The sequence below is a fragment of the Scomber scombrus genome, chromosome 16 (genome assembly GCF_963691925.1).
Source record: "Scomber scombrus chromosome 16, fScoSco1.1, whole genome shotgun sequence".
NCBI lineage: Eukaryota > Metazoa > Chordata > Actinopteri > Scombriformes > Scombridae > Scomber > Scomber scombrus.
The window spans coordinates 1,191,370-1,473,992 of record NC_084985.1 but is presented as its reverse complement, the minus strand read 5'-3'; the positions used below and the strand labels follow the sequence as shown (position 1 = coordinate 1,473,992).

At 39.5% G+C, this 282,623-nt stretch overlaps 7 protein-coding genes, 2 pseudogenes and 67 gene segments (V, D, J or C); 29 read left to right on the top strand and 47 right to left on the bottom strand.

Moving 5' to 3' along the window:
• Positions 1-285: 285 nt before the first annotated feature.
• LOC133996291 (Ig kappa-b4 chain C region-like) lies at positions 286-1,986 on the top strand (the record flags this gene model as incomplete). The annotated part of the segment is given in 2 exon segments: positions 286-325; positions 1,507-1,986. Coding segments are annotated over 2 exon segments (375 nt in total), but the record flags the coding sequence as incomplete, so codon positions are not given.
• Positions 1,987-4,099: 2,113 nt separating this feature from the next.
• On the bottom strand, positions 4,100-4,639 carry LOC133996791 (immunoglobulin kappa variable 4-1-like). The segment is given in 2 exon segments: positions 4,100-4,443; positions 4,551-4,639. Coding segments are annotated over 2 exon segments (396 nt in total).
• A 500-nt stretch (positions 4,640-5,139) lies between these two features.
• On the top strand, positions 5,140-6,851 carry LOC133996296 (Ig kappa-b4 chain C region-like; the record flags this gene model as incomplete). The annotated part of the segment is given in 2 exon segments: positions 5,140-5,179; positions 6,359-6,851. Coding segments are annotated over 2 exon segments (372 nt in total), but the record flags the coding sequence as incomplete, so codon positions are not given.
• Positions 6,852-10,346: 3,495 nt separating this feature from the next.
• Positions 10,347-10,937, bottom strand: LOC133996265 (immunoglobulin kappa variable 2-28-like). The segment is given in 2 exon segments: positions 10,347-10,669; positions 10,886-10,937. Coding segments are annotated over 2 exon segments (375 nt in total).
• Positions 10,938-13,580: 2,643 nt separating this feature from the next.
• Positions 13,581-14,114, bottom strand: LOC133996258 (immunoglobulin kappa variable 4-1-like). The segment is given in 2 exon segments: positions 13,581-13,918; positions 14,026-14,114. Coding segments are annotated over 2 exon segments (390 nt in total).
• Positions 14,115-14,628: 514 nt separating this feature from the next.
• LOC133996304 (Ig kappa-b4 chain C region-like) lies at positions 14,629-15,984 on the top strand (the record flags this gene model as incomplete). The annotated part of the segment is given in 2 exon segments: positions 14,629-14,662; positions 15,544-15,984. Coding segments are annotated over 2 exon segments (363 nt in total), but the record flags the coding sequence as incomplete, so codon positions are not given.
• Positions 15,985-17,916: 1,932 nt separating this feature from the next.
• Positions 17,917-18,507, bottom strand: LOC133996790 (immunoglobulin kappa variable 2D-29-like). The segment is given in 2 exon segments: positions 17,917-18,239; positions 18,456-18,507. Coding segments are annotated over 2 exon segments (375 nt in total).
• A 2,651-nt stretch (positions 18,508-21,158) lies between these two features.
• LOC133996260 (immunoglobulin kappa variable 3-15-like) lies at positions 21,159-21,683 on the bottom strand. The segment is given in 2 exon segments: positions 21,159-21,487; positions 21,595-21,683. Coding segments are annotated over 2 exon segments (381 nt in total).
• A 509-nt stretch (positions 21,684-22,192) lies between these two features.
• On the top strand, positions 22,193-23,634 carry LOC133996298 (Ig kappa-b4 chain C region-like; the record flags this gene model as incomplete). The annotated part of the segment is given in 2 exon segments: positions 22,193-22,226; positions 23,112-23,634. Coding segments are annotated over 2 exon segments (369 nt in total), but the record flags the coding sequence as incomplete, so codon positions are not given.
• A 1,757-nt stretch (positions 23,635-25,391) lies between these two features.
• Positions 25,392-25,964, bottom strand: LOC133996789 (immunoglobulin kappa variable 2-28-like). The segment is given in 2 exon segments: positions 25,392-25,699; positions 25,916-25,964. Coding segments are annotated over 2 exon segments (357 nt in total).
• Positions 25,965-31,603: 5,639 nt separating this feature from the next.
• LOC133996788 (Ig kappa chain V region 3381-like) lies at positions 31,604-32,128 on the bottom strand. The segment is given in 2 exon segments: positions 31,604-31,932; positions 32,040-32,128. Coding segments are annotated over 2 exon segments (381 nt in total).
• Positions 32,129-32,628: 500 nt separating this feature from the next.
• On the top strand, positions 32,629-34,191 carry LOC133996286 (Ig kappa-b4 chain C region-like; the record flags this gene model as incomplete). The annotated part of the segment is given in 2 exon segments: positions 32,629-32,668; positions 33,851-34,191. Coding segments are annotated over 2 exon segments (381 nt in total), but the record flags the coding sequence as incomplete, so codon positions are not given.
• Positions 34,192-36,222: 2,031 nt separating this feature from the next.
• Positions 36,223-36,804, bottom strand: LOC133996267 (immunoglobulin kappa variable 2-29-like). The segment is given in 2 exon segments: positions 36,223-36,536; positions 36,753-36,804. Coding segments are annotated over 2 exon segments (366 nt in total).
• A 738-nt stretch (positions 36,805-37,542) lies between these two features.
• LOC133996787 (Ig kappa-b4 chain C region-like) lies at positions 37,543-43,775 on the top strand. The segment is given in 3 exon segments: positions 37,543-37,667; positions 42,528-42,559; positions 43,441-43,775. Coding segments are annotated over 3 exon segments (492 nt in total).
• Positions 43,776-50,638: 6,863 nt separating this feature from the next.
• LOC133996257 (Ig kappa chain V region 3381-like) lies at positions 50,639-51,172 on the bottom strand. The segment is given in 2 exon segments: positions 50,639-50,976; positions 51,084-51,172. Coding segments are annotated over 2 exon segments (390 nt in total).
• Positions 51,173-51,670: 498 nt separating this feature from the next.
• LOC133996285 (Ig kappa-b4 chain C region-like) lies at positions 51,671-53,384 on the top strand (the record flags this gene model as incomplete). The annotated part of the segment is given in 2 exon segments: positions 51,671-51,710; positions 52,887-53,384. Coding segments are annotated over 2 exon segments (381 nt in total), but the record flags the coding sequence as incomplete, so codon positions are not given.
• Positions 53,385-56,910: 3,526 nt separating this feature from the next.
• On the bottom strand, positions 56,911-57,498 carry LOC133996785 (immunoglobulin kappa variable 2-28-like). The segment is given in 2 exon segments: positions 56,911-57,230; positions 57,447-57,498. Coding segments are annotated over 2 exon segments (372 nt in total).
• A 562-nt stretch (positions 57,499-58,060) lies between these two features.
• On the top strand, positions 58,061-68,608 carry LOC133996783 (Ig kappa-b4 chain C region-like). The segment is given in 4 exon segments: positions 58,061-58,151; positions 59,884-59,962; positions 67,287-67,318; positions 68,200-68,608. Coding segments are annotated over 4 exon segments (540 nt in total).
• Positions 68,609-73,425: 4,817 nt separating this feature from the next.
• On the bottom strand, positions 73,426-73,940 carry LOC133996782 (immunoglobulin kappa variable 4-1-like). The segment is given in 2 exon segments: positions 73,426-73,769; positions 73,856-73,940. Coding segments are annotated over 2 exon segments (393 nt in total).
• Positions 73,941-74,441: 501 nt separating this feature from the next.
• LOC133996302 (Ig kappa-b4 chain C region-like) lies at positions 74,442-75,702 on the top strand (the record flags this gene model as incomplete). The annotated part of the segment is given in 2 exon segments: positions 74,442-74,481; positions 75,292-75,702. Coding segments are annotated over 2 exon segments (363 nt in total), but the record flags the coding sequence as incomplete, so codon positions are not given.
• A 2,957-nt stretch (positions 75,703-78,659) lies between these two features.
• LOC133996287 (Ig kappa-b4 chain C region-like) lies at positions 78,660-79,987 on the top strand (the record flags this gene model as incomplete). The annotated part of the segment is given in 2 exon segments: positions 78,660-78,699; positions 79,507-79,987. Coding segments are annotated over 2 exon segments (378 nt in total), but the record flags the coding sequence as incomplete, so codon positions are not given.
• Positions 79,988-82,253: 2,266 nt separating this feature from the next.
• LOC133996781 (immunoglobulin kappa variable 2-28-like) lies at positions 82,254-82,835 on the bottom strand. The segment is given in 2 exon segments: positions 82,254-82,567; positions 82,784-82,835. Coding segments are annotated over 2 exon segments (366 nt in total).
• Positions 82,836-84,787: 1,952 nt separating this feature from the next.
• Positions 84,788-85,321, bottom strand: LOC133996779 (Ig kappa chain V region 3381-like). The segment is given in 2 exon segments: positions 84,788-85,125; positions 85,233-85,321. Coding segments are annotated over 2 exon segments (390 nt in total).
• Positions 85,322-85,821: 500 nt separating this feature from the next.
• LOC133996283 (Ig kappa-b4 chain C region-like) lies at positions 85,822-87,386 on the top strand (the record flags this gene model as incomplete). The annotated part of the segment is given in 2 exon segments: positions 85,822-85,861; positions 87,040-87,386. Coding segments are annotated over 2 exon segments (381 nt in total), but the record flags the coding sequence as incomplete, so codon positions are not given.
• A 3,739-nt stretch (positions 87,387-91,125) lies between these two features.
• Positions 91,126-91,640, bottom strand: LOC133996778 (immunoglobulin kappa variable 4-1-like). The segment is given in 2 exon segments: positions 91,126-91,469; positions 91,556-91,640. Coding segments are annotated over 2 exon segments (393 nt in total).
• A 502-nt stretch (positions 91,641-92,142) lies between these two features.
• Positions 92,143-93,717, top strand: LOC133996297 (Ig kappa-b4 chain C region-like; the record flags this gene model as incomplete). The annotated part of the segment is given in 2 exon segments: positions 92,143-92,182; positions 93,365-93,717. Coding segments are annotated over 2 exon segments (372 nt in total), but the record flags the coding sequence as incomplete, so codon positions are not given.
• Positions 93,718-95,626: 1,909 nt separating this feature from the next.
• Positions 95,627-96,202, bottom strand: LOC133996271 (immunoglobulin kappa variable 6D-21-like). The segment is given in 2 exon segments: positions 95,627-95,934; positions 96,151-96,202. Coding segments are annotated over 2 exon segments (360 nt in total).
• A 2,917-nt stretch (positions 96,203-99,119) lies between these two features.
• Positions 99,120-101,772, top strand: LOC133996777 (piggyBac transposable element-derived protein 4-like). Its single transcript, XM_062436377.1, has 2 exons — positions 99,120-99,280; positions 99,936-101,772. Exons 1-2 carry the CDS (start codon positions 99,120-99,122, stop codon positions 101,770-101,772), a joined length of 1,998 nt encoding a protein of 665 aa, XP_062292361.1.
• Positions 101,773-103,213: 1,441 nt separating this feature from the next.
• Positions 103,214-103,729, bottom strand: LOC133996776 (immunoglobulin kappa variable 4-1-like). The segment is given in 2 exon segments: positions 103,214-103,533; positions 103,641-103,729. Coding segments are annotated over 2 exon segments (372 nt in total).
• A 343-nt stretch (positions 103,730-104,072) lies between these two features.
• Positions 104,073-105,977, top strand: LOC133996775 (Ig kappa-b4 chain C region-like). The segment is given in 3 exon segments: positions 104,073-104,084; positions 104,218-104,269; positions 105,454-105,977. Coding segments are annotated over 3 exon segments (396 nt in total).
• A 1,754-nt stretch (positions 105,978-107,731) lies between these two features.
• On the bottom strand, positions 107,732-108,307 carry LOC133996272 (immunoglobulin kappa variable 2-28-like). The segment is given in 2 exon segments: positions 107,732-108,039; positions 108,256-108,307. Coding segments are annotated over 2 exon segments (360 nt in total).
• Positions 108,308-110,882: 2,575 nt separating this feature from the next.
• LOC133996773 (immunoglobulin kappa variable 4-1-like) lies at positions 110,883-111,401 on the bottom strand. The segment is given in 2 exon segments: positions 110,883-111,205; positions 111,313-111,401. Coding segments are annotated over 2 exon segments (375 nt in total).
• Positions 111,402-111,901: 500 nt separating this feature from the next.
• LOC133996299 (Ig kappa-b4 chain C region-like) lies at positions 111,902-113,494 on the top strand (the record flags this gene model as incomplete). The annotated part of the segment is given in 2 exon segments: positions 111,902-111,941; positions 113,119-113,494. Coding segments are annotated over 2 exon segments (366 nt in total), but the record flags the coding sequence as incomplete, so codon positions are not given.
• A 2,954-nt stretch (positions 113,495-116,448) lies between these two features.
• LOC133996772 (uncharacterized) lies at positions 116,449-120,452 on the bottom strand (annotated as a pseudogene).
• Positions 120,453-122,036: 1,584 nt separating this feature from the next.
• Positions 122,037-122,555, bottom strand: LOC133996771 (immunoglobulin kappa variable 3-15-like). The segment is given in 2 exon segments: positions 122,037-122,359; positions 122,467-122,555. Coding segments are annotated over 2 exon segments (375 nt in total).
• Positions 122,556-123,064: 509 nt separating this feature from the next.
• LOC133996301 (Ig kappa-b4 chain C region-like) lies at positions 123,065-124,391 on the top strand (the record flags this gene model as incomplete). The annotated part of the segment is given in 2 exon segments: positions 123,065-123,095; positions 123,894-124,391. Coding segments are annotated over 2 exon segments (366 nt in total), but the record flags the coding sequence as incomplete, so codon positions are not given.
• A 1,844-nt stretch (positions 124,392-126,235) lies between these two features.
• On the bottom strand, positions 126,236-126,808 carry LOC133996770 (immunoglobulin kappa variable 1-39-like). The segment is given in 2 exon segments: positions 126,236-126,540; positions 126,757-126,808. Coding segments are annotated over 2 exon segments (357 nt in total).
• Positions 126,809-129,314: 2,506 nt separating this feature from the next.
• On the bottom strand, positions 129,315-129,831 carry LOC133996768 (immunoglobulin kappa variable 4-1-like). The segment is given in 2 exon segments: positions 129,315-129,637; positions 129,743-129,831. Coding segments are annotated over 2 exon segments (375 nt in total).
• A 1,461-nt stretch (positions 129,832-131,292) lies between these two features.
• LOC133996264 (Ig kappa chain V region 3381-like) lies at positions 131,293-131,873 on the bottom strand. The segment is given in 2 exon segments: positions 131,293-131,677; positions 131,785-131,873. Coding segments are annotated over 2 exon segments (375 nt in total).
• Positions 131,874-132,388: 515 nt separating this feature from the next.
• Positions 132,389-133,634, top strand: LOC133996303 (Ig kappa-b4 chain C region-like; the record flags this gene model as incomplete). The annotated part of the segment is given in 2 exon segments: positions 132,389-132,422; positions 133,306-133,634. Coding segments are annotated over 2 exon segments (363 nt in total), but the record flags the coding sequence as incomplete, so codon positions are not given.
• An 8,474-nt stretch (positions 133,635-142,108) lies between these two features.
• On the bottom strand, positions 142,109-142,699 carry LOC133996767 (immunoglobulin kappa variable 2-29-like; annotated as a pseudogene).
• A 587-nt stretch (positions 142,700-143,286) lies between these two features.
• On the bottom strand, positions 143,287-143,814 carry LOC133996766 (Ig kappa chain V region 3381-like). The segment is given in 2 exon segments: positions 143,287-143,618; positions 143,726-143,814. Coding segments are annotated over 2 exon segments (384 nt in total).
• Positions 143,815-144,328: 514 nt separating this feature from the next.
• Positions 144,329-145,578, top strand: LOC133996280 (Ig kappa-b4 chain C region-like; the record flags this gene model as incomplete). The annotated part of the segment is given in 2 exon segments: positions 144,329-144,362; positions 145,244-145,578. Coding segments are annotated over 2 exon segments (369 nt in total), but the record flags the coding sequence as incomplete, so codon positions are not given.
• Positions 145,579-151,024: 5,446 nt separating this feature from the next.
• LOC133996765 (immunoglobulin kappa variable 4-1-like) lies at positions 151,025-151,520 on the bottom strand. The segment is given in 2 exon segments: positions 151,025-151,368; positions 151,455-151,520. Coding segments are annotated over 2 exon segments (393 nt in total).
• Positions 151,521-153,069: 1,549 nt separating this feature from the next.
• On the bottom strand, positions 153,070-153,551 carry LOC133996764 (immunoglobulin kappa variable 4-1-like). The segment is given in 2 exon segments: positions 153,070-153,392; positions 153,500-153,551. Coding segments are annotated over 2 exon segments (375 nt in total).
• Positions 153,552-154,088: 537 nt separating this feature from the next.
• On the top strand, positions 154,089-155,265 carry LOC133996292 (Ig kappa-b4 chain C region-like; the record flags this gene model as incomplete). The annotated part of the segment is given in 2 exon segments: positions 154,089-154,128; positions 154,931-155,265. Coding segments are annotated over 2 exon segments (375 nt in total), but the record flags the coding sequence as incomplete, so codon positions are not given.
• Positions 155,266-158,343: 3,078 nt separating this feature from the next.
• Positions 158,344-158,877, bottom strand: LOC133996763 (immunoglobulin kappa variable 4-1-like). The segment is given in 2 exon segments: positions 158,344-158,681; positions 158,789-158,877. Coding segments are annotated over 2 exon segments (390 nt in total).
• A 515-nt stretch (positions 158,878-159,392) lies between these two features.
• Positions 159,393-160,650, top strand: LOC133996282 (Ig kappa-b4 chain C region-like; the record flags this gene model as incomplete). The annotated part of the segment is given in 2 exon segments: positions 159,393-159,426; positions 160,308-160,650. Coding segments are annotated over 2 exon segments (363 nt in total), but the record flags the coding sequence as incomplete, so codon positions are not given.
• A 2,913-nt stretch (positions 160,651-163,563) lies between these two features.
• Positions 163,564-164,139, bottom strand: LOC133996268 (immunoglobulin kappa variable 1-39-like). The segment is given in 2 exon segments: positions 163,564-163,871; positions 164,088-164,139. Coding segments are annotated over 2 exon segments (360 nt in total).
• A 5,111-nt stretch (positions 164,140-169,250) lies between these two features.
• LOC133996762 (immunoglobulin kappa variable 4-1-like) lies at positions 169,251-169,771 on the bottom strand. The segment is given in 2 exon segments: positions 169,251-169,594; positions 169,681-169,771. Coding segments are annotated over 2 exon segments (432 nt in total).
• Positions 169,772-170,647: 876 nt separating this feature from the next.
• Positions 170,648-171,990, top strand: LOC133996279 (Ig kappa-b4 chain C region-like; the record flags this gene model as incomplete). The annotated part of the segment is given in 2 exon segments: positions 170,648-170,681; positions 171,564-171,990. Coding segments are annotated over 2 exon segments (372 nt in total), but the record flags the coding sequence as incomplete, so codon positions are not given.
• Positions 171,991-174,015: 2,025 nt separating this feature from the next.
• On the bottom strand, positions 174,016-174,543 carry LOC133996761 (immunoglobulin kappa variable 4-1-like). The segment is given in 2 exon segments: positions 174,016-174,347; positions 174,455-174,543. Coding segments are annotated over 2 exon segments (384 nt in total).
• A 500-nt stretch (positions 174,544-175,043) lies between these two features.
• On the top strand, positions 175,044-176,603 carry LOC133996288 (Ig kappa-b4 chain C region-like; the record flags this gene model as incomplete). The annotated part of the segment is given in 2 exon segments: positions 175,044-175,083; positions 176,266-176,603. Coding segments are annotated over 2 exon segments (378 nt in total), but the record flags the coding sequence as incomplete, so codon positions are not given.
• Positions 176,604-178,996: 2,393 nt separating this feature from the next.
• Positions 178,997-179,569, bottom strand: LOC133996273 (immunoglobulin kappa variable 2D-29-like). The segment is given in 2 exon segments: positions 178,997-179,301; positions 179,518-179,569. Coding segments are annotated over 2 exon segments (357 nt in total).
• Positions 179,570-184,449: 4,880 nt separating this feature from the next.
• Positions 184,450-186,292, top strand: LOC133996759 (Ig kappa-b4 chain C region-like). The segment is given in 3 exon segments: positions 184,450-184,476; positions 184,595-184,646; positions 185,832-186,292. Coding segments are annotated over 3 exon segments (405 nt in total).
• A 2,247-nt stretch (positions 186,293-188,539) lies between these two features.
• Positions 188,540-189,121, bottom strand: LOC133996757 (Ig kappa chain V region 3381-like). The segment is given in 2 exon segments: positions 188,540-188,853; positions 189,070-189,121. Coding segments are annotated over 2 exon segments (366 nt in total).
• Positions 189,122-192,162: 3,041 nt separating this feature from the next.
• On the bottom strand, positions 192,163-192,681 carry LOC133996756 (immunoglobulin kappa variable 4-1-like). The segment is given in 2 exon segments: positions 192,163-192,485; positions 192,593-192,681. Coding segments are annotated over 2 exon segments (375 nt in total).
• A 2,986-nt stretch (positions 192,682-195,667) lies between these two features.
• Positions 195,668-196,177, bottom strand: LOC133996755 (immunoglobulin kappa variable 4-1-like). The segment is given in 2 exon segments: positions 195,668-195,981; positions 196,089-196,177. Coding segments are annotated over 2 exon segments (366 nt in total).
• A 500-nt stretch (positions 196,178-196,677) lies between these two features.
• LOC133996294 (Ig kappa-b4 chain C region-like) lies at positions 196,678-197,893 on the top strand (the record flags this gene model as incomplete). The annotated part of the segment is given in 2 exon segments: positions 196,678-196,717; positions 197,512-197,893. Coding segments are annotated over 2 exon segments (372 nt in total), but the record flags the coding sequence as incomplete, so codon positions are not given.
• Positions 197,894-199,781: 1,888 nt separating this feature from the next.
• LOC133996754 (immunoglobulin kappa variable 3-15-like) lies at positions 199,782-200,359 on the bottom strand. The segment is given in 2 exon segments: positions 199,782-200,095; positions 200,308-200,359. Coding segments are annotated over 2 exon segments (366 nt in total).
• A 3,238-nt stretch (positions 200,360-203,597) lies between these two features.
• LOC133996300 (Ig kappa-b4 chain C region-like) lies at positions 203,598-205,144 on the top strand (the record flags this gene model as incomplete). The annotated part of the segment is given in 2 exon segments: positions 203,598-203,637; positions 204,819-205,144. Coding segments are annotated over 2 exon segments (366 nt in total), but the record flags the coding sequence as incomplete, so codon positions are not given.
• Positions 205,145-207,147: 2,003 nt separating this feature from the next.
• Positions 207,148-207,723, bottom strand: LOC133996269 (immunoglobulin kappa variable 1D-12-like). The segment is given in 2 exon segments: positions 207,148-207,455; positions 207,672-207,723. Coding segments are annotated over 2 exon segments (360 nt in total).
• A 4,912-nt stretch (positions 207,724-212,635) lies between these two features.
• On the bottom strand, positions 212,636-213,138 carry LOC133996753 (immunoglobulin kappa variable 4-1-like). The segment is given in 2 exon segments: positions 212,636-212,970; positions 213,057-213,138. Coding segments are annotated over 2 exon segments (384 nt in total).
• A 519-nt stretch (positions 213,139-213,657) lies between these two features.
• Positions 213,658-215,045, top strand: LOC133996290 (Ig kappa-b4 chain C region-like; the record flags this gene model as incomplete). The annotated part of the segment is given in 2 exon segments: positions 213,658-213,691; positions 214,573-215,045. Coding segments are annotated over 2 exon segments (375 nt in total), but the record flags the coding sequence as incomplete, so codon positions are not given.
• Positions 215,046-217,657: 2,612 nt separating this feature from the next.
• LOC133996751 (Ig kappa chain V region 3547-like) lies at positions 217,658-218,176 on the bottom strand. The segment is given in 2 exon segments: positions 217,658-217,980; positions 218,088-218,176. Coding segments are annotated over 2 exon segments (375 nt in total).
• Positions 218,177-218,371: 195 nt separating this feature from the next.
• LOC133996750 (Ig kappa-b4 chain C region-like) lies at positions 218,372-220,123 on the top strand. The segment is given in 3 exon segments: positions 218,372-218,379; positions 218,719-218,750; positions 219,632-220,123. Coding segments are annotated over 3 exon segments (369 nt in total).
• Positions 220,124-221,673: 1,550 nt separating this feature from the next.
• LOC133996270 (immunoglobulin kappa variable 1-39-like) lies at positions 221,674-222,249 on the bottom strand. The segment is given in 2 exon segments: positions 221,674-221,981; positions 222,198-222,249. Coding segments are annotated over 2 exon segments (360 nt in total).
• A 4,032-nt stretch (positions 222,250-226,281) lies between these two features.
• Positions 226,282-226,791, bottom strand: LOC133996749 (immunoglobulin kappa variable 4-1-like). The segment is given in 2 exon segments: positions 226,282-226,595; positions 226,703-226,791. Coding segments are annotated over 2 exon segments (366 nt in total).
• Positions 226,792-227,304: 513 nt separating this feature from the next.
• On the top strand, positions 227,305-228,692 carry LOC133996289 (Ig kappa-b4 chain C region-like; the record flags this gene model as incomplete). The annotated part of the segment is given in 2 exon segments: positions 227,305-227,338; positions 228,221-228,692. Coding segments are annotated over 2 exon segments (357 nt in total), but the record flags the coding sequence as incomplete, so codon positions are not given.
• Positions 228,693-233,065: 4,373 nt separating this feature from the next.
• On the bottom strand, positions 233,066-233,605 carry LOC133996256 (immunoglobulin kappa variable 4-1-like). The segment is given in 2 exon segments: positions 233,066-233,409; positions 233,517-233,605. Coding segments are annotated over 2 exon segments (396 nt in total).
• A 3,650-nt stretch (positions 233,606-237,255) lies between these two features.
• Positions 237,256-238,733, bottom strand: LOC133996239 (gastrula zinc finger protein XlCGF8.2DB-like). The gene has a single exon (XM_062435825.1). The coding sequence runs from the start codon at positions 238,490-238,492 to the stop codon at positions 237,440-237,442; it is 1,053 nt and encodes a 350-aa protein (XP_062291809.1). The 5' UTR covers positions 238,493-238,733; the 3' UTR covers positions 237,256-237,439.
• Positions 238,734-243,065: 4,332 nt separating this feature from the next.
• On the bottom strand, positions 243,066-249,228 carry LOC133996218 (oocyte zinc finger protein XlCOF7.1-like). The gene is made up of 2 exons (XM_062435798.1): positions 248,934-249,228; positions 243,066-245,236 (listed from the first exon to the last, which is right to left on the bottom strand). The coding sequence occupies exons 1-2, from the start codon at positions 249,124-249,126 to the stop codon at positions 243,705-243,707; spliced, it is 1,725 nt and encodes a 574-aa protein (XP_062291782.1). The 5' UTR covers positions 249,127-249,228; the 3' UTR covers positions 243,066-243,704.
• A 7,449-nt stretch (positions 249,229-256,677) lies between these two features.
• On the top strand, positions 256,678-260,439 carry jtb (jumping translocation breakpoint). The gene is made up of 6 exons (XM_062435844.1): positions 256,678-256,811; positions 257,955-258,290; positions 258,864-258,904; positions 258,992-259,068; positions 259,180-259,259; positions 259,462-260,439. The coding sequence occupies exons 2-6, from the start codon at positions 258,202-258,204 to the stop codon at positions 259,616-259,618; spliced, it is 444 nt and encodes a 147-aa protein (XP_062291828.1). The 5' UTR covers positions 256,678-256,811; positions 257,955-258,201; the 3' UTR covers positions 259,619-260,439.
• A 121-nt stretch (positions 260,440-260,560) lies between these two features.
• On the bottom strand, positions 260,561-265,434 carry glmp (glycosylated lysosomal membrane protein). The gene is made up of 7 exons (XM_062435814.1): positions 265,314-265,434; positions 262,965-263,126; positions 262,481-262,579; positions 261,998-262,156; positions 261,699-261,917; positions 261,333-261,595; positions 260,561-261,172 (listed from the first exon to the last, which is right to left on the bottom strand). Exons 1-7 carry the CDS (start codon positions 265,425-265,427, stop codon positions 260,998-261,000), a joined length of 1,191 nt encoding a protein of 396 aa, XP_062291798.1. The 5' UTR covers positions 265,428-265,434; the 3' UTR covers positions 260,561-260,997.
• Positions 265,435-266,535: 1,101 nt separating this feature from the next.
• cct3 (chaperonin containing TCP1, subunit 3 (gamma)) lies at positions 266,536-278,883 on the bottom strand. The gene is made up of 14 exons (XM_062435802.1): positions 278,804-278,883; positions 277,175-277,236; positions 276,638-276,688; positions 276,436-276,498; positions 276,254-276,350; positions 275,946-276,063; positions 274,803-274,989; positions 274,554-274,703; positions 273,046-273,178; positions 272,679-272,760; positions 272,413-272,593; positions 272,059-272,304; positions 271,826-271,957; positions 266,536-266,826 (listed from the first exon to the last, which is right to left on the bottom strand). Exons 1-14 carry the CDS (start codon positions 278,829-278,831, stop codon positions 266,734-266,736), a joined length of 1,623 nt encoding a protein of 540 aa, XP_062291786.1. The 5' UTR covers positions 278,832-278,883; the 3' UTR covers positions 266,536-266,733.
• A 3,331-nt stretch (positions 278,884-282,214) lies between these two features.
• pdia8 (protein disulfide isomerase family A, member 8) overlaps positions 282,215-282,623 on the bottom strand; it is a 6,190-nt gene continuing 5,781 nt past the window's right edge. The window contains exon 12 of the mRNA XM_062435805.1: positions 282,215-282,489. Coding sequence (XP_062291789.1) covers positions 282,400-282,489 — 90 coding nt within the window. The 3' untranslated portion in view covers positions 282,215-282,399. The remainder of the gene's footprint in view (positions 282,490-282,623) is intronic.

Genomic DNA, 282,623 nt, shown 5'->3' with positions numbered 1-282,623 from the left:
AAGGTGGTTTGGGATTCATGTGTATTGACAGCAGAATGTAATTTGTTCTATTTAAATGTATTACCACAAACACTTAATATGAATTCAATAAAATTAACATATGTTAAATAAAATTACATATATATGAAATGCGTATAACTGTGTTGTTGTCAGTTGTCAAATTACGTTAAAAATGTGACAAACAAGAGTCTAATTTTAGTGAGTTTGTTTGTGTCAAAGTCAGAGAGCCGTGTCTCTCTACAGTGAGAGGTTTTTGTACGACGGCTCAATGAGTTTGTATCACTGTGGTACACGTTCGGTGGAGGAACCAGACTGGATGTTGGAAGTAAGTCAAATGTTTAAAATATTTATCATTTCAACAGATCATTTAATTGTTTTTCTTTATATTAGACAGTTTTTTTGCGTCCACTTTCATGTCAAACTGTTTTTTATACATAATTTGCACTTAGAGACAAAGACCACTTTTGCATTTAAAACTCAGAAACTTGCTGTAAAGAAAATAAAACATTAATTTAGACGATAAATCATTAATTTAACAACTTTGACAGTAAAGTTACATTTTTAGAGCTTGTAGTTTTAGTTCAGGGTTCAAAGTCAGAGAGCCGTGTCTCTCTACAGTGAGAGGTTTTTGTACGACGGCTCAATGAGTTTGTATCACTGTGGTTCACGTTCGGTGGAGGAACCAGACTGGATGTTGGAAGTAAGTTTCTGCTCAAATGATAAATACAATATTGTAAAATAGTGTTTTCAATTAAGCTTTTGAATGCTTACAGTAGATAAATATATCATTTTTATTCTGCACTTTTAGTATTCATGTTGTATTTCTCCTTCTTTACCATGGAGGATAACTCAGAGCAGCTTCACTAAACGGTTCTTTACACATTCCTGTCATACTGAAATTTAATAACTTGACATGTAGAAAAGATGAAGATTTAGATGCATTTTAAAGTGATTTTCTAAGAATCATTTTTAATTGTAAGATTCAGTTTTTTACCATTGATTGGAATATAATGTGTTCAAATGAAATGAAGCAGAGTGATGATAACAATGGGTGTTTGAAAATGTGCCGAATTTCTGATCTCTGTATTGTTTCAAATGTAGTTTGAAGTCATTTGAACAGTTTGCTAAGTGATGTTTGAAATCAGCTGGTGGTCAGTTCATCTTCTGTGTTTGGTGATGTTTCCAGTGAGTGTTGTAATGTAATGCTTTGTTAACATTTTTCATGATTTTGACGAGAAAGTTGTGAAATCTTCTTGTTTTATTTGCAGTGTAGTTTGATATATTTCAGGTCAAACTGTACGATGATTCTTTCTGTGCTGATCTGCATGAGAGGTTTCTTAAAAGGAAGTGAAACAATGTGTGAGTGAGTGACTGGTGGAGCAGAAAAAGCATCTGACACAAACTCCTTAAAGGGGAAAATCCACTCTCACACAGTAAAGGTGTCCAAGTGTCTGGTGTTTGACAGCTGTGTGGTCCCTGTCCTCTAATGTGATTGGTGTCTCCTAGGTGATGTCCGTCCCACCCTGACGGTGCTGCCCCCCTCCAGCCAGGAGCTGCAGCAGGGGAAGGCCACGCTCACGTGTCTGGCCAACAAGGGCTTCCCCTCAGACTGGAGTCTGGCCTGGAAGGTGGACGGCAGCAGCAGCAGCAGCAGCAGCAGCTGGGAGCAGAGCAGGAGCCCCGGGGTGCTGCAGCAGGACGGCCACTACAGCTGGAGCAGCACCCTGAGGCTCACTGCAGACCAGTGGAGGAAGGTGGGCTCTGTGACCTGTGAGGCCACCCAGGGCTCCCAGTCTCCACTCTCAGAGACACTGAGGAGAGACCAGTGTTCCCAGTCCTGACCTGACTCACTGGGACTCTGCTACTGGTTTTACTCTGCTACTGCTCTCACTCTGATGTCTTTAACTCTCTCTGTCTCTTTCTGTCTATTTCTCTCTTCACAATCATCACATTTCTCAAGTGTGTTATTTTTTTGCTTGCAGTAATTCTGATATTCTCTGTATGTTAAAACAATAAAGACATATTAATCAAATCATTTGTCTCGATGCATCTTATTACAATAATAACTTACATCATAAGTCCCTTTTTTATTATTTACAGAAGATCAATTAAATGGACTTTGTTTGTCTCGGGGTCACAGAATTAATCAGAATTAATAGTTTTATTAAATAATTAATAGTATGTAAAGTGCTCCACTAGACGCAGTAAAACACTAGACCTGTGCTACTGCTCAGTAAAAAATGCATTCAAATCCATCGCCCTCCCACCTCTTGGCTCTTCAGATCACAACTGTGTGCACCTCATCCCCTCATAGTCCACTGCCCTTAAGAGGGGTAAGGTACTGACTGTTAGGGAATTCTCCATAACTAATATGCACTGGGTCAAACTAGGCCACGCCAAATATTGGGTTTAGACACTGTCTCCCCTTGAGATAGTGGTAAGCAGTAAGTCTGCTCCTTTTGGGGAAAACAGGAAGCATTCTGATACTGTTGCTATAGCAACCGAGGTCAGATATGTGTTTGACTGTTTTCCCTGAATGGGGTAAAGGTAACTGGAGTTAGAGGTTTGATATCGTGTTGGATTTAGAGCAAAGGTCCTGAGTGAGGTCTAAGCAATGTTTTTGTCTATAGACCAGTAGACTAAATTCTGTATATTGTAGATTTGTTGGATCTGCCCATATTTGGGCATGGCTCAACCTTGGGCATTATCTGTGTGGTTTAAAGTCTATCCCCGGAGGAGAGAAACTTCAGAATTGAAGGGAGCATCAGAACATAACATGTACAAGAAGAAATGAGCGAATGATCAGTACAAGTAAATAAACCTTTTCAATGCAAGACATCCTGGACTCCTGTCTACTCTCTCCATTGATGTATGGGCTGCATAATTAAAATCATTATCACAGACTGTATGCTAAAGACTGGTCAGAGGAGGCTTGCTTGTATCTTCAGGGCTTCCTGGATTCCACAGACTGGAACATGTTTAAGGACTCTTGCTCTGATATTGATGAACTGACTGATGTTATTAGTAGCTGGGTCTCATACTGTGAGGACACTGTTGTTCCAACTAAGGTTTTTAAGGTATATCCAAATAGTAAACCATGGGTCTCTAAGTCCCTTAAGAGTCTTCTGTATGAAAAGAAAATAGCTTTTAAGGCAGGTAACTTGCAGGTGTTGCACAACCTTCAGAAGGACATTAAAAGATAAATTAGGGCAGGTAAAATTAAATATAAAGACAAATTAGAATCACAGCTCAGGATGAACAACCTGGGCTCTGCTTGGGACAGTATGAAGACCATTGCTGGGGGCAAGGTTCATGAAAGGAGTAGGCTATCCTGATGGAATACACATGATTTCAGCGACAAACATTCTGAACTCAAGAAGAGTCTTCTGGCATCTCCTCCATTTATCCCTTGCTTTAATGAGCAGAGTGTCATTAGGTGTTTTAGTAACTGCCGACCCTAGAAAAGCCCTGGCCCAGACAATATTAGTGGCCGCACAATGAAAGTGTGTGCAGAACAATTAGGCCCAATTTTTTACTGTATATTCTGTCTGTCACTGTTCCTGCAGAGAGTGCCGTTGTTATGGAAGCAGTCTGTAGTAGTGCCTGTTAATAAGGTCAGTCAAAACCAAAACCCTTAATGACCTGAGACCTGTTGCCCTGACCTCCCTTGTTGCTAAATCTTTTGAGAAACGTATTAAAGTAGAGCTTTTGGCTAAGTGGAACCCCTTTTAGATCATTTTCAGTTTGCCTATAGGGCCAATAGGGGAGTGCAAGATGCCACAGTAACCCTACTAATTATTCTCTATTCCTACAGATTTAATAGTTTAAAGGTGTAATCTGAAAGTTCAGTGTGTGTGTGTGTGTGTGTGTGTGTGTGTGTGTGTGTGTGTGTGTGTGTGTGTGTGTGTGTGTGTGTGTGTGTGTGTGTGTGTAGAGTTAGTGTGTGTGTGTGTGTGTGTGTGTGTGTGTGTGTGTGTGTGTGTGTGTGTGTGTGTGTGTGTTCAGTGAACTGTATCAGTCTCTGCAGTAGCTTCCAGCTGCAGAAGTCAGTTCAGTTTCTGTTCAGTCTGACTGAGGGAGGTTTTTGTACGACGCTTTTTCACTGTGTGAACACCCACTGACTGTTAGGATAGTGGAGACTCTGACAGTAATAAACTGCTGCATCTTCAGCCTGAACTCCACTGATGGTCAGAGTGAAGTCAGAGTTTGATCCACGCCCTGAAAAACGACCTGGAATCCCTGATGCTCGAGTGGCAGCAAGATAAATGAGACGTTTAGGAGCTTCTCCAGCTCTGTGTTGGTACCAGGCTAAATAGTGGTGGTGTCTAGAAGACCAATAGCCAGTATAAACATTCTGACTGGTCTTACAGCTGATGGTTGCAGATCGTCCCAGTTCAGATGTCACTGATGCAGACTGAGTCACTGTGACCTGGCCTCTGGACTCTGAGGATACAGAGACAAAAACATAAAGCAGCATCATGGTTTTGTGGGCTTCATTTCAGAGGGACGGATGCTCATAGAGGAGAGGAGTTTGATTCTCTGGACTTTACCTGTGAAGCAGCAGCAGAGGAGAGTCCAGATGAGGACGGAGATCAAAGTCATGTTTTTGATGAGGAGGATTTCTGTGGCTTCTGTTGTCATGAAGGACAGCTGTCAGTCATCCAGTGTTCAACTCTCAGGACTATAAACTCTCCCAGAGCACTGGAGCATGGTGCTGCTGATGCAAAGTGGCTCTCTATGGAAATGCTCTGACTGACTCCAACAGGGACTTGGATTACTGTGATGATGCTGTTTAATCAATGGATCAATCAACTTATCAGAGTATTGATTCATAATGTGTCAGTGATCATTTTAAGGTGATTTGGGATTCATGTGTATTGACAGCAGAATGTAATTTGTTCTATTTAAATGTATTACCACAAACACTTAATATGAATTCAATAAAAATTAACTCATGTTAAATAACATTACATATATATGAAATGCGTATCACTGTGTTGTTGTCAGTTGTGAAATTACGTTAAAAATGTGACAAACAAGAGTCTAATTTTAGTGAGTTTGTTTGTGTCAAAGTCAGAGAGCCGTGTCTCTCTACAGTGAGAGGTTTTTGTACGACGGCTCAATGAGTTTGTATCACTGTGGTACACGTTCGGTGGAGGAACCAGACTGGATGTTGGAAGTAAGTCAAATGTTTAAAATATTTAACATTTCAACAGATTATTTAATTGTTTTCTTTTATATTAGACAGTTTTTTTGCGTCCACTTTCATAAACTGTTTTTTATACATAATTTGCACTTAGAGACAAAGACCACTTTTGCATTTAAAACTCAGAAACTTGCTGTAAAGAAAATAAAACATTAATTTAGACGATAAATCATTAATTTAACAACTTTGACAGTAAAGCTACATTTTTAGAGCTTGTAGTTTTAGTTCAGGGTTCAAAGTCAGAGAGCCGTGTCTCTCTACAGTGAGAGGTTTTTGTACGACGGCTCAATGAGTTTGTATCACTGTGGTACACGTTCGGTGGAGGAACCAGACTGGATGTTGGAAGTAAGTTTCTGCTCAAATGATAAATACAATATTGTAAAATAGTGTTTTGAATTAAGCTTTTGAATGTTTACAGTAGATAAATATATCATTTTTATTTCGGCGCTTTTAGTATTCATGTTGTATTTCTCCTTCTTTACCATGGAGGATAACTCAGAGCAGCTTCACTAAACTGTTCTTTACACATTCCTGTCAGACTGAAATTTAATAACTTGACATGTAGAAAAGATGAAGATTTAGATGCATTTTAAAGTGATTTTCTAACAATCATTTTTAATTTTTAGATTCAGTTTTTTACCATTGATTGGAATATAATGTGTTCAAATGAAATGAAGCAGAGTGATGATAACAATGGGTGTTTGAAAATGTGCCAAATTTCTGATCTCTGTATTGTTTCAAATGTAGTTTGAAGTCATTTGAACAGTTTGCTAAGTGATGTTTGAAATCAGCTGGTGGTCAGTTCATCTTCTGTGTTTGGTGATGTTTCCAGTGAGTGTTGTAATGTAATGCTTTGTTAACATTTTTCATGATTTTGATGAGAAAGTGATGAAATCTTGTTGTTTTATTTGCAGTGTAGTTTGATACATTTCAGGTCAAACTGTACGATGATTCTTTCTGTGCTGATCTGCATGAGAGGTTTCTTAAAGGGAAGTGAAACAATGTGTGAGTGAGTGACTGGTGGAGCAGAAAAAGCATCTGACACAAACTCCTTAAAGGGGAAAATCCACTCTCACAAAGTAAAGGTGTCCAAGTGTCTGGTGTTTGACAGCTGTGTGGTCCCTGTCCTCTAATGTGATTGGTGTCTCCTAGGTGATGTCCGTCCCACCCTGACGGTGCTGCCCCCCTCCAGCCAGGAGCTGCAGCAGGGGAAGGCCACGCTCACGTGTCTGGCCAACAAGGGTTTCCCCTCAGACTGGAGTCTGGCCTGGAAGGTGGACGGCAGCAGCAGCAGCAGCAGCAGCTGGGAGCAGAGCAGGAGCCCCGGGGTGCTGCAGCAGGACGGCCACTACAGCTGGAGCAGCACCCTGAGGCTCACTGCAGACCAGTGGAGGAAGGTGGGCTCTGTGACCTGTGAGGCCACCCAGGGCTCCCAGTCTCCACTCTCAGAGACACTGAGGAGAGACCAGTGTTCCCAGTCCTGACCTGACTCACTGGGACTCTGCTACTGGTTTAACTCTGCTACTGCTCTCACTCTGATCTCTGCAACTCTGTTTTTTCTCCCTCTGTCTCTTTAAATGTTGCAGTAATGATGTTTCTTGCTTTTTGATTTTAATGTTTCAAGAAAATAAAGACATGTTCATCAAATCAATGATATTTGCAGCTTTATTATTATTATAATGATCATATTAATCACTCTTAATGATAGCAGTGTTTCCATTAAATGTACAAAAACTGATCTCTCCTCAATATAAATGGACATACCAGGCAGTCGGGTAACACATGGTGTCCTTCACATCTGTCTGCTGTTTGTCTATATACCAGTATTCTGAAATTCAAACAATAAAAGACGTATTTCAGACTTGAGCGTGTTTCAGTTCATATTACAGATTTCTAAAGTGACATGAGGGTGATCTGCTTCTTCTAAATATTCCAATTCTAAATCAGTTTTAACATGTTTTTATTTAATTTGTTGTTTTGACATTCTGAGAAAAGTAAAACCTTCTGAATATATCTGAACGTGTTAAACTGTTGTAGCTTTAGAAATAAAAAGCATAATATCATCAGCATACAATCACATGAAATGAATGTGATCTTTGGTTGTGACCTGTGAAATATTGACACATCAGCATACTGTTTTTAGAGGGGGCTCAAATGTTTAACACACATTAAATTTCACCTTTTTTCGAAGTCACCTAGCTCTCTCATACCTGCACGTAGAAATGTGATTCAACCTTTAAAACGGAGGAAAACTTCTGCTCTCTCCACACCACCAAACTGTTTTTACATAACATGTAAACTTTTCAAACTATAAGCAGTCAAACGAGGAGTGGAAATCACTTTTTCTTCAAAGTTAGAGCGGAAGCGTCAGTTAGCTTGAGTGTGAGAAGCAGTAAAAAATAACTTTAATTTTTATATTTAACTCGAGCTCACGGCCAAACCGTCAAAAAGAGACAAATAATTTTTTCTCAAAATATGGACATAGGTGTTGGGATTCATAAAATGTGATGTTGACAGGCGGGGTCTGCACAAAATTTAAACGGGGGGGGCCGAGACCGGCAGCAATACCTGTCTCGCTCCCCATTGACCCTTATGTAATAGTCTTTTTTTTCTTCAAAATAATCTCACTCTGTCTTTGCACTGAGCTTACTCGCTCATTTTAAAGAATATCTGAATAAAATAAACAGTATCAGAATCTGCCGGCTTCTGTTTCTCTCACAGTGTTTTCGGTTTTTGAACAGGAGTTACAGTTTTCTCACAGTTTGCAATTGTTCGGGACCTTGTCAGAAGCCAAATTCTGTGGCATTTTGAGAATTTTTTCCAAGCAGATTCTCACACATCGCCGTAGCAACCCTAGATCCCTAGCCACCCTTAGCAACCTGTCGCTGGGCAGAAACTGAGCTACTTTGTTGCGATTGGCTAATTCCTGTCTGTCTGTTTTGCCAGTTAACTGAGCTAATTCATTTGAATGGAGAGATTAATTCATGTTTACTGTGGACAAAATAAATAGTTTTATTGTATTGTAGTTGTATGATGTGTGGTGTATAAAAAGATTCAACATTCATCAATAGAAAATGAACAAAATGTACATAATCATAATGAGTAATATAATTTCATACAACTAAGTCATTTAAAATTTTAAAAAAGTATAATAAAATCTACTCTCTTAATGATATGATTTACTTATTCTCATTATACATGCTCCCTCTTGGACAGATCATTGAGAAGCATGGTGTTTCTTTTCATTGTTATGCTGATGATACACAGTTGTACCTACCTGTGAAACCCACTGAGCCTGGATCTCTGAGTTCTCTTATTGACTGCCTTAATGACCTGAAACATTTGGATGGCAAACAATTTCCTACAACTGAACTCAGATAAGACAGAGATCATTGTCATCGGGTCCCACATGTGAGAGAACAAATCCTGCCATCTGCTGGTGACCTTTCAAAAAACATCAAGACTGTTGCAGAAAATCTTGGTGTGTGGTTTGATACCAAAACTTTGAGCAGCACACCACAAAGCTTATACAATCGTGTTTTTACCATCTTAGAAACATTGCTAAAATTAGACTAATTTTAACTTTTAATGACACTCAGACTATTTTACAAGCTTTTATCTCATCACGTCTAGATTATTGCAACTGAGCCAATCGACTCCAGACTGTACAGAATTCAGCTGCCAGGCTTTTAACCACAACTAAGAGGCAGGATCATATTTAGCCTGTATTAACATCTTTACACTGGTTCCCAGTATGTTTTAGGATAGATTATACAATTTCATTAATTACTTGTAAAGCTCTTCATGGTCTTGCCCCCTGCTACATCTCTGACCTTTTAATACCCTATGCACCAGTCCGTACCTTGAGATCTTCAGGCAGAGGTCTACTGTCTGTTCCAGAGGCCCGGCTGAACACTAAAGGGGAGAGGGCGTTTGCAGTCAGGGCCCCGATGAGATCAGGTCAGCTGAGTCTGTAATGTCTTTTAAACCTCTTCTTAAAACATACTTTTATTGGAGAGACTTTCCTGATTTTATTCGAGTATTATCTTCTTTTTTAATCTCCTGTTTTTATGTTTTTATGCTTGTTTTATGGCACAGTTTTAACCTGTACATGCACGATTTCTGCTGCCTTTTAAAGCCCTTTTTAACACTGTTTTGAAAAGTGCTCTATAAATAAAGATCATTATTATTGTTATTACTATTAAAGCTATATCCAGGTAAAATATCTGCTTTTAAAGTCATATGAATGTATTTGGAAGATAAAGCTGTAAAAGGGGATTTCAGAACATACAGGGTGGTTCAGGCAACATTCACAGTGGAATAAAATGATTGAACTCTTCTCCATCTCCTCACAAATGGTTGATATGGGGGCGTCCCCAGGAAATGACAGAACCAGTTTACCCAGTTTAGCTTTGAGAGGGTGGAGGAGGAGCAGCTGAATAGACTTAAACACTGACAACAATATACTTCTTCATTAATGCTGAATGAATGATATTCACAGCAAATCTTTGAAACTGTGACTGTAGAGAGCAGTGACCACAGTCAATATGCTGGAACAAAGAAATATTTAAATATCAATGAAATACATCCTGAATTGATCTGACTTCTCTGAAACTCATATTGAGTTTTGGTTTTGTTCAGTATGTTGGACTTAAATATTCTCCATGTGACTAAATAATGAAGATGATATCAATATTATTCTAATGGAAAGTGTTAATTTATCTTGAAGAAAGGGTATAATATGCTTAAAAGTTAAATAGTGAGTTTCAGGCAGGAAATAAGCAAAATATAGGAATTTAAAATAAACATAATGAAACAAATGTGAAAATGTTGTCTTATAATTTATGATTGAACTTTTATTACACTACCATTTTATGAAGATTAAACATTAAATTCTTCAGCTGTGTTTGATTCTGACTCTGAGTGAGACTCACTCTAACACAGTGATCCTGTTCTGACACTGTATCAACTAAATAATCTACAGAATTATACTTACTTTAAATAACTAAAAGTATAATTATAGAGTTATTGCTGTAATAAGTGATGTATTTTATGTCAAACCTCTTGTTTTGGTCTGAGTGCAGCTGTTGAGTCAGATCAGTTCCTCTCCAGCTGAGGGAGGTTTTTGTACGACGTTGTATCACTGTGTGAACGGTGTGCCGTAACTATGCTGACAGTAGTAAACTCCTGAATCTTCAGCCTGAACTCCACTGATGGTCAGAATGAAGTCAGTGCCTGATCCACTTCCACTAAAACGATTTGAAACTCCAGACTGACGGGCTGTAGCTGTATAAATCAGGAGTTTAGGAACTTTTCCTGATTTCTGAAGGTACCAGTGGAGCCAGTTAGTACCCGAACTAGCTCTAACAGTTGAACTGGTTTTACATGTGATGGAGGCAGTCTGTCCTGGAGCAGCAGAGTGAGATCCAGGAGACTGAGTCAGGATGATTTGTCCTGATGAACCTGGAAAACATGAAAAAGAGGAGAAGGCTTATTGAGACAAATCCAGCTTGGAGAAAGATGATCAACATGAAAACAGAAGAGTATCATTTCTTTAACATGGAGAATAGATGGAAGAAGGTAAATGCTGCTTGTTTCAGTGTTTCTCCATCACAGCAGAACATCATTGTGGTGAACCTGGTTGCATCCTGAAGCCAAGTTTTCAGCAGAGAGTCTCACCCTGAACAAGGAGCCCCAGGGTGCCCAGCAGTAGAGTCAGTGACATCATCATTGTGCTGGCGGCGTGTCAGTGGCTCTGAAAGGTCTGGACAGCCACTGATCAACACTGGCCTCTTAACGGCTGGGAGCAGAGAGGCAGGACAGATATGCAAACACACAGAGTCAGTCAACTGTAGCTGTCCTCAACATATCATGCTGTTTCCTCCTCACTGCTGGGATAACTCACTGTCATTTGTAGCTGATACCTCAGATTATTACATGACTATAAATAATGTAGACATGCTGATGTTATTGATGGTCTGTTTTGGGACTCACACCTTTGTTGAATAAGGTGGAGTTTATATACGGAGCTTCTTGGTCAAATACTGAGAATTACCTGATGAAGACGTCATGTCAAAACATCGTAGGTGCTCTCAATAAAACATTTTTGAGAGAATAATTCAGGGAGATTTTTCTTGATAGTTATAATAATATTTTATTCATACAGCGCCTTTCAAGGACTCAACGTCACTTTACATACAGAAACTAAAAAAACAAAATACTAAGCAGAGGAAGAGAAATGTTCATGGAGAAGAAAAGATTTGAAGTCAGATTTTAATGTCCCTTTCAGCCTTCGACATGTATGAAATTATTTACACAACACACGCATAACTGTCTCACTCTCTGGCGCTGTAGCAAGCAGCAGCCTGTCTTAACTAACATCCCCCCCCCCCCCCGACCCCCCATCAATCCCTGTAGCCCATCCTACTCTGATCCTCCCCTGCCCCCTCTGTCCCTCTCATCCCTGACTCCCACGCTGACACCCCCCACTGGACTACACATCACAGCCAACCAGGTGAGGAGAGAACTTTTAAATCTCAACCAGGGGAAGGCTGTCGGACCAGATGGCATCAGCCCACTGGTCCTGAAGGCATGTGCCAGTCAGCTGTGTGATGTATTTCAACACCTTTTTAATATGAGCCTTCACCTGTAGAGAGTCCCTGAACTCTGGAAAACATCATGCCTGGTCCCAGTGTCCAAGAAGGTGCATCCTGTTGCTCTGAAGGACTATAGACCCATTGCATTGACCTCCCAGATTATGAAGGTGATGGAGAGACTGATAGTAGCGTACCTTAGACCCCAGGTGCACATATCAGATGACCCCCTTCAATTTGCGTATCAGCCCCATGTAGGTGTGGAGGACGCAAACCCTGGACAGACCGAACACTACAGTGAGAATCATGTTTTTCGATTTCACCTTTAATACAATCCAGCCCAGTCTGTTAAAGGCCAAATTGAAGAACATGCAGGTGGAGGCTCCTTTGGTCACATGGATTAGAGACTACTTGACGGGCAGACCGCAGTTTTTTAGGCTGCAGAACTGCGTGTCTGAACGGCAGATCTGCAGCATCGGGGCACCCCAGGGAATAGTGCTCTCCCATTTCATGTCATTTCACGTCCGGAAATTCTCAGATGACACAGCTATTGTTGCGTGTGTGGAGGGTGGTCAGGAGGAGGAATACAGGGGTCTGATCGACAGGTTTGTGCAGTGGAGTAAGGAAAACTTTCCACAGGTGAATGTGGAAAAAATCAAGGATATTATGGTGGACTACGGGAGGAACAAGTCCCCACCTTCTCCTGTCTGCATCAGTGGGAGCGCTGTAGAAATTGTGGAACAGTACCTGGGCGTTCTACTGAACAAAAATCTGGAGTGGTCATCAAACACAGAGGCTGTGTACAAGAAGGGCCTAAGCCGGCTCTATTTCCTGAGGAGGCTTAGGTCCTTCAATGTTTGCAGCAAGATGCTCAACATGTTTTATCAGACTGTTGTGGCAAGCACTCTCTTCTTTGCTGTGGTGTGCTGGGGGTCGGGTATTAAGAAAAAAGATGCCAATAAGCTGAACAAACTGATAAAAAAAGGCCCAGTCTGTGGTTGGTCTGAACCTAAGCACTCTTGAGGAGGTGACTGAGGACAGAATTAAAACAAAATTCCTCAAGATCCAGGACAATACGACCCATCCCCTCCATAAAACACTAGAAAACCTCAGGAACGCATTCAGCAACAGATTCAGACTCCACCGCTGCTCAAGAGAACGTTACAAAAGATCCTTCCTACCAGCTGCAATGCAACTGTACAATGCCTCACTTACATAAATGCACCCTGAACCTATTTTACATGCACTTTTACCTATGTATTTATTGGGCCTTTATGTGCACTTTTATCCATATACTCATTGTGCTTTTATACTGGGTTCTAACAATGCTGAGGGTGTGTTTTTATATTCTTAGATATTTTGTGTGATTTCTTGTTTGTTGTCTTTGTGACATGTATGTGCCATGTATTGCGGTATTGCTGCTTGGACATTTTAAATTTCTCATCGGGGATTATTAAGGTAAATCTAATCTAATCTAATTTAAACTATAGCAGAAACTTTTTAATCTGCCTTTTTTCTCCCTGTGACTGACCATGGTGACGTCTAATTCACGCCTCTTTTTGCTTCAGTATGTAGATATTACTGTCCATAGATGACTCTGTGTGTGTGTGTGTGTGTGTGTGTGTGTGTGTGTGTGTGTGTGTGTGTGTGTGTGTGTGTGTGTGTGTGTGTGTGTGTGTGTGTTCAGTGAACTGTATCAGTCTCTGCAGTAGCTTCCAGCTGCAGCAGTCAGTTCAGTTTCTGTTCAGTCTGACTGAGGGAGGTTTTTGTACGACGCTTTTTCACTGTGTGAACACATTCTCACTGTTGATATAATGAAGACTCTGACAGTAATAAACTGCTGCATCTTCAGCCTGAACTCCACTGATGGTCAGAGTGAAGTCAGTTTGTGAGCCACTGCTTGAAAAACGATCTGAAATCCCCGATACACGACCACTATAGTAGCTAATGAGGAGTTTAGGAGCTTCTCCGTCTTTCTGATGGTACCAGGATAACATTTCTTTACCACTTTTACTTCCTACACTCACTTTTGGACTGACACTACAGCTGATGGTTGCAGATCCTCCCAGTTCAGATCTCACTGCTGCAGACTGAGTCACTGTGATCTGGCCTCTGGACTCTGAGGATACAGAGACAAAAACATAAAGCAGCATCATGGTTTTGTGGGCTTCATTTCAGAGGGACGGATGTTCATAGAGGAGAGGAGTTTGATTCTCTGGACTTTACCTGTGAAGCAGCAGCAGAGGAGAGTCCAGATGAGGACGGAGATCAAAGTCATGTTTTTGATGAGGAGGATTTCTGTGGCTTCTGTTGTCATGAAGGACAGCTGTCAGTCATCCAGTGTTCAACTCTCAGGACTATAAACTCTCCCAGAGCACTGGAGCATGGTGCTGCTGATGCAAAGTGGCTCTCTATGGAAATGCTCTGACTGACTCCAACAGGGACTTGGATTACTCTGATGATGCTGTTTAATCAATGGATCAATCAACTTATCAGAGTATTGATTCATAATGTGTCAGTGATTATTTTATGTAGATTTGCTTTGACGACTGCAGACAAATTTTCTTTCAGTACATCTTCTGTCTGATTTAATTTAATATTTAAAGGATCAATTTTACTTTCAGAGAAATTTAACAATATATATGTAAACATGTGATTAACTGCTTAAATTGTGGCACTTTTTAATTGGATATCATATAAAATAAACATTTTTTTTAAAAGCAGGAACTGTTTTTGTAGAGTTTGTTTGTGTCAAAGTCAGAGAGCCGTGTCTCTCTACAGTGAGAGGTTTTTGTACGACGGCTCAATGAGTTTGTATCACTGTGGTACACGTTCGGTGGAGGAACCAGACTGGAAGTTAACTGTAAGTACATTTAACTTCTAAATAATCTCAGATTCATCATTTATTATGTTTTCAGTCAATAAATTCAGGCTTTACTTCAATATTTGGGATTGTAGTTTTATAAATGTAATATTCCTGCAGTGATCACTACAGGCTTCACTGTGATACAGATAAAAATACATCAGATGAAAAAACTCTTTAGTTACACAGAAATTATAATTTAGACAGTTTCTACATTCTTATTATTTATATTGTTCTTTAAAAGTACAGCTGCTTATTGAAGACCATAACTTGACTCATCGTTGTGTCCTTATTATCTGGAAACATTTCATGTGTTTTACTCAGTCTTCCTCTCAGATTCATGAATTTAATGATAATTATTATTCTCACTATAGACAATGAATACCATAATATCTCTTGAGGTCATTTAAACACATGCTTATTTAGAAGGATTCATTTTCCAGCACTTAAAATATGTGTCAGTAGTGCAGTCTGTCTGTGTTGATGGTTCAGTATTGATAAATGTGTAAATGAGGAGAAAAAACTCATTTAAAACTCACACATGCTCAAGTAAAAGTGTTTAATTCTTTCTGTAATACATAACATTAAATGGTTTAACACTGATGTTTAAGTGTGTTACTGAAACTAAAGTAGGAGTTTTCAGTTTGAAACTTTTTATCTTTAGTACTGAAACTTATCTGTTGCCATGGTTCATCAGTGATGCCTGTCTGTTGCCATGGTTACTGAGCTCAGAGAGGGAAGTGAAACACCGAAGACCAGTTTGATCCAATCTGAGAAAGAGCAAGAGAACCAGCATCCTCCTCTGCTGCAACCAACAGGGTGGAGTTTATTTTCTCTTTGTATGAACTTTCTTCATGTTGTGTCTCTGTCTCCTCCTCCAGTGGGTCGAGTCGCCCCCACCCTGACGGTGCTGCCCCCTTCCAGCCAGGAGCTTCAGCAGGGGAAGGCCACGCTCACGTGTCTGGCCAACAAGGGCTTCCCCTCAGACTGGAGTCTGGCCTGGAAGGTGGACGGCAGCAGCAGCAGCAGCTGGGAGCAGAGCAGGAGCCCCGGGGTGCTGCAGCAGGACGGCCACTACAGCTGGAGCAGCACCCTGAGGCTCACTGCAGACCAGTGGAGGAAGGTGGGCTCTGTGACCTGTGAGGCCACCCAGGGCTCCCAGGCTCCACTCTCAGAGACACTGAGGAAAGACCAGTGTTCCCAGTCCTGACCTGACTCACTGGGACTCTGCTACTGGTTTTACTCTGTTACTGCTCTCACTCTGATCTCTGCAACTCTGTTTTTTTCTCCCTCTGTATCTTTAAATGTTGCAGTAATGATGTTTCTTGCTTTTTGATTTTAATTTTTCAAACAAAATAAAGACGTGTTTATCAAATCAATGATATTTGCAGCTTTTTTATTATTATTATAATGATCATATTAATCTCTCTTAATGATAGCAGTGTTTCCATTAAATGTACAAAAACTGATCTCTCCTCAATATAAATGGACATACCAGGCAGTCAGGTAACACATGGTGTCCTTCACATCTGTCTGCTGGTTGTCTATATACCAGTATGCTGAAAATTATTATGTACACAACACACGCATAAGTATCAATAAAACATTGGACGTCCTCATTTGCATTACCTTTCACAAACGGGTCTTGTTACTAAGAACTGTACAAGTGTTCTCTGTCTTTTTCAAATTGACAGTACGGTACACTTTTATAACATCTGCCTCACAATTAAGGATGCTCAAGATTAACAACAATGAGTTATAGTGCAATATGAAAAACTACTGCCAGGCAGCAGATGTGCTCTTTCAGCAGCAGGTATAGGTTACACAAAATGCAGTTTCTATATAATGTACAATAAAAACTAAATTAAACTTCTTCAAATGGGTCTTTCATAACTGCTTCCATGCTGCTGTAAACAGACACGAGTCTCACTGTTATTATTACTGACCAGCGTCTGTTATCGTCTTTGAACGAGTGGAACTGTTAGTTTCAAGACTTTGCTCACCACTCTTGGAGCTATTCACTCGAGATGAATCTGAATACGAGGCTGCAGGTGGAGCACTGGCAGACGCCTCCTCGTTCACACCATGTCTCTGTCTCAGGTATGTAATAAAGTTAGTAGGGCTGCCTGTTCACTTTACAGCAGCACAGCACATTTAGCATAATTGCATATGATTAGTTAAATTGTCCGTCTCTCTTGTAAAACCAGTAGTGTTTCCAAACTTTAGATTTATAGTTGGCTGGTGTGTGTGTGTTTGTTCTGCCTCCACCATCCTCAACGCATGCAGGAGTATGTTGTGACGCAGCCCTCACCTGTACTGCTCAGCATCTGTTCTGTAACGTAATGTAACGTAGGAGGAATAGTCCAAAATATTAAATGATTGCGTGGGTCGTATTTCTAAATAAAGGCATAGAACATCTAATAATTAAATGGATCGGATTTTTCCACTGCTGTTTTTCTCCTCGTCCTCTTTCTACATGTTCACTGGTATCAGACTATCTGCTCTTCATATGCTTTTTCTTTTGTTGTCAATAATGCTTTAAAATGTCTCTTTTCCTCATCTAATAAGGTCTACTGCCTGTACAAACTCTCACTTCAGCACTATTGTTACAGATATACGTCACTGAGTGGATGTAGAAGAAATCTGACAATCATATAATGTGATACTGTATTAGATTAAACAATATATTTAATGGGCTTTTCATTTCCTGAAGAGTTGTAAAATGTAATGTTTTGTTACTGTGAAATGAATAAATGAAATGATCAGTTATTAAGAGCTGAAAGTCTTTGGTATTGTTCGCCTCTGATGTTGAGCACGTTCAATCTTTCTATGCTTAACAAACTGTGTTCATGTTAATTTCCTACAATTGCTCGTTTAATAATAATGTGTTATATAGTCAAATATTTTAAGAACTAAAAAGCAAAGAAACAAATGTTAAAATGCTGTCTTATAAATCATGATTTAACTTTTATTACACTACCTTTTTCATGAAGATTAAACATTAAATTCTTCATCTGTGTTTGATTCTGACTCTGAGTGAGACTCACTCTAACACAGTGATCCTGTTCTGACACTGTATCAACTAAATAATCTTCAAAATTATACTTACTTTAAATAACTAAAAGTATAATTATAGAGTTATTGCTGTAATAAGTGATTTCTTTTATGTCAAACCTCTGTTGTTTTGGTCTGAGTGCAGCTGTTGATCAGATCAGTTCCTCTCCAGCTGAGGGAGGTTTTTGTACGACGTTGTATCACTGTGTGATCTGTGTGCTGAGACTCTGCTGACAGTAGTAAACTCCTGAATCTTCAGCCTGAACTCTACTGATGGTCAGAGTGAAGTCAGTGTTTGATCCACTTCCACTAAAACGATTTGAATCTCCAGACTGACGGGTTGTAGCTGTATAAATCAGGAGTTTAGGAACTTTTCCTGATTTCTGAAGGTACCAGTGGAGCCAGGTAGTACCCAAACTAGCTCTAACAGTTGAACTGGTTTTACATCTGATGGAGATAGTCTGTCCTGGAGCAACAGAGTGAGATCCAGGAGACTGAGTCAGGATGATTTGTCCTGATGAACCTGGAAAACATGAAAAAGAGGAGAAGGCTTATTGAGACAAATCCAGCTTGGAGAAAGATGATCAACATGAAAACAGAAGAGTATCATTTCTTTAACATGGAGAATAGATGGAAGAAGGTAAATGCTGCTTGTTTCAGTGTTTCTCCATCACAGCAGAACATCATTGTGGTGAACCTGGTTGCATCCTGAAGCCAAGTTTTCAGCAGAGAGTCTCACCCTGAACAAGGAGCCCCAGGGTGCCCAGCAGTAGAGTCAGTGACATCATCATTGTGCTGGCGGCGTGTCAGTGGCTCTGAAAGGTCTGGACAGCCACTGATCAACACTGGCCTCTTAACGGCTGGGAGCAGAGAGGCAGGACAGATATGCAAACACACAGAGTCAGTCAACTGTAGCTGTCCTCAACATATCATGCTGTTTCCTCCTCCCTGCTGGGACAACTCAACATTTACATCGTTCATAACATTAAGGAGTAAAAACCTGTGGGAGAGATTAAAGTAATTTTTAGCTCATTATACAGATTTGTTTTTAGTCAGTCTTCGTTTTAGTTTTTTATCATTTTGTCTATTGTGTATCTTGTTTTTTCTGAAGCCCTAAAATCACCAGATATGAGATGAAGAGAATAAACAGTTCATAGATCAAGTTCACCTCATCAAAATCTGATTTTTTATATTCTTTAATACACATAGGTCAAATTTGAACAATTGCATATATCAAAATATGTATCAGCTGGCACAAAAATTTTAAAAAAGAATGCATTTTATTTCCATTTTTGTAAACTGTGGGTCACTGTGGAAAGGTTATGTAAATGAAAGTAATAGGGTGTTATTAAAGCTTTCAAATGTAAAAATGGGTCAGATTTGACTCTGAACAGCATGTAAGGGTTAAAACATTTTTATCATTTTATATAAACTTTGATATTTTCTTCGAGTTTCTTTCTTGTTCTTTAAAATAAAATAACATTTCTGTGTAAAAGTCACATTTATCATTATCTCAGCTCTGATGTCTTATGTATGTAACAGGTGTGTGTTGGACCCAAATGCAGTCCACCAGATCAAAGGAATAGTTGGCGGTTATTTTTAATGTCAGCTTCAGCAGGTACAGAAGGAACCAGGTGAGTAGCAACACAGTAAAATTCATTGTTCAGGTAAAGAGTCTCTGTGGGCTTTGGAGGGGTCAAAGGGTCCAAGCTGGGGAAGACAAACCAACTATAGTTGGTGAGTTGAGCGAGGTGAATAGGCTCTCACACACACACACACACTAGTTCGGTGGGGAACAGCTAGACTGACGTATCAATCAGGTAAGAGTCTCTAACACTCAGGAATCCACAGGTGAGATGAGTGAGTGAGCAGGAGAGGCTTAAATAATGGCTTGATTGCTGATGTGGAGTGCCTGAGTGCCCAGCTGAACAGAGTAGACTGATGAGGTGGGTGTGTCTGACTGGCAGAGGGAAGCAGAGGTGGGCTGAGTGGGAAAGTACGGAGTAGCAGAGCGACTAGACCGGCAACATTTAGATGTGACAATATGAGGTAATATACAAGAAACATGGAGGTAAAACTCTCCAAGAAACTGTTTCAATTTAGAGCTGAAAGCATAAAAACTATTTACATTTCCACTAACAGCTACAAAAGGAATCTGTCTTGGTGGCAGTGAAATCAAGTTATTTGATGGATTTGATCATTTTCACTGCTGCAAACCTCCAGTTTAATGAATAATCAGCAAAAAATTACAAAGCAAAACATTTAGATCATACATTTTAACACAGTTCAACTAAAACACCTCAAAGAAGTTAAATTGATAATTATTAATCAGATATCACTTTAATGAATCCTGACTTTTATATGATTGTATTTTTAATGTAAAAGCAGTTAACATGTCCTTCTGTTTGAAATTGTTAGGGAGAGACTGAAAATGGTTTTGGCTTAAAAATGAAAGAAGCAAAACAATATTTGAACTCACACATCTCTGTTATGTAGATAAACTCTGTCTAGACTTCTCAATGCCTCTTTAGCACTAACACTCCCGTCCTTTGATACTTCTCTTTGGGCATTAGCGAGCAACAATCCCATCTCCCTTTCTGCCTTCAACATGTAAGAGATGATGTACAAAACACACGCATAAGCATCAATAACAAACTGTACGTACACATTCGCCTTCCAACATTTTAATAGTGTCTTGCTGTACTGATTTAAACAAACTTAATTATTCTGCCTTTATAAAATTATATGTACATTTGTAGCTAAACTTTTAAATGCAGCTTTAACTTTATATCTAACTTCCAAACTGTCTATTATTAATGAATCTGACCAGATACTGTCAAGTGAATTCTTTGTTATACTCTCAGGCCAGCGCCATGATGAACCCATTAGCAGAACAAACCTCTACTCTAACTCCTTCATTCCTTCTGCTGTCAGGCTGCTTAATGCAGATGGTAGTCATTGAAATGTAGAACACCTTCTTTAAAGATGCAGTTTTTTTAGACACATAAAAGATTTGTTGAATTAGAAATTTCAGTTAAATCTGTGGAAATTCATGTTTCATATATAGTGAGTTTGTTGTGTGTGTGGACATCAGTGGAGCTGACTCTGATAGATGTTGCTGTGGTTTTAATGGTCTGACTGGGATTCTTCACTGGAACTGTTCTCTTTATCTGAGGAAACTTTCAGGTTGATGAGGTGGGAGGAAAACTGATAGAGACACTATGAACATTATATATCATCTGTGTTTTGTGTGTGTGTGTGTGTGTGTGTGTGTGTGTGTGTGTGTGTGTGTGTGTGTGTGTGTGTGTGTGTGTGTGTGTGTGTGTGTGTGTGTGTGTGTGTGTTCAGTGAACTGTATCAGTCTCTGCAGTAGCTTCCAGCTGCAGCAGTCAGTTCAGTTTCTGTTCAGTCTGACTGAGGGAGGTTTTTGTACGACGCTTTTTCACTGTGTGAACACATACTGACTGTTGATATCATGAAAACTCTGACAGTAATAAACTGCTGCATCTTCAGCCTGAACTCCACTGATGGTCAGAGTGAAGTCAGTGCCTGATCCACTGCCTGAAAAACGACCTGGAATCCCTGATGCTCGATAGATAGCAGCGTAAATGAGATGTTTAGGAGCTTCTCCATCTTTCTGTTGGTACCAGGCTAAACGGTCGAAACCATCATTATAAACTCTCTGACTGGTCTTACAGTTGATGGTTGCAGATCCTCCCGGTTCAGATCTCACTGCTACAGACTGAGTCACTGTGATCTGGCCTCTGGACTCTGAGGATACAGAGACAAAAACATAAAGCAGCATCATGGTTTTGTGGGCTTCATTTCAGAGGGACGGATGTTCATAGAGGAGAGGAGTTTGATTCTCTGGACTTTACCTGTGAAGCAGCAGCAGAGGAGAGTCCAGATGAGGACGGAGATCAAAGTCATGTTTTTGATGAGGAGGATTTCTGTGGCTTCTGTTGTCATGAAGGACAGCTGTCAGTCATCCAGTGTTCAACTCTCAGGACTATAAACTCTCCCAGAGCACTGGAGCATGGTGCTGCTGATGCAAAGTGGCTCTCTATGGAAATGCTCTGACTGACTCCAACAGGGACTTGGATTACTCTGATGATGCTGTTTAATCAATGGATCAATCAACTTATCACAGTATTGATTCATAATGTGTCAGTGATCATTTTATGTAGATTTGCTTTGACGACTGCAGACACATTTTCTTTCAGTACATCTTCTGTCTGTTAATTTAATATTACATTTTACTTTCAAACAAATTTAACAATATATATGTAAAAATGTGATTAACGGTTAAAAATTGGGGCACTTTTTAATTGGATATCATATAAAATAAATAGTTGTTTTTTTTTAAAGCAGGAACTGTTTTTGTAGAGTTTGTTTGTGTCAAAGTCAGAGAGCCGTGTCTCTCTACAGTGAGAGGTTTTTGTACGACGGCTCAATGAGTTTGTATCACTGTGGTGGACTTTTGGTGGAGGAACCAGACTGGAAGTTAACTGTAAGTACATTTAACTTCTAAATAATCTCAGATTCATCATTTATTATGTTTTCAGTCAATAAATTCAGGCTTTACTTCAATATTTTGGATTGTAGTTTTATAAATGTAATATTTCTGCAGTGATCACTACAGGCTTCACTGTAATACAGATAAAAATATATCAGATGAAAAAACTCTTTAGTTACACAGAAATTATCATATAGACCGTTTCTACATTCTTATTATTTATATTGTTCTTTTAAAGTACAGCTGCTTATTGAAGACAATAACTTGACTCATCATTGTGTCCTTATTATCTGGAAGCATTTCATGTGTTTTACTCAGTCTTCCTCTCAGATTCATGAATTTAATGATACTTTTTATTATTCTCACTATAGACAATGAATACCATAATATCTCTTGAGGTAATTTAAACACATGCTTATTTAGAAAGATTCATTTTCCAGCACTTAAAATATTAGTCAGTAGTGCAGTCTGTCTGTGTTGATGGTTCAGTATTGATAAATGTGTAAATGAGGAGAAAAAAACTCATTTAAAACTCACACATGCTCAAGTAAAAGTGTTTAATTCTTTCTGTAATACATAACATTAAATGGTTTAACACTGATGTTTAAGTGTGTTACTGAAACTAAAGTAGGAGTTTTCAGTTTGAAACTTTTTATCTTTAGTACTGAAACCTGTCTGTTGCCATGGTTCATCAGTGATGCCTGTCTGTTGCCATGGTTACTGAGCTCAGAGAGGGAAGTGAAACACTGAAGAGCAGTTTGATCCAATCTGAGAAAGAGCAACAGAACCAGCAGCCTCCTCTGCTGCAACCAACAGGGTGGAGTTTATTTTCTCTTTGTATGAACTTTCTTCATGTTCTCTCTCTGTCTCCTCCTCCAGTGGGTCGAGTCGCCCCCACCCTGACGGTGCTGCCCCCCTCCAGCCAGGAGCTGCAGCAGGGGAAGGCCACGCTCATGTGTCTGGCCAACAAGGGCTTCCCCTCAGACTGGAGTCTGGCCTGGAAGGTGGACGGCAGCAGCAGCAGCAGCAGCAGCTGGGAGCAGAGCAGGAGCCCCGGGGTGCTGCAGCAGGACGGCCACTACAGCTGGAGCAGCACCCTGAGGCTCACTGCAGACCAGTGGAGGAAGGTGGGCTCTGTGACCTGTGAGGCCACCCAGGGCTCCCAGTCTCCACTCTCAGAGACACTGAGGAGAGACCAGTGTTCCCAGTCCTGACCTGACTCACTGGGACTCTGCTACTGGTTTTACTCTGCTACTGCTCTCACTCTGATGTCTTTAACTCTCTCTGTCTCTTTCTGTCTATTTCTCTCTTCACAATCATCACATTTCTCAAGTGTGTTATTTTTTTGCTTGCAATAATTCTGATATTCTCTGTATGTTAAAACAATAAAGACATATTAATCAAATAATTTGTTTCAATGCATCTTATTACAATAATAACTTACATCATAAGTCCCTTTTTTATTATTTACAGAAGATCAATTAAATGGACTTTGTTTGTCTCGGGGTCACAGAATTAATCAGAATTAATAGTTTTATTAAATAATTAATAGTATGTAAAGTGCCCCACTAGATGCAGTAAAACACTAGACCTGTGCTACTGCTCAGTAAAAAATGCATTCAAATCCATCGCCCTCCCACCTCTTGGCTCTTCAGATCACAACTGTGTGCACCTCATCCCCTCATAGTCCACTGCCCTTAAGAGGGGTAAGGTACTGACTGTATGCTAAAGACTGGTCAGAGGAGGCTTGCTTGTATCTTCAGGGCTTCCTGGATTCCACAGACTGGAACATGTTTAAGGACTCTTGCTCTGATATTGATGAACTGACTGATGTTATTAGTAGCTGGGTCTCATACTGTGAGGACACTGTTGTTCCAACTAAGGTTTTTAAGGTATATCCAAATAGTAAACCATGGGTCTCTAAGTCCCTTAAGAGTCTTCTGTATAAAAAGAAAATAGCTTTTAAGGCAGGTAACTTGCAGGTGTTGCACAACCTTCAGACAATACTTCTGACTTTGAAGAAAGTAATAAAAAATGGTCTAAAATTCTCTCTTTTATTATTCGGGCATTTAGCAAATATAAATAATGTTGGTAATCCTAACTGACTAAAACAGTAAAAGTTTCATCTGATATAAAGTCAGACAGTGAATAAAAAAAGGTTATATGTCTTTTTATACAGTGAATGTAAACTTGTGGTTTCAACTGTAACTGTGTGTGAGAGTCTGTATTTACACCACGTTTGCAGCATCTCTGTTTACTTCATGTAGCGCTGATACACAAACTGTACAGACACCACAAGATTCCTGATCAGTCTGCTTCCAGTTTCATGCTGTATATTTCCACTGCTGTTTTTCTCCTCGTCCTCTTTCTACATGTTCACTGGTATCAGACTATCTGCTCTTCATATGCTTTTTCTTTTGTTGTCAATAAAGCTTTAAAAATTCTCTTGTCCTCATCTAATAAGGTCTACTGCCTGTACAAACTCTCACTTCAGCACTATTGTTACAGATATACGTCACTGAGTGGATGTAGAAGAAATCTTAAAACAAACAATCATATAATGTGATACTGTATTAGATTAAACAATACATTTAATGGGCTTTTAATTTCCTGAAGAGTTGTAAAATGTAATGTTTTGTTACTGTGAAATGAATAAATGAAATGATCAGTTATTAAGAGCTGAGAGTCTTTGGTATTGTTCGCCTCTGATGTTGAGCACGTTCAATCTTTCAATGCTTAACAAACTGTGTTCATGTTAATTTCCTACAATTGCTCTTTTAATAATAATGTGTTATATATAGTCAAATATTTTAAAAACTAAAAAGATAGAAAAAAACATGAAAATTTTGTCTTATAAATCATGATTTAACTTTTATTACACTACCTTTTTCATGAAGATTAAACATTAAATTCTTCAGCTGTGTTTGATTCTGACTCTGAGTGAGACTCACTCTAACACAGTGATCCTGTTCTGACACTGTATCAACTAAATAATCTTAAAAATGTTACTTACTTTAAATAACTAAAAGTATAATTATAGAGTTATTGCTTTAATAAGTGATGTCTTTTATGTCAAACCTCTGTTGTTTTGGTCTGAGTGCAGCTGTTGAGTCAGATCAGTTCCTCTCCAGCTGAGAGAGGTTTTTGTATGACGTTGTATCACTGTGTGATCGGGTTGCTGCGACTCTGCTGACAGTAGTAAACTCCTGAATCTTCAGCCTGAACTCTACTGATGGTCAGAGTGAAGTCAGTGCCTGATCTACTTCCACTAAAACGATCTGAAACTCCAGACTGACGGGTTGTAGCTGAATAAATCAGACGATATGGAGCTTTTCCAGATTTCTGAAGGTACCAGTGGAGGTTGCTATTAACACTTGAACTGGTTTTACATTTAATGTTGACAGTCTGTCCTGGAGCAACAGAGTGAGATCCAGGAGACTGAGTCAGGATGATTTGTCCTGATGAACCTGGAAAACATGAAAAAGAGGAGAAGGCTTATTGAGACAAATCCAGCTTGGAGAAAGATGATCAACATGAAAACAGAAGAGTATCATTTCTTTAACATGGAGAATAGATGGAAGAAGGTAAATGCTGCTTGTTTCAGTGTTTCTCCATCACAGCAGAACATCATTGTGGTGAACCTGGTTGCATCCTGAAGCCAAGTTTTCAGCAGAGAGTCTCACCCTGAACAAGGAGCCCCAGGGTGCCCAGCAGTAGAGTCAGTGACATCATCATTGTGCTGGCGGCGTGTCAGTGGCTCTGAAAGGTCTGGACAGCCACTGATCAACACTGGCCTCTTAACGGCTGGGAGCAGAGAGGCAGGACAGATATGCAAACACACAGAGTCAGTCAACTGTAGCTGTCCTCAACATATCATGCTATTTCCTCCTCACTGCTGGGACAACTCAACATTTACATCATCCTCATGTAGATTAACTTAAAGAGTCATTTTTCTATATTATCTGGCAGCTAATATCTCAGGTCAATTAAGTTTGGGTAAATCAGTACAGCAAGACATTATTAAAATGTTGGAAGGCAAATGTGTACGTTCAATTTGTTCATGATGCTTATGCGTGGATAGTTTACATAATTTCTTAAATGTTGAAGGCAGAAATGGAGATGGGATTGTTGCTCGCTAATGCCCAAAGAGAAGCATCAAAGGACGGGAGTTTTAGTGCTAAAGAGTCATTGATAAGTCATTGCCTCATTAGTTTGTGTGTGTGTTCAGTGAACTGTATCAGTCTCTGCAGTAGCTTCCAGCTGCAGCAGTCAGTTCAGTTTCTGTTCAGTCTGACTGAGGGAGGTTTTTGTACGACGCTTTTTCACTGTGTGATCACCCACTGATTGTTGATGTTATGTGCACTCTGACAGTAATAAACTGCTGCATCTTCAGCCTGAACTCCACTGATGGTCAGAGTGAAGTCAGAGTTTGATCTACTGCCTGAAAAACGGCCTGGAATCCCTGATGCTCGACTGGTAGCCTCGTAAATGAGAAGTTTAGGAGTTTCTCCATCTCTCTGTTGGTACCAGGCTAAAAGGTACTTGCCAGCCCAAGTATAAAGTACAGGACTAGGGCTACAGTTGATGGTTGCAGATCCTCCCAGTTCAGATCTCATTGCTGCAGGCTGAGTCACTGTGACTTGGCCTCTGGACTCTGAGGATACAGAGACAAAAACATAAAGCAGCATCATGGTTTTGTGGGCTTCATTTCAGAGGGACGGATGTTCATAGAGGAGAGGAGTTTGATTCTCTGGACTTTACCTGTGAAGCAGCAGCAGAGGATAGTCCAGATGAGGACGGAGATCAAAGTCATGTTTTTGATGAGGATTTCTGTGGCTTCTGTTGTCATGAAGGACAGCTGTCAGTCATCCAGTGTTCAACTCTCAGGACTATAAACTCTCCCAGAGCACTGGAGCATGGTGCTGCTGATGCAAAGTGGCTCTCTATGGAAATGCTCTGACTGATTAACAGAATCATCACATTTTCATTATTTTTTGTTGCTTGATGTAAACGATAAAGATCTATTCATGTCACTATAACATACTGCCCCCTGCTGGAAAGGATTTGTATAACATGAATTTCCATTCATAATGTTGTGTGTTTTCTCCCAGGTCCTGATCCAGTCTGATTGAGGGAGGACCGATATAGAGGGAGAGACATTTGGCTCACACTCTCTTCTACTTCACAGCATCAGCAGCAGCAGTTTGTGTTGTTTTGTAATGTTTTATTTCTTTATGTTTGTTAGTTTTCTGTGTGTTTGGTGGGTCTGGTAGTCCATTTACTTTCTATGATTAGATTAGAGGGGACAGCCCCGATCCTTCATCCCTTTGTGGACTGGTCTGGGTGTCTTCCCTTCTTTTTGTTCAGTTTTTGTTGGTTATTTTGTTAATAAACGTGTTAAATGTTTGGCACTCTGGACTTTTTCATTATGTTTAAAGATGGAAAAGTTATAATAATAAGAATAATAATAATAATGCATTTATTTTGTATAGCGCTTTTTTGAAGCTCAAAGACGCTTTACAGAAGCACGGGTAAAAAAAACAACAAAAAAAAGAAAACACAGTGAACAATGAATGTGTTGTGGTACAGGGAGCCAGTGGAGAGTACGAAGGAGGGGGGTGATGTGGTCACGGGAACGGGTATGGTTAACAAGGTGGGCAGCAGAGTTCTGTATATACTGGAGTTTATTGATGATTTTGGAAGGTCAGCCATAAAGAAAACTGTTGCAGTAGTCGAGTCTGGATGTGATGAAGGCGTGGATGAGAGTTTAAGCGGCGAGAGTGATGGACGGAGGCGAGCAATGTGTTTGAGGTGGAAGAAGGCAGTTCTTGTGATGTGGTTGACGTGGTCTTGGAAGGAGAGGTTACTGTCTAGAATAATATCAAGGTTGCGGATGTGTGAGGAGGGGGACAAAGTAGAGGTGTCAATGGTGAGGTGAAAGTTATGGGTGGTATTGATGAGGGATTTGGGACCGATGATGATGATGTCTGATTTGTCGCAGTTCAGTTTGAGGAAGTTGGCTTGCATCCATGATTTTATTCAGTGAGGGAGTTGGTGAGAGTGGAGTGTGTTGCGGTGGTGATGGATTTGGTGAAGATGTAGAGAGCTGGAAGTCATCAGCATAGCAGTGGAAATGGAGAACGTGACGACAGATGATGTTGCCCAGGGGAAGCATATAGAGGATTAAGAGGAGAGGACGAAGCACCGATCCCTGGGGGACACCTTGGAGCACAGGAGCGGTGGAAGAGATGCAGTTATTGATGTTGATGAACTGTTGTCTGTCTGTGAGGTAAGACCTTAACCAGGAGAGGGCAGTGCCAGTGATGTTGAGGGAGGATTCCAGATGGGAAAAGTTAAAGTTGAACAGAAGCAGTGAGTGTGTGCCCTTCACATGTGTCCTCTCTGTCCTGCTCTGTACTGTATTGTTCTGTATTACAGCATGTGGATGGAGGAGCAGAGACAGGAAGCTAGTAGACAGATTGTGGGATTGACTGGTGTAATGTTGTATTGATGAGTTGATGAATAATAAAAGGCTGATTTATACCTCTGTGTCTGAGAGTCTGTATTTACATCTGTTGGAGCTCAGAGGATCATAAAGTCACTAATGTGCAATTCTTTCAAACAATAATCTTCATGTAGCTGCGATTCACAAACTGTAGACGCCACAAGAGCTTTGATCAGTGTGCAGCTGCTTCCACATGTTCAGTGGTCTCACTGAATATCTGCTCTTCCACTGGATCTTTTTCTTTTCATTAATGCTGCAACTATGATATTATCCTCATCTAACAGATCCACTACTGCCAGTCCAAACTTTGTCTTCAGCAGCGTTGTTACTGCTCTGTATAACAAAGTGAATATGAGAGAAAGTGAACACAGCTAGAACAGCTAACAGGTAGAGTCTACACAGAACTGTCAATCAGCTGCTGAGCTGTGGAGACGCCTTGATACAGAAGTTTAATTCAAGATTTAAAGAACCTGATGTTATAAATGTAAAACTTCATATCACATTTCATCAGTGTAACTAAATAATTTCATTCAACTTCTATCATGTTATCATCTGTGTGTGTGTGTGTGTGTGTGTGTGTGTGTGTGTGTGTGTGTGTGTGTGTGTGTGTGTGTGTGTGTGTGTGTGTGTGTGTGTGTGTGTGTGTGTGTGTGTGTGTGTGTGTGTTCAGTGAACTGTATCAGTCTCTGCAGTAGCTTCCAGCTGCAGCAGTCAGTTCAGTTTCTGTTCAGTCTGACTGAGGGAGGTTTTTGTACGACGCTTTTTCACTGTGTGAACACTTCCTGACTGTTGATTTCATGAATACTCTGACAGTAATAAACTGCTGCATCTTCAGCCTGAACTCCACTGATGGTCAGAGTGAAGTCAGAGTTTGATCCACTGCCTGAAAAACGACCTGGAATCCCTGATGCTCGAGTGGTAGCATACTTAATGAGAAGTTTAGGAGCTTCTCCAACTCTCTGTTGGTACCAGAATAAATTGTGGTCACCATCTGAATCCACATAAACATCTTGACTGGTCTTACAGTTGATGGTTGTAGATCCTCCCAGAGCAGATCTCACTGCTGCAGACTGAGTCACTGTGATCTGGCCTCTGGACTCTGAGGATACAGAGACAAAAACATAAAGCAGCATCATGGTTTTGTGGGCTTCATTTCAGAGGGACGGATGTTCATAGAGGAGAGGAGTTTGATTCTCTGGACTTTACCTGTGAAGCAGCAGCAGAGGAGAGTCCAGATGAGGACGGAGATCAAAGTCATGTTTTTGATGAGGAGGATTTCTGTGGCTTCTGTTGTCATGAAGGACAGCTGTCAGTCATCCAGTGTTCAACTCTCAGGACTATAAACTCTCCCAGAGCACTGGAGCATGGTGCTGCTGATGCAAAGTGGCTCTCTATGGAAATGCTCTGACTGATTAACAGAATCATCACATTTTCAAGTGTTAATTTTTGTTGCTTGCTGTAAACGATAAAGATCTATTCATGTCACTATTACATACTGCCCCCTGCTGGATAGGATTTGTATAACATGAATTTCCATTTATAATGTTGTGTGTTTTCTCCCAGGTCCTGATCCAGTCTGATTGAGGGAGGACCGATATAGAGGGAGAGACATTTGGCTCACACTCTCTTCTACTTCACAGCATCAGCAGCAGTTTGTAATGTTTTATTTCTTTATCTTTGTTAGTTTTCTGTGTGTTTGGTGGGTCTGGTAGTCCATTTAGTTTCTATGATTAGATTAGAGGGGACAGCCCAGATCCTTCATCCCTTTGTGGACTGGTCTGGGTGTCTTCCCTTCTTTTTGTTCAGTTTTTGTTGGAAGTTGTTTGTTATTTTATTAATAAATGTGTTAAATGTTTGGCACTCTGGACTTTTTCATTATGTTTAAAGATGGAAAAGTTAAAGTTAAAGATGAAGTGAGAACATTTGAACAGAAGCAGTGAGTGTGTGCTCTTCACATGTGTCCTCTCTGTCCTGCTCTGTACTGTATTGTTCTGTATTACAGCATTTGGATGGAGGAGCAGAGACAGGAAGCTAGTAGACAGATTGTGGGATTGACTGGTGTAATGCTGTATTGATGAGTATTGATGAGTTGATGAATAATAAAAGGCTGATTTATACCTCTGTGTCTGAGAGTCTGTATTTACATCTGTTGGAGCTCAGAGGATCATAAAGTCACTAATGTGCAATTCTTTCAAACAATAATCTTCATGTAGCTGCGATTCACAAACTGTAGACGCCACAAGAGCTTTGATCAGTGTGCAGCTGCTTCCACATGTTCAGTGGTCTCACTGAATATCTGCTCTTCCACTGGATCTTTTTCTTTTCATTAATGCTGTAACAATGATTTTATCCTCATCTAACAGATCCACTACTGCCAGTCCAAACTTTGTCTTCAGCAGCGTTGTTACTGCTCTGTATAACAAAGTGAATATGAGAGAAAGTGAACACAGCTAGAACAGCTAACAGGTAGAGTCTACACAGAACTGTCAATCACCTGCTGAGCTGTGGAGACGCCTTGATACAGAAGTTTAATTCAAGATTTAAAGAACCTGATGTTATAAATGTAAAACTTCATATCACATTTCATACGATTGAAATATGATTGATGATGAAATACATGTTTTCACTTTTTTTTCATTTAATTCAGTGTAACTAAATAATTTAATTCAACTTCTATCATGTTATCATCTGTGTGTGTGTGTGTGTGTGTGTGTGTGTGTGTGTGTGTGTGTGTGTGTGTGTGTGTGTGTGTGTGTGTGTGTGTGTGTTCAGTGAACTGTATCAGTCTCTGCAGTAGCTTCCAGCTGCAGCAGTCAGTTCAGTTTCTGTTCAGTCTGACTGAGGGAGGTTTTTGTACGACGCTTTTTCACTGTGTGAACACACGCTGACTGTTGATATAATGATAACTCTGACAGTAATAAACTGCTGCATCTTCAGCCTGAACTCCACTGATGGTCAGAGTGAAGTCAGAGTTTGATCCACTGCCTGAAAAACGACCTGGAATCCCTGATGCTCGATAGATAGCAGCGTAAATGAGATGTTTAGGAGCTTCTCCATCTTTCTGTTGGTACCAGGCTAAACGGTCGAAACCATCATTATAAACATCCTGACTGGTCTTACAGTTGATGGTTGCAGATCCTCCCGGTTCAGATCTCACTGCTGCAGGCTGAGTCACTGTGACCTGGCCTCTGGACTCTGAGGATACAGAGACAAAAACATAAAGCAGCATCTTGGTTTTGTGGGCTTCATTTCAGAGGGACGGATGTTCATAGAGGAGAGGAGTTTGATTCTCTGGACTTTACCTGTGAAGCAGCAGCAGAGGAGAGTCCAGATGAGGACGGAGATCAAAGTCATGTTTTTGATGAGGAGGATTTCTGTGGCTTCTGTTGTCATGAAGGACAGCTGTCAGTCATCCAGTGTTCAACTCTCAGGACTATAAACTCTCCCAGAGCACTGGAGCATGGTGCTGCTGATGCAAAGTGGCTCTCTATGGAAATGCTCTGACTGACTCCAACAGGGACTTGGATTACTCTGATGATGCTGTTTAATCAATGGATCAATCAACTTATCAGAGTATTGATTCATAATGTGTCAGTGATTATTTTAAGGTAGTTTGGGATTCATGTGTATTGACAGCAGAATGTAATTTGTTATATTTAAATGTATTACCACAAACACTTAATATGAATTCAATAAAAATGAACATATGTTAAATAAAATTACATATATATGAAATGCGTATCACTGTGTTGTTGTCAGTTGTCAAATTACGTTAAAAATGTGACAAACAAGAGTCTAATTTTAGTGAGTTTGTTTGTGTCAAAGTCAGAGAGCCGTGTCTCTCTACAGTGAGAGGTTTTTGTACGACGGCTCAATGAGTTTGTATCACTGTGGTACACGTTCGGTGGAGGAACCAGACTGGATGTTGGAAGTAAGTCAAATGTTTCAAATATTTATCATTTCAACAGATTATTTAATTGTTTTCCTTTATATTAGACAGTTTGTTTGCTTCCACTTTCATGTCAAACTGTTTTTTATACAAAATTTGCACTTAGAGACAAAGACCACTTTTGCATTTAAAGCTCAGAAACTTGCTGTAAAGAAAATAAAACATTAATTTAGACGATAAATCATTAATTTAACAACTTTGACAGTAAAGTTACATTTTTAGAGCTTGTAGTTTTAGTTCAGGGTTCAAAGTCAGAGAGCCGTGTCTCTCTACAGTGAGAGGTTTTTGTACGACGGCTCAATGAGTTTGTATCACTGTGGTACACGTTCGGTGGAGGAACCAGACTGGATGTTGGAAGTAAGTTTCTGCTCAAATGATAAATACAATATTGTAAAATAGTGTTTTGAATTAAGCTTTTGAATGCTTACAGTAGATAAATATATCATTTTTATTTCTGCACTTTTAGTATTCATGTTGTATTTCTCCTTCTTTACCATGGAGGATAACTCAGAGCAGCTTCACTAAACTGTTCTTTACACATTCCTGTCAGACTGAAATTTAATAACTTGACATGTAGAAAAGATGAAGATTTAGATGCATTTTAAAGTGATTTTCTAACAATCATTTTTAATTTTTAGATTCAGTTTTTTACCATTGATTGGAATATAATGTGTTCAAATGAAATGAAGCAGAGTGATGATAACAATGGGTGTTTGAAAATGTGCCAAATTTCTGATCTCTGTATTGTTTCAAATGTAGTTTGAAGTCATTTGAACAGTTTGCTAAGTGATGTTTGAAATCAGCTGGTGGTCAGTTCATCTTCTGTGTTTGGTGATGTTTCCAGTGAGTGTTGTAATGTAATGCTTTGTTAACAGTTTTGATGATTTTGATGAGAAAGTTGTGAAATCTTGTAGTTTTATTTGCAGTGTAGTTTGATATATTTCAGGTCAAACTGTACGATGATTCTTTCTGTGCTGATCTGCATGAGAGGTTTCTTAAAGGGAAGTGAAACAATGTGTGAGTGAGTGACTGGTGGAGCAGAAAAAGCATCTGACACAAACTCCTTAAAGGGGAAAATCCACTCTCACACAGTAAAGGTGTCCAAGTGTCTGGTGTTTGACAGCTGTGTGGTCCCTGTCCTCTAATGTGATTGGTGTCTCCTAGGTGATGTCCGTCCCACCCTGACGGTGCTGCCCCCCTCCAGCCAGGAGCTGCAGCAGGGGAAGGCCACGCTCACGTGTCTGGCCAACAAGGGCTTCCCCTCAGACTGGAGTCTGGCCTGGAAGGTGGACGGCAGCAGCAGCAGCAGCAGCAGCAGCAGCAGCTGGGAGCAGAGCAGGAACCCCGGGGTGCTGCAGCAGGACGGCCACTACAGCTGGAGCAGCACCCTGAGGCTCACTGCAGACCAGTGGGGGAAGGTGGGCTCTGTGACCTGTGAGGCCACCCAGGGCTCCCAGTCTCCACTCTCAGAGTCACTGAGGAGAGACCAGTGTTCCCAGTCCTGACCTGACTCACTGGGACTCTGCTACTGGTTTTACTCTGCTACTGCTCTCACTCCTCTGTCTCTTTAAATGTTGCAGTAATGATGTTTCTTGCTTTTTGATTTAAATATTTCAAAAAAAATAAAGACGTGTTCATCAAATCAATGATATTCGCAGCTTGATTTTTATTATAATGATCATATTAATCTCTCTTAATGATATCAGTGTTTCCAGACGTTTATCCGCCCAAAAGCTCTCAGATGTTGATGACAGATGGAGGAAATTTCAATTTAACTAGTTCACTATTTAATAACTTTCTGGAGAGATCTCAGCGTTGGCCACATGTCAAAATCCTCAAAAATGTCAAAAACAGGCTGACTGCAAAACTTAATGACGTGTTTACTTTAAAGGCCTTTTCTCTGTACGTTTGCTGACTAAAGTTACAAGATTACAGAAACTTAAGAAAACTAAGATAAAGAATAACTAAAGATTAAGAGAATAAGATAAGGTGACAAAAAGAAGAGTGTGTGAGGTGAAGGAAAGAAACGATGGACAGAGCAAAACCTGAAACAAAGCAAAGCCGGCATCGGTGCAACTGGTTTTTCTCCTGGGGAGGGCTCGTGTGTCTGCCAATCAGATTCATCACAAGCTATCTTTGAGGATCTAATTTTCAACTTTTCATCATCATCATTCATTCAGTATTTAATCCTGATTATAAAATGCATACTATAACATAGTAACAGGAACACAGGGTGCATCATTCTGGCATTAATATGACATCAGCTTGATTCATTAAAACCTGAAAAGGATTAATATGATCAACACATTGTTATTCTACTTATTCCATGATAGAGAATTGATTATCACCATAATGTAAACATAACATCTGTGTAACATTTTCTCACATTAAGTAAACATTCTCATACCAACATTTGTGTTTATGAAAGCAGAAAGTATAATGACAGTTCTTCAAATACCCATTTATCTGTGATCTCTGTAATAGCTCTTACAGTGGAGGTTTCTTTAGGTAATTGATACTGATATAAGTAATTGGTATTGTTTAAACCATACTATTGACCAAGGGGTTTTGTACAAGGTTTAACACTAATTGTCACTTTCCTGTTCTGTGTGGTTTCAGGAGACAAAGAGGGGGAAGTCAGGAATGTGTCTTTTAATTTATGACGCTGGTCTGTGTGACTCTAATCTGATGGTAGAAAGAAGTCTCTCCGATAAGTTATGACATCCGAAGGAGACACTAAAATCTGTCTTACATTACTTTGATGTAGTTCTTGTCACTTTGGGTTGCTCCAAGGAATGTTAATGGATCTTTGTTTGTCCAAAAGAGAGAGACCGTGTCCGTGTCCGTCTCTATATCAAACCTGGTCTAATTTACTCATCTGAGGGTCAAAGGTGACTCTGACCAGATGATGTTCTGAGCCGTACTGATGCTGTGTCCGCTACACTGTATTAGATTAAACAATACATTTAATGGACTTTTAATTTCCTGAAGAGTTGTAAAATGTAATGTTTTCTTACTGTGAAATGAATAAATGAAATGATCAGTTATTAAGAGCTGAAAGTCTTTGGTATTGTTCACCTCTGATGTTGAGCACGTTCAATCTTTCAATGCTTAACAAACTGTGTTCATGTTAATTTCCTACAATTGCTCTTTTAATAATAATAATGTGTTATATAGTAAAATATTTTAAAAACTAAAAAGCAAAGAAACAAATGTTAAAATGCTGTCTTATAAATCATGATTTAACTTTTACTACACTACCTTTTTCATGAAGATTAAACATTAAATTCTTCAGCTGTGTTTGATTCTGACTCTGAGTGAGACTCACTCTAACACAGTGATCCTGTTCTGACACTGTATCAACAAGATAATCTTAAACATTATACTTACTTTAAATAACTAAAAGTATAATTATAGAGTTATTGCTGTAATAAGTAATGTATCTTATGTCAAACCTCTGTTGTTTTGGTCTGAGTGCAGCTGTTGAGTCAGATCAGTTCCTCTCCAGCTGAGGGAGGTTTTTGTACGACGTTGTATCACTGTGTGAACGGTGTGCTGAGACCCTGCTGACAGTAGTAAACTCCTGAATCTTCAGCCTGAACTCTACTGATGGTCAGAGCGTAGTCAGTGTATTCTGTAATCACACGTCCAGTAAAACGATCTGAAACTCCAGACTGACGAGACTGAGCATTATAAATCAGGAGTTTAGGAGCTTCTCCAGATTTCTGAATGTACCAGTGGAGCGCGTTAGCAACACTTGAACTGGCTTTACATCTGATGTTGACAGTCTGTCCTGGAGCAACAGACTGAGATCCAGGAGACTGAGTCAGGATGATTTGTCCTGATGAACCTGGAAAACATGAAAAAGAGGAGAAGGCTTATTGAGACAAATCCAGCTTGGAGAAAGATGATCAACATGAAAACAGAAGAGTATCATTTCTTTAACATGGAGAATAGATGGAAGAAGGTAAATGCTGCTTGTTTCAGTGTTTCTCCATCACAGCAGAACATCATTGTGGTGAACCTGTTTGCATCCTGAAGCCAAGTTTTCAGCAGAGAGTCTCACCCTGAACAAGGAGCCCCAGGGTGCCCAGCAGTAGAGTCAGTGACATCATCATTGTGCTGGCGGCGTGTCAGTGGCTCTGAAAGGTCTGGACAGCCACTGATCAACACTGGCCTCTTAACGGCTGGGAGCAGAGAGGCAGGACAGATATGCAAACACACAGAGTCAGTCAACTGTAGCTGTCCTCAACATATCATGCTGTTTCCTCCTCACTGCTGGGACAACTCAACATTTACATCATCCTCATGTAGATTAACATAAAGCCTGAATGTGAAGTTCTCATTACACTCACTCTTGTGTTTGGTCTTCCAGTTGATCAGTCGGCGGAAATAAACTGGGATTGTTGCACAGCTCTAAAAGGTGTGTGTTGTGTGTTGAGTCATTTTTCTATACTATCTGACAGCTAATATCTCAGGTCAATGAAGTTTGGGTAAATCAGTACAGCAAGACATTATTAAAAAGTTGGAAGGCAAATGTGTACGTTCAATTTGATTTTGATACTTATGCGTGTGTTGTGTACATCATCTCTTACATGTCGAAGGCAGAAAGGGAGATGGGATTGTTGCTCGCTAATGCCCAAAGAGAAGCATCAAAGGACGCGAGTGTTAGTGCTAAAGAGGCATTGAGAAGTCTAGACAGAGTTTATCTACATAACAGAGATGTGTGTGCTAAAATACTTGTTTTTTACATTTTCAGTCTCTCCCTAACAATTTCAAACAGAAGGACATGTTATCTGCTTTTACATTAAAATGCAATCATGTAAAAATCAGGATCCATCAAAGTGATATCTGATATGACATTCAAGGCTAAACAGGGTCTTGCTCCAGAATACATGTCTGAACTGTTCACCCCTTATGAACCAAATCACCATCTGAGATCCTCTGGTAAGGTCCTCCTGGCTTTCCCAGATCATGTTTGGTAACTATGGCTGACTGAGACTTTGCTGTTAAGGCCCCCGACTCTGAAACGCCTCACCAGAGCAACTCAGGAGCACCACCTCAGTTTCAACATCCATGTCTCCTCTTAAAACACATTTGTACAGACAGGCTTTTGCTGCCCTCAACCTCTAGTCTGCAGGTATTTATTTTATAACTTTGTACTTGGTCTCTGAGGGATTTTTATTGCTTGTTGTTTAGCCATTATTTTTTCCCATGTTGCACTGAGCTCCTCTCTCCTCCTCCACTCTCTATCTGTTCATATCCATTCATCATTAATGCATTTCACTAACTTTACTTCTTCTGCAGAGTGTTTTTGTTCTCTCTCTTCTCACAGGTTGTGTGCCTCTTTTGTGTGTTAGTCTCTCTATCACTTTCTCTCTCCTTTTTATCTCCTTCTCTCTTTTAATCCAACCAGTCAAGGCAGATGGTCGTCCACTCAGACACTGATTCTGTTTGACGTTTCTTCCCGTTAAAGAGGAGGTTTTCCTTGCTGTTGTCACCAAGTGCTGCTCATGGAGGAATGTTGGTCTTTAAATTAAATTAAATTAAATTAAATTAAATTAAGTTAAATTAAGGAGTAAGGTCCAGACTGCAGAGGCATGTTGCTCTCTGTGAGTCAGTGTTAAACTGGTTCAGTCCTTATCCTTTAATATAATTAATATCCTTTCATAGCAACATTAAGTTGATTTTTATATTTCTAGGGAATCTGTAAATCACAAAATGATCTCCATCTTCTTCATAACTAAGCAGAAGCTCAGACGGGAACGTGCCTTTGCTGTGTCGGCTCCTAAATTATGGAACAATCTGCCTCAGCACATTAAACAGGCCTCTTCTCTGTCTGTTTTTAAATAACTTCTTATATCCATCTCTTCTCCTTGGCCTTTGACACCTAGTAAGATGTCGACTTTATCTACTTGTTTAAATTTCTTATTTTCATTGATTTTTATTTTTACTCATGTTTTATGTCTTTTAATTAATTTTTGTATTTTATATGTAATTTTGGGCTTCATGTGAGCTGTTATGTCTATTATTTATTCTTCTGTACAGACATTGGTCAACTTTGGTTGTTTAACAGTAATTAACAAATAAAGTTGGATTCGATTGGATTGGATAAACATGGTTCACTGTTGTATTTCTGTTCAAACCTTAATATGACCTTCTGCACAAAAACAGTTTCTTCATCACATCGTCAGTGTCCTGAGATTTCAGTTCAATCTGTGGACATTCATGTTTCTTATATAGTGAGTTTGTTGTGTGTGTGGACATCAGTGGAGCTGACTCTGATAGATGTTGCTGTGGTTTTAATAGTCTGACTGGGATTCTTCACTTGAACTGTTCTCTTTATCTGAGAAACTTTCAGGTTGATGAGGTGGGAGGAAAACTGATAGAGACACTATGGACATTATATATCATCAGTGTGTGTGTGTGTGTGTGTGTGTGTGTGTGTGTGTGTGTGTGTGTGTGTGTGTGTGTGTGTGTGTGTGTGTGGGTGTGTGTGGGTGTGTGTGTGTGTGTGTGTGTGTGTGTGTGTGTGTGTGTGTGTGTGTGTGTGTGTGTGTGTGTGTGTGTGTGTGTTCAGTGAACTGTATCAGTCTCTGCAGTAGCTTCCAGCTGCAGCAGTCAGTTCAGTTTCGGTTCAGTCTGACTAAGGGAGGTTTTTGTACGACGCTTTTTCACTGTGTGAACACACGCTGACTGTTGATGACATGAAGACTCTGACAGTAATAAACTGCTGCATCTTCAGCCTGAACTCCACTGATGGTCAGAGTGAAGTCAGAGTTTGATCCACTGCCTGAAAAACGATCTGGAATCCCTGATTGTCGACGTTTAGCCCAGTAAATGAGAAGTTTAGGAGTTTCTCCATCTCTCTGTTGGTACCAGGCTAATATGTGGTCAGCGCCATCATAATAAACATCCTGACTGGTCTTACAGCTGATGGTTGCAGATCCTCCCAGTTCAGATCTCACTGCTGCAGACTGAGTCACTGTGAGCTGGCCTCTGGACTCTGAGGATACAGAGACAAAAACATAAAGCAGCATCATGGTTTTGTGGGCTTCATTTCAGAGGGACGGATGTTCATAGAGGAGAGGAGTTTGATTCTCTGGACTTTACCTGTGAAGCAGCAGCAGAGGAGAGTCCAGATGAGGACGGAGATCAAAGTCATGTTTTTGATGAGGAGGATTTCTGTGGCTTCTGTTGTCATGAAGGACAGCTGTCAGTCATCCAGTGTTCAACTCTCAGGACTATAAACTCTCCCAGAGCACTGGAGCATGGTGCTGCTGATGCAAAGTGGCTCTCTATGGAAATGCTCTGACTGATTAACAGAATCATCACATTTTCAAGTGTTATTTTTTGTTTTTTGCTGTAAATGATAAAGATCTATTCATGTCACTATTACATACTGCCCCCTGCTGGATAGGATTTGTATAACATGAATTTCCATTTATAATGTTGTGTGTTTTCTCCCAGGTCCTGATCCAGTCTGATTGAGGGAGGACCGATATAGAGGGAGAGACATTTGGCTCACACTCTCTTCTACTTCACAGCATCAGCAGCAGCAGTTTGTTGTTTTTGTCATGTTTTATTTCTTTATCTTTGTTAGTTTTCTGTGTGTTTGGTGGGTCTGGTAGTCCATTTAGTTTATATGATTAGATTAGAGCGGATGCCCAGATCCTTCATCCCTTTGTGGACTGGTCTGGGTGTCTTCCCTTCTTTTTGACCAGTTTTTGTTAGAAGTTGTTGGTTATTTTATTAATAAATGTGTTACATGTTTGGCACTCTGGACTTTTTCATTATGTTTAAAGATGGAAAAGTTAAAGTTAAAGATGAAGTGAGAACATCTGAACAGAAGCAGTGAGTGTGTGCTCTTCACATGTGTCCTCTCTGTCCTGCTCTGTACTGTATTGTTCTGTATTACAGCATGTGGATGGAGGAGCAGAGACAGGAAGCTAGTAGACAGATTGTGGGATTGACTGGTGTAATGCTGTATTGATGAGTTGATGAATAATAAAAGGCTGATTTATACCTCTGTGTCTGAGAGTCTGTATTTACATCTGTTGGAGCTCAGAGGATCATAAAGTCACTAATGTGCAATTCTTTCAAACAATAATCTTCATGTAGCTGCGATTCACAAACTGTAGACGCCACAAGAGCTTTGATCAGTGTGCAGCTGCTTCCACATGTTCAGTGGTCTCACTGAATATCTGCTCTTCCACTGGATCTTTTTCTTTTCATTAATGCTGTAACAATGATTTTATCCTCATCTAACAGATCCACTACTGCCAGTCCAAACTTTGTCTTCAGCAGCGTTGTTACTGCTCTGTATAACAAAGTGAATATGAGAGAAAGTGAACACAGCTAGAACAGCTAACAGGTAGAGTCTACACAGAACTGTCAATCACCTGCTGAGCTGTGGAGACGCCTTGATACAGAAGTTTAATTCAAGATTTAAAGAACCTGATGTTATAAATGTAAAACTTCATATCACATTTCATACGATTGAAATATGATTGATTATGAAATACATATTTTCTTTTTTTCATTTAATTCAGTGTAACTAAATAATTTAATTCAACTTCTATCATGTTATCATCTGTGTGTGTGTGTGTGTGTGTGTGTGTGTGTGTGTGTGTGTGTGTGTGTGTGTGTGTGTGTGTGTGTGTGTGTGTGTGTGTGTGTGTGTGTGTGTGTGTGTGTGTGTGTGTGTTCAGTGAACTGTATCAGTCTCTGCAGTAGCTTCCAGCTGCAGCAGTCAGTTCAGTTTCGGTTCAGTCTGACTGAGGGAGGTTTTTGTACGACGCTTTTTCACTGTGTGAACACATACTGACTGTTGATGAGATGAACACTCTGACAGTAATAAACTGCTGCATCTTCAGCCTGAACTCCACTGATGGTCAGAGTGAAGTCAGAGTTTGATCCACTGCCTGAAAAACGATCTGGAATCCCAGATTGTCGACTGGTAGCCCAGTAAATGAGAAGTTTAGGAACTTCTCCAGTTTTCTGTTGGTACCAGGCTAAGCGGTCCTTACCATAAACTCTCTGACTTGTCTTACAGTTGATGGTTGCAGATCCTTCCAGTTCAGATCTCACTGCTGCAGACTGAGTCACTGTGACCTGGCCTCTGGACTCTGAGGATACAGAGACAAAAACATAAAGCAGCATCATGGTTATGTGGGCTTCATTTCAGAGGGACGGATGTTCATAGAGGAGAGGAGTTTGATTCTCTGGACTTTACCTGTGAAGCAGCAGCAGAGGAGAGTCCAGATGAGGACGGAGGTCAAAGTCATGTTTTTGATGAGGAGGATTTCTGTGGCTTCTGTTGTCATGAAGGACAGCTGTCAGTCATCCAGTGTTCAACTCTCAGTACTATAAACTCTCCCAGAGCACTGGAGCATGGTGCTGCTGATGCAAAGTGGCTCTCTATGGAAATGCTCTGACTGACTCCAACAGGGACTTGGATTACTCTGATGATGCTGTTTAATCAATGGATCAATCAACTTATCAGAGTATTGATTCATAATGTGTCAGTGATCATTTTATGTAGATTTGGTTTGATGATGTCAGACAAATTTCTTTCAGTACATCTTCTGTCTAATTTAATTTAATATTTAAAGGATCAATTTTACTTTTAGACTAATTTAACAATAAATATGTAAACATGTGATTAACTGCTTAAATTGCGGCACTTTTTAATTGGATATCATATAAACTAAATATATATTTTTTAAAAGCAGGAACAGTTTTTATAGAGTTTGTTTGTGTCAAAGTCAGAGAGCCGTGTCTCTCTACAGTGAGAGGTTTTTGTACGACGGCTCAATGAGTTTGTATCACTGTGGTACACGTTCGGTGGAGGAACCAGACTGGAAGTTAACTGTAAGTACATTTAACTTCTAAATAATCTCAGATTCATCATTTATTATGTTTTCAGTCAATAAATTCAGGCTTTACTTCAATATTTTGGATTGTAGTTTTATAAATGTAATATTTCTGCAGTGATCACTACAGGCTTCACTGTGATACAGATAAAAATACATCAGATGAAAAAACTCTTTAGTTACACAGAAATTATAATTTAGACAGTTTCTACATTCTTATTATTTATATTGTTCTTTAAAAGTACAGCTGCTTATTGAAGACAATAACTTGACTCATCATTGTGTCCTTATTATCTGGAAACATTTCATGTGTTTTACTCAGTCTTCCTCTCAGATTCATGAATTTAATGATAATTATTATTCTCACTATAGACAATGAATACCATAATATCTCTTTAGGTCATTTAAACACATGCTTATTTAGACGGATTCATTTTCCAGCACTTAAAATATGTGTCAGTAGTGCAGTCTGTCTGTGTTGATGGTTCAGTATTGATAAATGTGTAAATGAGGAGAAAAAACTCATTTAAAACTCACACATGCTCAAGTAAAAGTGTTTAATTCTTTCTGTAATACATAACATTAAATGGTTTAAAACTGATGTTTAAGTGTGTTACTGAAACTAAAGTAGGAGTTTTCAGTTTGAAACGTTTTATCTTTAGTACTGAAACCTGTCTGTTGTCATGGTTCATCAGTGATGCCTGTCTGTTGCCGTGGTTACTGAGCTCAGAGAGGGAAGTGAAACACCGAAGAGCAGTTTCATCCAATCTGAGAAAGAGCAACAGAACCAGCAGCCTCCTCTGCTGCAACCAACAGGGTGGAGTTTATTTTCTCTTTGTATGAACTTTCTTCATGTTGTCTCTCTGTCTCCTCCTCCAGTGGGTCGAGTCGCCCCCACCCTGACGGTGCTGCCCCCCTCCAGCCAGGAGCTGCAGCAGGGGAAGGCCACGCTCACGTGTCTGGCCAACAAGGGCTTCCCCTCAGACTGGAGTCTGGCCTGGAAGGTGGACGGCAGCAGCAGCAGCAGCAGCAGCTGGGAGCAGAGCAGGAGCCCCGGGGTGCTGCAGCAGGACGGCCACTACAGCTGGAGCAGCACCCTGAGGCTCACTGCAGACCAGTGGGGGAAGGTGGGCTCTGTGACCTGTGAGGCCACCCAGGGCTCCCAGACTCCACTCTCAGAGACACTGAGGAGAGACCAGTGTTCCCAGTCCTGACCTGACTCACTGGGACTCTGCTACTGGTTTTACTCTGCTACTGCTCTCATTCTGATCTCTCTGTCTCTTTAAATGTTGCAGTAATGATGTTTCTTGCTTTTTTATTTTAATATTTCAAACAAAATAAAGACGTGTTCATCAAATCAATGATATTTGCAGCTTTATTATTATTATAATGATCATATTAATCTGTCTTAATGATAGCAGTGTTTCCATTAAATGTACAAAAACTGATCTCTCCTCAATATAAATGGACATACCAGGCAGTCAGGTAACACATGGTGTCCTTCACATCTGTCTGCTATTTGTCTATATACCAGTATGCTGAAAATTAAACAATTAAACACATCTGTCAGACTTGAGCGTGTTTCTGTTCATATTACAGATTTCTAAAGTGACATGAGGGTGATCTGCTTCTTCTAAATATTCAAATTCTAAATCAGTTTTAATGTTTTTATTTAATTTGTTGTTTTGAAATTCTGAGAAAAGTAAAACCTTCTGAATATATCTGAACTTGTTAAACTGTTGTAGCTTTAGAAATAAAAAGAATAATATCATCAGCATACAATCACATAAAATGAATGTGATCTTTGGTTGTGACCTGTGAAATATTGACACATCAGCATACTGTTTTTAGAGGGGGCTCAAATGTTTAACACACATTAAATTTCACCTTTTTTCTAAGTCACCTAGCTCTCTCATACCTGCACGTAGAAATGTGATTCAAACTTTAAAACAGAGGAAACCTTCTGCTCTCTCCACAACACCAAACTATGTTTACATAACATGTAAACTTTTCAAACTATAAGCAGTCAAAAGAGGAGTGGAAATCACTTTTTCTTTAAAGTTAGAGTGGAAGCGTCAGTTAGCTTGAGTGTGAGAAGCAGTAAAAAATAACCTTAATTTTTATTTTTAATTCAAGCTCACGGCCAAATCTTAAAAAGGAGACAAATAATATTTTGTCAAAATGTAGACATAGGTGTTGGGACTCATAAAATGTGACGTTGACAGGCGGGGTCTGCACGAAGTTTAAACAGGGGGGCAGAGACCGGCAGCAATACCTGTCTCGCTCCTCATTGACCCTAATGTAATCGTCTTTTTTTCCCAAAATAATCTCACTCTGTCTTCGCACTGAGCTTACTCGCTCATTTTAAAGAATATCTAAATAAAATAAACACTGTCAGAATCTGCCGGCTTCTGTGTCTCTCACTGTGTTTTCGGTTTTTGGACAGGAGTTACGGTTTTCTCACAGTTTGCAATTGTTCGGGGCCTTGTCAGAAGCCAAATTCTGGGGCATTTTGAGAATTTTTTCCAAGCAGTAAAATCTACTCTCTTAATAATAAGATTTACTTATTTTCATTATACATGCTCCCTCTTGTACAGATCATTGAGAAGCATGGTGTTTCTTTTCATGTTTATGCTGATGATACACAACTGAACTCAAATAAGACAGAGATCATTGTCATCGGGTCCCAGCATGCGAGAGAACAAATCCTGCCATCTGCTGGTGACCTTTCAAAAAAACATCAAGACTGTTACAGAAAATCTTGGTGTGTGGATGTTACCAATTTAAACTTTGAGCAGCAAACCACAAAGCTTGTGCAATCCTGTTTTTACCATTTAAGAAACATCACTAAAATTAGACTAATATTAACTTTTAATGACACTCAGACTATTTTACAAGCTTTTATCTCATCACGTCTAGATTATTGCAACAGTCTTTTTACCTCAAATGTTTAACACATTAAATTTCACCTTTTTTCAAAGTCACCTAGCTCTCTCATACCGGCACGTAGAAATGTGATTCAAACTTTATAACGAAGGAAAACTTTTGCTCTCTCCAAAACACCACGCATGTAACATAACATGTAAACTTTTCAAACTATAAGCAGTCAAACAAGGAGTGGAAATCACTTTTTCTTCAAATTAGAGTGGAAGCGTCAGTTAGCTTGAGTGCGAGAACCAGTAAAAAATAACCTTCATTTTTATATTTAACTCGAGCTCACGGCCAAACCATAAAAAGGAGACAAATAATTTTTTGTCAAAATGTAGACATAGGTGTTGGGATTCATAAGATGTGATGTTGACAGGCGAGTTCTGCACAAAATTTAAACGGGGGGGCCGAAACCGGCAGCAATACCTGTCTCGCTCCCCATTGACCCTATGTAATCGTCTTTTTTTCTCAAAATAATCTCACTCTGTCTTCGCACTGAGCTTACTCGCTCATTTTGAAGAATATCTAAATAAAATAAACACTGACAAAATCTGCCGGCTTCTGTGTCTCTCACTGTGTTTTCGGTTTTTGGACAGGAGTTACGGTTTTCTCACAGTTTGCAATTGTTCGGGACCTTGTCAGTAGCCAAATTCTGTGGAATTTTGAGAATTTTTTCCAAGCAGACTCTCACATCGCCGTAGCAACCGTAGGGCCTTAGCTGCCCTTAGCAACCTGTCGCTGGGCAGAAACTGAGCTACTTTGTTGCGATTGGCTAATTCCTGTCTGTCTGTTTTGCCAGTTAACTGAGCTAATTCATTTGAATGGAGAGATTAATTAATGTTTACTGTGGACAAAATAAATTGTTTTATTGTATTGTATTGTAGTTGTATGATTTGTTGTGTATAAAAAGATTCAACATTAATCAATAGAAGATTAACAAAATGTACATAATTATAATCAGTAATATAATTTCATACAACTAAGTCATTTACAATAAAAAAGTATAATAAAATCTACTATCTTAATGATATGATTTACTTATTCTCATTATACATGCTCCCTCTTGGACAGATCATTGAGAAGCATGGTGTTTCTTTTCATTGTTATGCTGATGATACACAGTTGTACCTACCTGTGAAACCCACTGAGCCTGGAACTCTGAGTTCTCTTATTGACTGCCTTAATGACCTGAAACATTTGGGTGGCAAACAATTTCCTACAACTGAACTCAGATAAGACAGAGATCATTGTCATCGGGTCCCAGCATGTGAGAGAACAAATCCTGCCATCTGCTGGTGACCTTTCAAACAACATCAAGACTGTTGCAGAAAATCTTGGTGTGTGGTTTGATACCAAAACTTTGAGCAGCACACCACAAAGCTTGTGCAATCGTGTTTTTACCATTTAAGAAACATTCCTGATAAAATTTTACTTTTAATTACACTCAGATTATTTTACAATCTTTTATCTCATCACGTCTAGATTATTGCAACAGTCTTTTTACCTGCCTGAGCCAATCGACTCCAGACTGTACAGAATTCAGCTGCCAGGCTTTTAACCACAACTAAGAGGCGGGATCATATTACGCCTGTTTTAGCATCTTTACACTGGCTCCCAGTATGTTTTAGGATAGATTTTAAGATTTTATTAATTACTTTTAAAGCTTTTCATGGTCTTGCCCCCTGCTACATCTCTGACCTTTTAATACCCTATGCACCAGTCCGTACCTTGAGATCTTCAGGCAGAGGTCTACTGTCTGTTCCAGAGGCCCGGCTTAACACTAAAGGGGAGAGGGCGTTTGCAGTCAGGGCCCCGATGAGATCAGGTCAGCTGAGTCTGTAATGTCTTTTAAACATTTTCTTAAAACATACTTTTATTCGACAGACTTTCCTGATTATCTTCTTTTTTAATCTCCTGTTTTTATGTTTTTATGCTTGTTTTATGGCACAGTTTTAACCTGTACATGCAAGATTTCTGCTGCCTTATAAAGCACTTTTTAACACTGTTTTGAAAAGTGCTCTATAAATAAAGATCATTATTATTGTTATTACTATTAAAGCTATATCCAGGTAAAATATCTGCTTTTAAAGTCATATGAATGTATTTGGAAGATAAAGCTGTAAAAGGGGATTTCAGAACATACAGGGTGGTTCAGGCAACATTCACAGTGGAATAAAATTATTGCTGAATGAATGATATTCACAGCAAATCTTTGAAACTGTGACTGTAGAGAGCAGTGACCACAGTCAATATGCTGGAACAAAGAAATATTCAAATATCAATGAAATACATCCTGAATTGATCTGACTTCTCTGAAACTCATATTGAGTTTTGGTTTTGTTCAGTATGTTGGACTTAAATATTCTCCATGTGACTAAATAATGAAGATGATATCAATATTATTCTAATGGAAAGTGTTAATTTATCTTGAAGAAAGGGTATAATATGCTTAAAAGTTAAATAGTGAGTTTCAGGCAGGAAATAAGCAAAATATAGGAATTTAAAATAAACATAATGAAACAAATGTGAAAATGCTGTCTTATAAATCATGATTTAACTTTTATTACACTACCTTTTTATGAAGATTAAACATTAAATTCTTCAGCTGTGTTTGATTCTGACTCTGAGTGAGACTCACTCTAACACAGTGATCCTGTTCTGACACTGTATCAACTAAATAATCTTCATAATTATACTTACTTTAATTAACTAAAAGTATAATTATAGAGTTATTGCTGTAATAAGTGATGTCTTTTATGTCAAACCTCTGTTGTTTTGGTCTGAGTGCAGCTGTTGAGTCAGATCAGTTCCTCTCCAGCTGAGGGAGGTTTTTGTACGACGTTGTATCACTGTGTGAACGGTGTGCTGTAACTCTGCTGACAGTAGTAAACTCCTGAATCTTCAGCCTGAACTCCACTGATGGTCAGAGTGTAGTCAGTGTATTCTGTAATCACACGTCCACTAAAACGATCCGAAACTCCAGACTGACGGGATTGAGCATTATAAATCAGGAGTTTTGGAGCTTCTCAAGATTTCTGAAGGTACCAGTGGAGGCTGTTATAAACATGTGAACTGGCTTTACATCTGATGGAGACAGTCTGTCCTGGAGCAACAGAGTGAGATCCCCGAGACTGAGTCAGGATGATTTGTCCTGATGAACCTGTAAAACATGAAAAAGAGGAGAAGGCTTATTGAAACAAATCCAGCTTGGAGAAAGATGATCAACATGAAAACAGAAGTATATCATTTCTTTAACATGGAGAATAGATGGAAGAAGGTAAATGCTGCTTGTTTCAGTGTTTCTCCATCACAGCAGAACATCATTGTGGTGAACCTGGTTGCATCCTGAAGCCAAGTTTTCAGCAGAGAGTCTCACCCTGAACAAGGAGCCCCAGGGTGCCCAGCAGTAGAGTCAGTGACATCATCATTGTGCTGGCGGCGTGTCAGTGGCTCTGAAAGGTCTGGACAGCCACTGATCAACACTGGCCTCTTAACGGCTGGGAGCAGAGAGGCAGGACAGATATGCAAACACACAGAGTCAGTCAACTGTAGCTGTCCTCAACATATCATGCTGTTTCCTCCTCACTGCTGGGACAACTCAACATTTACATCATCCTCATGTAGATTAACATACATATCTGACAGCTAATATCTCAGGTCAATGACGTTTGGGTAAATCAGTGCAGCAAAACATTATTAAAATGTTGGAATGCAAATGTGGACATTCAATTTGTTCATGACGCTTATGCGTGTGTTGTGTACATAATCTCTGACAAGTCGAAGGCAGAAAGGGAAATGGGATTGTTGCTCGCTAATGCCCAAAGAGAAGCATCAAAGGACGGGAGTGTTAGTGCTAAAGAGGCATTGAGAAGTCTAGACAGTGTATCTACATAACAGAGATGTTTGAGATCAAGTACTTGTTTTTACATTTTCAGTCTCTCCCTAACAATTTCAATCGGACGGACATATTTACTTCTTTCAAATAAAACATACAATCATGTTAAAATCAGGACTCATCAAAGTGACATTTCAATCAGGAGAGACAAGTGACAATAGAAAGATATTTATTGTAAATATGTAATGAACAAAATCTTAGTAATGACAAAGTCTTTGGCGCTTGAACTCCATGAGGAATCATCTCTAAACATATATATGTAGATCCCCCATGAAGTCCAGACACTGGTGGTGGTGATTGCTGATAAGACTGAAGAGAAGATGGCAGATGGGAATAGACTGCAGATCCTGTAGAGAATGGAGGAGATGGGGAGGTGGTGGGGCGCAGGAACAGCTGTATGACAGGACTGAAGCAAAGGGAGAGAGGCACATTTAAACGGACCGCTACAAGATGATTGGCTGAGGCTGAAGTGTGGCCTTTATAGATGAGAATGCTTGAAGGAGGCAGACGTTACCAGTTATGCCTGTATGTTTTAGAGTCTTCTGACTGAACTTTTGCTAAACTTCCTTTGTGAGCCTGGTGTGGGGAAGCTCCAGTTTTCTTGTGTGGACTACTTTCGGGTTTTGATGCACGTTAGGATTCAGTGCTTATTTATGTCAGCTTTGTTTAATAGAAAGGTTAGTTACTTTCCTGTTTGTAAGTGTAATTTAGTCAGGGATTGTGAGGAGGAGTGATGATCCTGTCTGGACAGACTCGTTGTGTTCAACCTGCAGGAGCCAGGTGAGTGGAGTTGGGTCATCAGGAGGTTGTAGACTGTTTCTATAATTTATAAATGGTAATATTTGGTAACAGTGTAATAAAAGCTAAATCTCACTCTTGGGGTTTTAATATACAAACATCAGGACTGAGATATTGCTAAAATATATAGAGCAGCTACTGGAGAGTAATTCTGGAAACTCCTCAGACTGTTGAATGTTCTGAACTAAACATCAGGAGCTCAAACAAAATCGGATCTTGTTCTCTCACTTTTCATTCAGCAGTGAGTCTGACTACGTTAAAGATCAATTTTCTGAGGTGTGTGTGTGTGTGTGTGTGTGTGTGTGTGTGTGTGTGTGTGTGTGTGTGTGTGTGTGTGTGTGTGTGTGTGTGTGTGTGTTCAGTGAACTGTATCAGTCTCTGCAGTAGCTTCCAGCTGCAGCAGTCAGTTCAGTTTCTGTTCAGTCTGACTGAGGGAGGTTTTTGTACGACGCTTTTTCACTGTGTGAACACATCCTGACTGTTGATTTCATGAATACTCTGACAGTAATAAACTGCTGCATCTTCAGCCTGAACTCCACTGATGGTCAGAGTGAAGTCAGAGTTTGATCCACTGCCTGAAAAACGATCTGGAATCCCTGATTCTCGAGTGGTAGCCTCGTAAATTAGAAGTTTAGGAGTTTCTCCATCTCTCTGTTGGTACCAGGCTAAACAAGGACTGGAACCGCTACAATCTCCAGCAACATCCTGACTGGTCTTACAGCTGATGGTTGCAGATCCTTCCAGTTCAGATCTCACTGCTGCAGACTGAGTCACTGTGATCTGGCCTCTGGACTCTGAGGATACAGAAACAAAACCATAAAGCAGCATCATGGTTTTGTGGGCTTCATTTCAGAGGGACGGATGTTCATAGAGGAGAGGAGTTTGATTCTCTGGACTTTACCTGTGAAGCAGCAGCAGAGGAGAGTCCAGATGAGGACGGAGATCAAAGTCATGTTTTTGATGAGGAGGATTTCTGTGGCTTCTGTTGTCATGAAGGACAGCTGTCAGTCATCCAGTGTTCAACTCTCAGGACTATAAACTCTCCCAGAGCACTGGAGCATGGTGCTGCTGATGCAAAGTGGCTCTCTATGGAAATGCTCTGACTGACTCCAACAGGGACTTGGATTACTCTGATGATGCTGTTTAATCAATGGATCAATCAACTTATCAGAGTATTGATTCATAATGTGTCAGTGATCATTTTAAGGTGGTTTGGGATTCATGTGTATTGACAGCAGAATGTAATTTGTTATATTTAAATGTATTACCACAAACACTTAATATGAATTCAATAAAAATGAACATATGTTAAATAAAATTACATATATATGAAATGCGTCACTGTGTTGTTGTCAGTTGTCAAATTACGTTAAAAATGTGACAAACAAGAGTCTAATTTTAGTGAGTTTGTTTGTGTCAAAGTCAGAGAGCCGTGTCTCTCTACAGTGAGAGGTTTTTGTACGACGGCTCAATGAGTTTGTATCACTGTGGTACACGTTCGGTGGAGGAACCAGACTGGATGTTGGAAGTAAGTCAAATGTTTAAAATATTTATCATTTCAACAGATTATTTAATTGTTTTCCTTTATATTAGACAGTTTTTTTGCGTCCACTTTCATGTCAAACTGTTTTTAATGCATAATTTGCACTTAGAGACAAAGACCACTTTTGCATTTAAAGCTCAGAAACTTGCTGTAAAGAAAATAAAACATTAATTTAGACGATAAATCATTAATTTAACAACTTTGACAGTAAAGTTACATTTTTAGAACTTGTAGTTTTAGTTCAGTCTCAAAGTCAGAGAGCCGTGTCTCTCTACAGTGAGAGGTTTTTGTACGACGGCTCAATGAGTTTGTATCACTGTGGTACACGTTCGGTGGAGGAACCAGACTGGATGTTGGAAGTAAGTTTCTGCTCAAATGATAAATACAATATTGTAAAATAGTGTTTTGAATTAAGCTTTTGAATGCTTACAGTAGATAAATATATCATTTTTATTTCGGCGCTTTTAGTATTCATGTTGTATTTCTCCTTCTTTACCATGGAGGATAACTCAGAGCAGCTTCACTAAACTGTTCTTTACACATTCCTGTCAGACTGAAATTTAATAACTTGACATGTAGAAAAGATGAAGATTTAGATGCATTTTAAAGTGATTTTCTAAGAATCATTTTTCACTTTAAGATTCACTTTTTTACCATTGATTGGAATATAATGTGTTCAAATGAAATGAAGCAGAGTGATGATAACAATGGGTGTTTGAAAATGTGCCAAATTTCTGATCTCTGTATTGTTTCAAATGTAGTTTGAAGTCATTTGAACAGTTTTCTAAGTGATGTTTGAAATCAGCTGGTGGTCAGTTCATCTTCTGTGTTTGGTGATGTTTCCAGTGAGTGTTGTAATGTAATGCTTTGTTAACATTTTTGATGAGAAAGTTGTGACAAAATTGTTGTTGTTTTATTTGCAGTGTAGTTTGATATATTTCAGGTCAAACTGTACGATGATTCTTTCTGTGCTGATCTGCATGAGAGGTTTCTTAAAGGGAAGTGAAACAATGTGTGAGTGAGTGACTGATGGAGCAGAAAAAGCATCTGACACAAACTCCTTAAAGGGGAAAATCCACTCTCACACAGTAAAGGTGTCCAAGTGTCTGGTGTTTGACAGCTGTGTGGTCCCTGTCCTCTAATGTGATTGGTGTCTCCTAGGTGATGTCCGTCCCACCCTGACGGTGCTGCCCCCCTCCAGCCAGGAGCTGCAGCAGGGGAAGGCCACGCTCACGTGTCTGGCCAACAAGGGCTTCCCCTCAGACTGGAGTCTGGCCTGGAAGGTGGACGGCAGCAGCAGCAGCAGCAGCAGCAGCAGCAGCTGGGAGCAGAGCAGGAGCCCCGGGGTGCTGCAGCAGGACGGCCACTACAGCTGGAGCAGCACCCTGAGGCTCACTGCAGACCAGTGGAGGAAGGTGGGCTCTGTGACCTGTGAGGCCACCCAGGGTTCCCAGTCTCCACTCTCAGAGACACTGAGGAGAGACCAGTGTTCCCAGTCCTGACCTGACTCACTGGGACTCTGCTACTGGTTTTACTCTGCTACTGCTCTCACTCTGATCTCTGCAACTCTGTCTTTAACTCTCTCTGTCTCTTTAAATGTTTCAGTAATGATGTTTCTTGCTTTTTGATTTAAATATTTCAAAAAAAATAAAGACGTGTTCATCAAATCAATGATATTTGCAGCTTTATTATTATTATAATGATCATATTAAATCTCTCTTAATGATAGCAGTGTTTCCATTAAATGTACAAAAACTGATCTCTCCTCAATATAAATGGACATACCAGGCAGTCAGGTAACACATGGTGTCCTTCACATCTGTCTGCTGTTTGTCTATATACCAGTATGCTGAAAATTAAACAATAAAACACATCTGTCAGACTTGAGTGTGTTTCAGTTCATATTACAGATTTCTAAAGTGACATGAGGGTGATCTGCTTCTTCTAAATATTCAAATACTAAATCAGTTTTAACATGTTTTTATTTAATTTGTTGTTTTGACATTCTGTGAAAAGTAAAACCTTCTGAATATATCTGAACTTGTCAAACTGTTGTAGCTTTAGGAATAAAAAGCATAATATCATCAGCATACAATCACATAAAATGAATTTGATCTTTGGTTGTGACCTGTGAAATATTGACACATCAGCATACTGTTTTTAGAGGGGGCTCAAATGTTTAACACATTAAATTTCACCTTTTTTCGAAGTCACCTTGCTCTCTCATACCTGCACGTAGAAATGTGATTCAAACTTTAAAACGGAGGAAAACTTCTGCTCTCTCCAAAACACCAAACTATGTTTACATAACATGTACACTTTTCAAACTATAAGCAGTCAAACAAGGAGTGGAAATCACTTTTTCTTCAAAGTTAGAGTGGAAGCGTCAGTTAGCTTGAGTGTGAGAAGCAGTAAAAAATAACCTTAATTTTTATATTTAACTCGAGCTCACGGCCAAACCGTGAAAAAGAGACAAATAATGTTTTGTCAAAATGTAGACATAGGTGTTGGGATTCATAAAATGTGACGTTGACAGGCGACTTCTGCACAATATTTAAACGGGGGGGCCGAGACCGGCAGCAATACCTGTCTCGCTCCCCATTGACCCTAATGTTATCGTCTTTTTTTCCCAAAATAATATCATTCTGTCTTCGCACTGAGCTTACTCTCTCATTTTAAAGAATATCTGAATAAAATAAACACTGTCAGAATCTGCCGGCTTCTGTGTCTCTCACAGTGTTTTCGGTTTTTGGACAGAAGTTACGGTTTTCTCACAGTTTGCAATTGTTCGGGGCCTTGTCAGAAGCCAAATTCTGGGGCATTTTGAGAATCTTTTCCAAGCAGATTCTCACATCGCCGTAGCAACCGTAGGGCCTTAGCTGCCCTTAGCAACCTGTCGCTGGGCAGAAACTGAGCTACTTTGTTGTGATTGGCTAATTCCTGTCTGTCTGTTTTGCCAGTTAACTGAGCTAATTCATTTGAATGGAGAGATTAATTCATGTTTACTGTGGACAAAATAAATAGTTTTATTGTATTGTATTGTAGTTGTATGATTTGTGGTATAAAAAGATTCAACATTTATCAATAGAAAATGAACAAAATGTATATTATTTTAATGAGTAATATCATTTCATACAACTAAGTAATTTAAAATAAAAAAGTATAATAAAATCTACTCTCTTAATGATAAGATTTACTTAATAATTTCCTAACAGTGATGTTCCTGTCTGTGAAAAAATGAAGTAGACTTTACTTCATTAGTTTAAATAAATATTGTTTATGCTTAAATATGATTAACATTTACTTAATATTTTCAGGGATGTTAAGTTCAGAATAAAGTACATTCATAATGTACTGGTTTCAACCTGGTGCTAAATAGATGTTGTAAGAAAAGTATTCACTAAGTTTCCTGGCATGGCCTGATGCATTTAATGTGCCATACATCTTCAAGGTAAAATTGAACTTTGTAAATGTTGTGCATACACTAACGATACACAAGTGTGCCGTATTTGAGCCATTTCTGCAAACGGGGCGCTATAGTAACAATATAACAAAATAAATAAATCATGTATTCATCCCGGCAGCAGCTCCGTGGCACTCAAAATTTCCCTGGAATTTTCTAGTTTTATCTAAACTTCAATATTTTCTGAGTTTCTTTATTTAAAATAAAATATTATTTCTGTTTAAAAGTCACATTAATCATCATCATCCCTGCTCTGATGTCTCATGTATGTAACAGGTGTGTGTTGGACCCAAATGCAGTCCACCAGATCAAAGGAATAGTTATTATAGTGGTTATTTTTCATGTCGGCTTCAGAAGGTACAGAGGGAAACAGGTGAGAAGCAACACAGTAAAAGTCATTGTTCAGGTAAAGAGTCTCTGTGGGGTTTGGAGGGGTCAGATGGTCCGGACTGGGGAAGCTGAACCGACCAGTTGGTGAGTTGAGCGAGGTGAATAGGCTCACACACACTAGTTCAATGGGGAACAGCTAGACTGACGTATCAACCAGGTAAGCGTCTCTAACACTCAGGAATCCACAGGTGAGATGAGTGAGTGAGCAGGAGAGGCTTAAATAATGGCTTGATTGCTGATGTGGAGTGCCTGAGTGCCCAGCTGAACAGAGTAGACTGATGAGGTGGGTGTGTCTGACTGGCAGAGGGAAGCAGAGGTGGGCTGAGTGGGAAAAGTACAGAGTAGCAGAGAGACTAGACTTTAGATGTGACATTATGAGGTAACATACAAGAAACATGAAGGTAAAACTCTCCAAGAAACTGTTTCAATTTAGAGCTGAAAGCATAAAACATATTTACATTTCCACTAACAGCTACAAAATGATTTCTGATGAGCCTGCTTCCAGTTTCATGCTGTATATTTCCACTGCTGTTTTTCTCCTCGTCTTCTTTCTACATGTTCACTGGTATCAGACTATCTGCTCTTCATATGCTTTTTCTTTTGTTGTCAATAAAGCTTTAAAATGTCTCTTTTCCTCATCTAATAAGGTCTACTGCCTGTACAAACTCTCACTTCAGCACTACTGTTACAGATATACGTCACTGAGTGGATGTAGAAGAAATCTGACAATCAAATAATGTGATACTGTATTAGATTAAACAATACATTTAATGGACTTTTAATTTCCTGAAGAGTTGTAAAATGTAATGTTTTGTTACTGTGAAATGAATAAATGAAATGATCAGTTATTAAGAGCTGAAAGTCTTTGGTATTGTTCACCTCTGATGTTGAGCATGTTCAATCTTTCTATGCTTAACAAACTGTGTTCATGTTAATTTCCTACAATTGCTCTTTTAATAATAATGTGTTATATAGTCAAATATTTTAAAAACTAAAAAGATAGAAACAAATTTTAAAATGCTGTCTTATAAATCATGATTTCACTTTTATTACACTACCTTTTTCATGAAGATTAAACATTAAATTCTTCAGCTGTGTTTGATTCTGACTCTGAGTGAGACTCACTCTAACACAGTGATCCTGTTCTGACACTGTATCAACTAAATAATATTCAAAATTATACTTACTTTAAATAACTAAAAGTATAATTATAGAGTTATTGCTGTAATAAGTGATGTCTTTTATGTCAAACCTCTGTTGTTTTGGTCTGAGTGCAGCTGTTGATCAGATCAGTTCCTCTCCAGCTGAGGGAGGTTTTTGTACGACGTTGTATCACTGTGTGATCTGTGTGCTGAGACTCTGCTGACAGTAGTAAACTCCTGAATCTTCAGCCTGAACTCCACTGATGGTCAGAGTGAAGTCAGTGTTTGATCCACTTCCACTGAAACGATTTGAAACTCCAGACTGACGGGTTGTAGAATAACGAATCAGGAGTTTAGGGGCTTCTCCAGATTTCTGAAGGTACCAGTGGAGGTAGTTGTAAGGAGAACTGTAAACAGTTGAACTGGTTTTACATGTGATGGAGACAGTCTGTCCTGGAGCAACAGAGTGAGATCCAGGAGACTGAGTCAGGATGATTTGTCCTGATGAACCTGGAAAACATGAAAAAGAGGAGAAGGCTTATTGAGACAAATCCAGCTTGGAGAAAGATGATCAACATGAAAACAGAAGAGTATCATTTCTTTAACATGGAGAATAGATGGAAGAAGGTAAATGCTGCTTGTTTCAGTGTTTCTCCATCACAGCAGAACATCATTGTGGTGAACCTGGTTGCATCCTGAAGCCAAGTTTTCAGCAGAGAGTCTCACCCTGAACAAGGAGCCCCAGGGTGCCCAGCAGTAGAGTCAGTGACATCATCATTGTGCTGGCGGCGTGTCAGTGGCTCTGAAAGGTCTGGACAGCCACTGATCAACACTGGCCTCTTAACGGCTGGGAGCAGAGAGGCAGGACAGATATGCAAACACACATAGTCAGTCAACTGTAGCTGTCCTCAACATATCATGCTGTTTCCTCCTCACTGCTGGGATAACTCACTGTCATTTGTAAACGATACCTCAGATTTTTACATGACTATAAATAATGTAGACATGCTGATGATATTGAAGGTTTGTTTTGGGTCTCACACCTTTGTTGAATCAGGTGGAGTTTATATACAGACCTTGTTGGTCAAATGCTGAGTATTACCTGATGAAGACGTCATGTCAAAACATCGTAGGTGCTCTCAATAAAACATTTGTTAGAGAATAATTCAGGGAGATTATTCTTAATAATAATAATAATAGTATTTGTGTTATACAGCGCCTTTTACAGACTCAAAGACACTTTACATACAGAAACTAAAAAACTAAGCAGTGGAAGAGAAATGTTTATGGAAAAGAAAAGTTTTGAAGTCAGATTTGAATGTAGAAAAGGAAGGGCAGTCATGGAGAGATTGAAGGAGAGACTTCTAAAGCTTGTGGGCCGTGGCACTAACGGACCTGCCTCCCAAAGTGGACAGTTTGGTGCGTGGGACGGTTAGGAGGTTGCAGTTTGAGGACCTGAGAGACCAAGAGGGAGAGTAGGGAGTGGGGAGTTCACTAACATAGAGGGGAGCCAGGTTATGGAGGGCTTTAAATGTTTGAAGTAGGATTTTAAATGTTATCAGGCACAGGACCGGTAACCAGAGCAGCTGGGAGAGGATGGGGCTGATGTGAGGATTCTGGCTGCTGAGTTCTGAATGTACTGAAGTGTTTGAATGGATTTTGCTGGGAGACCAATGAAGAGGGAGTTACAATAATCAATATGGGACATGATGAAGGCATGAACCAGAGTTTGAGAATCAGAGTTGGATAGGAATTGGCAGAGACGTGCAATATTACGGAGGTGAAAGAAAGATATCTTGGTGAGGGATTTGATATGTGCATCAAAGGTGAGAGCTGGGTCAAAGAGTCGGCTAAGATTCCTAACTACTGGTGCGGGGCTGAGTGATACACTGTCAGTTGTTAGAGTGGAGAGTTTTGGAAGTGAGGAATTGGAGCCAATGAGAAGTACTTCTGTTTTGTCAGAGTTTAGATTGAGGAAGTTTTCGTGCATCCAGCGTTTTAAAATCAGATAGACAGTCAGTTAGAATACAGGAAGGAAAATCTGTGGGGGAATGTGAGCTGAAGTAGAGTGTTGATGTTAAAGCACCTGATATAATATTCAAACATACAGTAGAAACACAACTTCATGGAATATCGAAAGAATAGAATTACGTTAGGGTTATCTAACAGTATATCACAAGGAATATGTGCGCTCACACCTAACTGTATGTAGACTCTCATTACTCTGTTATTTAACCCTCACATACTGTTCATATTCTGACCCCTCTACACCAGTTCACATTCATAAATTCCCCATTATTCATTCATGAATGTTTGATTAATCCTAAATGAAGCTGTCAGAGAGCAGACACAGTGTATTATATTTGTTTATGGGAAGGAAAAGGGTTACAACTACAATATGGGATACAACTGCTATGCAACTGAAAGCTGAAATTACATTTTTAATACACATAGGTCAAAGAAAAGTGCTGGAGAGTCAATCTTAAAATGACTGAGTGAGCAGGAGAGGCTTAAATAATGGCTTGATTGCTGATGTGGAGTGCCTGAGTGCCCAGCTGAACAGAGTAGACTGATGAGGTGGGTGTGTCTGACTGGCAGAGGGAAGCAGAGGTGGGCTGAATGGAAAAGTACGGAGTAGCAGAGCGACTAGACCGGCAAAATTTAGATGTGACATTATGAGGTAACATACAAGAAACATGGAGGTAAAACTCTCCAAGAAACTGTTTCAATTTAGAGCTGAAAGCATTAAACATATTTACATTTCCACTAACAGCTACAAAATGAATCTGTCTTCGTGGCAGTGAAATCAAGTTATTTGATGGATTTGATCATTTTCACTGCTGTAAACCTCCAGTTTAATGAATAATCAGCAAAAAGTTACAAAATAAAACATTTAGATCATACATTTTAACACAGTTCAACTAAAACACCTCAAAGAAGTTAAATTGATAATTATTAATCAGATATCACTTTAATGAATCCTGACTTTTATATGACTGTATTTTTAATGTAAAAGCAGTTAACATGTCCTTCTGTTTGACATTGTTAGGGAGAGACTGAAAATGTTTTCTGCTTAAAAATGAAAAAACTAAAACAAGTATTTGAGCTCACACATCTCTGTTATGTAGATAAACTCTGTCTAGACTTCTCAATGCCTCTTTAGCACTAACACTCCCGTCCTTTGATGCTTCTCTTTGGACATTAGCGAGCAACAATCCCATCTCCCTTTCTGCCTTCGACATGTAAGAGATTATGTACACAACACACGCATAAGCATCAATAACAAACTGGATGTACACGTTTGCTTTCCAATTTTTTAATAGTGTCTTGCTGTACTGATTTTAACAAACTTCATTATTCTGCCTTTATAACATTTTTTATGCATTTCTAGCTAAACTTTTAAATGCAGCTTTTACTTTATATCTAACTTCCAAACTGTCTATTATTAATGAATCTGATCAGATACTGTGAAGTGAATTGTTTGTTATACTCTCAGGCCAGCGCCATGATGAACCCATTAGCAGAACAAACCTCTACTCTAACTCCTTCATTCCTTCTGCTGTCAGGCTGCTTAATGCAGATGGTCGTCATTGAAATGTAGAACACCTTCTTTAAAGATGCTGTTTGTTTACACAGAGCAAAGATTCATTGAATTAGAGATTTCAGTTCAATCTGTGGACATTCATGTTTCATATATAGTGAGTTTGTTGTGTGTGTGTGGACATCAGTGGAGCTGACTCTGATAGATGTTGCTGTGGTTTTAATGGTCTGACTGGGATTCTTCACTGGAACTGTTCTCTTTATCTGAGGAAACTTTCAGGTTGATGAGGTGGAAGGAAAACTGATAGAGACACTATGAACATTATAAATCGTGTGTGTGTGTGTGTGTGTGTGTGTGTGTGTGTGTGTGTGTGTGTGTGTGTGTGTGTGTGTATGTATGTATGTATGTATGTATGTATGTATGTATGTATGTATGTATGTATGTATGTATGTATGTATGTATGTATGTATGTATGTGTGTGTGTGTGTGTGTGTGTGTGTGTGTGTGTGTGTGTGTGTGTGTGTGTTCAGTGAACTGTATCAGTCTCTGCAGTAGCTTCCAGCTGCAGCAGTCAGTTCAGTTTCTGTTCAGTCTGACTGAGGGAGGTTTTTGTACGACGCTTTTTCACTGTGTGAACACATACTGACTGTTGATATAATGACGACTCTGACAGTAATAAACTGCTTCATCTTCAGCCTGAACTCCACTGATGGTCAGAGTGAAGTCAACTCCATTCCCTGCTCCACTTCCAGTGAATTTGGAGGAGATTCCTGAAAATCTCTCTGATGTTCGTATTATCAGAAGTTTAGGAGCTTCTCCAGTTTTCTGTTGGTACCAGGCCAGATAGTATTGTGAACCAGAGTACTGAGTAACTTGTCTATTAGCTTTACAGTCAATAGAGGCAGTTTGACCGAGCTGCACTGATTTGGCAGCTGGCTGTGTCACAACAACATTTTGTCCAACAGACCCTGAAGAGAGAGAAGAAACACTGGACATGAGATGGTGAGGTGAAACTCAGCTACACTCCAAATGACAGAAAAAGTATTTTCCTCACCATGAATGAAACAGAGGAGAGTCCAGATGAGGACGGAGATCAAAGTCATGTTTTTGATGAGGAGGATTTCTGTGGCTTCTGTTGTCATGAAGGACAGCTGTCAGTCATCCAGTGTTCAACTCTCAGGACTATAAACTCTCCCAGAGCACTGGAGCATGGTGCTGCTGATGCAAAGTGGCTCTCTATGGAAATGCTCTGACTGATTAACAGAATCATCACATTTTCAAGTGTTATTTTTTCAGTTGGCGGGTCTGACGCTCTGCTGCTGTATGATGATTGGAGGAAATGTTTGGAGAGCTCAAAGCCCTTGATAGAAGAGTCAGCCTTCCCAAAGCTGTCTGAGTGTAGTTTTGCCAATGTGGCTTGACTTTCTCGCTAAATCTTCTTCAGGCTAGTGGCTAGTTTCTTTTCAGGTGTGTGTTGCTGTGGTTCTGTTGCATAGATGAAGTATACAACAGCCTCAATTAAACACTACTTTTATTTGTAACTGCCTCGCTTCAATATGACAAGTTTTATGATGAAGACGTAAAGTGAGCTTCTCCTGTTTAAAACAACAGCAGCCGCCACTGATTTGATCCCATTTTTTTCCAAGTTCATGCAGAATTAGAGATACTGCTGATATTAAAATGTCATGTGACCTGATATTGTGAATACTGTAATTAAATGGAAATAAAGAGCAGAGGAAACCAGGCTTTATTTTGCAGTAGAGCTTGGAAAATAAATCTCATCCAATGCTGCTCCCTTCTGTTAGTTATGGAGGACCATCCCACTTTTGATCAGAAGTGATGGTGAGTGAGGAATTGATCAGCTGTGATGAAGCACAGTGCTCTGTGATACACGGAGTCAAGAGGCTTTAAGGTGGAGGGAGAAGCTGCATATAAACAATATCACCATAATCAAGTGTAGACAGAATTGTAAATAGACTCGATTCTTCACAACAATCTATTTTTCACTTTGCTTGATATTTGTTCCATGTAGATGTTAAAAGTTTGTTTGGTTTTTGATTTTTGACATTAATGCTGCAACAATGATATTATCCTCATCAACAGATCCACTACTGCCAAACTAAACTTTCTCTTCAGCAGCGTTGTTACTGCTCTGAAGTGTATTTCAAGCTTTAAGGAACCTGATCTTGCATCACTTCATATCACAATGTTCTTTAATAAAGGAACAAATACATGTTTTACCTTTTTTTTTATTGAATTCAATGTTACTAAACAGTTTCCTTCAGTTTGTTTCAGGTCATCAGTACAAAGTTGTGTTTGTTCCACTGTGAGAACAAAGATATTGTGATTATTATCAACTAACAATTCGTATTTATTTCTACAGATTTAATGGTTTAAAGTTGTAATCTGAAAGTTCAGTGTGTGTGTGTGTGTGTGTGTGTGTGTGTGTGTGTGTGTGTGTGTGTGTGTGTGTGTGTGTGTGTGTGTGTGTGTGTGTGTGTGTGTGTGTGTGTGTGTGTGTGTGTTCAGTGAACTGTATCAGTCTCTGCAGTAGCTTCCAGCTGCAGCAGTCAGTTCAGTTTCGGTTCAGTCTGACTGAGGGAGGTTTTTGTACGACGCTTTTTCACTGTGTGATCACGCCCTGACTGTTGATTTCATGATAACTCTGACAGTAATAAACTGCTGCATCTTCAACCTGAACTCCACTGATGGTCAGAGTGAAGTCAGAGTTTCTTCCGCTGCCTGAAAAACGACCTGGAATCCCTGATAGTCGCTCGTCAGCTGCCTTAATTAATAATTTAGGAGCTTCTCCATCTCTCTGTTGGTACCAGGCTAAAAACCACCCATTAACTACACTCTGACTGGTCTTACAGTTGATGGTTGTAGATCCTCCCAGTTCAGATCTCACTGCTGCAGACTGAGTCACTGTGATCTGGCCTCTGGACTCTGAGGATACAGAGACAAAAACATAAAGCAGCATCATGGTTTTGTGGGCTTCATTTCAGAGGGACGGATGTTCATAGAGGAGAGGAGTTTGATTCTCTGGACTTTACCTGTGAAGCAGCAGCAGAGGAGAGTCCAGATGAGGACGGAGATCAAAGTCATGTTTTTGATGAGGAGGATTTCTGTGGCTTCTGTTGTCATGAAGGACAGCTGTCAGTCATCCAGTGTTCAACTCTCAGGACTATAAACTCTCCCAGAGCACTGGAGCATGGTGCTGCTGATGCAAAGTGGCTCTCTATGGAAATGCTCTGACTGATTAGAAGAATCATCACGTTTTCAAGTGTTATTTTTTGTCGCTTTCTGTAAACGATAAAGATCTATTCATGTCACTATTACATACTGCCCCCTACTGGATAGGATTTGTAAAACATGAATTTCCATTTATAATGTTGTGTGTTTTCTCCCAGGTCCTGATCCAGTCTGACTGAGGGAGGACCGATATAGAGGGAGAGACATTTGGCTCACACATTTGGCTTCTCTTTCCAGCTGGGCCAGTATTCTTTCGCCACTTCCCCCCTGAGCTGTGGGGTGCCTCAGGGCTCTATTTTGGGCCCCCTCCTCTTTTAGACATATATGTTGCCATGTGGATCCATATTTAGAAAGCACAATGTCTCATTTCATTGCTTTGCAGATGACGTACAAATCTATATACCCTTAAAAACAAATGAGCAAGCCTCTGTCCAGGTCTTATTAGACTGCCTCAATGATATTAGATCTTGGATGGAAGTGAACTTTCTCTCCATGAACAAAAATAAAACTGAGATTATTTTATTCGGCCAACAAAATCTCCTACATGGTTATGACAGCGCCATTGGCACCCTGAAGTCTCACTGTCACCCTTTTGCAAGGAATCTTGGTGTTATTTTGGACAGTGACTTTAGGTTCGATAAGCAGATAAGCTCTATCGTTAAAACGAGCTTCTTCCAGCTAAGATTATTAGCAAAAGTAAAGGCTTATCTCCCCAGAAACGATTTCGAGAAAGTTATTCACACCTTTGTTACATCACGCTTAGACTACTGTAACTCTTTGCTTGTTGGTCTCGACCAGTCAGCACTGCCCCGGTTACAGGTTGTCCAGAATGCAGCCGCCCGCCTGCTGACTGGAAAGAAACGGCGTGATCATATCAGTCCCGTCCTTGCATCTTTGCACTGGCTGCCTGTTCATTTTAGGATCCAGTTCAAGGTTTTATTAATTGTTTTTAAGTGTTTAAATGGTCTGGCACCATCTTATTTATCAGAGCTTGTACAGCCTCACAGTACTTCCAGAGCACTTAGGTCGACAAACCAGCAGCTCCTGGCAGAACCTCGGTCCAGACTCTGTACTCGTGGGGACAGAACCTCGGTCCAGACTCTGTACTCATGGGTACAGTACCTAGGTCCAGACTCTGTACTCGTGGGGACAGAACCTAGGTCCAGACTATGTACTCGTGGGGACAGAACATCGGTCCAGACTCTGTACTCGTGGGGACAGAGCCTTCTCAGTAGCCCCAAAGCTGTGGAACAGCCTACCTATCCAGGTTAGAGCTGCACAGTCTGTTGAGCACTTTAAGACACTGCTGAAAACCCGTCTTTTCTCCCTGGCGTTCAGCCCCAGCTAGGAGAGAATCCTTGGCTTTTTATTTTATTTTATTATTATCTTTACTTTTACTCTTTTTTAAATTGAGCTCTTACTATTCCAATAGTTTTATTTATTATTATATTTGTGTATGATTATATTGTATTTAATAACTGTACAGCACTTTGGTTCAACTGGGGTTGTTTTTAAATGTGCTTTATAAATAAAGTTTGACTTGAAACTTTCTTCTACTTCACAGCATCAGCAGCAGCAGTTTGTGTTGTTTTTGTCATGTTTTATTTCTTTATCTTTGTTAGTTTTCTGTGTGTTTGGTGGGTCTGGTAGTCCATTTAGTTTCTATGGTTAGATTAGAGGGGACAGCCCAGATCCTTCATCCCTTTGTGGACTGGTCTGGGTGTCTTCCCTTCTTTTTGTTCAATTTCTGTTAGAAGTTGTTGGTTATTTTATTAATAAATATGTTAAATGTTTGGCACTCTGGACTTTTTCACTATGTTTAAAGACGGAAAAGTTAAAGTTAAAGATGAAGTGAGAACATCTGAACAGAAGCAGTGAGTGTGTGCTCTTCACATGTGTCCTCTCTGTCCTGCTCTGTACTGTATTGTTCTGTATTACAGCATGTGGATGGAGGAGCAGAGACAGGAAGCTAGTAGACAGATTGTGGGATTGACTGGTGTAATGCTGTATTGATGAGTTGATGAATAATAAAAGGCTGATTTATACCTCTGTGTCTGAGAGTCTGTATTTACATCTGTTGGAGCTCAGAGGATCATAAAGTCACTAATGTGCAATTCTTTCAAACAATAATCTTCATGTAGCTGCGATTCACAAACTGTAGACGCCACAAGAGCTTTGATCAGTGTGCAGCTGCTTCCACATGTTCAGTGGTCTCACTGAATATCTGCTCTTCCACTGGATCTTTTTCTTTTCATTAATGCTGCAACAATGATATTATCCTCATCTAACAGATCCACTACTGCCAGTCCAAACTTTGTCTTCAGCAGCGTTGTTACTGCTCTGTATAACAAAGTGAATATGAGAGAAAGTGAACACAGCTAGAACAGCTAACAGGTAGAGTCTACACAGAACTGTCAATCAGCTGCTGAGCTGTGGAGACGCCTTGATACAGAAGTTTAATTCAAGATTTAAAGAACCTGATGTTCTAAATGTAAAACTTCACATCACATTTCATATGATTGAAATATGATTGATTATGAAATACATGTTTTCACTTTTTTTTCATTTAATTCAGTGTAACTACATAATTTCATTCAATATCATGTTATCATCAGTGTGTGTGTGTGTGTGTGTGTGTGTGTGTGTGTGTGTTCAGTGAACTGTATCAGTCTCTGCAGTAGCTTCCAGCTGCACCAGTCAGTTCAGTTTCGGTTCAGTCTGACTGAGGGAGGTTTTTGTACGACGCTTTTTCACTGTGTGAACACTGGTCCACTGTGATAACTCTGACAGTAATAAACTGCTGCATCTTCAGCCTGAACTCCACTGATGGTCAGAGTGAAGTCAGAGTTTGATCCACGCCCTGAAAAACGACCTGGAATCCCTGATGCTCGAGTGGCAGCAAGATAAATGAGACGTTTAGGAGCTTCTCCATCTCTCTGTTGGTACCAGGCTAAAAAGTGGTACTGCCCATTATAATAAACATCCTGACTGGTCTTACAGTTGATGGTTGCAGATCGTCCCAGTTCAGATCTCACTGCTGCAGGCTGAGTCACTGTGATCTGGCCTCTGGACTCTGAGGATACAGAGACAAAAACATAAAGCAGCATCATGGTTTTGTGGGCTTCATTTCAGAGGGACGGATGTTCATAGAGGAGAGGAGTTTGATTCTCTGGACTTTACCTGTGAAGCAGCAGCAGAGGAGAGTCCAGATGAGGACGGAGATCAAAGTCATGTTTTTGATGAGGAGGATTTCTGTGGCTTCTGTTGTCATGAAGGACAGCTGTCAGTCATCCAGTGTTCAACTCTCAGGACTATAAACTCTCCCAGAGCACTGGAGGATGGTGCTGCTGATGCAAAGTGGCTCTCTATGGAAATGCTCTGACTGACTCCAACAGGGACTTGGATTACTCTGATGATGCTGTTTAATCAATGGATCAATCAACTTATCAGAGTATTGATTCATAATGTGTCAGTGATCATTCTATGTAGATTTGCTTTGACGACTGCAGACACATTTTCTGTCTGATTTAATTTAATGTTTAAAGGATCAATTTTACTTTCAGAAAAAATTCAACAATATATATGTAAACATGTGATTAACTGCTTAAATTGTGGCACTTTTTAATTGGATATCATATAAAATTAATAGTTTTTTTTTTAAAGCAGGAACTTTTTTTGTAGAGTTTGTTTGTGTCAAAGTCAGAGAGCCGTGTCTCTCTACAGTGAGAGGTTTTTGTACGACGGCTCAATGAGTTTGTATCACTGTGGTACACGTTCGGTGGAGGAACCAGACTGGAAGTTAACTGTAAGTACATTTAACTTCTAAATAATCTCAGATTCATCATTTATTATGTTTTCAGTCAATAAATTCAGGCTTTACTTCAATATTTTGGATTGTAGTTTTATAAATGTAATATTTTTGCAGTGATCACTCCAGGCTTCACTGTGATACAGATAAAAATACATCAGATGAAAAAACTCTTTAGTTACATAGAAATTATAATTTAGACAGTTTCAACATTCTTATTATTTATATTGTTCTTTAAAAGTACAGCTGCTTATTGAAGACAATACTTTGACTCATAATTGTGTCCTTATTATCTGGAAACATTTCATGTGTTTTACTCAGTCTTCCTCTCAGATTCATGAATTTAATGATAATTATTATTCTCACTATAGACAATGAATACGATAATATCTCTTGAGGTCATTTAAACACATGCTTATTTAGAAGGATTCATTTTCCAGCACTTAAAATATGTGTCAGTAGTGCAGTCTGTCTGTGTTGATGGTTCAGTATTGATAAATGTGTAAATGAGGAGAAAAAACTCATTTAAAACTCACACATGCTCAAGTAAAAGTGTTTAATTCTTTCTGTAATACATAACATTAAATGGTTTAACACTGATGTTTAAGTGTGTTACTGAAACTAAAGTAGGAGTTTTCAGCTTGAAACTTTTTATCTTTAGTACTGAAACCTGTCTGTTGCCATGGTTCGTCAGTGATGCCTGTCTGTTGCCATGGTTACTGAGCTCAGAGAGGGAAGTGAAACACAGAAGAGCAGTTTGATCCAATCTGAGAAAGAGCAACAGAACCAGCAGCCTCCTCTGCTGTAACCAACAGGGTGGAGTTTATTTTCTCTTTGTATGAACTTTCTTCATGTTGTCTCTCTGTCTCCTCCTCCAGTGGGTCGAGTCGCCCCCACCCTGACGGTGCTGCCCCCCTCCAGCCAGGAGCTGCAGCAGGGTAAGGCCACGCTCACGTGTCTGGCCAACAAGGGCTTCCCCTCAGACTGGAGTCTGGCCTGGAAGGTGGACGGCAGCAGCAGCAGCAGCAGCAGCAGCTGGGAGCAGAGCAGGAGACCCGGGGTGCTGCAGGGGGACGGCCACTACAGCTGGAGCAGCACCCTGAGGCTCACTGCAGACCAGTGGAGGAAGGTGGGCTCTGTGACCTGTGAGGCCACCCAGGGCTCCCAGTCTCCACTCTCAGAGACACTGAGGAGAGACCAGTGTTCCCAGTCCTGACCTGACTCACTGGGACTCTGCTACTGGTTTTACTCTGCTACTGCTCTCACTCTGATCTCTGCAACTCTGTTTTTTTCTCCCTCTGTATCTTTAAATGTTGCAGTAATGATGTTTCTTGCTTTTTGATTTTAATATTTCATGAAAATAAAGACATGTTCATCAAATCAATGATATTTGCAGCTTTTTTATTATTATTATAATGATCATATTAATCTCTCTTAATGATAGCAGTGTTTCCATTAAATGTACAAAAACTGATCTCTCCTCAATATAAATAGACATACCAGGCAGTCGGGTAACACATGGTGTCCTTCACATCTGTCTGCTGTTTGTCTATATACCAGTATGCTGAAAATTAAACAATAAAACACATCTGTCAGACTTGAGCGTGTTTCAGTTCATATTACAGATTTCTAAAGTGACATGAGGGTGATCTGCTTCTTCTAAATATTCAAATTCTAAATCAGTTTTAACATGTTTTTATTTAATTTGTTGTTTTGACATTCTGAGAAAAGTAAAACCTTCTGAATATATCTGAACTTGTTGTAGCTTTAGAAATAAAAAGCATAATATCATCAGCATACAATCACATAAAATGAATGTGATGTTTGGTTGTGACCTGTGAAATATTGACACATCAGCATACTGTTTTTAGAGGGGGCTCAAATGTTTAACATACATTAAATTTCACCTTTTTTTCAAAGTCACCTAGCTCTCTCATACCTGCAAGTAGAAATGTGATTCAAACTTTAAAACGAAGGAAAACTTCTGCTCCCTCCACAACACCAAACTGCCTTTACATAACTTGTAAACTTTTCAAACTATAAGCAGTCAAACGAGGGGTGGAAATCACTTTTTCTTCAAAGTTAGAATGGAAGCGTCAGTTAGCTTGAGTGCGAGAATCAGTAAAAAATAACCTTCATTTTTATATTTAACTCGAGCTCACGGCCAAACCGAAAAAAGGAGACAAATAATGTTTTGTCAAAATGTAGACATAGGTGTTGGGATTCATAAAATGTGACGTTGACAGGCAGGGTCTGTACAAAATTTAAACGGGGGGCAGGGACCGGCAGCAATACCTGTCTCGCTCCCCATTGACCCTAATGTAATAGTCTTTTTTTTCCAAAATAATCTCATTCTGTCTTCGCACTGAGCTTACTCACTCATTTTAAAGAATATCTGAATAAAATAAACACTGTCAGAAACTGCCGGCTTCTGTGTCTCTCACAGTGTTTTCAGTTTTTGGACAGGAGTTACGGTTTTCTCACAGTTTGCAATTGTTCGGGACCTTGTCAGAAGCCAAATTCTGGGGCATTTTGAGAATTTTTTCCAAGCAGATTCTCACATCGCCATAGCAACCGTAGAGCCTTAGCTGCCCATAGCAACCTGTCGCTGGGCAGAAACTGAGCTACTTTTTTGTGATTGGTTAATTCCTGTCTGTCTGTTTTGCCAGTTAACTGAGCTAATTCATTTGAATGGAGTGATTAATTCATGTTTACTGTGGACAAAATAAATAGTTTTATTGTATTGTATTGTAGTTGTATGATTTGTGGTGTATAAAAAGATTCAACATTTATCAATAGAAGATGAACATAATGTACATAATTATAATGAGTAATATAATTTCATATACAACTAAATAATTTAAAATAAAAATGTATAGTAAAATCTACTATCTTAATAATAAGATTTACTTATTCTCATTATACATGCTCCCTCTTGGACAGATCATTCAGAAGCATGGTGTTTCTTTTCATTGTTTTGCTGATGATACACAGTTGTACCTACCTGTGAAACCCACTGAACCTGGATCTCTGAGTTATCTTATTGACTGCCTTAATGACCTGAAACATTTGGATGGCAAACAATTTCCTCCAACTCTTGTGTTTGGTCTTCTATGTTTATCGGTGGAACCAAACTGGGATTTTTCCACAGCTCTAAAAGGTGTGTGTTGTGTGTTGAGTCATTTTTTCTATACTATCTGACAGCTAATATCTCAGGTCAATTAAGTTTGGGTAAATCAGTACAGCAAAACATTATTAAAATGTTGGAATGCAAATGTTTACGTTCAATTTGTTTATGATGCTTATGCGTGTGTTGTGTACATAATCTCTTACATGTCGAAGGCAGAAAGGGAGATGGGATTGTTGCTCGCTAATGCCCAAAGAGAAGCATCAAAGGACGGGAGTGTTAGTGCTAAAGAGGCATTGAGAAGTCTAGACAGAGTTTATCTACATAACAGAGATCTGTGTGCTCATGTTTCACTTTTTTCACTTTTAAGCTAAATCCATTTTCAGTCTCTCCCTAACTATTTCAAACAGAAGGACATGTTAACTGCATTTACAATACAAATGCAATCATGTGTAAGTCAGGATTTATCAAAGTGATATCTGATTAATAATGATCAATTTAACTTCTGTGAGCTCTGTCAGTTTGGCTGTAAGTATTTAAAGTCATGATCAAAATGTTTTGTGTTTTTTTTGCTGATTATTTATTAAACTTGAGGTTTGCAGCAGTGAAAATGATCAAATCCATCAAAGAAACAACAGTTTATTATTCTTGAAAACTATTTTTCTTCACTATTGAACACTTGAAAGTATTTTTCAATTTTAAGGTGGATTTTTCCTTCTTCTTGTTTCAGCATCTGGAGGGCAACAGAGGAACACTGCACACCGTCCTGCTGCTGCAAGCTGACAGAAAAAACACAAGAATCACTGAAACTGTTTTACACTTTATTTCTTCACAGCAGAATTTCAAGACCTCAAAATATCACAACATGAAAATGATCAAAAAACAAATAAAACATTGTTACAGTAATAAATACAATAAAACAGACCAGCAAAACTGTCACATCATTAAATAAAATAATATAGTATAACATATAGGAAATATTCACATGCATAGTTTAAAATTGAAAAAGCAGTTTTTAAACAATAACGGCTTTCAACATGAACTTAATTTCCAGTGGTTTGACTTTGTAATTTTGTAAATGACCTGAGATTGAACATGCATTATAAGACTATCAGTGTTATACCTTATACCATTATAAGACTATCAGTCTTATAATGGTATAAGGTATAACCTTTATATTAAAGTGCTGCCATTGAAGCTGTTAACTACAATAAACTTCTACACAGACGGCAGAGATATGTTGCTGTCTATCACAGTGTTAAACTGATTCAGTCTTTATCCTTTAGTAGTTCAATTATATTTATAAAGGTTGTTTGATACGCTGACTGTAAAATGGTCTGTAATCCCTAATGCTCAAATGATAAGATAGTTAAAGAGTAATTTAAGAGTTTCACCATCTTTGTGTTCATAACAGGCTAAATAGTGATTTACTCCAAACATAAACTCTCTGACTGGTCCTACAGCTGATGGAGACAGATCCTCCCAGAGCAGATGCCACTGCTGCAGGCTGAATGAATGTGTTTAAGTCAATCTTTCTCTGAAACTAAGGAATCTTTGAGCAGGTGGACCCATTGCAGAGACCAAAGGCAAAAGCAGGACTGACATTAAAGGTCTTTATTCTTGGAATTGCAGGTAAGAAACAAAACTAGCTGAACAAGTCTGAATACACAGAGCAGAACCAGAACAAATGACCCAACAAAGACTTAAATACTGACTGAAATAATGGGGGAATGGGGAACAGGTGACTAGACACAGGTGCAGGCTGGGAGTGATTGGCTGGGAAAGACACTGGGAGCAGAGCAGGGCTGATGAACATGATGCAGGGCAGGTGTGCAGGGAAAGTGTGGAGGGAAAAGCTGAACAGAGTCAGACACACATACAACACAAAGATTAAAGAACAGGAATAAAACAGCATGAAGAAAGAGAACAGACCAATTAATAAAAGGCAACCAAAGTAATAATTCAGTCTTTTGACAAAAGAAAATAAGCCTTCTCCCTCACAGGTCCAGTCTTCACAAATAAAGTCTGAAGGCATCTGGTGGACAATAGTTACTAAGGAACATAAAGACAGACTCTTAAGAGCAGGAGGGTCAAACAGGGAGTCCAAATCAGCCCACTGGATAACTTTGCAAACCATGAAAATTGCAGAGGAATAATTCCAATTTTTAAATAAAACACAACTGTACAGGTTTATTTTCGCTCAACTTTCACAGTCGAGGTTTCTGATCTGCCTGTGAACGTCCAACATCAGATAACTGACTTGTGATTCATATAAAACAAACACTTGAATGACTTTCTGAACTTTGTAGCTGCTCAGGATTTGACTCCTAATATTGATGCACTTGTGAAGGCTGAGAGGAGCAAGTTAAACTGTGAGGAGCCTACTTCATGTAAAATGCTGCTTGAGAGGTTTTTCCTCCCTGAACAGAAAACAATGAATACATACTGTGGTCATATTTAAACCTTTCATACATTAAACATTGTGCAAAATGTTGTCAATCAGCAGCGTCTGTGCAAAATAATCTGTAAGAGACTGAGACACATATGTGGCTGGATTTTCCATATGGGCAATCTGGTTTTGTTCCTTTTTATTTGTTTTGGGGGTTTTTGTCGGGTTCCACAGAAATACAACTCATGGCTCACTCGGGTCAGTCTTTTTAAATTTACTTCAATGCAACTAAATAGTTTCCTTCAGTTTCTTTCAGGTCATCAGAACAAAGTTGTGACTGTGTTTGTTCCACTGTGAGACCAAAATATTGTGATTATTATCTGTAATACAATTTATTTATTTATTCGTGTGCGTGTGTGTGTGCGTGTGCGTGCGTGTGTGTGTGTGTGTGTGTGTGTTTGTGTTTGTGTGTGTGTGTGTGTGTGTGTGTTCAGTGAACTGTATCATTCTCTGCAGTAGCTTCCAGCTGCAGCAGTCAGTTCAGTTTCTGTTCAGTCTGACTGAGGGAGGTTTTTGTACGACGCTTTTTCACTGTGTGAACACACCCTGACTGTTGATAGTATGACGACTCTGACAGTAATAAACTGCTGCATCTTCAGCCTGAACTCCACTGATGGTCAGAGTGAAGTCAACTCCATTCCCTGCTCCACTTCCAGTGAATTTGGAGGAGATTCCTGAAAATCTGTCTGATGTTCTGTAGATCAGAAGTTTAGGAGCTTCTCCAGTTTTCTGTTGGTACCAGGCCAGATAGTATTGTGAACCAGAGTAGTGAGAAACTTGTCTATTAACTTTACAGTCAATAGAGGCAGTTTGACCGAGCTGCACTGATTTGGCTGCTGGCTGAGTCAGAACAACATTTTGTCCAACAGACCCTGAAGAGAGAGAAGAAACACTGGACATGAGATGGTGAGGTGAAACTCAGCTACACTCCAAATGACAGAAAAATGACTTTCCTCACCCTGAATGAAGCAGAGGAGAGTCCAGATGAGGACGGAGATCAAAGTCATGTTTTTGATGAGGAGGATTTCTGTGGCTTCTGTTGTCATGAAGGACAGCTGTCAGTCATCCAGTGTTCAACTCTCAAGACTATAAACTCTCCCAGAGCACTGGAGCATGGTGCTGCTGATGCAAAGTGGCTCTCTATGGAAATGCTCTGACTGGCTCCAACAGGGACTTGGATTACTCTGATGATGCTGTTTAATCAATGGATCAATCAACTTATCAGAGTATTGATTCATAATGTGTCAGTGATCATTTTAAGGTGGTTTGGGATTCATGTGTATTGACAGCAGAATGTCATTTGTTATATTTAAATGTATTACCACAAACACTTAATATGAATTCAATAAAAATGAACATATGTTAAATAAAATTACATATATATGAAATGCGTATCACTGTGTTGTTGTCAGTTGTCAAATTACGTTAAAAATGTGACAAACAAGAGTCTAATTTTAGTGAGTTTGTTTGTGTCAAAGTCAGAGAGCCGTGTCTCTCTACAGTGAGAGGTTTTTGTACGACGGCTCAATGAGTTTGTATCACTGTGGTACACGTTCGGTGGAGGAACCAGACTGGATGTTGGAAGTAAGTTTCTGCTCAAATGATAAATACAATATTGTAAAATAGTGTTTTGAATTAAGCTTTTGAATGCTTACAGTAGATAAATATATCATTTTTATTTCGGCACTTTTAGTATTCATGTTGTATTTCTCCTTCTTTACCATGGAGGATAACTCAGAGCAGCTTCACTAAACTGTTCTTTACACATTCCTGTCAGACTGAAATTTAATAACTTGACATGTAGAAACGATGAAGATTTAGATGCATTTTAAAGTGATTTTCTAAGAAGCATTTTTCACTTTAAGATTCAGTTTTTTTTTACCATTGATTGGAATATAATGTGTTCAAATGAAATGAAGCAGAGTGATGATAACAATGGGTGTTTGAAAATGTGCCAAATTTCTGATCTCTGTATTGTTTCAAATGTAGTTTGAAGTCATTTGAACAGTTTGCTAAGTGATGTTTGAAATCAGCTGGTGGTCAGTTCATCTTCTGTGTTTGGTGATGTTTCCAGTGAGAGTTGTAATGTAATGCTTTGTTAACATTTTTGATGATTTTTATGAGAAAGTTATGAAATCTTGTTGTTTTATTTGCAGTGTAGTTTGATATATTTCAGGTCAAACTGTACGATGATTCTTTCTGTGCTGATCTGCATGAGAGGTTTCTTAAAGGGAAGTGAAACAATGTGTGAGTGAGTGACTGGTGGAGCAGAAAAAGCATCTGACACAAACTCCTTAAAGGGGAAAATCCACTCTCACACAGTAAAGGTGTCCAAGTGTCTGGTGTTTGACAGCTGTGTGGTCCCTGTCCTCTAATGTGATTGGTGTCTCCTAGGTGATGTCCGTCCCACCCTGACGGTGCTGCCCCCCTCCAGCCAGGAGCTGCAGCAGGGGAAGGCCACGCTCACGTGTCTGGCCAACAAGGGCTTCCCCTCAGACTGGAGTCTGGCCTGGAAGGTGGACGGCAGCAGCAGCAGCTGGGAGCAGAGCAGGAGCCCCGGGGTGCTGCAGCAGGACGGCCACTACAGCTGGAGCAGCACCCTGAGGCTCACTGCAGACCAGTGGAGGAAGGTGGGCTCTGTGACCTGTGAGGCCACCCAGGGCTCCCAGTCTCCACTCTCAGAGACACTGAGGAGAGACCAGTGTTCCCAGTCCTGACCTGACTCACTGGGACTCTGCTACTGGTTTTACTCTGCTACTGCTCTCACTCTGATGTCTTTAACTCTCTCTGTCTCTTTCTGTCTATTTCTCTCTTCACAATCATCACATTTATCAAGTGTGTTATTTTTTGGCTTGCAGTAATTCTGATATTCTCTGTATGTTAAAACAATAAAGACATATTAATCAAATCATTTGTCTCAATGCATCTTATTACAATAATAACTTACATCATAAGTCCCTTTTTTATTATTTACAGAAGATCAATTAAATGGACTTTGTTTGTCTCGGGGTCACAGAATTAATCAGAATTAATAGTTTTATTAAATAATTAATAGTATGTAAAGTGCCCCACTAGACGCAGTAAAACACTAGACATGTGCTACTGCTCAGTAAAAAATGCATTCAAATCCATCGCCCTCCCACCTCTTGGCTCTTCAGATCACATCTGTGTGCACCTCATCCCCTCATAGTCCACTGCCCTTAAGAGGGGTAAGGTACTGACTGTATGCTAAAGACTGGTCAGAGGAGGCTTGCTTGTATCTTCAGAGCTTCCTGGATTCCACAGACTGGAACATGTTTAAGGACTCTTGCTCTGATATTGATGAACTGACTGATGTTATTAGTAGCTGGGTCTCATACTGTGAGGACACTGTTGTTCCAACTAAGGTTTTTAAGGTATATCCAAATAGTAAACCATGGGTCTCTAAGTCCCTTAAGAGTCTTCTGTATAAAAAGAAAATAGCTTTTAAGGCAGGTAACTTGCAGGTGTTGCACAACCTTCAGAAGGACATTAAAAGAGAAATTAGGGCAGGTAAAATTAAATATAAAGACAAATTAGAATCACAGCTCAGGATGAACAACCTGGGCTCAGCTTGGGACAGTATGAAGACCATTGCTGGGGGCAAGGTTCATGAAAGGAGTCGGCTATCCTGATGGGATTCACATGATTTCAGCGACAAACATTCTGAACTCAAGAAGAGTCTTCTGGCATCTCCTCCATTTATCCCTTGCTTTAATGAGCAGAGTGTCATTAGGTGTTTTAGTAACTGCCGACCCAAGAAAAGCCCTGGCCCAGACAATATTAGTGGCCGCACAATGAAAGTGTGTGCAGAACAATTAGGCCCAATTCTGTCACTCTTCCTGCAGACAGTGCCGCTGTTATGGAAGCAGTCTGTAATAGTGCCTGTTAATAAGGTCAGTCACCCCAAAACCCTTAATGACCTGAGACCTGTTGCCCTGACATCCCTTGTTGCTAAATCTGTTGAGAAACGTATTAAAGTAGAGCTTTTGGCTAAGTGGAACCCCTTTTAGACCCCATCAGTTTGCCTATAGGGCCAAGAGGGGAGTGCAAGATGCCACAGTAACCCTACTAATTATTCTCTATAAACATCTTGAAAAGAGTGGGAATCATGCTAGGTTACTCTTTGTTGATTTCTCATCAGCATTTAATACCATCCAACCCCACCTGCTACCTGAGAAATGACTGAGCAAATTCAGCCTTGACCCGGGCCTGGTGGGCTGGATACTGGATTTTCTATTATCCTCATCAACAGATCCACTACTGCCAAAATAAACGTTCTCTTCAGCAGCGTTGTTACTGCTCTGAAGTGTATTTCAAGCTTTAAGGAACCTTATCTTGCATCACTTCATATCACAATGTTCTTTAATGAAGGAACAAATACATGTTTTACCTTTTTTTCATTGACTTCAATGTTACTAAACAGTTTCCTTCAGTTTGTTTCAGGTCATCAGTACAAAGTTGTGTTTGTTCCACTGTGAGAACAAAGATATTGTGATTATTATCAACTATCGATTCATATTTATTACTAGTGTGTGTGTGTGTGTGTGTGTGTGTGTGTGTGTGTGTGTGTGTGTGTGTGTGTGTGTGTGTGTGTGTGTGTGTGTGTGTGTGTGTGTGTGTGTGTTCAGTGAACTGTATCAGTCTCTGCAGTAGCTTCCAGCTGCAGCAGTCAGTTCAGTTTCGGTTCAGTCTGACTGAGGGAGGTTTTTGTACGACGCTTTTTCACTGTGTGAACACAAACTGACTGTTAGGATAGTGTACACTCTGACAGTAATAAACTGCTGCATCTTCAGCCTGAACTCCACTGATGGTCAGAGTGAAGTCAGAGTTTGATCCACTGCCTGAAAAACGATCTGGAATCCCTGATTGTCGACTGGTAGCATAGTAAATGAGAAGTTTAGGAACTTCTCCAGTTTTCTGTTGGTACCAGGCTAAGCGGTCCCCACCATAAACTCTCTGACTGGTCTTACAGTTGATGGTTGCAGATCGTCCCAGTTCAGATCTCACTGCTGCAGACTGAGTCACTGTGATCTGGCCTCTGGACTCTGAGGATACAGAGACAAAAACATAAAGCAGCATCATGGTTTTGTGGGCTTCATTTCAGAGGGACGGATGTTCATAGAGGAGAGGAGTTTGATTCTCTGGACTTTACCTGTGAAGCAGCAGCAGAGGAGAGTCCAGATGAGGACGGAGATCAAAGTCATGTTTTTGATGAGGAGGATTTCTGTGGCTTCTGTTGTCATGAAGGACAGCTGTCAGTCATCCAGTGTTCAACTCTCAGGACTATAAACTCTCCCAGAGCACTGGAGCATGGTGCTGCTGATGCAAAGTGGCTCTCTATGGAAATGCTCTGACTGACTCCAACAGGGACTTGGATTACTCTGATGATGCTTTTTAATCAATGGATCAATCAACTTATCAGAGTATTGATTCATAATGTGTCAGTGATCATTTTAAGGTAGTTTGGGATTCATGTGTATTGACAGCAGAATGTAATTTGTTATATTTAAATGTATTACCGCAAACACTTATTATGAATTCAATAAAAATTAACACACGTTAAATAAAATTACATATATATGAAATGCGTATCACTGTGTTGTTGTCAGTTGTCAAATTACGTTAAAAATGTGACAAACAAGAGTCTAATTTTAGTGAGTTTGTTTGTGTCAAAGTCAGAGAGCCGTGTCTCTCTACAGTGAGAGGTTTTTGTACGACGGCTCAATGAGTTTGTATCACTGTGGTACACGTTCGGTGGAGGAACCAGACTGGATGTTGGAAGTAAGTTTACGCTCAAATGATAAATACAATATTGTAAAATAGTGTTTTGAATTAAGCTTTTGAATGTTTACAGTAGATAAATATATCATTTCTATTTCGGCACTTTTAGTATTCATGTTGTATTTCTCCTTCTTTACCATGGAGGATAACTCAGAGCAGCTTCACTAAACTGTTCTTTACACATTCCTGTCAGACTGAAATTTAATAACTTGACATGTAGAAAAGATGAAGATTTAGATGCATTTTAAAGTGATTTTCTAAGAATCATTTTTCACTTTAAGATTGAGTTTTTTACCATTGATTGGAATATAATGTGTTCAAATGAAATGAAGCAGAGTGATGATAACAATGGGTGTTTGAAAATGTGCCAAATTTCTGATCTCTGTATTGTTTCAAATGTAGTTTGAAGTCATTTGAACAGTTTGCTAAGTGATGTTTGAAATCAGCTGGTGGTCAGTTCATCTTCTGTGTTTGGTGATGTTTCCAGTGAGTGTTTTAATGTAATGCTTTGTTAACATTTTTCATGATTTTGAAGAGAAAGATGTGAAATCGTGTTGTTTTATTTGCAGTGTAGTTTGATATATTTCAGGTCAAACTGTACGATGATTCTTTCTGTGCTGATCTGCATGAGAGGTTTCTTAAAGGGAAGTGAAACAATGTGTGAGTGAGTGACTGGTGGAGCAGAAAGAGCATCTGACACAAACTCCTTAAAGGGGAAAATCCACTCTCACACAGTAAAGGTGTCCAAGTGTCTGGTGTTTGACAGCTGTGTGGTCCCTGTCCTCTAATGTGATTGGTGTCTCCTAGGTGATGTCCGTCCCACCCTGACGGTGCTGCCCCCCTCCAGCCAGGAGCTGCAGCAGGGGAAGGCCACGCTCACGTGTCTGGCCAACAAGGGCTTCCCCTCAGACTGGAGTCTGGCCTGGAAGGTGGACGGCGGCAGCAGCAGCAGCAGCAGCAGCAGCTGGGAGCAGAGCAGGAGCCCCGGGGTGCTGCAGCAGGACGGCCACTACAGCTGGAGCAGCACCCTGAGGCTCACTGCAGACCAGTGGAGGAAGGTGGGCTCTGTGACCTGTGAGGCCACCCAGGGCTCCCAGTCTCCACTCTCAGAGACACTGAGGAGAGACCAGTGTTCCCAGTCCTGACCTGACTCACTGGGACTCTGCTACTGGTTTTACTCTGCTACTGCTCTCACTCTGATCTCTGCAACTCTGTTTTTTTCTCCCTCTGTCTCTTTAAATGTTGCAGTAATGATGTTTCTTGCTTTTTGATTTAAATATTTCAAAAAAATAAATAAAGACGTGTTCATCAAATCAATGATATTTGCAGCTTTTTTATTATTATAATGATCATATTAATCTCTCTTAATGATAGCAGTGTTTCCATTAAATGTACAAAAACTGATCTCTCCTCAATATAAATGGACATACCAGGCAGTCGGGTAACACATGGTGTCCTTCCCATCTGTCTGCTGTTTGTCTATATACCAGTATGCTGAAAATTAAACAATAAAACACATCTGTCAGACTTGAGCGTGTTTCAGTTCATATTACAGATTTCTAAAGTGACATGAGGGTGATCTGCTTCTTCTAAATATTCAAATTCAACATCAGTTTTAACATGTTTTTATTTAATTTGTTGTTTTGACGTTCTGAGAAAAGTAAAACCTTCTGAATATATCTGAACTTGTTAAACTGTTTTAGCTTTAGAAATAAAAAGCATAATATCATCAGCATACAATCACATAAAATGAATGTGATGTTTGGTTGTGACCTGTGAAATATTGACACATCAGCATACTGTTTTTAGATGGGGCTCAATGTTAAACACACATTCAATTTCATCTTTTTTCGAAGTCACTAGCTCTCTCATACCTGCACGTAGAAATGTGATTCAAACTTTAAAACGGAGGAAAACTTCTGCTCTCTCCAAAACACCAAACTGTTTTTATATAACATGTAAGCTTTTCAAACTATAAGCAGTCAAACGAGGAGTGGAAATCACTTTTTCTTAAAAGTTAGAGTGTAAGCGTCAGTTAGCTTGAGTGCGAGAAGCAGTAAAAAATTACCTTAATTTTTATATTTAACTCGAGCTCACGGCCAAACGGTAAAAAGGAGACAAATAATTTTTTGTCAAAATGTAGACATAGGTGTTGGGATTCATAAAATTTGATTTTGACAGGCGGGGTCTGCACAAAATTTAAACGGGGGGCCGAGACCGGCAGCAATACCTGTCTCGCTCCTCATTGACCCTAATGTAATCGTCTTTTTTTCCCAAAATAATCTCACTCTGTCTTCGCACTGAGCTTACTCGCTCATTTTAAAGAATATCTGAATAAAATAAACACTTTCAGAATCTGCCGGCTTCTGTGTCTCTCACAGTGTTTTCGGTTTTTGGACAGGAGTTACGGTTTTCTCACAGTTTGCAATTGTTCGGGACCTTGTCAGAAGCCAAATTCTGGGGCATTTTGAGAATCTTTTCCAAGCAGATTCTCACATCGCCGTAGCAACCGCAGGGCCTTAGCTGCCCTTAGCAACCTGTTGCTAGGCAGAAACTGAGCTACTTTGTTGCGATTGGCTAATTCCTGTCTGTCTGTTTTGCCAGTTAACTGAGCTAATTCATTTGAATGGAGAGATTAATTCATGTTTACTGTGGACAAAATAAATACTTATATTGTATTGTATTGTAGTTGTATGATGTGTGGTGTATAAAAAGATTCAACATCAATAGAAAATGAACAAAATGTACATAATTATAATGACTAATATAATTTCATACAACTAAGTCATTATAATTAAAAAAGTATAATAAAATCTACTCTCTTAATAATAAGATTTACTTATTCTCATTATACATGCTCCTTCTTGGACAGATCATTGAGAAGCATGGTGTTTCTTCTCATTGTTATGCTGATGATACACAGTTGTACCTACCTGTGAAACCCTCTGAGCCTGGATCTCTGAGTTCTCTTATTGACTGCCTTAATGACCTGAAACATTTGGATGGCAAACAATTTCCTCCAACTGAACTCAGATAAGACAGAGATCATTGTCATCGGGTCCCAGCATGTGATAGAACAAATCCTGCCATCTGCTGGTGACCTTTCAAAAAACATCAAGACTGTTGCAGAAAATCTTGGTGTGTGGTTTGATACCAAATTAAACTTTGAGCAGCTCACCACAAAGCTCGTGCAATTGTGTTTCTACCATTTAAGAAACATCACTGATAAAACCTGAAAATGCTGTCTTATAAATCATGATTTAACTTTTATGACACTACATTTTTCATGAAGATTAAACATTAAATTCTTCAGCTGTGTTTGATTCTGACTCTGAGTGAGACTCACTCTAACACAGTGATCCTGTTCTGACACTGTATCAACTAAATAATCTTCTAAATTATACTTACTTTAAATAACTAAAAGTATAATTATAGAGTTATTGCTGTAATAAGTGATATCTTTTATGTCAAACCTCTGTTGTTTTGGTCTGAGTGCAGCTGTTGAGTCAGATCAGTTCCTCTCCAGCTGAGGGAGGTTTTTGTACGACGTTGTATCACTGTGTGAACGGGAAGCCGTTACTATGCTGACAGTAGTAAACTCCTGAATCTTCAGCCTGAACTCGACTGATGGTCAGAGTGAAGTCAGTGTATGCTGTAATCATACTTCCACTGAAACGATCTGAAACTCCAGACTGACGGGTTGTAGCTGTATAAATCAGGAGTTTAGGAGCTTCTTCAGATTTCTGAAGGTACCAGTGGAGGTAGTTATAAACATCTGAACGGGTTTTACATCTGATGGAGACAGTCTGTCCTGGAGCAACAGAGTGAGATCCAGGAGACTGAGTCAGGATGATTTGTCCTGATGAACCTGGAAAACATGAAAAAGAGGAGAAGGTTTATTGAGACAAATCCAGCTTGGAGAAAGATGATCAACATGAAAACAGAAGAGTATCATTTCTTTAACATGGAGAATAGATGGAAGAAGGTAAATGCTGCTTGTGTCAGTGTTTCTCCATCACAGCAGAACATCATTGTGGTGAACCTGGTTGCATCCTGAAGCCAAGTTTTCAGCAGAGAGTCTCACCCTGAACAAGGAGCCCCAGGGTGCCCAGCAGTAGAGTCAGTGACATCATCATTGTGCTGGCGGCGTGTCAGTGGCTCTGAAAGGTCTGGACAGCCACTGATCAACACTGGCCTCTTAACGGCTGGGAGCAGAGAGGCAGGACAGATATGCAAACACACAGAGTCAGTCAACTGTAGCTGTCCTCAACATATCATGCTGTTTCCTCCTCACTGCTGGGACAACTCTACATTTACATCATCCTCATGTAGATTGGGAAACTAAAAATTTCAGTTTTGATCTTGTATTCTCCAACAATTAAATACTGACTGAAAATGAAATTAATTAATTAAGCCAAACAGTCTTCATTATTTGATCATATCCAAGTCTGACAGAGGGTCAGGTTGTGACAATCTGGAGGCATGTTCAGGATCAAATCAATGAATTTGATAAGACATTTGTGGTCATTTGTCCCACTTCTGTTTTGCTACCTCCTGTGATGATGGGGGTTTGTGAGTTTGTCTGAAGTCATTTGGTTTTTGGAAAAGTCTTGACTTAAGAGTTTGCCCACTGGGTTGAGGGTATCATCCATGAGCTTTGTTTTCTTTTGTTTAAATTAAATTTGGGAAGTACTTGTCTCTTGTGCATTTTGGTTTGAGGTGTCTGTTATGTTACTGGAGTTTTTTCCACTTGGTTTCGGTAACAAGCTCTAGCAGGTAGTTTGTCTCAGTGTGACTTCTTAAAGTGGCAGTGAAAGTGGTTAGAACTGTATGCTATGCATCACATCCATGACTGTCTGGGGATAACTGCATAGTAGCTGCTTACTGGACCCACTGCTTACAGTGAATAAATAACCCCCATCAGTGACTGCCTGAAGATCAGGGCTGAGCTCATGTTGATATATTTCAATCAGGAGAGATATTTTTTTGTAAATATGTAATGAACAAAATCTTAGTAATGACAAAGTCTTTGGCGCTTGAACTCCATGAGGAATCATCTCTAAACATATATATGTAGATCCCCCATGAAGTCCAGACACTGGTGGTGGTGATTGCTGATAAGACTGAAGAGAAGATGGCAGATGGGAATAGACTGCAGATCCTGTAGAGAATGGAGGAGATGGGGAGGTGGTGGGGCGCAGGAACAGCTGTATGACAGGACTGAAGCAAAGGGAGAGAGGCACATTTAAACAGAACGCTACAGGATTATAGGCTGAGGCTGAAGTGTGGCCTTTATAGATGAGAATGCTTGAAGGAGGCAGACGTTACCAGTTATGCCTGTATGTTTTAGAGTCTTCTGACTGAACTTTTGCTAAGCTTCCTTTGTGAGCCTGGTGTGGGGAAGCTCCAGTTTTCTTGTGTGGACTACTTTCGGGTTTTGATGCACGTTAGGATTCAGTGCTTATTTATGTCAGCTTTGTTTAATAGAAAGGTTAGTTACTTTCCTGTTTGTAAGTGTAATTTAGTCAGGGATTGTGAGGAGGAGTGATGATCCTGTCTGGACAGACTTGTTGTCTTCAACCTGCAGGAGCCAGGTGAGTGGAGTTGGGTCATCGGGAGGTTGTAGACTGTTTCTATAATTTATAAATGGTAATATTTGGTAACAGTGTAATAAAAGCTAAATCTCACTCTTGGGGTTTTAATATACAAACATCAGGACTGAGATATTGCTAAAATATATAGAGCAGCTACTGGAGAGTAATTCTGGAAACTCCTCAGACTGTTGAATGTTCTGAACTAAACATCAGGAGCTCAAACAAAATCGGATCTTGTTCTCTCACTTTTCATTCAGCAGTGAGTCTAACTACGTTAAAGATCAATTTTCTGAGGTGTGTGTGTGTGTGTGTGTGTGTGTGTGTGTGTGTGTGTGTGTGTGTGTGTGTGTGTGTGTGTGTGTGTGTGTGTGTGTGTGTGTGTGTGTGTGTGTGTGTTCAGTGAACTGTATCAGTCTCTGCAGTAGCTTCCAGCTGCAGCAGTCAGTTCAGTTTCTGTTCAGTCTGAATGAGGGAGGTTTTTGTACGACGCTTTTTCACTGTGTGAACACATCCTGACTGTTGATTTCATGAATACTCTGACAGTAATAAACTGCTGCATCTTCAGCCTGAACTCCACTGATGGTCAGAGTGAAGTCAGAGTTTGATCCACTGCCTGAAAAACGACCTGGAATCCCTGATTCTCGAGTGGTAGCCTCGTAAATTAGAAGTTTAGGAGTTTCTCCATCTCTCTGTTGGTACCAGGCTAAACAAGGACTGGAACCGCTACAATCTCCAGCAACATCCTGACTGGTCTTACAGCTGATGGTTGCAGATCCTTCCAGTTCAGATCTCACTGCTGCAGACTGAGTCACTGTGATCTGGCCTCTGGACTCTGAGGATACAGAAACAAAACCATAAAGCAGCATCATGGTTTTGTGGGCTTCATTTCAGAGGGATGGATGTTCATAGAGGAGAGGAGTTTGATTCTCTGGACTTTACCTGTGAAGCAGCAGCAGAGGAGAGTCCAGATGAGGACGGAGATCAAAGTCATGTTTTTGATGAGGAGGATTTCTGTGGCTTCTGTTGTCATGAAGGACAGCTGTCAGTCATCCAGTGTTCAACTCTCAGGACTATAAACTCTCCCAGAGCACTGGAGCATGGTGCTGCTGATGCAAAGTGGCTCTCTATGGAAATGCTCTGACTGACTCCAACAGGGACTTGGATTACTCTGATGATGCTGTTTAATCAATGGATCAATCAACTTATCAGAGTATTGATTCATAATGTGTCAGTGATCATTTTAAGGTGGTTTGGGATTCATGTGTATTGACAGCAGAATGTAATTTGTTATATTTAAATGTATTACCACAAACACTTAATATTAAATCAATAAAAATGAACACATGTTAAATAAAATTACATATATATGAAATGCGTATCACTGTGTTGTTGTCAGTTGTCAAATTACGTTAAAAATGTGACAAACAAGAGTCTAATTTTAGTGAGTTTGTTTGTGTCAAAGTCAGAGAGCCGTGTCTCTCTACAGTGAGAGGTTTTTGTACGACGGCTCAATGAGTTTGTATCACTGTGGTACACGTTCGGTGGAGGAACCAGACTGGATGTTGGAAGTAAGTCAAATGTTTCAAATATTTATCATTTCAACAGATTATTTAATTGTTTTCCTTTATATTAGACAGTTTTTTTGCTTCCGCTTTCATGTCAAACTGTTTTTTTATGCATAATTTGCACTTAGAGACAAAGACCACTTTTGCATTTAAAGCTCAGAAACTTGCTGTAAAGAAAATAAAACATTAATTTAGACGATAAATCATTAATTTAACAACTTTGATAGTAAAGTTACATTTTTAGAGCTTGTAGTTTTAGTTCAGGGTTCAAAGTCAGAGAGCCGTGTCTCTCTACAGTGAGAGGTTTTTGTACGACGGCTCAATGAGTTTGTATCACTGTGGTACACGTTCGGTGGAGGAACCAGACTGGATGTTGGAAGTAAGTTTCTGCTCAAATGATAAATACAATATTGTAAAATAGTGTTTTGAATTAAGCTTTTGAATGTTTACAGTAGATAAATATATCATTTTTATTTCGGCGCTTTTGGTATTCATGTTGTATTTCTCCTTCTTTACCATGGAGGATAACTCAGAGCAGCTTCACTAAACTGTTCTTTACACATTCCTGTCAGACTGAAATTTAATAACTTGACATGTAGAAAAGATGAAGATTTAGATGCATTTTAAAGTGATTTTCTAATAATCATTTTTAATTTTTAGATTCAGTTTTTTACCATTGATTGGAATATAATGTGTTCAAATGAAATGAAGCAGATTGATGATAACAATGGGTGTTTGAAAATGTGCCAAATTTCTGATCTCTGTATTGTTTCAAATGTAGTTTGAAGTCATTTGAACAGTTTTCTAAGTGATGTTTGAAATCAGCTGGTGGTCAGTTCATCTTCTGTGTTTGGTGATGTTTCCAGTGAGTGTTGTAATGTAATGCTTTGTTAACATTTTTGATGAGAAAGTTGTGACAAAATTGTTGTTGTTTTATTTGCAGTGTAGTTTGATATATTTCAGGTCAAACTGTACGATGATTCTTTCTGTGCTGATCTGCATGAGAGGTTTCTTAAAGGGAAGTGAAACAATGTGTGAGTGAGTGACTGGTGGAGCAGAAAAAGCATCTGACACAAACTCCTTAAAGGGGAAAATCCACTCTCACACAGTAAAGGTGTCCAAGTGTCTGGTGTTTGACAGCTGTGTGGTCCCTGTCCTCTAATGTGATTGGTGTCTCCTAGGTGATGTCCGTCCCACCCTGACGGTGCTGCCCCCCTCCAGCCAGGAGCTGCAGCAGGGGAAGGCCACGCTCACGTGTCTGGCCAACAAGGGTTTCCCCTCAGACTGGAGTCTGGCCTGGAAGGTGGACGGCAGCAGCAGCAGCAGCAGCAGCAGCAGCAGCTGGGAGCAGAGCAGGAGCCCCGGGGTGCTGCAGCAGGACGGCCACTACAGCTGGAGCAGCACCCTGAGGCTCACTGCAGACCAGTGGAGGAAGGTGGGCTCTGTGACCTGTGAGGCCACCCAGGGCTCCCAGTCTCCACTCTCAGAGACACTGAGGAGAGACCAGTGTTCCCAGTCCTGACCTGACTAACTGGGACTCTGCTACTGGTTTAACTCTGCTACTGCTCTCACTCTGATGTCTTTAACTCTCTCTGTCTCTTTCTGTCTATTTCTCTCTTCACAATCATCACATTTCTCAAGTGTGTTATTTTTTTGCTTGCAGTAATTCTGATATTCTCTGTATGTTAAAACAATAAAGACATATTAATCAAATCATTTGTCTCAATGCATCTTATTACAATAATAACTTACATCATAAGCCCCTTTTTTATTATTAACAGAAGATTAATTAAATGTACAGATACTGGCAATAAGTGAGTGAGCAGGAGAGGCTTAAATAATGGCTTGATTGCTGATGTGGAGTGCCTGAGTGCCCAGCTGAACAGAGTAGACTGATGAGGTGGGTGTGTCTGACTGGCAGAGGGAAGCAGAGGTGGGCTGAGTGGAAAAGTACGGAGTAGCAGAGCGACTAGACTGGCAAAATTGAGATGTGACAATATGAGGTAACATACAAGAAACATGGAGGTAAAACTCTCCAAGAAACTGTTTCAATTTAGAGCTGAAAGCATGAAAATATTTACATTTCCACTAACAGCTACAAAATGAATCTGTCTTGGTGGCAGTGAAATCAAGTTATTTGATGGATTTGATCATTTTCACTGCTGCAAACCTCCAGTTAAATGAATAATCAGCAAAAAATTACAAAGCAAAACATTTGGATCATACATTTAACACAGTTCAACTAAAAGACCTCAAAGAAGTTGAATTGATAATTATAAATCAGATATCACTTTAATGAATCCTGACTTTTATATGACTGTATTTTTAATGTAAAAGCAGTTAACATGTCCTTCTGTTTGAAATTGTTAGGGAAAGACTGAAAATGGTTTTGGCTTAAAAATGAAAAAAGTGAAACAAGTATTTGAGCTCACACATCTCTGTTATGTAGATAAACTCTGTCTAGACTTCTCAATGCCTGTTTAGCACCAACACTCCCGTCCTTTGATGCTTCTCTTTGGGCATTAGCGAGCAACAATCCCATCTCCCTTTCTGCCTTCGACATGTAAGAGATTATGTACACAACACACGCATAAGTATCAATAACAAACTGTACGTACACATTCGCTTTCCAACATTTTAATAGTGTCTTGCTGTACTGATTTAAACAAACTTCATTATTCTGCCTTTATAACATTATATGTGCATTTCTTGCTAAACTTTTAAATGCAGCTTTTACTTTATATCTAACTTCAAAACTGTCTATTATTAATGAACCCGACCAGATACTGTCAAGTGAATTCTTTGTTATACACTCAGGCCAGCGCCATGATGAACCCATTAGCAGAACAAACCTCTACTCTAACTCCTTCATTCCTTCTGCTGTCAGGCTGCTTAATGCAGATGGTAGTCATTGAAATGTAGAACACCTTCTTTAAAGATGTGTAGACTGCAAGTTCTTTTCTTTGTAAGTGAGTGTTGTTTGTTGTTGTTATCACCTGCTCACATAAACCTGCATGTATGTGGTGAGCTGTGTGTGCCAGAGTGTGTCCACTGCTTGTGTTTGAGTCAATATCAATGTCATCTTTATTTATATAGCACATTTAAAACAGCCAATGGCCTACCAAAGTGCTTTACAGTAAAATAAGCAGAAACAATAAAAAACAAACAAACAATAAAAGCAATAAAAACAATAAAAAACTAAATAATGTAGAGAAATAAAACAGATAAAAGACCCAATAAAAGCGGCTATACTCCACCAACGGCCAAGGTGAACAAGTGCATTTTAAGTAGTGTTTTAAAAGTGGAGAGGCTGTTTGCAGTCCGCACAGTGAAAGGTAATGTGTTCCACAGGGTGGGAGCCGCAACTGCAAAGGCTCGATCTCCTGTAGTTTTTAAGAAGGATCAAGGAATGTCCAGTACCACCTGGTTAGCTGACCTAAGGGCTCTGGAGGGCTGATGCAATTTAATAAGGTCAGACAGGTATTCTGGGGCCAGCCCATTCAGAGACTTAAAAACAAATAAAAGAATCTTAAAATCAATCCTATGTCTAACCGGAAGCCAGTGAAGACAAGAGAGCACCGGAGTTATGTGGTCTCGTTTCTTTGTCCCAGTTAGGAGACGAGCTGCTGCATTCTGAACCAGCTGCAGGCGGTTAAGCTCTGACTGGTCAATGCCGACATACAGGGAGTTGAGGTAGTCTAATCGAGATGAAATGAAAGCATGGATAACTTTTTCAAGATCTTTCTGGCTTAGATAGGATTTAACTTTGGCTAGAAGCCTTAGCTGAAAAAAGCTAGACTTGACCACAGAGCTGACCTGTTTGTCTAATTTAAAAGCACCATCAATAATAATGCCAAGATTCCTGGCGTGGGATCCTATGTAAGGTGCTAGTGGGCCAAGGGAGCTGGCAAGGACCTGAACCAGGTCAGGGCTACCGAACAGGACAACCTCTGTTTTGTTTTCATTTAATTTTAAGAAGTTTATATCCATCCATGTTTTAATGTCACTCATGCAGTTATGCACAGCATGAAGAGAATCTTTGGTAGGGACCTTTAACGGTAGATACACCTGCTCATCATCAGCAAAGCAGTGAAAAGGAATACCATGCTTCCTAAAAATTGACCCTAGGGGTAGCATATAAAGGGAGAACAGTAGAGGGCCCAGAACTGACCCCTGGGGCCCCCGCAGGTCAGAGGGGCCACTGTGGAGGAATACTTGCCCATGTTTACAGAGAAGGATCTCTCAGAGAGGTACAATTTAAACCAACTCAAAGCAGGGCCTTCGATGCTTACACAGTGTTCAAGGCGTGATAGAAGAATTGTATGATCCACTGTGTCACACGCTGCTGTCAGGTTAAGAAGAATTAAAAAAGCAGAGTTACCAGAATCAAGGTTTAACAAAAGATCATTAAAAACATTTAAAAGAGCAGTTTCAGTGCTGTGGAGAGGCTTAAACAGACTGAAACAATTCACAAACATTGGCCCTTTTTAAAAAGTCTTGGAGTTGGTAAAAAACAACTTTGTCTAAAATCTTGCAAATAAAAGGAAGTTTGGAAATTGGCCTAAAATTAGACAAAACCGGTAATCCAAATTTTTCTTTTTCAAAAGACGCTGCACCGTGGCATGTTTGAAGGAGGATGGAACACATCTAGAGCTGAGACACCGATTTATAAAAAAGCAAAATAAAAGACTCAACTGAGCTGAAAAACTCTTTAAAACAAACGGTATGGGATGCTGTCGGATGGGCACTTAGCAGGACGGAAGGGTTCCACTATTTCAATGAGTGTAGAGAGAGAAACAAGCTCAAACTGATGAAAAACAGCTGAGCTTGCTGTGGGAACTGAGGGGTACTGAGCAGACATATATGTGGACATCAGTGGAGCTGACTCTGATAGATGTTGCTGTGGTTTTAATGGTCTGACTGGGATTCTTCACTGGAACTGTTCTCTTTATCTGAGGAAACTTTCAGGTTGTTGAGGTGGGAGGAAAACTGATAGAGACAGTATGGACATTATATATCATCAGTGTGTGTGTGTGTGTGTGTGTGTGTGTGTGTGTGTGTGTGTGTGTGTGTGTGTGTGTGTGTGTGTGTGTGTGTGTGTGTGTGTGTGTGTGTGTGTGTGTGTGTGTGTATGTGTGTGTGTATGTGTATGTGTGTGTGTGTGTGTGTTCAGTGAACTGTATCAGTCTCTGCAGTAGCTTCCAGCTGCAGCAGTCAGTTCAGTTTCTGTTCAGTCTGACTGAGGGAGGTTTTTGTACGACGCTTTTTCACTGTGTGATCACACCCTGACTGTTGATCCAATGAAAACTCTGACAGTAATAAACTGCTGCATCTTCAGCCTGAACTCCACTGATGGTCAGAGTGAAGTCAACTCCATTCCCTGCTCCACTTCCAGTGAATTTGGAGGAGATTCCTGATAATCTGTCTGATGTTACATAGATCAGAAGTTTAGGAGCTTCTCCAGTTTTCTGTTGGTACCAGGCCAGATAGTATTTTGAACCAGAGTACTGAGTAACTTGTCTATTAGCTTTACAGTCAATAGAGGCAGTTTGACCGAGCTGCACTGATTTGGCTGCTGGCTGAGTCAGAACAACATTTTGTCCAACAGACCCTGAAGAGAGAGAAGAAACACTGGACATGAGATGGTGAGGTGAAACTCAGCTACACTCCAAATGACAGAAAAATGATTTTCCTCACCCTGAATGAAGCAGAGGAGAGTCCAGATGAGGACGGAGATCAAAGTCATGTTTTTGATGAGGAGGATTTCTGTGGCTTCTGTTGTCATGAAGGACAGCTGTCAGTCATCCAGTGTTCAACTCTCAAGACTATAAACTCTCCCAGAGCACTGGAGCATGGTGCTGCTGATGCAAAGTGGCTCTCTATGGAAATGCTCTGACTGACTCCAACAGGGACTTGGATTACTCTGATGATGCTGTTTAATCAATGGATCAATCAACTTATCAGAGTATTGATTCATAATGTGTCAGTGATCATTTTATGTAGATTTGCTTTGATGACTGCAGACACATTTTCTTTCAGTACATCTTCTGTCTGTTAATTTAATATTAAATTTTACTTTCAAACAAATTTAACAATATATATGTAAAAATGTGATTAACGGTTAAAAATTGGGGCACTTTTTAATTGGATATCATATAAAATAAATAGGTTTTTTTTTAAAGCAGGAACTGTTTTTGTAGAGTTTGTTTGTGTCAAAGTCAGAGAGCCGTGTCTCTCTACAGTGAGAGGTTTTTGTACGACGGCTCAATGAGTTTGTATCACTGTGGTACACGTTCGGTGGAGGAACCAGACTGGATGTTGGAAGTAAGTCAAATGTTTCTAATATTTATCATTTCAACAGATCATTTAATTGTTTTTCTTTATATTAGACAGTTTTTTTGCATCCACTTTCATGTCAAACTGTTTTTTATACATAATTTGCACTTAGAGACAAAGACCACTTTTGCATTTAAAACTCAGAAACTTGCTGTAAAGAAAATAAAACATTAATTTAGACGATAAATCATTAATTTAACAACTTTGACAGTAAAGCTACATTTTTAGAGCTTGTAGTTTTAGTTCAGGGTTCAAAGTCAGAGAGCCGTGTCTCTCTACAGTGAGAGGTTTTTGTACGACGGCTCAATGAGTTTGTATCACTGTGGTACACGTTCGGTGGAGGAACCAGACTGGATGTTGGAAGTAAGTTTCTGCTCAAATGATAAATACAATATTGTAAAATAGTGTTTTAAATGAAGCTTTTGAATGCTTACAGTAGATAAATATATCATTTTTATTTCGGCACTTTTAGTATTCATGTTGTATTTCTCCTTCTTTACCATGGAGGATAACTCAGAGCAGCTTCACTAAACTGTTCTTTACACATTCCTGTCAGACTGAAGTTTAATAACTTGACATGTAGAAAAGATGAAGATTTAGATGCATTTTAAAGTGATTTTCTAACACTCATTTTTAATTGTAAGACTCAGTTTTTTACCATTGATTGGAATATAATGTGTTCAAATGAAATGAAGCAGAGTGATGATAACAATGGGTGTTTGAAAATGTGCCAAATTTCTGATCTCTGTATTGTTTCAAATGTAGTTTGAAGTCATTTGAACAGTTTGCTAAGTGATGTTTGAAATCAGCTGGTGGTCAGTTCATCTTCTGTGTTTGGTGATGTTTCCAGTGAGTGTTGTAATGTAATGCTTTGTTAACATTTTTGATGATTTTGAAGAGAAAGTTTTGAAATCTCGTTGTTTTATTTGCAGTATAGTTTGATATATTTCAGGTCAAACTGTACGATGATTATTTCTGTGCTGATCTGCATGAGAGGTTTCTTAAAGGGAAGTGAAACAATGTGTGAGTGAGTGACTGGTGGAGCAGAAAAAGCATCTGACACAAACTCCTTAAAAGGGAAAATCCACTCTCACACAGTAAAGGTGTCCAAGTGTCTGGTGTTTGACAGCTGTGTGGTCCCTGTCCTCTAATGTGATTGGTGTCTCCTAGGTGATGTCCGTCCCACCCTGACGGTGCTGCCCCCCTCCAGCCAGGAGCTGCAGCAGGGGAAGGCCACGCTCACGTGTTTGGCCAACAAGGGCTTCCCCTCAGACTGGAGTCTGGCCTGGAAGGTGGACGGCAGCAGCAGCAGCAGCAGCAGCTGGGAGCAGAGCAGGAGCCCCGGGGTGCTGCAGCAGGACGGCCACTACAGCTGGAGCAGCACCCTGAGGCTCACTGCAGACCAGTGGAGGAAGGTGGGCTCTGTGACCTGTGAGGCCACCCAGGGCTCCCAGTCTCCACTCTCAGAGACACTGAGGAGAGACCAGTGTTCCCAGTCCTGACCTGACTCACTGGGACTCTGCTACTGGTTTACTCTGCTACTGCTCTCACTCTGATGTCTTTAACTCTCTCTGTCTCTTTCTGTCTATTTCTCTCTTCACAATCATCACATTTATCAAGTGTGTTATTTTTTTGCTTGCAGTAATTCTGATATTCTCTGTATGTTAAAACAATAAAGACATATTAATCAAATCATTTGTCTCAATGCATCTTATTACAATAATAACTTACATCATAAGTCCCTTTTTTATTATTTACAGAAGATCAATTAAATGGACTTTGTTTGTTTCGGGGTCACAGAATTAATCAGAATTAATAGTTTTATTAAATAATTAATAGTATGTAAAGTGCCCCACTAGACGCAGTAAAACACTAGACCTGTGCTACTGCTCAGTAAAAAATGCATTCAAATCCATCGCCCTCCCACCTCTCGGCTCTTCAGATCACAACTGTGTGCACCTCATCCCCTCATAGTCCACTGCCCTTAAGAGGGGTAAGGTACTGACTGTATGCTAAAGCCTGGTCAGAGGAGGCTTGCTTGTATCTTCAGGGCTTCCTGGATTCCACAGACTGGAACATGTTTAAGGACTCTTGCTCTGATATTGATGAACTGACTGATGTTATTAGTAGCTGGGTCTCATACTGTGAGGACACTGTTGTTCCAACTAAGGTTTTTAAGGTATATCCAAATAGTAAACCATGGGTCTCTAAGTCCCTTAAGAGTCTTCTGTATGAAAAGAAAATACCTTTTAAGGCAGGTAACTTGAAGGTGTTGCACAACCTTCAAACAATACTTCTGACTTTGAAGAAAGTGATAAAAAATGGTCTAAAAAAATTTCTTTTAGCAAATATAAATAATGTTGGTAATCCTAACTGACTAAAACAGTAAAAGTTTCATCTGATATAAAGTCAGACAGTGAATAAAAAAAGGTTATATGTCTTTTTATACAGTGAATGTAAACTTCTGGTTTCAACTGTAACTGTGTCTGAGAGTCTGTATTTACACCACGTTTGCAGCATCTCTGTTTACTTCATGTAGCGCTGATACACAAACTGTACAGACACCACAAGATTCCTGATCAGTCTGCTTCCAGTTTCATGCTGTATATTTCCACTGCTGTTTTTCTCCTCGTCCTCTTTCTACATGTTCACTGGTATCAGACTATCTGCTCTTCATATGCTTTTTCTTTTGTTGTCAATAAAGCTTTAAAATGTCTCTTTTCCTCATCTAATAAGGTCTACTGCCTGTACAAACTCTCACTTCAGCACTATTGTTACAGATATACGTCACTGAGTGGATGTAGAAGAAATCTTAAAACAAACAATCATATAATGTGATACTGTATTAGATTAAACAATACATTTAATGGACCTTTAATTTCCTGAAGAGTTGTAAAATGTAATGTTTTCTTACTGTGAAATGAATAAATGAAATGATCAGTTATTAAGAGCTGAAAGTCTTTGGTATTGTTCACCTCTGATGTTGAGCATGTTCAATCTTTCAATGCTTAACAGAATGTGTTCATGTTAATTTCCTACAATTGCTCTTTTAATAATAATAATGTGTTATATAGTCAAATATTTTAAAAACTAAAAAGATAGAAACAAATTTTAAAATGCTGTCTTATAAATCATGATTTAACTTTTATTACACTACCTTTTTCATGAAGATTAAACATTAAATTCTTCAGCTGTGTTTGATTCTGACTCTGAGTGAGACTCACTCTAACACAGTGATCCTGTTCTGACACTGTATCAACTAAATCATCTTCAAAATTATACTTGCTTTAAATAACTAAAAGTATAATTATAGAGTTATTGCTGTAATAAGTGATGTCTTTTATGTCAAACCTCTGTTGTTTTGGTCTGAGTGCAGCTGTTGAGTCAGATCAGTTCCTCTCCAGCTGAGGGAGGTTTTTGTACGACGTTGTATCACTGTGTGAACGGGAAGCTGTTACTCTGCTGACAGTAGTAAACTCCTGAATCTTCAGCCTGAACTCCACTGATGGTCAGAGTGAAGTCAGTGTTTGACCCACTTCCACTAAAACGATCTGAAACTCCAGACTGACGGGTTGTAGCATAACGAATCAGGAGTTTAGGAGCTTCTCCAGATTTCTGAAGGTACCAGTGGAGGTAGATACTAACACCTGAACTGGCTTTACATATGATGGAGACAGTCTGTCCTGGAGCAACAGAGTGAGATCCAGGAGACTGAGTCAGGATGATTTGTCCTGATGAACCTGTAAAACATGAAAAAGAGGAGAAGGCTTATTGAGACAAATCCAGCTTGGAGAAAGATGATCAACATGAAAACAGAAGAGTATCATTTCTTTAACATGGAGAATAGATGGAAGAAGGTAAATGCTGCTTGTTTCAGTGTTTCTCCATCACAGCAGAACATCATTGTGGTGAACCTGGTTGCATCCTGAAGCCAAGTTTTCAGCAGAGAGTCTCACCCTGAACAAGGAGCCCCAGGGTGCCCAGCAGTAGAGTCAGTGACATCATCATTGTGCTGGCGGTGTGTCAGTGGCTCTGAAAGGTCTGGAAAGCCACTGATCAACACTGGCCTCTTAACGGCTGGGAGCAGAGAGGCAGGACAGATATGCAAACACACAGAGTCAGTCAACTGTAGCTGTCCTCAACATATCATGCTGTTTCCTCCTCCCTGCTGGGACAACTCAACATTTACATCATTCATAACATAAAGGAGTAAAAACCTGTGGGAGAGACTAATGTAAAATCTGTAATGAATGAATTTTTAGCTCATTATACAGAATTGTTTTTAGTCAGTCCTCATTTTAGTTTATCATTTAGTTTATTATGTATCTTGTTTTTTCTGTATTACAAAATGTGAAATTAACCTTCTGAAAAGCCCTAAAATCACCAGATATGAGATGTAGAGAATAAACAGGTCATAGATCAAGTTCACCTCATTAAATCTGATTTTTTATATTCTTTAATACACATAGGTCAAATTTGAACATTTGCATATATAAAAATATGTATCAGCTGCACAAAAATTAAAAAAAAAAATAATGCATTTTATTTCCATATTTGTAAACTGTGGGTCACATTAGGAACAGTTTAGGTAAATGAAAGTGTAATAGGGTGTTATTAAAGCTCTCAAATGTAAAAATGGGTCAGATTTGACTCTGAACAGCATGTAAGAGTTAAAACATTTCATCATTTTATCTAAACTTTGATATTTTCTTCGAGTTTCTTTCTTGTTCTTTAAAATAAAATACTATTTCTGTGTAAAAGTCACATTTATCATCATCCCTGCTCTGATGTCTCATGTATGTAACAGTTGTGTGTTGGACCCAAATGCAGTCCACCAGATCAAAGGAATAGTTGGTGGTTATTTTTAATGTCAGCTTCAGCAGGTACAGAAGGAAACAGGTGAGAAGCAACACAGTAAAATTCATTTTTCAGGTAAAGAGTCTCTGTGGGCTTTGGGGGAGTCAAAGGGTCCAAGCTGGGGAAGACAAACCAACTATAGTTGGTGAGTTGAGCGAGGTGAATAGGCTCACACACACACACACACACTAGTTCGGTGGGGAACAGCTAGACTGACGTATCAACCAGGTAAGAGTCTCTAACACACAGGAATCCACAGGTGAGATGAGTGAGTGAGCAGGAGAGGCTTAAATAATGGCTTGATTGCTGATGTGGAGTGCCTGAGTGCCCAGCTGAACAGAGTAGACTGATGAGGTGGGTGTGTCTGACTGGCAGAGGGAAGCAGAGGTGGGCTGAGTGGAAAAGTACGGAGTAGCAGAGCGACTAGACCGGCAAAACTTAGATGTGACATTATGAGGTAACATACAAGAAACATGGAGGTAAAACTCTCCAAGAAACTGTTTCAATTTAGAGCTGAAAGCATGAAAACAATTTACATTTCCACTAACAGCTACAAAATGAATCTGTCTTGGTGGCAGTGAAATCAAGTTATTTGATGGATTTGATCATTTTCACTGCTGTAAACCTCCAGTTTAATAAATAATCAGCAAAAAATTACAAAGCAAAACATTTGGATCATACATTTAACACAATTCAACTAAAAGACCTCAAAGAAGTTAAATTGATAATTATTAATCAGATATCACTTTTAATGAATCCTGAGATTTATATGACTGTATTTTTAATGTAAAAGCAGTTAACATGTCCTTCTGTTTGAAATTGTTAGGGAGAGACTGAAAATGGTTTTGGCTTAAAAATGAAAAAAGTAAAACAAGTATTTGAGCTCACACATCTCTGTTATGTAGATAAACTCTGTCTAGACTTCTCAATGCCTCTTTAGCACTAACACTCCCGTCCTTTGATGCTTCTCTTTGGGCATTAGCGAGCAACAATCCCATCTCCCTTTCTGCCTTCGACATGTAAGAGATTATGTACACAACACACGCATAAGTATCAATAACAAACTGTATGTACACATTCGCTTTCCAACATTTTAATAGTGTCTTGCTGCACTGATTTTAACAAACTTCATTATTCTGCCTTTATAACATTATATGTGCATTTCTAGCTAAACTTTTAAATGCAGCTTTTACTTTATATCTAACTTCCAAACTGTCTATTATTAACCTGTTTGACCCGACGGACCCGGTACCGGGTCGGGCGAGCGCTACAACAGTTTACTGCCTATAAAAAGTTAATAAAACGCTGTAGTGGGTTTTTTTTTCAAATGTTTCCAAAAGATGAGGCTTCAACTCTACCAAAACAACAGTCCAAGTGTATTTTTCTCAAACACAGTTTGTTTGGCAATAATTTAAACAATTAACTAAAAAAATAACAGCTCTGTGAATATAAGGGACAGTCGAAATGAAACGCAGCAGTACACATATATCCGCTTGCTCTACTCAGTCATGTTAGGTATAGAATTAAACTATAGAAGCTCATCTTTCTGCTGATACCAAACAAAACATTATCCGACCTAACCAGCTCATGTCAGCCCCGTAGCAAAGACGCAGCAAAATTTTGCATTTTATCGTCAAAATGTGAAATTCTGTGTTTATGTCTCAATATTCTATCAAATAACAAAGCAATTGTCATCAAAAGCGACTAATATTGTTTCCTTACCCTTTCTTTGTCATTTTGAGTCTATTCGCACCGTGCTATGTTCAAAATGGACACCATGGTGACGTATATTGCAGAAACTGCATTCTCCCTGCTCGATTTCAAACACGGTCTTTTGCTTCCACCTACTGGTCGTGTGTTGGTATTTCAGAGTCAATCACACTGCAGTGATATTCTACTTATCGCGAGCTTTCCAACGAGATGTCACACTCCTATCAGACTATAAATAATCCAGGTAAAAATTGAAGATCATTCGCTGCGTAACCCCCTGCTGATACAAGCGTCAATACGCATTACGCACGAGCCTCATTCAGCATTTGTATCTGAAAGACATTTAGTTCGTTTTACAATGGCTGAGAAGCAAAAACAAAGATACACAATACTGGAGGCCTTGGAAGCCATCCAGAACAGAAGTGATGTCGAGGTCACAGACTCATCTGATAGCAGCTGCTCTGAATATGAAGAAGAGGAGGACACATATTTACTGCTGAACCGGGATCCAGTTTATGAGTAAGTTATTGTTTTTCTTATACATTTACAGGCAATAGCGATATTTTTGTCGCCATGATTGATGATTTTGGTTTTATTTCACCTTTTCAAACAATAGCGCCAGCTGATCCGCGCCAGCTGAGCCACAAAATGGCGGCGCCAACTTTGAAGTTTTGTTTTCTGTTGTACTTGCGTTTTGTCGGCATGTTTTTCACAAAATCTGATATTTAGTGATTCTGTTACTATTATTATAATAATCTTTTATCAGATTATAATCAGATTACTATTATCAACCTGAAAACATTCATGTTTTATTTTGCCTACACTCTCACTGTAACAGCTGATCTGTGTAAAGGGACAAAGACAAAATGGCGGCGCATGCCTAGTTTTCTTTTCAAGTCTGACTTTTCACCAAATCTGATATTTTTACTTATTTATTTCATGTTAGTGATTCTGTTACTATTATCAGATAGCCTGAATACCTTTACAACCTGGCATTAGTCCCACATGTGCAGACATTTGATAATAGCTAAAAGTGGGGCTTGTGTTATTCAATCACTATTTGTACATAGTAGCTCAAGATTGATCTCTTTAGGCTAAACACGTTATGATGAATTGGGCAGATGTATTGTTCTGTTGAATGATTCTCATTATTTATCTCCATTTGTCTCCAAAGCCAGGAGGATGAGACCCCAGGTCCATCTGGCACCAGCAGCACTGCAGCCCCCCAGCCCTCCAGCCCTCCAGCTGAAGCTTCATCTCCTCTTTCTAGTGAGGATGATGAAGATGAGGAGTATGTGCCACCGGCAAGGAAGACAAGGCGCAGTTCTGCTTCCTCAAGATACACGACATGCAGATCACAGAAAGTGTCACCCTCCCCTGCCCCAGCCCCCACCCCTCCATCACAGTCAAAGAAGGGTCAGCAGAGACGACGTGGGCCTTCCAGTAAGCAGCCAAAGCAGGCTACCTCTGGACGTGGTGATCGCTGGTGTAATCCAGAAGAGCCAGATGTGGAGCCACCACTGCCAAAGTTTCAGCCAAAGCATCCACCAGGTCCCAGGATTGACAGGACAGTGGCATGGTCACCATTGAGCCTGTTCAAGCTTTTCTTCAGCTCCAGCACCATTCACACAATTATCAACAACACAAATGACAATGCAGCCAGAAGAAAAGCATCAGGTATGCATTTCAAATGGTCTCCCGTTACAGTTCAGAACTTCTTCATATTTTTGGCTATAATACTGTATTCTGGGATGGTCCACGTACATTCAAGGGCAGACATGTGGAGAAGAGAGTGGCCCTACAATTTCACATTTCCACGGAGCTGCATGACCAGAGACACATTTGAAGCAATTGTTTGGTCCCTTCATCTATGTGACATCGAAGAGGATGAAGAAAATCAGAAAAAGAAGGGAACACCTGAGTACGACCGGCTATTCAAAATCAAACCCCTCTACAGCCAGATTGTCACTGCTTGCAAGTCACTCTTCCAGCCATGCAGGGAAATAAGTATTGATGAGCGTATGGTGGCAAGTAAAGCTAGAATTGGCTTCAGGCAGTTCATGCGAGACAAGCCAACCAAGTTTGGATACAAACTGTTTGTGTTGGCTGAATCCTCTTCTGGATATACGTGGAATTTCTTTGTTTACCAAGGAAAAACTGCCAATGTTCAGGGGGAGGGTCTCAGTTTCACATCAGTAATGGACCTAATGAACTTCACACTGCTGGGAAAAGGTTACCACCTGTACGTGGACAACTTTTACACAAGTCCAGCACTTTTTCAGCAACTTGCTACCAATTGCACATCAGCTTGTGGAACCATCCGTCAGACTCGCATTGGCTTTCCTAAAACTCAAATCAACGAGTTACCAAAGAAGGCTGAGAGGGGAGACATGAGGTGGCTGCGGAAGGACAACCTCCTCTTTGTCAAGTGGAAGGACACCAAGGATGTGACGGTGTGCAGCAGTTTCCACAAGGCTTACAGTGGAGACTCCACACGCAGGAGAGTAAAGGAGGATGGACAGTGGCGCAATAAAAACATTCCTGTTCCTGATGCAATCAGAGACTATAACAAGTACATGGGAGGGGTGGACCTGTCAGATGCCATGATCCAATATTACTCTGTTCGAGGGAAGACGATGAAATGGTACAAGACCTTCTTCTACCATTTTATGGATATTGCGGTAGTCAATTCCTACATCCTCTTCAAGCTTTTGGCCATCGAACGAGGAGAGACTCCCATGCGCCACAAAAGATTCAGGGAGGTCCTAATGAGGGAGATGGTTGATGAGGCCCAAGCTGCAGTTGCTGCTGCTGCCCCCCGCCCCACTCTCAGCACCACCTGTATACCCATGTACTTTGGACAAACTGCCACTGACCAGCGGAGGGTCTGTGTGGTGTGCAAGGACCAAGGGAGAAAGGTGAAGACACCGGTATACTGCAGCAAGTGTGATGTTGCTCTGTGTTTCACCTCAAGCCGGAACTGCTTCAAAGACTACCATGTTAGTAGGTGATAACTTTGAAATCACAGCAGTGCATACCTCAGGAATGTTCCTGTTACTGTGTTATTTTTATTTTTTTGTGTGCTTTTTCACTTTCACTTCATTGTTTTTTTTTTTTATATTTGTACATAGTTTACAGGATTTTCATTGATGTTTATCTTGTTACATTTTCATAATAAAATTACTCCATTTGGAGACAAAATGATACAAGTTTAGTTGTTTTTTTTAAATTTGATTTTATACTATATACTATATACTATACACAATGGTAGTAGTTGATGGGCCACAAGGTAAATTTCATATCCAACAGCTCCAGTAAATGGCAATAGACTCCTGTAATGGACATATGTTGTATTTTTCAGCCAGTTTCCTTTGGAAGTGGAAAATAACCTATTTGGCACACTTTGGTGCCAAACTGTGCCAAACTGTGCCAAATGAATGTCCGCCTGGTCCTATCCTTACTAAAACCTTTGTGGAGGCTTTGCCCTTTGCTCAAATTCTATCAAATGTGGTACATGTGTAGTCAAGGAGTTGCTGAAGGTGATCAGTGGCATCTGTGTGCATTTTATTAGTGTTAGCATGGTGTTATCCTCTGTCAAATAGGGGGAAAAAATAGGCGAGGATAGACATTTCCCATTTCTCCTTTGCTTTATTCAAATTTACTCAGGTATAATAACAGACACACTATTTCTGACACTGGGAATACATTCCTTGAGGTCCCTAGATGTCCCCAGACACCAAGGAAATGCACATGAACCTTATAATTGTGAAGCAATTCTTCATTTACTTTGGGTATGTCTTTTAGGCGTTTTTCTTCTGAAAATATGGTGAGGGTTAAACAGGTTAATGAATCTGACCAGATACTGTCAATTGAATTCTTTGTAATACTCTCAGGCCAGCGCCATGATGAACCCATTAGCAGAACAAACCTCTACTCTAACTCCTTCATTCCTTCTGCTGTCAGGCTGCTTAATGCAGATGGTCGTCATTGAAATGTAGAACACCTTCTTTAAAGATGCTGTTTTTTTACACACAGAAAAGATTCATTGAATTAGAGAATTCAGTTCAATCTGTGGACATTCATGTTTCATACATAGTGAGTTTGTTGTGTGTGTGGACATCAGTGGAGCTGACTCTGATGGATGTTGCTGTGGTTTTAATGGTCTGACTGGGATTCTTCACTGGAACTGTTCTCTTTATCTGAGGAAACTTTTAGGTTGTTGAGGTGGAAGGAAAACTGATAGAGACACTATGAACATTATATATCATCTGTGTGTGTGTGTGTGTGTGTGTGTGTGTGTGTGTGTGTGTGTGTGTGTGTGTGTGTGTGTGTGTGTGTGTGTGTGTGTGTGTGTTCAGTGAACTGTATCAGTCTCTGCAGTAGCTTCCAGCTGCAGCAGTCAGTTCAGTTTCGGTTCAGTCTGACTGAGGGAGGTTTTTGTACGACGCTTTTTCACTGTGTGAACACACGCTGACTGTTGATTTCATGATAACTCTGACAGTAATAAACTGCTGCATCTTCAGCCTGAACTCCATTGATGGTCAGAATGAAGTCAGAGTTTGATCCACTGCCTGAAAAACGATCTGGAATCCCTGATTCTAACTGGTCAGCATAGTAAATGAGAAGTTTGGGAGTTTCTCCATCTCTATGTTGGTACCAGGCTAAAAAATCTCCATCAACATCCTGACTGGTCTTACAGTTGATGGTTGCAGATCCTCTCAGTTCAGATCTCACTGCTGCAGGCTGAGTCACTGTGATCTGGCCTCTGGACTCTGAGGATACAGAGACAAAAACATAAAGCAGCATCATGGTTTTGTGGGCTTCATTTCAGAGGGACGGATGTTCATAGAGGAGAGGAGTTTGATTCTCTGGACTTTACCTGTGAAGCAGCAGCAGAGGAGAGTCCAGATGAGGACGGAGATCAAAGTCATGTTTTTGATGAGGAGGATTTCTGTGGCTTCTGTTGTCATGAAGGACAGCTGTCAGTCATCCAGTGTTCAACTCTCAGGACTATAAACTCTCCCAGAGCACTGGAGCATGGTGCTGCTGATGCAAAGTGGCTCTCTATGGAAATGCTCTGACTGACTCCAACAGGGACTTGGATTACTCTGATGATGCTGTTTAATCAATGGATCAATCAACTTATCAGAGTATTGATTCATAATGTGTCAGTGATCATTTTAAGGTGATTTGGGATTCATGTGTGTAGACAGCAGAATGTAATTTGTTATATTTAAATGTATTACCACAAAAACTTAATATGAAATCAATAAAAATGAACATATGTTAAATAAAATTACATATATATGAAATGCGTATCACTGTGTTGTTGTCAGTTGTCAAATTACGTTAAAAATGTGACAAACAAGAGTCTAATTTTAGTGAGTTTGTTTGTGTCAAAGTCAGAGAGCCGTGTCTCTCTACAGTGAGAGGTTTTTGTACGACGGCTCAATGAGTTTGTATCACTGTGGTACACGTTCGGTGGAGGAACCAGACTGGATGTTGGAAGTAAGTCAAATGCTTAAAATATTTATCATTTCAACAGATTATTTAATTGTTTTCCTTTATATTAGACAGTTTTTGTGCGTCCACTTTCATGTCAAACTGTTTTTTATACATAATTTGCACTTAGAGACAAAGACCACTTTTGCATTTAAAACTCAGAAACTTGCTGTAAAGAAAATAAAACATTAATTTAGATGATAAATCATTAATTTAACAACTTTGACAGTAAAGTTACATTTTTAGAGCTTGTAGTTTTAGTTCAGGGTTCAAAGTCAGAGAGCCGTGTCTCTCTACAGTGAGAGGTTTTTGTACGACGGCTCAATGAGTTTGTATCACTGTGGTTCACGTTCGGTGGAGGAACCAGACTGGATGTTGGAAGTAAGTTTCTGCTCAAATGATAAATACAATATTGTAAAATAGTGTTTTGAATTAAGCTTTTGAATGCTTACAGTAGATAAATATATCATTTTTATTCTGCACTTTTAGTATTCATGTTGTATTTCTCCTTCTTTACCATGGAGGATAACTCAGAGCAGCTTCACTAAACTGTTCTTTACACATTCCTGTCAGACTGAAATTTAATAACTTGACATGTAGAAAAGATGAAGATTTAGATGCATTTTAAAGTGATTTTCTAAGAAGCATTTTTCACTTTAAGATTCAGTTTTTTTTTACCATTGATTGGAATATAATGTGTTCAAATGAAATGAAGCAGAGTGATGATAACAATGGGTGTTTGAAAATGTGCCAAATTTCTGATCTCTGTATTGTTTCAAATGTAGTTTGAAGTCATTTGAACAGTTTGCTAAGTGATGTTTGAAATCAGCTGGTGGTCAGTTCATCTTCTGTGTTTGGTGATGTTTCCAGTGAGAGTTGTAATGTAATGCTTTGTTAACATTTTTGATGATTTTTATGAGAAAGTTATGAAATCTTGTTGTTTTATTTGCAGTGTAGTTTGATATATTTCAGGTCAAACTGTACGATGATTCTTTCTGTGCTGATCTGCATGAGAGGTTTCTTAAAGGGAAGTGAAACAATGTGTGAGTGAGTGACTGGTGGAGCAGAAAAAGCATCTGACACAAACTCCTTAAAGGGGAAAATCCACTCTCACACAGTAAAGGTGTCCAAGTGTCTGGTGTTTGACAGCTGTGTGGTCCCTGTCCTCTAATGTGATTGGTGTCTCCTAGGTGATGTCCGTCCCACCCTGACGGTGCTGCCCCCCTCCAGCCAGGAGCTGCAGCAGGGGAAGGCCACGCTCACGTGTCTGGCCAACAAGGGCTTCCCCTCAGACTGGAGTCTGGCCTGGAAGGTGGACGGCAGCAGCAGCAGCAGCAGCAGCTGGGAGCAGAGCAGGAGCCCCGGGGTGCTGCAGCAGGACGGCCACTACAGCTGGAGCAGCACCCTGAGGCTCACTGCAGACCAGTGGAGGAAGGTGGGCTCTGTGACCTGTGAGGCCACCCAGGGCTCCCAGACTCCACTCTCAGAGACACTGAGGAGAGACCAGTGTTCCCAGTCCTGACCTGACTCACTGGGACTCTGCTACTGGTTTTACTCTGCTACTGCTCTCACTCTGATGTCTTTAACTCTCTCTGTCTCTTTCTGTCTATTTCTCTCTTCACAATCATCACATTTATCAAGTGTGTTATTTTTTTGCTTGCAATAATTCTGATATTCTGTGTATGTTAAAACAATAAAGACATATTAATCAAATCATTTGTCTCAATGCATCTTATTACAATAATAACTTACATCATGAGTCCCTTTTTTATTATTTACAGAAGATCAATTAAATGGACTTTGTTTGTCTCGGGGTCACAGAATTAATCAGAATTAATAGTTTTATTAAAGAATTAATAGTATGTAAAGTGCCCCACTAGACGCAGTAAAACACTAGACCTGTGCTACTGCTCAGTAAAAAATGCATTCAAATCCATCGCCCTCCCACCTCTTGGCTCTTCAGATCACAACTGTGTGCACCTCATCCCCTCATAGTCCACTGCCCTTAAGAGGGGTAAGGTACTGACTGTATGCTAAAGACTGGTCAGAGGAGGCTTGCTTGTATCTTCAGGGCTTCCTGGATTCCACAGACTGGAACATGTTTAAGGACTCTTGCTCTGATATTGATGAACTGACTGATGTTATTAGTAGCTGGGTCTCATACTGTGAGGACACTGTTGTTCCAACTAAGGTTTTTAAGGTATATCCAAATAGTAAACCATGGGTCTCTAAGTCCCTTAAGAGTCTTCTGTATAAAAAGAAAATAGGTTTTAAGGCAGGTAACTTGCAGGTGTTGCACAACCTTCAAACAATACTTCTGACTTTGAAGAAAGTAATAAAAAATGGTCTAAAAAATTCTCTCTCTTATTATTCTGGCATTTAGCAAATATAAATAATGTTGGTAATCCTAACTGACTAAAACAGTAAAAGTTTCATCTGATATAAAGTCAGACAGTGAGAAAAAAACAGGTTATATGTCTTTTTATACAGTGAATGTAAACTTGTGGTTTCAACTGTAACTGTGTGTGAGAGTCTGTATTTACACCACGTTTGCAGCATCTCTGTTTACTTCATGTAGCGCTGATACACAAACTGTACAGACACCACAAGATTTCTGATCAGTCTGCTTCCAGTTTCATGCTGTATATTTCCACTGCTGTTTTTCTCCTCGTCCTCTTTCTACATGTTCACTGGTATCAGACTATCTGCTCTTCATATGCTTTTTCTTTTGTTTTCAATAAAGCTTTAAAATGTCTCTTTTCCTCATCTAATAAGGTCTACTGCCTGTACAAACTCTCACTTCAGCACTATTGTTACAGATATGCGTCAATGAGTGGATGTAGAAGAAATCATAAAACAAACAATCATATAATATGATATTGTATTAGATTAAACAATACATTTAATGGGCTTTTAATTTCCTGAAGAGTTGTAAAATGTAATGTTTTATTACTGTGAAATGAATAAATGAAATGATCAGTTATTAAGAGCTGAAAGTCTTTGGTATTGTTCACCTCTGATGTTGAGCACGTTCAATCTTTCAATGCTTAACAAACTGTGTTCATGTTAATTTCCTACAATTGCTCTTTTAATAATAATGTGTTATATAGTAAAATATTTTAAAAACTAAAAAGATAGAAAAAACCCTGAAAATGCTGTCTTATAAATCATGATTTAACTTGTATTACACTACCTTTTTCATGAAGATTAAACATTAAATTCTTCAGCTGTGTTTGATTCTGACTCTGAGTGAGACTCACTCTAACACAGTGATCCTGTTCTGACACTGTATCAACAAGATAATCTTCAAAATTATACTTACTTTAAATAACTAAAAGTATAATTATAGAGTTATTGCTGTAATAAGTGATGTCTTTTATGTCAAACCTCTGTTGTTTTGGTCTGAGTGCAGCTGTTGAGTCAGATCAGTTCCTCTCCAGCTGAGGGAGGTTTTTGTACGACGTTGTATCACTGTGTGAACGGTGTGTAACCACTCTGCTGACAGTAGTAAACTCCTGAATCTTCAGCCTGAACTCCACTGATGGTCAGAGTGAAGTCAGTGCTTGATCCACTTCCAGTAAAACGATCTGAAACTCCAGACTGACGGGTTGTAGCATAATAAATCAGGAGTTTAGGAGCTTCTCCAGATTTCTGAAGGTACCAGTGGAGGTAGTTACTAACATATGAACTGGCTTTACATCTGATGGAGACAGTCTGTCCTGGAGCAACAGAGTGAGATCCAGGAGACTGAGTCAGGATGATTTCTCCTGATGAACCTGGAAAACATGAAAAAGAGGAGAAGGCTTATTGAGACAAATCCAGCTTGGAGAAAGATGATCAACATGAAAACAGAAGAGTATCATTTCTTTAACATGGAGAATAGATGGAAGAAGGTAAATGCTGCTTGTTTCAGTGTTTCTCCATCACAGCAGAACATCATTGTGGTGAACCTGGTTGCATCCTGAAGCCAAGTTTTCAGCAGAGAGTCTCACCCTGAACAAGGAGCCCCAGGGTGCCCAGCAGTAGAGTCAGTGACATCATCATTGTGCTGGCGGCGTGTCAGTGGCTCTGAAAGGTCTGGACAGCCACTGATCAACACTGGCCTCTTAACGGCTGGGAGCAGAGAGGCAGGACAGATATGCAAACACACATAGTCAGTCAACTGTAGCTGTCCTCAACATATCATGCTGTTTCCTCCTCACTGCTGGGATAACTCACTGTCATTTGTAGCCGATACCTCAGATTTTTACATGACTATAAATAATGTAGACATGCTGATGATATTGATGGTCTGTTTTGGGACTCACACCGTTGTTGAATCAGGTGGAGTTTATATACGGAGCTTCTCGGTCAAATGCTGAGAATTATTTTGTGATACATTTGTGAGAGAATAATTCAGGGACATTTTTCTTGATAGTTATAATAATATTTTATTCATACAGCGCCTTTCACAGACTCAACAACACTTTACAAACAGAAACTAAAAAAAAAAATACTAGAAATGTTCATGGTGAAGAAAAGATTTGAAGTCAGATTTTAATGTCCCTTTCTGCCTTCGACATGTATGAAATTATTTACACAACACACGCATAACTGTCTCACTCTCTGGCGCCGTAGCAAGCAGCAGCCTGTCTTAACGAACATTCCCCCCCCCCCCCCCCCCCCCCCCCCCCCCCCCATCAATCCCTGTAGCCCATCCTACTCTGATCCTCCCCTGCCCCCTCTGTCCCTCTCATCCCTGACTCCCACGCTGACACCCCCCACTGGACTATACATCACAGCCAACCAGGTGAGGAGAGAACTTTTAAATCTCAACCAGGGGAAGGCTGTCGGACCAGATGGCATCAGCCCACTGGTCCTGAAGGCATGTGCCAGTCAGCTGTGTGATGTATTTCAAAACCTTCTTAATATGAGCCTTAACCTGCAGAGAGTCCCTGAACTCTGGAAAACATCATGCCTGGTCCCAGTGCCCAAGAAGGTGCATCCTGTCGCTCTGAAGGACTATAGACCCATTGCATTGACCTCCCAGATTATGAAGGTGATGGAGAGACTGATAGTAGCGTACCTTAGACCACAGGTGCACATATCAGATGACCCCCTGCAATTTGCGTATCAGCCCCATGTAGGTGTGGAGGACGCAAACCCTGGACAGACCGAACACTACAGTGAGAATCATGTTTTTCGATTTCGCCTTTAATACAATCCAGCCCAGTCTGTTAAAGGCCAAATTGAAGAACATGCAGGTGGAGGCTCCTCTGGTCACATGGATTGGAGACTACTTGACGGGCAGACCGCAGTTTGTTAGGCTGTAGAACTGCGTGTCTGAACGGCAGATCTGCAGCATCGGGGCACCCCAGGGAACAGTGCTCTCCCATTTCATGTCATGTCACGTCCAGAAATTCTCAGATGACACAGCTATTGTTGCGTGTGTGTAGTGTGGTCAGGAGGAGGAATACAGGGGTCTGATCGACAGGTTTGTGTAGTGGAGTAAGGAAAACTGTCCGCAGGTGAATGTGGAAAAAACCAAGGAGATTATGGTGGACTACGGGAGGAACAAGTCCCCACCTTCTCCTGTCTGCATCAGTGGGAGCGCTGTAGAAATTGTGGAACAGTACCTGGGCGTTCTACTGAACAAAAATCTGGAGTGGTCATCAAACACAGAGGCTGTGTACAAGAAGGGCCTAAGCCGGCTCTATTTCCTGAGGAGGCTTAGGTCCTTCAATGTTTGCAGCAAGATGCTCAACATGTTTTATCAGACTGTTGAGGCTAGCACTCTCTTCTTTGCTGTGTTGTGCTGGGGGTCGGGTATTAAGAAAAAAGATGCCAATAAGCTGAACAAACTGATAAAAAAAGGCCCAGTCTGTGGTTGGTCTGAACCTAAGCACTCTTGAGGAGGTGACTGAGGACAGAATTAAAACAAAATTCCTCAAGATCCAGGACAATACGACCCATCCCCTCCATAACACACTAGAAAATCTCAGGAGCTCATTCAGCAACAGATTCAGACTCCCCCGCTGCTCAAGAGAACGTTACAAAAGATCCTTCCTACCCGATGCAATGCAACTGTACAATTCCTCACTTACATAAATGCACCCTGAACCTATTTTACATGCACTTTTTTATTGGACCTTTATGTGCACTTTTATCCATATACTCATTGTGCTTTTATACTGGGTTCTAACAATGCTGAGGGTGTGTTTTTATATTCTTAGATATTTTGTGTGATTTCTATGTTTGTTGTGTTTGTGCCATGTATTGCAGTATTGCTGCTTGGACATTTTAAATTTCTCCTCGGGGATTAATAAAGTAAATCTAATCTAATCTAATTTAAACTATAGCAGAAACTTTTTAATCTGCCTTTTTTCTCCCTGTGACTGATCATGGTGCCTCTTTTTGCTTCAGTATGTAGATATTAATGTCCATATATGACTCTGTGTGTTTGTGTGTGTGTTTGTGTGTGTGTGTGTGTGTGTGTGTGTGTGTGTGTGTGTGTGTGTGTGTGTGTGTGTGTGTGTGTGTGTTCAGTGAACTGTATCAGTCTCTGCAGTAGCTTCCAGCTGCAGCAGTCAGTTCAGTTTCGGTTCAGTCTGACTGAGGGAGGTTTTTGTACGACGCTTTTTCACTGTGTGAACACACGCTGACTGTTGATATAATGATAACTCTGACAGTAATAAACTGCTGCATCTTCAGCCTGAACTCCACTGATGGTCAGAGTGAAGTCAGAGTTTGATCCACTGCCTGAAAAGCGATCTGGAATCCCTGATTGTCGACGTGTAGCCCAGTAAATGAGAAGTTTAGGAGCTTCTCCATCTCTATGTTGATACCAGAATAAGTCGTTCCCATCATTAACTCTCTGACTGGTCTTACAGTTGATGGTTGCAGATCGTCCCAGTTCAGATCTCACTGCTGCAGACTGAGTCACTGTGACTTGGCCTCTGGACTCTGAGGATACAGAGACAAAAACATAAAGCAGCATCATGGTTTTGTGGGCTTCATTTCAGAGGGACGGATGTTCATAGAGGAGAGGAGTTTGATTCTCTGGACTTTACCTGTGAAGCAGCAGCAGAGGAGAGTCCAGATGAGGACGGAGATCAAAGTCATGTTTTTGATGAGGAGGATTTCTGTGGCTTCTGTTGTCATGAAGGACAGCTGTCAGTCATCCAGTGTTCAACTCTCAGGACTATAAACTCTCCCAGAGCACTGGAGCATGGTGCTGCTGATGCAAAGTGGCTCTCTATGGAAATGCTCTGACTGACTCCAACAGGGACTTGGATTACTCTGATGATGCTGTTTAATCAATGGATCAATCAACTTATCAGAGTATTGATTCATAATGTGTCAGTGATCATTTTAAGGTGGTTTGGGATTCATGTGTATTGACAGCAGAATGTAATTTGCTATATTTAAATGTATTACCACAAACACTTAATATAAAAGCAATAAAAATGTATATATTTTAAATAATATTACATATATATGAAATGCGTATCACTGTGTTGTTGTCTGTTGTGAAATTATGTTAAAAATGTGACAAACAAGAGTCTAATTTTAGTGAGTTTGTTTGTGTCAAAGTCAGAGAGCCGTGTCTCTCTACAGTGAGAGGTTTTTGTACGACGGCTCAATGAGTTTGTATCACTGTGGTACACGTTCGGTGGAGGAACCAGACTGGATGTTGGAAGTAAGTCAAATGTTTCAAATATTTATCATTTAAACAGATTATTTTATTTTTTTCCTTTATATTAGACAGTTTTTTTGCGTCCACTTTCATGTCAAACTGTTTTTTATACATAATTTGCACTTAGAGACAAAGACCACTTTTGCATTTAAAACTCAGAAACTTGCTGTAAAGAAAATAAAACATTAATTTAGACGATAAATCATTAATTTAACAACTTTGACGGTAAAGTTACATTTTTAGAGCTTGTAGTTTTAGTTCAGGGTTCAAAGTCAGAGAGCCGTGTCTCTCTACAGTGAGAGGTTTTTGTACGACGGCTCAATGAGTTTGTATCACTGTGGTTCACGTTCGGTGGAGGAACCAGACTGGATGTTGGAAGTAAGTTTCTGCTCAAATGATAAATACAATATTGTAAAATAGTGTTTTGAATTAAGCTTTTGAATGCTTACAGTAGATAAATATATCATTTTTATTTCGGCACTTTTAGTTTTCATGTTGTATTTCTCCTTCTTTACCATGGAGGATAACTCAGAGCAGCTTCACTAAACTGTTCTTTACACATTCCTGTCAGACTGAAATTTAATAACTTGACATGTAGAAAAGATGCAGATTTAGATGCATTTTAAAGTGATTTTATAACAATCATTTTTTATTGTAAGATTCAATTTTTTACCATTGATTGGAATATAATGTGTTCAAATGAAGCAGAGTGATGATAACAATGGGTGTTTGAAAATGTGCCAAATTTCTGATCTCTGTATTGTTTCAAATGTAGTTTGAAGTCATTTGAACAGTTTGCTAAGTGATGTTTGAAATCAGCTGGTGGTCAGTTCATCTTCTGTGTTTGGTGATGTTTCCAGTGAGTGTTGTAATGTAATGCTTTGTTAACATTTTTGATGATTTTGATGAGAAAGTTGTGAAATGTTGTTGTTTTATTTGCAGTGTAGTTTGATATATTTCAGGTCAAACTGTACGATGATTCTTTCTGTGCTGATCTGCATGAGAGGTTTCTTAAAGGGAAGTGAAACAATGTGTGAGTGAGTGACTGGTGGAGCAGAAAAAGCATCTGACACAAACTCCTTAAAGGGGAAAATCCACTCTCACACAGTAAAGGTGTCCAAGTGTCTGGTGTTTGACAGCTGTGTGGTCCCTGTCCTCTAATGTGATTGGTGTCTCCTAGGTGATGTCCGTCCCACCCTGACGGTGCTGCCTCCCTCCAGCCAGGAGCTGCAGCAGGGGAAGGCCACGCTCACGTGTCTGGCCAACAAGGGCTTCCCCTCAGACTGGAGTCTGGCCTGGAAGGTGGACGGCAGCAGCAGCAGCAGCTGGGAGCAGAGCAGGAGCCCCGGGGTGCTGCAGCAGGACGGCCACTACAGCTGGAGCAGCACCCTGAGGCTCACTGCAGACCAGTGGAGGAAGGTGGGCTCTGTGACCTGTGAGGCCACCCAGGGCTCCCAGTCTCCACTCTCAGAGACACTGAGGAGAGACCAGTGTTCCCAGTCCTGACCTGACTCACTGGGACTCTGCTACTGGTTTAACTCTGCTACTGCTCTCACTCTGATCTCTGCAACTATATTTTTTCTCCCTCTGTCTCTTTAAATGTTGCAGTAATGATGTTTCTTGCTTTTTGATTTTAATGTTTCAAGAAAATAAAGACATGTTCATCAAATCAATGATATTTGCAGCTTTATTATTATTATAATGATCATATTAATCTCTCTTAATGATAGCAGTGTTTCCATTAAATGTACAAAAACTGATCTCTCCTCAATATAAATTGACATACCAGGCAGTCGGGTAACACATGGTGTCCTTCACATCTGTCTGCTGTTTGTCTATATACCAGTATTCTGAAATTCAAACAATAAAACACGTATTTCAGACTTGAGCTTGTTTCAGTTCATATTACAGATTTCTAAAGTGACATGAGGGTGATCTGCTTCTTCTAAATATTCAAATTCAACATCAGTTTTAACATGTTTTTATTTAATTTGTTCTGTTGTTTGTTTTGACATTCTGAGAAAAGTAAAACCTTCTGAATATATCTGAACTTGTTAAACTATTGTAGCTTTAGAAATAAAAAGCATAATATCATCAGCATACAATCACATAAAATGAATGTGATCTTTGGTTGTGACCTGTGAAATATTGACACATCAGCATACTGTTTTTAGAGGGGGCTCAAATGTTAAACACACATTCAATTTCATCTTTTTTCGAAGTCACCTAGCTCTCTCATACCTGCACGTAGAAATGTGATTCAACCTTTAAAACGGAGGAAAACTTCTGCTCTCTCCAAAACACCAAACTGTTTTTATATAACATGTAAGCTTTTCAAACTATAAGCAGTCAAACGAGGAGTGGAAATCACTTTTTCTTAAAAGTTAGAGTGTAAGCGTCAGTTAGCTTGAGTGCGAGAAGCAGTAAATAATTACCTTAATTTTTATTTTTAACTAGAGCTCACAGGCCAAACGGTAAAAAGGAGACAAATAATATTTTGTCAAAATGTAGACATAGGTGTTGGGATTCATAAAATTTGATTTTGACAGGCGGGGTCTGCACAAAATTTAAACGGGGGGGCCGAGACCGGCAGCAATACCTGTCTCGCTCCCCATTGACCCTAATGTTATCATCTTTTTTTTCAAAATAATCTCACTCTGTCTTCGCACTGAGCTTACTCCCTCATTTTAAAGAATATCTGAATAAAATAAACACTGTCAGAATCTGCCAGCTTCTGTGTCTCTCACGGTGTTTTTTGGTTTTTGGACAGGAGTTACGGTTTTTTCACAGTTTGCAATTGTTCGGGGACCTTGTCAGAAGCCAAATTCTGGGGCATTTTGAGAATCTTTTCCAAGCAGATTCTCACATCGCCGTAGCAACCGTAGGGCCTTAGCTGCCCTTAGCAACCTGTCGCTGGGCAGAAACTGAGCTACTTTGTTGCGATTGGCTAATTCCTGTCTGTCTGTTTTGCCAGTTAACTGAGCTAATTCATTTGAATGGAGAGATTAATTCATGTTTTCTGTGGACAAAATAAATAGTTTTATTGTATTGTAGTTGTATGATGTGTGGTGTATAAAATGATTCAACATTTATCAATAGAAGATGAACAAAATGTACAAAATGATAATGAGTACTATAATTCCATACAACTAAGTCAATTAAAATAAAAAATATATAATAAAAAAAATTATAAGATTTACTTAATATATATATAAGATTTACTTGTTACTTTATAACAGTGATGTTCTTGTCTGTTAAAAAAATAAGTAGACTATACTTGATTAGTTTAAATAAATATTATTGGCACACAAAATTTCTTTGGAATTTTCTAGTTGGTTCTACAATGGTGACATGGTGACAATTTTATTTACAATAATAATAATGCAAACGTGTTTTTACCATCTTAGAGACATTGCTAAAATCAGACTAATTTTAACTTTCAACTACACTTTTTCAGGATTTTATTGATTACTTCTAATCTTTTAAATCTTTGAAACTGTGACTGTAGAGAGCAGTGACCAGAGTCAATATGCTGGAACAAAGAAATATTCAAATATCAATGAAATACATTCTGAATTGATCTGACTTGTCTGATACTCGTAGGCTGCGTTCAGATTGCAGGCAAATCTGATTCAAATCTGATTCCTTCTCAAATCAGATTTTTAGGCCCGACTGTCCACACTGTTTTTAACAAGTGTCCAAATGGGATGTGGCTCTGTTCAGACTGGGCCACATTAATGACCAATCTGTAGAGAGACGTCACGGACAGTCAAATCCCATTTGAGTGTTTGGAGCTGTTCAGACTCAGACACATCTGTCCAAATGCAATTTGAAACTACCTCCCAAAGCTGGTTTTCATCTGGTTTATAAAAATCGGATTTCATGTGATTTATGACTGTTCAGACTTCATAAGAGCCATCTGGTTCCAATCTAGATTGGCTAAAAAAATGGATTTTGTCTTGCAGTGTGAACGCAGCCATATTGAGTTTTGGTTTTGTTCAGTCTGTTGGACTTAAACATTCTCCATGTGACTAAATAATGAAGCTGATATCAATATTATTCTAATGGAAAGAGTTCATTTATCTAGCAGAAAGGATATAATATGCTTTAAGAGTTCAATAGTGAGTTTCAGACAGAAAATAAGCAAAATATAGGAATTTAAAATAAACATAATGAAACAAATGTGAAAATGCTGTCTTATAAATCATGATTTAACTTTTATTATACAACCTTTTTCATAAAGATTAAACATAAACTTAAATTCTTCAGCTGTGTTTGTCTCTGACTCTGAGTGAGACTCACTCTAACACAGTGATCCTGTTCTGACACTGTATCAACTAAATAATCTTTAAAATTATACTTACTTTAAATAACTAAAAGTATAATTATAGAGTTATTGCTGTAATAAGTGATGTCTTTTATGTCAAACCTCTGTTGTTTTGGTCTGAGTGCAGCTGTTGAGTCAGATCAGTTCCTCTCCAGCTGAGGGAGGTTTTTGTACAACGTTGTATCACTGTGTGAACGGGTAGCTGCGACTCTGCTGACAGTAGTAAACTCCTGAATCTTCAGCCTGAACTCTACTGATGGTCAGAGTGAAGTCAGTGCCTGATCCACTTCCAGTAAAACGATCTGAAACTCCAGACTGACGGGTTGTAGCTTGATAAATCAGGAGTTTAGGAGCTTCTCCAGATTTCTGAAGGTACCAGTTTATATCTGATGTTGACAGTCTGTCCTGGAGCAACAGACTGAGATCCAGGAGACTGAGTCACAGTGATTTGTCCTGATGAACCTGGAAAACATGAAAAAGAGGAGAAGGCTTATTGAGACAAATCCAGCTTGGAGAAAGATGATCAACATGAAAACAGAAGAGTATCATTTCTTTAACATGGAGAATAGATGGAAGAAGGTAAATGCTGCTTGTGTCAGTGTTTCTCCATCACAGCAGAACATCATTGTGGTGAACCTGGTTGCATCCTGAAGCCAAGTTTTCAGCAGAGAGTCTCACCCTGAACAAGGAGCCCCAGGGTGCCCAGCAGTAGAGTCAGTGACATCATCATTGTGCTGGCGGCGTGTCAGTGGCTCTGAAAGGTCTGGACAGCCACTGATCAACACTGGCCTCTTAACGGCTGGGAGCAGAGAGGCAGGACAGATATCCAAACACACAGAGTCAGTCAACTGTAGCTGTCCTCAACATATCATGCTGTTTCCTCCTCACTGCTGGGACAACTCAACATTTACATCATCCTCATGTAGATTAACATAAAGCCTGAATGTGAAGTTCTCATTACACTCACTCTTGTGTTTGTTCTTCCATGTTTATCAGTCGGTGGAACTAAACTGGGATTGTTCCACAGCTATAAAAGGTGTGTGTTGTGTGTTGAGTCATTTTTCTATACTATCTGACAGCTAATATCTCAGGTTAATGAAGTTTGGATAAATCAGTACAGCAAGACATTATTAAAAAGTTGGAAAGCAAATGTGTACGTTCAATTTGTTCATGATGCTTATGCGTGTGTTGTGTACATAATTTTTTAAATGTCGAAGGCAGATGGGATTGTTGCTCGCTAATGCCCAAAGAGAAGCATCAAAGGACGGGAGTGTTAGTGCTAAAGAGGCATTGAGAAGTCTAGACAGAGTTCATCTACATAACAGAGATGTGTGAGCTCAAAAACTTTTTTTTTAACCTTTTTTCCTTTTATGCCAAAACCATTTTCAGTCTCTCTCTAACAATTTCAAACAGATCAAATCCATCAAAGAAACAACAGTTTATTTCTCCTGAAAAATACTTTTTTTCACTGTTGAACACTTAGAAGTATTTTTCAATTTTAAGGTGGATTTTTCCTTCTTCTTGTTTCAGCATCTGGAGGGCAACAGAGGAACACTGCACACCCTCCTGCTGCTGCAAACTGACAGAAAAAACACAAGAATCACTGCAACTGTTTTACACTTTATTTCTTCACAGCAGAATTTCAAGACCTCAAAATATCACACCATGAAAATGATGACAAACAAAAAACATTGTTACAGCAATAAATACAATATAACAGACTAGCAAAACTGTCAAATCATTAAATAAAATAATATAGTATAACATATAGGAAAGTTCACGTAAATAGTTTAAAATTTAAAAAGTAGTTTTTAAACAATAACAGCTTTCAACATGAAGTTACATTCCAGTGGTTTGACTTTGTAATTTTGTAAATGACCTGAGATTGAACATGCATTATAAGACTATCAGTGTTATACCTTTATATTAAAGTGCTGCCATTGATGCTGTTAACTACAGTGAACGTCTACACAGACTGCAGAGATATGTTGCTGTCTGTCACAGTGTTAAACTGATTCAGTCTTTATCCTTTAGTAGAGCTAAATTATATTTATATAGGTTGTTTGCTACACTGACTGTAAAATGGTCTGTAATCCCTAATGCTGAAGTGATAAGATAGTTAATGAGTAATTTAAGAGATTCACCATATTTTTGTTCATAACAGGCTAAATAGTGATTTACTCCAAAACATAAACTCTCTGACTGGTCCTACAGCTGATGGAGACAGATCCTCCCAGAGCAGATGCCACTGCTGCAGGCTGAATGAATGTGTTTAAGTCAATCTTTCTCTGAAACTAAGGAATCTTTGAGCAGGTGGACCCATTGCAGAGACCAAAGGCAAAAGCAGAACTAAACTAAAAGGTCTTTATTCTTGGAATTGCAGGTAAAAACAAAACTAGCTGAACAAGTCTGAATACACAGAGCAGAACCAGAACAAATGATCCAACAAAGACTTAAATACTGACTGAAATAATGGGGGAATGGGGAACAGGTGACCAGACACAGGTGCAGGCTGGGAGTGATTGGCTGGGAAAGACACTGGGAGCAGAGCAGGGCTGACGAACACGATGCAGGGCAGGTGTGCAGGGAAAGTGTGGAGGGAAAAGCTGAACAGAGTCGGACACACATACAACTCAAAGACTAAAGAATAAGAATAAAACAGCATGAAGAAAGAGAACAGACCAACTAATAAAAGGCAACCAAAGTAATAATTCAGTCTTTTCGACAAAAGAAAATAAGCCTTCTCCCTCACAGGTCCAGTCTTCACAAATAAAGTCTGAAGGCATCTGGTGGACAATAGTTACTAAGGAACATAAAGACAGCCTCTTAAGAGCAGGAGGGTCAAACAGGGAGTCCAAATCAGCCCACTGGATAACTTTGCAATCCATGAAAATTGCAGAGGAATAATTCCAATTTTTTCAATAAAACACAACTGTACAGGTTTATTTTCACTCAACTTTCACAGTCGAGGTTTCTGATCTGCCTGTGAACGTCCAACATCAGATAACTGACTTGTGATTCATATAAAACAAACACTTGAATGACTTTCTGAAACTAGCAGCTGCTCAGGATTTGACTCCTAATATTGATGCACTTGTGAAGGCTGAGAGGAGCAAGTTAAACTGTGAGGAGCCGACTTCATGTAAAATGCTGCTTCAGAGGTTTTTCCTCCCTGAACAGAAAACAATGAATACATACTGTTGTCATATTTAAACCTTTCATACATTAAACATTGTTCAAAAGGTTCAAAATAATCTGTAAGTAATTGTCAAACTCCACATAAATACAACTCATGGCTCACTCAGGTCAGTCTTTTTAAATTTACTTCAATGCAACTAAATAGTTTCCTTCAGTTTCTTTCAGGTCATCATATTAAAGTTGTGACTGTGTTTGTTCCACTGTGAGACCAAAATATTGTGATTATTATCTGTAATACAATTGATTTATTTATTCGTGTGCGTGTGTGTGTGTGTGTGTGTGTGTGTGTGTGTGTGTGTGTGTGTGTGTGTGTGTGTGTGTGTGTGTGTGTGTGTGTGTGTGTGTGTGTGTGTGTGTGTGTGTGTGTGTGTGTGTTCAGTGAACTGTATCAGTCTCTGCAGTAGCTTCCAGCTGCAGCAGTCAGTTCAGTTTCTGTTCAGTCTGACTGAGGGAGGTTTTTGTACGACGCTTTTTCACTGTGTGAACACACGCTGACTGTTGATCCAATGATGACTCTGACAGTAATAAACTGCTGCATCTTCAGCCTGAACTCCACTGATGGTCAGAGTGAAGTCAGAGTTTGATCCACTGCCTGAAAAATTATCTGGAATCCCTGATAGTCGCTCGTTGGCCCTTTTAATAAGAAGTTTAGGAGCTTCTCCATCTCTCTGTTGGTACCAGGCCAGATAATGTTTTGTGGGCGAACAGCATGTAGCAACTTGCCTATTAACTTTACAGTCAATAGAGGCAGTTTGACCGAGCTGCACTGTTTTGGCTGCTGGCTGAGTCACAACAACATTTTGTCCAACAAACCCTGAAGAGAGAGAAGAAACACTGGACATGAGATGTTGAGGTGAAACTCAGCTACACTCCAAATGACAGAAAAATGATTTTCCTCACCCTGAATGAAGCAGAGGAGAGTCCAGATGAGGACGGAGATCAAAGTCATGTTTTTGATGAGGAGGATTTCTGTGGCTTCTGTTGTCATGAAGGACAGCTGTCAGTCATCCAGTGTTCAACTCTCAGGACTATAAACTCTCCCAGAGCACTGGAGCATGGTGCTGCTGATGCAAAGTGGCTCTCTATGGAAATGCTCTGACTGATTAACAGAATCATCACATTTTCATTATTTTTTGTTGCTTGATGTAAACGATAAAGATCTATTCATGTCACTATAACATACTGCCCCCTGCTGGAAAGGATTTGTATAACATGAATTTCCATTCATAATGTTGTGTGTTTTCTCCCAGGTCCTGATCCAGTCTGATTGAGGGAGGACCGATATAGAGGGAGAGACATTTGGCTCACACTCTATTCTACTTTACATCAGCAGCAGCAGTTTGTGTTGTTTTTGTCATGTTTTATTTCTTTATGTTTGTTAGTTTTCTGTGTGTTTGGTGGGTCTGGTAGTCCATTTAGTTTCTATGATTAGATTAGAGGGGACAGCCCAGATCCTTCATCCCTTTGTGGACTGGTCTGGGTGTCTTCTCTTCTTATTGACCAGTTTTTGTTGGAAGTTGTTTGTTATTTTATTAATAAATTTGTTAAATGTTTGGTACTCTGGACTTTTTCATTATGTTTAAAGATGGAAAAGTTAAAGTTAAAGATGAAGTGAGAACATTTGAACAGAAGCAGTGAGTGTGTGCTCTTCACATGTGTCCTCTCTGTCCTGCTCTGTACTGTATTGTTCTGTATTACAGCATGTGGATGGAGGAGCAGAGACAGGAAGCTAGTAGACAGATTGTGGGATCGACTGGTGTAATGCTGTATTGATGAGTTGATGAATAATAAAAGGCTGATTTATACCTCTGTGTCTGAGAGTCTGTATTTACATCTGTTGGAGCTCTTAGGATCATAAAGTCACTAATGTGCAATTCTTTCAAACAATAATCTTCATGTAGCTGCGATTCACAAACTGTAGACGCCACAAGAGCTTTGATCAGTGTGCAGCTGCTTCCACATGTTCAGTGGTCTCACTGAATATCTGCTCTTCCACTGGATCTTTTTCTTTTCATTAATGCTGCAACAATGATATTATCCTCATCTAACAGATCCACTACTGCCAGTCCAAACTTTGTCTTCAGCAGCGTTGTTACTGCTCTGTATAACAAAGTGAATATGAGAGAAAGTGAACACAGCTAGAACAGCTAACAGGTAGAGTCTACACAGACCTGTCAATCAGCTGCTGAGCTGTGGAGACGCCTTGATACAGAAGTTTAATTCAAGATTTAAAGAATCTGATGTTATAAATGTAAAACTTCATATCACATTTCATATGATTGAAATATGATTGATGATGAAATACATGTTTTCACTTAAATTTAATTCAGTGTATCTAAATAATTTAATTCAACTTCTATCATGTTATCATCTGTGTGTGTGTGTGTGTGTGTGTGTGTGTGTGTGTGTGTGTGTGTGTGTGTGTGTGTGTGTGTGTGTGTGTGTGTGTGTGTGTGTGTGTGTGTGTGTGTGTGTTCAGTGAACTGTATCAGTCTCTGCAGTAGCTTCCAGCTGCAGCAGTCAGTTCAGTTTCTGTTCAGTCTGACTGAGGGAGGTTTTTGTACGACGCTTTTTCACTGTGTGAACACACGTTGACTGTTGATATAATGATAACTCTGACAGTAATAAACTGCTGCATCTTCAGCCTGAACTCCACTGATGGTCAGAGTGAAATCAGTGTTTGATCCACTGCCTGAAAAACGACCTGGAATCCCTGATGCTCGAGTGGTAGCCTGGTAAATTAGGAGTTTCGGAATTTCTCCATCTCTCTGTTGGTACCAGGCTAAGTAGATCCCACTATCAACATCCTGACTGGTCCTACAGCTGATGGTTGCAGATCGTCCCAGTTCAGATCTCACTGCTGCAGACTGAGTCACTGTGATCTGGCCTCTGGACTCTGAGGATACAGAGACAAAAACATAAAGCAGCATCATGGTTTTGTGGGCTTCATTTCAGAGGGACGGATGTTCATAGAGGAGAGGAGTTTGATTCTCTGGACTTTACCTGTGAAGCAGCAGCAGAGGAGAGTCCAGATGAGGACGGAGATCAAAGTCATGTTTTTGATGAGGAGGATTTCTGTGGCTTCTGTTGTCATGAAGGACAGCTGTCAGTCATCCAGTGTTCAACTCTCAGGACTATAAACTCTCCCAGAGCACTGGAGCATGGTGCTGCTGATGCAAAGTGGCTCTCTATGGAAATGCTCTGACTGACTCCAACAGGGACTTGGATTACTCTGATGATGCTGTTTAATCAATGGATCAATCAACTTATCAGAGTATTGATTCATAATGTGTCAATGATCATTTTAAGGTGGTTTGGGATTCATGTGTATTGACAGCAGAATGTAATTTGTTGTATTTAAATGTATTACCACAAACACTTATTATGAATTCAATAAAAATGAACATATGTTAAATAAAATTACATATATATGAAATGCGTATCACTGTGTTGTTGTTAGTTGTGAAATTACGTTAAAAATGTGACAAACAAGAGTCTAATTTTAGTGAGTTTGTTTGTGTCAAAGTCAGAGAGCCGTGTCTCTCTACAGTGAGAGGTTTTTGTACGACGGCTCAATGAGTTTGTATCACTGTGGTACACGTTCGGTGGAGGAACCAGACTGGATGTTGGAAGTAAGTTTCTGCTCAAATGATAAATACAATATTGTAAAATAGTGTTTTGAATTAAGCTTTTGAATGCTTACAGTAGATAAAAACATCATTTTTATTTCGGCACTTTTAGTATTCATGTTGTATTTCTCCTTCTTTACCATGGAGGATAACTCAGAGCAGCTTCACTAAACTGTTCTTTACACATTCCTGTCAGACTGAAATTTAATAACTTGACATGTAGAAAAGATGAAGATTTAGATGCATTTTAAAGTGATTTTTTAATAATAATTTTTAATTTTTCGATTCAGTTTTTTACCATTGATCGGAATATAATGTGTTCAAATGAAATGAAGAAGAGTGATGATAACAATGGGTGTTTGAAAATGTGCCAAATTTCTGATCTCTGTATTGTTTCAAATGTAGTTTGAAGTCATTTGAACAGTTTGCTAAGTGATGTTTGAAATCAGCTGGTGGTCAGTTCATCTTCTGTGTTTGGTGATGTTTCCAGTGAGTGTTGTAATGTAATGCTTTGTTAACATTTTTGATGAGAAAGTTGTGAAATCTTGTTGTTTTATTTGCAGTGTAGTTTGATATATTTCAGGTCAAACTGTACGATGATTCTTTCTGTGCTGATCTGCATGAGAGGTTTCTTAAAGGGAAGTGAAACAATGTGTGAGTGAGTGACTGGTGGAGCAGAAAAAGCATCTGACACAAACTCCTTAAAGGGGAAAATCCACTCTCACACAGTAAAGGTGTCCAAGTGTCTGGTGTTTGACAGCTGTGTGTTCCCTGTCCTCTAATGTGATTGGTGTCTCCTAGGTGATATCCGTCCCACCCTGACGGTGCTGCCCCCCTCCGGCCAGGAGCTGCAGCAGGGGAAGGCCACGCTCACGTGTCAGGCCAACAAGGGCTTCCCCTCAGACTGGAGTCTGGCCTGGAAGGTGGACGGCAGCAGCAGCAGCAGCAGCAGCAGCTGGGAGCAGAGCAGGAGCCTCAGGGTGCTGCAGCAGGACGGCCACTACAGCTGGAGCAGCACCCTGAGGCTCACTGCAGACCAGTGGAGGAAGGTGGGCTCTGTGACCTGTGAGGCCACCCAGGGCTCCCAGACTCCACTCTCAGAGACACTGAGGAGAGACCAGTGTTCCCAGTCCTGACCTGACTCACTGGGACTCTGCTACTGGTTTTACTCTGCTACTGCTCTCACTCTGATCTCTGCAACTCTGTTTTTTTCTCCCTCTGTCTCTTTAAATGTGGCAGTAATGATGTTTCTTGCTTTTTTATTTTAATATTTCAAGAAAAATAAAGACGTGTTCATCAAATCAATGATATTTGCAGCTTGATTATTATTATAATGATCATATTAATCTCTCTTAATGATAGCAGTGTTTCCAGACGTTTATCCGCCCAAAAGCTCTCAGATGTTGATGACAGATGTTGAGGAAATAACTTTCTGGAGAGATCTCTCAAAATACTCAAAAATTTTAAAAAACAGGCTGACTGCAAAACTTAATGACGTGTTTACTTTAAAGGCCTTTTCTCTGTACGTTTGCTGATAAAAATTACAAGATTACAGAAACTTAAGAAAACTAAGATAAAGAATAACTAAAGATTAAGAGAATAAGATAAGGTGACAAAAGCAAGAATGTGTGAGGTGAAGGAAAGAAACGATGGACAGAGCAAAACCTGAAACAAAGCAAAGCCGGCTTCGGTGCAGCTGATTTTTCTCCTGGGGAGGGCTCGTGTGTCAGCCAATCAGATTCATCACAAGCTATCTTTGAGGATCTAATTTTCAACTTTTCATCATCATCATTCATTCAGTATTTAATCCTGATTATAAAATGCATACTATAACATATTAACAGGAACACAGGATGCATCATTCTGGCATTAATATGACATCAGCTTGATTCATTAAAACCTGAAAAGGATTAATATGATCAACACATTGTTGATCTACTTATTCCATGATAGATAATTGATTATCACCATAATGTAAACATAACATCTGTGTAACATTTTCTCACATTAAGTAACATTCTCATACCAACATTTGTGTTTATGAAAGCAGAAAGTATAATGACAGTTCTTCAAATACCCATTTATCTGTGATCTCTGTAATAGCTGTTACAATGGACGTTTCTTTAGGTAATAGATACTGATATAAGTAATTGGTATTGTTTAAACCATATTATTGACCAAGGGGTTTTTCTACAAGTTTTAACACTAATTCTCACTTTCATGGTCTGTGTGGTTTCAGGAGACAAAGAGGGGGAAGTCAGGAATGTGTCTTTTAATTTATGACGGTGGTCTGTGTGACTCTAATCTGATGGTAGAAAGAAGTCTCTCCGATAAGTTATGACGTCCGAAGGAGACTAAAATCTGTCTTACAATACTTTGATGTAGTTCTTGTCACTTTGGGTTGCTCCAAGGAATGTTAATGGATCTTTGTTTGTCCAAAAGAGAGATGATGTCAGTCTCTATATCAAACCTGGTCTAATTTACTCATCTGAGGGTCAAAGGTGACTCTGACCAGATGATGTTCTGAGCCGTACTGATGCTGTGTCCGCTACACTGTATTAGATTAAACAATACATTTAATGGACTTTTAATTTCCTGAAGAGTTGTAAAATGTAATGTTTTGTTACTGTGAAATGAATAAATGAAATGATCAGTTATTAAGAGCTGAAAGTCTTTGGTATTGTTCGCCTCTGATGTTGAGCACGTTCAATCTTTCAATGCTGAACAAACTGTGTTCATGTTAATTTCCTACAATTGCTCTTTTATTAATAATGTGTTATATAGTCAAATATTTTAAAAACTAAGAAGCAAAGAATCAAATGTTAAAATGCTGTCTTATAAATCATGATTTAACTTTTATTACACTACCTTTATCATGAAGATTAAACATTAAATTCTTCAGCTGTGTTTGATTCTGACTCTGAGTGAGACTCACTCTAACACAGTGATCCTGTTCTGACACTGTATCAACTAAATAATCTTGAAAATGAAACTTACTTTAAATAACTAAAAGTATAATTATAGAGTTATTGCTGTAATAAGTGATGTCTTTTATGTCAAACCTCTGTTGTTTTGGTCTGAGTGCAGCTGTTGAGGCAGATCAGTTCCTCTCCAGCTGAGGGAGGTTTTTGTACGACGTTGTATCACTGTGTGAACTTGCTGTAACCCTGCTGACAGTAGTAAACTCCTGAATCTTCAGCCTGAACTCCACTGATGGTCAGAGTGAAGTCAGTGCCGTATCCACTTCCACTAAAACGATTTGAAAATCCAGACTGACGGGTTGTAGCTGCATAAATCAGGAATTTTGGAGCTTCTCCAGATTTCTGAAGGTACCAGTGGAGGCTGTTATAAACATATGAACTGGTTTTACATCTGATGTTGACAGTCTGTCCTGGAGCAGCAGAGTGAGATCCAGGAGACTGAGTCAGGATGATTTGTCCTGATGAACCTGGAAAACATGAAAAAGAGGAGAAGGCTTATTGAGACAAATCCAGCTTGGAGAAAGATGATCAACATGAAAACAGAAGAGTATCATTTCTTTAACATGGAGAATAGATGGAAGAAGGTAAATGCTGCTTGTTTCAGTGTTTCTCCATCACAGCAGAACATCATTGTGGTGAACCTGGTTGCATCCTGAAGCCAAGTTTTCAGCAGAGAGTCTCACCCTGAACAAGGAGCCCCAGGGTGCCCAGCAGTAGAGTCAGTGACATCATCATTGTGCTGGCGGCGTGTCAGTGGCTCTGAAAGGTCTGGACAGCCACTGATCAACACTGGCCTCTTAACGGCTGGGAGCAGAGAGGCAGGACAGATATGCAAACACACAGAGTCAGTCAACTGTAGCTGTCCTCAACATATCATGCTGTTTCCTCCTCACTGCTGGGACAACTCAACATTTACATCATCCTCATGTAGATTAACATAAAGCCCGAATGTGAAGTACTCATTACACTCACTCTTGTGTTTGGTCTTCCATGTTTATCAGTTGGCTGAACTAAACTGGGATTGTTCCACAGCTATAAAAGGTGTGTGTTGTGTGTTGAGTCATTTTTCTAAACTATCTGACAGCTAATATCTCAGGTTAATGAAGTTTGGGTGAATCAGTACAGCAAGACATTATTAAAAAATTGGAAAGCAAATATGTACTTTCAATTTGTTCATGATGCTTATGCGTGTGTTGTGTACATAATTTCTTAAATGTCGAAGGCAGAAAGGGAGATGGGATTGTTGCTCGCTAATGCCCAAAGAGAAGCATCAAAGGACGGGAGTGTTAGTGCTAAAGAGGCATTGAGAAGTCTAGACAGAGTTTATCTACATAACAGAGATGTGTGTGCTAAAATACTTGTTTTAAAAACTTTTTTCACTTTTAAGCCAAAACTATTTTCAGTCTCTCCCTAACAATTTCAAACAGAAGGACATGTTAACTGCTTTCACATTAAAAATACATTCATATAAAAGTCAGGATTAATCAAAGTGGTATCTGATTAATAATGATCAGTTTAACTTCTGTGAGCTCTGTCAGTTGGGTTGTAAGTATTTCAATTCATGATCAAAATGTTTTGTGTTTTTTGCTGATTATTTATTAAACTTGAGGTTTGCAGCAGTGAAAATGATCAAATCCATCAAATAAACAACAGTTTATTATTCTTGAAAACTTTAAATATTTTTCTTCATCGTTGAACACTTGAAAGTATTTTTCAATTTTAAGGTGGATTTTTCCTTCTTCTTGTTTCAGCATCTGGAGGGCAACAGAGGAACACTGCACACCCTCCTGCTGCTGCAAACTAACAGAAAAAACACAAGAATCACTTCAACTGAAACAAAACTAGCTGAACAAGACTGAATACACAGAGCAGAACCAGAACAAATGATCCAACAAAGACTTAAATACTGACTGAAATTATGGGGGAATGGGGAACAGGTGACTAGACACAGGTGCAGGCTGGGAGTGATTGGCTGGGAAAGACACTGGGAGCAGAGCAGGGCTGATGAACATGATGCAGGGCAGGTGTGCAGGGAAAGTGTGGAGGGAAAAGCTGAACAGAGTCGGACACACATACAACTCAAAGATTAAAGAATAGGAATAAAACATCACGAAGAAAGAGAACAGACCAATTAATAAAAGGCAACCAAAGTAATAAATCAGTCTTTCGAAAAAGAAATTAAGCCTTCTCCCTCACAGGTCCAGTCTTCACAAATAAAGTCTGAAGGCATCTGGTGGACAATAGTTACTAAGGAACATAAAGACAGACTCTTAAGAGCAGGAGGGTCAAACAGGGAGTCCAAATCAGCCCAAAGGATAACTTTGCAAACCATGAAAATTGCAGAGGAATAATTCCAATTTTTCAATAAAACACAACTGTACAGGTTTATTTTCGCTCAACTTTCACAGTCGAGGTTTCTGATCTGCCTGTGAACGTCCAACATCAGATAACTGACTTGTGATTCATATAAAACAAACACTTGAATGACTTTCTGAAACTGGCAGCTGCTCAGGATTTGACTCCTAATATTGATGCACTTGTGAAGGCTGAGAGGAGCAAGTTAAACTTTGAGGAGCCTACTTCATGTAAAATGCTGCTTCAGAGGTTTTTCCTCCCTGAACAGAAAACAATGAATACTTACTGTTGTCCAATTTAAACCTTTCATACATTAAACATTGTGCAAAATAATCTGTAAGAGACACAATCATGGCTGGATTTTCCATATGGGCAATCTGGTTTTGTTCGTTTTTGTTTGTTTTGGGGTTTCTTGTTTCTTCACAGAAATACAACTCATGGCTCACTCAGGTCAGTCTTTTTAAATTTACTTCAATGCAACTAAATAGTTTCCTTCAGTTTCTTTCAGGTCATCGGAACAAAGTTGTGACTGTGTTTGATCCACTGTGAGACCAAAATATTGTGATTATTATCTGTAATATAATTTATTTATTTATTCTGATTATAGATTCATATTTGTTATCACATGTATATAGTGTTCTAAGTCTATATTATAAGTGTGTGTGTGTGTGTGTGTGTGTGTGTGTGTGTATGTGTGTATGTGTGTGTATGTGTATGTGTATGTGTATGTGTATGTGTATGTGTATGTGTGTGTATGTGTGTGTGTGTGTGTGTGTGTGTGTGTGTGTTCAGTGAACTGTATCAGTCTCTGCAGTAGCTTCCAGCTGCAGCAGTCAGTTCAGTTTCGGTTCAGTCTGACTGAGGGAGGTTTTTGTACGACGCTTTTTCACTGTGTGAACACACGCTGACTGTTGATTTCATGATAACTCTGACAGTAATAAACTGCTGCATCTTCAGCCTGAACTCCACTGATGGTCAGAGTGAAATCAGAGTTTGATCCACTGCCTGAAAAACGATCTGGAATCCCTGAGATTCTCTCATTAGTGTAGCGAATGAGGGGTTTAGGAGCATCTCCAACTCTCTGTTGGTACCAGGCTAAACGGTACCTAGTTTCAATTCTCTGACTGGTCTTACAGTTGATGGTTGCAGATCCTCCCAGTTCAGATCTCACTGCTGCAGACTGAGTCACTGTGATCTGGCCTCTGGACTCTGAGGATACAGAGACAAAAACAAAGTAGCATCATGGTTTTGTGGGCTTCATTTCAGAGGGACGGATGTTCATAGAGGAGAGGAGTTTGATTCTCTGGACTTTACCTGTGAAGCAGCAGCAGAGGAGAGTCCAGATGAGGACGGAGATCAAAGTCATGTTTTTGATGAGGAGGATTTCTGTGGCTTCTGTTGTCATGAAGGACAGCTGTCAGTCATCCAGTGTTCAACTCTCAGGACTATAAACTCTCCCAGAGCACTGGAGCATGGTGCTGCTGATGCAAAGTGGCTCTCTATGGAAATGCTCTGACTGATTAACAGAATCATCACATTGTCAAGTGTTATTTTTTCAGTGGGCGGGTCTGACGCTCTGCTGCTGTATGATGATTGGAGGAAATGTTTGGAGGGCTCAAAGCCCTTGATAGACAGCTTTGGGAAGGCTGACTCTTCTGAGTGTAGTTTTGCCAATGTGGCTTGACTTTCTCGCTAAATCTGGCGACTTTCCAACTCTTCTTCAGGCTAGTGGCTAGTTTTGAAAATCTTTTTTCAGGTGTGTGTTGCTGTGGTTCTGTTGCATAGATGAAGTATACAACGGCCTCAATTAAACACTACTTTTATTTGTAACTGCCTTGCTTCAATATGACAAGTTTTATGATGAAGACGTAAAGTGAGCTTCTCCTGTTTAAAACAACAGCAGCCGCCACTGATTTGATCCCATTTTTTTCCAAGTTGACGCAGAATTAGAGATACTGCTGATATTAAAATGTCATATGACCTGATATTGTGAATACTGTAATTAAATGGAAATAAAGAGCAGAGGAAACCAGGCTTTATTTTGCAGTAGAGCTTGGAAAATAAAGCTCATCCAATGCTGCTCCCTTCTGTTAGCTATGGAGGACCATCCCACTTTTGATCAGAAGTGATGGTGAGTGAGGAATTGATCAGCTGTGATGAAGCACAGTGCTCTGTGATACACGGAGTCAAGAGGCTTTAAGGTGGAGGGAGAAGCTGCATATAAACAATATCACCATAATCAAGTGTGGACAGAATTGTAAATACACTTGATTCTCCACAACAATCTATTTTTCACTTTGCTTGATATTTGTTCCATGTAGATATTAAAAGTTTGTTTGGTGTTTGATTTTTGACATTAATGCTGCAACAATGATATTATCCTCATCAACAGATCCACTACTGCCAAACTAAACTTTCTCTTCAGCAGCGTTGTTACTGCTCTGAAGTGTATTTCAAGCTTTAAGGAACCTGATATTGCATCACTTCATATCACAATGTTCTTTAATAAAGGAACAAATACATGTTTTACCTTTTTTTTCATTGAATTCAATGTTACTAAACAGTTTCCTTCAGTTTGTTTCAGGTCATCAGTACAAAGTTGTGTTTGTTCCACTGTGAGAACAAAGATATTGTGATTATTATCAACTATCGATTCATATTTATTACTACAGATTTAATAGTTTAAAGGTGTAATCTGAAAGTTCAGTGTGTGTGTGTGTGTGTGTGTGTGTGTGTGTGTGTGTGTGTGTGTGTGTGTGTGTGTGTGTGTGTGTGTGTGTGTGTGTGTGTGTGTGTGTGTGTGTGTGTGTGTGTGTGTGTGTGTGTGTTCAGTGAACTGTATCAGTCTCTGCAGTAGCTTCCAGCTGCAGCAGTCAGTTCAGTTTCGGTTCAGTCTGACTGAGGGAGGTTTTTGTACGACGCTTTTTCACTGTGTGAACACACGCTGACTGTTAGGATTGTGATAACTCTGACAGTAATAAACTGCTGCATCTTCAGCCTGAACTCCACTGATGGTCAGAGTGAAGTCAGAGTTTCTTCCGCTGCCTGAAAAACGACCTGGAATCCTTGATAGTCGCTCGTCAGCTGCCTTAATTAATAATTTAGGAGCTTCTCCATCTCTCTGTTGGTACCAGGCTAAAAACCACCCATTAACTACACTCTGACTGGTCCTACAGTTGATGGTTGTAGATCCTCCCAGTTCAGATCTCACTGCTGCAGGCTGAGTCACTGTGATCTGGCCTCTGGACTCTGAGGATACAGAGACAAAAACATAAAGCAGCATCATGGTTTTGTGGACTTCATTTCAGAGGGACGGATGTTCATAGAGGAGAGGAGTTTGATTCTCTGGACTTTACCTGTGAAGCAGCAGCAGAGGAGAGTCCAGATGAGGACGGAGATCAAAGTCATGTTTTTGATGAGGAGGATTTCTGTGGCTTCTGTTGTCATGAAGGACAGCTGTCAGTCATCCAGTGTTCAACTCTCAGGACTATAAACTCTCCCAGAGCACTGGAGCATGGTGCTGCTGATGCAAAGTGGCTCTCTATGGAAATGCTCTGACTGACTCCAACAGGGACTTGGATTACTCTGATGATGCTGTTTAATCAATGGATCAATCAACTTATCAGAGTATTGATTCATAATGTGTCAGTGATCATTTTATGTAGATTTGGTTTGATGACAGCAGACAAATTTTCTGTCAGTACATCTTCTCTCTGATTTCATTTAATATTTAAAGGATCAATTTTACTTTTAGACAAATTTAACAATATATATGTAAACATGTGATTAACTGCTTAAATTGTGGCACTTTTTAATTGGATATCATATAAAATAAATAGTTATTTTTTAAAGTAGGAACTGTTTTTGTAGAGTTTGTTTGTGTCAAAGTCAGAGAGCCGTGTCTCTCTACAGTGAGAGGTTTTTGTACGACGGCTCAATGAGTTTGTATCACTGTGGTACACGTTCGGTGGAGGAACCAGACTGGAAGTTAACTGTAAGTACATTTAACTTGTAAATAATCTCATATTCATCATTTATTATGTTTTCAGTCAATAAATTCAGGCTTTACTTCAATATTTTGGATTGTAGTTTTATAAATGTAATATTTCTGCAGTGATCACTACAGGCTTCACTGTGATACAGATAAAAATACATCATATGAAAAAACTCTTTAGTTACACAGAAATTATAATTTAGACAGTTTCTACATTCTTATTATTTATATTGTTCTTTTAAAGTACAGCTGCTTATTGAAGACAATAACTTGACTCATCATTGTGTCCTTATTATCTGGAAACATTTCATGTGTTTTACTCAGTCTTCCTCTCAGATTCATGAATTTAATGATAATTATTATTCTCACTATAGACAATGAATACCATAATATCTCTTGAGGTCATTTAAACACATGCTTATTTAGAAAGATTCATTTCATCCAGCACTTAAAATATGTGTCAGTAGTGCAGTCTGTCTGTGTTGATGGTTCAGTATTGATAAATGTGTAAATGAGGAGAAAAAACTCATTTAAAACTCACACATGCTCAAGTAAAAGTGTTTAATTCTTTCTGTAATACATAACATTAAATGGTTTAACACTGATGTTTAAGTGTGTTACTGAAACTAAAGTAGGAGTTTTCAGTTTGAAACTTTTTATCTTTAGTACTGAAACCTGTCTGTTGCCATGGTTCATCAGTGATGCCTGTCTGTTGCCATGGTTACTGAGCTCAGAGAGGGAAGTGAAACACCGAAGACCAGTTTGATCCAATCTGAGAAAGAGCAACAGAACCAGCAGCCTCCTCTGCTGCAACCAACAGGGTGGAGTTTATTTTCTCTTTGTATGAACTTTCTTCATGTTGTCTCTCTGTCTCCTCCTCCAGTGGGTCGAGTTGCCCCCACCCTGACGGTGCTGCCCCCCTCCAGCCAGGAGCTGCAGCAGGGGAAGGCCACGCTCACGTGTCTGGCCAACAAGGGCTTCCCCTCAGACTGGAGTCTGGCCTGGAAGGTGGACGGCAGCAGCAGCAGCAGCTGGGAGCAGAGCAGGAGCCCCGGGGTGCTGCAGCAGGACGGCCACTACAGCTGGAGCAGCACCCTGAGGCTCACTGCAGACCAGTGGAGGAAGGTGGGCTCTGTGACCTGTGAGGCCACCCAGGGCTCCCAGACTCCACTCTCAGAGACACTGAGGAGAGACCAGTGTTCCCAGTCTTGACCTGACTCACTGGGACTCTGCTACTGGTTTTACTCTGCTACTGCTCTCACTCTGATCTCTGAAACTCTGTCTTTAACTCTCTCTGTCTCTTTAAATGTTGCAGTAATGATGTTTCTTGCTTTTTGATTTCAATGTTTCAAGAAAATAAAGACGTGTTCATCAAATCAATGATATTTGCACCTTTATTATTATTATAATTATCATATTAATCTCTCTTAATGATGGCAGTGTTTCCATTAAATGTACAAAAACTGATCTCTCCTCAATATGAATGGACATACCAGGCAGTCGGGTAACACATGGTGTCCTTCCCATCTGTCTGCTGTTTGTCTATATACCAGTATGCTGAAAATTAAACAATAAAACACATCTGTCAGAGTTGAGCGTGTTTCAGTTCATATTACAGATTTCTAAAGTGACATGAGGGTGATCTGCTTCTTCTAAATATTCAAATTCTAAATCAGCTTTAACATGTTTTTTTATTTAATTTGTTGTTTTGACATTCTGAGAAAAGTAAAACCTTCTGAATATATCTGAACTTGTTAAACTGTTGTAGCTTTAGAAATAAATAGCATAATATCATCAACATACAATCACATAAAATGAATGTGATCTTTGGTTGTGACCTGTGAAATATTGACACATCAGCATACTGTTTTTAGAGGGGGCTCAAATGTTTAACACATTAAATTTCACCTTTTTTCAAAGTCACCTAGCTCTCTCATACCGGCACGTAGAAATGTGATAACTTTTGCTCTCTCCAAAACACCACGCTGTTTTTACATAACATGTAAACTTTTCAAACTATAAGCAGTCAAACAAGGAGTGGAAATCACTTTTTCTTCAAAGTTAGAGTGGAAGCGTCAGTTAGCTTGAGTGCGAGAACCAGTAAAAAATAACCTTCATTTTTATATTTAACTCGAGCTCACGGCCAAACCATAAAAAGGAGACAAATAATTTTTTGTCAAAATGTAGACATAGGTGTTGGGATTCATAAAATGTGATGTTGACAGGCGAGTTCTGCACAAAATTTAAACGGGGGGGCCGAAACCGGCAGCAATACCTGTCTCGCTCCCCATTGACCCTATGTAATCGTCTTTTTTTCTCAAAATAATCTCACTCTGTCTTCGCACTGAGCTTACTCGCTCATTTTGAAGAATATCTAAATAAAATAAACACTGACAAAATCTGCCGGCTTCTGTGTCTCTCACTGTGTTTTCGGTTTTTGGACAGGAGTTACGGTTTTCTCACAGTTTGCAATTGTTCGGGACCTTGTCAGTAGCCAAATTCTGTGGAATTTTGAGAATTTTTTCCAAGCAGACTCTCACATCGCCGTAGCAACCGTAGGGCCTTAGCTGCCCTTAGCAACCTGTCGCTGGGCAGAAACTGAGCTACTTTGTTGCGATTGGCTAATTCCTGTCTGTCTGTTTTGCCAGTTAACTGAGCTAATTCATTTGAATGGAGAGATTAATTAATGTTTACTGTGGACAAAATAAATTGTTTTATTGTATTGTATTGTAGTTGTATGATTTGTTGTGTATAAAAAGATTCAACATTAATCAATAGAAGATTAACAAAATGTACATAATTATAATCAGTAATATAATTTCAGACAACTAAGTCATTTACAATAAAAAAGTATAATAAAATCTACTATCTTAATGATATGATTTACTTATTCTCATTATACATGCTCCCTCTTGGACAGATCATTGAGAAGCATGGTGTTTCTTTTCATTGTTATGCTGATGATACACAGTTGTACCTACCTGTGAAACCCACTGAGCCTGGAACTCTGAGTTCTCTTATTGACTGCCTTAATGACCTGAAACATTTGGGTGGCAAACAATTTCCTACAACTGAACTCAGATAAGACAGAGATCATTGTCATCGGGTCCCAGCATGTGAGAGAACAAATCCTGCCATCTGCTGGTGACCTTTCAAAAAACATCAAGACTGTTGCAGAAAATCTTGGTGTGTGGATGGATACCAATTTAAACTTTGAGCAGCACACCACAAAGCTTGTTTAATCGTGTTTCTACCATTTAAGAAACATTCCTGATAAAATTTCACTTTTAATTACACTCAGACTATTTTACAAGCTTTTATCTCATCATGTCTAGATTATTGCAACAGTCTTTTTACCTGCCTGAGCCAATCGACTCCAGACTGTACAGAATTCAGCTGCCAGGCTTTTAACCACAACTAAGAGGCAGGATCATATTACGCTTGTTTTAGCATCTTTACACTGGCTCCCAGTATGTTTTAGGATATATTTTAAGATTTTATTAATTACTTTTAAAGCTCTTCATGGTCTTGCCCCCTAATACATCTCTGACCTTTTAATACCCTATGCACCAGTCTGTACCTTAAGATCTTCAGGCAGATGTGTACTGTCTGTTCCAGAGGCCCGGCTGAACACTAAAGGGGAGAGGGCGTTTGCAGTCAGGGCCCCGATGAGATCAGGTCAGCTGAGTCTGTAATGTCTTTTAAAGCTCTTCTTAAAACATACTTTTATTGGAGAGACTTTCCTGATTTTATTCGAGTATTATCTTCTTTTTTTTAATCTCATGTTTTTATGTTTTTATGTCTGTTTCATGGCAGTTTTAACCTGTACATTCAAGATTTCTGCTGCCTTACAAAGCACTTTTTAACACTGTTTTGAAAAGTGCTCTATAAATAAAGATCATTATTATTGTTATTATTATTAAAGCTATATCCAGGTCAAATATCTGCTTTTAAAGTCAAATGAATGTATTTGGAAGATGAAGCTGTAAAAGGGGATTTCAGAACATACAGGGTGGTTCAGGCAACATTCACAGTGGAATAAAATGATTGAACTCTTCTCCATCTCCTCACAAATGGTTGATATGGGGGCGTCCCCAGGAAATGACAGAACCAGTTTACCCAGTTTAGCTTTGAGAGGGTGGAGGAGGAGCAGCTGAATAGACTGAAACACTGACAACAATATACTTCTTCATTAATGCTGAATGAATGATATTCACAGCAAATCTTTGAAACTGTGACTATAGAGAGCAGTGACCAGAGTCAATATGCTGGAACAAAGAAATATTTAAATATCAATGAAATACATCCTGAATTGATCTGACTTGTCTGATACTCCTAGGCTGCGTTCAGACTGCAGGCAAATCTGATTCAAATCTGATTTTTAGGCCTGACTGTCCACACTGTTTTTAGCAAGTGTCCAAATCGGATTTGGCTCTGTTCAGACTGGGCCACAATATTGACCAATCTGACCAGTTGCTGTGGCAATGTCGTCGGAGTGGAGGCAGTACAGCAAAACACTATTAAAATGTTGGAAAGCAAATGTGTACGTTCAATTTGTTTATGATGCTTATGCGTGTGTTGTGTACATAATCTCTTACATGTCGAAGGCAGAAAGGGAGATGGGATTGTTGCTCGCTAATGCCCAAAGAGAAGCATCAAAGGATGGGAGTGTTAGTGCTAAAGAGGCATTGAGAAGTCTAGACAGAATGATGTTTTGTGTTTTTTGCTGATTATTTATTAAACTTGAGGTTTGCAGCAGTGAAAATGATCAAATTCATCAAAGAAACAACAGTTTATTTCTCCTGAAAACTTTAAATACTTTTCTTCACCGTTGAACACTTGAAAGTATTTTTCAATTATAAGGTGGATTTTTCCTTCTTCTTGTTTCAGCATCTGGGGGGCAACAGAGGAACACTGCACACCTTCCTGCTGCTGCAAACTGACAGAAAAAACACAAGAACCACTGCAACTGAAACAAAACTAGCTGAACAAGTCTGAATACACAGAGCAGAACCAGAACAAATGATCCAACAAAGACTTAAATACTGACTGAAATAATGGGGGAATGGGGAACAGGTGACTAGACACAGGTGCAGGATGGGAGTGATTGGCTGGGAAAGACACTGGGAGCAGAGCAGGGCTGACCAACATGATGCAGGGCAGGTGTGCAGGGAAAGTGTGGAGGGAAAGTGTGGAGGGAAAAGCTGAACAGAGTCAGACACACATACAACTCAAAGACTAAAGAATAAGAATAAAACAGCATGAAGAAAGAGAACAGACCAACTAATAAAAGGCAACCAAAGTAATAATTCAGTCTTTCGAAAAAGAAAATAAGCCTTCTCCCTCACAGGTCCAGTCTTCACAAATAAAGTCTGAAGGCATCTGATAGACAATAGTTACTAAGGAACATAAAGACAGCCTCTTAAGAGCAGGAGGGTCAAACAGGGAGTCCAAATCAGCCCACTGGATAACTTTGCCATCCATGAAAATTGCAGAGGAATAATTCCAATTTTTCAATAAAACACTGTACAGGTTTATTTTCGCTCAACTTTAACAGTCAAGGTTTCTGATCTGCCTGTGAACGTCCAACATCAGATAACTGACTTGTGATTCATATAAAACACTTGAATGACTTTCTGAAACTGGCAGCTGCTCAGGATTTGACTCCTAATATTGATGCACTTGTGAAGGCTGAGAGGAGCAAGTTAAACTGTGAGGAGCCTACTTCATGTAAAATGGTGCTTCAGAGGTTTTTCCACCCTGAACAGAAAACAATGAATACTTACTGTGGTCATATTTAAACCTTTCATACATTAAACATTGTGCAAAATAATCTGTAAGAGACACATATTGCTGGATTTTCACTATGGGCAATCTGGTTATGTTTTGTTTGTTCATTTTTGTTTGTTTCTGGGTTTTTTGTCGGGCTTCACATAAATACAACTCATGGCTCACTCAGGTCAGTCTTTTTAAATTTACTTCAATGCAACTAAATAGTTTCCTTCAGTTTCTTTCAGGTCATCAGAACAAAGTTGTGTTTGATCCACTGTGAGACCAAAAATATTGTGATTATTATCAACAATCGATTCATAATTATTACTACAGTGTGTGTGTGTGTGTGTGTGTATGTGTGTGTGTGTGTGTGTGTGTGTGTGTGTGTGTGTGTGTGTGTGTGTGTGTGTGTGTGTGTGTGTGTGTGTGTGTGTGTGTGTGTGTGTGTGTGTGTGTGTGTGTGTGTGTGTGTGTGTGTGTGTGTGTGTTCAGTGAACTGTATCAGTCTCTGCAGTAGCTTCCAGCTGCAGCAGTCAGTTAAGTTTCTGTTCAGTCTGACTGAGGGAGGTTTTTGTACGACGCTTTTTCACTGTGTGAACACAAACTGACTGTTGATATCATGACGACTCTGACAGTAATAAACTGCTGCATCTTCAGCCTGAACTCCACTGATGGTCAGAGTGAAGTCAGACTTTCTTCCACTGCCTGAAAAACGATCTGGAATCCCTGATTCTAACTCGTCAGCACGGTAAATGAGAAGTTTAGGAGTTTCTCCATCTCTCTGTTGGTACCAGGCTAAGAAGTGGTAGACGTTCGCAATATTATAAACATCCTGACTGGTCTTACAGCTGATGGTTGCAGATCGTCCCGATGAGGACGATCAAAGTCATGTTTTTGATGAGGAGGATTTCTGTGGCTTCTGTTGTCATGAAGGACAGCTGTCAGTCATCCAGTGTTCAACTCTCAGGACTATAAACTCTCCCAGAGCACTGGAGCATGGTGCTGCTGATGCAAAGTGGCTCTCTATGGAAATGCTCTGACTGACTCCAACAGGGACTTGGATTACTCTGATGATGCTGTTTAATCAATGGATCAATCAACTTATCAGAGTATTGATTCATAATGTATCAGTGATCATTTTATGTACATTTGCTTTGATGACTGCAGACACATTTTCTTTCAGTACATCTTCTGTCTGTTAATTTAATATTAAATTTTACTTTCAAACAAATTTAACAATATATATATAAAAATGTGATAAACTGTTAAACATTGTGGCACTTTTTAATTGGATATCATATAAAATAAATAGTTATTTTTTTAAGTAGGAACTGTTTTTATAGAGTTTGTTTGTGACAAAGTCAGAGAGCCGTGTCTCTCTACAGTGAGAGGTTTTTGTACGACGGCTCAATGAGTTTGTATCACTGTGGTACACGTTCGGTGGAGGAACCAGACTGGAAGTTAACTGTAAGTACATTTAACTTATAAATAATCTCAGATTCATCATTTATTATTTTTTCAGTCAATAAATTCAGGCTTTACTTCAATATTTTGGATTGTAGTTTTATAAATGTAATATTTCTGCAGTGATCACTACAGGCTTCACTGTGATACAGATAAAAATACATCAGATGAAAAAACTCTTTAGTTACACAGGAATTATAATTTAGACAGTTTCTACATTCTTATTATTTATATTGTTCTTTAAAAGTACAGCTGCTTATTGAAGATAATAATAACTTGACTCATCATTGTGTCCTTATTATCTGGAAACATTTCATGTGTTTTACTCAGTCTTCCTCTCAGATTCATGAATTTAATGATAATTATTATTCTCACTATAGACAATGAATACCATAATATCTCTTGAGGTCATTTAAACACATGCTTATTTAGACGGATTCATTTTCCAGCACTTAAAATATGTGTCAGTAGTGCAGTCTGTCTGTGTTGATGGTTCAGTATTGATAAATGTGTAAATGAGGAGAAAAAAACTCATTTAAAACTCACACATGCTCAAGTAAAAGTGTTTAATTCTTTCTGTAATACATAACCTTAAATGGTTTAACACTGATGTTTAAGTGTGTTACTGAAACTAAAGTAGGAGTTTTCAGTTTGAAACTTTTTATCTTTAGTACTGAAACCTGTCTGTTGTCATGGTTCATCAGTGATGCCTGTCTGTTGCCATGGTTACTGAGCTCAGAGAGGGAAGTGAAACACCGAAGAGCAGTCCAATCTGAGAAAGAGCAACAGAACCAGCAGCCTCCTCTGCTGTAACCAACAGGGTGGAGTTTATTTTCTCTTTGTATGAACTTTCTTCATGTTGTCTCTCTGTCTCCTCCTCCAGTGGGTCGAGTCGCCCCCACCCTGACGGTGCTGCCCCCCTCCAGCCAGGAGCTGAAGCATGGGAAGGCCACGCTCACGTGTCTGGCCAACAAGGGCTTCCCCTCAGACTGGAGTCTGGCCTGGAAGGTGGACGGCAGCAGCAGCAGCAGCAGCAGCAGCAGCTGGGAGCAGAGCAGGAGCCCCGGGGTGCTGCAGCAGGACGGCCACTACAGCTGGAGCAGCACCCTGAGGCTCACTGCAGACCAGTGGAGGAAGGTGGGCTCTGTGACCTGTGAGGCCACCCAGGGCTCCCAGGCGCCACTCTCAGAGACACTGAGGAGAGACCAGTGTTCCCAGTCCTGACCTGACTCACTGGGACTCTGCTACTGGTTTTACTCTGCTACTGCTCTCACTCTGATGTCTGCAACTCTGTTTTTTTCTCCCTCTGTCTCTTAAATGTTGCAGTAATGATGTTTCTTGCTTTTTGATTTTAATGTTTCAAGAAAATAAAGACGTGTTCATCAAATCAATGATATTTGCAGTTTTATTATTATTATAATGATCATATTAAACTCTCTTAATGATAGCAGTGTTTCCATTAAATGTACATAAACTGATCTCTCCTCAATATAAATGGACCTACCAGGCAGTCGGGTAACACATGGTGTCCTTCACATCTGTCTGCTGGTTGTCTATATACCAGTATGCTGAAAATTATCATGTACACAACACACGCATAAGTATCAATAAAACATTGGACGTCCTCATTTGCATTACCTTTTACAAACGGGTCTTGTTTCTAAGAACTGTACAAGTGTTTTCATTCTTTTTCAAATTGAAAGTACGGTACACTTTTATAACACCTGCCTCACAATTAAGGATGCTCAAGATTAACAACAATGAGTTATAGTGCAATATGAAAAACTACTGCCAGGCAGCAGATGTGCTCTTTCAGCAGCAGGTATAGGTTACACAAAATGCAATTTCTATATTAAGAACAATAAAAACTAAATTAAACTTCTTCAAATGGGTCTTTCATAACTGCTTCCATGCTGCTGTAAACAGACACGAGTCTCACTGTTATTATTACTGACCAGCGTCTGTTATCGTCTTTGAACGAGTGGAACTGTTAGTTTCAAGACTTTGCTCACCACTCTTGGAGCTATTCACTTGAGATTAATCTGAATACGAGGCGGCAGGGGGAGCACTGGCAGACGCCTCCTCGTTCACACCATGTTCGCTGTCTCAGGTATGTAATAAAGTTAGTAGGGCTGCCTGTTCACTTTACAGCAGTGCGGCACATTTTGCAAATTGCATTTGATTAGTTAAATTGTCCGTCTCTCTTGTAAAACCAGTAGTGTTTCTAAACTTTAGATTTATAGTTGGCTGGTGTGTGTGTGTTTGTTCTGCCTCCACCATCCTGCTCAGCATCTGCTCGGTAACGTAAGGTATGCGTATGTGTATCGATACGAATCGGTTAATCTTCCCATCCCTAATGTACAGAAAGCTGAGGTGTGGTGGGCCTGGTTGTAAAACCTGACAGAGAGCAGGAGAAGTGTAATAAGATAAGGTTTTTGTACGACGTTGTATCACTGTGTGAACGGTGTGGTGTAACCCTGCTGACACTAGTAAACTCCTGAATCTTTAGCCTGAACTCCACTGATGGTCAGAGTGAAGTCAGTGTTTGATCCACTTCCAGTAAAACTATCTGAAACTCCAGACTGACGGTATGTAGCTCTATGAATCAGGAGTTTCGGAACTTCTCCAGATTTCTGAAGGTACCAGTGGAGCCAGCTAGTACCTGAACTACCTCTAACATCTGAACTGGCTTTACATCTGATGTTGACAGTCTGTCCTGGAGCAACAGAGTGAGATCCAGGAGACTGAGTCAGGATGATTTGTCCTGATGAACCTGGAAAACATGAAAAAGAGGAGAAGGCTTATTGAGACAAATCCAGCTTGGAGAAAGATGATCAACATGAAAACAGAAGAGTATCATTTCTTTAACATGGAGAATAGATGGAAGAAGGTAAATGCTGCTTGTTTCAGTGTTTCTCCATCACAGCAGAACATCATTGTGGTGAACCTGGTTGCATCCTGAAGCCAAGTTTTCAGCAGAGAGTCTCACCCTGAACAAGGAGCCCCAGGGTGCCCAGCAGTAGAGTCAGTGACATCATCATTGTGCTGGCGGCGTGTCAGTGGCTCTGAAAGGTCTGGACAGCCACTGATCAACACTGGCCTCTTAACGGCTGGGAGCAGAGAGGCAGGACAGATATGCAAACACACAGAGTCAGTCAACTGTAGCTGTCCTCAACATATCATGCTATTTCCTCCTCACTGCTGGGACAACTCAACATTTACATCATCCTCATGTAGATTAACTTAAAGAGTCATTTTTCTATATTATCTGGCAGCTAATATCTCAGGTCAATTAAGTTTGGGTAAATCAGTACAGCAAGACATTATTAAAATGTTGGAAGGCAAATGTGTACGTTCAATTTGTTCATGATGCTTATGCGTGTGTAGTTTACATAATTTCTTAAATGTTGAAGGCAGAAATGGAGATGGGATTGTTGCTCGCTAATGCCCAAAGAGAAGCATCAAAGGACGGGAGTTTTAGTGCTAAAGAGTCATTGATAAGTCATTGCCTCATTAGTTTGTGTGTGTGTTCAGTGAACTGTATCAGTCTCTGCAGTAGCTTCCAGCTGCAGCAGTCAGTTCAGTTTCTGTTCAGTCTGACTGAGGGAGGTTTTTGTACGACGCTTTTTCACTGTGTGAACACCCACTGATTGTTGATGTTATGTGCACTCTGACAGTAATAAACTGCTGCATCTTCAGCCTGAACTCCACTGATGGTCAGAGTGAAGTCAGAGTTTGATCTACTGCCTGAAAAACGGCCTGGAATCCCTGATGCTCGACTGGTAGCCTCGTAAATGAGAAGTTTAGGAGTTTCTCCATCTCTCTGTTGGTACCAGGCTAAAAGGTACTTGCCAGCCCAAGTATAAAGTACAGGACTAGGGCTACAGTTGATGGTTGCAGATCCTCCCAGTTCAGATCTCACTGCTGCAGGCTGAGTCACTGTGACTTGGCCTCTGGACTCTGAGGATACAGAGACAAAAACATAAAGCAGCATCATGGTTTTGTGGGCTTCATTTCAGAGGGACGGATGTTCATAGAGGAGAGGAGTTTGATTCTCTGGACTTTACCTGTGAAGCAGCAGCAGAGGAGAGTCCAGATGAGGACGGAGATCAAAGTCATGTTTTTGATGAGGAGGATTTCTGTGGCTTCTGTTGTCATGAAGGACAGCTGTCAGTCATCCAGTGTTCAACTCTCAGGACTATAAACTCTCCCAGAGCACTGGAGCATGGTGCTGCTGATGCAAAGTGGCTCTCTATGGAAATGCTCTGACTGACTCCAACAGGGACTTGGATTACTCAGATGATGCTGTTTAATCAATGGATCAATCAACTTATCAGAGTATTGATTCATAATGTGTCAGTGATTATTTTATGTAGATTTGCTTTGACGACTGCAGACAAATTTTCATTCAGTACATCTTCTGTCTGATTTAATTTAATATTTAAAGGATCAATTTTACTTTTAGACAAATTTAACAATATATATGTAAACATGTGATTAACTGCTTAAATTGTGGCACTTTTTAATTGGATATCATATAAAATTTATAGTTTTATTTAAAGCAGGAACTGGTTTTATAGAGTTTGTTTGTGTCAAAGTCAGAGAGCCGTGTCTCTCTACAGTGAGAGGTTTTTGTACGACGGCTCAATGAGTTTGTATCACTGTGGTACACGTTCGGTGGAGGAACCAGACTGGAAGTTAACTGTAAGTACATTTAACTTCTAAATAATTTCAGATTCATCATTTATTATGTTTTCAGTCAATAAATTCAGGCTTTACTTCAATATTTTGGATTGTAGTTTTATAAATGTAATATTTCTGCAGTGATCACTACAGGCTTCACTGTGATACAGATAAAAATACATCAGATGAAAAAACTCTTTAGTTACACAGAAATTATAATTTAGACAGTTTCTACATTCTTATTATTTATATTGTTGTTTAAACGTACAGCTGCTTATTGAAGACAATAACTTGACTCATACTTGTGTCCTTATTATCTGGAAACATTTCATGTGTTTTACTCAGTCTTCCTTTCAGATTCATGAATTTAATGATAATTATTATTCTCACTATAGACAATGAATACCATAATATCTCTTGAGGTCATTTAAACACATGCTTATTTAGAAGAATTCATTTTCCAGCACTTAAAATATGTGTCAGTAGTGCAGTCTGTCTGTGTTGATGGTTCAGTATTGATAAATGTGTAAATGAGGAGAAAAAACTCATTTAAAACTCACACATGCTCAAGTAAAAGTGTTTAATTCTTTCTGTAATACATAACATTAAATGGTTTAACACTGATGTTTAAGTGTGTTCCTGAAACTAAAGTAGGAGTTTTCAGTTTGAAACTTTTTATCTTTAGTACTGAAACCTGTCTGTTGCCATGGTTCATCAGTGATGCCTGTCTGTTGCCATGGTTACTGAACTCAGAGAGGGAAGTGAAACACCGAAGACCAGTTTCATCCAATCTGAGAAAGAGCAACAGAACCAGCAGCCTCCTCTGCTGCAACCAACAGGGTGGAGTTTATTTTGTCTTTGTATGAACTTTCTTCATGTTGTCTCTCTGTCTCCTCCTCCAGTGGGTCGAGTCGCCCCCACCCTGACGGTGCTGCCCCCCTCCAGCCAGGAGCTGCAGCAGGGGAAGGCCACGCTCACGTGTCTGGCCAACAAGGGCTTCCCCTCAGACTGGAGTCTGGCCTGGAAGGTGGACGGCAGCAGCAGCAGCAGCAGCAGCTGGGAGCAGAGCAGGAGCCCCGGGGTGCTGCAGCAGGACGGCCACTACAGCTGGAGCAGCACCCTGAGGCTCACTGCAGACCAGTGGAGGAAGGTGGGCTCTGTGACCTGTGAGGCCACCCAGGGCTCCCAGACTCCACTCTCAGAGACACTGAGGAGAGACCAGTGTTCCCAGTCCTGACCTGACTCACTGGGACTCTGCTACTGGTTTTACTCTGCTACTGCTCTCACTCTGATCTCTGCAACTCTGTCTTTAACTCTCTCTGTCTCTTTAAATGTTGCAGTAATGATATTTCTTGCTTTTTGAATTCAATGTATCAAGAAAATAAAGACGTGTTCATCAAATCAATGATATTTGCAGCTTTATTATTATTATAATGATCAAATTAATCTCTCTTAATGATAGCAGTGTTTCCATTAAATGTACAAAAACTGATCTCTCCTCAATATAAATGGACATACCAGGCAGTCAGGTAACACATGGTGTCCTTCATATCTGTCTGCTGTTTGTCTGTATACCAGTATGCTGAAAATTAAACAATAAAACACATCTGTCAGAGTTGAGCGTGTTTCAGTTCATATTACAGATTTCTAAAGTGACATGAGGGTGATCTGCTTCTTCTAAATATTCAAATTCTAAATCAGCTTTAACATGTTTTTTTATTTAATTTGTTGTTTTGACATTCTGAGAAAAGTAAAACCTTCTGAATATATCTGAACTTGTTAAACTGTTGTAGCTTTAGAAATTAAAAGCATAATATCATCAGCATACAATCACATAAAATGAATGTGATCTTTGGTTGTGACCTGTGAAATATTGACACATCAGCATACTGTTTTTAGAGGGGGCTCAAATGTTTAACACACATTCAATTTCACCTTTTTTCGAAGTCACCTAGCTCTCTCATACCTGCACGTAGAAATGTGATTCAAACTTTAAAACGGAGGAAAACTTCTGCTCTCTCCACAAACACCAAACTGTTTTTACATAACTTGTAAACTTTTCAAACTATAAGCAGTCAAACAAGGAGTGGAAATCACTTTTTCTTAAAAGTTAGAGTGGAAGCGTCAGTTAGCTTGAGTGTGAGAAGCAGTAAAAAATAACCTTAATTTTTATTTTTAACTAGAGCTCACGGCCAAACCGTAAAAAGGACACAAGTAATTTTTTGTCAAAATGTAGACCTAGGTGTTGGGATTCATAAAATGTGATGTTGACAGGCGGGGTCTGCACAAAATTTAAACGGGGGGAGCGAGACCGACAGCAATACCTGTCTCGCTCCCCATTGACCCTAATGTAATCGTCTTTTTATTTTTCAAAATAATCTCATTCTGTCTTCGCACTGAGCTTACGTGCTCATTTTAAAGAATATCTAAATAAAATAAACACTGTCAGAATCTGCCGGTTTCTGTGTCTCTCACTGTGTTTTCGGTTTTTGGACAGGAGTTACGTTTTTCTCACAGTTTGCAATTGTTCGGGACCTTGTCAGAAGCCAAATTCTGGGGTATTTGAGAATTTTTTCCAAGCAGATTCTCACATCGCCGTAGCAACCGTAGGGCCTTAGCTGCCCATAGCAACCTGTTGCTGGGCAGAAACTTAGCTACTTTGTTGCGATTGGTTAATTCCTGTCTGTCTGTTTTGCCAGTTAACTGAGCTAATTAATTTGAATGGAGTGATTAATTCATGTTTACTGTGGACAAAATAAATAGTTTTATTGTATTGTAGTTGTATGATTTGTGGTGTATAAAAAGATTCAACATTTATCAATAGAAGATGAACATAATGTACATAATTATAATGAGTAATATAATTTCATATACAAGTAAATAATTTAAAATAAAAAAGTATAGTAAAATCTACTCTCTTAATAATAAGATTTACTTATTCTCATTATACATGCTCCCTCTTGGACAGATCATTGAGAAGCATGGTGTTTCTTTTCATTGTTTTGCTGATGATACACCGTTGTACCTACCTGTGAAACCCACTGAACCTGGATCTCTGAGTTATCTTATTGACTGCTTTAATGACCTGAAACATTTGGATGGCAAACAATTTCCTCCAACTCATGTGTTTGGTCTTCTATGTTTATCGGCGGAACCAAACTGGGATTTTTCCACAGCTCTAAAAGGTGTGTGTTGTGTGTTGAGTCATTTTTTCTATACTATCTGATAGCCAATATCTCAGGTCTATGAAGTTTGGGTAAATCAGTACAGCAAAACATTATTAAAATGTTGGAATGCAAATGTTTACGTTCAATTTGTTTATGATGCTTATGCGTGTGTTGTGTACATAATTTCTTACATGTCGAAGGCAGAAAGGGAGATGGGATTGTTGCTCTCTAATGCCCAAAGAGAAGCATCAAAGGACGGGAGTGTTAGTGCTAAAGAGGCATTGAGAAGTCTAGACAGAGTTTATCTACATAACAGAGATCTGTGTGCTCATGTTTCACTTTTTTCACTTTTAAGCTAAATCCATTTTCAGTCTCTCCCTAACTATTTCAAACAGAAGGAAATGTTAACTGCATTTACAATACAAATGCAATCATGTGTTAGTCAGGATTTATCAAAGTGGTATCTGATTAATAATTATCAATTTAACTTCTGTGAGCTCTGTCAGTTGGGCTGTAAGTATTTAAAGTCATGATCAAAATGTTTTGTGTTTTTTTTGCTGATTATTTATTAAACTTGAGGTTTGCAGCAGTGAAAATGATCAAATCCATCAAAGAAACAACAGTTTATTATTCTTGAAAACTTTAAATATTTTTCTTCACTATTGAACACTTGAAAGTATTTTTCAATTTTAAGGTGGATTTTTCCTTCTTCTTGTTTCAGCATCTGGAGGCAACAGAGGCACACTGCACACCTTCCTGCTGCTGCAAACTGACAGAAAAAACACAAGAATCACTGAAACTGTTTTACACTTTATTTCTTCACAGCAGAATTTCAACACCTCAAAATATCACAACATGAAAATGATGACAAACAAAAAACATTGTTACAGTAATACATACAATAAAACAGACCAGCAAAACTGTCACATCATTAAATAAAATATAGTATAACATATAGGAAATATTCACATGCATAGTTTAAAATTGGAAAATTATTTTTTAAACAATAACAGCTTTCAACATAAAGTTACATTCCAGTGGTTTGACTTTGTAAAGTTGTAAATGACCTGAGATTGATAGTGTCTTATAATGCATGTTCAATGTTATACTCCAAACCCAAGCCGATGCTCGCCCACTCTGACCTGGAAATAATTATTCATGCTTTAATTTTTTTCCCGTTTAGATTACTGCAACTATCTCCTTTCCAGGTTACCTCAAAAATGTCTCTATCGCCTCCAATTAGTTCAGAACGCAGAAACTCGGCTTCTTACTGGTTTTAACAAACGACATCACATCACCCCAATCCTCGCTTCTCTTCACTGGCTCCCTGTTCATTTTAGAATTGATTTTAAGATTTTACTGATAACTTTTAAAGCACGTCTGGGTGTAGCTCCAAGCTACATAACGGACATGTTGACTCCGTATGAGCCGGCCCGCAGCCTTAGATCCTCGGGTGGGGCCTTTCAGGTTGTTCCAAAGTCAAGGCTGAAATCTAGAGGGGACCGTGCTTTTGCCATCAGGGCCCCTCAGCTTTGGAACAACCTGGCCGAGGAAATGAGGCTGACACATTCAGTATCTTCTTTTAAATCATTACTCAAAACTCATTTCTACAGACTAGCTTTTATTTGATGTCATCTGCTTGTTTGTTCGTTTAGCTTATTGCTACTGTCTTTTATTTAATCTTTTTTTACTTGATCTTATTTATTTTATATATTTCTGTATTCTCATTATCTCCAACTGTATTCCATTGTCCTTTACTCTCATCTTGTCAATGCCAGTCTAGTAGAGTTAAATTATATTTATATAGGTTGTTTGCTACACTGACTGTAAAATGGTCTGTAATCCGTAATGCTCAAATGATAAGATAGTTAATGAGTAGTTTAAGAGTTTCACCATCTTTGTGTTCATAACAGGCTAAATAGTGATTTACTCCAAACATAAACTCTCTGACTGGTCCTACAGCTGATGGAGACAGATCCTCCCAGAGCAGATGCCACTGCTGCAGGCTGAATGAATGTGTTAAAGTCAATCTTTCTCTGAAACTAAGGAATCTTTGAGCAGGTGGACCCATTGCAGAGACCAAAGGCAAAAGCAGGACTAAAGTAAAAGGTCTTTTTTCTTGGAATTGCAGGTAAGAAACAAAACTAGCTGAACAAGACTGAATACATAGAGCAGAACCAGAACAAATGATCCAACAAAGACTTAAATACTGACTGAAATAATGGAGGAATGGGGAACAGGTGACTAGACACAGGTGCAGGCTGGGAGTGATTGGCTGGGAAAGACACTGGGAGCAGAGCAGGGCTGATGAACATGATGCAGGGCAGGTGTGAAGGGAAAGTGTGGAGGGAAAAGCTGAACAGAGTCGGACACACATACAACACAAAGACTAAAGAATAAGAATAAAACAGCATGAAGAAAGAGAACAGACCAACTAATAAAAGGCAACCAAAGTCATAATTCAGTCTTTTGACAAAAGAAAATAAGCCTTCTCCCTCACAGGTCCAGTCTTCACAAATAAAGTCTGAAGGCATCTGGTGGACAATAGTTACTAAGGAACATAAAGACAGACTCTTAAGAGCAGGAGGGTCAAACAGGGAGTCCAAATCAGCCCACTGGATAACTTTGCAAACCATGAAAATTGCAGAGGAATAATTTCAATTTTTCAATAAAACACAACTGTACAGGTTTATTTTCACTCAACTTTCACAGTCAAGGTCTCTGATCTGCCTGTGAACGTCCAACATCAGATAACTGACTTGTGATTCATATAAAACAAACACTTGAATGACTTTCTGAAACTACCAGCTGCTCAGGATTTGACTCCTAATATTGATGCACTTGTGAAGGCTGAGAGGAGCAAGTTAAACTGTGAGGAGCCTACTTCATGTAAAATGCTGCTTCAGAGGTTTTTCCTCCCTGAACAGAAAACAATGAATACATACTGTGGTCATATTTAAACCTTTCATACATTAAACATTGTTCAAAATGTTGTCAATCAGCAGCGTCTGTGCAAAATAATCTCTAAGAGACTGAGACACATATATGGCTGGATTTTCCATATGGGCAAGCTGGTTGTGTTTTGTTTTGTTTGTTTCTGGGTTTTTTGTCGGGTTCCACATAAATACAACTCATGGCTCACTCAGGTCAGTCTTTTTAAATTTACTTCAATGCAACTAAACAGTTTCCTTCAGTTTCTTTCAGGTCATCAGAAGAAAGTTGTGTTTAATCCACTTTGAGACCAAAATATTGTGATTATTATCAACAATCGATTCATAATTATTACTACAGTGTGTGTGTGTGTGTGTGTGTGTGTGTGTGTGTGTGTGTGTGTGTGTGTGTGTGTGTGTGTGTGTGTGTGTGTGTGTGTGTGTGTGTGTGTGTGTGTGTGTGTGTGTGTGTGTGTGTGTGTGTGTGTTCAGTGAACTGTATCAGTCTCTGCAGTAGCTTCCAGCTGCAGCAGTCAGTTCAGTTTCGGTTCAGTCTGACTGAGGGAGGTTTTTGTACAACGCTTTTTCACTGTGTGATCACCCACTGACTGTTGATCCAATGAAAACTCTGACAGTAATAAACTGCTGCATCTTCAGCCTGAACTCCACTGATGGTCAGAGTGAAGTCAACTCCATTCCCTGCTCCACTTCCAGTGAATTTGGAGGAGATTCCTGAAAATCTGTCTGATGTTCTGTAGATCAGAAGTTTAGGAGCTTCTCCAGTTTTCTGTTGGTACCAGGCCAGATAGTATTGTGAACCAGTGTGATGATGAACTTGTCTATTAACTTTACAGTCAATAGAGGCAGTTTGACCGAGCTGCATTGATTTGGCTGCTGGCTGTGTCACAACAACATTTTGTCCAACAGACCCTGAAGAGAGAGAAGAAACACTGGACATGAGATGGTGAGGTGAAACTCAGCTACACTCCAAATGACAGAAAAATGATTTTCCTCACCCTGAATGAAGCAGAGGAGAGTCCAGATGAGGACGGAGATCAAAGTCATGTTTTTGATGAGGAGGATTTCTGTGGCTTCTGTTGTCATGAAGGACAGCTGTCAGTCATCCAGTGTTCAACTCTCAGGACTATAAACTCTCCCAGAGCACTGGAGCATGGTGCTGCTGATGCAAAGTGGCTCTCTATGGAAATGCTCTGACTGATTAACAGAATCATCACATTTTCAAGTGTTATTTTTTCAGTTGGCGGGTCTGACGCTCTGCTGCTGTATGATGATTGGAGGAAATGTTTGGAGGGCTAAAAGGCCTTGATAGAAGAGTCAGCCTTCCCAAAGCTGTCTGAGTGTAGTTTTGCCAATGTGGCTTGACTTTCTCGCTAAATCTGGCGACTTTTCAACTCTTCTTCAGGCTAGTGGCTAGTTTTGAAAATCTTTTTCAGGTGTGTGTTGTTGTGGTTCTGTTGCATAGATGAAGTATACAACGGCCTCAATTAAACACTACTTTTATTTGTAACTGCCTCGCTTCAATATGACAAGTTTTATGATGAAGACGCAAAGTGAGCTTCTCCTGTTTAAAACAACAGCAGCCGCCACTGATTTGATCCCATTTTTTTCCAAGTTCAGGCAGAATTAGAGATACTGCTGATATTAAAATGTCATGTGACCTGATATTGTGAATACTGTAATTAAATGGAAATAAAGAGCAGAGGAAACCAGGCTTTATTTTGCAGTAGAGCTTGGAAAATAAAGCTCATCCAATGCTGCTCCCTTCTGTTAGCTATGGAGGACCATCCCACTTTTCATATCAGAAGTGATGGTGAGTGAGGAATTGATCAGCTGTGATGAAGCACAGTGCTCTGTGATACACGGAGTCAAGAGGCTTTAAGGTGGAGGGAGAAGCTGCATATAAACAATATCACCATAATCAAGTGTAGACAGAATTGTAAATACACTTGATTCTCCACAACAATCTATTTTTCACTTTGCTTGATATTTGTTCCATGTAGATATTAAAAGTGTGTTTGGTTTTTGATTTTTGATATTAATGCTGCAACAATGATATTATCCTCATCAACAGATCCACTACTGCCAAACTAAACTTTCTCTTCAGCAGCGTTGTTACTGCTCTGAAGTGTATTTCAAGCTTTAAGGAACCTGATCTTGCATCACTTCATATCACAATGTTCTTTAATAAAGGAACAAATACATGTTTTACCTTTTTTTCATTGACTTCAATGTTACTAAACAGTTTCCTTCAGTTTGTTTCAGGTCATCAGTACAAAGTTGTGTTTGTTCCACTGTGAGAACAAAGATATTGTGATTATTATCAACTATCAATTCATATTTATTACTACAGATTTAATAGTTTAAAGGTGTAATCTGAAAGTTCAGTGTGTGTGTGTGTGTGTGTGTGTGTGTGTGTGTGTGTGTGTGTGTGTGTGTGTGTGTGTGTGTGTGTGTGTGTGTGTGTGTGTGTGTGTGTGTGTGTGTGTGTGTGTGTGTGTGTGTGTGTGTGTGTTCAGTGAACTGTATCAGTCTCTGCAGTAGCTTCCAGCTGCAGCAGTCAGTTCAGTTTCTGTTCAGTCTGACTGAGGGAGGTTTTTGTACGACGCTTTTTCACTGTGTGAACACATATCCACTGTGATGACTCTGACAGTAATAAACTGCTGCATCTTCAGCCTGAACTCCACTGATGGTCAGAGTGAAGTCAGAGTTTGATCCACTGCCTGAAAAACGATCTGGAATCCCTGATTGTCGACGTGTAGCCCAGTAAATGAGAAGTTTAGGAGTTTCTCCATCTCTCTGTTGGTACCAGGCTAATATGTGGTCAGCGCCATCATAATAAACATCCTGACTGGTCTTACAGTTGATGGTTGCAGATCGTCCCAGTTCAGATCTCACTGCTGCAGACTGAGTCACTGTGATCTGGCCTCTGGACTCTGAGGATACAGAGACAAAAACATAAAGCAGCATCATGATTTTGTGGGCTTCATTTCAGAGGGACGGATGTTCATAGAGGAGAGGAGTTTGATTCTCTGGACTTTACCTGTGAAGCAGCAGCAGAGGAGAGTCCAGATGAGGACAGAGATCAAAGTCATGTTTTTGATGAGGAGGATTTCTGTGGCTTCTGTTGTCATGAAGGACAGCTGTCAGTCATCCAGTGTTCAACTCTCAGGACTATAAACTCTCCCAGAGCACTGGAGCATGGTGCTGCTGATGCAAAGTGGCTCTCTATGGAAATGCTCTCACTGACTCCAACAGGGACTTGGATTACTCTGATGATGCTGTTTAATCAATGGATCAATCAACTTATCAGAGTATTGATTCATAATGTGTCAGTGATCATTTTAAGGTGGTTTGGGATTCATGTGTATTGACAGCAGAATGTAATTTGTTATATTTAAATGTATTACCACAAACACTTAATATGAATTCAATAAAAATTAACATATGTTAAATAAAATTACATATTTATGAAATGCGTATCACTGTGTTGTTGTCAGTTGTCAAAATACGTTAAAAATGTGACAAACAAGAGTCTAATTTTAGTGAGTTTGTTTGTGTCAAAGTCAGAGAGCCGTGTCTCTCTACAGTGAGAGGTTTTTGTACGACGGCTCAATGAGTTTGTATCACTGTGGTACACGTTCGGTGGAGGAACCAGACTGGATGTTGGAAGTAAGTTTCTGCTCAAATGATAAATACAATATTGTAAAATAGTGTTTTGAATTAAGCTTTTGAATGTTTACAGTAGATAAATATATCATTTATATTTCGGCACTTTTAGTATTCATGTTGTATTTCTCCTTCTTTACCATGGAGGATAACTCAGAGCAGCTTCACTAAACTGTTCTTTACACATTCCTGTCAGACTGAAATTTAATAACTTGACATGTAGAAAAGATGAAGATTTAGATGCATTTTAAAGTGATTTTCTAAGAATCGTTTTTAATTGTAAGATTCAGTTTTTTACCATTGATTGGAATATAATGTGTTCAAATGAAATGAAGCAGAGTGATGATAACAATGGGTGTTTGAAAATGTGCCAAATTTCTGATCTCTGTATTGTTTCAAATGTAGTTTGAAGTCATTTGAAGAGTTTGCTAAGTGATGTTTGAAATCAGCTGGTGGTCAGTTCATCTTCTGTGTTTGGTGATGTTTCCAGTGAGTGTTGTAATGTAATGCATTATTAACATTTTAAATGATTTTGAAGAGAAAGTGATGAAATCTTGTTGTTTTATTTGCAGTGTAGTTTGATATATTTCAGGTCAAACTGTACGATGATTCTTTCTGTGCTGATCTGCATGAGAGGTTTCTTAAAGGGAAACAATGTGTGAGTGAGTGACTGGTGGAGCAGAAAAAGCATCTGACACAAACTCCTTAAAGGGGAAAATCCACTCTCACACAGTAAAGGTGTCCAAGTGTCTGATGTTTGACAGCTGTGTGGTCCCTGTCCTCTAATGTGATTGGTGTCTCCTAGGTGATGTCCGTCCCACCCTGACGGTGCTGCCCCCCTCCAGCCAGGAGCTGCAGCAGGGGAAGGCCACGCTCACGTGTCTGGCCAACAAGGGCTTCCCCTCAGACTGGAGTCTGGCCTGGAAGGTGGACGGCAGCAGCAGCAGCAGCAGCAGCAGCTGGGAGCAGAGCAGGAGCCCCGGGGTGCTGCAGCAGGACGGCCACTACAGCTGGAGCAGCACCCTGAGGCTCACTGCAGACCAGTGGAGGAAGGTGGGCTCTGTGACCTGTGAGGCCACCCAGGGCTCCCAGACTCCACTCTCAGAGACACTGAGGAGAGACCAGTGTTCCCAGTCCTGACCTGACTCACTGGGACTCTGCTACTGGTTTTACTCTGCTACTGCTCTCACTCTGATCTCTGCAACTCTGTTTTTTTCTCCCTCTGTCTCTTTAAATGTTGCAGTAATGATGTTTCTTGCTGTTTGATTTTAATATTTCAAGAATACATTTCTTTTCATTGCTTGCAGTGATATGCTGAAATTCACGGTATATTGAAACAATAAAGATTTTTTCATCCAATCTGTTGTTTCCGTACAAATTATTACAAGAACAATTGCTCTCAGTTGTTATTATTAATAAATTATTAAATCTTACTGACTTTGTTTCATTGCATCGTTAGTAAGACTTTATAATTTTAGTTGATAAGAGAAGTGATGTGAATATTTGTTACATGGCCCAGTGGTTTACATCACCCTTCATGAGACAAGTGTGACATATGCTCCTTGTTTATCTGTACTTCTGTCACAATAATTGCACCCAAAATGTATAAAGAAATTAATCAGCCAATTAACCCATAACAAGAGTAAGAGTCTACAGCAGTGCTAGCACCTCTGTGGAACAGCACTTGAGGTTAAAAGTGTAAAATTGTCTAGAGGGATGAGATATTCTGTCCATTCATTATGTGCAAAGTGGTGGAAGTCTGTATCCAGTATTTACCTGATGGGGTAACTAGACTTAACTATCATTAACAAGCAAGATAATACGCGCTGTCCATTTAGTAGTTTGCCATAATGAATATGCAATATCGGGGTTTTACCCTCGTCTGCAACATACACGGAGGAGAAAATGCAAATATGTTAATTTAGCACACGCATTGTGATTTACCCCACCCGAGGGTCATTATGGTGATGGTAACTGTGTCAGTAAATAATATGTTTGAAGGACAGGTATTAACCGGTTGCATGCTGCGTACAGATAACTGGTGTTGCACAATGACAGACTACACAGAGAACGGATGTTTCTAACCATGTTAATATTTTTGGTTGTGCTAACAGCATTTACTTTGTCACAAATACTCTTCCATACAGCATTTTTTTATGGTAATGTTTCTTTTCTGTAACTCAATATGTCTGCTAACCTCCACTAGAACCTCTAATTCCATGGAATCAAATTTCATTTTGATCCAAACTCTCCCTTAAGACACAAAACCCTCATTTAAATACTGCTGTCTGCACCTGTTGTAATTTGTGCCTTTATTCTTAGTAGATCGCCCGCAAAATGCACGCTAACCAAATGCGCAATCAGTTGCACTACACACAAAATTTAGTACTCTTTATTTGGGATCTTAGTAAATCAGGCCCATAGTGTTATAAAGGCAGGTTAATCAAGTTTGGTTAAATCAGTCAAACCACTATTAAAAATGATGGAATGCAAATTTGTACATCCAATTTGTTATTGGCGCTTATGCATGCATCGTTTATATAATTTCTTATATATCAAAAGTAGAAATGGAGATGGGATTGTTGCTCGCTAATGCCCAAAGAGAAGCATCAAAGGACGGGAGTGTTAGTGCTAAAGAGGCATTGAGAAGTCTAGACAGAGTTTATCTACATAACAGAGATGTGTGAGCTCAAATACACAGAGACAAGAGACATGTTTACTGTTTTTAAATTGAAAACTCAATCTTGTAAAAGTCAGGATTTTCTTTTTCTCCTTAAAGGCCTTTAAATGCTTTTCTTCCACTGTTGAACATATTAAAGTCTTCTTCAGTTTTAAGTTGGATTTTTCTGTGTTGTTGTTAGTTGTTTGAGCAGCTGGAGGATGACAGAGACACACTGAAGCTCCTCCTGCTGCTGAACACTGACATCAGAATCAATTAAACTGTTTTACACTTCATTTCTTCATAGCAGAATTTAAAAATCTCACTGAAAGAAAAACATCAGTGAAAGTCACATGAGACATAATTTGTAAATGATCATTTAATGTATAATTGTAGTATGTTAATCTGTAGCAAGTGATGCTGTTAAACACTCATCAAAGTCTGCTGCGGGAAAAAAACTACAGATGGAATTGAAGAAAACACTTGTAACTTATGTAGAGGTCAGTAGAATGACTTTATATTATGAAATGAATATTTTATATTAATGTAAATGAAGATAATAAAGTCTGAATTTTACTGCAGTTATCATACAAAATGATAACTATGGTTGAACTTTACTGCTTCCATCTGATTTTTTCCACTCTCACAAGCACAGAAGTTTGTGTTCATTCAAAAGTCAAATAAATAGTTTATGTTACGGCTCCTCGGGACAAATAAAGGCTGGAGACTCAAACATATAAACGGTGTCAAGACCTGAGTGACCATAAAAAAACAAAACTTTATATTGAAACCAATTAACTGCAACGAAAACAAACAGTAGTAGATGAAGAACTCTGAGCTCATTGAACTAAACTGACGAAGAGAATATTTGTGTGTTTGTGTATGTGTGTGTGTGTGTGTGTGTGTGTGTGTGTGTGTGTGTGTGTGTGTGTGTGTGTGTGTGTGTGTGTGTGTACATGTGTGTGTGTGTGTGTGTGTGTGAGTGAATTAAGGTATTAAAAGTCTAGTTTTATGGAGGGTTTGAAAACCTTTTGTGGTATACCCAGAAAAGAAAAAAGAAAAAAGATATAATCATGTTTAATTATAAAAACTACATTTTATATTCAGTGACACTGTAATTATGTCATTTTTCACTGTTTAACGTGGATTTCTACAGATTTAACACTGGCGGACTCACGATGGAGAGTTTAGTAATTCCACATATTTTTCTTCCTTAACAAAACATGCTGCCTACATTACCCACAATGCAAACTGAATGTGGACAGGTTGATCTTGACTTCATCTGTCAACGGTCAGGTGAATAAATTTATTTCGGAGAAAGGAATCAAGTGTTAATATGTAGAGTCAGTGTTTGTGTGTGTGTGTGTGTGTGTGTGTGTGTGTGTGTGTGTGTGTGAGTGTGAGTGTGTGTGTGTGTGTGTGTGTGTGTGTGTGTGTGTGTGTGTGTGTGTGTGTGTGTGTTCAGTGAACTGTATCAGTCTCTGCAGTAGCTTCCAGCTGCAGCAGTCAGTTCAGTTTTGGTTCAGTCTGACTGAGGGAGGTTTTTGTACGACGCTTTTTCACTGTGTGAACACACGTTGACTGTTGATATCATGACGACTCTGACAGTAATAAACTGCTGCATCTTCAGCCTGAACTCCACTGATGGTCAGAGTGAAGTCAGTTTGTGAGCCACTGCTTGAAAAACGATCTGGAATCCCCGATACACGACCACTATAGTAGCTTATGAGGAGTTTAGGAGCTTCTCCGTCTTTCTGATGGTACCAGGATAAAATTTCTTTGCCGCTGCTACTTCCTACACTCACTTTTGGACTGACACTACAGCTGATGGTTGCAGATCGTCCCAGTTCAGATCTCACTGCTGCAGACTGAGTCACTGTGATCTGGCCTCTGGACTCTGAGGATACAGAGACAAAAACATAAAGCAGCATCATGGTTTTGTGGGCTTCATTTCAGAGGGACGGATGTTCATAGAGGAGAGGAGTTTGATTCTCTGGACTTTACCTGTGAAGCAGCAGCAGAGGAGAGTCCAGATGAGGACGGAGATCAAAGTCATGTTTTTGATGAGGAGGATTTCTGTGGCTTCTGTTGTCATGAAGGACAGCTGTCAGTCATCCAGTGTTCAACTCTCAGGACTATAAACTCTCCCAGAGCACTGGAGCATGGTGCTGCTGATGCAAAGTGGCTCTCTATGGAAATGCTCTGACTGACTCCAACAGGGACTTGGATTACTCTGATGATGCTGTTTAATCAATGGATCAATCAACTTATCAGAGTATTGATTCATAATGTGTCAGTGATCATTTTATGTAGATTTGCTTTGATGACTTCAGACACATTTTCTTTCAGTACATCTTCTGTCTGATTTCATTTAATGTTTAAAGGATCAATTTTACTTTCAGACTAACTTAACAATATATATGTAAACATGTGATTAACGGTTAAAAATTGGGGCACATTTTAATTGGATATCGTATAAAATAAATAGTTTTTTTTAAAGCAGGAACTGTTTTTGTAGAGTTTGTTTGTGTCAAAGTCAGAGAGCCGTGTCTCTCTACAGTGAGAGGTTTTTGTACGACGGCTCAATGAGTTTGTATCACTGTGGTACACGTTCGGTGGAGGAACCAGACTGGAAGTTAACTGTAAGTACATTTAAATTCTAAATAATCTCAGATTCATCATTTATTATGTTTTCAGTCAATAAATTCAGGCTTTACTTCAATATTATAGATTGTAGTTTTATAAATGTAATATTCCTGCAGTGATCACTACAGGCTTCACTGTGATACAGATAAAAATACATCACATGAAAAAACTCTTTAGTTACACAGAAATTATAATTTAGACAGTTTCTACATTCTTATTATTTATATTGTTCTTTAAAAGTACAGCTGCTTATTGAAGACAATAACTTGACTCATCATTGTGTCCTTATTATCTGGAAACATTTCATGTGTTTTACTCAGTCTTCCTCTCAGATTCATGAATTTAATGATAATTATTATTCTCACTATAGACAATGAATACCATAATATCTCTTGAGGTCATTTAAACACATGCTTATTTAGAAGGATTCATTTTCCAGCACTTAAAATATGTGCCAGTAGTGCAGTCTGTCTCTGTTGATGGTTCAGTATTGATAAATGTGTAAATGAGGAGAAAAAACTAATTTAAAACTCACACATGCTCAAGTAAAAGTGTTTAATTCTTTCTGTAATACATAACATTAAATCGTTTAACACTGATGTTTAAGTGTGTTACTGAAACTAAAGTAGGAGTTTTCAGTTTGAAACTTTTTATCTTTAGTACTGAAACCTGTCTGTTGCCATGGTTCATCAGTGATGCCTGTCTGTTGCCATGGTTACTGAGCTCAGAGAGGGAAGTGAAACACCGAAGACCAGTTTCGTCCAATCTGAGAAAGAGCAACAGAACCAGCAGCCTCCTCTGCTGCAACCAACAGGGTGGAGTTAATTTTCTCTTTGTATGAACTTTCTTCATGTTGTCTCTCTGTCTCCTCCTCCAGTGGGTCGAGTCGCCCCCACCCTGACGGTGCTGCCCCCCTCCAGCCAGGAGCTGCAGCAGGGGAAGGCCACGCTCACGTGTCTGGCCAACAAGGGCTTCCCCTCAGACTGGAGTCTGGCCTGGAAGGTGGACGGCAGCAGCAGCAGCAGCTGGGAGCAGAGCAGGAGCCCCGGGGTGCTGCAGCAGGACGGCCACTACAGCTGGAGCAGCACCCTGAGGCTCCCTGCAGACCAGTGGAGGAAGGTGGGCTCTGTGACCTGTGAGGCCACCCAGGGCTCCCAGTCTCCACTCTCAGAGACACTGAGGAGAGACCAGTGTTCCCAGTCCTGACCTGACTCACTGGGACTCTGTTACTGGTTTTACTCTGCTACTGCTCTCACTCTGATCTCTGCAACTCTGTTTTGTTCTCCCTCTGTATCTTTAAATGTTGCAGTAATGATGTTTCTTGCTTTTTGAATTTAATATTTCAAACAAAATAAAGACGTGTTCATCAAATCAATGATATTTGCAGCTTTATTATTATTATAATGATCATATTAATCTCTCTTAATGATAGCAGTGTTTCCATTAAATGTACAAAAACTGATCTCTCCTCAATATAAATGGACATACCAGGCAGTCGGGTAACACATGTGTCCTTCACATCTGTCTGCTGTTTGTCTATATACCAGTATGCTGAAAATTAAACAATAAAACACATCTGTCAGACTTGAGCGTGTTTCAGTTCATTTTACAGATTTCTAAAGTGACATGAGGGTGATCTGCTTCTTCTAAATATTCAAATTCTAAATCAGTTTTAACATGTTTTTATTTAATTTGTTGTTTTGACATTCTGAGAAAAGTAAAACCTTCTGAATATATCTGAACTTGTCAAACTGTTGTAGCTTTAGAAATAAAAAGCATAATATCATCAGCATACAATCACATAAAATGAATGTGATCTTTGGTTGTGACCTGTGAAATATTGACACATCAGCATACTGTTTTTAGAGGGGGCTCAAATTTGAACACATATTAAATTTCACCTTTTTTGGAAGTCACCTAGCTCTCTCATACCTGCACGTAGAAATGTGATTCAAACTTTAAAACGGAGGAAAACTTCTGCTCTCTCCACAACACCAAACTATGTTTAAATAACATGTAAACTTTTCAAACTATAAGCAGTCAAAAGAGGAGTGGAAATCACTTTTTCTTTAAAGTTAGAGTGGAAGCGTCAGTTAGTTTGAGTGTGAGAAGCAGTAAAAAATAAACTTAATTTTTATTTTTAATTCAAGCTCACGGCCAAATCTTAAAAAGGAGACAAATAATATTTTGTCAAAATGTAGACATAGGTGTTGGGATTCATAAAATGTGACGTTGACAGGCGGGGTCTGCACAAAATTTAAACGGGGGGGCCGAAACCGGCAGCAATACTTGTCTCGCTCCCCATTGACCCTAATGTAATCGTCTTTTTTTTCTCAAAATAATCTCACTCTGTCTTCGCACTGAGCTTACTCCCTCATTTTGAAGAATATCTAAATAAAATAAACACTGTCAGAATCTGCCGGCTTCTGTGTCTCTTACAGTGTTTTCGGTTTTTGGACAGAAGTTACGGTTTTCTCACAGTTTGCAATTGTTATTGGCCTTGTCAGAAGCCAAATTCTGTGGAATTTTGAGAATTTTGTCCAAGCAGATTGTCACATCGCCGTAGCAACCGTAGGGCCTTAGCTGCCCTAAGCTGCCCTTAGCAACCTGTTGCTGGGCAGAAACTGAGCTACTTGGTTGTGATTGGCTAATTCCTGTCTGTCTGTTTTGCCAGTTAACTGAGCTAATTCATTTGAATGGAGTGATTAATTCATGTTTACTGTGAACAAAATAAATAGTTTTATTGTATTGTATTGTAGTTGTATGATGTGTGTTGTATTAAATGACAGTACAAGGCAATGTTCAGGTAAAGTCTCTGTGGGGTTTGGAGGGGTCAGAGGGTCCGGACTGAGGAAGCTGAACCGACCAGTTGGTGAGTAGAACAAGGTGAATAGGCTCTCACACACACACTAGTTCAGTGGTGAACAGCTAGACTGACGTATCAACCAGGTAAGAGTCTCTAACACACAGGAATCCACAGGTGAGATGAGTGAGTGAGCAGGAGAGGTTTAAATAATGGCTTGATTGCTGATGTGGAGTGCCTGAGTGCCCAGCTGAACAGAGTAGACTGATGAGGTGGGTGTGTCTGACTGGCAGAGGGAAGCAGAGGTGGGCTGAGTGGGAAAAGTACCGAGTAACAGAGAGACTAGACTTTAGATGTGACATTATGAGGTAACATACAAGAAACATGGAGGTAAAACTCTCCAAGAAACTGTTTCAATTTAGAGCTGAAAGCATAAAAAATATTTACATTTCCACTAACAGCTACAAAATGATTTCTGATCAGTCTGCTTCCAGTTTCATGCTGTATATTTCCACTGCTGCTTTTCTCCTCGTCCTCTTTCTACATGTTCACTGGTATCAGACTATCTGCTCTTCATATGCTTTTTCTTTTGTTGTCAATAAAGCTTTAAAATGTCTCTTTTACTCATCTAATAAGGTCTACTGCCTGTACAAACTCTCACTTCAGCACTATTGTTACAGATATACGTCACTGAGTGGATGTAGAAGAAATCATAAAACAAACAATCATATAATGTGATACTGTATTAGATTAAACAATACATTTAATGGACTTTTAATTTCCTGAAGAGTTGTAAAATGTAATGTTTTGTTACTGTGAAATGAATAAATGAAATGATCAGTTATTAAGAGCTGAAAGTCTTTGGTATTGTTCGCCTCTGATGTTGAGCACGTTCAATCTTTCAATGCTTAACAAAATGTGTTAATGTTAATTTCCTACAATTGCTCTTTTAATAATATTGTGTTATATAGTCAAATATTTTAAAAACTAAAAAGCAAAGAATCAAATGTTAAAATGCTGTCTTATAAATCATGATTTAACTTTTATTACACTACCTTTTTCATGAAGATTAAACATTAAATTCTTCAGCTGTGTTTGATTCTGACTCTGAGTGAGACTCACTCTAACACAGTGATCCTGTTATGACACTGTATCAACAAGATAATCTTAAACATTATACTTACTTTGAATAACTAATAGTATAATTATAGAGTTATTGCTGTAATAAGTGATGTATCTTATGTCAAACCTCTGTTGTTTTGGTCTGAGTGCAGCTGTTGAGTCAGATCAGTTCCTCTCCAGCTGAGGGAGGTTTTTGTACGACGTTGTATCACTGTGTGAGTGGCCAGCTTTGACTCTGCTGACAGTAGTAAACTCCTGAATCTTCAGCCTGAACTCCACTGATGGTCAGAGTGTAGTCATTGTATGATCCACTTCCACTAAAACGATCTGAAACTCCAGACTGACGGGTTGTAGCATAACGAATCAGGAGTTTAGGAGCTTCCCCAGATTTCTGAAGGTACCAGTTGAGGTAGTTACTAACACTTTGACTGGCTTTACATCTGATGTTGACAGTCTGTCCTGTAGCAACAGAGTGAGATCCAGGAGACTGAGTCAGGATGATTTGTCCTGATGAACCTGGAAAACATGAAAAAGAGGAGAAGGCTTATTGAGACAAATCCAGCTTGGAGAAAGATGATCAACATGAAAACAGAAGAGTATCATTTCTTTAACATGGAGAATAGACGGAAGAAGGTAAATGCTGCTTGATTCAGTGTTTCTCCATCACAGCAGAACATCATTGTGGTGAACCTGGTTGCATCCTGAAGCCAAGTTTTCAGCAGAGAGTCTCACCCTGAACAAGGAGCCCCAGGGTGCCCAGCAGTAGAGTCAGTGACATCATCATTGTGCTGGCGGCGTGTCAGTGGCTCTGAAAGGTCTGGACAGCCACTGATCAACACTGGCCTCTTAACGGCTGGGAGCAGAGAGGCAGGACAGATATGCAAACACACAGAGTCAGTCAACTGTAACTGTCCTCAACATATCATGCTGTTTCCTCCTCACTGCTGGGACAACTCACTGTCATTTGTAGCCGATACCTCAGATTTTTACATGACTATAAATAATGTAGACATGCTGATGTTATTGATGGTTTGGTTTGGGTCTCACACCTTTGTTGAATCAGGTGGAGTTTATATACGGAGCTTCTCGGTCAAATGCTGAGCATTACCTGATGAAGACGTCATGTCAAAACGTTGTAGGTGCTCTCAATAAAACATTTGGGAGACAATAATTCGGGGAGATTCTTCTTTATAGTAATAATATGTAATATGTAATAATATGTTTTATTCATACAGCGCATTTCACAGACTGAAAGACACTTTACATACAGAAACTAAAAAACTAAGCAGAGGAAGAGAAATGTTTATGGAAAAGAAAAGTTTTGAAGTCAGATTTGAATGTAGAAAAGGAAGGGCAGTCATGGAGAGATTGAAGGAGAGACTTCTAAAGCTTGTGGGCCGTGGCACTGAAGGACCGGCCTCTCAAAGTGGACAGTTTGGTGGGACGGTTAGGAAGTTGCAGTTTGAGGACCTGAGAGACAGAGAGGCAGAGTAGGGAGTGAGGAGTTCACTAAGATAGAGGGGAGCCAGGTTATGGAGGGCTTTAAAAGTGAGAAGTAGGATTTTGAATGTTATCGGGGACAGGACCGGTAACCAGAGCAGCTGGGAGAGGATGGGGCTGATGTGAGGATTCTGGCTGCTGAGTTCTGAATGTATTGAAGGTATTTGAATGGATTTTGCTGGGAGACCAATGAAGAGGGAGTTACAATAATCAATATGGGACATGATGAATGCGTGAACCAGAGTTTGAGCTTCAGAGTTGGATAGGAATTGGCAGAGACGTGCAATATTATGGAGGTGAAAGAAAGATGTCTTGGTGAGGGATTTGATATGTGCATCAAAGGTGAGAGCTGGGTCAAAGAGTCGGCTAAGATTCCTTACTACTGGTGCGGGGCTGAGTGATACACTGTCAGTGGTTAAAGTGGAGAGTTTTGGAAGTGAGGAATTGGAGCCAATGAGATGTACTTCTGTTTTGTCAGAGTTTAGATTGAGGAAGTTTTCGTGCATCCAGCGTTTTAAAATCAGATAGACAGTCAGTTAGAATACAGGAAGGGAAATCTGTGGGGGAATGTGAGCTGAAGTAGAGTGTTGATGTTAAAGCAGCTGATATAATATTCAAACATACAGTAGAAACACAACTTTATGGAATATCAAAAGAATAGAATTACGTTAGGGTTATCTAACAGTATATCACAAGGAATATGTGCATTCACACCTAACTGTATGTAGACTCTCATTACTCTGTTATTTAACCCTCACATACTGTTCATATTCTGACCCCTTTACACCTGTTCACATTCATAAATTCCCCATTATTCATTCATGAATGTTTGATTAATCCTAAATGAAGCTGTCAGAGAGCAGACACAGTGTATTATATTTGTTTATGGGAAGGAAAAGGTTTACAACTACAATATGGGATACAACTGCTATGCAACTGAAAGCTGAAATTACATTTTTAATACACATAGGTCAAAGAAAAGTGCTGGAGAGTCAATCTTAAAATGACTGAGTGAGCAGGAGAGGCTTAAATAATGGCTTGATTGCTGATGTGGAGTGCCTGAGTGCCCAGCTGAACAGAGTAGACTGATGAGGTGGGTGTGTCTGACTGGCAGAGGGAAGCAGAGGTGGGCTGAGTGGAAAAGTACGGAGTAGCAGAGCGACTAGACCGGCAAAATTGAGATGTGACAATATGAGGTAACATACAAGAAACATGGAGGTAAAACTCCCCAAGAAAATGTTTCAATTTAGAGCTGAAAGCATAAAACTATTTACATTTCGACTAACAGCTACAAAATGAATCTGTCTTGGTGGCAGTGAAATCAAGTTATTTGATGGATTTGATCATTTTCACTCCTGCAAACCTCCAGTTAAATGAATAATCAGCAAGAAATTACAAAGCAAAACATTTGGATCATACATTTTAACACAGTCCAACTAAAAGACCTCAAAGAAGTTAAATTGATAATTATTAATCAGATATCACTTTAATGAATCCTGACTTTTATATGACTGTATTTTTAATATAAAAGCAGTTAACATGTCCTCCTGTTTGAAATTGTTAGGGAGAGACTGAAAATGTTTTCTGCTTAAAAATGAAAAAACGTGAAACAAGTATTTGAGTTCACACATCTCTGTTATGTAGATAAACTCTGTCTAGACTTCTCAATGCCTCTTTAGCACTAACACTCCCGTCCTTTGATGCTTCTCTTTGGGCATTAGCAAGCAACAATCCCATCTCCCTTTCTGCCTTCGACATGTAAGAGATTATGTACACAACACACGCATAAGTATCAATAACAAACTGTACGTACACATTCGCTTTCCAACATTTTAATAGTGTCTTGCTGTACTGATTTAAACAAACTTAATTATTCTGCCTTTATAACATTAAATGTGCATATCTAGCTAAACTTTTAAATGCAGCTTTTACTTTATATCTAACTTCCAAACTGTCTATTATTAATGAATCTGATCAGATACTGTCAAGTGAATTCTTTGTTATACACTCAGGCCAGCGCCATGATGAACCCATTAGCAGAACAAACCTCTACTCTAACTCCTTCATTCCTTCTGCTGTCAGGCTGCTTAATGCAGATGGTAGTCATTGAAATGTAGAACACCTTCTTTAAAGATGTGTAGACTGCAGGTTCTTTTCTTTGTAAGTGAGTGTTGTTTGTTGTTGTTATCACCTGCTCACATAAACCTGCATGTATGTGGTGAGCTGTGTGTGCCAGAGTGTGTCCACTGCTTGTGTTTGTGTCAATGTCAATGTCATCTTTATTGATATAGCACATTTAAAACAGCCAATGGCCTACCAAAGTGCTTTACAGTAAAATAAGCAGAAACAATAAAAACAAACAAACAATAAAAGCAATAAAAACAATAAAAAACAAAATAATGTAGAGAAATAAAACAGATAAAAGACCCAATAAAAGCGGCTATACTCCACCAAAGGCCAAGGTGAACAAGTGCATTTTAAGTAGTGTTTTAAAAGTGGAGAGGCTGTTTGCAGTCCGCACAGTGAAAGGTAATGTGTTCCACAGGGTGGGAGCCGCAACTGCGAAGGCTCGATCTCCTCTAGTTTTTAAGAAGGATCAAGGAATGTCCAGTACCACCTGGTTAGCTGACCTAAGGGCTCTGGAGGGCTGATGCAATTTAATAAGGTCAGACAGGTATTCTGGGGCCAGCCCATTCAGAGTCTTAAAAACAAATAAAAGAATCTTAAAATCAATCCTGTATCTAACCGGAAGCCAATGAAGAGAATATAGCACCGGAGTTATGTGCTCTCGTTTCTTTGTCCCAGTTAGGAGACGAGCTGCTGCATTCTGAACCAGCTGCAGGCGGTTAAGCTCTGACTGGTCAATGCCGACATACAGGGAGTTGAGGTAGTCTAATCGAGATGAAATGAAAGCATGGATAACTTTTTCAAGATCTTTCTGGCTTAGATAGGATTTAACTTTGGCTAGAAGCCTCAGCTGAAAAAAGCTAGACTTGACCACAGAGCTGACCTGTTTGTCTAATTTAAAAGCACCATCAATAATCACACCAAGATTGCTGGCGTGGGATCCTATGTAAGGTGCTAGTGGGCCAAGGGAGCTGGCAAGGATCTGAACCATGTCAGGGCTACCGAACAGGACAACCTCTGTTTTGTTTTCATTTAATTTTAAGAAGTTTATATCCATCCATGTTTTAATGTCACTCATGCAGTTATGCACAGCATGAAGAGAATCTTTGGTAGGGACCTTTAACGGTAGATACACCTGCTCATCATCAGCAAAGCAGTGAAAAGGAATACCATGCTTCCTAAAAATTGACCCTAGGGGTAGCATATAAAGGGAGAACAGTAGAGGGCCCAGAACTGACCCCTGGGGCCCCCGCAGGTCAGAGGGGCCACTGTGGAGGAAAACTTGCCCATGTGCACAGAGAAGGATCTCTCAGAGAGGTACAATTTAAACCAACTCAAAGCAGGGCCTTCGATGCCTACACAGTGTTCAAGGCGTGATAGAAGAATTGTATGATCCACTGTGTCACACGCTGCTGTCAGGTCAAGAAGAATTAAAAAAGCAGAGTTACCAGAATCAAGGTTTAACAAAAGATCATTAAAAACATTTAAAAGAGCAGTTTCAGTGCTGTGGAGAGGCTTAAACAGACTGAAACAATTCACAAACATTGGCCCTTTTTAAAAAGTCTTGGAGTTGGTAAAAAACAACTTTGTCTAAAATCTTGCAAATAAAAGGAAGTTTGGAAATTGGCCTAAAATTAGACAAAACCGGTAATCCAAATTTTTCTTTTTCAAAAGAGGCTGCACCGTGGCATGTTTGAAGGAGGATGGAACACATCTAGAGCTGAGACACCGATTTATAAAAAAGCAAAATAAAAGACTCAACTGAGCTGAAAAACTCTTTAAAACAAATGGTATGGGATGCTGTCGGATGGGCACTTAGCAGGACGGAAGGGTTCCACTATTTCAATGAGTGTAGAGAGAGAAACAAGCTCAAACTGATGAAAAACAGCTGAGCTTGCTGTGGGAACTGAGGGGTACTGAGCAGACATATATGTGGACATCAGTGGAGCTGACTCTGATAGATGTTGCTGTGGTTTTAATGGTCTGACTGGGATTCTTCACTGGAACTGTTCTCTTTATCTGAGGAAACTTTCAGGTTGTTGAGGTGGGAGGAAAACTGATAGAGACAGTATGGACATTATATATCATCAGTGTGTGTGTGTGTGTGTGTGTGTGTGTGTGTGTGTGTGTGTGTGTGTGTGTGTGTGTGTGTGTGTGTGTGTGTGTGTGTTCAGTGAACTGTATCAGTCTCTGCAGTAGCTTCCAGCTGCAGCAGTCAGTTCAGTTTCTGTTCAGTCTGACTGAGGGAGGTTTTTGTACGACGCTTTTTCACTGTGTGAACACACGCTGACTGTTGATGTTATGATAACTCTGACAGTAATAAACTGCTGCATCTTCAGCCTGAACTCCACTGATGGTCAGAGTGAAGTCAACTCCATTCCCTGCTCCACTTCCAGTGAATTTGGAGGAGATTCCTGATAATCTGTCTGATGTTACATAGATCAGAAGTTTAGGAGCTTCTCCAGTTTTCTGTTGGTACCAGGCCAGATAGTATTGTGAACCAGTGTAATGATGAACTTGTCTATTAGCTTTACAGTCAATAGAGGCAGTTTGACCGAGCTGCACTGATTTGGCTGCTGGCTGAGTCAGAACAACATTTTGTCCAACAGACCCTGAAGAGAGAGAAGAAACACTGGACATGAGATGGTGAGGTGAAACTCAGCTACACTCCAAATGACAGAAAAATGATTTTCCTCACCCTGAATGAAGCAGAGGAGAGTCCAGATGAGGACGGAGATCAAAGTCATGTTTTTGATGAGGAGGATTTCTGTGGCTTCTGTTGTCATGAAGGACAGCTGTCAGTCATCCAGTGTTCAACTCTCAAGACTATAAACTCTCCCAGAGCACTGGAGCATGGTGCTGCTGATGCAAAGTGGCTCTCTATGGAAATGCTCTGACTGACTCCAACCGGGACTTGGATTACTCTGATGATGCTGTTTAATCAATGGATCAATCAACTTATCAGAGTATTGATTCATAATGTGTCAGTGATCATTTTATGTAGATTTGCTTTGATGACTGCAGACACATTTTCTTTCAGTACATCTTCTGTCTGTTAATTTAATATTAAATTTTACTTTCAAACAAATTTAACAATATATATGTAAAAATGTGATTAACGGTTAAAAATTGGGGCACTTTTTAATTGGATATCATATAAAATAAATAGGTTTTTTTTTAAAGCAGGAACTGTTTTTGTAGAGTTTGTTTGTGTCAAAGTCAGAGAGCCGTGTCTCTCTACAGTGAGAGGTTTTTGTACGACGGCTCAATGAGTTTGTATCACTGTGGTACACGTTCGGTGGAGGAACCAGACTGGATGTTGGAAGTAAGTCAAATGTTTCTAATATTTATCATTTCAACAGATCATTTAATTGTTTTTCTTTATATTAGACAGTTTTTTTGCATCCACTTTCATGTCAAACTGTTTTTTATACATAATTTGCACTTAGAGACAAAGACCACTTTTGCATTTAAAACTCAGAAACTTGCTGTAAAGAAAATAAAACATTAATTTAGACGATAAATCATTAATTTAACAACTTTGACAGTAAAGCTACATTTTTAGAGCTTGTAGTTTTAGTTCAGTCTCAAAGTCAGAGAGCCGTGTCTCTCTACAGTGAGAGGTTTTTGTACGACGGCTCAATGAGTTTGTATCACTGTGGTACACGTTCGGTGGAGGAACCAGACTGGAAGTTAACTGTAAGTACATTTAACTTCTAAATAATCTCAGATTCATCATTTATTATGTTTTCAGTCAATAAATTCAGGCTTTACTTCAATATTTTGGATTGTAGTTTTATAAATATAATATTTTTGCAGTGATCACTACAGGCTTCACTGTGATACAGATAAAAATACATCAGATGAAAAAACTCTTTAGTTACACAGAAATTATAATTTAGACAGTTTCTACATTCTTATTATTTATATTGTTGTTTAAAAGTACAACTGCTTATTGAAGACAATAACTTGACTCATAATTGTGTCCTTATTATCTGGAAACATTTCATGTGTTTTACTCAGTCTTCCTCTCAGATTCATGAATGTAATGATAATTATTATTCTCACTATAGACAATGAATACCATAATATCTCTTTAGGTCATTTAAACACATGCTTATTTAGAAGGATTCATTTTCCAGCACTTAAAATATGTGTCAGTAGTGCAGTCTGTCTGTGTTGATGGTTCAGTATTGATAAATGTGTAAATGAGGAGAAAAAAACTCATTTAAAACTCACACATGCTCAACTAAAAGTGTTTAATTCTTTCTGTAATACATAACATTAAATGGTTTAACACTGATGTTTAAGTGTGTTACTGAAACTAAAGTAGGAGTTTTCAGTTTGAAACTTTTTATCTTTAGTACTGAAACCTGTCTGTTGCCATGGTTCATCAGTGATGCCTGTCTGTTGCCATGGTTACTGAGCTCAGAGAGGGAAGTGAAACACCGAAGACCAGTTTCATCCAATCTGAGAAAGAACAGCAGAACCAGCATCCTCCTCTGCTGCAACCAACAGGGTGGAGTTTATTTTCTCTTTGTATGAACTTTCTTCATGTTGTCTCTTTGTCTCCTCCTCCAGTGGGTCGAGTCACCCCCACCCTGACGGTGCTGCCCCCCTCCAGCCAGGAGCTGCAGCAGGGGAAGGCCACGCTCACGTGTCTGGCCAACAAGGGCTTCCCCTCAGACTGGAGTCTGGCCTGGAAGGTGGACGGCAGCAGCAGCAGCAGCAGCAGCAGCTGGGAGCAGAGCAGGAGCCCCGGGGTGCTGCAGCAGGACGGCCACTACAGCTGGAGCAGCACCCTGAGGCTCGCTGCAGACCAGTGGAGGAAGGTGGGCTCTGTGACTTGTGAGGCCACCCAGGGCTCCCAGTCTCCACTCTCAGAGACACTGAGGAGAGACCAGTGTTCCCAGTCCTGACCTGACTCACTGGGACTCTGCTACTGGTTTTACTCTGCTACTGCTCTCACTCTGATGTCTTTAACTCTCTCTGTCTCTTTCTGTCTATTTCTCTCTTCACAATCATCACATTTCTCAAGTGTGTTATTTTTTTGCTTGCAGTAATTCTGATATTCTCTGTATGTTAAAACAATAAAGACATATTAATCAAATCATTTGTCTCAATGCATCTTATTACAATAATAACTTACATCATAAGTCCCTTTTTTATTATTTACAGAAGATCAATTAAATGGACTTTGTTTGTCTCGGGGTCACAGAATTAATCAGAATTAATAGTTTTATTAAATAATTAATAGTATGTAAAGTGCCCTACTAGACCCAGTAAAACACTAGACCTGTGCTACTGCTCAGTAAAAAAAGCATTCAAATCCATCGCCCTCCCACCTCTTGGCTCTTCAGATCACAACTGTGTGCACCTCATCCCCTCATAGTCCACTGCCCTTAAGAGGGGTAAGGTACTGACTGTATGCTAAAGACTGGTCAGAGGAGGCTTGCTTGTATCTTCAGGGCTTCCTGGATTCCACAGACTGGAACATGTTTAAGGACTCTTGCTCTGATATTGATGAACTGACTGATGTTATTAGTAGCTGGGTCTCATACTGTGAGGACACTGTTGTTCCAACTAAGGTTTTTAAGGTTTATCCAAATAGTAAACCATGGGTCTCTAAGTCCCTTAAGAGTCTTCTGTATAAAAAGAAAATAGCTTTTAAGGCAGGTAACTTGCAGGTGTTGCACAACCTTCAGAAGGACATTAAAAGAGAAATTAGGGCAGGTAAAATTAAATATAAAGACAAATTAGAATCACAGCTGAGGATGAACAACCTGGGCTCAGCTTGGGACAGTATGAAGACCATTGCTGGGGGCAAGGTTCATGAAAGGAGTCGGCTATCCTGATGGGATTCACATGATTTCAGCGACAAACATTCTGAACTCAAGAAGAGTCTTCTGGCATCTCCTCCATTTATCCCTTGCTTTAATGAGCAGAGTGTCATTAGGTGTTTTAGTAACTGCCGACCCAAGAAAAGCCCTGGCCCTGACAATATTAGTGGCCGCACAATGAAAGTGTGTGTAGAACAATTAGGCCCAATTTTTTACTGTATATTCTGTCTGTCACTCTTCCTGCAGAGAGTGCCGCTGTTATGGAAGCAGTCTGTAGTAGTGCCTGTTAATAAGGTCAGTCACCCCAAAACCCTTAATGACCTGAGACCTGTTGCCCTGACATCCCTTGTTGCTAAATCTGTTGAGAAACGTATTAAAGTAGAGCTTTCGGCTAAGTGGAACCCCTTTTAGACCCCATCAGTTTGCCTATAGGGCCAAGAGGGGAGTGCAAGATGCCACAGTAACCCTACTAATTATTCTCTATGAACATCTTGAAAAGAGTGGGAATCATGCTAGGTTACTCTTTGTTGATTTCTCATCAGCATTTAATACCATCCAACCCCACCTGCTAGCTGAGAAATGACTGAGCAACTTCAGCCTTGAGCCGGGCCTGGTGGGCTGGATACTGGATTTTCTATTATCCTCATCAACAGATCCACTACTGCCAAACTAAACTTTCTCTTCAGCAGCGTTGTTACTGCTCTGAAGTGTATTTCAAGCTTTAAGGAACCTGATGTTGCATCACTTCATATCACAATGTTCTTTAATAAAGGAACAAATACATGTTTTACCTTTTTTTTCATTGAATTCAATATAACTAAACAGTTTCCTTCAGTTTGTTTCAGGTCATCAGTACAAAGTTGTGTTTGTTCCACTGTGAGAACAAAAATATTGTGATTATTATCAACTATCGATTCATATTTATTACTACAGATTTAATGGTTTAAAGGTGTAATCTGAAAGTTCAGAGTGTGTGTGTGTGTGTGTGTGTGTGTGTGTGTGTGTGTGTGTGTGTGTGTGTGTGTGTGTGTGTGTGTGTGTGTGTGTGTGTGTGTGTGTGTGTGTGTGTGTGTGTGTGTGTGTGTGTGTGTGTGTTCAGTGAACTGTATCAGTCTCTGCAGTAGCTTCCAGCTGCAGCAGTCAGTTCAGTTTCTGTTCAGTCTGACTGAGGGAGGTTTTTGTACGACGCTTTTTCACTGTGTGAACACAGCCTGACTGTTGATGCTATGATAACTCTGACAGTAATAAACTGCTGCATCTTCAGCCTGAACTCCACTGATGGTCAGAGTGAAGTCAGAGTTTGATCCACTGCCTGAAAAACGACCTGGAATCCCTGATGCTCGACTGGTAGCCCAGTAAATGAGAAGTTTAGGAGTTTCTCCAGTTTTCTGTTGGTACCAGGCTAAAGCATGGGTGCTTCCACCAAAATATGGATCCTGACTGGTCTTACAGTTGATGGTTGCAGATCGTCCCAGTTCAGATCTCACTGCTGCAGACTGAGTCACTGTGATCTGGCCTCTGGACTCTGAGGATACAGAGACAAAAACATAAAGCAGCATCATGGTTTTGTGGGCTTCATTTCAGAGGGACGGATGTTCATAGAGGAGAGGAGTTTGATTCTCTGGACTTTACCTGTGAAGCAGCAGCAGAGGAGAGTCCAGATGAGGACGGAGATCAAAGTCATGTTTTTGATGAGGAGGATTTCTGTGGCTTCTGTTGTCATGAAGGACAGCTGTCAGTCATCCAGTGTTCAACTCTCAGGACTATAAACTCTCCCAGAGCACTGGAGCATGGTGCTGCTGATGCAAAGTGGCTCTCTATGGAAATGCTCTCACTGACTCCAACAGGGACTTGGATTACTCTGATGATGCTGTTTAATCAATGGATCAATCAACTTATCAGAGTATTGATTCATAATGTGTCAGTGATCATTTTAAGGTGGTTCGGGATTCATGTGTATTGACAGCAGAATGTAATTTGTTATATTTAAATGTATTACCACAAAACCTTAATATGAAATCAATAAAAATGAACATACGTTAAATAAAATTACATATATATGAAATGCGTATCACTGTGTTGTTGTCAGTTGTCAAATTACGTTAAAAATGTGACAAACAAGAGTCTAATTTTAGTGAGTTTGTTTGTGTCAAAGTCAGAGAGCCGTGTCTCTCTACAGTGAGAGGTTTTTGTACGACGGCTCAATGAGTTTGTATCACTGTGGTACACGTTCGGTGGAGGAACCAGACTGGATGTTGGAAGTAAGTCAAATGTTTCAAATATTTATCATTTCAACAGATTATGTAATTGTTTTCCTTTATATTAGACAGTTTTTTTGCGTCCACTTTCATGTCAAACTGTTTTTTATACATAATTTGCACTTAGAGACAAAGACCACTTTTGCATTTAAAACTCAGAAACTTGCTGTAAAGAAAATAAAACATTAATTTAGATGATGAATAATTAATTTGACAACTTTAACAGTAAAGTTAAATTTTTAGAGCTTGTAGTTTTAGTTCAGGGTTCAAAGTCAGAGAGCCGTGTCTCTCTACAGTGAGAGGTTTTTGTACGACGGCTCAATGAGTTTGTATCACTGTGGTACACGTTCGGTGGAGGAACCAGACTGGATGTTGGAAGTAAGTTTCTGCTCAAATGATAAATACAATATTGTAAAATAGTGTTTTGAATTAAGCTTTTGAATGCTTACAGTAGATAAATATATCATTTTTTCCCCGGCGCTTTTAGTATTCATGTTGTATTTCTCCTTCTTTACCATGGAGGATAACTCAGAGCAGCTTCACTAAACTGTTCTTTACACATTCCTGTCAGACTGAAATTTAATAACTTGACATGTAGAAAAGATGAAGATTTAGATGCATTTTAAAGTGATTTTCTAATAATCATTTTTAATTGTTAGATTCAGTTTTTTACCATTGATTGGAATATAATGTGTTCAAATGAAATGAAGCAGAGTGATGATAACAATGGGTGTTTGAAAATGTGCCAAATTTCTGATCTCTGTATTGTTTCAAATGTAGTTTGAAGTCATTTGAACAGTTTGCTAAGTGATGTTTGAAATCAGCTGGTGGTCAGTTCATCTTCTGTGTTTGGTGATGTTTCCAGTGAGTGTTGTAATGTAATGCTTTGTTAACATTTTTCATGATTTTAATGAGAAAGTTGTGAAATCTTGTTGTTTTATTTGCAGTGTAGTTTGATATATTTCAGGTCAAACTGTACGATGATTCTTTCTGTGCTGATCTGCATGAGAGGTTTCTTAAAGGGAAGTGAAACAATGTGTGAGTGAGTGACTGGTGGAGCAGAAAAAGCATCTGACACAAACTCCTTAAAGGGGAAAATCCACTCTCACACAGTAAAGGTGTCCAAGTGTCTGGTGCTTGAAAGCTGTGTGGTCCCTGTCCTCTAATGTGATTGGTGTCTCCTAGGTGATGTCCGTCCCACCCTGACGGTGCTGCCCCCCTCCAGCCAGGAGCTGCAGCAGGGGAAGGCCACGCTCACGTGTCTGGCCAACAAGGGCTTCCCCTCAGACTGGAGTCTGGCCTGGAAGGTGGACGGCAGCAGCAGCAGCAGCAGCAGCAGCAGCTGGGAGCAGAGCAGGAGCCCCGGGGTGCTGCAGCAGGACGGCCACTACAGCTGGAGCAGCACCCTGAGGCTCACTGCAGACCAGTGGAGGAAGGTGGGCTCTGTGACCTGTGAGGCCACCCAGGGCTCCCAGACTCCACTCTCAGAGACACTGAGGAGAGACCAGTGTTCCCAGTCCTGACCTGACTCACTGGGACTCTGCTACTGGTTTTACTCTGCTACTGCTCTCACTCTGATCTCTGCAACTCTGTCTTTAACTCTGTCTCTTTAAATGTTGCAGTAATGATGTTTCTTGCTTTTTGATTTTAATATTTCAAACAAAATAAAGACGTGTTCATCAAATCAATGATATTTGCAGCTTTTTAATTATTATAATGATCATATTAATCTCTCTTAATGATAGCAGTGTTTCCATTAAATGTACAAAAACTGATCTCTCCTCAATATAAAAGGACATACCAGGCAGTCGGGTAACACATGGTGTCCTTCACATCTGTCTGCTGTTTGTCTATATACCAGTATGCTGAAAATTAAACAATAAAACACATCTGTCAGAGTTGAGCGTGTTTCAGTTCATATTACAGATTTCTAAAGTGACATGAGGGTGATCTGCTTCTTCTAAATATTCTAATTCTAAATCAGTTTTAACATGTTTTTATTTAATTTCTTGTTTTGACATTCTGAGAAAAGTAAAACCTTCTGAATATATCTGAACTTGTTAAACTGTTGTAGCTTTAGAAATAAAAAGCATAATATCATCAGCATACAATCACATAAAATGAATGTGATCTTTGGTTGTGACCTGTGAAATATTGACACATCAGCATACTGTTTTTAGAGGGGGCTCAAATGTCTAACACACATCAAATTTTACCTTTTTTCAAAGTCACCTAGCTCTCTCATACCTGCACGTAGAAATGTGATTCAAACTTTAAAACGGAGGAAAACTTCTGCTCTCTCCACAAACACCAAACTGTTTTTACATAACATGTAAACTTTTCAAACTATAAGCAGTCAAACAAGGAGTGGAAATCACTTTTTTTTCAAAGTTAGAGTGGAAGCGTCAGTTAGCTTGAGTGCGTGAAGCAGTAAAAAATAACCTTAATTTTTATTTTTAACTCGAGCTCACGGCCAAACCGAAAAAAGAAGACAAATAATGTTTTGTCAAAATGTAGACATAGGTGTTGGGATTCATAAAATGTGAAGTTGACAGGCGGGGTCTCCACAAAATTTAAACGGGGGGGCCGAGACTGGCAGCAATACCTGTCTCGCTCCCCATTGACCCTAATGTTATCGTCTTTTTTATTCAAAATAATATCACTCTGTCTTCGCACTGAGCTTACTCGCTCATTTTAAAGAATATCTAAATAAAATAAACACTGTTAGAAACTGCTGGCTTCTGTGTCTCTCACAGTGTTTTCGGTTTTTGGACAGGAGTTACGGTTTTCTCACAGTTTGCAATTGTTCGGGACCTTGTCAGAAGCCAAATTCTGGGGCACTTTGAGAATTTTTCCAAGCAGATTCTCACATCGCCGTAGCAACCGTAGGGCCTTAGCTGCCCTTAGCAACCTGTCGCTGGGCAGAAACTGAGCTACTTTGTTGCGATTGGCTAATTCCTGTCTGTCTGTTTTGCCAGTTAACTGAGCTAATTCATTTGAATGGAGAGATTAATTCATGTTTACTGTGGACAAAATAAATAGTTTTATTGTATGATTTGTGGTGTATTAAAAGTTTCAACATTTATCAATAGTAAATGAACAAAATGTATATAATTATAATGAGTAATATAATTTCCTACAACTAAGTCATTTAAAATAAAAATGTATAATAAAATCTACTCTCTTAATAATAAGATTTAAATATTCTCATTATACATGCTCCCTCTTGGACAGATCATTGAGAAGCATGTTGTTTCTTTTCATTGTTATGCTGATGATACACAGTTGTACCTACCTGTGAAACCCACTGAGCCTGGAACTCTGAGTTCTCTTATTGACTGCCTTAATGACCTGAAACATTTGGATGGCAAACAATTTCCTCCAACTGAACTCAGATAAGACAGAGATCATTGTCATCAGGTCCCAGCATGTGAGAGAACAAATCCTGCCATCTGCTGGTGACCTTTCAAAAAACATCAAGACTGTTGCAGAAAATCTTGGTGTGTGGTTTGATACCAAATTAAACTTTGAGCAGCACACCACAAAGCTCGTGCAATCGTGTTTCTACCATTAAGGAAACATTGCTGATAAAACCTGAAAATGCTGTCTCATAAATCATGATTTAACTTTTATTACACTACCTTTTTCATGAAGATTAAACATTAAATTCTTCAGCTGTGTTTGATTCTGACTCTGAGTGAGACTCACTCTAACACAGTGATCCTGTTCTGACACTGTATCAACTAAATAATCTTCAAAATTAAACTTACTTTAAATAACTAAAAGTATGATTATAGAGTTATTGATGTAATAAGTGATGTCTTTTATGTCAAACCTCTGTTGTTTTGGTCTGAGTGCAGCTGTTGAGTCAGATCAGTTCCTCTCCAGCTGAGGGAGGATTTTGTACGACGTTGTATCACTGTGTGAACGGGTAGCTGCCACTCTGCTGACAGTAGTAAACTCCTGAATCTTCAGCCTGAACTCCACTGATGGTCAGAGTGTAGTCAGTGCCTGATTTACTTCCACTTAAACGATTTGAAACTCCAGACTGGCGGTTTGTAACTTGATAAATCAGGAGTTTAGGAGCTTGTCCAGATTTCTGAAGGTACCAGTGGAGGTAGTTAGTACTTGAACTGGCTTTACATCTGATGGAGACAGTCTGTCCTGGAGCAACAGAGTGAGATCCAGGAGACTGAGTCAGGATGTTTTGTCCTGATGAACCTGGAAAACATGAAAAAGAGGAGAAGGCTTATTGAGACAAATCCAGCTTGGAGAAAGATGATCAACATGAAAACAGAAGAGTATCATTTCTTTAACATGGAGAATAGATGGAAGAAGGTAAATGCTGCTTGTTTCAGTGTTTCTCCATCACAGCAGAACATCATTGTGGTGAACCTGGTTACATCCTGAAGCCAAGTTTTCAGCAGAGAGTCTCACCCTGAACAAGGAGCCCCAGGGTGCCCAGCAGTAGAGTCAGTGACATCATCATTGTGCTGGCGGCGTGTCAGTGGCTCTGAAAGGTCTGGACAGCCACTGATCAACACTGGCCTCTTAACGGCTGGGAGCAGAGAGGCAGGACAGATATGCAAACACACAGAGTCAGTCAACTGTAGCTGTCCTCAACATATCATGCTGTTTCCTCCTCGCTGCTGGAACAACTCAACATGATTTACATCATTCATAACATAAAGGAGTAAAAATCTGTAATGAATTAATTTTTAGCTCATTATACAGAATTGTTTTTAGTCAGTCTTCGTTTCAGTTTATTATTTTTTTTATTGTGTGTCTTGTTTTTTCTGAAGTACAAAATGTGAAATTAACCTTCTGAAAACACCTAAAATCACCAAATATGAGATGAAGAGAATAAACAGTTCATATATCAAGTTCACCTCATTAAAACTGATTTTTGATATTCTTTAATACACACAGGTCAAATTTGAACATTTGCACATATCAAAATCTGTATCAGCTCAACAAAAATAAACAAAATGCTGCATTTCATTTCCATATTTGTAAACTGTGTGTCACATTAGGAAAAGTTTGGCTAAATGAAAGTGTAATAGAGTGTTTTTACAGCTCTAAAATGTAAAAATGGGTCAGATTTGACCCTGAACAGCATGTAAGGGTTAAAACATTTTATCATTTTATCTAAAATTTGATATTTTCTTCGAGTTTCTTTCTGGTTCTTAAAAATAAAATAACATTTCTGTTTAAAAGTCACATTTATCATCATCTCAGCTCTGATATCTCATGTATGTAACAGGTGTGTGTTGGACCCAAATGCAGTCCACCAGATCACAGGAACAGTTGGTGGTTATTTTTTATGTCAGCTTCAGCAGGTACAGAGGGAAACAGGTGAATAGCAACACAGTAAAATTCATTTTTCAGGTAAAGAGTCTCTGTGGGCTTTGGGGGGGTCAGAGGGTCCAGACTGAGAAAGCTGAACCGACTATAGTTGGTGAGTTGAGCGAGGTGAATAGGCTCTCACACACACACACACACTAGTTCAGTGGGGAACAGCTAGACTGACGTATCAATCAGGTAAGAGTCTCTAACACTCAGAAATCCACATGTGAGATGAGTGAGTGAGCAGGAGAGGCTTAAATAATGGCTTGATTGCTGATGTGGAGTGCCTGAGTGCCCAGCTGAACAGAGTAGACTGATGAGGTGGGTGTGTCTGACTGGCAGAGGGAAGCAGAGGTGGGCTGAGTGGAAAAGTACCGAGTAGCAGAGAGACTAGACTGGCAAAACTTAGATGTGACATCATGAGGTAACATACAAGAAACATGGAGGTAAAACTCTCCCAAGGAAATGTTTCAATTTAGAGCTGAAAGCATAAAAAATATTTACATTTCCACTAACAGCTACAAAATGAATCTGTCTTGGTGGCAGTGAAATCAAGTTATTTGATGGATTTGATCATTTTCACTGCTGCAAACCTCCAGTTTAATGAATAATAAGCAAAAAATTACAAAGCAAAACATTTGGATCATACATTTTAACACAGTTCAACTAAAAACCTCAAAGAAGTTGAATTGATAATTATTAATCAGATATCACTTTAATGAATCCTGACTTTTATATGACTGTATTTTTAATGTGAAAGCAGTTAACATGTCCTTCTGTTTGAAATTGTTAGGGAGAGACTGAAAATGTTTTCTGCTTAAAAATGAAAAAAGTAAAACAAGTATTTGAGCTCACACATCTCTGTTATGTAGATAAACTCTGTCTAGACTTCTCATTGCCTCTTTAGCATTAACACTCCCGTCCTTTGATGCTTCTCTTTGGGCATTAGCGAGCAACAATCCCATCTCCCTTTCTGCCTTCGACATGTAAGAAATTATGTACACAACACACGCATAAGCATCATAAACAAACTGTACGTACACATTCGCTTTCCCATTTTTTAATAGTTTCTTGCTGTACTGATTTAAACAAACTTAATTATTCTGCCTTTATAACATTATATAGAATATAGAATATAGAAAGTCTTTATTGTCATTGTACAAAGCACAACGAAATTGAGATGCTGTCTTTAAGTGCAGAAACAAAAAATAAATAAATAATTGCCATTATTTAATGCAGTTTAGTGCATTAATGGCTTTAGCGTAAAAGCTGTTTTGGAATCTATTAGTGCGTACTCTCAATGTCCTGTAGCGTTTGCCTGAGGGCAGCAGCTCAAACAGTGAGTGTCCTGGGTGAGATGAGTCCCTGAGAATATGGCGAGCTTTCCTGAAACAGCGGGAACTGTACAGATCTTTCAGGGAGGGGAGAGGGCAGCCGATAATCTTCTGGGCTGTGGTGATGACCCTCTGGAGCGCTATCCTCTCTGCAGCTGTGCAGCTGGAGAACCACACACACATGCAGTAGGTCAAAATGCTCTCAATGGAGCAACAATAAAAGGACACAAGCAGTTTTTGCGAGAGTTGGTTATTCCTGAGTACTCTCAGGAAGTACAATCTCTGCTGTGCCTTCTTAATAATAGCAGTGGTGTTGATGCTCCAGGTCAGGTCATCCTCCATGTGAACTCCCAGAAACCGGAAGTCTGTGACCCTCTCCACACAGTCCCCGCCGATGAACAGGGGCGGAGTGTCCGTTTTATTTCTCCTGTAGTCTATGACCAGCTCCTTTGTCTTGGTAGTGTTCAGTGCCATGTTATTTTTTGTGCACCACACTGACAACTGCTCCACCTCGTCCCGATATGCAGACTCATCCCCCCCAGAGATGAGCCCCACCACAGTGGTATCATCAGCGAATTTAACGATGCTGTTGCTGGAGTGGACGGGGGTGCAGTCATGGGTGTAGAGGGTGTAGAGTAGGGGGCTCAGCACACAGCCCTGAGGTGATCCAGTATTTAGGCTGAGCGCTGAGGAGATGTGGGGGCCTACTCTCACCCACTGGGAGCGGTCAGACAGGAAGTCCTTGATCCAGAGGCAGATGGAGTGAGATATTCCCAGGTCTGACAGCTTGTTCACCAGTCTGTTGGGGATGATGGTGTTAAACGCAGAGCTGAAGTCCACAAAGAGCAGCCGCGCGTAGCTCCCCTGCTGCTCCAGGTGGGACAGAGCAGAGTGGAGAGCTGTGGCTATAGCGTCTTCTGTGGACCTGTTGGCTCTGTATGCGAACTGGTGAGGGTCAAACCTGGGTGGAAGATTTGAAGTGATGTGCTTCCGGACCAGTTTCTCAAAGCACTTTATAATGATAGGTGTAAGAGCTACTGGTGCATTTCTAGCTAAACTTTTAAATGCAGCTTTAACGTTATAACTAACTTCCAAAACCTTTGATGAAAGTAAATATCAGAGGCAAAAACTGTCTATTATTAATGAATCTGACCAGATACTGTCAAGTGAATTGTTTGTGATACTCTCAGGCCAGCGCCATGATGAACCCATTAGCAGAACAAACCTCTACTCTAACTCCTTCATTCCTTCTGCTGTCAGGCTGCTTAATGCAGATGGTAGTCATTGAAATGTAGAACACCTTCTTTAAAGTTGCTGTTTTTTTTACACACAGAAAAGGTTTGTTGAATTAGAAATTTCAGTTCAATCTGTCGACATTCATGTTTCATATATAGTGAGTTTGTTGTGTGTGTGGACATCAGTGGAGCTGACTCTGATAGATGTTGCTGTGGTTTTAATGGTCTGACTGGGATTCTTCACTGGAACTGTTCTCTTTATCTGAGGAAACTTTCAGGTTGTTGAGGTGGGAGGAAAACTGGTAGAGACACTATGAATGTTATAAATCATCTGTGTGTGTGTGTGTGTGTGTGTGTGTGTGTGTGTGTGTGTGTGTGTGTGTGTGTGTGTGTGTGTGTGTGTGTGTGTGTGTGTGTGTGTGTGTGTGTGTGTGTGTGTGTGTGTGTGTGTGTGTGTGTGTGTGTGTGTGTGTGTGTGTGTGTGTTCAGTGAACTGTATCAGTCTCTGCAGTAGCTTCCAGCTGCAGCAGTCAGTTCAGTTTCTGTTCAGTCTGACTGAGGGAGGTTTTTGTATGACGCTTTTTCACTGTGTGAACAAAGCCTGACGGTTGATTTCATGATAACTCTGACAGTAATAAACTGCTGCATCTTCAGCCTGAACTCCACTGATGGTCAGAGTGAAGTCAGAGTTTGATCCACTGCCTGAAAAACGGCCTGGAATCCCTGATGCTCGACTGGTAGCCTCGTAAATGAGAAGTTTTGGAGTTTCTCCATCTCTCTGTTGGTACCAGGCTAAAAGGTACTTGCCAGACCAAGTATAAAGTACAGGACTAGGGCTACAGTTGATGGTTGCAGATCCTCCCAGTTCAGATCTCATTGCTGCAGGCTGAGTCACTGTGTACTGGCCTCTGGACTCTGAGGATACAGAGACAAAAACATAAAGCAGCATCATGGTTTTGTGGGCTTCATTTCAGAGGGACGGATGTTCATAGAGGAGAGGAGTTTGATTCTCTGGACTTTACCTGTGAAGCAGCAGCAGAGGAGAGTCCAGATGAGGACGGAGATCAAAGTCATGTTTTTGATGAGGAGGATTTCTGTGGCTTCTGTTGTCATGAAGGACAGCTGTCAGTCATCCAGTGTTCAACTCTCAGGACTATAAACTCTCCCAGAGCACTGGAGCATGGTGCTGCTGATGCAAAGTGGCTCTCTATGGAAATGCTCTGACTGACTCCAACAGGGACTTGGATTACTCTGATGATACTGTTTAATCAATGGATCAATCAACTTATCAGAGTATTGATTCATAATGTGTCAGTGATCATTTTAAGGTGGTTTGGGATTCATGTGTATTGACAGCAGAATGTAATTTGCTATATTTAAATGTATTACCACAAACACTTAATATAAAAGCAATAAAAATTTATATATTTTAAATAAAATTACATATATATGAAATGCGTATCACTGTGTTGTTGTCAGTTGTGAAATTACGTTAAAAATGTGACAAACAAGAGTCTAATTTTAGTGAGTTTGTTTGTGTCAAAGTCAGAGAGCCGTGTCCCTCTACAGTGAGAGGTTTTTGTACGACGGCTCAATGAGTTTGTATCACTGTGGTACACGTTCGGTGGAGGAACCAGACTGGATGTTGGAAGTAAGTCAAATGTTTCAAATATTTATCATTTCAACAAATCATTTTATTTTTTTCCTTTATATTAGACAGTTTTTTTGCGTCCACTTTCATGTCAAACTGTTTTTTATACATAATTTGCACTTAGAGACAAAAACCACTTTTGCATTTAAAGCTCAGAAACTTGCTGTAAAGAAAATAAAACATTAATTTAGACGATAAATCATTAATTTAACAACTTTGACAGTAAAGTTACATTTTTAGAGCTTGTAGTTTTAGTTCAGGGTTCAAAGTCAGAGAGCCGTGTCTCTCTACAGTGAGAGGTTTTTGTACGACGGCTCAATGAGTTTGTATCACTGTGGTACACGTTCGGTGGAGGAACCAGACTGGATGTTGGAAGTAAGTTTCTGCTCAAATGATAAATACAATATTGTAAAATAGTGTTTTGAATTAAGCTTTTGAATGCTTACAGTAGATAAATATATCATTTTTATTTCGGCACTTTTAGTATTCATATTGTATTTGTCCTTCTTTACCATGGAGGATAACTCAGAGCAGCTTCACTAAACTGTTCTTTACACATTCCTGTCAGACTGAAATTTAATAACTTGACATGTAGAAAAGATGAAGATTTAGATGCATTTTAAAGTGATTTTCTAAAAATCGTTTTTAATTCTAAGATTCAGTTTTTTACCATTGATTGGAATATAATGTGTTCAAATGAAATGAAGCAGAGTGATGATAACAATGGGTGTTTGAAAATGTGCCGAATTTCTGATCTCTGTATTGTTTCAAATGTAGTTTGAAGTCATTTGAACAGTTTGCTAAGTGATGTTTGAAATCAGCTGGTGGTCAGTTCATCTTCTGTGTTTGGTGATGTTTCCAGTGAGTGTTGTAATGTAATGCTTTGTTAACATATTTTAATGATTTTGATGAGAAAGTTATGAAATCTTGTTGTTTTATTTGCAGTGTAGTTTGATATATTTCAGGTCAAACTGTACGATGATTCTTTCTGTGCTGATCTGCATGAGAGGTTTCTTAAAGGGAAGTGAAACAATGTGTGAGTGAGTGACTGGTGGAGCAGAACAAGCATCTGACTCTGAAACTCCTTAAAGGGGAAAATCCACTCTCACACAGTAAAGGTGTCCAAGTGTCTGGTGTTTGACAGCTGTGTGGTCCCTGTCCTCTAATGTGATTGGTGTCTCCTAGGTGATGTCCGTCCCACCCTGACGGTGCTGCCCCCCTCCAGCCAGGAGCTGCAGCAGGGGAAGGCCACGCTCACGTGTCTGGCCAACAAGGGCTTCCCCTCAGACTGGAGTCTGGCCTGGAAGGTGGACGGCAGCAGCAGCAGCAGCTGGGAGCAGAGCAGGAGCCCCGGGGTGCTGCAGCAGGACGGCCACTACAGCTGGAGCAGCACCCTGAGGCTCACTGCAGACCAGTGGAGGAAGGTGGGCTCTGTGACCTGTGAGGCCACCCAGGGCTCCCAGACTCCACTCTCAGAGACACTCAGGAGAGACCAGTGTTCCCAGTCCTGACCTGACTCACTGGGACTCTGCTACTGGTTTTACTCTGCTACTGCTCTCAATCTGATGCAACTCTGTATTTTTCTCCCTCTGTCTCTTTAAATGTTGCAGTAATGATGTTTCTTGCTTTTTGATTTTAATATTTCACGAAAAATAAAGACATGTTCATCAAATCAATGATATTTGCAGCTTTATTATTATTATAATGATCATATTAATCTCTCTTAATGATAGCAGTGTTTCCATTAAATGTACAAAAACTGATCTCTCCTCAATATAAATGGACATACCAGGCAGTCGGGTAACACATGGTGTCCTTCACATCTGTCTGCTGTTTGTCTATATACCAGTATGCTGAAAATTAAACAATAAAACACGTCTGTCAGGCTTGAGCGTGTTTCAGTTCATATTACAGATTTCTAAAGTGACATGAGGGTGATCTGCTTCTTCTAAATATTCACATTCTAAATCAGTTTTAACATGTTTTTATTTAATTTGTTGTTTTGACTTTCTGAGAAAAGTAAAACCTTCTGAATATATCTGAACTTCTTAAACTGTTGTAGCTTTAGAAATAAAAAGCATAATATCATCAGCATACAATCACATAAAATGAATGTGATGTTTGGTTGTGACCTGTGAAATATTGACACATCAGCATACTGTTTTTAGAGGGGGCTCAAATGTTTAACACATTAAATTTCACCTTTTTTCAAAGTCACCTAGCTCTCTCATACCTGCACGTAGAAATGTGATTCCAACTTTAAAACGGAGAAAAACTTCTGCTCTCTCCAAAACACCAAACTGTTTTTACATAACATGTAAACTTTTCAAACTATAAGCAGTCAAACAAGGAGTGGAAATCACTTTTTCTTCAAATTAGAGTGGAAGCGTCAGTTAGCTTGAGTGCGAGAACCAGTAAAAAACAACTTTAATTTTTATTTTTAACTCGAGCTCACAGCCAAACCGAAAAAAGGAAACAAATAATGTTTTGTCAAAATGTAGACATAGGTGTTGGGATTCATAAAATGTGATGTTGACAGGCGGGGTCTGCACAAAATTTAGACGGGGGAGCCGAGTCCGGCAGCAATACCTGTCTCGCTCCCCATTGACCCTATGTAATCGTCTTTAAAAAAAAAAAGAAAATCTCACTCTGTCTTCGCACTGAGCTCTCTCGCTCATTTTAAAGAATATCTGAATAAAATAAACACTGACAAAATCTGCCGGCTTCTGTGTCTCTCACTGTGTTTTTGGTTTTTGGATAGGAGTTACGGTTTTCTCACAGTTTGCAATTGTTCGGGACCTTGTCAGAAGCCAAATTCTGGGGCATTTTGAGAATTTTTTCTAAGCAGATTCTCACACATCGCCGTAGCAACCGTAGGGCCTTAGCTGCCCTTAGCAACCTGTCGCTGGGCAGAAACTGAGCTACTTTGTTGCGATTGGCTAATTCCTGTCTGTCTGTTTTGCCAGTTAACTGAGCTAATTCATTTGAATGGAGTGATTAATTCATGTTTACTGTGGACAAAATAAATATTTTATTGTATTGTATTGTAGTTGTATGATGTGTGGTGTATAAAAAGATTCAACATGTATCAATAGAAGATGAACATAATGTACATAATTATAATGAGTAATATAATAAAATAAAAAAGTATAATAAAATCTACTCTCTTAATAATAAGATTTACTTATTCTCATTATACATGCTCCCTCTTTGACAGATCATTGAGAAGCATGGTGTTTCTTTTCATTGTTATGCTGATGATACACAGTTGTACCTACCAGTGAAACCCACTGAGCCTGGAACTCTGAGTTCTCTTATTGACTGCCTTAATGACCTGAAACATTTGGATGGCAAACAATTTCCTACAACTGAACTCAGATAAGACAGAGATCATTGTCATCGGGTCCCAGCATGTGAGAGAACAAATCCTGCCATCTGCTGGTGACCTTTCAAAAAACATCAAGACTGTTGAAGGAAATCTTGGTGTGTGGTTTGATACAAATTTAAACTTTGAGCAGCACACCACAAAGCTTGTTTAATCATGTTTCTACCATTTAAGGTTTGATAAAACCTGAAAATGCTGTCTTATAAATCATGATTTAACTTTTATTACACTACCTTTTTCATGAATATTAAACATTAAATTCTTCAGCTGTGTTTGATTCTGACTCTGAGTGAGACTCACTCTAACACAGTGATCCTGTTCTGACACTGTATCAACTAAATAATCTTAAAAATTATACTCAATTTAAATAACTAAAGGTATAATTATAGAGTTATTGCTGTAATAAGTGATGTCTTTTATGTCAAACCTCTGTTGTTTTGGTCTGAGTGCAGCTGTTGAGTCAGATCAGTTCCTCTCCAGCTGAGGGAGGTTTTTGTACGACGTTGTATCACTGTGTGAACGGTGTGTTGCCACCATACTGACAGTAGTAAACTCCTGAATCTTCAGCCTGAACTCTACTGATGGTCAGAGCGTAGTCAGTGTATTCTGTAATCACACGTCCATTAAAACGATCCGAAACTCCAGACTGACGGGTTGTAGCTTTATAAATCAGGAGTTTAGGGGCTTCTCCAGATTTCTGAAGGTACCAGTGGAGCCAGTTACCAACACTTGAACTGGTTTTACATCTGATGGAGACAGTCTGTCCTGGAGCAACAGAGTGAGATCCAGGAGACTGAGTCAGGATGATTTGTCCTGATGAACCTGGAAAACATGAAAAAGAGGAGAAGGCTTATTGAGACAAATCCAGCTTGGAGAAAGATGATCAACATGAAAACAGAAGAGTATCATTTCTTTAACATGGAGAATAGATGGAAGAAGGTAAATGCTGCTTGTTTCAGTGTTTCTCCATCACAGCAGAACATCATTGTGGTGAACCTGGTTGCATCCTGAAGCCAAGTTTTCAGCAGAGAGTCTCACCCTGAACAAGGAGCCCCAGGGTGCCCAGCAGTAGAGTCAGTGACATCATCATTGTGCTGGCGGCGTGTCAGTGGCTCTGAAAGGTCTGGACAGCCACTGATCAACACTGGCCTCTTAACGGCTGGGAGCAGAGAGGCAGGACAGATATGCAAACACACAGAGTCAGTCAACTGTAGCTGTCCTCAACATATCATGCTGTTTCCTCCTCACTGCTGGGACAACTCTACATTTACATCATCCTCATGTAGATTAACATCAAGCCTGAATGTGAAGTTCTCATTACACTGACTCTTGTGTTTGGTCTTCCATGTTTGTTCCACAGCTCTAAAAGGTGTGTGTTGTGTGTCGAGTCATTTTTTTATAATCAGTACAGCAAGACACTATTAAAAAAATCGGAAAGCAAATGTGTACGTTCAATTTGTTCCTGACGCTTATGCATGTGTTGTGTACATAATTTCTTACATGTCGAAGGCAGAAAGGGAGATGGGATTGTTGCTCGCTAATGCCCAAAGAGAAGCATCAAAGGACGGGAGTGTTAGTGCTAAAGAGGCATTGAGAAGTCTAGACAGAGTTTATCTACATAACAAATATGTGTGAGCTCAAATACTTGTTTTACTTTGCTGGTTTACAAAACCATTTTCAGTCTCTCCCTAACAATTTCAAACAGAAGGACATGTTAACTGCTTTTACATTAAAAATGCAATAATGTAAAAGTCAGGATTCATCAAAGTGGTATCTGATTAATAATTATCAATTTAACTTCTGTGAGCTCTGTCAGTTGGGTTTTAAGTATTTAAATGTATGATCAAAATTTTTTGTGTTTTAATGCTGATTATTTATTAAACTTGAGGTTTTGCAGCAGTGAAAAAGATCAAATTCATCAAAGAAACAACAGTTTATTTCTCCTGAAAACTTTAAATATTTTTCTTCACTGTTGAACACTTGAAAGTATTTTTCAATTTTAAGGTGGATTTTTCTTTCTTCTTGTTTCAGCATCTGGAGGGCAACAGAGGAACACTGTACACCTTCCTGCTGCTGCAAACTGACAAAAAATCACAATAACCACTGAAACTGTTTTACACTTTATTTCTTCACAGCAGAATTTCAAAACCTCAAAATATCACAACATGAAAATGATCAAAAAACATTGTTACAGTAATACATACAATAAAACAGACTAGCAAAACTGTCAAATCATTAAATAAAATAATATAGTATAACATATAGGAAATATTCACATGCATTGTTTAAAATTGAAAAAGCAGTTTTTAAACAATAACAACTTTCAACATAAAGTTACATTCCAGTGGTTTGACTTTGTAAAGTTGTAAATGACCTGAGATTGAACATGCATTATAAGACTATCAGTGTTATACCTTTATATTAAAGTGCTGCCATTGATGCTGTTAACTACAATAAACTTCTACACAGACGGCAGAGATATGTTGCTGTCTGTCACAGTGTTAAACTGATTCAGTCTTTATCCTTTAGTAGAGCTAAATTATATTTATATAGGTTGTTTGCTACACTGACTGTAAAATGGTCTGAATCCCTGATGCTCAAGTGATAAGATAGTTAATGAGTAGTTTAAGAGTTTCACCATCTTTGTGTTCATAACAGGCTAAATAGTGATTTACTCCAAACATAAACTCTCTGACTGGTCCTACAGCTGATGGAGACAGATCCTCCCAGAGCAGATGCCACTGCTGCAGGCTGAATGAATGTGTTTAAGTAAATCTTTCTCTGAAACTAAGGAATCTTTGAGCAGGTGGACCCATTGCAGAGACCAAAGGAGAAAGCAGGACTGACATTAAAGGTCTTTATTCTTGAAATTGCAGGTAAGAAACAAAACTAGCTGAACAAGTCTGAATACACAGAGCAGAACCAGAACAAATGTTCCAACAAAGACTTAAATACTGACTGAAATAATGGGGGAATGGGGAACAGGTGACTAGACACAGGTGCAGGCTGGGAGTGATTGGCTGGGAAAGACACTGGGAGCAGAGCAGGGCTGATGAACATGATGCAGGGCAGGTGTGCAGGGAAAGTGTGGAGGGAAAAGCTGAACAGAGTCGAACACATACAACTCAAAGACAGACTGTAAGGCAGAGAATAAAACAGCATGAAGAAAGAGAACAGACCAATTAATAAAAGGCAACCAAAGTAATAATTCAGTCTTTCGAAAAAGAAAATAAGCCTTCTCCCTCACAGGTCCAGTCTTCACAAATAAAGTCTGAAGGCATCTGGTGGACAATAGTTACTAAGGAACATAAAGACAGACTCTTAAGAGCAGGAGGGTCAAACAGGGAGTCTAAATCAGCCCACTGGATAACTGTGCAAACCATGAAAATTGCAGAGGAATAATTCCAATTTTTCAATAAAACACAACTGTACAGGTTTATTTTCACTCAACTTTCACAGTCAAGGTTTCTGATCTGCCTGTGAACGTCCAACATCAGATAACTGACTTGTGATTCATATAAAACAAACACTTGAATGACTTTCTGAAACTGGCAGCTGCTCAGGATTTGACTCCTAATATTGATGCACTTGTGAAGGCTGAGAGGAGCAAGTTAAACTGTGAGGAGCCTACTTCATGTAAAATGCTGCTTCAGAGGTTTTTCCTCCCTGAACAGAAAACAATGAAAACATACTGTTGTTATATTTAAACCTTTCATACATTAAACATTGTGCAACATTTTTGTCAGGCTCCACAGAAATACGACTCATGGCTCATTCAGGTCAGTCTTTTTAAATTTACTTCAATGCAACTAAATAGTTTCCTTCAGTTTCTTTCAGGTCATCAGAACAAAGTTGTGACTGTGTTTGTTCCACTGTGAGACCAAAATATTGTGATTATTATCAACAATCGATTCATAATTATTACTACAGTGTGTGTGTGTGTGTGTGTGTGTGTGTGTGTGTGTGTGTGTGTGTGTGTGTGTGTGTGTGTGTGTGTGTGTGTGTGTGTGTGTGTGTGTGTGTGTGTGTGTGTTCAGTGAACTGTATCAGTCTCTGCAGTAGCTTCCAGCTGCAGCAGTCAGTTCAGTTTCGGTTCAGTCTGACTGAGGGAGGTTTTTGTACGACGCTTTTTCACTGTGTGAACACAAACTGACTGTTGATAAAATGAAGACTCTGACAGTAATAAACTGCTGCATCTTCAGCCTGAACTCCACTGATGGTCAGAGTGAAGTCAGTTTGTGAGCCACTGCTTGAAAAACGATCTGGAATCCCTGATGCTCGATTGGTAGTATAATAAATGAGAAGTTGAGGAGCTTCTCCATCTCTCTGTTGGTACCAGGCTAAACAGTTACTATTTGGAATACTCTGACTGGTCTTACAGTTGATGGTTGCAGATCCTCCCAGTTCAGATCTCACTGCTGCAGACTGAGTCACTGTGATCTGGCCTCTGGACTCTGAGGATACAGAGACAAAAACATAAAGCAGCATCATGGTTTTGTGGGCTTCATTTCAGAGGGACGGATGTTCATAGAGGAGAGGAGTTTGATTCTCTGGACTTTACCTGTGAAGCAGCAGCAGAGGAGAGTCCAGATGAGGACGGAGATCAAAGTCATGTTTTTGATGAGGAGGATTTCTGTGGCTTCTGTTGTCATGAAGGACAGCTGTCAGTCATCCAGTGTTCAACTCTCAGGACTATAAACTCTCCCAGAGCACTGGAGCATGGTGCTGCTGATGCAAAGTGGCTCTCTATGGAAATGCTCTGACTGATGAACAGAATCATCACATTTTCAAGTGTTATTTTTTGTTTCTTGCTGTAAACGATAAAGATCTCTTCATGTCACTATTACATACTGCCCCCTACTGGATAGGATTTGTATAACATGAATTTCCATTTATAATGTTGTGTGTTTTCTCCCAGGTCCTGATCCAGTCTGACTGAGGGAGGACCGATATAGAGGGAGAGACATTTGGCTCACACATTTGGCTTCTCTGTCCAGCTGGGCCAGTATTCTTTGGCCACTTCCCCCCTGAGCTGTGGGGTGCCTCAGGGCTCTATTTTTGGGCTCCCTCCTCTTTTCGATATATATGTTGCCATGTGGATCCATATTTAGAAAGCACAATGTCTCATTTCATTGCTTTGCAGATGACGTACAAATCTATATACCCTTAAAAACAAATGAGCAAGCCTCTGTCCAGGTCTTATTAGACTGCTTCAATGATATTAGATCTTGGGTGGAAGTGAACTTTCTTTCCATGAACAAAAATAAAACAGATTATTTTATTCGGCCAACAAAATCTCCTACATGGTTATGACAGCGCCATTGGCACCCTGAAGTCTCACTGTCACCCTTTTGCAAGGAACCTTGGTGTTATTTTGGACAGTGACTTTAGGTTCGATAAGCAGATAAGCTCTATCGTTAAAACGAGCTTCTTCCAGCTTAGATTATTAGCAAAAGTAAAGGCTTATCTCCCCAGAAACGATTTCGAGAAAGTTATTCACACCTTTGTTACATCACGCTTAGACTACTGTAACTCTTTGCTTGCTGGTCTCGACCAGTAAGCACTGCCCCGGTTACAGGTTGTTCAGAATGCAGCCGCCCGCCTGCTGACTGGAAAGAAACGACGTGATCACATCAGTCCTGTCCTTGCATCTTTGCAATGGCTGCCTGTTCATTTTAGGATCCAGTTCAAGGTTTTATTAATTATTTTTAAGTGTTTAAACGGTCTGGCACCATCTTATTTATCAGAGCTTGTACAGCCTCACAGTACTTCCAGAGCACTTAGGTCGACAAACCAGCAGCTCCTGGCAGTACCTCGGTCCAGACTCTGTACTCGTGGGGACAGAACCTCGGTCCAGACTCTGTACTCGTGGGGACAGAGCCTCGGTCCAGACTCTGTACTCGTGGGGACAGAACCTCGGTCCAGACTCTGTACTCGTGGGGACAGAGCCTCGGTCCAGACTCTGTATTCGTGGGGACAGAACCTCGGTCCAGACTCTGTACTCGTGGGGACAGAGCCTTCTCAGTGGCCCCAAAGCTGTGGAACTGCCTACCTATCCAGGTTACAGCTGCACAGTCTGTTGAGCACTTTAAGACACTGCTGAAAACCCGTCTTTTCTCCCTGACGTTCAGCCCCAGCTAGGAGAGAATCCTTGGCTTTTTATTTTATTTTCATCTTTACTTTTACTCTTTTTTAAATTGAGCTCTTACTATTCCGTTAGTTTTATTTATTATTATATTTGTGTATGATTATATTGTATTTTAATAACTGTACAGCACTTTGGTTCAACTGAGGTTGTTTTTAAATGTGGTTTATAAATAAAGGTTGGCTTGAGTTTGACTCACACTCTCTTCTACTTCACAGCATCAGCAGCAGTTTGTGTTGTTTTTGTCATGTTTTATTTCTTTATCTTTGTTAGTTTTCTGTGTGTTTGGTGGGTCTGGTAGTCCATTTAGTTTCTATGATTAGATTAGAGGGGACAGCCCAGACCCTTCATCCCTTAGTGGACTGGTCTGGGTGTCTTCTCTTCTTTTTGTTCAATTTTTGTTAAAAGTTGTTGGTCATTTTATTAATAAATGTGTTAAATGTTTGGCACTCTGGACTTTTTCATTATGTTTAAAGATGGAAAAGTTAAATTTAAAGATGAAGTGAGAACATTTGAACAGAAGCAGTGAGTGTGTGCTCTTCACATGTGTCCTCTCTGTCCTGCTCTGTACTGTATTGTTCTGTATTACAGCATGTGGATGGAGGAGCAGAGACAGGAAGCTAGTAGACAGATTGTGGGATCGACTGGTGTAATGCTGTATTGATGAGTTGATGAATAATAAAAGGCTGATTTATACCTCTGTGTCTGAGAGTCTGTATTTACATCTGTTGGAGCTCAGAGGATCATAAAGTCACTAATGTGCAATTCTTTCAAACAATAATCTTCATGTAGCTGCGATTCACAAACTGTAGACGCCACAAGAGCTTTGATCAGTGTGCAGCTGCTTCCACATGTTCAGTGGTCTCACTGAATATCTGCTCTTCCACTGGATCTTTTTCTTTTCATTAATGCTGCAACAATGATATTATCCTCATCTAACAGATCCACTACTGCCAGTCCAAACTTTGTCTTCAGCAGCGTTGTTACTGCTCTGTATAACAAAGTGAATATGAGAGAAAGTGAACACAGCTAGAACAGCTAACAGGTAGAGTCTACACAGAACTGTCAATCAGCTGCTGAGCTGTGGAGACGCCTTGATACAGAAGTTTAATTCAAGATTTAAAGAATCTGATGTTATAAATGTAAAACTTCATATCACATTTCATACGATTGAAATATGATTGATGATGAGATACATGTTTTCACTTTTTTTTCATTTAATTCAGTGTAACTAAATAATTTAATTCAATATCATGTTATCATCAGTGTGTGTGTGTGTGTGTGTGTGTGTGTGTGTGTGTGTGTGTGTGTGTGTGTGTGTGTGTGTGTGTGTGTGTGTGTGTGTGTGTGTGTGTGTGTGTGTGTGTGTGTGTGTGTGTGTGTGTGTGTGTGTTCAGTGAACTGTATCAGTCTCTGCAGTAGCTTCCAGCTGCAGCAGTCAGTTCAGTTTATGTTCAGTCTGACTGAGGGAGGTTTTTGTACGACGCTTTTTCACTGTGTGAACACATTTCCACTGTGAAGACTCTGACAGTAATAAACAGCTGCATCTTCAGCCTGAACTCCACTGATGGTCAGAGTGAAGTCAGAGTTTGATCCACTGCCTGAAAAACGACCTGGAATCCCTGAGATTCTTTGATTAGTGTAGCGAATGAGGAGTTTAGGAGCTTCTCCAGCTCTCTGTTGGTACCAGGCTAAACAGTTACTATTTGGAATTCTCTGACTGGTCTTACAGTTGATGGTTGCAGATCGTCCCAGTTCAGATGTCACTGCTGCAGACTGAGTCACTGTGTACTGGCCTCTGGACTCTGAGGATACAGAGACAAAAACATAAAGCAGCATCATGGTTTTGTGGGCTTCATTTCAGAGGGACGGATGTTCATAGAGGAGAGGAGTTTGATTCTCTGGATTTTACCTGTGAAGCAGCAGCAGAGGAGAGTCCAGATGAGGACGGAGATCAAAGTCATGTTTTTGATGAGGAGGATTTCTGTGGCTTCTGTTGTCATGAAGGACAGCTGTCAGTCATCCAGTGTTCAACTCTCAGGACTATAAACTCTCCCAGAGCACTGGAGCATGGTGCTGCTGATGCAAAGTGGCTCTCTATGGAAATGCTCTGACTGACTCCAACAGGGACTTGGATTACTCTGATGATGCTGTTTAATCAATGGATCAATCAACTTATCAGAGTATTGATTCATAATGTGTCAGTGATCATTTTAAGGTGGTTTGGGATTCATGTGTATTGACAGCAGAATGTAATTTGTTACATTTAAATGTATTACCACAAACACTTAATATGAAATCAATAAAAATGAACATATGTTAAATAAAATTACATATATATGAAATGCGTATCACTGTGTTGTTGTCAGTTGTGAAATTACGTTAAAAATGTGACAAACAAGAGTCTAATTTTAGTGAGTTTGTTTGTGTCAAAGTCAGAGAGCCGTGTCTCTCTACAGTGAGAGGTTTTTGTACGACGGCTCAATGAGTTTGTATCACTGTGGTACACGTTCGGTGGAGGAACCAGACTGGATGTTGGAAGTAAGTTTCTGCTCAAATGATAAATACAATATTGTAAAATAGTGTTTTGAATTAAGCTTTTGAATGCTTACAGTAGATAAATATATCATTTTTATTTCTGCACTTTTAGTATTCATGTTGTATTTCTCCTTCTTTACCATGGAGGATAACTCAGAGCAGCTTCACTAAACTGTTCTTTACACATTCCTGTCAGACTGAAATTTAATAACTTGACATGTAGAAAAGATGAAGATTTAGATGCATTTTAAAGTGATTTTCTAAGAGTCATTTTTAATTTTTAGATTCAGTTTTTTACCATTGACTGGAATATAATGTGTTCAAATGAAATGAAGCAGAGTGATGATAACAATGGGTGTTTGAAAATGTGCCAAATTTCTGATCTCTGTATTGTTTCAAATGTAGTTTGAAGTCATTTGAACAGTTTGCTAAGTGATGTTTGAAATCAGCTGGTGGTCAGTTCATCTTCTGTGTTTGGTGATGTTTCCAGTGAGTGTTGTAATGTAATGCTTTGTTAACATTTTTCATGATTTTGATGAGAAGTTTGTTTTATTTGCAGTGTAGTTTGATATATTTCAGGTCAAACTGTACGATGATTCTTTCTGTGCTGATCTGCATGAGAGGTTTCTTAAAGGGAAGTGAAACAATGTGTGAGTGAGTGACTGGTGGAGCAGAAAAAGCATCTGACACAAACTCCTTAAAGGGGAAAATCCACTCTCACACAGTAAAGGTGTCCAAGTGTCTGGTGTTTGACAGCTGTGTGGTCCCTGTCCTCTAATGTGATTGGTGTCTCCTAGGTGATGTCCGTCCCACCCTGACGGTGCTGCCCCCCTCCAGCCAGGAGCTGCAGCAGGGGAAGGCCACGCTCACGTGTCTGGCCAACAAGGGCTTCCCCTCAGACTGGAGTCTGGCCTGGAAGGTGGACGGCAGCAGCAGCAGCAGCAGCAGCTGGGAGCAGAGCAGGAGCCCCGGGGTGCTGCAGCAGGACGGCCACTACAGCTGGAGCAGCACCCTGAGGCTCACTGCAGACCAGTGGAGGAAGGTGGGCTCTGTGACCTGTGAGGCCACCCAGGGCTCCCAGACTCCACTCTCAGAGACACTGAGGAGAGACCAGTGTTCCCAGTCCTGACCTGACCCACTGGGACTCTGCTACTGGGTTAACTCTGCTACTGCTCTCACTCTGATGTCTTTAACTCTCTCTGTCTCTTTTTGTCTATTTCTCTCTTCACAATCATCACATTTCTCAAGTGTGTTATTTTTTTGCTTGCAGTAATTCTGATATTCTCTGTATGTTAAAACAATAAAGACATATTAATCAAATAATCTGTCTCAATGCATCTTATTACAATAATAACTTACATCATAAGTCCCTTTTTTATTATTAACAGAAGATCAATTAAATGGACTTTGTTTGTCTCGGGGTCACCGAATTAATCACAATTAATAATTTTATTAAATAATTAATAGTATGTAAAGTGCCCCACTAGACGCAGTAAAACACTAGACCTGTGCTACTGCTCAGTGAAAAATGCATTCAAATCCATCGCCCTCCCACCTCTTGGCTCTTCAGATCACAACTGTGTGCACCTCATCCCCTCATAGTCCACTGCCCTTAAGAGGGGTAAGGTACAGACTGTATGCTAAAGACTGGTCAGAGGAGGCTTGCTTGTATCTTCAGGGCTTCCTGGATTCCACAGACTGGAACATGTTTAAGGACTCTTGCTCTGATATTGATGAACTGACTGATGTTATTAGTAGCTGGGTCTCATACTGTGAGGACACTGTTGTTCCAACTAAGGTTTTTAAGGTATATCCAAATAGTAAACCATGGGTCTCTAAGTCCCTTAAGAGTCTTCTGTATGAAAAGAAAATAGCTTTTAAGGCAGGTAACTTGCAGGTGTTGCACAACCTTCAGACAATACTTCTGACTTTGAAGAAAGTAATAAAAAATGGTCTAAAAAATTCTCTCTCTTATTATTCTGGCATTTAGCAAATATAAATAATGTTGGTAATCCTAACTGACTAAAACAGTAAAAGTTTCATCTGATATAAAGTCAGACAGTGAGAAAAAACAGGTTATATGTCTTTTTATACAGTGAATGTAAACTTGTGGTTTCAACTGTAACTGTGTGTGAGAGTCTGTATTTACACCACGTTTGCAGCATCTCTGTTTACTTCATGTAGCGCTGATACACAAACTGTACAGACACAAGATTTCTGATCAGTCTGCTTCCAGTTTCATGCTGTATATTTCCACTGCTGTTTTTCTCCTCGTCCTCTTTCTACATGTTCACTGGTATCAGACTCTCTGCTCTTCATATGCTTTTTCTTTTGTTGTCAATAAAGCTTTAAAATGTCTCTTTTCCTCATCTAATAAGGTCTACTGCCTGTACAAACTCTCACTTCAGCACTATTGTTACAGATATACGTCACTGAGTGGATGTAGAAGAACTCTTAAAACAAACAATCATATAATGTGATACTGTATTAGATTAAACAATACATTTAATGGACCTTTAATTTCCTGAAGAGTTGTAAAATGTAATGTTTTGTTACTGTGAAATGAATAAATGAAATGATCAGTTATTAAGAGCTGAAAGTCTTAGGTATTGTTCACCTCTGATGTTGAGCACGTTCAATCTCTCAATGCTTAACAAATTGTGTTCATGTTAATTTCCTACAATTGCTGTTTTAATAATAATGTGTTATATAGTAAAATATTTTAAAAACTAAAAAGATAGAAAAAAACCTGAAAATGCTGTCTTATAAATCATGATTTAACTTTTATTACACTACCTTTTTCATGAAGATTAGACATTAAATTCTTCAGCTGTGTTTGATTCTGACTCTGAGTGAGACTCTAACACAGTGATCCTGTTCTGACACTGTATCAACTAAATAATCTTCAAAATTATACTTACTTTAAATAACTAATAGTATAATTATAGAGTTATTGCTGTAATAAGTGATGTATTTTATGTCAAACCTCTGTTGTTTTGGTCTGAGTGCAGCTGTTGAGTCAGATCAGTTCCTCTCCAGCTGAGGGAGGTTTTTGTACAACGTTTTATCACTGTGTGAGTGGCCAGCTTTGACTCTGCTGACAGTAGTAAACTCCTGAATCTTCAGCCTGAACTCCATTGATGGTCAGAGTGTAGTCAGTCCAACGTGTAATCACACTTCCACTAAAACGATCTGAAACTCCAGTCTGACGGTTTGTAGTTGAATAAATCAGGAGTTTAGGAGCTTCTCCAGATTTCAGAACGTACCAGTGGAGGTTGCCACCAACACTTGAACTGGTTTTACATTTAATGTTGACAGTCTGTCCTGGAGCAACAGAGTGAGATCCAGGAGACTGAGTCAGGATGATTTGTCCTGATGAACCTGGAAAACATGAAAAAGAGGAGAAGGCTTATAGAGACAAAGATTGGAGAAAGATGATCAACATGAAAACAGAAGAGTATCATTTCTTTAACATGGAGAATAGATGGAAGAAGGTAAATGCTGCTTGTTTCAGTGTTTCTCCATCACAGCAGAACATCATTGTGGTGAACCTGGTTGCATCCTGAAGCCAAGTTTTCAGCAGAGAGTCTCACCCTGAACAAGGAGCCCCAGGGTGCCCAGCAGTAGAGTCAGTGACATCATCATTGTGCTGGCGGCGTGTCAGTGGCTCTGAAAGGTCTGGACAGCCACTGATCAACACTGGCCTCTTAACGGCTGGGAGCAGAGAGGCAGGACAGATATGCAAACACACAGAGTCAGTCAACTGTAGCTGTCCTCAACATATCATGCTGTTTCCTCCTCACTGCTGGGACAACTCTACATTTACATCATCCTCATGTAGATTAAAATAAAACCTGAATATGAAGTTCTCATTACACTCACTCTTGTGTTTGGTCTTCCATGTTTATCAGTCGGCTGAACTAAACTGGGATTGTTCCACAACTCTAAAAGGTGTGTGTTGTGTGTTGAGTCATTTTTCTATACTATCTGACAGCTAATATCTCAGGTCAATGAAGTTTGGGTAAATCAGTACAGCAAAACATTATTAAAATGTTGGAAGGCAAATATGTACGTTCAATTTGTTATTGATGCTTATGCGTGTGTTGTGTACATAATCTCTTACATGTCGAAGGCAGAAAGGGAGATGGGATTGTTGCTCTCTAATGCCCAAAGAGAAGCATCAAAGGACGGGAGTGTTAGTGCTAAAGAGGCAATGAGAAGTCTAGACCGAGTTTATCTACATAACAGAGATGTTTGTGCTCAAATACTTGTTTTTAAATGTTCAGTCTCTCCCTAACAATTTCAAACAGACGGACATATTTACTGCTTTCAAATTAAAAATAAAATCATGTTAAAATCAGGATTCATCAAAGTGATATCTGATATGACATTCAAGGATAAACAGGCTCTTGCTCCAGAATACATGTCTGAACTGCTCACCCCTTATGAACCAAATCACCATCTGAGATCCTCTGGTAAGGACCTCCCGGCTTTCCCAGATCATGTTTGGTAACTATGGCTGACTGAGACTTTGCTGTTAAGACCCCCGACTCTGAAACACCTCACTAGAGGAACTCAGGAGCACCACCTCAGTTTCAACATCCAAGTCTCCTCTTAAAACACATTTTTTACAGACAGGCTTTTCCTGCCCTCAACCTCTAGTCTGCAGGTATTTATTTTATAACTTTGTACTTGGTCTCTGAGGGGTTTTTAATTCTTGTTGTTTTGCCTTCATTTTTCCCATGATGCACTGAGCTCCTCGCTCCTCCTCCACTCTATCTGTTCATATCCATTCATCATTAATGCATTTCACTAACTTTACTTCTTCTCCAGTGTTTTTGTGCTCTGGAACTGTTCTCTTTATTTGAGGAACTTTCAGGTTGTTGAGGTGGGAGGAAAACTGATAGAGACAATATGGACATCATAAATCGTGTGTGTGTGTCATGAGCCGGTCAATATTAAGTCATGCAATGTACGAGGGAGACACCGATGCCGCAAGATACTGAGGAAACTACACGACTTATATGTCAGTTCAGTGTAATCCATGATGTATTTATGTCGCTTTCTGGCTTTGCAATTCTCAGTCATGCTCACTCTTGTGGTCCGGTTCTTTCTCATCACTTCCAATTTTGCAACTTAAATCAACTCCTATTTCAGTATTCTACAACTTCCATGGTTGTATATTTAAAAGATGTAACTACAACATATTATTTTCTTTGTTTGTTTCTTAAAATGTGGAATGGAGCACGGCCTGCTGGGAGGAAAGGGCTCATCCAATGAATGAACAGTTTGCAAAATCGGGTCAAGTCCAGTTCTCAAATGTAAACATAGAAACATATTTTTGGCGATTTTCAAGTCGCAGTTCAACATCTACTGCAGCGAACATGTTTCTGGAAGTGAGCACTATATAACTGCGACTTAAAAATCTCTAGTAATATGCTGTATATTTGTGAATTTGTGACGAATCTGCTGAAGGAAGCACAACACAACTGGAGCTGTTCGGAAAGGAAACCAGTTAAATTGGAAACCAGTTGGGACAAAACACCGGGCCCTCACTCCGCCGCTGTTATAATCTGTAATACAGTTTATTTATTTATTCTGATTATGGATTCATATTTGTTATCACATTAACATAGTGTTCTAAGTCAATAATAATTGTGTGTGTGTGTGTGTGTGTGTGTGTGTGTGTGTGTGTGTGTGTGTGTGTGTGTGTGTGTGTGTGTGTGTGTGTGTGTGTGTGTGTGTGTGTGTTCAGTGAACTGTATCAGTCTCTGCAGTAGCTTCCAGCTGCAGCAGTCAGTTCAGTTTCGGTTCAGTCTGACTGAGGGAGGTTTTTGTACGACGCTTTTTCACTGTGTGAACACATACTGACTGTTGATAGTGGTGCCCCCCTTACAGTAATAAACTGCTGCATCTTCAGCCTGTACTCCACTGATGGTCAGAGTGAAGTCAGAGTTTGATCCACTGCCTGAAAAACGACCTGGAATCCCTGATGCTCGAGTGGTAGCAAGATAAATGAGAAGTTTAGGAGTTTCTCCATCTCTCTGTTGGTACCAGGCTAAACAGGGGTTGGAACCACCACAATCTCCATCAACCTTATGACTGCTCTTACAGCTGATGGTTGCAGATCCTCCAACATCAGATCTCACTGCTGCAGGCTGAGTCACTGTGACCTGGCCTCTGGACTCTGAGGATACAGAGACAAAAACATAAAGCAGCATCATGGTTTTGTGGGCTTCATTTCAGAGGGACGGATGTTCATAGAGGAGAGGAGTTTGATTCTCTGGACTTTACCTGTGAAGCAGCAGCAGAGGAGAGTCCAGATGAGGACGGAGATCAAAGTCATGTTTTTGATGAGGAGGATTTCTGTGGCTTCTGTTGTCATGAAGGACAGCTGTCAGTCATCCAGTGTTCAACTCTCAGGACTATAAACTCTCCCAGAGCACTGGAGCATGGTGCTGCTGATGCAAAGTGGCTCTCTATGGAAATGCTCTGACTGACTCCAACAGGGACTTGGATTACTCTGATGATGCTGTTTAATCAATGGATCAATCAACTTATCAGAGTATTGATTCAGAATGTGTCAGTGATCATTTTAAGGTGATTTGGGATTCATGTGTATTGACAGCAGAATGTAATTTGTTATATTTAAATGTATTACCACAAACACTTAATATGAATTCAATAAAAATTAACATATTTTAAATAAAATTACATATATATGAAATGCGTATCACTGTGTTGTTGTCAGTTGTCAAATTACGTTAAAAATGTGACAAACAAGAGTCTAATTTTAGTGAGTTTGTTTGTGTCAAAGTCAGAGAGCCGTGTCTCTCTACAGTGAGAGGTTTTTGTACGACGGCTCAATGAGTTTGTATCACTGTGGTACACGTTCGGTGGAGGAACCAGACTGGATGTTGGAAGTAAGTCAAATGTTTAAAATATTTATCATTTCAACAGATTATTTAATTGTTTTCCTTTATATTAGACAGTTTTTTTGCATCCACTTTCATGTCAAACTGTTTTTTATACATAATTTGCACTTAGAGACAAAGACCACTTTTGCATTTAAAGCTCAGAAACTTGCTGTAAAGACAATAAAACATTAATTTAGACGATAAATCATTAATTTAACAACTTTGACAGTAAAGTTACATTTTTAGAGCTTGTAGTTTTAGTTCAGTCTCAAAGTCAGAGAGCCGTGTCTCTCTACAGTGAGAGGTTTTTGTACGACGGCTCAATGAGTTTGTATCACTGTGGTACACGTTCGGTGGAGGAACCAGACTGGATGTTGGAAGTAAGTTTCTGCTCAAATGATAAATACAATATTGTAAAATAGTGTTTTGAATTAAGCTTTTGAATGCTTACAGTAGATAAATATATCATTTTTATTTCGGCACTTTTAGTATTCATGTTGTATTTCTCCTTCTTTACCATGGAGGATAACTCAGAGCAGCTTCACTAAACTGTTCTTTACACATTCCTGTCAGACTGAAATTTAATAACTTGACATGTAGAAAAGATGAAGATTTAGATGCATTTTAAAGTGATTTTTTAATAATAATTTTTAATTTTTCGATTCAGTTTTTTACCATTGATCGGAATATAATGTGTTCAAATGAAATGAAGCAGAGTGATGATAACAATGGGTGTTTAAAAATGTGCCAAATTTCTGATCTCTGTATTGTTTCAAATGTAGTTTGAAGTCATTTGAACAGTTTGCTAAGTGATGTTTGAAATCAGCTGGTGGTCAGTTCATCTTCTGTGTTTGGTGATGTTTCCAGTGAGTGTTGTAATGTAATGCTTTGTTAACATTTTTGATGATTTTGATGAGAAAGTTATGAAATCTTGTTGTTTTATTTGCAGTGTAGTTTGATATATTTCAGGTCAAACTGTACGATGATTCTTTCTGTGCTGATCTGCATGAGAGGTTTCTTAAAGGGAAGTGAAACAATGTGTGAGTGAGTGACTGGTGGAGCAGAAAAAGCATCTGACACAAACTCCTTAAAGGGGAAAATCCACTCTCACACAGTAAAGGTGTCCAAGTGTCTGGTGTTTGACAGCTGTGTGGCCCCTGTCCTCTAATGTGATTGGTGTCTCCTAGGTGATGTCCGTCCCACCCTGACGGTGCTGCCCCCCTCCAGCCAGGAGCTGCAGCAGGGGAAGGCCACGCTCACGTGTCTGGCCAACAAGGGCTTCCCCTCAGACTGGAGTCTGGCCTGGAAGGTGGACGGCAGCAGCAGCAGCAGCTGGGAGCAGAGCAGGAGCCCCGGGGTGCTGCAGCAGGACGGCCACTACAGCTGGAGCAGCACCCTGAGGCTCACTGCAGACCAGTGGAGGAAGGTGGGCTCTGTGACCTGTGAGGCCACCCAGGGCTCCCAGACTCCACTCTCAGAGACACTGAGGAGAGACCAGTGTTCCCAGTCCTGACCTGACTCACTGGGACTCTGCTACTGGTTTTACTCTGCTACTGCTCTCACTCTGATCTCTGCAACTCTGTTTTTTCTCCCTCTGTCTCTTTAAATGTTGCAGTAATGATGTTTCTTGCATTTTTTTTTAATATTTCAAGAAAAATAAAGACGTGTTCATCAAATCAATGATATTTGCAGCTTTTTTATTATTATAATGATCATATTAATCTCTCTTAATGATATCAGTGTTTCCAGACGTTTATCCGCCCAAAAGCTCTCAGATGTTGATGACAGATGGAGGAAATAACTTTCTGGAGAGATCTCTCAAAATACTCAAAAATTTTAAAAAACAGGCTGACTGCAAAACTTAATGACGTGTTTACTTTAAAGGCCTTTTCTCTGTACGTTTGCTGACTAAAGTTACAAGATTACAAAAACTTAAGAAAACTAAGATTAAGAATAACTAAAGATTAAGAGAATAAGATAAGGTGACAAAAGCAAGAGTGTTTGAGGTGAAGGAAAGAAACGATGAACAGAGCAAAACCTGAAACAACAGAAAGGAAAACTTTGGTGCAACTAGTTTTTGTCCTGGGGAGGGCTCGTGTGTCAGCCAATCAGATTCATCACAAGCTATCTTTGAGGATCTAATTTTCAACTTTTCATCATCATCATTCATTCAGTATTTAATCCTGATTATAAAATGCATACTATAACATAGTAACAGGAACACAGGATGCATCATTCTGGCATTAATATGACATCAGCTTGATTCATTAAAACCTGAAAAGGATTAATATGATCAACACATTGTTATTCTACTTATTCCATGATAGATAATTGATTATCACCATAATGTAAGCATAAAATATGTGTAACATTTTCTCACATTAAGTAACATTCTCATACCAACATTTGTGTTTATGAAAGCAGAAAGTATAATGACAGTTCTTCAAATACCCATTTATCTGTGATCTCTGTAATAGCTGTTACAATGGAGGTTTCTTTAGGTAATTGATATTGATATAAGTAATTGGTATTGTTTAAACCATATTATTGACCAAGGGGTTTTTCTACAAGTTTTAACACTAATTCTCACTTTCATGGTCTGTGTGGTTTCAGGACACAAAGAGGGGGAAGTCAGGAATGTGTCTTTTAATTTATGACGGTGGTCTGTGTGACTCTAATCTGATGGTAGAAAGAAGTCTCTCCGATAAGTTATGACGTCCGAAGGAGACACCAAAATCTGTCTTACATTACTTTCATGTAGTTCTTGTCACTTTGGGTTGCTCCAAGGAATGTTAATGGATCTTTGTTTGTCCAAAAGAGAGATGATGTCAGTCTCTATATCAAACCTGGTCCAATTTACTCATCTGAGGGTCAAAGGTGACTCTGACCAGATGATGTTCTGAGCCGTACTGATGCTGTGTCCGCTACACTGTATTAGATTAAACAATACATTTAATGGAATTTAATTTCCTGAAGAGTTGTAAAATGTAATGTTTTGTTACTGTGAAATGAATAAATGAAATGATCAGTTATTAAGAGCTGAAAGTCTTTGGTATTGTTCGCCTCTGATGTTGAGCACGTTCAATCTTTCAATGCTTAACAAACTGTGTTCATGTTAATTTCCTACAATTGCTCTTTTAATAATAATGTGTTATATAGTCAAATATTTTAAAAACTAAAAAGATAGAAAAAACCTGAAAATGTTGTCTTATAAATCATGATTTAACTTTTATTACACTACCTTTTTCATGAAGATTCAACATTAAATTCTTCAGCTGTGTTTGATTCTGACTCTGAGTGAGACTCACTCTAACACAGTGATCCTGTTCTGACACTGAATCAACTAAATAATCTTAAAAATTATACTTACTTTAAATAACTAAAAGAATAATTATAGAGTTATTGCTGTAATAAGTGAGGTCTTTTATGTCAAACCTCTGTTGTTTTGGTCTGAGTGCAGCTGTTGAGTCAGATCAGTTCCTCTCCAGCTGAGGGAGGTTTTTGTACGACGTTGTATCACTGTGTGAACGGGAAGCCGTTACTATGCTGACAGTAGTAAACTCCTGAATCTTCAGCCTGAACTCCACTGATGGTCAGAGTGTAGTCAGTGCCTGATTTACTTCCACTAAAACGATCTGAAACTCCAGACTGACGGGTTGTAGCTTGATAAATCAGGAGTTTAGGAGCTTCTCCAGATTTATGAAGGTACCAGTGGAGCCAGCTACCAACACCTGAACTGGTTTTACATCTGATGGAGACAGTCTGTCCTGGAGCAACAGAGTGAGATCCAGGAGACTGAGTCAGGATGATTTGTCCTGATGAACCTGGAAAACATGAAAAAGAGGAGAAGGCTTATTGAGACAAATCCAGCTTGGAGAAAGATGATCAACATGAAAACAGAAGAGTATCATTTCTTTAACATGGAGAATAGATGGAAGAAGGTAAATGCTGCTTGTTTCAGTGTTTCTCCATCACAGCAGAACATCATTGTGGTGAACCTGGTTGCATCCTGAAGCCAAGTTTTCAGCAGAGAGTCTCACCCTGAACAAGGAGCCCCAGGGTGCCCAGCAGTAGAGTCAGTGACATCATCATTGTGCTGGCGGCGTGTCAGTGGCTCTGAAAGGTCTGGACAGCCACTGATCAACACTGGCCTCTTAACGGCTGGGAGCAGAGAGGCAGGACAGATATGCAAACACACAGAGTCAGTCAACTGTAGCTGTCCTCAACATATCATGCTGTTTCCTCCTCACTGCTGGGACAACTCAACATTTACATCATCCTCATGTACATTAACATAAAGCCCGAATGTGAAGTACTCATTACACTCACTCTTGTGTTTGGTCTTCCATGTTTATCAGTCGGTGGAACCAAACTGGGATTGTTCCACAGCTATAAAAGGTGTGTGTTGTGTGTTGAGTCATTTTTCTATACTATCTGACAGCTAATATCTCAGGTTAATGAAGTTTGGGTAAATCAGTACAGCAAAACATTATTAAAATGTTGGAAAGCAAATGTGTACGTTCAATTTGTTCATGATGCTTATGCGTGTGTTGTGTACATAATTTCTTAAATGTCGAAGGCAGAAAGGGAGATGGGATTGTTGCTCGCTAATGCCCAAAGAGAAGAATCAAAGGACGGGAGTGTTAGTGCTAAAGAGGCATTGAGAAGTCTAGACAGAGTTTATCTACATAACAGAGATGTGTGTGCTCATGTTTCACTTTTTTCACTTTTAAGCTAAATCCATTTTCCTACTACTCAAATACTTGTTTTACTTTGCTGGTTTACAAAACCATTTTCAGTCTCTCCCTAACTATTTCAAACAGAAGGACATGTTAACTGCTTTTACATTAAAAATGCAATCATGTAAAAGTCAGGATTTATCAAAGTGATATCTGATTAATAATTATCAATTTAACTTCTGTGAGCTCTGTCAGTTGGGTTGTAAGTATTTAAATGTATGATCAAAATGTTTTGTGTTTTTTGCTCATTATTTATTAAACTTGAGGTTTGCAGCAGTGAAAATTATCAAATCCATCAAAGAAACAACAGTTTATTTCTCCTGAAAACTTTAAATATTTTTCTTCACCGTTGAACACTTGAAAGTATTTTTCAATTTTAAGGTGGATTTTTTCCCTCTTCTTGTTTCAGCATCTGGAGGGCAACAGAGGAACACTGCACACCCTCCTGCTGCTGCAAACTGACAGAAAAAAAAAACACAATAATCACTGAAACTGTTTTACACTTTATTTCTTCTCAGCAGAATTTCAAGACCTCAAAATATCACAATATGAAAATGATCAAAAAACATTGTTACAGTAATACATACAATAAAACAGACTAGCAAAACTGTCAAATCATTAAATAGAATAATATAGTATAACATATAGGAAATATTCACATGCATAGTTTAAAATTGAAAAAGCAGTTTTTAAACAATAACAGCTTTCAACATAAAGTTACATTCCAGTGGTTTGACTTTGTAAAGTTGTAAATGACCTGAGATTGAACATGCATTATAAGACTATCAGTGTTATACCTTTATATTAAAGTGCTTCCATTGATGCTGTTAACTACAATAAACGTCTACACAGACGGCAGAGATATGTTGCTGTCTGTCACAGTGTTAAACTGATTCAGTCTTTATCCTTTAGTAGAGTTAAATTATATTTATATAGGTTGTTTGCTACACTGACTGTAAAATGGTCTGGACTCCCTAATGCTCAAGTGATAAGATAGTTAATGAGTAGTTTAAGAGTTTCACCATCTTTGTGTTCATAACAGGCTAAATAGTGATTTACTCCAAACATAAACTCTCTGACTGGTCCTACAGCTGATGGAGACAGATCCTCCCAGAGCAGATGCCACTGCTGCAGGCTGAATGAATGTGTTTAAGTCAATCTTTCTCTGAAACTAAGGAATCTTTGAGCAGGTGGACCCATTGCAGAGACCAAAGGCAAAAGCAGAACTAAACTAAAAGGTCTTTAATTTTGAAATTGCAGGTAAGAAACAAAACTAGCTGAACAAGTCTGAATACACAGATCAGAACCAGAACAAATGTTCCAACAAAGACTTAAATACTGACTGAAATAATGGAGGAATGGGGAACAGGTGACTAGACACAGGTGCAGGATGGGAGTGATTGGCTGGGAAAGACACTGGGAGCAGAGCAGGGCTGACGAACATGATGCAGGGCAGGTGTGCAGGGAAAGTGTGGAGGGAAAAGCTGAACAGAGTCGGACACACATACAACACAAAGACTAAAGAATAAGAATAAAACATCATGAAGAAAGAGAACAGACCAACTAATAAAAGGCAACCAAAGTAATAATTCAGTCTTTTGACAAAAGAAAATAAGCCTTCTCCCTCACAGGTCCAGTCTTCACAAATAAAGTCTGAAGGCATCTGGTGGACAATAGTTACTAAGGAACATAAAGACAGACTCTTAAGAGCAGGAGGGTCTAACAGGGAGTCCAAATCAGCCCACTGGATAACTTTGTAAACCATGAAAATTGCAGAAAATAATTCCAATTTTTCAATAAAAAACAAATGTACAGGTTTATTTTCGCTCAACTTTCACAGTCGAGGTTTCTGATCTGCCTGTGAACGTCCAACATCAGATAACTGACTTGTGATTCATATAAAACAAACACTTGAATGACTTTCTGAAACTAGCAGCTGTTGTACCTACCTGTGAAACCCACTGAACCTGGATCTCTGAGTTATCTTATTGACTGCTTTAATGACCTGAAACATTTGGATGTCAAACAATTTCCTCCAACTCTTGTGTTTGGTCTTCTATGTTTATCGGCATAACCAAACTGGGATTTTTCCACAGCTCTAAAAGGTGTGTGTTGTGTGTTGAGTAATTTTTCTATACTACCTGACAGCTAATATCTCAGGTCTATGAAGTTTGGGTAAATCAGTACAGCAAAACATTATTAAAATGTTGGAAGGCAAATGTCTACTTTCAATTTGTTTTTGATACTTATGCGTGTGTTGTGTACATAATCTCTTACATGTCGAAGGCAGAAAGGGAGATGGGATTGTTGCTCACTAATGCCCAAAGAGAAGCATCAAAGGACGGAAGTGTTAGTGCTAAAGAGGCATTGAGAAGTGTAGACAGAGTTTATCTACATAACAGAGATGTGTGTGCACAAATACTTGTTTTAAAAACTTTTTTCACTTTTAAGCCAAAACCATTTTCAGTCTCTCCCTAACAATTTCAAACAGAAGGACATGTTAACTGCTTTCACATTAAAAATACAGTCATATAAAAGTGAGGATTCATCAAAGTGGTATCTGATTAATAATTATCAGTTTAACTTCTGTGAGCTCTGTCAGTTGGGTTGTAAGTATTTAAATTCATGATCAAAATGTTTTGTGTTTTTTTTTTGCTGATTATTTATTAAACTTGAGGTTTGCAGCAGTGAAAATGATCAAATTCATCAAAGAAACAACAGTTTATTAATCTTGAAAACTTTAAATATTTTTCTTCACCGTTGAACACTTGAAAGTATTTTTCAATTTTAAGGTGGATTTTTCCTTCTTCTTGTTTCAGCATCTGGAGGGCAACAGAGGAACACTGCACACCTTCCTGCTGCTGCAAACTGACAGAAAAACACAAGAATCACTGCAACTGAAACAAAACTAGCTGAACAAGTCTGAATACACAGAGCAGAACCAGAACAAATAATCCAACAAAGACTTAAATACTGACTGAAATAATGGGGGAATGGGGAACAGGTGACTAGACACAGGTGCAGGCTGGGAGTGATTGGCTGGGAAAGACACTGGGAGCAGAGCAGGGCTGATGAACAAGATGCAGGGCAGGTGTGCAGGGAAAGTGTGGAGGGAAAAGCTGAACAGAGTCGGACACACATACAACTCAAAGACTAAAGAATAAGAATAAAACAGCATGAAGAAAGAGAACAGACCAACTAATAAAAGGCAACCAAAGTAATAATAAAGTCTTTCAAAAAAGAAAATAAGCCTTCTCCCTCACAGGTCCAGTCTTCACAAATAAAGTCTGAAGGCATCTGGTGGACAATAGTTACTAAGGAACATAAAGACAGACTCTTAAGAGCAGGAGGGTCAAACAGGGAGTCCAAATCAGCCCACTGGATAACTTTGCAATCCATGAAAATTGCAGAGGATAATTCCAATTTTTCAATAAAACACAACTGAACAGGTTTATTTTCGCTCAACTTTCACAGTCGAGGTTTCTGATCCGCCTGTGAACGTCCAACATCAGATAACTGACTTGTGATTCATATAAAACAAACACTTGAATGACTTTCTGAAACTACCAGCTGCTCAGGATTTGACTCCTAATATTGATGCACTTGTGAAGGCTGAGAGGAGCAAGTTAAACTGTGAGGAGCCTACTTCATGTAAAATGCTGCTTCAGAGGTTTTCCACCCTGAACAGAAAACAATGAATACATACTGTTGTTATATTTAAACCTTTCATACATTAAACATTGTGCAAAATAATCTGTAAGAGACACAATCATGGCTGGATTTTCCATATGGGCAATCTGGTTTTGTTCGTTTTTGTTTGTTTTGGGTTTTTTTGTCGGGTTCCACATAAATACAACTCATGGCTCACTCAGGTCAGTCTTTTTAAATTTACTTCAATGCAACTAAATAGTTTCCTTTCGTTTCTTTCAGGTCATCAGAACAAAGTTGTGACTGTGTTTATTCCACTGTGAGACCAAAAATATCTTGATTATTATCTGTAATACAATTGATTTATATATTCTGATAATAGATTCATATTTGTTATCACATGTATATAGTGTTTTAAGTCAGTCTTATAAGTGTGTGTGTGTGTGTGTGTGTGTGTGTGTGTGTGTGTGTGTGTGTGTGTGTGTGTGTGTGTGTGTGTGTGTGTGTGTGTGTGTGTGTTCAGTGAACTGTATCAGTCTCTGCAGTAGCTTCCAGCTGCAGCAGTCAGTTCAGTTTCGGTTCAGTCTGACTGAGGGAGGTTTTTGTACGACGCTTTTTCACTGTGTGAACACCGGTCCACTGTGATGACTCTGACAGTAATAATCTGCTGCATCTTCAGCCTGAACTCCACTGATGGTCAGAGTGAAGTCAACTCCATTCCCTGCTCCACTTCCAGTGAATTTGGAGGAGATTCCTGAAAATCTGGCTGATGTTAGGTAGATCAGAAGTTTAGGAGCTTCTCCAGTTTTCTGTTGGTACCAGGCCAGAAAGTATTGTGAACCAGAGTACTGAGTAACTTGTCTATTAGCTTTACAGTCAATAGAGGCAGTTTGACCGAGCTGCACTGATTTGGCTGCTGGCTGAGTCACAACAACATTTTGTCCAACAGACCCTGAAGAGAGAGAAGAAACACTGGACATGAGATGGTGAGGTGAAACTCAGCTACACTCCAAATGACAGAAAAACGATTTTCCTCACCCTGAATGAAGCAGAGGAGAGTCCAGATGAGGACGGAGATCAAAGTCATGTTTTTGATGAGGAGGATTTCTGTGGCTTCTGTTGTCATGAAGGACAGCTGTCAGTCATCCAGTGTTCAACTCTCAGGACTATAAACTCTCCCAGAGCACTGGAGCATGGTGCTGCTGATGCAAAGTGGCTCTCTATGGAAATGCTCTGACTGACTCCAACAGGGACTTGGATTACTATGATGATGCTGTTTAATCAATGGATCAATCAACTTATCACAGTATTGATTCATAATGTGTCAGTGATCATTTTATGTAGATTTGGTTTGATGATGTCAGACAAATTTCTTTCAGTACATCTTCTGTCTGATTTAATTTAATATTTAAAGGATCAATTTTACTTTTAGACAAATTTAACAATAAATATGTAAAGATGTGATTAACTGCTTAAATTGTGGCACTTTTTAATTGGATATCATGAGAAATAAATATATATTTTTTGAAAGCAGGAACTGTTTTTGTAGAGTTTGTTTGTGTCAAAGTCAGAGAGCCGTGTCTCTCTACAGTGAGAGGTTTTTGTACGACGGCTCAATGAGTTTGTATCACTGTGGTTCACGTTCGGTGGAGGAACCAGACTGGAAGTTAACTGTAAGTACATTTAACTTCTAAATAATCTCAGATTCATCATTTATTATGTTTTCAGTCAATAAATTCAGGCTTTACTTCAATATTTTGGATTGTAGTTTTATAAATGTAATATTCCTGCAGTGATCACTACAGGCTTCACTGTGATACAGATAAAAATACATCAGATGAAAAAACTCTTTAGTTACACAGAAATTATAATTTAGACAGTTTCTACATTCTTATCATTTATATTGTTCTTTTAAAGTACAGCTGCTTATTGAAGACAATAATTTGACTCATAATTGTGTCCTTATTATCTGGAAACATTTCATGTGTTTTACTCAGTCTTCCTCTCAGATTCATGAATTTAATGATAATTATTATTCTCACTATAGACAATGAATACCATAATATCTCTTGAGGTCATTTAAACACATGCTTATTTAGAAGGATTCATTTTCCAGCACATAAAATATGTGTCAGTAGTGCAGTCTGTCTGTGTTGATGGTTCAGTATTGATAAATGTGTAAATGATGAGAAACAACTCATTTAAAACTCACACATGCTCAAGTAAAAGTGTTTAATTCTTTCTGTAATACATAACATTAAATGGTTTAACACTGATGTTTAAGTGTGTTACTGAAACTAAAGTAGGAGTTTTCAGTTTGAAACTTTTTATCTTTAGTACTGAAACCTGTCTGTTGCCATGGTTCATCAGTGATGCCTGTCTGTTGCCATGGTTACTGAGCTCAGAGAGGGAAGTGAAACACTGAAGACCAGTTTGATCCAATCTCAGAAAGAGCAACAGAACCAGCAGCCTCCTCTGCTGCAACCAACAGGGTGGAGTTTATTTTCTCTTTGTATGAACTTTCTTCATGTTGTCTTTCTGTCTCCTCCTCCAGTGGGTCGAGTCGCCCCCACCCTGACGGTGCTGCCCCCCTCCAGCCAGGAGCTGCAGCAGGGGAAGGCCACGCTCACGTGTCTGGCCAACAAGGGCTTCCCCTCAGACTGGAGTCTGGCCTGGAAGGTGGACGGCAGCAGCAGCAGCAGCAGCAGCAGCAGCTGGGAGCAGAGCAGGAGCCCCGGGGTGCTGCAGCAGGACGGCCACTACAGCTGGAGCAGCACCCTGAGGCTCACTGCAGACCAGTGGAGGAAGGTGGGCTCTGTGACCTGTGAGGCCACCCAGGGCTCCCAGTCTCCACTCTCAGAGACACTGAGGAGAGACCAGTGTTCCCAGTCCTGACCTGACTCACTGGGACTCTGTTACTGGTTTCACTCCGCTACTGCTCTCACTCTGATGTCTTTAACTCTCTCTGTCTCTTTCTGTCTATTTCTCTCTTCACAATCATCACATTTCTCAAGTGTGTTATTTTTTTGCTTGCAGTAATTCTGATATTCTCTGTATGTTAAAACAATAAAGACATATTAATCAAATCATTTGTCTCAATGCATCTTATTACAATAATAACTTACATCATAAGTCCCTTTTTTATTATTTACAGAAGATCAATTAAATCTACAGAGACTGAGTTTGTCTCTCGGTCACAGAATTAATCAGAGTTCATCGTTTTAAAGATTTAACAAAGAAATGATGGGATTATATAATGCAGGACACATCTTATAGTTCTATCACTGCAGTCTGACATTAACTGTGTTTAGCTGTGGTTTCCTAAAGCAGGCAGGAGATGGTGTGAGAGGATGAAAGGAGACAATTTCAAGTAAAATAATGAGTCATTCCTACATGATGCCCTTCACATGTGTCCTCTCTTTCCTCTCTGTACCATATTGTTCTGTATATTGTTCTGTATTATAGCAGTAGGATGGAGGAGCAGAGACAGGAAGCTTGTAGACACATTGTGGGATTGACTGGTGCAATGCTGTATTGATGTGCTGCTGGATAATAAAAGCTGATTCATATACAGTTTGAAACCAGAAGTTTACATAAACTGTATAAAAAGACATAACCTTTTTTTCTCACTGTTTGACTTTATATCAGACGAAACACTTCCTGTTTAGATCAGTTAGGATTAAAAAAAAATGTATATTTGCTAAATGCCAGAATAATGAGAGAGACAATTTTGTATTACTTTCTTAAACGTCAGAAGTTTACATACACTAAGGACATGTCTCCAAAAATTAAGGTCTTTGTCCCTGTGTGCATTTGTTACTGTGATCTGGCTTTTTTTATGTTGCTTTTGGAGTAATGGCTTCTTCCTCGCTGAGTGTCGGTCCAGGACTCATTTCACTGTGGATAATGACACTCTCTCACCAGCTTCAGCCAGCATCTTCACAAGGTCTTTTGCTTTTGTTCTGGGGTTGAAGCTTATAGTTAGGGTTCCAGCTCCTAGTTTATGCTGCTATAGGCTTAGACTGCCGGGGGACTCCCATGATGCACTTAGCTCCTCTCTCCTCCTCTCTCTCTCTCTATCCATCCATCTATATCCATTAACATTCATGTACTATTAATGCATCAATAAGCTAAACTTCTTCCCCGGAGTTGTCTGTGCTTTCTTGTCTCACAGGTAATCTGGACCTGTAGACGTCCGGATGACAGATTCCAGTCCCGGACCTTCTAGCTTCAATGTTTATTTTCAATGTGCTTCTCTCTCTCTCTCTCCTTCCTCTCTCTCTCCTCTCATTCCTCTCTCCTTCCTCTCTCTCCTCTCTCTCCTCTTTACTCCAACTGGTTGAGGCAGATGTTCTCCCACTGTGAGTCTGGTTCTGAGGTTTCTTCCTGTCAAAAGGGAGTTTTTTCTCTCCACTGTCACCAAGTGCTGCTCATGTGGGAATGTTGGGTCTCTTTAAAATTAAAACCTGAAGAGTTCAGTTTAGACCTGCTCTATGTGTAAAGTGCCTTGAGATGACTTTGTTGTGCTATACAAATAAAGATTGATTGATTGATTGATTGATTGATTGATTGATTGATTGATACACACATTTCGCACCAAAGCACGTTCATCTCTGGGACACAGAACCCGTCTCCTTCCTGAGCGGTATGATGGCTGGACATTCCCATGGTGTTTATATTTGAGTATAATTGTTTGAACAGATTAACGTGGCACCTTCAGGCATCTGGAAATTGTGCCTAAGGATGAACCAGACTTGTGGAAGTTCACAATTCTCTTCCTGATATCTTGGCTGATTTCGTTTCATTTCTCCATGATGTCACACGGACAGGAAGCAGTGTGTTTGAGGTGTTCCTTAAAATACATCCACAGGTGTGCCTCTAATTAACTCAAATGTTGTCAATTAACCAGAATCAGAAGCTTCCAAAGCCATGACATCATCATCTGGGCTTTCCCAAATTGTTTAAAGGCAAAGTAATCTTAGTGTATGTAAACTTCTGACTTTGAAGAAAGTAATAAAAAATGGTCTAAAAAATTCTTTCTCATTATTCTGGCAATTTGTCTGAAAACAAAGGTGATGGTGTCTTTGAAGTAGTGAAATGCTCTTCCTATAGACAAACCATCTGTGGTCTCTGTTGATGCCTTTAAAAAGCAGCTGAAGACTCATTTATTCAAACTGGCCTTTGTCTCACCTTGTGCTGCCTACTGTTTGTATTTTGTGTGTTTTTAAGGAATGTTGTTGCTTATGTTTTACTGTTGTTTATTTCATTATATCTGATATTGTACTATTTTCATGGTCTTATTTCCTTAACTGTTTTAATCCTGTGAAGCACTTTGTCACCTTGCTGTGTGAAAGCTGCTTTATTAAATAAACTTTACTGATGTATTTACTTACAGGCTTGAAATTAAAGGTGAACGTCCCTTTATGGTTGAGACTTCTAATGTGTGTGTGTGTGTGTGTGTGTGTGTGTGTGTGTGTGTGTGTGTGTGTGTGTGTGTGTGTGTGTGTGTGTGTGTGTGTGTGTGTGTGTGTGTGTGTGTGTTCAGTGAACTGTATCAGTCTCTGCAGTAGCTTCCAGCTGCAGCAGTCAGTTCAGTTTCTGTTCAATCTGACTGAGGGAGGTTTTTGTACGACGCTTTTTCACTGTGTGAACACCCACTGACTGTTGATAACATGAAAACTCTGACAGTAATAAACTGCTGCATCTTCAGCCTGAACTCCACTGATGGTCAGAGTGAAGTCAGAGTTTGATCCACTGCCTGAAAAACGACCTGGAATCCCTGATGCTCGATCATCAGCAGCGTAAATGAGCAGTTTAGGAGTTTCTCCATCTCTCTGTTGGTACCAGGCTAAAAACCACCCAGTATAAACATCCTGACTGGTCATACAGTTGATGGTTGCAGATCCTCCCAGTTCAGATCTCACTGCTGCAGACTGAGTCACTGTGACCTGGCCTCTGGACTCTGAGGATACAGAGACAAAAACATAAAGCAGCATCATGGTTTTGTGGGCTTCATTTCAGAGGGACGGATGTTCATAGAGGAGAGGAGTTTGATTCTCTGGACTTTACCTGTGAAGCAGCAGCAGAGGAGAGTCCAGATGAGGACGGAGATCAAAGTCATGTTTTTGATGAGGAGGATTTCTGTGGCTTCTGTTGTCATGAAGGACAGCTGTCAGTCATCCAGTGTTCAACTCTCAGGACTATAAACTCTCCCAGAGCACTGGAGCATGGTGCTGCTGATGCAAAGTGGCTCTCTATGGAAATGCTCTGACTGACTCCAACAGGGACTTGGATTACTCTGATGATGCTGTTTAATCAATGGATCAATCAACTTATCAGAGTATTGATTCATAATGTGTCAGTGATCATTTTATGTAGATTTTGTTTGACTACTGCAGACAAATTTTCTTTCAGTACATCTTCTGTCTCATTTAATTTAATATTTAAAGGATCAATTTTACTTTTAGACAAATTTAACAATAAATATGTAAAGATGTGATTAACTGCTTAAATTGCGGCACTTTTTAATCTGATATCATATAAAATAAATGATTTTTTAAAAGCAGGAACAGTTTTTATAGAGTTTATTTTTTAGTCTAATTTTAGTGAGTTTGTTTGTGTCAAAGTCAGAGAGCCGTGTCTCTCTACAGTGAGAGGTTTTTGTACGACGGCTCAATGAGTTTGTATCACTGTGGTACACGTTCGGTGGAGGAACCAGACTGGAAGTTAACTGTAAGTACATTTAACTTCTAAATAATCTCAGATTCATCATTTATTATGTTTTCAGTCAATAAATTCAGGCTTTACTTCAATATTTTGGATTGTAGTTTTATAAATGTAATATTTCTGCAGTGATCACTACAGGCTTCACTGTGATACAGATAAAAATACATCAGATGAAAAAACTCTTTAGTTACACAGAAATTATAATTTAGACAGTTTCTACATTCTTATCATTTATATTGTTCTTTTAAAGTACAGCTGCTTATTGAAGACAATAACTTGACTCATCATTGTGTCCTTATTATCTGGAAACATTTCATGTGTTTTACTCAGTCTTCCTCTCAGATTCATGAATTTAATGATAATTATTATTTTCACTATAGACAATGAATACCATAATATCTCTTGAGGTCATTTAAACACATGCTTATTCAGAAGGATTCATTTTCCAGCACTTAAAATATGTGTCAGTAGTGCAGTCTGTCTGTGTTGATGGTTCAGTATTGATAAATGTGTAAATGAGGAGAAAAAACTCATTTAAAACTCACACATGCTCAAGTAAAAGTGTTTAATTCTTTCTGTAATACATAACATTAAATGGTTTAACTCTGATGTTTAAGTGTGTTACTGAAACTAAAGTAGGAGTTTTCAGTTTGAAACTTTTTATCTTTAGTACTGAAACCTGTCTGTTGCCATGGTTCGTCAGTGATGCCTGTCTGTTGCCATGGTTACTGAGCTCAGAGAGGGAAGTGAAACACCGAAGACCAGTTTCATCTAATCTGAGAAATAGCAACAGAACCAGCAGCCTCCTCTGCTGCAACCAACAGGGTGGAGTTTATTTTGTCTTTGTATGAACTTTATTCATGTTGTCTCTCTGTCTCCTCCTCCAGTGGGTCGAGTCGCCCCCACCCTGACGGTGCTGCCCCCCTCCAGCCAGGAGCTGCAGCAGGGGAAGGCCACGCTCACATGTCTGGCCAACAAGGGCTTCCCCTCAGACTGGAGTCTGGCCTGGAAGGTGGACGGCAGCAGCAGCAGCAGCTGGGAGCAGAGCATGGGCCCCGGGGTGCTGCAGCAGGACGGCCACTACAGCTGGAGCAGCACCCTGAGGCTCACTGCAGACCAGTGGAGGAAGGTGGGCTCTGTGACCTGTGAGGCCACCCAGGGCTCCCAGGCTCCACTCTCAGAGACACTGAGGAAAGACCAGTGTTCCCAGTCCTGACCTGACTCACTGGGACTCTGTTACTGGTTTTACTCTGCTACTGCTCTCACTCTGATCTCTGCAACTCTGTTTTTTTCTCCCTCTGTATCTTTAAATGTTGCAGTAATGATGTTTCTTGCTTTTTGATTTTAATATTTCAAACAAAATAAAGACGTGTTTATCAAATCAATGACATTTGCAGCTTTATTATTATTATAATGATCATATTAAGCTCTCTTAATGATAGCAGTGTTTCCATTAAATGTACAAAAACTGATCTCTCCTCAATATAAATGGACATACCAGGCAGTCGGGTAACACATGGTGTCCTTCACATCTGTCTGTTGTTTGTCTATATACCAGTATGCTGAAAATTACTATGTACACAACACACACATAAGTATCAATAAAACATTGGACGTCCTCATTTGCATTACCTTTCACAAACGGGTCTTTTTTCTAAGAACTGTACAAGTGTTCTCTGTCTTTTTCAAATTGACAGTACGGTACACTTTTATAACATCTGCCTCACAATTAAGGATGCTCAAGATTAACAACAATGAGTTATAGTGCAATATGAAAAACTACTACCAGGCAGCAGATGTGCTCTTTCAGCAGCAGGTATAGGCTCCACAAAATGCAGTTTCTATATGATGAACAATAAAAACTAAATTAAACTTCCACAAATGGGTCTTTCATAACTGCTTCCATGCTGCTGTAAACACACACGAGTCTCACTGTTATTATAACTGACCAGCGTCTGTTATCGTCTTTGAACGAGTGGAACTGTTAGTTTCAAGACTTTGCTCACCACTCTTGGAGCTATTCACTCGAGATTAATCTGAATACGAGGCGGCAGGTGGAGCACTGGCAGACGCCTCCTCGTTCACACCATGTCTCTGTCTCAGGTGTGTAATAAAGTTAGTAGGCCTGTTCACTTTACAGTAGCACAGCACATTTTGCATAATTGCATTTGATTAGTTAAATTGTCCGTCTCTCTTGTAAAACCAGTAGTGTTTCCAAACTTTAGATTTATAGTTGGCTGGTGTGTGTGTGTTTGTTCCGCCTCCGCCATCCTCAACGCATGCAGGAGTATGTTGTGACGCAGCCCTCACCTATACTGCTCAGCATCTGCTCTGTAACGTAAGGTAACGTAGTCGGAATAGTCCAAAATATTAAATGATTGCGTGGGTCGTATTTCTAAATAAAGGCATAGAACATCTAATAATTAAATGGATCGGATTTTATCGATGCACGGATGTAAAAACCGATGCATCTCGATGTCATCCCAAAATTGCATTTATTCACGGCTGCTGTACCGATGCACTCGAATTGTGCCCGTGCGTGTCTGTGTATCGATACGAATCGGTTAATCTTTCCATCCCTAATGTACAGAAAGCTGAGGTGTGGTGGGCCTGGATGTGAAACCTGACAGAGAGCAGGAGAAGTGTAGTAAGAGTGTCTGTTTTGACCAGGGCCAGCCTTAACCTTTGTCTACTGATATTTGTCTCTGACTCTGAGTGAGACTCTAACACAGTGATCCTGTTCTGACACTGTATCAACTAAATAATCTTCAAAATTATACTTACTTTAAATAACTAAAAGTATAATTATAGAGACATTGCTGTATTAAGTGATGTCTTTTATGTCAAACCTCTGTTGTTTTGGTCTGAGTGCAGCTGTTGATCAGATCAGTTCCTCTCCAGCTGAGGGAGGTTTTTGTACGACGTTGTATCACTGTGTGAGTGGCCAGCTGTAACCCTGCTGACAGTAGTAAACTCCTGAATCTTCAGCTTGAACTCCGCTGATGGTCAGAGTGTAGTCAGTGCCTGATCCACTTCCACTAAAACGATGTGAAACTCCAGACTGACGGGATTGAGCATTATAAATCAGGAGTTTAGGAGCTTCTCCAGATTTCTGAAGGTACCAGTGGAGGTAGCCATAAACAGTTGAACTGGTTTTACATCTGATGGAGACAGTCTGTCCTGGAATAGCAGAGTGAGATCCAGGAGACTGAGTCAGGATGGTCTGTCCTAATGAACCTGGAAAACATGAAAAAGAGGAGAAGGCTTATTGAGACAAATCCAGCTTGGAGAAAGATGATCAACATGAAAACAGAAGAGTATCATTTCTTTAACATGGAGAATAGATGGAAGAAGGTAAAAGCTGCTTGTTTCAGTGTTTCTCCATCACAGCAGAACATCATTGTGGTGAACCTGGTTGCATCCTGAAGCCAAGTTTTCAGCAGAGAGTCTCACCCTGAACAAGGAGCCCCAGGGTGCCCAGCAGTAGAGTCAGTGACATCATCATTGTGCTGGCGGCGTGTCAGTGGCTCTGAAAGGTCTGGACAGCCACTGATCAACACTGGCCTCTTAACGGCTGGGAGCAGAGAGGCAGGACAGATATGCAAACACACAGAGTCAGTCAACTGTAGCTGTCCTCAACATATCATGCTGTTTCCTCCTCGCTGCTGGGACAACTCAACATTTACATCATCCTCATGTAAATTAACATAAAGCCTGAATGTGAATTCTCATTACACTCACTCTTGTGTTTGGTCTTCCATGTTTATCGGCGGAACCAAACTGGGATTGTTCCACAACTCTAAAAGGTGTGTGTTGTGTGTTGAGTCATGTTTCTATACTATCTGACAGCTAATATCTCAGGTCAATGAGGTTTGGGTAAATCAGTACAGCAAAACATTATTAAAATGTTGGAATGCAAATGTGTACGTTCAATTTGTTCTTGATGCTTATGTGTGTGTTGTGTATATAATCTCTTATATTGTTGAAGGCAGAAAGGGAGATGGGATTGTTGCTCGCTAATGCCCAAAGAGAAGCATCAAAGGACGGGAGTGTTAGTGCTAAAGAGGCATTGAGAAGTCTACACAGAGTTTATCTACATAACAGAGATGTGTGAGCTCAAATACATGTTTCACTTTTAAGCCAAAACCATTTTCAGTCTCTCCCTAACAATTTCAAACAGAAGGACATGTTAACTGCTTTTACATTAAAAATGCAATCATGTAAAAGTCAGGATTCATCAAAGTGATATCTGATTAATAATTATCAATTTAACTTCTGTGAGCTCTGTCAATTGAGTTTTAAGTATTTAAATGTATGATCAAAATGTTTTGTGTGTTTTTGATGATTATTTATTAAACTTGAGGTTTGCAGCAGTGAAAATGATCAAATCCATCAAAGAAACAACAGTTTATTTCTCCTGAAAACTTTAAATACTTTTCTTCACTGTTGAACACTTAGAAGTATTTTTCAATTATAAGGTGGATTTTTCCTTCTTCTTGTTTCAGCATCTGGAGGGCAACAGAGGAACACTGCACACCGTCCTGCTGCTGCAAACTGACAGAAAAAACACAAGAATCACTGAAACTGAAACAAAACTAGCTGAACAAGTCTGAATACACAGAGCAGAACCAGAACAAATGATCCAACAAAGACTTAAATACTGACTGAAATAATGGGGGAATGGGGAACAGGTGACCAGACACAGGTGCAGGCTGGGAGTGATTGGCTGGGAAAGACACTGGGAGCAGAGCAGGGCTGACGAACATGATGCAGGGCAGGTGTGCAGGGAAGGTGTGGAGGGAAAAGCTGAACAGAGTCGGACACACATACAACACAAAGACTAAAGAATAAGAATAAAACAGCATGAAGAAAGAGAACAGACCAACTAATAAAAGGCAACCAAAGTAATAATTCAGTCTTTCGTAAAAGAAAATAAGCCTTGTCCCTCACAGGTCCAGTCTTCACAAATAAAGTCTGAAGGCATCTGATGGACAATAGTTACAAAGGAACATAAAGACAGACTCTTAAGAGCAGGAGGGTCAAACAGGGAGTCAATCATGGCTGTATTTTCCATATGAGCAATCTGGTTGTGTTTTGTTTTGTTTGTTTTGGGGTTTTTTTGTCGGGTTCCACAGAAATACAACTCATGGCTCACTCAGGTCAGTCTTTTTAAATTTACTTCAATGCAACTAAACAGTTTCCTTCAGTTTCTTTCAGGTCATCAGAACAAAGTTGTGACTGTGTTTGTTCCACTGTGAGACATAAATATTGTGATTATTATCTGTAATACAATTGATTTATTCTGATAATAGATTCATATTTGTTATCACATGTATATAGTGTTCTAAGTCAATATTAACATGCATTATAAGACACTATCAGTGTTATACCTTTATATTAAAGTGCTGCCATTGATGCTGTTAACTACAATAAACGTCTACACAGACTGCAGAGATATGTTGCTGATCTGGAATCCCTGATTGTCGACTGGTAGCCCAGTAAATGAGAAGTTTAGGAGCTTCTCCATCTCTCTGTTGGTACCAGGCTAAGAAGTCCCCATTATAAACTCTCTGACTGGTCTTACAGTTGATGGTTGCAGATCGTCCCAGTTCAGATCTCACTGCTGCAGACTGAGTCACTGTGATCTGGCCCCAGGGTGCCCAGCAGTAGAGTCAGTGACATCATCATTGTGCTGGCGGCGTGTCAGTGGCTTCGAAAGGTCTGGACAGCCACTGATCAACACTGGCCTCTTAACGGCTGGGAGCAGAGAGGCAGGACAGATATGCAAACATACAGAGTCAGTCAACTGTAGCTGTCCTCAACATATCATGCTGTTTCCTCCCAAAAGCTTTGACTGTTTAAATAATTGGAGACACAATAGAGTATGAATGAAATATCATCTTAAAAATGTCCCAAAATGAGCATGTCAGCAACACTTCTGGGAAATCTATATTGAATTAAGGTTTTTAAATTGAATTCCTGTTGAGATAGAGAGAGGGATAAAGGAGTTCATACCAGTAAATACATCAGGATGTACGCCCTTGATTGCTGAATGGTTTACTGTCCATTCTCTTTATGGCACTTTATGAGGTTCTGCTAGGGGCTATGAATTGAAACTCTTAGTCTTAGTTTGGATGTTTAGCTTTTACTGATTCTTTTATATTTATATACATGTTTATATTTATATCTTGTTTTTTTTAATAAACATATTTATTTAAATATTTTTAATTTGGCACCGGGACATGAGCACTGCGTTTAATTTTTTTCCATGTTCCTTGGTGAAGAAATGACAATAAAATGAGTCTGAGTCTGAGACATCATGGAGCTAATTCTATGGAGGTGTCAGTCTGAGCAGATGTCTGAGGTGCTGATGCATTTTCTTCCTTCTTATTAAAGTTTTCAGATGTTTCTATTGAATCGTCCCTTCTGAACAGACATTACTCTTTACCAACATGTCAAGTGTTTGATTCACTTCTGTTTCTTTCCATTTGAGACTTATTAAACTTAGACCCATGTACCTCAAGCTAAGATGAAAACGATCATTCACACATTTATTTCATCCATTTAAACTGTTATAAGTTCATTTTCATTAGTGTTTCACATCCCTGGATCACTAACAAGTGGTCCACAGTGTCATTGTCTGGCCTTTGAGCAGATCTATCAAAAGTTCTCATGTCCCACCTGTCTTGGTTTCTTTAACAAACCCCCAATTAATTTCATAACCAGTTAAACACACATGTGAACACTTTTATAGCTCTATGTGGTCAGACACCCTCCTTTATCACTGAGCTTATACAGACCTTTATCACTGGGGGGGCAGTGAGGTGTTAGGATCAGGATTTGTTGGTTGTACCTCTCTACGACTCACATCACACCCATCTTATCATCTTTACATTGGCTTCCCATCAAGTGTAGGATTCATTTGATTCAGTGAGCTGCTCCATCCTTATATCAGCAGTAGGTCACTTAGGTCTTCTGAGCAGGGCTTTACTGGTTGACCCTCACGCTCAACTGAAAACAAAGGTGATGGTGTCTTTGAAGTGGTGAAATGCTCTTCCTATAGACAAACCATCTGTGGTCTCTGTTGATGCCTTTAAAAAGCAGCTGAAGACTCATTTATTCAAACTGGCCTTTGTCTCACCTTGTGCTGCCTACTGTTTGTATTTTGTGTGTTTTTAAGGAATGTTGTTGCTTATGTTTTACTGTTGTTTATTTCATTATATCTGATATTGTACTATTTTCATGGTTTTACTGTTGTGAAGAACTTTGTCACCTTGCTGTGTGAAAGCTGCTTTATTAAATAAACTTTACTGATGTATTTACTTACAGGCTTGAAATTAAAGGTGAACGTCCCTTTATGGTTGAGACTTCTAATGTGTGTGTGTGTGTGTGTGTGTGTGTGTGTGTGTGTGTGTTTGTGTGTGTGTGTGTGTGTGTGTTCAGTGAACTGTATCAGTCTCTGCAGTAGCTTCCAGCTGCAGCAGTCAGTTCAGTTTCGGTTCAGTCTGACTGAGGGAGGTTTTTGTACGACGCTTTTTCACTGTGTGAACACACCTCCACTGTGATAACTCTGACAGTAATAAACTGCTGCATCTTCAGCCTGAAGTCCACTGATGGTCAGAGTGAAGTCAGAGTTTCTTCCACTGCCTGAAAAACGATCTGGAATCCCTGATTCTCTATCATCAGCAGCGTAAATGAGCAGTTTAGGAGTTTCTCCATCTCTCTGTTGGTACCAGGCTAAAAACCACCCATTATAAACATCCTGACTGGTCTTACAGCTGATGGTTGCAGATCGTCCCAGTTCAGATCTCACTGCTGCAGACTGAGTCACTGTGATCTGGCCTCTGGACTCTGAGGATACAGAGACAAAAACATAAAGCAGCATCATGGTTTTGTGGGCTTCATTTCAGAGGGACGGATGTTCATAGAGGAGAGGAGTTTGATTCTCTGGACTTTACCTGTGAAGCAGCAGCAGAGGAGAGTCCAGATGAGGACGGAGATCAAAGTCATGTTTTTGATGAGGAGGATTTCTGTGGCTTCTGTTGTCATGAAGGACAGCTGTCAGTCATCCAGTGTTCAACTCTCAGGACTATAAACTCTCCCAGAGCACTGGAGCATGGTGCTGCTGATGCAAAGTGGCTCTCTATGGAAATGCTCTGACTGACTCCAACAGGGACTTGGATTACTCTGATGATGCTGTTTAATCAATGGATCAATCAACTTATCAGAGTATTGATTCATAATGTGTCAGTGATCATTTTATGTAGATTTGCTTTGACGACTGCAGACAAATTTACTTTCAGTACATCTTCTGTCTGATTTAATTTAATATATAAAGGATCAATTTTGCTTTCAGACAAATTTAACAATATATATGTAAACATGTGATTAACTGCTTAAATTGTGGCATTTTTAATTGGATATCATATAAAATAAATATTCTTTTTTAAAGCAGGAACTGTTTTTGTAGAGTTTGTTTGTGTCAAAGTCAGAGAGCCGTGTCTCTCTACAGTGAGAGGTTTTTGTACGACGGCTCAATGAGTTTGTATCACTGTGGTACACGTTCGGTGGAGGAACCAGACTGGAAGTTAACTGTAAGTACATTTAACTTCTAAATAATCTCAGATTCATCATTTATTATGTTTTCAGTCAATAAATTCAGACTTTACTTCAATATTTTGGATTGTAGTTTTATAAATGTAATATTTTTGCAGTGATCACTACAGGCTTCACTGTGATACAGATAAAAATACATCAGATGAAAAAACTCTTTAGTTACACAGAAATTATAATTTTAGACAGTTTCTACATTCTTATTATTTATATTGTTCTTTAAAAGTACAGCTGCTTATTGAAGACAATAACTTGACTCATAATTGTGTCCTTATTATCTGGAAACATTTCATGTGTTTTACTCAGTCTTCCTCTCAGATTCATGAATTTAATGATAATTATTATTCTCACTATAGACAATGAATACCATAATATCTCTTGAGGTCATTTAAACACATGCTTATTTAGGAGGATTCATTTTCCAGCACTTAAAATATGTGTCAGTAGTGCAGTCTGTCTGTGTTGATGGTTCAGTATTGATAAATGTGTAAATGAGGAGAAAAAACTCATTTAAAACTCACACATGCTCAAGTAAAAGTGTTTAATTCTTTCTGTAATACATAACATTAAATGGTTTAACACTGATGTTTAAGTGTGTTACTGAAACTAAAGTAGGAGTTTTCAGTTTGAAACGTTTTATCTTTAGTACTGAAACCTGTTTGTTGCCATGGTTCATCAGTGATGCCTGTCTGTTGCCATGGTTACTGAGCTCAGTGAGGGAAGTGAAACACTGAAGACCAGTTTGATCCAATCTGAGAAAGAGCAACAGAACCAGCAGCCTCCTCTGCTGCAACCAACAGGGTGGAGTTTATTTTCTCTTTGTATGAACTTTCTTCATGTTGTCTCTCTGTCTCCTCCTCCAGTGGGTCGAGTCACCCCCACCCTGACGGTGCTGCCCCCCTCCAGCCAGGAGCTGCAGCAGGGGAAGGCCACGCTCACGTGTCTGGCCAACAAGGGCTTCCCCTCAGACTGGAGTCTGGCCTGGAAGGTGGACGGCAGCAGCAGCTGGGAGCAGAGCAGGAGCCCCGGGGTGCTGCAGCAGGACGGCCACTACAGCTGGAGCAGCACCCTGAGGCTCACTGCAGACCAGTGGAGGAAGGTGGGCTCTGTGACCTGTGAGGCCACCCAGGGCTCCCAGTCTCCACTCTCAGAGACACTGAGGAGAGACCAGTGTTCCCAGTCCTGACCTGACTCACTGGGACTTTGCTACTGGTTTTACTCTGCTACTGCTCTCAATCTGATCTCTGCAACTCTGTTTTTTCTCCCTCTGTCTCTTTAAATGTTGCAGTAATGATGTTTCTTGCTTTTTGATTTTAATATTTCAAACAAAATAAAGACATGTTCATCAAATCAATGATATTTGCAGCTTTATTATTATTATAATGATCATATTAATCTCTCTTAATGATGGCAGTGTTTCCATTAAATGTACAAAAACTGATCTCTCCTCAATATAAATGGACATACCAGGCAGTCAGGTAACACATGGTGTCCTTCACATCTGTCTGCTGTTTGTCTATATACCAGTATGCTGAAAATTAAACAATAAAACACATCTGTTAGACTTGAGCGTGTTTCAGTTCATATTACAGATTTCTAAAGTGACATGAGGGTGATCTGCTTCTTCTAAATATTCAAATTCTAAATCAGTTTTAACATGTTTTTATTTAATTTGTTGTTTTGACATTCTGAGAAAAGTAAAACCTTCTGAATATATCTGAACTTGTTGTAGCTTTAGAAATAAAAAGCATAATATCATCAGCATACAATCACATAAAATGAATGTGATCTTTGGTTGTGACCTGTGAAATATTGACACATCAGCATACTGTTTTTAGAGGGGGCTCAAATGTTTAACATACATTAAATTTCACCTTTTTTTCAAAGTCACCTAGCTCTCTCATACCTGCAAGTAGAAATGTGATTCAAACTTTAAAACGAAGGAAAACTTCTGCTCTCTCCACAACACCAAACTGCCTTTACATAACTTGTAAACTTTTCAAACTATAAGCAGTCAAACGAGGAGTGGAAATCACTTTTTCTTCAAAGTTAGAATGGAAGCGTCAGTTAGCTTGAGTGTGAAAAGCAGTAAAAAATAACCTTAATTTTTATATTTAACTCGAGCTCACGGCCAAACCGAAAAAAGGAGACAAATAATGTTTTGTCAAAATGTAGACATAGGTGTTGGGATTCATAAAATGTGACGTTGACAAGTGGGGTCTGTACAAAATTTAAACGGGGGGCAGGGACCGGCAGCATTACCTGTCTCGCTCCCCATTGACCCTAATGTAATAGTCTTTTTTTTCCAAAATAATCTCACTCTGTCTTCGCACTGAGCTTACTCGCTCATTTTAAAGAATATCTGAATAAAATTAACACTGTCAGAATCTGCCGGCTTCTGTGTCTCTCACAGTGTTTTCAGTTTTTGGACAGGAGTTACGGTTTTCTCACAGTTTGCAATTGTTCGGGACCTTGTCAGAAGCCAAATTCTGGGGCATTTTGAGAATTTTTTCCAAGCAGATTCTTACATCGCCATAGCAACCGTAGAGCCTTAGCTGCCCATAGCAACCTGTCGCTGGGCAGAAACTGAGCTACTTTTTTGTGATTGGTTAATTCCTGTCTGTCTGTTTTGCCAGTTAACTGAGCTAATTAATTTGAATGGAGTGATTAATTCATGTTTACTGTGGACAAAATAAATAGTTTTATTGTATTGTAGTTGTATGATTTGTGGTGTATAAAAAGATTCAACATTTATCAATAGAAGATGAACATAATGTACATAATTATAATGAGTAATATAATTTCATATACAAGTAAATAATTTAAAATAAAAAAGTATAGTAAAATCTACTCTCTTAATAATAAGATTTACTTATTCTCATTATACATGCTCCCTCTTGGACAGATCATTGAGAAGCATGGTGTTTCTTTTCATTGTTGTGCTGATGATACACAGTTGTACCTACCTGTGAAACCCACTGAACCTGGATCTCTGAGTTATCTTATTGACTGCTTTAATGACCTGAAACATTTGGATTGCAAACAATTTCCTCCAACTCTTGTGTTTGGTCTTCTATGTTTATCGGCGGAACCAAACTGGGATTTTTCCACAGCTCTAAAAGGTGTGTGTTGTGTGTTGAGTCATTTTTTCTATACTATCTGATAGCCAATATCTCAGGTCTATGAAGTTTGGGTAAATCAGTACAGCAAAACATTATTAAAATGTTGGAAGGCAAATGTCTACTTTCAATTTGTTTTTGATACTTATGCGTGTGTTGTGTACATAATCTCTTACATGTCGAAGGCAGAAAGGGAGATGGGATTGTTGATCGCTAATGCCCAAAGAGAAGCATCAAAGGACGGGAGTGTTAGTGCTAAAGAGGCATTGAGAAGTCTAGACAGAGTTTATCTACATAACAGAGATGTGTGTGCTCAAATACTTTAAAAAAAGCTTTTTTTTTACTTTTAAGCCAAAACCATTTTCAGTCTCTCCCTAACAATTTCAAACAGAAGGACATGTTAACTGCTTTTACATTAAATAATATAGTCATATAAAAGTCAGGATTCATTAAAGTCATATCTGATTAATAATTATCAATTTAACTTCTGTGAGCTCTGTCAGTTGGGTTGTAAGTATTTAAATGTATGATCAAAATGTTTTGTGTGTTTTTGCTGATTATTTATTAAACTTGAGGTTTGCAGCAGTGAAAATGATCAAATTCATCAAAGAAACAACAGTTTATTAATCTTGAAAACTTTAAATATTTTTCTTCACTGTTGAACACTTGAAAGTATTTTTCAATTTTAAGGTGGATTTTTCCTTCTTCTTGTTTCAGCATCTGGAGGGCAACAGAGGAACACTGCACACCGTCCTGCTGCTGCAAACTGACAGAAAAAACACAAGAACCACTGAAACTGAAACAAAACTAGCTGAACAAGTCTGAATACACAGAGCAGAACCAGAACAAATGATCCAACAAAGACTTAAATACTGACTGAAATAATGGGGGAATGGGGAACAGGTGACCAGACACAGGTGCAGGCTGGGAGTGATTGGCTGGGAAAGACACTGGGAGCAGAGCAGGGCTGACGAACATGATGCAGGGCAGGTGTGAAGGGAAAGTGTGGAGGGAAAAGCTGAACAGAGTCGGACACACATACAACACAAAGACTAAAGAATAAGAATAAAACAGCATGAAGAAAGAGAACAGACCAACTAATAAAAGGCAACCAAAGTAATAATTCAGTCTTTCGACAAAAGAAAATAAGCCTTCTCCCTCACAGGTCCAGTCTTCACAAATAAAGTCTGAAGGCATCTGGTGGACAATAGTTACTAAGGAACATAAAGACAGACTCTTAAGAGCAGGAGGGTCAAACAGGGAGTCCAAATAACTTTGCAAAGTATGAAAATTGCAGAGGAATAATTCCAATTTATCAATAAAACACACAACTGTACAGGTTTATTTTCACTCAACTTTCACAGTCAACTGGTTGCCATTCTAGGGGCCACAAGTTTTCTTTCTTCTGTTAATAAATTTGAAAGAAGAGCAGTTCAATTTGGGATGGTGATTGCTAAAAAGGAAAACAGACTCTGTGCCTACCTATAACTTGTGGTTGGAAAAGAATCATCTGAAGAGACTGAGATTCTACAATGAATATAGAGGAGATAAGTTTGATAAAACATGGGACCCAGTATTGAATTACCTTAAAAATGTACAAAACCACACAGTGAGAGTATGATCTTGTATATGTCTACCAACTTATTTATTTTACTATTATAATTATTATTATAATTATTTTTCTGCTTATATATTCTGTCTATAGTAGATGCTCATTTTATGACCATACAATATCGTTGTAGTGCCTGATGTGCTGTGTTCTTTACATTTTTTTCTTTTTTTTTTACTCTACTTATTTTCTCTCTCACTTTTTTCTTTATTTAATTTTTTTTTCTCTATATTGAAAATCAATAAACATATTTAAAAAAAGAAAAGAAAGACTTTCACAGTCAAGGTTTCTGATCTGCCTGTGAACGTCCAACATCAGATAACTGATTCAGATTTGAAGAACAAATTTACCTTTGTGAGCTTGGACACATTTCATCAGTATCTCTAACCAGGGAAGCCCTGAATTGACACACCTAGCTACAAACATTTGGTGCATGTTTGGGACGACTTATCTCTGTGAACAAGCTTTTTCTGTGATGAGCATCAATAAAACAAACACTTGAATGACTTTCTGAAACTGGCAGCTGCTCAGGATTTGACTCCTAATATTGATGCACTTGTGAAGGCTGAGAGGAGCAAGTTAAACTGTGAGGAGCCTACTTCATGTAAAATGCTGCTTCAGAGGTTTTTCCTCCCTGAACAGAAAACAATGAATACTTACTGTGGTCAAATTTAAAGCTTTCATACATTAAACATTGTGCAAAAGGTTGTTGAGGTGGGAGGAAAACTGATAGAGACACTATGAACATCATGAATCGTCAGTGTGTGTGTGTGTGTGTGTGTGTGTGTGTGTGTGTGTGTGTGTGTGTGTGTGTGTGTGTGTGTGTGTGTGTGTGTGTGTGTGTGTGTGTGTGTGTGTGTGTGTGTGTGTGTGTGTGTGTGTTCAGTGAACTGTATCAGTCTCTGCAGTAGCTTCCAGCTGCAGCAGTCAGTTCAGTTTCTGTTCAGTCTGACTGGGGGAGGTTTTTGTACGACGCTTTTTCACTGTGTGAACACATCCTGACTGTTGATATAATGACGACTCTGACAGTAATAAACTGCTGCATCTTCAGCCTGAACTCCGCTGATGGTCAGAGTGAAGTCAGAGTTTGATCCGCTGCCTGAAAAATGATCTGGAATCCCTGATTCTCGAGTGGCAGCATAATAAATGAGAAGTTTAGGAGCTTCTCCATCTCTCTGTTGGTACCAGGCTAAACAAGGACTGGAACCCGAACTGCCACAGTCTCCATCATCATCCTGACTGGTCTTACAGCTGATGGTTGCAGATCGTCCCAGTTCAGATCTCACTGCTGCAGGCTGAGTCACTGTGACTTGGCCTCTGGACTCTGAGGATACAGAGACAAAAACATAAAGCAGCATCATGGTTTTGTGGGCTTCATTTCAGAGGGACGGATGTTCATAGAGGAGAGGAGTTTGATTCTGTGGACTTTACCTGTGAAGCAGCAGCAGAGGAGAGTCCAGATGAGGACGGAGATCAAAGTCATGTTTTTGATGAGGAGGATTTCTGTGGCTTCTGTTGTCATGAAGGACAGCTGTCAGTCATCCAGTGTTCAACTCTCAGGACTATAAACTCTCCCAGAGCACTGGAGCATGGTGCTGCTGATGCAAAGTGGCTCTCTATGGAAATGCTCTGACTGACTCCAACAGGGACTTGGATTACTCTGATGAATTAACAGAATCATCACATTTTCAAGTGCTGTAAACGATAAGTTGGAAGAACTGTGTGTGTTGGTTATTTTTCTACTCTATCTGATAGATTATATATGCAGGGTGTTTCTAGTCAGATAGCACTGTTTTGTTGTGTTTGTATTAGTTTGGGATTGAGCTTTTTTCAATCAAATAAGATCATAATGCATAACACTGAGTAGGAGTTTTCGGCTTGAAACTTTTTATCTTTAGTACTGAAACCTGTCTGTTGCCATGGTTCATCAGTGATGCCTGTCTGTTGCCATGGTTACTGAGCTCAGAGAAGGAAGTGAAACACCGAAGACCAGTGTCATCCAATCTGACGAAGGCCAGAGACGTAAACGGTCCAATCTAGAGTCAACACAGAATGAGACTGTGTGCTTTAAAGTGCTCACAGATGTGAACATGCCAATCTGTTCACTGTGGCTGAATCTAAACTCTTTACCAAAATATCCAGAAACTTACATGAGGTTTTCACATATTTCATTCATGACAAAGCCAAATAATCAGTGTCCCTGGTTTGAATCCGGTCCGGGATGCTGCAGGTCATTCCCCTCTCTCTCTCTCCCTGTTTCCTGTCGGTCTCTCTGCCAGTTACTGTATAATTAAAGGCCTAAAAAGCCCAAAATAAGTCCGTTAAAAAACAAGAAACAAAGTTCAAAACAACAACATTTATGTGTTTATACGTCCTGTCTCACTTACCTGGTGATCCCACATAGTCTTACATGATCTCCACCACCACACTGATAGATTTGGGAAACCAAACTCTGTCTGCCTCCACACCAACCTTCATGCCCACTGAAAATAATTAAGAGCATTTATTCAAATACTTGAGTATAATTTTGAAGTACTTGTACTTTACTATAGTACAGTTTGAGGTATTTGTACTTTATTGTAGTACAGTTTGAGGTATTTGTACTTTACTGTAGTACAGTTTGAGGTACTTGTACTATACTGTAGTACAGTTTGAGGTACTTGTACTTTACTGTAGTACAGTTTGAGGTACTTGTACTTTACTGTAGTACAGTTTGAGGTACTTGTACTATACTGTAGTACAGTTTGAGGTACTTGTACTTTACTGTAGTACAGTTTTAGGTACTGGTACTTTACTGTAGTACAGTTTGAGGTACTTGTACTATACTGTAGTACAGTTTGAGGTACTTGTACTTTACTGTAGTACAGTTTGAGGTACTTGTACTTTACTGTAGTACAGTTTGAGGTACTTGTACTATACTGTAGTACAGTTTGAGGTACTTGTACTTTACTGTAGTACAGTTTTAGGTACTGGTACTTTACTGTAGTACAGTTTGAGGTACTATACTGTAGTATTTCCATGTGATGCTACTTTCTACATCTCAGAGGGAAATATTGTACTTTCTACTCCACTACATTTATTTAACAGCTTTAGTTACTTTTCAGATGCAGATTTGACACAATGGATAATATAACAAGCTCTATAAATACAACACATTGTTAAAGATGAAACCAGACAGCAGTGTGTAGTCGGCTCACATTTCAGATGTCTATGAGTTGTTAACAGCTCCACCAAATACTGATTTTTGGGTCAGAATAAAACTAAACCAGCAGGTGGCAGCAGATCTCTGTCAGTTGTCTTTTTGTTCTACTTATGGATGTATTACAAGTGCTCTTATAAGACATTACTGTGAACCACATCAAGCTCATAATACTTATGTACTTTTTAATCATTTGAGGATTGATTATTTTAAATATTTTAAATATTTGAGAAGAATGCAAACACATTTTAGAAGGCATCATACTCTGATATTTTAGGTAAATTCTCCAGAGTCAGATATTAGAGATGATAACAGTTTCAGTATCCAGGATGTATTAGCACAAAGACTGGATGCGGTTATCTGGGTTCACACAAACAGGATATATCATCATCATTTATCGTAATATATTACTGACAACTGGAGTAAGTCGATAAAGTTCACGATGTAGCTTCAATGACCAAAAAGCTTTCAATTAAAACAATAATGAAAAACACGAACATATGAAACAATAACTTCTTCGACTGTAGCTGAATCCAAACTGGTTTATTCAGCTGGTTTCCCCCCAAAACATCCAGAAAAAATGGTTTCACAACCAATTTTAATGCATAAAACTGTATTTCATTGGTCCTCCACCATCAGGATGTTCATTCATGTTCACGTGGTTCTGTTTCATTACACAAATATAGATAGATGTAGATTGAACCACTTGACATTCAGATTATAAATAACAAAATACAGCCTTTTTCTCTTTAAAAGATAAAGTTAACATTTCATTTAAATTTAAAAACAATTAACTTTGAAAGTCAAAGTTCTTGTTTTTTTGACAGCATGTTTAACTGTGCAGGATGCAGCTGCACAATTAAAACACTGGAAACTTTATTAAGACCAAAAATGTCAGAAAATAATCCACAAGTGAGACTTTTCAGACAGACTTTTCAAACTTAACAAAGCTTAACATCTGAAATAAATATTTAAATACTGAATTCACAGTTCTTCAGTTTTGGTGTACATAAATTAATATTTGGACAAAGGGACATTCATGGTAAGTATAACTCTGCTGACATTATTCATTTCTCTTTTTCATGAGTCGAGTCAAACCTACAGTGAATGATCCAATAATAAGTTATACGTATAATGTGCTGTAGACCTCTGTTGTTGTCAAAAAACTATTAAAAATACATCAATGAGCCACACCACTGAACTGTGTGACATGTTCCTTCATCATCTTGAATACAATAAAACTTAAATAAAGTCTTAATATATAATATTTAGTGTCAGATGCTTGATGATATGTTTCCTTATTTTCCAAGTAGTGTTGTCTTTTAATGACATATATTCAAAACATTCTGTTGTGGAAAACCAGGCAGAACCTGCAACCAAGACCTTACAGGTTCTTACAGGTCTTTAATGTCTCGTAGCAGAGTAGAAAAAAACTTAAATTAAACAGACAATCTAAATGCTGTGATTGGTCAGATGTGCAGAAATGCGAACAGTCGATGGGATTTGTTAGTTTGAATCCTGTCATGACTACGGCTGGGTATCAGCACTCAACACTTTTATGGTATTGACCGAAATAAAACCATACCAAGTAGTATCGAAACGTCTACCATGAAACGATACCAGCAATCAATCCTTCTTGCACCCACAGCTAGAAAATATGACTCTATATGGACTTAAGCACAGCCAGTCAACGCAAGCGTTCTTCGGTTTAATGCATCATGTGATTGGTCCACTGCCACAGCAGCTACAACCCGTCTGTGGTGGTGAAGTCATGGGGAATTTGAGTTTAGCATGTTTAGCAGTTCATCAGCTAAGATGCCAACTAAACGCTCTAAAGTGTGTCTCCACTACACGCCTGTTACACCGGATAAAAGACAGAGACCTAAATGTGTTAATGGGAATCTGATGAAGTACTCAGTTGGTATCAGTATCACTTACTTGGATTGACACTGGTATCGTCAGTTTTTAAACGATATCCAGCTCTAGTCATGACCTAAAGTGTTGGACATGCTGATGATCGATCAAAAGTCATTTTCAGCTTTAAGGCCTCGAGGCTGTTCACATCAGAAGAACCATGTAGTACATTTGTCCACTTTCGGGACTGAAATATATGAAAGAAATTAAAATGCAGTAAAGCTGATACAATATACAATATTTAGATGTCAAGTGGTTTGAAGTCAGAAATTGTGTGAAGTTGAAGTCCTTCAGTCATCAGCAGACTATTGGGGTCTTCCTGCTGATACTCTGTCATGTCCGAACTCATCACAGCTTCACTTTCTTCTTCCTGCAGCAGACTCCTTTCAGCCTCAGTGTGTTGTGTCATGTGTCGCTTCATATTTGACACTTGTGTAAAGCTTTTACCACAAACTGAGCAGCTGAACGGTTTCTCTCGTGTTTCTCCCGTGTGCTGTGCCATGTGTCGCTTCAAGTTCCCTCCTTGTGTAAATCTTATACCACAAACTGGGCAGCTGAACGGTTTCTCTCCCGAATGAGTTCTCAGGTGTTTCTTCAGAGCTCCACTCGTAATAAAACCTTTACCACAAACCGAGCAACTGAAGGGTTTCTCTCCTGTGTGGATTCTCATGTGAGCCTTCAGATTGTGCTTGTGATTAAATCTGTTACCACACTCACGGCAGCGAAATGGTTTCTCTCCTGGTTCCAACTCCGAATGGTCCTCAGATTCATCGAGCTCCGACTGCTCACCGCCACACTTGTGTCTCCTGAACCCCGAGAGCCAAGTGAACTTTTTGTCACAAATGCTGCAACTGAACTGTTTCTCTCCTGTGTGGACGGCCATGTGTTGTGTCATGTGTACCTTCTGTGTAAAACCTTTACCACAAAATGGACAGCTGAACGGTCGCTCTCCTGTGTGAAGTCTTTCATGCGTCTTTAGATTTACCATGCGACCAAATCTTTTCCCACACTGAGAGCAGCTAAATGGTTTCTCTCCCGTATGACTCGCCATGTGGCCCAGCAGTGACCTCTTGCAGCCGAATGTTTTACCGCAGTCAGAACAGCTGAAGGGTCTCTCTCCTGTATGAATTCTGACATGAGTCTGCAAATGTTCCTTGCGGCCAAATATTTTACCACACTCAGAGCAGTTAAATGATTTCTTGCCAGTATTAAATCCTCTATCAGCTTTAGTGACTTTCATAGAACCTGACTGAGGATCTCTGGTCTCATTCCAATCCCCATCACCAGCTTCCATCGCCAGAAAGTCTGAAGCCTTGACATCATTTTGTGGATGTAAATGTCTATCTGGATGCGAGTACCTGACTGGTTCTGATCCTCCATGGTCCTGTCCTTCCACAAAGTATCTGTTCTCCTCAGTTAGTCTTTGATGAAGCTGTGCGGACTGAGGTTTCTCTTCATCATCTTCACTCTTCACAAGTTCAGGAGTGAATGGGGACTTGGGGATATCCGCCTCCTCCTCCAGGCCTTGAAGCTGCTCTTCCTCCTGACTGGTCCACACCTCACGAGGCTCTGAGGACTCACCACTGCAGTTGTGTCTTTTGAGCTGATAAAGCCAGGTGAATCTCTTGTCACAAACGTTGCAGCTGAATCGGTTCTCCTTTGTGTGGACTGACATGTGTTGTGTCAGATGTCCTCCATGTTTAAAACTTTTTCCACAAACGGTGCAACTGAAGGGTCTCTCTCCTGTGTGGATCCTCATGTGAATGTTCAGGTTATCCTTGCGACCAAATTTTTTCCCACACTCAGAGCAGCTGAATGATTTCTCGCCGGTCTCTGCGTCTTTGTTGTCAGTCTCAGTCTGACTCTGATGAAGCTGTGACGGCTCACAAACACACTGGTGGCTTTTGAGCTGAGTATACCATGTGAATCTTTCATGACAAAAACGGCAGCTGAACCGTTTCTCCCCCGTGTGGACCGACATGTGGTATGTCAGATTTACCTTTTGTGTAAAACTTTTACCACAAAACGAGCAACTAAATGGTTTCTCTCCTGTGTGAGTCCTAAGGTGTATCTTCAGATGTGGGCTGCGGCCAAATATTTTCCCACACACAGTGCAGCTGTATGTTTTCTTCCCAGTATTACATCTCCTATCCCGAACAGGGACTTCAATAATTTTCAGCGAGTTTAAAACTGACTGAGGTTCACTTATCTCTGTCCAATCATCATTGCTGACTTCAGTCTTAAAGTCAGAAGAGTCTGAAACCTGATTGTCAGTATCTGGCTGTAAATGTCTATTTGGAGTTACGTTCCAGACTGACTGTGACGGACTGGTCCAGAGTTCCTCCTGTTCTTCTTTAATGTGTGGAGGCTCTGGGTCCTCCTGGTCCAGACTGGAGCTCCACTCCTGCTGCTCAGGGGAAACCTTTTCTTTATTCTCCAACAGCTGCTGAACATCTTCAAGAAACACACAGAAAGAAGCACAAGTGATCAGTATGTGACGGTCTTTTTTGATGGTAGACTGTAGATGGACGACATGACAGCTCCCCCTGGTGGCTGATTGCAGTAAAGGTCACTAATCCCACACCCTTCATGTTAGAGGATGGGCCAAACAAAAAAAATAGACTGCACAGACTCTGGTTGCTAATGATGTCATACAAGTAACAGATAAATTTGGCTTCATTTTTGCATGGCAGTAGGAAATGGAGACATCCATATTCATTTGGTTTTGATGGCGGTCTCTCACATTACACCAAAATCTCCTACAAGAGAACTAGAATCACCTACAAGAACCTGAAAACCTCCTTAATGATCCACTAGAACCTACTTAAAGATCCTAAGAGTCTCTTTAATTAACACCAAGACCCCACCACCAATTTGAAATGCAATTTTGTCTTTGCAGGGGGAAACTTCTTCAAACTTCTTACTTCTCCAAAAATATGAAACACTCATACTGTTCCTACCTGAATCTTCATCATCTTCATTCTTCACAGGAACAGGAGTGAATGTGAACTTGTTGATATCAGCGTCCTCCAGCCCTTGAAGCTGCTCTCCCTCCTGACTGGTCCAGAGTTCCTCATGTTCCTTTTTAATGTGTGGGTCCTCCTGGCTCCACTCCTGCTGCTCAGGAGGACCCTCTTCTTTACCCTCCAACAGCTGATGGACGTCTGCAGGAAACAGGAAACTCATCAGACTTCAGGAACCAACGACTGAACTTCCAACAGAAATACTAGAGTGAGAAGATCTCAGTTACTTTAGGCACCATATTAAGGAACATAAGAACCCTCTAAAGGACCAGCAGACCCAATAAGCTTCATCCATAGATCTTACACAATATCTTATTCCAAACTTTCAAGCTGTTTTAAACTCCACAAATCACCTTAGCAACTAGGTATCGGTACTCGATACCTTTAAGAAATCGACCGAAATAAATAATTTCTGTGCCAAACTCTACAAATAAAATCAGCCAAACTAAAAGTTCACTCCATGAAACGCAGCTCAAGTTTATTTTATAATGTATAATTTCAATATTTATATTTATATATATATATAAAGACAGAGAGACATCTTTGGAAAGAATATTGTAACTGCTTTTTAGATATAAAATACTGCAGTATGTTTCTGGCCCATCTTTCAGGTCTTGGAGATATTAAAAGAAATAAATGCTCTTGATTTTAGTAGTTTGCCAGTCAGCTGGACGCTTTAAGAAAGTGATGAAGAATGCATTTGTTTGTTTTTAAAGGGCTTAAAACATTTCTTTTTAGTAGAACCTTTGACTTTTAATTAACCTGGCTGGTTGCTGCTTTTATGTTCTCTTTCTGTTTGGTGTTTTTTATGTTCACTGGTCTTAAAAACGTGCAAACAAACAAGAAGCTCTATGTAAATAATGTCACAATTATTATTATTATTATTATTATTATTATTATTATTATATATTTCTACTATTATTGTTATTGTTTTACGTACTTATTTATTGTTCTTTATTACTTCCTCATTGATGCTCTTCTATTATTTAATGTCCACTTTGCTGCTGTTATACTGCACATCTGATCTTCTCTTATCTCTTATCTGGATCACTGAAGAAGCTGCTGCACCGGGTTACCATGGTGACACGCCTCTGTTACCATGGTGACACGCCTCTGTTACCATAGTGACACGCACAGATGGGGGGGGGGGGGGGTGGGGGGGTTTAAAGGTGAGTCAGCTGCATGATGACAACAGAGTCAGGCTGCTGACTGCTAACCAGGCCGCAGCTCTGATGTGACAGTCAGCTGATGTATTTTTATTTTATTTTATTATTTTATTATTATTTACAGTTTTTAAGAGTTGTTTAAGTCTGTTTACATCTAAATATAGAGCACACGTGACTCCCTCAATGTGACAGCGGACGTGTTGAAGCTTCAGAGATCTTAATAAAGACGATAGAAAGTAAAATAAATAATAATAAATAAATAATAAATGTGTTTAAAGTCCAGCAGAGCGCAGCCAGCCAGCGTTAGCTTAGCAACATTAGCCCACAGCAGTAAACAGGAAACCAACCTGCTCCTCTCAGCTTTATTTCTGGCTTTAAAGACACAGCTGGAGCTTTACGGTGTCGGTCCATCTCTGCTCGGTTTACTGAGATCAACTCAGACGGTGTTTCTGCCGTTATTTGATCCAGCTGAAGCTTTTTACTCCGTTAACGGCGACAACCGTCAATAGTATACCATGGCAACGGTCACTTCCGGGAACGTGTTTCAAAATAAAACCGATACATTTTTTGTATTATCATTTCTTTATTTATTTTATTTTATTATTGTATTTATTTTTCTTCTTTTCTTTATTATTCTTTATTTAATTATTTACAATTTTATGTGTTTAAACGTTTTTATTTATTAACTTATTTATTTTATTATTATTATTGTTTTTATTTTTTTCTTCATCTTTCTTTTTTTTTCTTTATTTATTATTTTATGTGTTCAAACGTATTTATTTATTAACTTATTTATTTTATTGTTTTATTTATTTATTTTTCTTCTTTCTTTCTTTTTCTTTTTTTTGTCTTTTTTTAACTTATTTATTTATTAACCGTTTTATATTTTTAGTCTCATCCCATTCTTTTTTTTTTATACATTCTCTACTATTTTCATTCTTCTTATACACACACAGTATAAACACAATCTGTTGCTGGTTTATTGGAGGATTTCAGCAACAGCAGAAAGAAAATCATGGATGCAACCTTTGTTATTAACGCCCCAAAAACTATTTAACAAACTACCTATCGATATCAGGGAAGCATTATATGAAAGATGCTAAACATAAAGTTGAAATTGCACTAATGTATCACAGTAAATAGACATATAGGTATATACATATAGGACATAGAGGTTATTATGCAATGGCTTGAATAACATGAATATCAAATTTAAATCAAATTAAATCGGTCTGCCCAAACTTCATCAGATACCTGCCTCAGACACACCTGTCTTTTAATAGTCAGTATGAACAGGAGGAAAGATTACAGCAAGAAAAACCTCTTTACTGTTTAAATGGACACCTGACTGCTGGTTTAAGACACTTTCCAATCATGTAAACGCACCCAACCATGCGTTAATATCTGGTGTCATTGGGAACACACTAAAAGCCAAGGTACATCACATTACATTTCTGTTCATTTAAATTTCATTGTTCAGCTCCAAAAAGGAAGTGATGTCACATAAGTTAGAAACACTGTAGAATAAATCTGAGATGTGTTCACGTCCTCAGTGGTGTCAGTGCTGGAAACAAACATTAATGAAAGTCTTCTGAAAGTCGGTTGATTATATTATTTGTGTCGTTTTCATTTATTGAGAGAAACGTTGTGCTGACGTCTTTTTGAATGAGCCTCATCATCATCATCATCATCATCATCATCATCAACAACTGACAGGAAAGGTGATCTGACTGGATAAAACTGCCTCGTGAAGCTTTTCTTCACTTTCCAACCGACTCCAAAAGTAGATCAAGACAAACAAGTAAAATCAAGTCATTTTTAATCAACTCAACAACAACAAACATCAGCAACTGTTGCTGTAACGTTTACAAGAATAGAGAAACCAAGCATTCAGCTTATCTTGGGAAAAAAATCTCCAAACATCAGAAATAAATGTCCAACCTGAAGTTATAGTTAGACAAATAATACAAAAATAACTCTCCAAATGAAGGAGTTAGAGTTTCTAACTGCTGAGGTGTCACAGCACGAAGCATTAACACATCATTCAAACTTTGCTTCAATAAACAAAATCAGTGTCTTATCTACTCATGGGATTTAACGTTTAACCTAACCCTTTTAGAGTCCTTAAAAACAATAAAACAACATAAAACGTTAATAACTTGTCAAAGACAGAGTTTCATGTACGGACGAACATGTCAGATACACACAATGATTAACAGTGGAGTCCATGAAGCGTCATCATTCATATTCAAGACTTTTTATGCATTTCCTGAAGTGGCCCTGATGTTTTCCACTCATTGTGATTCTTTCCACCTAGTTAAGGCCAAAAGTGACTTTTCACATGTTTAAGCCAGGACTTCTTTGATGCCAAAAGTGTTTCACAGAACTGACAGGGGAAAGGTCTTTTCCCTCCTGCATGAATGATCAAGTGATTTGTTATACCTCGCTGGTCCTGAAACATCCTGGGGCACAGAGGGCACTGAAGAGGTTCCTTTACAGAATGAGACTGCATATGGAGACTTAGACTGGAGTCCTCCGTCTCATCATCACCACTCCTTTCAAACTCAGAAGCCTCATCATCAGAAATTGGCTGTAAATATCTGTCTGGATCAGGTTCTGATCCTCCACAGTCCTCTCCACCAGCTTCTGTTTCCATCTGTTCAGTTTGACTTTGATGAAGCTGTGAGGACTGAGGTTTACTTTCATCATTTTCACTCTTCACAGCATCAGAAATGAACATGAACCTGCTGCTATCAGCCTCCTTCGGCTCCTGAAGCTCCGCCTCTCTGTCCTCCTCAGTTTGGCTTTGATGGAGCTGTGAGGACCTTGGATGAACACATCTGTGTACTTTGAGCTCTGAAGACCAGGTGAACCTTTTGTCACAATGTTGACAACTCAATGGTTTCTCCCCTGTGTGCATTGCTATGTGTGATTTCTGATTTGACATGTTTTCAAATGATTTAACACAAAATGGGCAACTAAATGGTTTCTTCCTTTTATGATCTCTCAGGTGTTTCTCCAGAGAATAAATGTCTTCGAATGATTCTTTACATTCAGAGCAGGAAAAGGAACTAACTGAAACTTTGGCCTCTCCACATCTCACCTCCTTTACACAGACTGAGTTCCTGGCTGCTTCTGATTCTTCACCATTCGGCTGTGAGGTTTTATCAACACACTTGTGCGTCTTGAGTTGTGAACGCCAGGCGAATCCTTCTTTACAAACACGGCAAATGAATCGTTTCACCCCTTTGTGGAGGCTCATGTGGCTTTTCAGATAAGTCCTATGTGAAAATGTTTTATCACATAACTGGCAACTAAAGAGGTTGGTTCCTGAACAATGATCCAATGTCAAATGTCTCTGCAAAGTTTCTTTGCTTGCAAATTTAGCATCACACTGAGAGCAGATGACAGAACCAGTATTACACTTCATGTCACTTACAAGGACTTCGGTATTTTTCAGAGAGTTTAAATCTGATTGAAGTTCTCCGGTCTCTGTCCAATCACCATCACTGTCATCAGTATCAGGTAGTAAATGTGTATCTGGATGTGAGTTCCTGTCTGGTTCTGATCCTCCACAGTCCTCTCCATCAGCTTCTGTTTCCATCTCCTCAGTTAGTGTTTGATGAAGCTGTGAGGACTGAGGTTTCTGTTTGTCATCTTCACTCTTCACAGGAACAGGAGTGGATGTAAACTTGGTGATATCAACCTCCTCCAGCCCTGGAAGCTGCTCTCCCTCCTGACTGGTCCAGAGCTCCTTCTGTTCCTTTTTAATGTGTGAAGGATCTGGGTCCTCCTGGTCCACACTGGAGCCTGGAACCTCTTCTTTATTCTCAAACGGCTGCTGAACATCTGCAGGAAACAAGACACAAATCAGATATTAATACAGAAACACAAAGAAGTTTATTCAGGTGAATTTACAGTAGCTTGACTCTTCGTCTCTGAAACATTGAAGAAGGAGGGTTAACAACCCAGAGGACGCCATCACTCAGTTGACCATCACAGAGAGTTCTGGCAGCCTCAAGTGTCCCACTAAACGATAATATCTAGTCCTACACAGTAGATCAAACTGAAACGGTCCATAGATTTCCAGTGGCAATGAAGCCAGTAAAATAAATCCTGAGGGACAAAACAAAGCTGCAGAACTTTTAAAAGTCTTCATTAATTTGAGAACTAACTCTAAAACCAATGAGATTAAATTAAGATTCAGTCAGACTGATGAATAACAAAAGTAGAGATTGTTTAAGGATCAAATCCAGATGTTTGGAATAAATAACCGCCTAAAAAATGTTACTTTTACTGTAATACTGCATACTACATCTCTCATAATACTGCAGTACTTTTACTGTAATACTGCATACTACATCTCTCATAATACTGCAGTACTTTTACTGTAATACTGCATACTACATCGCTCATAATACTGCAGTACTTTTACTGTAATACTGCATACTACATCTCTCATAATACTGCAGTACTTTTACTGTAATACTGCATACTACATCGCTCATAATACTGCAGTACTTTTACTGAAATACTGCATACTACATCGCTCATAATACTGCAGTACTTTTACTGTAATACTGCATACTACATCGCTCATAATACTGCAGTACTTTTACTGTAATACTGCATACTACATCGCTCATAATACTGCAGTACTTTTACTGTAATACTGCATACTACATCGCTCATAATACTGCAGTACTTTTACTGTAATACTGCATACTACATCACTCATAATACTGCAGTACTTTTACTGTAATACTGCATACTACATCACTATAATACTGCAGTACTTTTACTGTAATACTGCATACTACATCACTATAATACTGCAGTACTTTTACTGTAATACTGCATACTACATCACTATAATACTGCAGTACTTTTACTGTAATACTGCATACTACATCACTATAATACTGCAGTACTTTTACTGTAATACTGCATACTACATCACTATAATACTGCAGTACTTTTACTGTAATACTGCATACTACATCACTCATAATACTGCAGTACTTTTACTGTAATACTGCATACTACATCACTATAATACTGCAGTACTTTTACTGTAATACTGCATACTACATCACTATAATACTGCAGTACTTTTACTGTAATACTGCATACTACATCACTATAATACTGCAGTACTTTTACTGTAATACTGCATACTACATCACTATAATACTGCAGTACTTTTACTGTAATACTGCATACTACATCACTCATAATACTGCAGTACTTTTACTGTAATACTGCATACTACATCACTATAATACTGCAGTACTTTTACTGTAATACTGCATACTACATCACTATAATACTGCAGTACTTTTACTGTAATACTGCATACTACATCACTCATAATACTGCAGTACTTTTACTGTAATACTGCATACTACATCACTATAATACTGCAGTACTTTACTGTAATACTGCATACTACATCACTCATAATACTGCAGTACTTTTACTGTAATACTGCATACTACATCACTATAATACTGCAGTACTTTTACTGTAATACTGCATACTACATCACTATAATACTGCAGTACTTTTACTGTAATACTGCATACTACATCACTATAATACTGCAGTACTTTTACTGTAATACTGCATACTACATCACTATAATACTGCAGTACTTTTACTGTAATACTGCATACTACATCACTCATAATACTGCAGTACTTTTACTGTAATACTGCATACTACATCACTATAATACTGCAGTACTTTTACTGTAATACTGCATACTACATCACTATAATACTGCAGTACTTTTACTGTAATACTGCATACTACATCACTATAATACTGCAGTACTTTTACTGTAATACTGCATACTACATCACTATAATACTGCAGTACTTTTACTGTAATACTGCATACTACATCACTATAATACTGCAGTACTTTTACTGTAATACTGCATACTACATCACTATAATACTGCAGTACTTTTACTGTAATACTGCATACTACATCACTCATAATACTGCAGTACTTTTACTGTAATACTGCATACTACATCACTCATAATACTGCAGTACTTTTACTGTAATACTGCATACTACATCACTATAATACTGCAGTACTTTTACTGTAATACTGCATACTACATCACTCATAATACTGCAGTACTTTTACTGTAATACTGCATACTACATCACTATAATACTGCAGTACTTTTACTGTAATACTGCATACTACATCACTATAATACTGCAGTACTTTTACTGTAATACTGCATACTACATCACTATAATACTGCAGTACTTTTACTGTAATACTGCATACTACATCACTCATAATACTGCAGTACTTTTACTGTAATACTGCATACTACATCACTATAATACTGCAGTACTTTTACTGTAATACTGCATACTACATCTCTCATAATACTGCAGTACTTTTACTGTAATACTGCATACTACATCGCTCATAATACTGCAGTACTTTTACTGAAATACTGCATACTACATCGCTCATAATACTGCAGTACTTTTACTGTAATACTGCATACTACATCGCTCATAATACTGCAGTACTTTTACTGTAATACTGCATACTACATCGCTCATAATACTGCAGTACTTTTACTGTAATACTGCATACTACATCGCTCATAATACTGCAGTACTTTTACTGTAATACTGCATACTACATCACTCATAATACTGCAGTACTTTTACTGTAATACTGCATACTACATCACTATAATACTGCAGTACTTTTACTGTAATACTGCATACTACATCACTATAATACTGCAGTACTTTTACTGTAATACTGCATACTACATCACTATAATACTGCAGTACTTTTACTGTAATACTGCATACTACATCACTATAATACTGCAGTACTTTTACTGTAATACTGCATACTACATCACTATAATACTGCAGTACTTTTACTGTAATACTGCATACTACATCACTCATAATACTGCAGTACTTTTACTGTAATACTGCATACTACATCACTATAATACTGCAGTACTTTTACTGTAATACTGCATACTACATCACTATAATACTGCAGTACTTTTACTGTAATACTGCATACTACATCACTATAATACTGCAGTACTTTTACTGTAATACTGCATACTACATCACTCATAATACTGCAGTACTTTTACTGTAATACTGCATACTACATCACTATAATACTGCAGTACTTTTACTGTAATACTGCATACTACATCACTCATAATACTGCAGTACTTTTACTGTAATACTGCATACTACATCACTATAATACTGCAGTGAAGTATTTGTTTACATTTGAATGAATCTGATCTAACGGCTGCAGCGACATCTGGCGGGAAATAGACACTACGTCACACAGTCAGCTATATATATTCTATATGAAACACGATGATTTTACTGCAGTAAGGTATTTGCTGCTGTGTTTATTGATTGATAAATGACCTCAAACTGATTATAATATTGTAATAAATGTGTCATGAACAAACCTGCTCTGTGTAGATGAAGATAAGATGTAATAAGATGTAAAGAGAACAAACCTGCTCTGTGTAGATGAAGTTGAGGCTTGAAAACAGCGTCCAGTAGTTTGCGTTGTCGCTCGTTCTCCTCTTTAGATCGAGAAAGTTCCTCCTCGTACTCTGCTATCGTTCTTTCAAACAGCACAAATATCTCTTCAGCAGCCGCAGTTAGTCTCTGATTCACCGACGCTCTCAGCATTTGGACTTTAGACATTTTTAACACGAAGCTAACCCTAAACCTAGCAGGCTGGGTTAACTTCCAAGGCTTTAAAAGCTATTAAGAAATTGTTAAACAATGAAAATTCTTCCGTGCGGATTCTTCTTCCTGGGTTCATGACTTCTTCTTCTTCTTCTTCTTCCTTCTTCTTCTTCTTCTTCTTCTTCTTCGGTCCACTATGTCGCACTACCGCCATCTGGTGGTATTAATCTTCTCCTACCACATCCCAGCTTTCACACTCTTGCCATCAGCCCCAGTTCTTTTAAAGACCGTGTATAGTGAATTCAGACATTTTCTTCTAAACACATTAAATAGGTCATAAATGTATTTCTAAAAAAGGTTAAAAAGCATTTCAACCATTTAGATTTGAATTGTGGAGCTAGGCTTAGCATAAACCCGCCATGCTGCTGTAGGTATAAATACATTCAGCACCCACTACTACTACAGTCTACAGTTAGCCAGTTAGCCGAGCTAGCCGCCGAGCTAGCCGCCGAGCTAGCCGCCGAGCTATCCGCCGAGCTAGCCGCCGAGCTAGCCGCCGAGCTAGCCGCCGACTCTCCATCTATCCATTAACATTCATGTACTATTAACCTTCGTGTCGTCCTCCCGGGTCAAATTGACCCCGTCTGTTTTGACTTTTCCTTCTTTCCTTCCTTCTGTCCTTCCTTCTGTCCTTCCATCCTCCCTTCCTCTTTTCCTTTCTCCCTCCCTCCCTCCTTCTTTCCTTCCTCCCTTCCTCCCTCCCTCCTTCTCTCTTTCTTTCCTCCCCCTACCTACCTCCCTTCCTTCCTTCTTTCCTTCCTCCCTCCCTTCTTCCCTCTTCCTCCCTCCCTCCTACCTTCCTTCCTTCCTTCTTTCCTCCGTCCTTCCTTCCTTCCTTCCTCCCTCCCTCCTTTCCTTCCTTCTTCCTCCCTTCCTTCCTTCTTCCTCCCTCAGGTCAAGGAAGGACAGGAGGAAGGAAGGAAGGAAGGAAGGAAGGAAGGAAGGAAGGAAGGAAGGAAGGAAGGAAGGAAGGAAGGAAGGAAGGGAGGAAGGAAGGAAGGAAGGAAGGGAGGAAAGAAGGAAGGAAGGAATGAGGAAGAAAGATATATTTTCTGAAGATTAAAATGCTACATATTTTAATACAGATTATTAATCCTATGTAAAAGGTTTTTTAATACTGTTCCCTCTTAATAATCCTTCCTTCCGTATCTTGTCTCAGACCTATAATGTGTTTATCTTTCAGTTATCAGTCTCTCCGTTATTTTGCATATTTTAAAGCAATAGGCCTATAACTCTGCTCCTAGCTTGCATATCGGAGCTACAGCAGCGTCTTCTCAGACTTGTGGTCATTTTTCCCTTCTCCCGAACCTTATTATGTAATTCCAGTAAAAATGTCCTCGGATGATTCACTAAGAGGATTTTTCATGATGTAACATAGTCTTAGCAATGTTTTCCTAGTGATGACAGCTTGGTTTCCCTGAGAGGACAATTCAATCCTGCCTCTGTGAATGGTATATTTATTACAGTCCCTTATTCTCAGTTATTGTAGCTTCCTTCATTCTCTGATATTATTAGAGTTATGAACTTTAAAGCTTCTCTGCTTTCTCCTCATCAGTCACATCTGTGCTTTCATTGTCAATTAAGACTGGAAACCTTTACTGTCTTTCATCCCATTCAGATCAGTACATTGCTGGTTTGGATCCAAAAATGATAGATAGATAGATAGATAGATAGATAGATAGATAGATAGATAGATGGATAGATAGATGGATAGATAGATGGATAGATAGATGGATAGATAGATAGATAGATAGATAGATAGATAGATAGATAGATAGATAGATAGATAGATAGATAGATAGATAGATAGATAGATAGATAGATAGATAGATAGATAGATAGATAGATAGATAGATAGATAGATAGAGTGCGTCTGTGTTTTATCATGTCATCACTATGTCATGTGACTCCTAAACCAGACTAAGAGGATTATCATGTTTTGTCCCTCAGCTGCCGACTGCTTTTATTCCCACAGAAGAAGAAGAAGAAGAAGAAGAAGAAGAGAGAGAGCGTGGTGGATGAACAGAGTCCTTTTCATTGTCAGTTGATTGATAGTTGATTGACAGATGAAGCTGTGTTCAGTCTTTCTGCTGCTGATCTTCTGCGTCTGTCTGCAAACAGTCGACTGCAGTCTGCCAACACCTCCACTGCAGGTAGGACAGCTGCACATGGAAAGATATGTTTAAGATATATAAAAACACTTTGCTTGGAATAATAATTTGTCCCTGATATGGTTTTCATGACGTGTTATTCTGGATCATGATTGGCTTCAAACTTGTGATAAATCATCCAGGTGTTAGATAGAGATAGAGAGGACAGCTTCCCAGTGTTTCCAGCAGTCAGGTGTCCATATGAACAGTAAAGAGGTTTTCCTCTCTGTAATTATTCCTCCTGTTCATACCAGGCAGGGAGTTCCGGTCCTCTGAAATGAGGCCAACGCGGAAGTAACTTAAACTGCATTCTATCAAAAGGCCACCAGGGGGCGACCGTTTTGGTGTCAAAAGGACTTCCGTCTCTATACAAGTCAATGGAGAATTCACCAACTTCTCACTTGATTTCTAACCTCAGTAAACGTTTTCAAAATGTGTTTATGGTCTCAATCGCTAGTTTAAAGCCTTCTTCAATGCAGTATGATGTTCATTTGGGACATTTTGGCCTCCCTGATTTTATATGTGACGATAAAGCAGGGTATGCATTACTTTTTTATTGACATGTTGATGTGTCGTCAGGTTGAAGCTGCAGTGAAATCAGAGATGAATGTCGTCTCCTCTCAGAAGAACGATGGCTTCCGACGACTTCCTGGAATCTGTCGACGTCTGAAGAGACGCAGAGTCACCGTCCTGGTAAAAACAAGCATCTGCAAACCTCAAAGCACGAATTATATGATGATACCTTTAAATGTTGAGTGGTTTGTGCAGTAATGATTCAGTCTGTGACAAGACTGAGTTAGTAACCCCATAAAAATCTGATGTTTTGTCAACTAGTTTTCATCAGAAATGAGTACTGTTAACAGCTCCACCAAATAGTGATTTTTCCCTCTAAACTTCTCACATGCTTTCATTTCAATAAATGTTCAAATGATCCAATATTTCAGCAAAAATCAAAGATTAGAGAAAAAGTCCAAAAAATGAAAAACACATTTGTGTATTAGAACTTAGTTTGTTCTTCTTTCCTCTCCCATTAATCATCTCACCACCCCTCACATTTATCTGCTGACCCTTTGGAGGGGCCCCACCCCTAGGTTGGGAACCACTGGACTAAACTAGCTAACTGTATATAAAGTAGTGTAAACTAGCTCCACCTCCAGCAGCTACAACACTAACATGCTGCTCTAACACTGATGCTTCACTATTAATAATCTAATGATGTCATAATAATAATATATCAGTCAGAGGACCAAACCACTACTTTACTGTAATACTGCATACTACATCACTATAATACTGCAGTACTTTTACTGTAATACTGCATACTACATCACTATAATACTGCAGTACTTTTACTGTAATACTGCATACTACATCACTATAATACTGCAGTACTTTACTGTAATACTGCATACTACATCACTATAATACTGCAGTACTTTTACTGTAATACTGCATACTACATCGCTCATAATACTGCAGTACTTTTACTGTAATACTGCATACTACATCACTATAATACTGCAGTACTTTTACTGTAATACTGCATACTACATCACTATAATACTGCAGTACTTTACTGTAATACTGCATACTACATCACTATAATACTGCAGTACTTTACTGTAATACTGCATACTACATCACTCATAATACTGCAGTACTTTTACTGTAATACTGCATACTACATCACTCATAATACTGCAGTACTTTTACTGTAATACTGCATACTACATCACTCATAATACTGCAGTACTTTTACTGTAATACTGCATACTACATCACTATAATACTGCAGTACTTTACTGTAATACTGCATACTACATCACTATAATACTGCAGTACTTTTACTGTAATACTGCATACTACATCGCTCATAATACTGCAGTACTTTTACTGTAATACTGCATACTACATCACTATAATACTGCAGTACTTTTACTGTAATACTGCATACTACATCACTATAATACTGCAGTACTTTACTGTAATACTGCATACTACATCACTATAATACTGCAGTACTTTACTGTAATACTGCATACTACATCACTATAATACTGCAGTACTTTTACTGTAATACTGCATACTACATCACTCATAATACTGCAGTACTTTTACTGTAATACTGCATACTACATCACTATAATACTGCAGTACTTTTACTGTAATACTGCATACTACATCACTCATAATACTGCAGTACTTTTACTGTAATACTGCATACTACATCACTCATAATACTGCAGTACTTTTACTGTAATACTGCATACTACATCACTATAATACTGCAGTACTTTTACTGTAATACTGCATACTACATCACTCATAATACTGCAGTACTTTTACTGTAATACTGCATACTACATCACTATAATACTGCAGTACTTTTACTGTAATACTGCATACTACATCACTATAATACTGCAGTACTTTTACTGTAATACTGCATACTACATCACTCATAATACTGCAGTACTTTTACTGTAATACTGCATACTACATCACTATAATACTGCAGTACTTTACTGTAATACTGCATACTACATCGCTCATAATACTGCAGTACTTTTACTGTAATACTGCATACTACATCACTCATAATACTGCAGTACTTTTACTGTAATACTGCATACTACATCGCTCATAATACTGCAGTACTTTTACTGTAATACTGCATACTACATCGCTCATAATACTGCAGTACTTTTACTGTAATACTGCATACTACATCGCTCATAATACTGCAGTACTTTAACTGTAATACTGCATACTACATCACTATAATACTGCAGTACTTTTACTGTAATACTGCATACTACATCACTCATAATACTGCAGTACTTTTACTGTAATACTGCATACCACATCGCTCATAATACTGCAGTACTTTTACTGTAATACTGCATACCACATCGCTCATAATACTGCAGTACTTTTACTGTAATACTGCATACTACATCACTATAATACTGCAGTACTTTTACTGTAATACTGCATACTACATCACTCATAATACTGCAGTACTTTTACTGTAATACTGCATACTACATCACTATAATACTGCAGTACTTTTACTGTAATACTGCATACTACATCACTCATAATACTGCAGTACTTTTACTGTAATACTGCATACTACATCGCTCATAATACTGCAGTACTTTTACTGTAATACTGCATACTACATCACTATAATACTGCAGTACTTTTACTGTAATACTGCATACTACATCGCTCATAATACTGCAGTTCTTTAACTGTAATACTGCATACTACATCACTATAATACTGCAGTACTTTTACTGTAATACTGCATACTACATCGCTCATAATACTGCAGTACTTTAACTGTAATACTGCATACTACATCGCTCATAATACTGCAGTACTTTTACTGTAATACTGCATACTACATCACTCATAATACTGCAGTTCTTTAACTGTAATACTGCATACTACATCACTATAATACTGCAGTACTTTTACTGTAATACTGCATACTACATCGCTCATAATACTGCAGTACTTTAACTGTAATACTGCATACTACATCACTATAATACTGCAGTACTTTTACTGTAATACTGCATACTACATCGCTCATAATACTGCAGTACTTTAACTGTAATACTGCATACTACATCGCTCATAATACTGCAGTACTTTTACTGTAATACTGCATACTACATCACTTTAACTGTATCTCGTCTGTCTTTCAGTGTAACCAGGAGAAGTACTGCTGGTGGGGTCGGGGTTGGAGGCGAGGTCAGTCTGGTCAGGTGTGTCGATGTCCTCGGGGCTCAAAGTGTTCACACTTCTTCCTCCACAGTCTGAGAAGATGATGATGTTTGTTTGCTGGGACTCATCATAAACCTTCATTTGTTTTTATTTTCTTTAATGGACTTTTCTTCATTGGACAACAAATTAATCTGTCTTCCTAAACTTCAGATTCGTTTTGTGGCTTTAAAACATTCACACACAAACGTTCAACACTGAATATGAATATAGTTTAATTTTTGTATGAAAGTTTTTAGCTGTTTATCATGGATTTTATTTGTTTTATTATTTATGGTTTATTGTGTTAATATATTAAAAAGGTCTTTAAACATGTATGTAAAATATCGATTATGTCTGATAACAAAAGAAAACATAAAATGCATACAAGAATAAGTAAACAAAGAAAAAAATTTAAAAAATTAAAAATCTCAGCACAAAGTCCATTTAGTAACTGTTCTGGAGCTTTCAGTTGTGAAATGAAAAGTTGTCTTTTTATCTCTATAAAGTATAAATGAATAAAAATGAATACTTATTGTTTAATGTATGTTCTTTAACCATTGATTATTATTATTATTATTATTATGATGAATATTAAGTCTGTAAAGCACACTGGTGACGTCACATCCAACGTTTACGTTTCCAACACAGCAGAGAGAGGCCCACGCGGTGACAGGAAGTGAGGCATCTGTAAACCTTCAAAATTAAAGTTATTAGAGCAAAATGTACAGAAACTGGTTCAATGGTGGAAACTAAAGTTACAACCTTTCACAATTACACAGATTGTCAAGAAAATAAATGTAACTGTAATTAAAGTAACTTATGAAAATTGAAAGGAGGTTACATCTGAAGTCAGACCTTTAAGATTTTGCTCAGGAGGGTTTTTCCTTATTAAACATGTTACTGAATACATTTATTGCTGTTTTTAATTATTTGAAATTTGTCATATTTTGTAAATAAATCATGACGTGGTGAATTAAATGGTGTCACAGTACCAATTAAGGCTTTTGAGGGTTTTTTTCTTATAGGTATATTTAATAGACAATATCTTTATTTTATATTCCAAAATCTACATGAACTAATGAATACATTTTCAAATGAGAGATAAATGTTGCTTTATATATAGAAATGATCTCCCTTATAAATCATGTCAGTATCCATGAAAAACAGCTGAACTTAGATCTTAAGAAGGAAGGAAGGAAGGAAGGAAGGGAGGAAGGATGGAAGGACAGAAGGAAGGAAGGACAGATGGAGGGAACATTTAGCCTAACAAATGAAAACATTGGTTAGAACATTAGAAAAGTCATCAAATGTAATAAATTACATTACTTTGATGAAGTCATTGAAATAGTTACATTGCTTATTACATTTTAAATAGAGTAACTAGTAATCTGTAATCTATTACATTTCCACAGTCACCTTTCCAACTCTGCAACTATAAAGTGTGGTATCTTTTTCTTTATTTATTATTAACTCCATGGAGATTAGACCTTTACTGTGAAGGTTCCTTGCCGGAAGTGTTACCTGTGTAATTTGACACCATCTCGTCGGTCTTCGGGTTGTTCCGTTAACATCCGGCAACATCCGGTAAAATCCGGTAGATTACATCACAGCCTCCGGTTAACGGCTTTAACGGTTGTGTTTTTAGGGACAGTGTGTTTCTCTTCTCCGGTTCCCGGTTTGGTGTGAAGATGACGGTTGTTCCAGCGGGTTCCGGTAAGTGTTCAGACCCGGTGATGCTAAGCTAAGCTACGGTTAGCATGTAGCTGCGGGTATAAACAGCGATAGCAGGCTAGCTGTTAGCATTAGCACGCAGACAGCTGTGCAACACAAACATTGTTAGATATAAAGTTATATAATATTAAACATGAACTCCTCGCTGACCGTAAACACTAACTACTCACTGTGTCTCGTGCTGCTTTGGTGGAGTAATAACAGCTGTTAGCGGTTAGCCTCGTTAGCTGCTCTGCTAACTGATGTCTTTGTTTTGAAAGTTTCACTGAGTTAAACATTAGAGATAAACTCTGAGCAACAGGAAGTTAACACGATGCTTTTACTGTTTAACACTCTGTTACTATGGAAACAGTCAAATATATACAGAGTTAAAACAGATACCCACATGCTTCCAATAATAGTGTAACTTTATTATTTAACTCTCATATAAAGCCTGGTGATATATGGAGATTATATTGTAATATCGTAATAAAGCAGAAGTGTCTTTTCCTGGTTTTAAATCCTGCATTACAGTAAAATGATGTCATTTTCTGAACTTAACAAACTGTTTTAGCTGTTCTGTTATTTACCTTTTACCCACTTTGTCATTATATCCTCATTACTGATGATTATTTATCAAGAATCTCATTGTTTAAATACCAATAATCATCCTACAATATTTGGAGTCACATTAGAAAAAGTCTGGCTAAAAATAAAAAGTGTAATAAAGTGTTTTTACGGATCTACGATGTGAAAATGGGTTGAATTTGACCCTGTTTTTGTATATGATAACTTAGAAAGTTAAGACAGAAAATCATATATTATTATGCTTTTGAAGTAAAATATGATACAAAGTACTTGAAATTGGTGTTTATCAGAACATGTAACGTTTAATAAATGTTTGTTTTTTCTAAAACAAAAAGATTGTACAAATGATTGAGAATTAGAAAAATTGTGTTGGTTAAGTTAAGTTCAGAGTCAGTAAAAACCGCTCAATGTTCGTAAAGGATGTTTAAAACTCTAACAATCAAATCAAAGCCCAAAAAAAAGAACCTTGATTAAACCTCTGATAAACTTTAACACACAGTGAGTCAAGCTGTTATTGATTAGAGTCTGATTGATTGATTTTGTTGTTTTATCTTTCAGGTTTCGGCAGCTTTGAGACTTTAAACCGACACTGAACACACAGTTGAGTTAGATCATGTAAAGAAGAGACAGACGGACTGAAAGAGAGACGCAGACTGAGACAAAGACGGAAAGAGAGACGCGTACAGTGTCAGAGACGGACAGAGAGAGACGGTCGGTCAGAGAGACGGACCGACAGAAAGACTCGTAGAGAGACAGACGGACGGTCAGGGTGGCTGCCGTGGCGTCCTGGTGGAGGAGCAGGCTGATGGAGAGCGACTGTCGGATCCCCGTTGCCTGCTGTCGGCCTCGAATCCTCGCCCTGCACGCTCTCTTCTGGGGCCTCGTGTCCCTCAGGTCAGTGAAGTGGCTTTAGGTTCCTCAGGTTCTCAGGTAGGAGGTTGTAGTAATCAGTGGGGAGGTTCTTGTGGTACGTGAGATGATTCAAGTGGTTCTTATGAGACTATCAGTCGTCTTCGAGGTATTTCTAGTGATCCTGTGGACTGTTCTAGTAGTCCTTTAGAGGGTTCTAGTAGTCCTGTAGAGGGTTCTAGTAGTCCTGTAGAGGGTTCTAGTAGTCCTTTACATAGTTCTTGTAGTCGTTTATGTAATTCCAATGGTCCCTTGGTTCTAGTCGTCCTTCAGAGGGTTTATTTAGTCATTCAGGACTTTCTAATAGTCCTTCAGGTGTTGCTAGTCTTCGTTTGGGTTGTTCTAGTGACCATTTGGACTATTCTAGTAGTCCTGTATGTAGTTCTAATCGTCCCTTGGTTCTAGTCATCCTGTTATTAGTCAATCACACAGCAGACAGACTAAGTGAAGAACATCTAGCAGCTACAGAACCAAAGAAAATGTTCTCTGGTTGTTGGTGGAGAACCAAACTGGAGCTAAAAGAGAACCTGTTCTGATGTGTTCCTGTTTGTGTTTCAGAGTGTTCGGAGCGGCTCTGCTGAGTGAAGAGAAGACTTCAGGTACTGAGACTCTACCGGACTCTGTTAGAACATCAGGTTCTCCATCGGAAACAATCAGTCTGACCTTTGACCTGTTGTTTGTTTCAGCTGTAGCCGCCCCCTGCTGGCTTCTGGAGGAGTTCGTGGTGACGGTGGAGTGTTCTCAGTGCAGCTCCTTCCAGACGGTGTGTGTGTTGAAGTGATAATTGTGTGTGTGTGTGTTGAAATGATACGTGTGTGTGTGTGTGTGTGTGTGTTGATGGTCACAGTGATAATTGTGTGTGTGTGTGTTTCAGAAGTCGTGGCTGGCTTGCGTACAGACGGGATACGTGGAGAAAGTAAACTGCACCAAAACCAGCAAAGAAGAATACAAGAGGTGAAGAACTGAACATCAGAACTGACCAAGAGCTCAAGTTATGAGGAGCGTCTGATTTACTGACGGTCCTGAACGCATCGTCAGTAAATCAGACTCCTTATGACTTAACTTTTAATAAGTTTTAATATGTTTTTACAGTCAATGTGATCAGATAAAGGATTTTCACAATAACGTTGGTGTTTTATTTTCTTACTTCCTGCAGCTGCCGCTCCACAGTGATGGAGGAACATCTCTTCTGGAAGTTCGAGGCGGCCATGTTGGCTCTGACGGCGTTCTTCGCGGTGATCGTGGTGATCCGGCAGCGCTGGCTCGACCGGCTCGCCTCCGAGAAGGTCCGGCGCCAGATCGAGTCCATCTAGGAGGACCGGGACCAGGACCAGGACCGGTTTATAGAGCAGTATTTAAACATCACACAGTTTAAATGTGATGATGTGGACTCTGAGCTCCAGCAGGAAACAGGACTGAAGAACCCTGCAGAGGACTCGACTGTTTGTTTCTTTTCATTATGAGTTTTATTTAAAAAGAGAGGCTGAGCTGATTTCACTTTTTTTATTTTCCTTCATCCAGAATTTAATTTCTCTGTCAATAATCAATAATATGATCAGCTGATTGATCAGAAGAGATTTTAAACCTGAAGGTGACGTCATGTTTGAAAATTAATTTAATGACTAAAAACTGAACTGAAGGTTTTTTTTGGATCTTTAATTTAAAGTTTAAAGAATTTTTTTTTTAACACATTTTAAAAGTTTAGATTTTAACTTGTTGAAATGTGATTTTTGAAGGAAAACTTAAAATCTGAAACAGCTCAGAGGTGAACTGGATGAACTCTGCCTTCACCTGATTGGACGGCCTAACCTCCTGCTGTGCTCTGATTGGTCAATCTCAGATTTGATCAGATTTATTTTTCTCTGAAATCAAATGAGTATTACATCATCATCTTCATCATCATCATCAGTTCAGCAGCTGATCGTTAAATGTCTGAGTGTCAGTGAACGCAGCACCAGGTTGGATTCTGTAAATATGTTTTTTTTGGTTGTTTTTTTTTTTTTTTCTGTTTCAGATTAAAAATAAAAACTGAGCCGAAATAAAATTTGTTAAAAACTGAAACTTTAAGATGATGTTTGAACTTTACTTGATTTTATCTCTGAGCTTAAAGAATAAACTGACTCCCATCAGGTGACATGTTTGTAGTTCTTTACAGTGAAAGGAATCATGGGAAACGAAGGACAGCTAGCCGTCATGTGTCCGATATAATGAGTCCGATGAAACAAAAGCTCAGAGTTTTAATTTAAGTAAAAATCAGTTTACAGTTTAATCACAAACATTATAAACGTTAAAATAAAACAACTTTCATTGAGTTTCAGAATAAAACAAAAAGCTTCCTCTGATGTTTAAGAACAATAACTAATATTTCCAACAGTATATCGAGTCCCTGAATGCCTCAAACATCTCAGCTTTTATATGTTTAAGTGTGAAACCGCCACCGGTTATTATTAATAACGAACAACTCAGTTTTTCTAAAAACAGCATTTTTAGTTTCATCTTTGCGTCTGCATTTTTAAAAGTTGGAATTTTTCCAATCAGCAGCTTCCTGGCCTTAAAAAAACAACGGTAAAAAGTTTGGTGGGTTCTGATTGGCTGACAGGAGTGTCGGAGGCGGGACGTCACCTGTCCATCAACTAGCAAGTCTTTAAAAACAATATCTCTGTCTTCTGATTGGCCGATCAAAACTCAGCTGTCAGTTGATTGGATCGTAGCCTGCCGCCGAGGGCGCCGCCCTCTTCCTGATGCACACATAGACTCCGCCCAGCAGCAGGAGGATCATGGGAGTTCCCAAACCGACCGCCATGATGGCGAGGACGAGCGGCGAGAAGGTGTCCATGGGGGGGGCGCCGACGCCCACCAGCACCGTCCTGAACAGGAGGACAAAACTTTATTTAAAACCAAATAATCAACAATCATATTGATCAAATATCAGAACTGAGTGGGAGGTGTAGTTCTTTAGATTAAGGGAATCGTGGGAGGTGTAGTTCTCTAAAATTAGGGAATTATGGGAGCTGTAGTTTAACCCACCATCGGAGGAACCGGGTGCTGTTGTAGAACGGTTCTCCAGACAGTCCGAAGCTGACGTTCAGTGCGAATGTTTCCGGTTCATCGTAGAACGCTTTGATCAGACCGGACGCCGCCGACACCGCCGCCTCGTCGCTCGGTCTCCGCGGCGACGAGTGACGGCACGGCGTCACCTCCTCAAGAGCCGGAGACGAGCGGCGGTACGCCACCGGCCTCCACTGAACGAACCCGCCGACCTCCGAACTGTTAGACATCCACTGAGACACCTGAGGATCAGAGGTCAGAGGTCAACATTCTGACACACCAACGTTAATGTTTAATAATTAAGATTAATTTAACTGATTATTGATCGTTAATCTGATCGATCACCTGGAATACCGACGGCGAGTATTCGTCATCGATCGACCTTTTGACTTCCACGCTGTTCAGAGGATTAGCCCCGCCCACCGCCTGCAGCTCCAATAGGAACCTGGATCTGGTCGCCCGCGGCAACACGCCGTCCAACCACACGGCGAGCTGGGAGGAGTTTCCTGTGTGCAGGAGGCGGGGCCACGGCTGGTCCCGCCCCTCCTCCGCAAACACCGACAGCTGCGGGGGAAAAAAAAGATCAATAACCCTTTATTGATTACTGACAGGTGATGATGTCAGCGGTCGCCATGGAGACCAACCTGCAGGCACAGTGAGCCGTTGTTGAGGGCGGAGCTACAGAGCAGAGCGCTGGATCCTGATAGGTTCATACGAGACCAGCTGACGTTCTGGAGGTCGTACGGAGGGAAGAGGTCAGAGGTCGCCTCGGCCGTGTCGTTCACGTCATCGTACTCAAACAACTACACACGCACACACAGACACACATACACAGACACAAACAGAGAGACACACACACACACACACACACCAGCAGATCAATATGAGCTTCAGTCAAAAACATTTACAGGAAATATAAACCACAACTTTCCATTAAAGTGGATCAAAGATGTTTATCTGATTTAAGGTGGACTGACACAGTTTGATTTAAGGTGGACTTATAGAGTTTGATTTAAGGTGGACTGACACAGTTTGATTTAAGGTGGACTGACACATTTTGATTTAAGGTGGACTTATAGAGATTGATATAAGGTGAACTGACACAGTTAGATTTAAGGTGGACTGACCCTGCTGACGACCACGGCCTTGCTGTACACGATGCTGCTCTCCGGCTCCACCTTCAGGCTGCCGCTGACATTACGCTCCAGGAACTTATCCCAGTCCACCTGAGAGGAAGAGAACACGGAGAACGTCAGAATGGGAACGAGAACCGAGAACAGACGCTGCGAGTTCAAAGAGTTCAAACCTGCAGAGACACTGAAACTAAAACACATCAAACATGAGCGGAGTCCAGCAGGAGAAATAAAAACACACTTCATAACATTTATATCTTTAGTTTTACATCAACCAGAAGGACTGAATTATATCATTAATATCCTGGATTCATCTGTGTGTGATTACTTTATATATTTTTTATTTTTCCTCAGTTATTTTTTTTTTTTTAGGTCATTTTTCCACATTAAACAACTTTCAGCTGCTCAAAAAAAACTAACACACACAGACACACAAACACACACACACACACACACACACACACACACACACACACACCTTGAGAGTAGAATTGGTGGTGTTGGTGTGGACCAGCAGCAGCGTCGGCGCCCCCTGGCTGCAGAACAGGTAGTGCAGCGTGTCGTTGTCTCCCACGGCTCTCACATGCAGCAGGTCACCACCAGGGGGCGACAACCTGCCGGGGTTCAAAACTACTTCCAACTGAGAGGAGAAGAAGAGACGATGGGTAAACAAATGATTAATCAATCATCTGTGATCAATCACATTTCAGATGTCTATGAACTTAGTTGTTTCTTCTTTCCCATTAATCATCTCACCACCCCTCACATTTATCTGCTGACCCTTTGGAGGGGCCCCACCCCTAGGTTGGGAACCACTGGACTAAACTAGCTAACTGTATATAAAGTAGTGTAAACTAGCTCCACCTCCAGCAGCTACAACAGTAACATGCTGCTCTAACACTGATGCTTCACTATTAATAATCTAATGATGTCATAATAATAATATATCAGTCAGAGGACCAAACCACTACTTTACTGTAATACTGCATACTACATCACTATAATACTGCAGTACTTTACTGTAATACTGCATACTACATCACTATAATACTGCAGTACTTTTACTGTAATACTGCATACTACATCACTATAATACTGCAGTACTTTTACTGTAATACTGCATACTACATCACTATAATACTGCAGTACTTTACTGTAATACTGCATACTACATCACTATAATACTGCAGTACTTTTACTGTAATACTGCATACTACATCACTATAATACTGCAGTACTTTTACTGTAATACTGCATACTACATCACTATAATACTGCAGTACTTTTACTGTAATACTGCATACTACATCACTATAATACTGCAGTACTTTTACTGTAATACTGCATACTACATCACTATAATACTGCAGTACTTTTACTGTAATACTGCATACTACATCACTCATAATACTGCAGTACTTTACTGTAATACTGCATACTACATCACTATAATACTGCAGTACTTTTACTGTAATACTACATACTACATCACTATAATACTGCAGTACTTTACTGTAATACTGCATACTACATCACTATAATACTGCAGTACTTTTACTGTAATACTGCATACTACATCACTATAATACTGCAGTACTTTTACTGTAATACTGCATACTACATCACTATAATACTGCAGTACTTTTACTGTAATATCGCATACTACATCACTCATAATACTGCAGTACTTTACTGTAATACTGCATACTACATCACTATAATACTGCAGTACTTTTACTGTAATATCGCATACTACATCACTCATAATACTGCAGTACTTTTACTGTAATACTGCATACTACATCACTATAATACTGCAGTACTTTTACTGTAATACTGCATACTACATCACTATAATACTGCAGTACCTTTACTGTAATACTGCATACTACATCACTCATAATACTGCAGTACTTTACTGTAATACTGCATACTACATCACTATAATACTGCAGTACCTTTACTGTAATACTGCATACTACATCACTCATAATACTGCAGTACTTTACTGTAATACTGCATACTACATCACTATAATACTGCAGTACTTTACTGTAATACTGCATACTACATCACTCATAATACTGCAGTACTGTTACTGTAATACTGCATACTACATCACTATAATACTGCAGTACTTTACTGTAATACTGCATACTACATCACTATAATACTGCAGTACTTTACTGTAATACTGCATACTACATCACTCATAATACTGCAGTACTTTACTGTAATACTGCATACTACATCACTCATAATACTGCAGTACTTTTACTGTAATACTGCATACTACATCACTCATAATACTGCAGTACTTTTACTGTAATACTGCATACTACATCACTCATAATACTGCAGTACTTTACTGTAATACTGCATACTACATCACTCATAATACTGCAGTACTTTTACTGTAATACTGCATACTACATCACTCATAATACTGCAGTACTTTTACTGTAATACTGCATACTACATCACTATAATACTGCAGTACTTTTACTGTAATACTGCATACTACATCACTCATAATACTGCAGTACTTTTACTGTAATACTGCATACTACATCGCTCATAATACTGCAGTACTTTTACTGTAATACTGCATACTACATCGCTCATAATACTGCAGTACTTTTACTGTAATACTGCATACTACATCACTCATAATACTGCAGTACTTTTACTGTAATACTGCATACTACAATGTGTTAAAAAGTAGAACATTAAACTAAAAACTGTTTAATCAACACTTTCACTTCCTCTTTCAGTCGGTTGTTTTCAGCTCGATCTTAATAAATATAAACTATTTATCTTTTCTTACCTTCCTCCTGAAAGTTTCTCCTCCGTTAAACAAACTTTGACTCAAACTAAAGACAGAAAACAGAAAGAAAAGAGAAGAAACTCTGCAGCTGTTCGTCTTCACCGCCGCCATCATTGTTGTTGTGCCTGAGCGCCGGTCACATGACGCTCCGCTCTATGTCACATGACCGCGCCTCCATATATCACATGACCGCACAGAAGCCCCGCCCCCTTACAGAGGGGTTTGTGCTTTTTTAAATAGCTAATCTTTATTAACACTGACAAAAAGTACAAAAATAAGACAATAAAATTATAAAACTAGATGAAAACATGATGAAATTCAGTAAAATAACTTTAAACATCAGTAATCAGCCAATCAGAGCCAAGAAAAACACTTCAAACCAAAGTTTGTTTATTTATTTTCTTTGTCTTTTATAAATTTAATAGATTTGGTTTTAGTGATGGTACATTTTTACATATTTGACATTTTTATCAACAATTATTGAATAAATTGAGATAAATTAGAAAGATTGATAATTAATTTAGTTTCATTAACAAGGTTTATTTTTTACCTTAAGAAGAAATCATATTATTTAATGTGGTAATTACTGGTTTTAGTTTAATCAAACTTTACAGCACATTTAAATCCAGATGTTTATCAGTTAAATCTTTTCCTTTAGTTTATTTCCAGGTGGGGAGTTCCTGTCCTCTGAAATGAGGCCAACATGGAAGTAACTTAAAACTGCATTCTATCAAAAGGCCACCAGGGGGCGACCGTTTTGGTGTCAAAAGGACTTCCGTCTCTATACAAGTCAATGGAGAATTCACCAACTTCTCACTTGATTTCTAACCTCAGTAAACGTTTTCAAAATGTGTTTATGGTCTCAATCGCTAGTTTAAAGCCTTCTTCAATGCAGTATGATGTTCATTTGGGACATTTTGGCCTCCCTGATTTTATATGTGACGATAAAGCAGGGTATGCATTAGGGCGTGGCTACGTGGTGATTGACAGGTTGATTGGTTCACAGGTTCAGGAGGGCGCCTCATGCTCCTCCTGATGCCCATATAAGTAGAATCCATGTTTTCCGAAACTATTGGCTTCCGAGCAGCAGTCCACAAACCTACTTACTACTAACCAATCTATCTATCCATCCATCTACAGCTGAAACTCTCTCAGTCAGGATTCAGCTGAAGGTAACTTGATGTTTCAACATGTGGAAGAAAGAATGAAATGAGACACAAACTGGTTTCTAACTTTATGTTTATTGACCGTTTTTTTAAAGTTTCAGTGAATCGTCTGGTCCCCACAAACACACACATACACACACTTACATACACATACATGCACATACACACACTTACATACACATACATGCACATACACACACACGCAGACAGTGACGGAGTGACTCTGACGTGGGTTTCTTGGGTTTCTTGTGGTTCTACTCGGCTCCGTGTCCTCCCATCTGCTCGTCTTTGTCTTTCTTCTTGTGACCAGAGACGATGTCATCGATACGCAGCAACAAGATGGCCGTCTGGGGAACCGGAGAGTGAGACAGTGAGAACCGACAAACAGAACGTCAGAGTATGAGAACGTCAGAGTAACAGAACGTCAGAGTATCTATCAGAACGTCAGAGTATCTATCAGAACGTCAGAGTAACAGAACGTCAGAGCATCTATCAGAACGTCAGAGTATCTATCAGAACGTCAGAGTATCTATCAGAACGTCAGAGTAACAGAACGTCAGAGTATCAGAACGTCAGAGTATCTATCAGAACGTCAGAGTATCTATCAGAACGTCAGAGTATCAGAACGTCAGAGCATCTATCAGAACGTCAGAGTATCTATCAGAACGTCAGAGCATCTATCAGAACGTCAGAGTATCTATCAGAACGTCAGAGCATCTATCAGAACGTCAGAGCATCTATCAGAACGTCAGAGTATCTATCAGAACGTCAGAGCATCTATCAGAACGTCAGAGTATCAGAACGTCAGAGCATCTATCAGAACGTCAGAGCATCTATCAGAACGTCAGAGTGACAGAACGTCAGAGTATCTATCAGAACATCAGAGCATCTATCAGAACATCAGAGTAACTATCAGAACGTCAGAGTATCAGAACGTCAGAGTATCTATCAGAACGTCAGAGTATCAGAACGTCAGAGTATCAGAACGTCAGAGTGACAGAACGTCAGAGTATCTATCAGAACATCAGAGCATCTATCAGAACGTCAGAGTATCTATCAGAACGTCAGAGTATCTATCAGAACGTCAGAGCATCTATCAGAACGTCAGAGTATCAGAACGTGAGAGTAACAGAACGTCAGAACATCTATCAGAACGTCAGAGTATCTATCAGAACGTCAGAGTATCAGAACGTCAGAGCATCTATCAGAACGTCAGAGTATCTATCAGAACGTCAGAGCATCTATCAGAACGTCAGAGTATCAGAACGTCAGAGCATCTATCAGAACGTCAGAGTATCAGAACGTCAGAGTATCTATCAGAACGTCAGAGCATCTATCAGAACGTCAGAGTATCAGAACGTCAGAGCATCTATCAGAACGTCAGTGTATCTATCAGAATGTCAGAGTATCTATCAGAACGTCAGAGTATCAGAACGTGAGAGTAACAGAACGTCAGAACATCTATCAGAACGTCATAGTATCTATCAGAACGTCAGAGCATCTATCAGAACGTCAGAGCATCTATCAGAACGTCAGAGCATCTATCAGAACGTCAGAGTATCAGAACGTGAGAGTAACAGAACGTCAGAGCATCTATCAGAACGTCAGAGTATCAGAACGTCAGAGTATCAGAACGTCAGAGTATCTATCAGAACATCAGAGTAACAGAACGTCAGAGCATCTATCAGAACGTCATAGTATCTATCAGAACATCAGAGTAACAGAACGTCAGAGCATCTATCAGAACGTCATAGTATCAGAACGTCAGAGCATCTATCAGAACGTCAGAGTATCTATCAGAACGTCAGAGTAACATAACGTCAGAGTATCTATCAGAACGTCAGAGTATCTATCAGAACGTCAGAGTATCAGAACGTCAGAGTATCTATCAGAACGTCAGAGTATCAGAACGTCAGAGTATCTATCAGAACGTCAGAGTATCTATCAGAACATCAGAGTATCTATCAGAACGTCAGAGTATCTATCAGAACGTCAGAGCATCTATCAGAACGTCAGAGTATCTATCAGAACATCAGAGTATCTATCAGAACGTCAGAGTATCTATCAGAACGTCAGAGTATCAGAACGTCAGAGTATCTATCAGAACATCAGAGTAACTATCAGAACGTCAGAGTATCAGAACGTCAGAGTAACTATCACAACGTCAGAGCATCTATCAGAACATCAGAGTAACTATCACAACGTCAGAGCATCTATCAGAACATCAGAGTATCTATCAGAACGTCAGAGTATCAGAACGTCAGAGCATCTATCAGAACGTCAGAGTATCTATCAGAACGTCAGAGTATCTATCAGAACGTCAGAGCATCTATCAGAACGTCAGAGTATCTATCAGAACGTCAGAGTATCAGAACGTCAGAGTATCTATCAGAACGTCAGAGTATCTATCAGAACGTCAGAGTATCAGAACGTCAGAGTATCTATCAGAACGTCAGAGTATCTATCAGAACGTCAGAGTATCAGAACGTCAGAGCATCTATCAGAACGTCAGAGCATCTATCAGAACGTCAGAGTATCAGAACATCAGAGCATCTATCAGAACGTCAGAGCATCAGAACGTCAGAGTATCTATCAGAACGTCAGAGTATCTATTAGAACGTCAGAGTATCAGAACATCAGAGCATCTATCAGAACGTCAGAGCATCAGAACGTCAGAGTATCTATCAGAACGTCAGAGTATCTATCAGAACGTCAGAGTATCAGAACGTCAGAGTATCTATCAGAACGTCAGAGTATCAGAACGTCAGAGTATCAGAACGTCAGAGCATCAGAACGTCAGAGTATCTATCAGAACGTCAGAGTATCTATCAGAACGTCAGAGTATCAGAACGTCAGAGCATCTATCAGAACGTCAGAGCATCTATCAGAACGTCAGAGTGACAGAACGTCAGAGTATCTATCAGAACATCAGAGCATCTATCAGAACATCAGAGTAACTATCAGAACGTCAGAGTATCAGAACGTCAGAGTATCTATCAGAACGTCAGAGTATCAGAACGTCAGAGTATCAGAACGTCAGAGTGACAGAACGTCAGAGTATCTATCAGAACATCAGAGCATCTATCAGAACGTCAGAGTATCTATCAGAACGTCAGAGTATCTATCAGAACGTCAGAGCATCTATCAGAACGTCAGAGTATCAGAACGTGAGAGTAACAGAACGTCAGAACATCTATCAGAACGTCAGAGTATCTATCAGAACGTCAGAGTATCAGAACGTCAGAGCATCTATCAGAACGTCAGAGTATCTATCAGAACGTCAGAGCATCTATCAGAACGTCAGAGTATCAGAACGTCAGAGCATCTATCAGAACGTCAGAGTATCAGAACGTCAGAGTATCTATCAGAACGTCAGAGCATCTATCAGAACGTCAGAGTATCAGAACGTCAGAGCATCTATCAGAACGTCAGTGTATCTATCAGAATGTCAGAGTATCTATCAGAACGTCAGAGTATCAGAACGTGAGAGTAACAGAACGTCAGAACATCTATCAGAACGTCATAGTATCTATCAGAACGTCAGAGCATCTATCAGAACGTCAGAGCATCTATCAGAACGTCAGAGCATCTATCAGAACGTCAGAGTATCAGAACGTGAGAGTAACAGAACGTCAGAGCATCTATCAGAACGTCAGAGTATCAGAACGTCAGAGTATCAGAACGTCAGAGCATCTATCAGAACGTCAGAGTATCTATCAGAACATCAGAGTAACAGAACGTCAGAGCATCTATCAGAACGTCATAGTATCTATCAGAACATCAGAGTAACAGAACGTCAGAGCATCTATCAGAACGTCATAGTATCAGAACGTCAGAGCATCTATCAGAACGTCAGAGTATCTATCAGAACGTCAGAGTAACATAACGTCAGAGTATCTATCAGAACGTCAGAGTATCTATCAGAACGTCAGAGTATCAGAACGTCAGAGTATCTATCAGAACGTCAGAGTATCAGAACGTCAGAGTATCTATCAGAACGTCAGAGTATCTATCAGAACATCAGAGTATCTATCAGAACGTCAGAGTATCTATCAGAACGTCAGAGCATCTATCAGAACGTCAGAGTATCTATCAGAACATCAGAGTATCTATCAGAACGTCAGAGTATCTATCAGAACGTCAGAGTATCAGAACGTCAGAGTATCTATCAGAACATCAGAGTAACTATCAGAACGTCAGAGTATCAGAACGTCAGAGTAACTATCACAACGTCAGAGCATCTATCAGAACATCAGAGTAACTATCACAACGTCAGAGCATCTATCAGAACATCAGAGTATCTATCAGAACGTCAGAGTATCAGAACGTCAGAGCATCTATCAGAACGTCAGAGTATCTATCAGAACGTCAGAGTATCTATCAGAACGTCAGAGCATCTATCAGAACGTCAGAGTATCTATCAGAACGTCAGAGTATCAGAACGTCAGAGTATCTATCAGAACGTCAGAGTATCTATCAGAACGTCAGAGTATCAGAACGTCAGAGTATCTATCAGAACGTCAGAGTATCTATCAGAACGTCAGAGTATCAGAACGTCAGAGCATCTATCAGAACGTCAGAGCATCTATCAGAACGTCAGAGTATCAGAACATCAGAGCATCTATCAGAACGTCAGAGCATCAGAACGTCAGAGTATCTATCAGAACGTCAGAGTATCTATTAGAACGTCAGAGTATCAGAACATCAGAGCATCTATCAGAACGTCAGAGCATCAGAACGTCAGAGTATCTATCAGAACGTCAGAGTATCTATCAGAACGTCAGAGTATCAGAACGTCAGAGTATCTATCAGAACGTCAGAGTATCAGAACGTCAGAGTATCAGAACGTCAGAGCATCAGAACGTCAGAGTATCTATCAGAACGTCAGAGTATCTATCAGAACGTCAGAGTATCAGAACGTCAGAGTATCTATCAGAACGTCAGAGTATCAGAACGTCAGAGCATCTATCAGAACGTCAGAGCATCTATCAGAACGTCAGAGTATCAGAACATCAGAGCATCTATCAGAACGTCAGAGCATCAGAACGTCAGAGTATCTATCAGAACGTCAGAGCATCTATCAGAACGTCAGAGTATCAGAACGTCAGAGTATCAGAACGTCAGAGCATCTATCAGAACGTCAGAGTATCAGAACGTCAGAGCATCTATCAGAACGTCAGAGCATCTATCAGAACGTCAGAGTATCAGAACGTCAGAGCATCTATCAGAACGTCAGAGCATCTAACAGAACGTCAGAGCATCTATCAGAACGTCAGAGTATCTATCAGAACGTCAGAGTATCAGAACGTCAGAGTATCTATTAGAACATCAGAGAACGGTTCTCACCTCCACAGCTGTCTTGTAGGTCTGAGCTTTGACTGCCAGCGGCTCCCAGATACCCAGAGAGATCATGTCTGACAGTAAGCCGGTCTCACCGTCGACTCCCCAGTTCACACTGTCCTCCTGGATGTGTTTGGCCTGCAGACAGATCAATCAATCAATAACTGATCATATACGGACCGATCAACACACATTATAAACAAAGCTCTGTAACTCTGACGGTTATGAATGAACTTTACCCTGAGTGATGTCAGCACTCTGATGGTGGAGGCTCCACAGTTCTGGATCAGGGTTCTGGGGATGACCTCCAGGGACTGGGCCACGGAGCGGTACGGCCACTGTTCCACGCCGGTGATAGAACGGGAACGCTCCGTCAGACGCTTCGACACGGCCATCTCCGTGGCGCCGCCGCCCGGCAACAGGAAGGGCTCCAGCAGCACGTTACGGCACACCTGCATGGCGTCCTGCAGGTTCCTCTCCACCTCCTGGACACAGAGCTCAGAGTTACACACAGCACAGACGGGCCCTGAACGCCAAACAGATTTAAATCTATCGGTAATCAATAATCAATAATCAGTAATGAAGGAGCTCACAGCCAGGATCTCCTTGCTGGCTCCTCTCAGCAGGATGGTGCAGGCTTTGGGATCTTTGCACTCGGTGACGAAGGTGAAGTACTCGTCTCCGATCTTCTTCACCTCGAACAGGCCGCATCCTGTTCCCACGTCTTCCTCACGCAGCTCGTCGGTTCGGCTGGCGATCCGAGCGCCGCACGCCCTGCACACACACACACACAGAGCGGTGACATCACAACCTGCCGCCTGCTGATTGGCTGGTGGGTGAATGCGTGAGTTGAGCTTACCTGGCGATGCGGTTGTTGTCGGTCTTCCTCACTCGGCGGATGGCCGTGATGTTCGCCTTCACCAGGTAGTGCTGAGCCAAGTCTGAGAGAGAGAGAGAGAGAGGGGGGGAGGGAGAGAGAGAGAGAGGGGGGGGGGGAGGGAGAGAGAGAGAGAGAGAGAGAGAGAGAGAGGTAAAGACGACTCTAAACATGCTGAACCAGATAGACCTTTATTTACTTTGTTTTCTACTTTCTTTTATTATAAATATTAATAAATATAATATCATTATAATAATATAATTAATATATAATTGTGTGTGTGTGTAGTGTGTATATGTGTGTATTACCTGGCTCTCTGTGTGTGTGTAGTGTGTATAAGTGTGTGTACCTGAGATGCCCTTCTCAGTGAACACCAGGTCTGGCTTCAGGCGGATGATGTCCTCACAGATCTGCTGGATGTATTCTTCCTCCATCTGCAGGATCCTGGCAAAGTCCTCCTCCTTACTGATCTCTATGTCAGTCTGACACACACACACACACACACACACACACACACACACACACACACACACACACACACACACACACACACACACACACACACACACACACACACACAGTTAATACACACACACATTAATACATTAACACACTAGAAGGACATACAGCAGAGTGTGTGTGTCCCTGGCTGTGTGTGTTATAGTGTTTATATGTGTGTGTATGTTATAGTGTGTATATGTGTGTACCTGTATGATATAGTGTGTATATGTGTGTGTATGTTATAGTGTGTATATGTGTGTACCTGTATGATATAGTGTGTGTGTTATAGTGTGTGTATGTTATAGTGTGTATATGTGTGTGTATGTTATAGTGTGTATATGTGTGTGTATGTTATAGTGTGTATATGTGTGTGTATGTTATAGTGTGTATATGTGTGTACCTGTATGATATAGTGTGTGTGTTATAGTGTGTATAAGTGTGTATTACCTGGCTCTGTGTGTGTTATAGTGTGTATATGTGTGTACCTGTATGATATAGTGTGTGTGTATTACAGTGTGTATATGTGTGTGTATTTGTGTGTATATGTGTGTATTACCTGGCTCTCTGTGTGTGTGTGTGTGTGTGTGTGTGTGTGTGTGTGTGTGTGTGTGTATGATATAGTGTGTTATAGTGTGTGTATTACCTGGCTCTCTGTGTGTGTGTGTGTTACAGTGTGTATATGTGTGTATTACCTGGCTCTGTGTGTGTTATAGTGTGTATATGTGTGTACCTGTATGATAGTGTGTGTGTGTGTATTACAGTGTGTATATGTGTGTGTATAAGTGTGTATTTGTGTGTATATGTGTGTGTATTTGTGTGTATATGTGTGTATTACCTGGCTCTCTGTGTGTGTGTGTGTGTGTGTGTGTGTATGTGTGTGTGTGTATGATATAGTGTGTTATAGTGTGTGTATTACCTGGCTCTCTGTGTGTCTGTGTGTATATGTGTGTGTTACCTGGCTGTGTGTGTGTTACAGTGTGTATATGTGTGTATTACCTGGCTCTGTGTGTGTGTGTGTATATGTGTGTGTTACCTGGCTGTGTGTGTGTTACAGTGTGTATATGTGTGTATTACCTGGCTCTCTGTGTGTGTGTGTGTGTGTGTATATGTGTGTGTTACCTGGCTCTGTGTGTGTGTGTTATAGTGTGTATATGTGTGTATTACCTGGCTCTGTGTGTGTGTGTTACAGTGTGTATATGTGTGTGTTACCTGGCTCTGTGTGTGTGTTATAGTGTGTATATGTGTGTGTTACCTGGCTCTGTGTGTGTGTGTGTGTGTGTGTGTGTGTGTGTGTGTGTATATGTGTGTGTTACCTGGCTCTGTGTGTGTGTTATAGTGTGTATATGTGTGTGTTACCTGGCTCTCGCCCTTCTTGTACTCCAGTGAACAGTCCAGCAGGACGATCCTCGGCTCTTTGATCATGCGTCTCATCCTCGCGTGCGTCACGTCTTTGTTCACCATGACGCCTTTCAGCACGCACGAGTCCTCGATGATCCCGCCTGGAACCTGAACGCAGCACAGATGCATGATGGGACATGTAGTCAGAACGCAGCAGTGTGTGTGTGTGTGATGTCACAGAGGAGGAGGAGGGGGTCGGGTCCGTACCTTCTCCACCTTGGCGTACTTCTTGATGTCGATCTCTTTGCGGCCGGAGTCCTCCAGCTCGACGGTGCGGACGGCGTCCAGAGCGATGTTGCACGCCATCTCAGACCAGCGGCTCAGAGCCTTCGTGTTAATGGCCGAGTGCAAGATCTTCAACATCATGGAGCGGTCCTCTGTGTCCACGGGGGTGCTGAGGAGGAGGAGGACGAGGAGGAGGAAGAGGAGAAGGAGGAGGGAGAAGGAGGAGGAAGAAGAAGAGGAATAGGAGGAAGGAGGAAGAAGAGGAGGAATAAGAGGAGGAAGGAGGAAGAGGAGGAGGAAGGAGGAAGAAGAGGAGGAGGAGGGAGAAGGAGGAGGAATAAGAGGAGGAGGAGGAGGAAGGAGGAAGAAGAGGAGGAGGGGGGAGAGGAGGAGGAAGAAGAAGAGGAATAGGAGGAAGGAGGAAGAAGAGGAGGAGGAGGGAGAGGAGGAGGAAGAAGAGGAGGAGGAAGAAGAAGAGGAGGAAGAAGAAGAGGAGGAAGAAGAGGAGGACGAGGAAGAAGAGGAGGATGAATAAGAGGAGGAGGGAGAAGAGGAGGAGGAAGAAGAGGAGGAGGAAGAAGAGGAAGAGGAGGAATAAGAGGAGGAGGAAGAAGAAGAAAGTTTAGGTTTGGTTTTTTTTTCAAATACTTTAAAGCTGCTGTTGAATATTTTAGTTTCAGTGTCTAAAACGTTAATCTGTCTTCGGTTATTTACAGAAATTAAAACGTTTTACAACATAAACCATTAATATCAAATCACAAAAAGCTTCTAAAATATAATTTGACATTTTTATTTCTGAGCTCAACCAAATCAATCTGTTCTCTATAAAATGCCTCATTTTGATATAAAGCTTTAAAATGTTCACATCATATAAAAAGGGAAAAGTGAGTGGTATCCAGAGCCGGACCAAATAACTAAATCTGTAAAAGCTGCAGCTCCCAATGCAGGTAGACCTGGATCCACCTGCATTGGGAGCTGCAGATATAAACACACAATTTGATCACATCATAAAAGAAAACCGAAAGAATATTAAGTTACTATTTTAACACATTAAAGCAGGACTGTGTGTGTGTGTGTGCGTGTTACTGTGTGTGTGTGTGTGAGTGTGTGTTACTGTGTGTGTACCTGATCTCCTTCAGTGTTTCCAGCATGTCCTCCAGAGCCTGTCTGTAGGCGCTGATGACGACGGTGGGATGCATCTGCTGCTCCAAAAACTGCTCGGCTACAGACAGCATCTCCCCAGCTAACACACACACACACACACACACACACACACACACACACACACACACACACACACACACACACACACACACACACACACACACACACACACATTAACAAACACACACACACACACACACAGAGTCAGTCAACATGTTTCATTTCCTCTGAATCGTCTCTTTTCTCTCGTCCGTTCACACTTCTCTCACCGAGGATGATGACGGACGTCGTCCCGTCTCCGACCTCTTCATCCTGCGTGCGGCTGATCTCGATCATGGACTTGGCAGCCGGATGCTGGACCTGGATCTGTTACGATGGAGACGGGGAGGATGTTAGTACAGCGACACACGCACGTAGGTGAAATATTAAAACTCTTGAGTGAAGCTCTGACCTCTCTGAGGATGGCGTTCCCATCGTTGGTCATCACGATGCCTCCCATTGGGTCGAGCAGCATCTACACACACACACACACACACACACACACACACACACACACACACACACACACACACACACACACACAATGTTATTATTCTGTCATTATTAAGGCTGTGGTGTTTCTCTGCTGTGATTGGACGTGGGAGCGGTCTCACCTTCATCATGGCCCGAGGGCCGAGGCAGGTCCTGATCACATCTGCGATGGTCTGAAACACAAAGATTCACTTTAATGTCCTGAAGGAAACGTGTCTAGAGCTTAAAGTTGTGATGACAGCTGAACATAAACACACACACACAGTGGTAGAAGTATTCAGTGAGGCAGGTGAGAGGAGTACTGTATGTACTTCTAACCACCAACATGTTAAGACACGAGATGAAGAAGAAAAAATGACAATAAATTAAGATTATAAACAAATCCTAAAACATGAGCAATAATAACTAATAATAAACAGAGGGTTAAAGAGATATGAGCCTCTCAGACTGAGGTTTGTAATGAGGCTGTTTGTTTCTGGATGTGAGGACGAGTTAATTTAAAACGATGACTTCAGTGTCTGATGGAAACATGTTGATGATGGAGGATGAGTGTCGGATCAGTGAGGAGTCTGTGTGAATGTTTCAAAGAGACGGCTGCACTTTATGTTCTATGATTTCATGACTGATGTAAATAATAACAGATGAAGTAAAGTTCTCACCTTGGCAGCGTTGATGTTTCCAGTCTGAACTTTACGTCCTGACTCTCTCTTCACGTTCTGATCTGTGGAGAAAAGAGACGAGCAGACAGGAAGTTACAACTCAAACACAAAACCTGGGAATCTATAATCAATAAAATCAGTTATAGATTATTTCTACACTCTGTATTCAGTCTCTAAACATCAAGACTTTAGGAATCTATCAAACACTTCAATACTGATAATCATGCTGCCAGTCTGTCTGTTAAATGAATCATTAAAAAAAATGATATTTGAAGTCTCAGATCTTCTGTTTCTATCATTATAAACTGAATATTTTGCTGTTTTTTTCATTTCTATTTTCATCAAACCTTTAACAGTAAAATCAATTAACTGAGACAATAATAAACAGATGAATTAATAATGAAAATAATGATTAGTAGCAGCTCTGATTATAATGTTTTACTAACACATAATAACTGATGTAACTAATATTATAATAATCTGTGTATTCAAGTAATAAAATCCTGAAGTGGGCGTGGCTCAGATTAAGATTATAATACACTGATTTTTCTTCTTTTTATAAACTTTAAACTAAATATAACCTTTAATCAGTCACATTTATTATGTTACTTACAAATTAAGATTCATTTTTTCTGCTATTTTTGTCTCTCAAACACAAGAATGACATATTTGCTCCACACACAGACTGAAAGATAAATTAAGACTTCTTCTTTTTAGATGTATGTATAATAAGCATTTTTATTCTACATCTACTAGATTGCAAGTAAGAAAAGATTATTTTATCTGCCTGTAAAAGCCAAAATCTCAATTTAAACTGAGATGAAAACACTGTAAAATAATCTTTATGGTCTTTTTTCTGTCAGATACATTTATTAGAGCTAAAATCCAACATTAAGAAACTATTTTACTACTTTATTTAATCTCCATTGTTCAGCTTTTATTGACAGATTGATGATTTCACAGATCTGACAGCAGGTTTAAACATAGTCAGTGTTTTTATCTACAACATTTGTCGGATTATTTAAAGTTATTACTGATGATGATGATAATCTTCATCTCAGCCACACCCTCACTGACGTCTCAATTAATCACAAATATCACCATTTAATCAGGTTTGAATGTGACAATAAAACATGATAATTAAAGCTGAAACTAGCCTAGATTAGCCTTAATAGATTAATGTGGTTATTATTATATCGATCGGCTGATTTTGATCTAATAACTGTCTGATAATGATGAGAATTTCACTTTATCCTGCTGAGTAACGAGGCTAGCTTAGCTTAGCATCACAGATACGTCTTTATAAACGGGAGATGAGCTAAAGATGCTAACACCGGCTAGCTTCTCCCCCATTGTAAGTAAATAGGAGCAGAGCTAAAAGATGCTAACACCAGCTAGCTTCTCCCCATTGTAAGTAAACGGGAGCGGAGCTAAAGATGCTAACTGTTAGCTAGCCGTTAGTCCGGTTAGCGCGTGCGGTACCATGAGCCGGTCCCCGCTTTGTGTAGCGCGAGCCCGAGCCGCTCCGTGACGGTAAACGGCTCAAACCGGAGACAGTCCCGGTAATATTCCGCCACTATATTAAAGCAGGAGCCTTTAACTTTATATTTAGATGTTTTTTGTACTTACTGAGCACTAAAACCTGCTGGCCCATCATTTTTGCAGCACGCGTTGGACAGCAAAGCCTGGAAGCTTCTGGTGGCACGAGGAGAAGGAGGGGTCACATGGCAGGGGCGGGAAACCCAACATCACTCTGACCAATAGGAAGAGAGCGTTGATATGACAGACACACGTTTCCACTAATAGGGTCAATTAGGGGAAATGCATTAAAGTGCTCAGTCATGAAGGCGCAGCCGCAGCCTGCTGACCTTATAAGGTGTTCCTTGTTAGTTATGTTATTATTTAGAAATGTATTATTATTATATATTATATATTTATTATTATATTATTGTTATAATTAAAGATCCCCTCCAAGCAAGTTTTAAGATGCATGTAAAATATTTTTAATTTAAACAATGATTTGTGTTGATATGGGATTACCATTAAAAAAAAAGAAGAACTTAGAAGATAAGATAAGATAAGATAAGATAAGATAAGTTAAGATAAGATAAGATAAGATAAGATAAGATGAGATAAGATGAGATGTATCTGTATTGATCCTCCTTTGGGAGAAATTCAAATTGACACAGCAGTGGAGTAAACTGGATATTTGTGTAAATAAATCTGCAATATATAAAAGTGCAATATGCAGAAGTTCCTGAGATTTATACTTAAACTTTATTTATCAGACAACAATATCACTAAATGTAGATAGCACTCCCTGAGCCATAAGAACATTTAAGACAATTAAAAACAACTTAAAACATAAATAAAACATTAACAATCTATAAGAACAATAAAGTGTAAATTACAATATAAAAAGATGCAAACCCTCATGCAGATAAAAAATAAACTAATAAATAAATGTGCTGTTGTTAACATCCTTAAACACACATTTTATTCTTCTCCCTCACTGAAAAATTCCATAAACTATAAATATGGAAATATGAATATATATAATAGAAGTATGTGTGTGTTTGGTCCATGCAGGGCAGCAGTTTACCTCACAGGAAGCAGCTGGGTGGACTTCCTGTTCAGTAATTATCTTAAAGTCTTACTATTAAACCTCTTAAATATAATGGCATTAATCTCAATGTGCTCAGAGAACAACTTGTCAGATCAATAATGGAAAACATCAAATTATATCAAACAGGAAAATATATATTTTAAACACTTTAACTAAAAAATAAAACATAGAAGTAACATTTATAGTTGTACTGTTGATGTATTTTGGATTTCTGATGAATACTTGCTGTACATTTATAAAGATATATTTATATGGAAAGGGTTAGGTGTCATATTTCCTTTAACTGATTTAAGAATAGATTTATAACACTGGTTAAGATTATATCTGATTATATCTGATTATATCTGATTATATCTGACTTCCAAACGTTTGTGTTAATAAAGAACAGATCAGTTCTGGTCGTACAGACTAAAGTTGTGAAACTCACATTAAACTTTAATATCTGGTTTGTTTATCAGACTCAGTGTTAAAGCTTCTCTATGTGTGGTGGAAACATGAGATATAACAAGTTTATATTTTAATTAAGACTGATAATTAATTTAAATGTTATTGAAAATGCATCAAAGCCAACTAGTTATCCAATCAGAGGTCTGCTGGTCAGATTCCCACCGGCTGCTTTTAAAGATGATTTTATTATTTATAGAACGAACACAAACAGAGTTCAACAATGTTTGATAGTTTTAATAAATCCTTCACTGCAGCTCGTCTTCATCGTTCTGCTTCATGTACAAAGACTCTGATCTGATACACATCAATAAATAAATAAATACAAAGGTTGAAATATAAGTCACATAGATGATGAATAAATAAATAAATAAATAAATAAATAAATAAATAATAAGTCACATTTTGTGCATCAAATAAATAGAAATAAACATTAAACCTCAGATTATAAAACAACGTTATATATTTTCTTCCCTGCAGAGTTTCACAAACAAAGTGACAAAAAATACTAAAAAACTTCATAATGATTTAATTTATAACTCTTATTTTACTTTGGGATCAGTAACTATAACTTGTTTTATGTCTCTTTTCTGTTTTAGCTTCATTTAAATTCCCACTGAACCTTTTTAATTGTGATGCTTTTATAATCTGTCCTGATGTATTTATGTTAAAGCACTTTGAATTACCTCGTTGTTCAAATGTGACTCAATAATAAATCACATGATGAACAGACCATAATAATAATAATAATAATAATATATATAATTATACATAATAATAATAATATATATAATTATACATAATAACCTGATTACTGAGATACTGATTAACAGGCAGATTTATGTTGGTTTAAGAGGAGGAAGAAGGTGAAGAGGAGGAGAGGAAAGGAAGAGAGGAAAGGAGGAGAGGAGAAGAAAGGAGGAGAGGAAAGGAGAGGAGGAGGAGCGGGAAGGAGAGGTGGAAGAGAGGAGGAGGATGAGTGGAGGAGAGGAGAGGAGAGGTGGAAGAGGAGAGGAGCAAGAGGAGGAGAGGGGGAGGCTAAATGGAAGAGAGGAGAAGAGGAGGAGAGGAAAGGAGGAGAGGAGAGGAAAGGAAGAGAGGAAAGGAAAGGAGAGGAGGAGGAGCGGGAAGGAGAGGTGGAAGAGAGGAGGAGGATGAGTGGAGGAGAGGAGAGGAGAGGTGGAAGAGGAGGGGAGCAAGAGGAGGAGAGGGGGAGGCTAAATGGAGGAGAGGAGAAGAGGAGGAGAGGAAAGGAGGAGAGGAGAGGAAAGGAAGAGAGGAAAGGAAGAGAGGAAAGGAGGAGAGGAAAGGAAGAGAGGAGAAGAAAGGAGAGGAGGAGGAGAGGGAAGGAGAGGTGGAGGAGAGGAGGAGGATGAGTGGAAGAGAGGAGGAGGATGAGTGGAGGAGAGGAGGAGGAGGAGAGGAGAGGTGGAAGAGGAGAGGAGCAAGAGGAGGAGAGGGGGAGGCTAAATGGAGGAGAGGAGAAGAGGAGGAGAGGAAAGGAGGAGAGGAGAGGAAAGGAAGAGGAAAGGAGGAGAGGAAAGGAAGAGAGGAGAGGAGGAGGAGAGGAGGAGAGGAGAGGAAGAGAGGAGGAGGATAGGAAAGGAGAGGAAAAGGAGACGAGGAAAAGGAGACGAGGAAGAGGAGGAGGAGGAGAGGAGGAGGATAGGAGGAGAGGAGAGGAAAGGAAGAGAGGAGGAGGATAGGAGGAGAGTAGGAGGAGAGGAGGAGGAGAGGAGGAGGAGGAGAGTGATCAGAGATAATGATGATATCTTCACCAGGTATTATCTGTATTTTATGTTATTATTTGTTATTATTCTGGTAAATTTTTACTTGTGCAACTAAACTAAACTCAGTGTGTTTGCTCAGATGTTGAGTTTTGACGTAAAGTTTGAAATGAAGCCAAATAAAAACATTATTTAAAGAACAAAAGAAAACCAATCAAATCTTCCGATGACGGTCACGTGATCGCCGGCAGCAGCTGTGACATCATAACAGACGGAGACAGCTGATTGGACTCAAGTTTATCAAGAGTTCGTCCCGCAGCTGTCCGTCCCCCCCCACTTCCTGTGTGTCTGTGACTCAGGTCGTCATGGAGACCAGCTGGCATCCCCCCCTGTGGTCAGCTGTGATTGGTGGAGAGGTTGAAGGCGCGTCAGAGTTCGTTCTTCGAGCCGCCGTCCGCCGCGCTGGGACTCGCCTCCCGCTTCAGGAACCGCAGGAAGTCTCTGAGCTCACGGGCGCCCTGCAAACAACCAGAGCCGTCCAATCAGAGAGCTGCAATCTGTAATCTGTTTGTTCTGATCTGACACAGATTCAGCAGCTGAGGCTCATGGGTAATGTAGTTTATTCTTACTGACTTCTTTAATACTGAGCTGC

Coding starts and splice junctions, on each gene's coding strand:
- glmp (XM_062435814.1), bottom strand. CDS start 265,427: ATGATGGCGGCGGTGAAGACGAACAGCTGCAGAGTTTCTTCTCTTTTC. Junction 263,127..265,313: donor GAGAAACTTTCAGGAGGAAG/GTAAGAAAAGAT, acceptor TTCTCCTCTCAG/TTGGAAGTAGTTTTGAACCC. Junction 261,918..261,997: donor ACGGCTCACTGTGCCTGCAG/GTTGGTCTCCAT, acceptor TTTCCCCCGCAG/CTGTCGGTGTTTGCGGAGGA.
- LOC133996218 (XM_062435798.1), bottom strand. CDS start 249,126: ATGTCTAAAGTCCAAATGCTGAGAGCGTCGGTGAATCAGAGACTAACT. Junction 245,237..248,933: donor ACTTCATCTACACAGAGCAG/GTTTGTTCTCTT, acceptor TGTTTCCTGCAG/ATGTTCAGCAGCCGTTTGAG.
- LOC133996239 (XM_062435825.1), bottom strand. CDS start 238,492: ATGGAAGCTGGTGATGGGGATTGGAATGAGACCAGAGATCCTCAGTCA.
- jtb (XM_062435844.1), top strand. CDS start 258,202: ATGGAGAGCGACTGTCGGATCCCCGTTGCCTGCTGTCGGCCTCGAATC. Junction 258,905..258,991: donor GAGTGAAGAGAAGACTTCAG/GTACTGAGACTC, acceptor TGTTTGTTTCAG/CTGTAGCCGCCCCCTGCTGG. Junction 259,260..259,461: donor AGCAAAGAAGAATACAAGAG/GTGAAGAACTGA, acceptor TACTTCCTGCAG/CTGCCGCTCCACAGTGATGG.
- LOC133996777 (XM_062436377.1), top strand. CDS start 99,120: ATGGCTGAGAAGCAAAAACAAAGATACACAATACTGGAGGCCTTGGAA. Junction 99,281..99,935: donor AACCGGGATCCAGTTTATGA/GTAAGTTATTGT, acceptor TTGTCTCCAAAG/CCAGGAGGATGAGACCCCAG.
- cct3 (XM_062435802.1), bottom strand. CDS start 278,831: ATGATGGGCCAGCAGGTTTTAGTGCTCA. Junction 274,704..274,802: donor AGTACGCCAAGGTGGAGAAG/GTACGGACCCGA, acceptor TGCTGCGTTCAG/GTTCCAGGCGGGATCATCGA. Junction 272,594..272,678: donor GACAACAACCGCATCGCCAG/GTAAGCTCAACT, acceptor GTGTGTGTGCAG/GGCGTGCGGCGCTCGGATCG.